General features: G+C 36.1%; 4 protein-coding genes and 3 long non-coding RNA genes across 16 annotated transcripts; 3 read left to right on the top strand and 4 right to left on the bottom strand.

Annotated features, from left to right (window-relative positions):
• Nucleotides 1-4311: 4311 nt before the first annotated feature.
• Nucleotides 4312-189193, top strand: ush (Zinc finger protein ush). Its single transcript, XM_036375222.2, has 12 exons — nt 4312-4633; nt 149156-149200; nt 182103-182883; nt 182946-183258; nt 183364-183464; nt 183525-183779; nt 183895-184191; nt 184673-185690; nt 185752-186020; nt 186086-186356; nt 186450-186562; nt 187400-189193. Exons 1-12 carry the CDS (start codon nt 4591-4593, stop codon nt 187908-187910), a joined length of 4017 nt encoding a protein of 1338 aa, XP_036231115.2. The 5' UTR covers nt 4312-4590; the 3' UTR covers nt 187911-189193.
• LOC138855957 (uncharacterized) lies at nt 14338-50594 on the top strand. The gene is made up of 3 exons (XR_011395094.1): nt 14338-14655; nt 49347-49445; nt 49514-50594. It is a non-coding gene; the product is annotated as an uncharacterized lncRNA (long non-coding RNA).
• A 4527-nt stretch (nt 189194-193720) lies between the features above and the next one.
• Nucleotides 193721-194925, bottom strand: lwr (ubiquitin conjugating enzyme lesswright). The gene is made up of 2 exons (XM_014235558.3): nt 194765-194925; nt 193721-194702 (listed from the first exon to the last, which is right to left on the bottom strand). The coding sequence occupies exon 2, from the start codon at nt 194561-194563 to the stop codon at nt 194084-194086; it is 480 nt and encodes a 159-aa protein (XP_014091033.1). The 5' UTR covers nt 194564-194702; nt 194765-194925; the 3' UTR covers nt 193721-194083.
• Nucleotides 194926-195583: 658 nt separating this feature from the next.
• On the bottom strand, nt 195584-196273 carry LOC118683210 (uncharacterized). Its single transcript, XR_004979120.2, has 2 exons — nt 196093-196273; nt 195584-195981 (listed from the first exon to the last, which is right to left on the bottom strand). It is a non-coding gene; the product is annotated as an uncharacterized lncRNA (long non-coding RNA).
• A 74-nt stretch (nt 196274-196347) lies between these two features.
• Nucleotides 196348-226524, top strand: tweek (transmembrane protein KIAA1109 homolog tweek). 10 transcript variants are annotated; one of them, XM_036375360.2, is made up of 39 exons: nt 196348-196937; nt 198282-198417; nt 198479-198622; nt 198685-198812; nt 198876-200308; nt 200393-201524; nt 201588-202042; nt 202142-202363; nt 202427-202759; nt 203531-203753; nt 203814-204103; nt 204157-204274; nt 204748-204843; nt 208338-208915; nt 210863-211001; nt 211070-211267; nt 211335-212278; nt 212335-212524; nt 212590-212754; nt 212823-213075; nt 213988-214090; nt 214231-214340; nt 214403-214714; nt 214781-215118; nt 217834-217966; nt 218023-218152; nt 218227-218348; nt 218418-218837; nt 218931-219162; nt 219225-219780; nt 219870-219956; nt 220039-220740; nt 220808-220930; nt 221007-222880; nt 222936-224079; nt 224140-224800; nt 224870-225076; nt 225140-225270; nt 225338-226524. In XM_036375360.2, exons 1-39 carry the CDS (start codon nt 196827-196829, stop codon nt 226040-226042), a joined length of 15378 nt encoding a protein of 5125 aa, XP_036231253.2. In that variant the 5' UTR covers nt 196348-196826; the 3' UTR covers nt 226043-226524. The 10 variants fall into 10 exon arrangements, with proteins under 10 accessions (XP_036231253.2, XP_014091012.2, XP_014091013.2 ...); XM_014235537.3 differs by having other exon boundaries at nt 196349-196937; nt 203528-203753; nt 219225-219786; nt 225335-226524; XM_014235538.3 differs by having other exon boundaries at nt 196349-196937; nt 219225-219786; nt 225335-226524.
• LOC106618025 (uncharacterized) lies at nt 208941-209909 on the bottom strand. The gene is made up of 4 exons (XM_070106336.1): nt 209758-209909; nt 209522-209688; nt 209243-209459; nt 208941-209174 (listed from the first exon to the last, which is right to left on the bottom strand). The coding sequence occupies exons 1-4, from the start codon at nt 209845-209847 to the stop codon at nt 209055-209057; spliced, it is 594 nt and encodes a 197-aa protein (XP_069962437.1). The 5' UTR covers nt 209848-209909; the 3' UTR covers nt 208941-209054.
• Nucleotides 226525-227207: 683 nt separating the features above from the next.
• Nucleotides 227208-242244, bottom strand: LOC118683205 (uncharacterized). Its single transcript, XR_004979119.2, has 2 exons — nt 241909-242244; nt 227208-228373 (listed from the first exon to the last, which is right to left on the bottom strand). It is a non-coding gene; the product is annotated as an uncharacterized lncRNA (long non-coding RNA).
• Between the last annotated feature and the right edge of the window lie 46114 nt (nt 242245-288358).

A 288358-nucleotide genomic window follows, 5' to 3' on the forward strand; every position in this document is an offset into this window, starting at 1 on the left:
CGAAAAAAGAAATTAGCGACAATGAATAAAATAAGACCTGTGCGGCCGGCGAATATTCACAGCAAACGAAATGGGATTATTAGCCAGCAAGCTGAAAGAGATTTATGATCGAGAAAAGGCAAACCGACTGGTTTTGACTTTGGTTCATTAGAAAAAATTGTGGCGAGCCAAAAAGAAATTTTATATTATTACATATTTGCTTTGCAATTTCCGCTGGATTTAATTTATTTTTTCCGAGCATGTATTGGTTATGCTATTATAAAATTAACTAATTTTTTAATATTTTAGCAGCTAGTATTAACCCCTTGATACTACGCCTATCTCCCATGCGATTTAAAATTTTTATAGTTTGGCAAATGAAGAAATTGCAATTTTGAATTAACTGCAGCGCCATCTGTGCTTTCACCAATAAACATTGCTAATGCATTCCACAGCAGAGACAGCAACCAAATTGAATGGTGCTGCACCGCGCTACTGTGCGTTTCGACAGAGAACGTATATACGTTCATTGGTTTCGATCAAAATCAAAAGTAATTTAAATTTAAATGCTTAAAAATGAACATTTTGGGCAATAATTATAGAAATTGCCAATAGCTTAAAAACAATAACGCATTGCCAGATATGTACGATAACCGGAACCGGAAGTTTGAAAATTGCATGTTATATGGGAGTCACATGGGAGTCGGATGGAATTAAAGAATAAGTAATTTTCGAGCATTTTGTAAGATTACTTTTAAAGAAATAATTAAATAATGATTAATTATTTTACCATTAATATACAATATATCTCTTATTTAGCATGTCTTAGATTCCTTGCCTTAAAAAAATATTTCTGTATTTTGTAACTTTTAATTTAATAAGAAGCTTAATTTTGATTCCATGTAATATTGTATAGGTGTATGTATGTATGTATGTATATAGCGAAGAAAGTTGAAATTGCGCCACAAATCCGAAACTAACTAAAAGACATATACAATATGATTTTTTGTAGTTGTTGGTGACCAATAATTTCCACTTTGTTTTAAAGAATCGCTTGATTTCCTTCCACTTCAAAAATATTATATCGCGTGTAGTCGGTTTTGATATTATTAAACATACGTTTTTAAAACAGGTAACTCAAAAATTAATCAGAAAGTAACGGGTGTATCTTTTTTTAGACGTATGGTTTTTAATGGGACATCACTTTTTTCGGAGTTGGTCTTTTTGACAGCTGCTACTTTATTTATACTCAGTTTGGTTTACAATTTCAAAATGAACAGCTTTACGGCGGAACAACGTTTGCAAATCGTGCAAATTACCAAAATAATGGTTCGTTTCGCGAGCTGTGTGTAATATTGGTCGACATAATCGACCAGCAGAGTCGGTAATTCGCGCAATGGATAGATTTCGCACCTCGTTTATTCTAGCGATAATACGCATCTTAAGATACGCCGTATAGTGTGCATCGAAGACACTATTGATGCTGTGAAGCAGAGTATTGAAGAAGACCCGAATAAGTCCATTTATCATCATACACAACAATTGGAGCTGTGCTTATCCGTTATTGCTTATCCTATATGCTTTATGAAAGATTTTGTGGAAAATCTTGGTTTTCGAGCTTATAAAATCCAACTCGTGCAAGAATTATAGCCGAACGCTTCCCACGTTCAGTGAATGGGATTTTCACAAAAAAATGTTCAGCTTACTTTTGGTTAAATAGGTATGTTAATAAACATAATTGTCGCATTTAGAGTGATGATATCCAACAAGCGATTGTTGAGACGCCGTTAAATCCTCAAAAAGTCACTGCTTGGTGTACTCTATGGGCAGGGATTCATTTGTCCACATTTATATGGGTTTCATTTTGGTTAATGGCAAACCTTTATTTTTATTACGAATATATAGCTACATTCTTGGCATTGACTTGTCCCTCATGTTTTGAGAGATCGATCTGAAATTCGTCCTTTTCTCCCCAAGAAGCTCCTCATTTGCCGGAATTGTCGATATCGGACAACTATAGCATGTAGCTGACAATCTAGTTATTGTATGTAAAACTTTTTTATTCGACACGATATCTTCACGAAGTTTGGAAGGGTTATTATCCAAGGCGACGGTACAATCTGCAAACAAATTCTTCTGATCGGACCACTATAGCGTATAACTGCCTTACAAACTGATATATAAAAATCAAGTTTAAGATATTTTTAAGCCCTTTAATGCTATACGAATTGCAGCTGTTAAGGGTTTAATACCTTCTACAAGGTGCGTTCCAAAGTAAACAGTAAAAAAGTAACAAAGTAAACTCTAGTGGCGACTTCCAGTAAAAATTTCATGACATTTCATCTATTGGAAGTGACGTTATTGCATTTTAAGTGTCAGTATGTTTTTGTTAATGGTGCGAAAATGAGCTTCGAACAAAGAGCCAACATTAAATTTTGTTTAAAATTGGTAAAACTTTTACCGAAACGTTTCAATTGATGAAACAAGTTTATGGCGATGACTGCCTATCCCGTAGAAGAGTGCACGAGTGGTTTCAATGTTTTCAAAGTGGTCGTGAGGACATAAATGAGAAATGAGCCGAAACCCAAATAATCGCGCCTGGAGAAGTCAAAAGTGAAGACAATGCTGATTTGTTTTTATGATTCCAAGGGCATCGTCCACAAAGAATTTGTTCCACCCGGCCAAAACGTTAATGCGGTATTCTACCTTGGAGTATTGAAGCGTTTGGTGCGCCGTATTCGACATGTTCGGCCCGAATAACGCGAAGATGGAAGTTGGCGTTTGTTGCACGATAACGCGCCGTCTCATCGATCGACGCTTGTGGCCGATTATTTGACCAAAAATCACATTTTAACAATTAACCACTCTCCGTATTCACCTGATATGGCACCGTGCGACTTCTACCTTTTCGGTCTATAATTGTTATTATTTTAAATAACCACAATATTTTTCAAGCAAAGGAGAAGCATTGCAATTTGCAAATAAATCCATTTGCTGGCAGCGCCAATGTGGACTCTAATTATTTGCCAAACATCTGTTCACTTACAATCCAAATTCTGTGGATGACAATCTGTGGGCACCTGTGTGTGTGACTGAGTATGTGACGAACTGCTAGCAAAACAAAAGATCCGAGAAAGCATACAACAAAAGGTGGAGAAAATCCGGTTCCGGTATGTCACAATTTGTTTTGCGAATTTCACCTTCTCCGCCATTCACCACTCTACCCCTCACCGACCAAAGTCTCAGTTTGTTTTGTTTTCATTTTGCTTTGCTTTGACATTTCACGCTCCACTATATGCTGTCGATTTGTTTTCGCTGGGCCCATTGACTCCCATACATCCGTAGCACCCATTCGATTTGAATTTATGTTCGATTTGCTGTGCTTTTGCTTTGATGGCGCTCGCGCATTTCGATTCATTCGGCGCTGCGTTGGACTTCGGCGTTCAGTTGTGAGTAATTCGCCGCGACGTTTAGACGTTTTCCATGAGCTTTGTAAGTGTTAATATTTTTCCGGTTTTTTGGCGCTTTGCCGTTTGGACGATGATTTGCTGTGGTCAAGTGGTTGTTTATGGGTGATTTAGCAATTTGGTGGCCTTATCGGACATATCTCCATATATGTATATATATGCGTGTGTGCAGCTGGCTGTTGGGTGAAGCAGTTAAATGTCATTAATGATTATAAGTAATATTTTTGTGTGTGTGTGTGCGCTAGTGCCTGTGGTTGTTCTTGCCACCCACAACTGTTCCTTTATTCAACCAAATAATAATCGATTAACATCATTTACGGCACACGAAATGCTCAAGTGATCGCGTAATCTTCGTTTATACGCACACATCCACATGTAGGTATGTATGTGTATAGTTGTGGCAAGTGTTTGTGTGTGATTGCAACGCCGCCGGTTTGTAAACAATTCGACTGACTATTGGTTTGGGCTTTGGTTGACATTGTGTTTGTGAGTTCATTGCAACTTATCATCAAATGATTAAAGCAATTTGGCTTTTTAACACTCGAAATTGATCTCGAAAGCCACAATTGAGTAAAGATTTAAACACAGTTGATAATAATTACACTATGTCAAATAAAACAAGTTAAAAAAAATCAAGTTTTCGAAAACAATAACAATATCGAAAAGAGTTTTAAAGAAAGTGTTAATTCCAAAAAATGCTGTAAGAATAACAGCTACCTACATAAGTGAACATAATTTAAATATATACCAAAGAAAATTAAACTAATTTCGATTTGGATTAAAAATCATTAACAGAAATATAGTGAGTTTTCAAATAAATAATTACATAAAAGTTATAGTATTTACCAAAATATCACAAAATAAGTGTGCTGTGTATTTAAAAACCTCCACTGTGCTGTTAACTTCTTGAAAATTTCTGTTATAAAAAACTTCAAAATCTTATGAAAAAATTTTTCAATTAAACAAAAAAAATTTATAAATTTATACAATTGGCTGTGATTATTTAACTATATGGTACTTTCATCACATTGTGGTTTTACTATATTAACACGCGTGCTTTGCCGTCATGTTCGCCGTTTCTTAGCAACTTTAAACTGAATTTGGAAACAAAACTGCAACAAATTAAGGATTTGTTCGGAGTACAATGTCCCGACGCAAACAGTTGAATCCAAAGCCGCTTAATAAAGGTAAGTATCGTTATGTATTTATAAGTATACTCCAACTTAATGAAAATGTATCATAAGAGCTTTATAAGAATTTTTATATTGTATGGACACTACCCAACACTAAAAAGTAGATATACAATGGACCGATTTATTCCATTTTTACTACTAAATAACATTGTGGTTCATTTAATTTCATTAAAATATCACCCATATTTACCGGTGTGTGTATAGTGTATTAAGTCAACCTAGATGTCGTAAAACATTATAATAGATATATTGGACCTAGGGGAAAATCTGAACCGATTTTAGTTCACTTTTGATGGCAGATCAGACAATTGTCAAGAAATACTATTTACTAATATTTTCTATGTAAGTTAGCCATCGATCCTAAGCTTCTCATATTCCACACCTTCAGTTAGAAAGGGTACAGTTCGATTTCGACAATTTCCAGATAATAGTTATCACACATTTCAAGAATTATTTGTATTTAATTCATCATTCATCGATTTCAAATAGCGCAATTGGAAATAAGGTGTGGTTATTTATGAATTTCACCCATTTTCAAACAATAATATAGGGACATCAATGAATTTTAGCACGAAATTTGGTTCAGATTGGTTTAATATTGGTAATTTCTAAATTTTGATTGACATAGCTTTAACAATTGGTGAGATACGTATATTTAACCTGTAAAATGGTGGCGCCATGCCCAGTTTTCAAAGGTTTTTGCACTACGTATTCGTCTCTCAATTGTGATCCTCTACATATATATATACTTCAATATTTCTTTATTAATGAGGTTGTGGTTGAGCCCATTTTTATAGTAGTTTCCTCTTTAGAAGGCTGGAAGATCTCTTCTTTTTAAAGGGTTTTGATTACAGATTGTAGCAAGGCATTAGCTGCTTTATTTGGATGACAACGGAGCTCATTTTTCTTTTTGGTGTCCTCTATTCCTTTCTTAATAGTAGGAGTACCGAAATCTTTGCGAATATTTTCAATACATCGTTACTATAGCGATCATCATGTTATTGCTCTAAGGACAGCTGAATATGATACATCCAAACGGTCAGACCGAGTTATTTAACAGAATTTAATTGTCAACTCTAAGTTTGGAACTTTTATTTAAAAGCCAGATTAAATTTGCTGCTCTTATTTTAATACTGTGAGCCTTCTGTCCAAGTGAATGCCATGATAAGATACATGATTTGCGTGCGGCACTAAGATGTTATTCATTTCAATCGAATGACACAACTTAGTGAAGGCATTATTCGCCAGTCGACTACCCTTTCTTCGGCAACAGCTAAGTGCTCCTCTAGTTCTTTTAACGCTCTGTTGGGGCATTTATTACAGCATACTAGGGCTGTGCTAACCGCAATAGTGGATGTCAATACATTATTACATGTTGGAATATCTGCTGTATATAAGAGATATAGGTGGGGCCTAGCAGACAGCCCTTAGGTAAACCAGTTCTTATCAGTCGTTTATCATATATGAAATTAAGCTACTTTTCAATTTTTAAATAAGACTCCAATGGTTTATGCAATTCGAAATATTGTTTTAATGTTGTATATATATACCTGTAATGCTGAACTTCAGATTACTCAAAATACTCCCATCATTTAAACGCTTAATGAAAGGTTAATATTATCATAAACCATTTTATTATCTCTACTTTTAAATAAAAACAAATTAAGTCACACAATTTCACAATCATGTGTGTATGTATGTATGTGTGTGTGTATTTGTTAAAGATAGATATACAAAAGGTATTTATTTTAAGCCCAGTCGTTTCCGGTATCGCACTTATATCTCTAAAGTTTTTTATACGAGCCCGCATCAAAACTCGGCCCGGAAGCGTTGTATTGCAATTTGATATGAAATTGCACCACAGTACACTTGATAAATGAATTAAGTTTCGCTCATTCATGCCACATCATGCATAAACTTGTACTAGTGCTACAATAATGCTATGTATTAAGGGAACTTTACTTTCAAAGAAGTAGAAATAGGCTGATACAGAGCAAAGAAATTTTGTCATTTTAAATTTATTTGATATCTAAAAAGGCGGTTGATGCTCTCAATACCTGTATTTTTAAGATAATTCATTCGAAAATATTTCAGAAATTGGTTTAAACCAAGAATGATTGAAATAGAGGTTACGATAATTTCGTTGCGTTACTTTTTTTTACCCTGAACAAAATGTATTTAGTTTGTCACGATGTTTCTAACATCCAAAAAGAAACGTCGGAGACCCTATCAAATATATACATATGTATGTACATATAACTAACATGTAAATGATCAGTATGACTCGATTTAGCCATGTCCGTTTTCCTAAAAAGCTGTTTCTGTCGTACAAAATGACCGATCAAAAACAAGGTCTTGTATGCAATCTTTTATATTTGTGAACGGAAAATTATAGCTTCAGGACAATCGAAGTTAACGTTTTTTTCTTCTTTGTAGAGCGTATGACTGAAAAATACATTAGGGTGATTCTTTTGCTCTTGCAATATTGCACGATTGTACGAAATGTCATTTGTTGTTGTGACATTGCACGGATTAGAAAAGTTTCCATGGAATCCAAGGGTTTTGCAAGAAGAAAAGAGAAAGGCTCAAAGGAGAGAAATGCTGTTTGTCCTTAATTATCTATAATTGTTAGTTGAGTCGTAAGATAAAGTTTATTGATTTTGATGAAAAATATTCAAATAATCTATAAATAAATATAACTTTTTGCTGTTATTTTATTTTCCTTTAACTATGTACGTATGTAGCTCAACGCTCAAAAGTGTTTCTAATAATAAGATACAGATATTTTAAAAGACTCCCAACGGTAGCTAAACCATTCTTAGCTTGACATATGGTATGTACAATATATACATACATATATGGTTTTTGTATTTGTCTGCAATGGAGTAAAAAACGCATATGAAACATTTCAGTACTTAAATAACGGGTGAGCACGTTTTATTGATTACACACTGCGGACAACACCACGGTGCTTTACAAAATGATCTTTGTTTTTATTGTATTCTGTTTTCGCATTTTTTGGTTGTTATTGTTTTTATTTTGTAGACAAATAATATAGAGCAGCAGTTGGAACGCTTATCTCTATTAAGATATGCAAAAGTAAAATACGACTTAGTTTAGAAATAATTATATTGTACGACCCGCATAGCCACATGCTATGGAATACCTGCAGCTTTCCTGCTAAGGTGCGAAGTTGAGTGGTCGTGAAGTAGTTAATTGAAATAGATTGCGAATGCTCGATAGTGTTGAAGGTGCCATAAGTTGTGGCATTTAAATAAAGTCGTATTGGCAGTAAAACGCGATAATGTGCCAAACTCACATACACACACATTCACACAAGTGCATATGGCTGAGGGTGCAAAGGTGTGTGGAATGCCGACGATACATCAACTTAAGTGGCAACAACGAAATGTAATTAACTAATAAGGTGTGACCAAGCATCACAAAATAACAAACTAATAAATTTGTCTGTAAAATCAGCCATAAGCGACAAAAGACAAAAGAGAAGAAAACTCAAAGGCTGTGAAAAAGTTAATATGTCAATAACCAGCGAGCAATTTCAAATATTTACAACCAACAAGAAAGAACGTTCACTTCGGCTACACCGAGGCCGTAATACCCTTCACAAATAAAAAAGTTTCCATATAATAACTTGATTTTGATCGTTAAGATTGTGTGGAAGTTATATGATATAGTAGTCCGATATCGGCAATTCCCACAAGTGAACAGCTTTTTGAGAAAAGAGGACGTGTGCAAAATTTCAGATCGATATTTAAAAAACTGAGGGACCAGCTCGCGTATATACAGACAGACAAACAGATATGGCTAAATTGAGTCAGCTCGACACGTTGAATGCGTATATTTTGTAATGTCTGCGACGTTTCCTTTTGGATGTTTCAGTCCTTGTGGCAAACGTAATATACCCTGCTCAGGGTATAAAAATGCTATACAACTACAAAGAATGTTAGCAATTTGAAATATTTTGCGCTTTATTTGCTTTTATTTCAGTTACTGTTATTTATGCACACATACACTTACAATGTATATATGTAAATATATATATATATATATACTATGTATATATGTATATGTATGTATATGTGGTGTTCTGCACTTTTGCTTGGCTTTCATATGACAGCTGTTGTTTTGCAGCTGGTCAGGTTCTACTTATGTATATCTGCTACAACTTTTACACGCCCAGGCACCGTGTTAATATTATATTTGTACACAAATAAATATGAAATGCAATTTATATGCGAAATCATAACTTGAGCCTCGGATGCCATGTGTATACCGATATCTGGTGCCAATGAATGAGTTTTCGACTTAAACTTAACCTAAACTATTTTACTAATTATATGCACCTACAGACGTACATACATATATACCCCCAATATGAATTATAGCGTGTAGTAGTCAAACAATTTTGACCAGGTGAAAATTTACTTAAATCACCTGTGCTAGTTTTCGCCAGCTCGCAAAGCTCTTTGAACTCGAACTTTTTCATTGATTGGTGTCTTATTGTGACAAAACCGGGACAGCTATGGCGAAAGTGCCTCAACACTAATTAACTTTTTCTAACTATACAACTAGTTGTTGAGTCCCCTTCCTTATTTGTTCAATTGGCCATCTGAGTACCTCAAGAGATATCCTTTTACTCACCAATTAGTCTGTTTGACTATAGCTCATGTGTAATCTTCAAAGTGCACACTACAAGTATTAGTACTTTTTCAGTGAGATAAATAGAAAATCTATAGAAAATTTTATCTCTGTGCTTGATGACTTAGCCACTAAGGTGACGATATTGAAGACTTTGGAAGCAAATTTGCTTGTGATAGTTCTAAACAAACAGATTCCGCTTCAGAAATTGACGATTGCGAAGAAATAACCTCTGACGATATAAACGAAAACCATAGCGAATCACAAGGAGTAAAAGGCCACTGGGTAAACGTCACTTCTGAAAGCCATCCAAACATCAAACCGAACTACCATTTTCCATCCATTTTGGCAGTTGTCGGATGGATTCTAAGAAGTGCTTTTTGTTTCCAATTTTCATGAGCCAAGTTCAACCAATACATTCAGTTGACTTTATTTGTAAGATTTTATAATGAAATTAAAGGGCTTTACTTCTCTATATACTTGTATGTATAATATGCGTTGGCGCCAAAAAGTAATTGAATTGGTCCACACGTTCTTCCAGCTCCTATATACAAGTACCAAGTATTCGTTCTTCTGTTTAGTTTGTTGGAAAAGTAAATGGAGTTTTTTCAGTAAGTGCAGTTTATGTAATTACGTCCACGAAATTTTTTCGATATTGGAAATTTTATGTGTTATTTAAAACAAATTATTTTATCAATCACCGACACCATATTTCAAACAAACAAAGAAATTAATCATACTTCTTGGAATATATAACGGTTTTGATTAAAACATAAATATGAAAAATAAAATAGTTTATGGACAATCGGATTTACTATAACATTACTCATTTCTGACTGTTTCTTTACTGTGAGTCACTTTTCTAAGTTTTAAACAACAGAAGCTACTAATAAAACAATAAAATCACGTACCTAACCGCAACTGATTAACGCCAGGGAGTAAGTACAATGCAAGTACAAAAACAAAAATACAGAACAAAAAATAAACCGAGCTTGGTTCGGGTGGAAACAAATATATGATAAGGCAACCAGTTCTCAGTTTTTGAGATACCGATCTGAAATTTTGCACACAATCTTTCCTCTCGAAGAAGATGCTCCTTTGGCGGAACCGGCTCACCACTATAGCACGTATTGCAGCTACCATACAAACTGAACGTTCGGATTCAACTGCTAATATGGTAAACTTTATGTATTTAACGATATATCTTCAAGAATTTAGGCACGTATTATTGTTCAAAGCAACGGTACAATCTTCGAAGAAATTGTTCAGATCGGATCACTAAAGCATAAGCCATACAAACTAACCGATCAAAATCAAGTTCTTGCAAGGAATATTTTGTATTTGTGAAGGTGTAACCGATGTTAGCGTTTTTCTTGTTTTTCTCTTCGTTATAAAGAAAATTAAAATACTCTGTGCAACATGTTCCATGTTGGTACAAACACCACAGCCAATAGTTGTTACTTACGAGTATGAGTACGCAGTAAATTTATCAACTCATTAATATGTATCAGCTTATTACAAAGGAAAAAAGAGTATTATAATATATTAAAGAAATCATTCAGTAATGATAAAACCGAACTTGACTTCACTAAAAGCACGATATTTTATTCTTTCTGTAGCATGAAATTCATGCGAATTATATACTAAATATATATATATGTAATATATTATATATAATTTAACGAATATATATACGACGAATTTTATACGTATACTCGTATAGCTACATTAAAAATAGGTGTAAATATGGATTTATAGAGTAAAGCAAAACATTAAAATTTAGTGATATTACATAACGTTGCTTGCGCATATCTGAATAGCCTTTGTGAAAACCAATTCAAGAACCACAATTTTTTGGAACGAACACTGAAGGATTGTGTTTCCATTTGCATCGCTCAGTTTGTATGTCAGCTATATGCTATAATCGTCCGACATCGGCGGTTCCGGCAAGTGAGCAGTTTCATGGGGAGAAAAGGACGTGTGCGAAACTTTAGATCGATATCTTAAAAACTAAGGGAGTAGCTCGCATATATACAGACGAACAGACAGACGGGCATTGCTAAATCGATTTAGCTTGTCACGCTGATCAATTATAGGTATTTATGCGTTATATGGTCTCCGAAATTTGCCACTGAATTTTACAAACTAAATAAATTGGCCGTCGCAACAAGAAAATTATTTAAAAATTCCAAATGTATAATTCAATAATTGCAACGGACTGTGGTTTATAAAACTGTTCGTATATCATTTGATCTTTTCATTTCCCATGGGATTCGAACGCGTGTCCGCACAGTTTAGGTGAAAGCTTGTTATGACACTTTTTTATATACACATATGTAGATATCTACTTTCATATATGTATATATATTATATATCGGTACATATTTACACTAATTATATACATGCATCTATTTATTTGAATATTCCGTTACAGTTAAATGCACAAAGCATAAATTAGTATTATTTGTACTTTGTTTTTGTTGTCATTTACAAAATAATTAAATTTAAATGCGATAAGAGGGGATACCGAATGTGATATCATTTGGGGAACAAAAAACATGAGTATATGGTTGAGGTAATACGAGTAGCGTATAGCGCAAAGTGCACGTGCAAATATTACAACAAACATTCGTATGTAATTCATGCAATGGCATTTATATTTTAAGTACCACTGCTGACTATGTTGATTTGCTGCTGATGCAGGTGATGATCATGGGAACGAATGGTGGTGGCGAATGTACATATTGTACATGCAAACATGTATACATATGCACTTATATATATACGTAGTAAATACAAAGGGTAACAAACGAAAGCAACAACTCAAGCAGCCAGCCGATATATGAATGGATAAGCTGCCAGTCGTGTCAATGGCGCAGGTGGAAAAGAAAAACTTAACACCGCTTTACATACGAGTACAGCGTTGCTTCTTTTACTTTTCGTCTACAGTTTATTGTGTTTATTCTCTGTTTATAGTTTCATTTTTAGTTCATTTGCGATAGCGCACAATGGAAAATATGCAGCGATAAGAAATTTTACAGTTACAACGTCCAAGCTTTTGCTGGCAGTTTGGACCGAGTAGGAACTCCTTGGTGTTCACTCACATGTATAGGGTTGTTCATAATATCAGGGATATTTATTAAGTAAATATTTTTTATATCCAAAATTATTAAGTATATTGTTTAACATATTCCATGAATGATTTAACTGGTTTATGAGCCATTGAAAGTATATCTAAATATAATAAATCAGTGTTAGTTATTAAATCAAATACAACAGTTGACAACCCTATCCAATGATATCTTTGATTAAAATCTTTCTTAACTCAGTTAAGTTTGATATCCGAATTTTAATATTTATTTATTTTTATAAATTTAGTTCAATAAAACAGGTGGCAACCTAACTCAAAAATATTTTTTACTGTAAGTCTACTTAAATTTTTTCAGTGTGAACAATTTATGATGTTTTTTTATTTATTTTAAACAGGCAACCTTCTAATTTTTTGCTACAAACTATCTGAAATTAATTTAAAAATTCTCAGAAATCAGTTCAGTCTTCGCTGAGGGGGGAAACTGTGAGCGTGTCGGACTATTTGCAAAAAGAATTCGAAATTTATAAAGTTTCGTTAGACTTTTTGGAAAATTTCGTATTTTAAAATAATATGTTTTTATTTACGTACTACATACTTAGAACTTGTATGACCTTTTAAAAAAATTCAGCAGAGTTTTTTAATTTTACAGACTATAGACTATGTTAGTGCGGAAGCCTTTGAAAATTGAAGGTAGTTCATAATAGGTTGAAATCCATTGAAAAGGAAAGATAAAATAACAAAAATGAATGGAAAAATTATTTACGGGTGATTTTAGGTCGGTATGAGGAAGGGGAGAGGAGTGGTTGAATTTCTAAGGGTTAAAATCGTTTTATATTGATTTCCGGCAAAACTACGAATCCTATAACTTTGTATTAACACCTTATCCACTTAACCTCAAAATGTATGTCAAAAATTCAAATATCCAAGTTTTGTGGTTTTTTATATTTATCTTGTATAAAATTTTTGTCCTTCTTAAATTCCAAACACACCGTATTTTTTATTAAAAATATTAAGGAGGAAGACTTATTTCCACTTAACAAAAAAAAAAAGCTAAATTTTCACGTCAATTTTTCAGATTTATAATGCAAGAAAAGATCCAACTTTTGGAATCTATATTGGCTCATAATTTTTAAAAATGTGACTACCGTGTAAATATATATTTGAATCGTTTTTACTAAAATTATATTTATCTGTTTATTTTCGTAATTATTCGTCTCTTTTTAAATCTGTAAATCAACCTTTCGAACGATGAAAAGCACTTTCTCTATCAGACAACACTCTATTAGTTTTCATGTCATCATTCATACCATCAGTCCTAATTTATATCCAATTCCTATGTGAATAGAGAATCTTGCCGATTTTAGATATGCACATTCTACGCCCACGAGCTGTTTATTTCGTTCAAGTCGCCTAAAAAGCTCTGCCGCATTTAAACGTCGTCCATGCTTAGTTTAGAACATTTTATGTATGTTGTTGAGTATTAGATTTATAGTTCGGAAGTAGAATAACTGTTTTCAAGTGCGCCAAATAAAGTTCCTATATGGTTGTGTATTTAATTCGTATTTTGTTCGATATATTATATATAATATATATATATATGTATTTATTTAAAAGCTAAGTGATTACTGTAATCGGTACGAAAGAGAAGTGTGTTTTTTTCAAACTATACCTGAATGATTCATTGCTATTGTTCTTTGAAGCGTAAATACATAAATATTATATGACATAATATTGATTTATTTTAATTTTAACATCTCGAAACAAAGTTTTAGACATCTTGGGTATTTTTAGAAAACCTTCGTTATTTTTTGTTCCGTGTCAGTCACCTGCAGCAAGTGTTTCACCGCTACCTCGCTTCCTCAATCGTGTTGGTTACAATTGAATAAGTGATAAAACTTTATCTTTTCTGAAACACAATAAAAGTACGAACTACTTCGCAGCACTTCAACTGCCCGCACCACCGATTCACAAATGCAATGCACAGCAGTTGCCCGCGTTCTTGCCGATAAAATGCAAAATATTTTATTTTTTATTCAGTGTATTTATATTTACGAGTGTGTTTGTTTGTGGTACTGAACTGCATAGATAACGCGCTAATTTATCTGGTATCGCCTTTGTGCGCTTTTAATCTTTCGTTTTATACTTTTGCGTGCTTACTTCATAACTAAGGGTCGGGTCGGTCGTGGCAAACACTCAGTGACGGACTGTCAATGTACATTCTGAGCAGAGCTGTCTGTCGATTAGTGCTGGTATTGTTTATGTAGTTGTAAGTGTGCGATATTAATTCTTAGATGTTGAGTTCCGTAATTCGGTATCGCCATTAAATATTCAAACGTGTTGAATTGCGAAAAAAACAATCAAAAGTCGTGGTTGGCCAGACATAAGCGCAAGTTTGGCTTCAAATGAATAATCATACTGTTATTTATTTCAAATATTGTGAAATTCTTTTTAGCGAACTAGAGGCGAATATGGTTTGTATTAACCAAAAATGATACAAGCAAAATTGCGGTAGGTGGTTAGCGAAACGAACTGGCAAACAATCGAAAAAAATCTTTCCTTTCTTAATATTTTGACTTCACAAATCTGTCATACTGCAAAAAAAGAAACGTAATGAGACTGTCGTAATTTCTATTACTCTCAATATTTCCAATTAATATATATAGATATCACCCAGTACCCCTAAATTTATTTCAATCTTTCTACCACACAGTCCTCCACTCTGCCGTCGTATAATTTCAGTTACAATACCTATTGCACTGATGTATGATAAACTTGACGTCTTAGTCATGACGTGTCCCAACGTTCAATAAATTGATTTCCGGTCAACTGTATTACAACCCCAAGAAGCCTCAAACCAAAGTTATAGCTGTCTAACTCAGAATTTAAACCTGAGAATATATTCGATTTGAGTCCATCTCTCTCTAGATACAAATAGTCAGCAATATTTTGTGAATATAAAAACCAAGTTCGAAGAAAAATCATCACTTCCTTTTTCAACAACAACTGAAACCCCTAAATTTTATATTTGCGAGTCACATACATACATCTGTTAATTATTGTTTTTGTGTCTGCTACTGTTTGATTTGATTTCTTGATTTTGATTTTTCGAATTTGTAGTTAGTCATTATCACTGCTTGTCATCGTAGATAGACCGTTCGACAAGTTGATAGCGCAACTAAAATAATTACGCACTGCTGCTGCAGGGAAGCGCAAGCGTTGCTGGGGAAATTTATTTCAAAAAATAGGAATTTATTCGGAGATTCCTTCAAGGGTAGACCTTAAACAGATGTTATTGAAAACGATATTTTAAACATTAATTATTTGTCGTTAAGTGATATAGTGAGGTAATTAGTTTGGAGAAAGTAGAGTTTAATGATCTTCAGAACAGCGAAGACTGGCAACACCACGCGTTTTGCTTTTGTTTGCCACTGTTCGCAAAGTTATAACATATAAAACAATTATCTCACCAAAAATGAATAATAATAGTAATCAAGATTTGAATTGTATTATTGAGGATTCTGTAGATAATCTAGAAGATTTAAATAAGAAGTTCGCTGTCAGTGACATTCTCATACTTCATATCAACATCAGAAGTCTCAATGCCAATTTTGAAAAACCAGAACTTTTGCTAAAAAGTCGAATATGTAAACCACATGTTATAGTTTGTAGTGAAACGTGGAATTTAATTGAACATAAATTATATTCATTAAATGGTTTTAGCATACATTATAATCAAAGCAGTATAAATAAGGCCGATGGAGTAATAATGTATGTCTCAAATGCTCTAAAACACTCCACATCCGTAGATACTATCGGGCGTTGAAATTTTTTCTCGACATGTATAAGTATTAACAATAATTTAAATTTAAAGGTAACTGGAATGTACAGATGTTATGACATCCCTAAGGATGAATTTATTAATAATTTAAAAATATACATGAATACTAATTCTAAGATTAAAAATCATATATTAGTTGGAGACTTCAATATAAATTTAAATGATGTAGACTATCACTCAGATCTACTACTATCAAGTGTTTTAGATATGAATTATGTACCGTTTTTTAATAATACTACCAGGCCTTATAGTGAGGATGGATCATGTATAGATAATATGTTCGTTAAAACAAATATTCCCAACGTAAAATCAATTACATATAAACAAATGATCACTGATCATTATATTTTGTTTTTGCTTAAATCATAAAGAACCTAAGAATTATATCAGTTATAAAATGCTGTAGAAAAATAGTAAAAATGTTCTTTGGGAAGACATATTAAATATAGAGGATCCAAATATTGCTACTTATAGTCTCATAGCTAAAATACAAAATTTGATAAAAAATGCTCATGTAAAACCAAAACACAACAATCGTAAATTTAAACAGCGTAAAAATTGAATTACGATTGGCATTATGAAGTCATGACGTTCTTAAGAGAAGTTATAAAATAAATGGAAAAAAATAAAGATAATATAGAACTAAAAACAAAATACAATACTTACTGTAAAAAACTGGACATAGTTATAAAAATTATGAGAGTAATTCGATAAATAGTAAATCTAATTGTAGTAAAGACTTATGGAATTATGTAAATCATAAATTAGGTAAAAATGTAAAGGCATCAAAAGATATAGACTACTTAATCGAACATGATGTGAAGATCACTAACTCTGCGGAAATTGCTGATACTTTTGTAAATTTTTTTAGTAATGTGGGTGTATAAATGAAATAGCTGCTAAAATGAAAAAAACAGATAACAGTACGGTTTATAATATAGAAACTAATACTAAGTCAATTTTCTTTAAGCCAAGTGATGAACAAGAAATTGAAAAAGTAATCAGAAACCTAAAAGACAAAGCTGGGGGAGTTGATGGAATTAACACTAAAGTCTTAAAAATAATAAGTAAATTCATTAGTAATCCATTGGAATTTATCTTTAATAACTGTATGACTATAGGAATATGGCCAAATGGATTAAATTGTGCAGAAATTCTCCCAATCCATAAATCAGGAGACAAATATAAAACGAATAACTATCGTCCAATATCCTTAATTTCTAATATAGCAAAAGTTTTTGAAAAAATTATTTATAAACGAATTTATAACTTCATAACAGACTCAATAATTATTGCGAAAAACCAATATGGCTTCTTAAAAAATAAAGGCACTAAGGATGCAATTGTAGCAATTACCAGTTTTATATACACTAATATTGATAAAAATAATTCAACAGTGATAGCTTTCCTGGATTTAGCAAAAGCTTTTGATACAGTAGATCATGCTTTATTGCTGGATAAATTATATAGATATGGAATCAGAGGAATCGCTGTTGATTTAATTCGTGACTACCTTAAAAACAGATATCAAGTAGTTAAAGTTAACGGGGTAAAAAGCAAATCATGTAAAGTTCAAATAGGGGTGCCGCAAGGTACAATCTTGGGACCACTGCTTTTTCTTCTATATGTAAATGATATCTTTAAGGAACTACCTGAAAACTGTTTGGCAGCTTATGCCGATGATACAATAGTTAAATGTATAGGTAAATTTTGGGCGGAAGCTGAATCACAAATGAATGTGCAGTTAAGTTTAATAGGGAATTGGATGTGTAATAATTACTTAACTCTAAATGTTGGAAAAACTAACTATATAACTTTCGGTTCATATAAAGACAGTATTTCAGAAAGTTTTGAGTTAAAAATTTGTGATAAGACCATTAAAAGAACTGATAATAGTAAATACTTAGGTATATATTTTGATAGTCACATGAGATGGGATATTCATATCAAAGAAGTCATAAAAAAACTAGATATTTTCTAATTATATTCTCAATGTTTAAAAATATAATGAACAAGAAAGCACTAAAAACAATTTACTACGCATTATTCGATAGTATAGTCAACTATGGTATTATTGCCTGGGGAGGTAGTTATAAGAATGTTACAAAATTGTTAATAAAAATACAAGAAAAATTAATTAACCATTTATGTGATAAAAACGAGAGAACACCCGTACTGGGTATTAAAAAGAAATTTATTTCTGAGTCACTATGTTATCATTATTCCGATTGTAGAGAGGTATTTAATCAATATAAAGGTAAGGCTAGAGCTAAGCCGTTACAGTTACCGAAGATTAATAAAAATATATCTTACAAAGACTCGAACTATATAGCAATTAAATACTACAATATGTTACCGCTGAGTCTAAAGTTGTTAAATATTAAAAATAAAGCAAGCAAAATGAAAATAACTGAGTGGATTGTAGACACTGATATTTAAAAATACTATGTTTTCTTTTGTTTTTCAATTATAAATGACATTTGTTATTAATAGATTAGTACTTAATTATAAAACTAAAACTAATATTACCAGGCCTATGTACAGGTGTTTTGTAACACCTCTATAGGTGCATTCTTTGTATGTAATATGTACTTTGTATCCTGGAATAAATAAATAAATAAATAAATAAATAAATATCAAAATTATGTAAGCGTCAAATCATAATCATTTAGAAGATATCTTGATTTCTAGAAACAAACTAATCACCAGACTAAATTGCATAATGCACAATAATTTGTAATTGAATTAAATTACATAAGTAGAGTTACATAATACATATGTATATTCTCTACTACTAAAATAGTCTTAACTGAATGTAAATATGATAAATTAGGAAATATGTAAAATCAAATAGTCACCCTGTTTTTAAATAGTTACATTTATGGTGCCTTGGGTCGTTCACTAAGTAATATCGTTTGATGATAACTTCACACTTTATTATTATGTACATACATGTGATCAAAAGAGCACAACAACAACTACGTTGTTACTATGGAAGGTCGGCTCGTCGGTCTCTAATTGAAGCATAGCACTGTGACCATGCAGGAAGATCCTTTAGTAGGTAGCTCGGTAATCGGTAAATCTTCAAAAATTGTTCTACATAACTTCAGGGGTTGACCTTGTTGAAGTTACTTTGGATTTGACATGACGCTATATCTTTATAGAATGAGCTTTATTACAAAAATTACCGTCGATGAAATCGTAAGATTGTCTTTCTTCTTTGTTTTTACTCAATTTGTAATCTTCCCGACGATTTTACTTGTCGAGATCACTTTAACGCCTCAGTTGTTTCACCTATTTACTAGTTGATGCCGGTTGGTTGGTTGGTTGAAACCAAGTTCTTCCTCCTTGATTATTTCAGTGAGACCTAGCTCGAAGAAGATGGTTAAATGTTCGACGTTTGCTTTTGCTATTGTCCAAAACCAGTTCGCAGAATATTACTTTCGAACACTACATGCATTTGTGGCTTAGATGTATCTATAAGGATTACCATAATGGGGGCTTTAAAGTGCTAGTTTCCATTACTTTCTCCAGTGCTAGTCCGAGTTGCTACTTAAGATAAGACCTTATTACTCAATCGCCTATCCAGTCCAAAGTATTAGTAAAATCTAGATGAAATTGTATATAACTTCAAGTTCAGTTATCACTTCGCCAACAATACGTGAATCAAGAAGCATGACCGAACACATTCGCATTACTTATTTGGAGAAAGCGATAGAATCCTTCCATTTTCGTCGATGTGTCATTCTGCTGCACAAATTATCTTCTTCAACGTGAGTTTAAAAACAAAGCGCTCAAAAGATAATACACTGTCTGTAACCTCGTTTGGTATCAAACGCCCGTTCAGCAATTGCCTACTCTTCGATTTGACGTCCGGGCTCAACACCTCTTTTGAACGCGCTCCTTCTGTCCGTAGTGTTATTGTAATTATTTCGTTCGGCAATTTCATACTCATTGGAGTACACAACAATTTTTAGTTTCACGTCGTGCTATAAATACTGATATATTATATAATTATATACATATATTATCGCTTTATAGTTTGTAGAAAATCAAATGGGAGAATCTAAGTTGCTGTCGTTCGTCGACTTATCACACGATCAGATCGCTTGATTGAATGTTTCGCGATAATTTTTAATAAACTTTAAGTGTGACAAGAAGGGGCAGGAACACCCATTTATTATACATTATTTGTTTATATATAAATATAAGTGTAATAACATTGATACATGCGGGCGATTAAAAAACATGAAAAATAAGTACTACTTTAGAAGTTATAGTAAAGGGTGTATCAATGGTAACTTACATTTTTCTACAGTTCAAATATTTTTTGAGGGACTTCATTAAAAAAAAATTCTAAAATTTCCAGAAGCCAAATTCTTCAAAATGACTTCTGCATAGATAATAAAATAATCGAATTTCTCTCTTTCGGGCTTTATTAAACACGCATTTTTTAAAGGGAGTTCTTTAGCCGTGTGATTTTATATGAGGTAATAATTTTTTTTCGGATTGGTAGTTTTGGCAGCTTTTACTTGATGTATACTCACTTTGGTTTGTCATTTCATAATTAATAGACTAGCTCCGGAGCTTAGCAAATCGTACAAATTTATTACAAAAATAATGGTTAGGCCCGTGCGACGCATCGCGCTCTGCGTCCTGCGGTCGGCACCGAAGACACTATTGCTGCTGTGGAGCAGAGTATCGAAGAAGACCCGAATGAGTTCATCCACCATCGCGCGAAAGAATCTTGGTTTGCGGGCTTACAAAATCTAACTCGTGCAAGAATTGAAGCCGAACGACCATCAAGCGCGTCGCACATTCGGTGAATGGGCCCAAAACGAGTTGGCCACCGATCCCGATTTTCACAAGAAAATTTTGATCAGCGATAAAGCTCACTTTTGGTTGATTGGGTTCTTTAATGAACCAATTGTCACATTTGGAGTGATGATAATCCACAAGTGATTGTTGAGACGCCATTACATCCTTAAAAAATCACTGTTTGGTTTCAACAAGACGGCGCTACATGCCATACAGCCAACGAAGCAATAAATTTATTAAAGAAAACTTTAGGAGGCCGAATTTTCTCGCGTTATGGACCTGTGGCATGGCCTCCAAGATCGTGAGAGTTAACACCGCTAGGACTAATTTGTGTGGAATTATGTGAAGTCGGTTATCTACGCAGATAAGCCCGAGACGATTGACGCCATGGAAGAGAATACGCGGTGCATTATAGCTGGCATACGGCCCCGATTGCTGCAAAAAATAAAAATTGCGCGTCTCGGTTGGAATTTATTTGAGCCAGCCCCGGCGGTTAATTGCCCGAAATCATTTTTAAAACATATTGGCAAACCCTTATCTTTATAATTAAAGCTGAAGTGTATACCATAACATTGAAATTCGAGTATATGCGTTTTGTTTCTCCTTAAAAACCACATGTAAAAAAAAAAACACCCTTTTGCTTTTTTTCAATTTAATGCTTTAATTTCCACCCACAAGCTATATTATGTTTAAAAGAAAATTGTTACACTATTTAATGAAAAAGTAATTCATGCCAAATTTCGTGAAGATCAAAAATAATAAAAAATAAATTTACATTTTTTTGTTTTAAGTAAATAAAATAAATATAGCAAACAAAAAAACAAATATAAAATAAAAAAGTGAACAAAAGAAATACGTATATGAAAATAAAAAAATTGTCATACAAATATCTGATGATCGCTTTGAATGCTACCTATATGCTATATTGGTCTGATCTGAGCAATGTGTTTGAAGATGGTAGCGTTGTCTTGGACAAAAATTTGTGCAAAATTTTATGAAAAATAGTTTCCCATACAAGAACTTTAAGCCAAAAATAATCAATTTTTTTAAGTCCCAGACTGACTGATCTAGCCCCCTAAAACAATGCTTTTTTCAACAAAAAAACATCCAAATGAAGCCCCCTATATTTATGCATACATATATGAAAAGCACGAGAAAAAGCGGGTGAGAGAAGCTCACAGGGGCATTTATAAATAATAGAAAGTAAATAGCACAGTTACTATTTATATACTTATAATACATATGTATGTGAAATTGTTATTAGTTCAAATCTGATCTCAATTCGCATTAGCAATTATCATTTTCAATTAATTGCAAGACATTTCCAGCAAACTTGTTGAGCCTTATATAGAAACTACGCAGAACTGACTAATAACATGTATATACCATTTATAGCTTTTATAATGCAATTAACGTACATACATCTATTCATAACTTGTAGTAAAGATCTTCTATCAGACATGTGCACCGTGCTATCAATTAAATAAGAATCTTAAAAACAATCAAACAAAACAAATAATGTCCAAACATCAGCAGTACGTGTTTGCTCTTCAGTGACCATGATTAACGGTCGCTTGATAAGAAAGTCTACCAGATCATGATCATGCCGCACGATCGTGAAACGCGATATGAATTTCAAGAGTCAACAGTATTGGCGAGAAAAAGAATAGAAATAGCGCTGTCCATATGGACAGAGCACGTATATGTGTCGGTATGTATGCGCGCCCGACAGCTTTCTCATACGCATTGAAGTCATTCCACGAATCGGTGAATAACTGAGCTTGTCAAGATCGCTTGACACAAGCAATAATCAGCTTGGCCATCTGACAGACAGCAACCAATTGCCACTGCGCGGTTCGACTGCGTCAATCAGTCCATTGTCCATCGATTTCGCTATCCTTCACTTCGTGCAACTACACACCTACAAGCACACACATGCATGTGCTTCGTCGTGTCGCTTATGCATGCGTTTGACCAATTCAACCGCGTTGATCGCCGGGCGGCGATAGTAGGACCTCGTGAACTTTCGCGAACGATAAGCCTACGAAAGACTGATAAACGCTTGAGATTCTAAATAGAAATAAAACTTTCAACTGATCATATATTTAATTTATTTTCGTACTTTTGTTTGCCTCGTAGGCTGTTCGGGTGATTTGTTTATTAAACTTTTTGTGTGTATGCGTAGTTGCTATGTACTTCGGAGTATGTAAATCGAAAAGAGCCTACTTGGTAGCTTGTGAATGCGATGAGCGAATAGTGGGAGGATGTTTAGGGAACATTTAGAAAGAAAATTAAATATAAACTTTCGGATATCTAATTGATCAGTGCTCTACTCTGCGTATACGCAATGTTTATACTTTTAGCAGTTGATGAATAATATGCCTATTAGTTCTCTTAATTAATTTTTGGGTGATTGCTCTATTTTATAAGTTTCAAAAAGTTACTTGTGCGTATATCACTAACATTTTTTCTTTGAGTTTTATGGGGTAATAGATATGCCTCTATGTATGTTTTGTTTATGTTATTTGACAAATGGAGGTGTTTGTATTCCTAGAGCTGACAGACTAATAACTTTGATAATGAGTTTTGATTAGGTAAATATGGTATGTTGACTAGCGGCTTTTTAGAATTCGTGTCCTTGCTTGACTGTGTTATGTATGCTTGAATGCAGATAAAGACTATTTGGAGAATTTCTATCCTGATCTATCACCGTATTCGCCTGATCTATCATTTATTTCCAAAACTGAAAACAAATATGAAGTGAGCGCTTTATGATAAAATCCAGGCCATTCAAGCAGCCGTAATCAAGGTCCTGAAGAACATTCCTAGAAATTGTTCTTCGGTGTCTATTCCAAACGTTGTATTGAGTCTAATGGAATATTTTTTTTTAAATAAATTATTTTTTTATTAAAGGAAATACAATTATAAATAATTATAGTACCTATAAAATATAACAGCACTAGCGCCAAGGCCTTCAGCTGTGGGTTTAATTTTATTTGTACTTTTTTGTATGAGATTTTACTTATGAATATGTATGTACAAGTATATACTAATACTTATGGTTATATTTAAATACTAATGTCTATTCTTATGCTTAGAATTAAGGGTAGCAATATTTCTTAGTATAGGAAAATTTTGGAAAATTTTATTATGGTAGTATTAGATGAGATGCTTTAGTTGGCTCTGGAGATGAAGCTGTAAATTTCTTTAATGTTGGCAGTTGACGGCTCTTTGAAGAGTTTCGAAGGAGAAGACTCGACATAGTCTCGTCTTATATGACGAAAGGTAGGACATACCTATGTTCAGTATGTTTTCTACAGAATTTGTTGGACTGTTGCATAGCCGGCAGCCAGGCGTTATGTTGCGGTCCAGAATATGTTGGTGCTTTAAAATGGTGTGACTAAACGGAGTCGTGTAAAAATTTTGATCTCCGGGATGCTACATGTAGTTCGTTTCCTGGAATGCCACAGTGTCCTGGAATCCACATTACTTTAATTTTATTTCGGCTATCAATTAATTTGTCCCGAATTTCACTGATTAGAGGGCTGCTGTTGGATGTATTTCGAATAGCTGTGACTGTTGCAAGGCTGTCGGTACAGATAACATATTTACCTTTGGAAGACGTGATCCATTGGATAGCTTCTTTTATTGCGTATGCATATACATAACAAATGGTTTTATCGGCAAAATCAATTTTTTATTCAAAATAGTCTCCTTCTGCTTTAATACAGCTTTTTGCACGGTCCAAAGCATGTCGAACGAGTGTTTTAGCTCGTTGCCCGGTATGGTCGCCAGTATGCCGGTGCAAGCCTTTTGAATGGCCTTCACGTCTGCATAACGCTTTCCTTTCATCGGCAAATGCATATTTCCGAAAAGGTAGAAGTCGCACGGTGCCATATCAGGTGAATAGTGATGGTGAGAGTGGTTAAAATGTGATTGTTGGTCAAATAATCGGAATGTCGGCCACAAGCGTCGATCGATGAGACGGCGCAATATCGTGCAACAAACGCCAAAGTCCATCTTCGCGATATTCGGGCCGAACACGTCGAATACGGCGCACCAAACGTTTCAAAATTCCAAGTAGAATACCGCATTATGGTGGTGGAACCAATTTTTTGTGGACAATACCCTTGGAATCATAAAAACAAATCAGCGTTGTCTTCACACTTGACTTCTTCAGGCGCGATGACGACCACTTTGAAAACGTTGAAACCACTCGTGCACTCTGCTACGGGATAGGAAATTATCGCCATAAATATATATTTCAATTGAAACGTTTCGGTAAAAGTTTTACCAATTTTAAAACAAAATTTAATGTTGGCTCTTTGTTCGAAGCTCATTTGCGCACCGATGACGAAAACATACTGACACTTAAAACGCAATAACTTCACTTCCAATAAATGAAATGTCATGAAATTTTTACTGGAAGTCGATAAGGGATAGCAGGTTCTAACGCACTAGTCGACATATAGATGGCGTCACTAGAGATTACTTCGTTACTTTTTTACTGTTTACTTTGGAACGCACCTTGTATTGTATAATATACAATATATTGGATTTATGCAATAATTATGGTTTTATTTTAATTTTTGGTTGGTATTTTTTCTTAATAAAAGCATTTTGAGCTATTGAAGGGCTTAAAAGTTTTGTTTAGAATTTGGTTCACTGATCCGAAAAGTCATTTCTGAAAAGACAAGCCTTTGTTATTCCACTGACTACTTTAAGAATGTTATCTCAATAATAATAAATTTTTTTTGTACACATGAAAACATAGCTATCAACTTCACAGCATTTAACTATACTTACTTACTAAGCACAATATAGATATCATTTTTAAGTGCATTCAAGAAAAAGGAATCAGTTAGTTTCAACTGGTATCCATCTGACTGTCAGAAAAATAAAACTCACAACTCTCTCCTCGGTGGTTTATAGTTCTGAGTATAATACATTACTTAATGAAAAACGAACAAAGATTAATTGCAGGATGAGCGTTTATGACCTATGACATTTTTGTAAGTGATTCATATACGATACAAAACATAAACTACAGCGTCAAAATGAGAACACTTATATTTTTTATGTATATGTAAATTTATAGAAAATAAATTCTTTTTATAACTAAAACTAGTCGTTTGTAATAAAATTACAAATAATTTCTGACTTAAAAAAATATATAGAGTCCACAATTATAAGAACTGCGAACTTTCTAGCAGGGTGTTAACAGAGAAATGATTTAGTTATAAACTGTTCAACTGATAATATGAATCGCGAACCCAATTAGTCAGCCCACTACCTTTTTCATTATCTGGAATGTGCTACGAGTTTTCATTAAATAGATGTTTTCGATTAAAATATATCATAGATTGCCATATCTAAATATATAAAGTTTTATAATTAATACAAATATAGTATTTTCCGAAATATTTTACTCTAATTCTTAAAAGTCTAGTTGTGACTAGTTAGACTTCAGTTTTGAAATCCTAATTTTAAATTAATGTATATATTTCTTGACTAAATTTTCATGTACATCTGTGCATTTAACGGCCCATCAGAAAATATTATTGTCACATTATTACAAACTTTTTATACCCTGAACAGTGTATATTAAGTTTGCCACGATGTTTGTAACAGCCAAAATTAAGCATCGGGGATCCTATTAAGTATATAAATGATCAGCGTGACGATCTGAGTCGATCAATTTTGAGATATCGATCTGAAATTTTGCACAAGTTCTTTTCTCACCAAGAAACTGCTCATTTGTCAGAACCGCCGATAACAGACAACTGTAGCATATAGCTGCTTTACAAACTGACCGATCAAACTCGAGTCCTTGTATGGAAAACTTTTTTAATTGACAAGATATCTTCACGAAATATATTATCGCTACAATCTTTGAATAAATTGTCTAGATCGTACAATTATACCATATAGCTGCCATACAACTGTCCTATCAATATCATGATATAGATCTTTTTATACTTAAATAAAAGAAGCAATGTGCTTGAACATGAATTATTTGTTTTTAATCTCCGTTTTCAAAGTGTCTGTACGCTAACGTACGAATAAAATTAATTTTTACAGACATTCATTTACATACATACATTTGTATATATAAATGTACAAGTATACCTTTAAATTTCGTTTATTGCTTCTTAATTTTTTGTTTGTTCAATTAACCGAATTCAGCTAGCATGGGTTCGAAACATTTCAAAGTCCACGAATAGCAAGCTGTGTGTTCGTGTGAAATTAAATTGAAAATATATATTGTGTTGTTGCTGTTAGATAAGCATAGACTGCAGAGCACCTTTGGACACCCTCTGTGGGTGCCTTGTTGGCGCACTGATTCAATGTGATTTCGACTATCGACTGGGATGAATCAAATTTAATGTTGTTTCCAGATTTCAAAACGTGTACCTACTCGCTTGGGAGATAACCGAAACATCCATACAGACATTGATAATTAACACAAATAGCAGCAGACAATCATTAAATAGTACAAGTAATTTGTTATTATTTTTTCCACAGCAGCTTGTCATGCTACTGTTGCAAGCTCCGCTAATTGCTTGATGCTATGCGTTACTCACCCCAAAATCCATAAATGAGACTCTGCTGTGTGTTGAGCGCCTTATCTACCCGCCCAATTTTCTATTTCGCGGCTTAATTAGTTTGTAGTTTGCGTTGAAAAGTTCCATACATCAGCAAATAAAATCTAGAACCGAAATTTATGGATTTTTAATCGAGTCCCGTGCATGAATGTGCTGGGCTATCAATCAATGTGTGCCGGTATTTTGACTACTACCAAAAATAGTGTGTTTGTAAACAGAATGGGGAGATATTGTAACCGACATTTATTATTGTCTATGTAATGTAATGGGAGAGTAAATAAAAACGGTATAATTATCATCAAACTTCACTATTAATAAGGCTTTTCAAGATTACGTCGCAACAGACATAAATTCAGTATACAAAAAAGTAGTTTTAACTGTTTCATAAATCATGTACATATCAATGTTCGATTTGCATTGAAAGTCATTAGCAAAATTTTAGACCCAACATTGGGTTGTAGCTCAGATCTAAAATACCCGAAATGTTCGTAATGCTTTGAAGACCAAAACACTTTTATAGGAAATTTCGATTTTATTATTAAACATACCTTGTCATCAAGAGCATTTTGTCGATCATAGTGATCTTCCAACTTTTGATCTTATTTTTGTAACACGATTTGCATTTTGCTTAAAAAAACGTCAATATCGATGATTAATTCTTTAATGTCGCTAATACTCTTTCCAGCCTTGAAAAATTGGGGAATTAAAATAGCTCCAAATACTGCTTAAATCATCATATCGGTAATTTCTTAGACATTAAGCTCGCTAAAGACCCATATTGGACGGAGCTTTCGCAACTCCTTTGAAACATCCACGCCGTCCATCGTTTTCTGTGCTCATATGGAATTTAACAAACTAATTCCGAACGATTTTGCCGACGGGCGCTGACTCGGGACAAACTTTCACGCTTTTTAATGGATGGTATGGATTTGGATAGAAACAATAGGAATGTTTTCAATTTTCCAAGAGTATTTCTGGCAAAAAAATACTACAACTATAACCGATTGGGTACAATTCGGATATTCAAGGAAAATAAATTACACTGGTCAACACTCGGCTGGGTATATTAAAAAAGTAATTTCTCTGTTTTTTGAAGTTAGTCTTTAAATAAAGCTAAATTTATCTTTGATTTTGTCCGATATTTAGCTTAAAAGGGAACTTTTACAGATCCGACCGATTTTACCGAGCAACCGATCAAAAAACTTTTTTTTACTAATTGCCAACTATCAAATAACAAAATGTGTTTTACATTTGGACTACGTCAGCAAACATAAATATTTAACTGAAGCCATCTATGAGCGAAATCCGCAATTACTTAGTTGCGAACTCAATACATATCTAGAGTAATAATATGCGTTACTTTTACAAACAATAATTATATAATTACAAATGACCTTAGTATTGGAAAATAAACCGTTGTATACCTAGAGCTACATAGGTTTCTACAGGATCAAGAATTACTACTGAGTGCAATTCGAGATTTATGATTTGTACAATTTTCTTTAATACAAAACAGATTTATTTCAGAGACAAGTTTTGGGATATGTAGTAGTGGTTTAGGTTAATTTTTTCACCATCTCAAATTTTTCGAAATTTCTTAGTAATCCAATTAGATACAAATATATAATTTTGAATTATTTTGCTCTTTTTCCTCCATTTAGATATAAAATTAAATAACTCACGGAATTTGTAATTACATAATATTGTACTTCACGATGCGATGTAATGAACATTTTGTGAGCACTTACATATCAACATTCTGGCGAACCGAATACCTATCTAAAATAAATATGTGGGTGCACTTTATCATTAATGACAAATGTTTCCTAAAACAAAAAACATCAAAATGTAATAAAATCATATCGCAATTGATAAACAAAAAATCAGTAGCCAACTTTTAATTGCACTTGTTGTTGGAGATTTTTTATAGCTGCCTGCTGCTGATTGCTTTTTTCGAGGCAACTTTGTTAGCTTTCCTGTTATGATAAGCCGAAGACTAAGCGCTGCACTTAAAATTTTTCAATTATTGGTATCAAGTCTTCTATCGAATTGGAACCCATAAATCTATGTGCATATGTATATATCTGCACGTAGGTGTGTTTTCAAAAGTATTTACTAGCGCCACACCATAACTTCGCTTAAGAAAATTAATCGTTTCAGAGTTTGGTATTTCTCAATGCTCTTACTCGCCGCAGCATTTGAACATTAATGTTATTTCCGTTGAATAACAGTAATTTCTTCTAGTGAAGTTTTGACAAAAATATCAAAACTAATGGATTTTGTATTATAGTAGACATTCTTCTACTATGATTAGAATGTACAATACTTAATTACCTTGACATTTTTTAAAGGGTGTTTTTAGAGATATTTTTTTTAGGGATAGCTGTTAAAATAAACGAAAATAGGGAAAAGGTTTTACATATATGATCGAGAATATTTATTTCAAAAAGGCATATTTTGGGCTTAATATTTACCTCATAATAAGCTTCAAGAAAATTTTCGTATTTGTAGACCTTTTGGACTCTGTATGTATGTACATGGTTGGTTGAAAAGTGTATGCGCTCGAATTGAAAAAGTACTGTTTTTGGTACGAAATATATTTTTTTAATCAATAGAATCTCCCTTCAATACATGTATTCCAATGATCCTCCAAATGATTTATGCCATCCCTATAATGGCTTTCCGGAAGCTCTGCAAAATACCCGTCTATGGCTGTAATAGCTTCTTTACGACGAAAAACGCCTTCCACGAAGCAATTGTTTCAGGTTCCTGAAGTATTTTTATATATTATTAGAAGCCAAGTCTGGTGAATACGGTGAATGCTCAAGCACTTCATACTTTAATTCGTTGAATTTTGTCATTGTTAAAACACCTTTGTGAACAGGAGCATTGTCTTGATGAAAAATGATTTTTGTGCTGCAAACCAGGTCTTTTCTCACGAATTTTTTCATTCAGCTGATCCAAAAGGATGAAATAATATTCAGAGTTGACTGTTTTATCTTTCAGCTAATCAATCAACAAAATTCCTTTTGCATCCCAAAAAACTGTTGCCATAAACTTCTTTGCTGATCGTTGTGACTTCACCTGCTTTGGAGTTGAACAACCAGCTCCAGTTCACTGTAAGCGTTCTTGATTCAATTTAGGATCTTGCTGGTAGATCCAAGTCTCCTTCACAGTTGTAAAACGACTCAAGAAATCGGTTTTATTCCGCTTAAAACGCTCCAAATTATGCTGAGAAATTTGTTTTCGATCCAGTTGTTTTTTGAATTGTTAACAATTGTTCATAAATTTCCTTTGCTTTTAAACCTTTCAAAACAAAGAATCTAATCACTCAGCGATATTAAATATTTTCCATATTAAAAAAATACTCTGACACGTCAACTTCAAATGGCTTGTAAACAGAAAAATAATTGACAGAATGACTTGTAAATTTGCATGTGTGTTCTCACGACAGATGTACCAACTTGAGAAAAAAAATTTGGAGTTAGCACGACTCATTTTTCAACCTACTTGTATTGTATATAAAAAAAAAAAACGATGGATTCCGATCGTTCAACTTGTATGGCACCTATATAATATAGTGATCTGACCTATACAATTTCTGCGGAGAATACATTGTTGCCTTGGAAGATAAATCATGCCAAATTTCGTGAAGATACCTCGTTTAATAAAAAAGTTTCCCATACAAGTACTTGATTCCGATTGTTCAGTTAGTATGGCAGCTATATGCAATAATGGTCCGATATCGGCCGTTCCGATATCTTAAAAACGGAGGGACTAGTTTGTATGTATACAGATAGACGGACATGGTTAAATCAACTCAACTCTCCATGCTGATTATTTATGTATCTATTTTATAGGGTCTCCGACGTTTCCTTCTGGGTGTTACAAACTTCGTGGCAAACTTAATGTGTAGGTGAGCGAGAAACGAGTTGATATAGTGCTTGAAACTACAGCTTTATTATTTTATTGGTGACCGAGTCATTTCAAGAAGAGTAGGCCAATTGGCAATCTACGTCATAACTGAGTCGACTAATTTTGGTGGAAGTCAATTCGAGTCATTGATTTATACTGATTAAGCAGCTTTGTCTGACAATGAGTTGTTGGTAAGATGAGTTGTGCGAAATTCTTAGTCTCACTAATTTCTAAAAAAAATCGTTTATTTAAAAGGGATTCTACTACGGTAAAGCCATAACAATAAGAGGGGAAGTAATAGGACGGAAAAATACTTGATGTAAGACTCTTAAGAAATGATATTAAAAATAAATTAAAAATAGATCAATTTCAGGCGTAATAATCTTATAATATATTGGATTAAAATTATCTTATCTCTTATATAATGATATAATAAAATGTTTATGTTCTCCTATGTCTTCTGTCAACCATATTAAATAAAAAAATGTTTACTCTTAATTTTTTTAAATAAAAAATCAACTCTAAATTCTGCAGTTCAATGTTCTTTTAGCAAAGCAAGTAATCGGCACTTAACTTAATTTGCTTAAGCTTAACTGCTGTAAGTTCATCCGTTACAAGTTTACGAACATCACCATCTCGGTTATGATCATGGCCTCTGTTAGCCGTTAAAATACTTTGCGCCGAATCGCGACGCTCTAATCCACTTTCAATATGCAGCGACATAAAATGTCTGCGATGCCTTTTTAAAAAATTACATTCTTATCTAAATGCCAGCCTCACAGTCTCGTTTTCCATTATGATACACAGATACGCTACAGAAATCTCAAAGTAATCGAATGTCGTCAATGCATTGCCATACCCCTGCTCCTCCTTCTCCTCAACTCACCACACTCTTCGGATATGCATTTGTGTCGCACACATCCTTATCAGTCCACTCTACTCCATTCTGATCCACAACGAAACGTCTGTCCCCCTTTTGTAAAACTTAAGGCCCGCCTGGCTGTTAGGCGCCTCCAGCTCGAGCCCAACGGCTACCACATCGAGAGCGACGGCAGCAGTTCGCAGAGAAATCAACGATATCAGTTAAAGTAAAATAAAACCAAAGGTACGCCAGAAGATGTAAACTGAAGCTACATCCACGGCGGAATTAGTGGAATGTGAGTTGTGGTTGCACTCAGAGTAACTTGTGTGTAGCGCCTCCTCAAACGTTAGCAACGGTGGCGCAACCTACTTGGCGTTAAGCGCCAACTGCATAAGTTCTTGCGCCTAAAATTATTTTGTACATAAAAAAAGTAAGAAAAAGAACGGCGATATAGAAAGTTCGAAGGTAATAAATAAATACTTAGCGCAAAATGCGGAATGCTTTAGCATGCTAGCATTTTTGGCTTAGTTTGCTAAAAAATCATCTCTGATGTTCCTAAAATATCTTTTCTCTGATTAGTATACGTTATTATTTATTTAATTTATTTTACTTATAAGTGGACAGTGGTCAGTTCTTTTAAGCTAACGGTTTTTAGAAAGTATGGTCCTTAAAAAGGGCCTTACTTTGACAATTTATTCTGAGAGTAATGAAAAAAGAGTCATAACACATATATATATTATTAGGATATATTATATAATTCGAATAAAATGGCAGCTAGTAGGCCAATCTTCAGAATCCCCCCTTTCAAGAAGACCTCGACGGCTGACGACGATTCTAGGCAGTCGTGTTATCTGAAAAAACAAAAAAATAAACAAGAAAAAACGTTAACTTCGGTTGTAGCGAAGCTATAATACCCTTCACATATACAAAAGGTTCCTTACTTAATACTGATCATTCAGCTTGTATGACAGTAATATGCTATAATGATTCGATCTGAACAATTTCTTCGGAGATTCTATTATTGTCTATTATTATTATCAAATTTCGTGAATATATCTCGTCAAATGCAAAAGTTTTCTATGCGAGCACTTGATTTCGATCGTTCAGTTTGTATGGCAGCTATATGCTATAGTGGTCCGATATCGTGTACATAGTGGTCCTATTCCGACAAATAAGCAGCTTCTTGGTGAGAAAATCTGAATTTAAGATCGATATCTCAAAATCTGAGAGACTAGTTCTCGTAGTATATACAGACGGACGGATGCACAGACTGGGTGATTAGGGTATAAAAATGAGATCTGAATATAAGAACTGTTAGTAAAGTATGAACGTTTTGCGTTTGACATAAATAATTCGACAAATGCTGAACTTGACCTTTTTAGATATGATTGATTAACTGTACATCTAGAAATAAATATCATATCACAGGTTGGGAAGAGATCTTCAATCATCGTATTTGCTATATCTTGAATTTTCATTAATATCGGTTTTGTTAATGCTCCAGCGATGCATCTTAATTACCACTACTTTCCTCGATGCCTATAAATGATACCTTATCCATAACTCAACTACTCGTGTATGTTCCTCTGGCTCCTCAACTCCAGTAATATGCTGAAGTCAGTAAGAAGTTAGTACAACCGATATTCCGATATTTGAAAATTACATAAAAAAGCTAATTTATTGACTCAAATTCCTAGTTTTTCTCAATTCTAATTTTTTCTAAATTTCAAATTTTTACTTAAAATTTGGGCAGACTATTTTTCTAAAAACCTCTCTAACCAACCAACAAAAAACTGACCATTCCACTCTGTAATATTTTTAAAAAATTCCAAAAAGTAAAAAATTAGTGAGAAAATCGGCCTTTATTTTTGAGAAGCCATTTTGTGTATAGTTTTTTGAATTACAATATTTCAGTTTTATTGGTTCATGGGACTATGACATGTGTAGTAATCAAGAATCCGTCATTTTTTTTTCTAAAATGATCACAAAGGTTGTGATGAGAACACGGCCTTTGTTCCTGCTTTTTCTTCTTCCATGGGTATTAAGAACCGCATAGCATGCTTTTATTTTTAGTATATTTTGTGTACTTTTAAAATATGAGGGTTAAAGATTAATGATGAAAATATCTATTGTCTTTTTTATTAATTGCCTAAAGTTGCTCAAAATTCAGGCCTATAGACAGGAGACCCACATAAACAAAAAATATTTGCTCTCTATTCTGTCTATATTTTATTTAAGCCATTTATTTGGTCGTTTCGCTACTCTTCATATTTAGGCGTATCAAAACACAGTAGCTTTTCTGCCAACATCAACCAATGGTTGTGAGTAGTACCAGTACGAATTTTTTATCGTGGACGTTTTTAAAACCACTGCATTCTCTCTAAAAAAAAAAATTTTTTAAAAATTAAATAAAAGTGACAACTCATTTTACTTACATATATTAAGAAGACTGAGGATTTTGCAAGCCTTAAAACGTGGCTGAATTGCATTTGCTTTTAATCCGCTGTTCGCTACCAAATCGAGCCGAGAACACGCGTAAATATGTTTTTCACATTTAAGTCGTATTATGCGTGCGAACCAGTTTTCAACGCACCGAGCGCCGGCTGTCCATCATACAGTTGCCAACACCAGGGGCCGCCGTCTGTCCGGTCAACAGCGCGCGGTGTGTTGACGGCAAAATTGAAATGCGTGTCTTGTTGTTTTAGTGCGGCGCTGTTTGTTCAGTTTAGCATAATTGCTGCCGTCACTGCTGCCACTGCCATTCCCCAGCCAATTGGCTGGACCATGGCATGGTAATAGGCATGAACGACGATTGTGGCCGCAACCACACGGCGTTCGTTTGCCTGTGCGTCGGCGCGGCTCATTTTTCTTGTTGACCTGCCGGTTGGTTGGTATCGATGTCGGCTGTGCATTGCCGAGTGCGCCGGCGCGGGCGAGAATTAATGTTAACAACGTGTTTTCCAATGTTTGCCATGTTCCTGCCCGTGTCCCATTTCACGTCAAGGATCATGCATTAATGCCGCTGACGGGTGTTTGGTTTCATTACCCGTAGGCGCAACTTGCCCACGATTCGCAGCGTGCACGTTGCATGTGGCGCATGCGCAGTTGGCTTGTCTCGTTGCGTCTTGTTCGGTTGTTGCTCTCGTTGGCAAACAAATGGTAGCATTAAAACATTTTAATTATGCCTCGAATGTGTGCAACTGCGTGTAAGAAGGTGTTCGTGTGCCCGTTGATTGTCTCCTTGTCATACCTTTCACTTGCCGTCGCCCGGGCCCGCGATCTTCTACTGTCTTCTTAGCACTCTTGCTGAAGTTTCTGCTCCTCCATTCTCGTATTTTGCTTTTGTTGTCGAGGCATACGGAATGATTGAGTTGTGCTAAAAGGATTTCTTGTGTGCGTCTCCGCCATTGGCAGCCTTTGCCACCGCAGCTATTTTATTGTTATCATTATAATTCTTTATGGTGGTTTAGTAAATTGTCGCTTCTACACACATTAAGTAATGTAATGCAATTTTATGTTACAGATTAAATTATTGCATTGGCAAATGTCAGGCTAAGAGAAATGAAAAGCAGATGAATTGATTCAGATTAAATGAGTCAGATTATTGCCAGGCAGAACATACATATGTATATGTATATAAAATTAATATCTTAGATAGAAATAATTTGTGGAGCACGAGAGCAATTTAAATTATGCTGTAGAACTGAGTGTTTATACACATAAAAGCATGGTCCAATGGACAGGTCGTCTAGAAGGTAGTAATCGTATTCTTCTTAGAAAAAGTCCGTAAAATGATTGGCTCTGACACAAACTTTACTACGAGAATGTTGGCTGAGGGGTTAAAAACACTATTTGGAGAATTTTACCTGAAAGATTTATATAAAAACAAGTAAGGAAGGGCTAAGTTCGGATGTAACCGAACATTTTATACTCTCGCAAAGTCAAATGGTATACTCGTTTGAGATTTCTTTGTGGATTGACTGATATTTTCGGTAGAAGGTCAACTATAGGCACTGGGGTCCACATATTTAGTACTTAGGGGCTTGAACAGTTTTGGTTCGATTTAGAAAATTTTTGGTCACAAGGTGGCATACTTTAAACGTATTATTCACGCAAAGTTTTAGGCCGATATAATCATTGTTGCTTGATTTTCATAGTGGAAAGTGAAAGAATCAAGTGGTATTTAAAATGGTGTCATATGGAAAATAGGCGTGGTTGTAATCCGATTTCGCCCATTTTCGCACTATGACATAGAAACATGAAAAGAACGTTATGCACCGAATTTGGTTGAAATCGGTTAAGCAGATCTCAAGATATGGGTTTTCACCTAAAAGTGGGCTGTGCCACGCCCACTGTCTAATTTTGAACGCGGTTCCTATAAAGTCATCTTATACCATCTCAGAAATAAAATTTAATGTCTCTGGCGTGTTTAGTGCTTGATTTATCGCGCTTTTAGTAGTTTTTAACAGTACCGTTATATGGGGAGTGGGCGGAGTTGCCACCCGATTTCAACTATTTTCACACCGTCAATAGAAGTGCTAAAAACATTTGCTTCCAGTGAATTTTGTTATTATAGCATTAGCGGTTTAGGAGATATGCACATTAAACCTATTAGAGGCGGGACCACGCCCACTTTTTAAAAAAAAATTTTAACTGCAGATGCCCCTCCCTAATGTGATCCTGTGTACCAAATAACAGTCTTGTATCTTATTGCGGAGCTTAGTTATGGCAAGTTATTTGTTTTTGATTAATGGCGTTTTGTGGGCGTGGCAGTGGTCCGATTACGCCCATCTGCAATACCAACCGTCTCACGGTACCATGAAACATGTCTACCAAGTTTCATAAAGATATCTCAATTTTTACTCAAGTTAGAGCTTGCACGGACGGACGGACAGACGGACGGACAGACGGACGGACGGACAGACAGTCACCCGGATTTCAACTCGTCTCTTCATCCTGATCATTTATATATATATAACCCTATATCTAACTCGATTAATTTTAGGTGATACAAACAACCGTTAGGTGAACAAAACTATTGTACTCTGTAGCAACAGGTTGCGAGAGTATAAAAAGGTGAACGAGTTGGTAATAAATTAATATATTTGTTTAAAAAAGACTGTAAAAAAAACTTTTAAAGCATTCCAAACTAAAAAGTGAGAAATAAATCCTTGTATAAACTGACAGAAATATTGACCGAAAAATACTTGATTGTGAGAATGAACATATGCTTTAAACGCGTGTTTTTCAGTTTTTATACTATCGCAATATGATGCTACAGAGTATAATAGTTTTGTTCCCCTAACGGTTGTTTATATCAGCTAAAACTAATCGAGTTAGATATAGGGTTATATATATATAAAGGATCAAGATGAAGAGACGAGTTGAAATCCGGGTGACTGTCTGTCCGTCTGTGCAAGCTGTAACTTGAGTAAAAATTGAGATATCTTTATGAAACTTGGTAGACATGTTTCTTGGTACTGTAGGACGGTTGGTTTTGCAGATGGATGGATGCGTAATCGGACCACTGCATCAATTCCTAAATATTCGTTTGTAAAATCGATAGCGTCAAAATCGATAGCGTCAAAATCGATTAAGTCGATATCAGTAAGCGACTGTGTTCTTCCTAACACATGCTAACTTAGCATCACGTGTTTTCTATGCCGTGCATAGTGTGCAATTTTGGAATTGGCGAAATAATATTTTAAATTAAAATTTTGCTTATAGTTTTTTGGGATTCTACATATTGTAGGTTTGTATCATTAGAAAATAAATATTTTGTGACCTGTGTACCTAATAACCTTCTCATAACCTATTTGTGAGAAAATTTCATCTTCTGCAGAGACAAACTCTATGAAGCAGGGATTAGCTGGTAAAAAGTGTATAATTGTCTAAAATTATGATTCATCCACTATTTAAATTGTCAAAGATTAGCTGCGCTTGGCTGCCCCTACTATTGATGTTTAATTTTTGCATGGGGAAAAGGCTGCGGCGAAAAAATTGAAAGCAGCCAGCAATTTTTTTTTCAAGCGTTGTAGAAAAATCCAATTATAGTTCAGATACTTTGAATATAATTGTTGCACAATTGAAAATTTTCTGCAAAAGATTGTTCGAAAGGTGAAGAAAATCGAACAGGGATAAGATGAGTTTTAAGTTAAACAACGAAGCTTGGTTAAAGGAACATATTGTTTTCTCATCACCAGAGAAGAGCACAAATGTCAGAAAACCGAAAGTCTTCACAGATTACCACCCTAGACATCAATGCGCCAAAGTTGCGAATCTCGTTGAAGGCAAACTTGCGTTACGCAAATATTGCATTGGAAAGCGTAGTACATTCGAAATTGTTTCAATGGTTGCCACAGAGCCCAAATGAACTAATAAAAAATTAAAAGAAGTCTAAATCAAGGGTTTCCTTTAAAATATACTGCTGAGAGTGCTTTGGCCCTTTATATTGATGGCGATTATACCAAAAGAACATATAAACTTTTGCAAGCTGGAACAAAAGCACATAATTGCAATACCTTTACAAGTTAAGATGTTTTGCGTTCCGCCAAGAGAATGTGCTATCTGGGTTTGGTGGAGGTGGAAAAGGATTTGGCAGAAGTTCCTCTGCAAGAAATGCTGGACCACACAATAACCAGAATTGTTAATGCCTATCCTTTTAGCCGATTCGAAGACGGCGAATATAAAAATTTGTGGCTCATATCCGAATGGGGGACGGGAGTTCGGGGTGCTTTACATATCGCCAAAGTTTTAGCAACCCAGAACTAAAAATGGCCGTTATATGGGGAGTGGGCGTGGTTATTATCTGATTTTTCCCATTTTCACAGCGAATGAAAAAGTGCTAAACAACCTTCCTCCCAGCAAATTTGGTTGAGTAAGCTTCAGCGGTTTGAAAATATGTACATTAAACCATTTAGGGTGTGGGGATACGCACAGTTTTAAAAAATTTCGGCCAATAGATGTCCCTTGTTACCGCAATCATCTGTACCAAATTACAGTTCGGTATTTTAATTTAGAGCTTAATTATGGCACTTTATAGGTTTTCTTTCAATGGTATTTTATGGGCGTGGCAGTGGTCCGTTTGCAAGTTTCATCAAGATAACTCAATTTATACTCAAGTTATTGATTGCACAGAAAAAGTTACAAGCATACAGGTGAAGCTTATAAAAGCGTTATAAAAAACGGATTTCTCTTATCAACCACCCTCCGTATTCGCCCGATTTATCAGCATGAGACTATTTCCTATTTCCAAAACTGAAGACCAACTTGAAAGGAGCATTTTGTGACAACATCCCAGCCATTCAAACAGCCTTAACCAAGGTGCTGAAGAACAATCCTATAAATTATATAAAAATCTATGCACACGATGGTTGATCGTTCCAAACATTGTATTGAGTCTAATGAGACCTCTTTTGAATAAATAAAGCTTTCAAAGATAACATAATGTACATTCTATATTCTATATCCAAAAAGTTCGGCTATTTTTAGGCCGTGTATGTTCGATGTAATCAATGAAAATAATTCGTTGTAAGTCCTCAAAAATACTGGTGAAAACGTTGACTGTTATGTTTTCGGGGGCTTTAGAGACGTCGTTCGATTTTTTCAATTTGTTTGGGCAGATTGGCACTTATCAAGCCATTATTTTGTATAAAAGGTTGCATTTCACGATATATAGTATGTCCACTTAAGTTTAGTACTCTACGACAGGGTTATACATTTCTTGTTTGTGGCGCAATCTGACCAAAATCCGAAGACTTTAACCCCATAATAGTAACACTATATTATCCTTGCTTTAATCAGCTAACCTTGATCCATTAAGCGTTAGAAGTTGCACTGGTATTGCAACCATGTGCTAATATATCTTCCGATACATGCAACCGAGTATTAAATCCAGTCGCCTCGTCTGTATAAATATTCCACGTCTTCGCGGAGATTTATTGGAAATCCACCATTTTTTGCGGTCAATTTCATTGTTTGTGAAAACAAATCAATTAAATTTTACCAAATGGATCTAATTTCATCTAATATTCACGAATATATGCGACCGAAAAAACCTTAATAGCGGATTTCTTTTTTTCTTTTCGGTGAATATATGAATCTATTTAAAAAAATTTTTATCGGAGTTTTGTTGATTTTGAGGCCGAAGCTATGTACTGTAAAGACAAATAGCAGATGTCTTTCAATTTGGGATTATATTACAAGTTGGAGTGGTTGTAATCCGATTTCGTTGCTTTCCAAACTCGTCTAGAAGATGATATGAACTACATTCTTTCAATTCTGTCAAGTGTTTTGCAAAGTATGAAATTCTGGTTAAAGGTGCACCGAGCCATGCCCATAGTCCAATTTTTGAACTAAGCGCTAAGGGAGAGTATGTATCATGTATAATTAATTTTCGTATTTTTTGCATTGCTCTTTGTATGGAAGGTGGACATGGCTAAAAACCAACTGACCCTATTCACACAGTATAGCATAAAATGATATCTTGATATTATCCAGTTAAAAAAGTATTCGATCAAATTTTTATATTCTTGCCACTTGTTGCTACAGATAATAATAGTTTTGTTCACCTAACGGTTGTGTGTATCACCTAAAACTAATCAAGATAGATATACGGTTATGTATGTATATACAAAGTATAAGGATGGCGAGAAGAGTTGAAAACCGGGATGATTCAAGGGGGCTTCATAGGATCCGATGTCCAAATTGGACGATGAGCATTTAGAAAAAATCTCATATCTCCGGAACTACTTGACCACTTGCAACTGGGTACATAGGATTACTTTAACATTCCCATGTTATAGTGCGACTACAACCACGCCTACTTCCCATATACCACAATCAGTATACAATTTCCAGTATACAAATCAAGAACCAGTGAATTTATCGGGATACAACTTTGCAGAAATAGTGCATTTGAGAAATACCATCTCAATTTTAAAAAATGTCAAAATCGGATCATAACTGCTCAAGCCCCCAGTTAGCGCATATGGGGACCCCGGTGCCTGGTGCTAATGTGAGATATATTATTTCAATTCGCAGATAGTCACTTTCTGATAGTAGTATGCTGTATGTCAAAAATAGATTGAATACCTATGATTCGAAATATTTTCGAACTTTCGGTTTACTTTTTTACATATTTTGCACGTCGGCCAATATGTGAGCTATCTTAATAAAAGTAAGTGGGTCTGTGTTTATATTAATGGTGAATCTCTGTTTCTAAAATAAGTAAAATTGGGTAAAAACCTGCCCCAGCCCCGAGATAGCTAATATTAGAATTTTCAAACAACCGGTTGACTTTAATCCACATATATTGGTGATCACATATCATCACCTTTACCTTTCTGTCATTAGTATGTTTTATTGCCAAAAGTAAATAATACTACTCCTATCTCCTATATACATAATGTAAGATTTTCAATCTTCCGGTTGACCTTATACCATAAATTACAGTCAATATGTAAAATATTTTAGCAAAATTAACTAAACGTATAATATTGGATATACTATAGTTTAATGCGGAAAATATGTGAATTTACCCCCACTCTCATGTACTGCATACCAATATTGATTTTTGTTATCCTATAAACCTTATGCCGAAAATGTCGTTCAGTCTGTGGTCTGGCAATGTCAAAATTAATTTAATCAGGCCATCCCTTTATCTGCACCCAATATAGCCTATATAATAATTTCCGACTTTTCACCTGACAAAATGTGGTAATTAAAGTATAAAATGAAATAAACAAGTTGTCTTAAAAATTATATGGTTTGCCGCTGAATATGAACAAAATTGATCTGGACTTTGATCTAAACCGTGTATGCCTAATAAAATGAATTGCGATCCTCTGGTTGACGTTAATATCACATATTTCTCATTTAACATAATTTTCGATAATTGATATTAACGCGTTAAAACAAAAGGAGTTAATCACTTACCGGAAGCACTCATCCTTGACTGCAAATTTGGTTTCATCCTCAAATTTTTAAAATTACAATACATAAACATATTCTAAATTCAAATGAGCTTGTAGTGCGTTTTCAAGATTTTTGACTGTGGATGATCTAATGGCTTCAATTCTTGTACCACCTAACTCTCATATAGGTGTACATAAATGTACATTTTGCTTCGAAATCCGTTGATAGACAAAGGCCTAGTTATTGAGAACGGCGTGGAAATTTTAATTTGGGCTCTTGGGTCACATTCACCTTCTTTAATAGTTATCGCTGTCGGAAATTATATTTCTATAACTTGCCTTGCCTTTAGAAATATCCCTAGATTTATATAATAATTATATTACTTTTATGGATGTTTCGGAATGTATTTATACAAGTACAATATGTTTTTCACTTGTGAGAACCTGGAGGCTAAAACGTTCACAAGCGCCAATTGAGAAATTAATACACACGCAGATCATAATCTGCACCACTTACGCCCCTTCCAACAATGCACACACACAATTACCTATCCATATATCATACGAGTATATGTATAACCAGACATATAACATCTACAAACGAACGAGCAGAGTAGACACTTCAGCCGAACGCCCCCAATTAATAAAATTTCGATTATTTACAAACAAAAATACATAAATATTAAAGTAAAGTATTTATAGATCTGTATTTATTATAACATTACAACGAAATAAATAATAAATTATCAAAATTCCAGAACAGTTGCTTTTGAAGACACACACACACATACATTTTCATTTTGTACGAGTATAATTAACATAACCAAATATTGATTCAGCGATAGAGCGCAGTCAAGTAGTCATCCAAGCACTTGTTTCCTGGCCTATCAGCGTCTATCGGGCCATGTATCACAGAAATATAAAATAGGCAATTATACGGCAACCACTAAGCTGCTAAGCGGCCAAGCGGCCAAGTGGCAGTGAAGTGGAATGTTATGATCATTTTGCAGCTCTGTACACAGCACGATGGGTTTGTTGTGCCTGAAGAGCATGTACATGTACATTTGTGTGCATGTGTGAGTGGTGGTATATATGTATATATATGTGTAGCGGTATGGGGGCCCTGGTATACCATGGTGACTTCGTAAAACAGCACACCAGCCGAGATAACAGATATTCTTTGGGTGATAAGCGCATTTCCCCGATGTAATGTGGGCAAAGTAATCGAATGCGAATGCTTGTTCCGCTGATATCAGCAAAAGCAATAGTTGTCGAACAACAACTAAATAGTTGAGCTTGAGTGTAAGGCAGAAAAGCAAGCGCCAACACGCAGCCGTAGAAATTTATACTTATTTAAGCGCAGAGTTGATTCAGGATACACTGTTACTTACGCTCCTAATTCTATATATATGTATATATTTATATATGTATATATATACATACCAATATACATGTGTAATAAAAAGGAAAGAATATTCTCATACACAATCACTTGGCTGATTACTTGATTACTACTTATAAATATTATGCTGCTGTTTTTGTTGTTCTTATAGGTATCATTGTTTTTTTTTTCCATATTTAATTTTGCAATAACTTGAGCATCGAAGGCGCTGCAAATAAGTTTTCTTATCAAATGTCTTAACATTCAGCAGACAAAAACAAAAGGCACATGCCAATGAATGTCTGTATATATGTGTAATATGCATAACAGGACCCAGTGAAGCTTGTTAGGATGCAGGAAATGGCTAAACTAGACATATCATACTCGCATTTGTATGAATTTATGAATTAATTTGTAAGTTAACATATGGATGTATGTATGTACATCCTTAGATACAAGTGTGCGTACATTTTCTGCACAGTCAAGTCCTTCTTTTGTTTGCCTTTATACAATTGTTTTGGTTGTTTAAATTGCTTTTATGTAATTAACGAGCGTTTGTGCCATAAATTACAAATCAATCGATTGTATCAAAAGATTATTTGTACATTTATTTGTATGCATGTTTGTGCATACTCATAAATAAATACTTGGCATGTAAATATATTTTATTATAGTATATTATTTTATATACTAGATAAGCTCAAGTTAGACATTCTTCATGCTGCTGTAAGTAAAGGCCGACTTAATTGATATATGTTGTCATTTGAAGGTAATTTCACAGTGCCACTCTCATAGAAACCCACGTCTCCACTGGCAAAAAACTGAAAAGTCGATTTCCACATGCTTCTCTTGAGACGAATTTTTCACTAGGAAAATAATTCCCCATAGACAAGTACTAGTAATAATCAATTTTTGGCAGGTCCGAATTTTAAGATAGATATATGAGAACCTCGCAACCAAGCTATTGAGGCATTTCTTGAATCACTATGCATAGATGTAGCATGTGGCCTGATAGAACACAATTTCTTGCATTTCATGCTGCTTACTGGTTGCTTCTGAGCGATTGCTTCCTTTAAACTGTTGACAGTATAGACCCGAATTAAGAGTTTATCCATATGCGAGCAACACATAGTAAATAGTTCCCTGCGAATCTTCCTGATAGTCAATCCTGACTTAGCCCCTGTTTGCGCCGCCTTGCGATTCAGCAGTGATTCACAGATGGAAATTCGGTTAACGACGTTGTTTTTCATTCACTCTTGTGGCACTCATGCATCGAGCTTCTTTTTGTATTCAGTCATATTTAAATGGAACAATTATGGATTCTTTTAAATAGACTTTATATATAAATTAACTTAATTTTTCATAAGCACCTTTAAATGAAATGTCCAAGAAACCTTAAGTTGAACTTAGTTTATCACTGCAATCTATAAACAATTTTAGTATATTGATCATTCAGTTTCAACTATATCAGTTTGTCCTAGAAAATTTCTTCGGATATAGTAGCATTGCCTTGGGCAATAACCCATGCCAATTTCGTGAAGATATATTTTCAAATAAAAAAGATTTTCACACAACCAATTTTCGTCCAATAATAATTTTGATTATCTAGTTTGTATGACATCTATATTCTACAGTAGTCCGATATCGGCAGTTCCGACAGATGAGCAACTTCTTTGGGGAGAAAAACACGGGTGCCAAATTTTAGAGCAATATCTCAAAAACTGAGGGTCTAGTTGCCGTATACTCGTATACAAATACATAGACGGATACTGTATAGGGTCTCCAACGTTTCCTTCTAGGTGTTACAACCTACGGAGCAAACTTAATATCCCCTAGGTATAAAAATATTCCTATTTTGTTATGTCTTATTAAATAAAATTTCTTCGCATTAGGCTGTCGGATGATCTGTTCAAAAATATATAAAAAATGTATTTTCAATTTAGAACTTAATAATATTTAAATTAAGATTTTTTGAAAAGTTTTAACAACTTGTTTTCTGTCCTCAACGAAAATCAAATCATACATGTTAATAACAAAATCTAAACTGTGCATCTAACCAAGATACATGCACCATACCACCCAAAAAAAATTCAAAATTAATAAAAAGCGCAATCTTACATTTTAATGTTTTTTGTATAAATATCGCAGATCATTTGAATGGAAATTTCCATTATTAATTATTGCAGATTATTTTTATGAGAGATAAGGTATTCTATTGATTTGAAAATTTCGTAATCAAATTTGCATGAATTTATTCTTAAGCAAATTCAAATTGCAGTAATAAAATTAATTTGAACATATACATAGTTACCAGATGGAAGGTGGAGGGAGGTCACTCTTAAAATAACTGTAAGGTCAAATATTAATATTGGCAAAATAAATTTATGCCAACATACAGACCAAAAAATACCTGAAAGTGATGCATGAGCAGTTTTTTGTTAATAACATAGCTCTACAAAAAACACCTACATTTTTTTGCCCTGGATATGTTAGCAAATTTTGATGTCTTCAAGTGTACAGATTACGAATTTATTCATGAATGTATTGCATGTGCTCTTGTTTTTAAGATTTTTATATATCTTATATTTTGATCAATTATCGGCTTGTTAGCAATAAATTCCCACGTGTTCCCACTCTCAGGCTTATTATCGAAAATATGCGAAAAATTATGCGGAAGGTTTTAAGGTAAAAAAATTTGTAAAAAATTTCCGAAGTTTAGTGTGAAAAATTTAAGGGTTGAATAGTTGATGGTGCTCAAATACAGTAATTAATGAAAGATACAGATTTTATCAAAGTTAAGACTGTTCTGGAAAGTAAATTTTGGACAAGTTTTGTGTTGATAACTAAATATTTCCCATGCAACCATAAAGCACAAAATTCCGAAAAAATTGTGAAAAATATGCTTACACATTTTCAGACTCTAGGAGCAAATATGAGTATCAAGTTAGACTATTGCCGCAATCATCTGAATAAATTTTCGAAAAAATTTGGAAATTATAGTAAGGCACAGAGAGAGCGGTTCGAGTGCTGGAAGAAAGGTATCAAGATTGACGGGATCGTCCCATTATGGCAGATTACTGCTAGTTCTCAAAAAGAAATTATCAACTGAAAAAATTAAAAAAAAAATGCTTATAAAAGGAGTAATAATAAGAGTATAACATATGTTTTCGACAATACTTTTAACTTTGATTTATTGTTAATTTTCAAAATGATACTGGCTCAAAACTGAATATATGCTAGTTTGTTCATGTTTTTTGGTTTTTCTAATGTAAAATGCAAAACAAAGATTTAAAAGAAAACCAGAGCAAATCTTACAAAATCATTGATAGTTTCATGAATTGTGGGTACCAATTTATCCAAAATTTATCGTATAAAGCGACTGTAGACCAGTGTAATAATCGGTATTATCAACAAGTAAAAAAGATCTAAGTTCGGGTGTAACCGAACATTTTGTACTCATAAACGTTACATGTGGAATGGGAGTGGTTATTATCTGATGAAAATACTTCATCTAAGTAATATGTTAAGGCAACAAGTGCCCTCCATCACTGCGGTCCCCTGTGCCAATTTACAGTTTTGTATCTTAATTTAGTGCTTAGTTATGATACTTTATAAGTTTTTCATTAATGGCGTTTTGTGGGCATGGCAAGGTCCGATTACGCCCATCTGCATTACCAACCCCCCTTGGGTGCCAAGGAATACGTGTATCAAGTTTCATTACGATATCTCAATCTTTACTCAAGTTATCGCTTGCACGGTCATACGGACGGGCAGACAGTCACTCGGATTTCAACTCGTCTCGTCACCCTGATCATTTATATACCATATATATAACTCTATATTTATCTAGATTGGTGGTAGGTGATACAAACAACCGTTTGGTGAAGAAAACTATTATAACATGCTCTGTGCAACATGTGGTGAGGGTATAAAAATTAAAGGCTTTCGATATCCAAAAATGTAAGCATAAAGTCTTTAAATAACATAATATTAAAATGAACTTTGACCTCAATGCAACAAAGTGCAGTCGGGACGATTTGTTCAGGACCACCCTCATGTACCATATATATGCAGGTATTTTCAATATGGAGAATATAATTCATTTACAGTGTCGGATGTCTGTCTTCCCGTCCGTCCGTCTGTCTGTCTGTGAAAGTCAGAACTTGAGTAAAAATTGAGATATTATAATGAAACTTTGACACGTGTGCCTTGGCAAAATGGAAAAGACGAGGTAGGCGTAATCGGACCACTGCCACACGCACAAAACGCCATTAATCGAAAACCTATAAAACACATAACTAAGCACTAAATGAAGATATAAAACTCCTATTTTATACAGAGGATTTCAGTAGCATGGGGCATACGTGTGGGCTACACATTTTGAAAAAGTGGGCGTGGCCCCGCTCTCTAATAGGTTTAATGTTTATATTTCCTAAACCACTAAATTTACAATAATCTAATTCGTTTAGGACAAATTCTTTAAAAGCCCCTATCGACATCGGATTATAACGCCGGTTTCTCCCCATATAACGGTTTTGTTAAACACAACTAAAAGTGCGATAAATCGATAACTAATAATAGGAGCCGGTGTCAAATTTGGACGGTGGGTGTGGCACCGTCCACATTTAGATGAAAATCCATTTCTCTGCGCCTACTCGACCGATTTGAATTCGTAATATTAGCGTGACATTTCTATATTCAGTGTGAAAATGGGCGAAATCAAACACAAACCACGCTTACTTCCCATATAACAAAATTTAAAAATTCATCTGATTCTTTTCCTTTGCACAAATAGTGACCTCAAGGTGTTTCATTTTACACTCAAAAATTGTCGAAATCGGAATTCAAGAACCTAGACGCCAATAGCTCATTGCGTATGGGTGATTTTTTGCCGAAAATATCGGTCAAATGTGAGATATATAATTGGGATTCGGCCAAAATTCTTTTCTTTTCTTTGATAATAATATACTTCGTTTAGCCGCCATATATCTAATATAAAGATTTTCGAACTTCTAGTTGATTTTATATCACATATAATATTTGGCCAATGTGCTAGTTATTTTAATGAAATAGAGAGAGCGTGTTTTTCTAATAACAGTGTATTTATGTGCCTAAAATGGATAAAATCAGCCGAAAACTTGCCTTAGCTCCCTATAACTGATATTTCCTTACTTTAAGCCATATATACGAGTATATTTATATATTTATAAAATTGTTTGAAAATAAGTTCTCAAAAATACCTGAGAAATATCAAAAATTAATTAAATAAGCCGTTTCATTGCTATGGCTTTAGTATAAAGGAAGTAAAATATAGTAATACAAGTAAAACTAAGTGGGTCTAAGAAGGTCTATCAAAATATGTTAATATAATAACAAATTTGATTGTAATCCATTCACCATTTCGTCGAACAATGAAATTGAACTTTTTAGCTACATTTATTAATATAAAGTTTTGCCAACGCATAAAGGTATTTAGCCGGATTTGATCCTACCAGTTTTAAGAGTATAAAATGTTCGAGTACAAACGAACTTTACTTGTTGAAAAACTGGATTTATATAATTTTAAATTTAAAAATTTTAAGTTTAAAAAAATTATAATAATAATCTTTTTCATTATTTTACAGGTTAGTTAAACAAAACTCAATTTGAAGAAACTCATCGCCAAAATCAAGAAATTTATTCGAAGTCAATCAATTTTATGAAAACCTGACAACATTCTTGAGGTAAAACACCTAAACTACTTTAGTATGGTAACTCAAAGCTGTTTTGTCAAATAATTTAATGCTTTTAGTTCCACATCTAATGGAGGTCTTATGTTTAAGCCTACTTTATCACACGTGCCCGGAAACCCAGGTTCAACATCAAAATAGAAGAAATTTGTGAAGAATTACCGAAACAAGGTATAACTTGTCACAGCGCAATAGACATTAACACTAATAAATAAATAAGCAGTTCAAAATGACGATTTACAAGATACGTTGTAGTTGTTTGTGTAATTTTCAATGGAAACACGGAGTGCCAGCATTTTGCCATTCGAAGCGATTCGAAAATCTGATAAAAAGCAAAAGTGACTAAAGAAGGACGCTGAAGTAAAGAGTTGAGCGATGAGCAGCAAAGCGGCAATAAACTAAGCCGCCACATCGACGGCGGTCAATGCGTTGATAGGCCGACCAAATGGACCAGCGGAACGGCGGACAAGCGGCCGATTGCTCACGGACAGATGTACTAAAAGATAGAAGGAGGCCCGAAGAAGGCGTCATTAATTTTTCAGATATAAATGCAAGTTGTAAATGACTCATTTTATGTAGCAGCAACAACAAACAACAACGGGCAGCAACAAAAGTATAATTTATATGCATGATGCAGCATTAGCAACATGCCACATGCAGTGTTGAGTCGAGTTTGAAAAATATCTGCGCCAAGATAACGAGTCAATAAGCTCAAAGATTGTCAGCTAATTGCGTAATACAATGTATGCACACCCGAACGATCCTCGTTTGGGAAAAGCGTGATGGGTTTCATGGTGGCATATATGTCGATTAACTGTCTAATTATGGTTATTTGACTTGCGATAAACGCTGAGTGGTTTGCAATTAGCCATCGTAATAATCGGACCTGTTTTTATTACATCATATCGAATGGATTACTTAACAGGCCTTACGAACAGCTCACCGATTGACAAGCAGTTATCGTCTTTTATTTTTTTTTTTTTTACAAATACATGCTATATGGGTATTGCAAGCACCTTGATTGAGCATATGAGTATCACCTTAGGGGTTGTGGCTTTAAAAAACTTGCAAGGATAAGAATTATTGTGACATCAATTGTCTCTCTTGTATTCGCCGGAACTTTAGGAGTTACGAATCGATCAAATAAATTACTCATTATTGCGGTATCCAAATGCCGTTTGATACTCCTTCAGCTGGCTACCTTTGTTATTGCTTTTTTAACAAGAGAATTGATATTTGTATATTTGAGATCAAAGAGTATGTCGGGTTATATGGAACATGTCTTACAAAATATTGTTTCGCTTATCATTGAAATATTGATTTCAATGCTTTTTGGTGGAAAATCAAGACAATTATTTATGGAAACGAAAACTTTAGCCCGTAACACATACCCAGTGATATTCCAACTTCTTAAGCACCTATAAAGACTATAAAAACGTTTTTTGGGGATCTGTTAATTAATGCGTCGGTTTTTCCCTCGTAGAAATCTCCCCATAAATTCGGCATAGTAGAACCCAGTAGCCGTCTTGACCCACTCCCAATAGTTGTGAATCCCAGAAAACGGTGGCCATAAGATTTCCGATCAATCGCCAATAACATTGGTAAACACTGTTTTTGTCACATGAACTTTGCTATGATTTTTGTTTATGTTGGTAGGGTACGCCCTACAATTAACAATATATAACGTATAATTTTGTTTCAATCACGTTCAGTTTGATTGTGACAGATACATATTCATTTCTGATCTCATACACGTGTCATTTTCAAACAACTTCATTTATGCGACTGTATCCGGTAACTATTGCATTCGACTTACTTACATCACATACATATAAACTACATCGCAAACATGGCACGAAAGTGTTCTAACGATGCCGGCATTTTTTGTTATGTATATGGAGAACTAACTTTTAAATCTCAGCGTCGTAATTTTACATTAATTAAACAGTGTTATTTGGGCTATTTTGAATTTCCTGTGAGAAATCAAGATAAATCCTGGGTTCCACATAAATGTTGTGTAACCTGTGTAAGACTGCTATTAGGTTGGGCTAAAGAAGAACCCAGACATATACCATTTGTCATACCAATGATTTGGGCCGAACCAAAGGATCATGTAAGTGATTGTTATTTTTGTTTGATCCGAACAAAAGGCATTGCAACCAAGTCCAAGCACACTACCCAGTATACGAACTTGTATTCGGCCAAAAGACACATACTACATAGTGCTGGTCAGTGTGTGCCAAAGCCTTCAAATCGATCAGCAAATCAGGATTCCGGATTTGTATGTCTGAAAGAGAAATTCTATTGAAACTGGGTGAGGCAAAAATTAAAGACGCAATATTTGTAGGTCCAAAAACATGGCTGATAAAGGATAAGAGCTTTGAAGAAAAACTGACTGATCAGGAAAAACTCGCTAAGAAATTTTTTGTGAACGTTATCCAAATATTTCATTTACATATTAATGTTTAGTGGCTCTAATACATTTGATGTGACAAAAAAAAGTTTAAATTTTGTTAAGTACTGCAGCCTTCGGCTTGTTCGGAGCAGGTTCTCTGGTCAGTGTTGTCCAGAGCATTGATTTTCTCCATAATTGTTTCAGAAGTATCTCCTCTACCGACTTTTTGCTTCAATCTGCCGGTTTCAAATTGTTTGAAGTTTTTTTTTATTTGAGCCCTTTTATCTTTTTTACCTCCTTCAATTCCACCTGTTCGCGATATGTCATTATCCAACACATTAAGACATATACACGTTGTAAGTAAGTATGAACCCTAGTAGAGCTCGTCTCATTCTAAACACTTTATCTTACTTTTACAAAATTTTGGTTGGAATGCACCGAGCTTACTAAATAATAATAATAATTTACTTCTTGTTGTTTTTTAATATCTTGTAAAATCAAGCTTATATAATATACACATTTCCCTCAAATATTTCCCTCATCTAATAACATTGTGGTTAATGTGTCGCTGCTGGGTCTCTTTGCGAGTTGAGATAATCAACATTTTGACTGAACTACCATTTAAATTTTGCTTTTATTGTCAATGTTGCACATTTCCGTTATTGTTATGTAGCTATCAAAACCATTACGCTACATATCATTTAAATATTGGGCTGTATGCAACTTTTACCCGAATACATGATTGCCAACTTTATCCAACAGAAATCGCATTACTTTAACAACTGTTGACAAGATTGTCGCATCTTTTGCTTTTTGGCAGTCAAATGTGCAAACTCTTATCGTCACTTTTCGTGGTTCGTAATGTTTTCTGTGTCATTGTTTATATTCATATATACAAAAATATAGTTATTTAAACTGCAGACATACATTGAAGTACCTCAAGTATGAAATCGACGTAATCTCCTTCTAGAAAAAAACGCCAAGCAGCAATCAACGCAGTAACCTCGTATCGCTTATCAGCCAGAAGATCGAGATGACTGCAGGAAATGTCAAGAGCAAGGATCCAGATGAAACTCCGCTGGGTATGAAGGCCGTAGAACTTATTAAAATTCATGTCAAGCGTTGGCTTTATGTTATTGAACCTATCCGATACATCTTAGATGCCAATGACGTCAATTAACTCATATAATTTCATTTTGCCGTCACCCCACATAATATAACGAGAAATCTGCCTTGTTAGGTTTCTTAAATACAGTATTACGAACTCAATCCCTATTTATCCTTTCCAACAGTATAGATGTATACCATTATTTATTTGAGCTAAGCTAAGCTTGGTTCGTTGTACCTTTCAAACCAAAGCCAATCAAATTATCTAACAACCGAAAAAACAGTTAATTTTGAGCATACGAAATTGAATTACAATAAGTTCAAGTGCCCTCGACAAACTGCTGAATGAAATCGCAAACTATAGAAAAATAATAAATTAAAATATGCAACAAAAATCAAAATATTTGTAGGGAGTGGAGAAGTAAAGGAATAAAGTGTAGCCTTAAACTCAGTAAATTAAAAATTAAATCGAATTCGCTCACAGCTTCGAAAACCACCACAATCCAAATTCAAATCGCATGTACTAAACAATTCCACATCAACTGAAATCGTTCGCTAAATCAGGCTGGCAGTGAACTCAAGCCAATACGAGTAGTCACAATGTGGTTGAACCGACGTGAAAACCCGTAAAAAATGCAGTAAATCAAAAACAATTGAGTTTTCTGCAATTCGTGCACATGAGTATTTGAATGCCTACAAATTGCTCAGCTGGTCCACAAGTCAAACACAGGCACACCAGTTACCGCACGCCTCGCCAGGTGGGAAAGTTGGCAAGCGCACGAGACGCCCCAGCAACCAAACATAGCGCGCATTACTAACGACTCACAAATTGGCCACAAGTCGTTTGCAAAGTCAACCGACCGACAGTCAGCTGTCTGCGCCCCACTCACTTGCTCGCGCGTACACGCGGTCGGTCGGTTGGTCCGTCCGTCGGTCGTTTGTCTGACGATCCTTCACTCACCTCCTTGACTGTCTGGGTACGCTGTGGCTCGCTGCCGTTTAGTTGCCTGCCGTGCATATTGACCTCTGTGAACCGACACGTTCGGGCTTGTGGTAATAACGTAGCGAAATATTTAAGTCAAGAAAATTAACACCTTTACTGAAGATTTTGCATTTGTGATTTCCGTCCGCAGCACCCTTACGGCACGATATCGCACCCAGTGAGAGCAAAACAAACACACACAAACCGAAGTTGGTGAGCGCCATTGCCACAGTTGTAGAACCTGATGGGCAATCAATAGTCGTAGAGAATTGAAATTTACTTTTCCTCGACTAACAACTCGGTTGTAGGAGGAGCATTTGGTTTCGTGTACATATGTAGAAGGTGTTATGTTCCAAGCTCTATATCTTGGCGAATCTACGTATGTGAATATTTGTGTATTGGGTCCATTTTTCTTGTCGGTAATTTGGCATTTACAAGATCTCTCACAAGCCAAACTAATGTCAACATTCTCACTATGGGCGATACGAAAATCATTTGCGAAAGAAATCCTAAAGTCCAACTACTCAAGTAGGTTTTATAACTAAGAGGAAAGGCAGAATCATTTTTAGCAATTGGCATCGTCCCACCAGCTTATAACATGACTTGCAAGGAGTACATGGAAGTACAGTGTGGCTGCACTAGCTAATATTCATAAAACTGTCGAGTAGTGAAATATTAGTTGAACATATTTGGGATTATACCAATATATTGAAAGATAGCCTCGAATTCGAATCCGACACATTCAAGGCAATAAAACAGATTCACTCTTGAACACTAAAACACTCGTAAAACCACGGATTACTTTTGCTATCGAAAAAGAAATTTGATAATGCTTTTTGAGAAGCATAAAAAATTGTAGCAACCACTCTCTACATACCGTAATAACTGCTTGTTTATTTTTAATTAAACATATCTAAATATGTCCCGATCATTTATCATGATATGACGTTTTATAAATAATTCTATTCGATAGTCAAAGAGGTATTTCTTTGCACTCAGCACAGCTTTACCTTGTTAACTTAGGATTGAAGGGAATTCTGGGAACACACATTTAGTAACTTAGAACTGAGCGTCCTTAGATATTTTTTCCATCCTACGTGAGCTTATTAAAACCAGTTTGTTTTTTAAATAATCAGCAACGTCTTCGACTGAAATTAAACTTCCTGTGTCAAAGCCTGATCGTCCTGAACTTGACGATAGTGGGGTTGACTCTATCACGATGTCTTGGAGGAAATAAAATATTTTTAAATATTATTTTTCACTTGTCTCTTCCGTTTGACCATTTAAAAATCAACTCAATTCACTTAAAAAATGAAAATTGAATATAGTTCCTGAACCCTTCCTCGCAGTGTCTACCCTTACCATAGAAGAATTTCCGAAAAGAGAAAAAGCGTTACATCGGTCTGCTGAAACAAAAATATTGCTGGAAAAATATAACCTGAGAAACTAAATATTTTAAAAAACGTAAGTATTGGACTGGTGTTAATATATATAGGCCACTTGTATAAGTAGTAAAATCTTTGGATTTCCAAAGCGGATTAAGAAGCAGGGATTATCTGACCCCAAGAAAAATTACTAAATTTATAAGACTGAGGCTCGGTAAAAGAATGTATAGAGAAAATTCCACAATAGAACATATATACAAGTAAGTGCAGTAAAAATAGGTCAGTACTGATGCAAAGTTGATTTTGGAGATCTTAGCGGATCTAATATTTTGAAGGGGCAAAAAGGTAAAATATGGACTAAATGTTATCAAATTATAAAGAAATAACTATAATTCTTCCAGGAAAAAACTACCTCACTCACTAAAATTTACCCCATTACTTTTGGGTAGTCTCACAGACTTTGTTATATTTTCAGCAAATATCTTGTAAAAATTTTTTATTCGCTTTAGTTTCGAATTTTATTCGAAAATTCGAAGGCACGAAACACCGCATGAATTCATTAATGTTCGTATGTATATGTAAGCGCATTAGTAATTTTATTTTCCCAGCTGTCGCTGCTGTTGCCACTACCACTGGCGCTGCTGTTGCTGCCCAAAATAAAAAGCTGCTACTCTTGTTGTTCCTGTTCTGGCTGCTTCTGCTTAAGTCTTTGTCGATGACGATCTCTCGGGGCGTTAACATTTCATGATACCTGTGCACTCTTATTAGCTTTAAATGCATTGCGACTAACAAATAGTACGACGAATATACGAGTACAACACAACAAAAATACAAACAACACCAACAAAAGTTGCAGCAACAACATCATTTCACAGGCGCATTATGGAAAAAATGGAGAGTGAGAAAAACTGCCGCTTATCACACTTAACGATATTCTTCACGAAACAATTGCTTACTTTGCCTTTTTGTTTAACAAGATCTTAATGCGATTACACACCAACAGCAAACGACCGAATCGTCGCTGTCCCCTGTCCGCTGCCCGCTGCCCACTTACTTAGTTAGTGTTAGTTCAACGAGATTTTGCATTTGCCTTGCAATCGTCTGAGCCAGAATGGCGACGCAACAAGCAACGGGTATAAAAAAGACAACAATCTTCTAAGAAGTTTACCTCGAGCTAAGTGCTGCTGGACGAACGGGTTGGATCAGGTGGGGACTGGTCAGCATGGACCTGTGCGAAATGGGATATATGTATGGGTGTGTGTGTGTGAACGCAAATCGTGCCTAGGTGGGGCTAGCTCGTTTACTATGTACGGTAAATACGAAGGAGCGCTCGAGTGCAATATGAAAGTGTATTTGTTAGTAATGCTGCTGTAGTCCTATGTATGTAGAATTCAGAGATTAAGTACGCATATAAGAGCACCTACACCCATTCTAACTACCTATCGGCACACCCGCATCTGCATGCGCTTGCACCGTGTTTAAACGGTTTGTGCCGATGGTGTGAATTTCGAGTGTGAGGTTTCTTGAAAAGTAATTTTTCTAAATAAAGCTCAATTGTGTGTAGTATGGCTCACAAGTTTTCACAAATTTCACGGTCTTCGATATATATTTATGTAGAATAAGATATGAAGCTGGATTTCTTTGGAAGATAGGTAGATATTGTCAAAAACTGATGAGATCAAAAGCATTATATAACAAAACAAAAAAAAATTTTTTTTGAAGAGAGCAGCTCTCAAAGATAGCGAGCAGCAAAATTGCGAGTTGAAAACGGCTAGTATAAACTTTATCATGCTGCATATGTTTTTGTGTAATAGTTAAGGAGTTCATGGTACATTTTAAGGGTAGAGCAAACTTTTGTAAAACTGATTCGAACTCCAACAATGAAACAACGGGAAAATCATGTGGTAAGCCTGCAATTGAAATCTAAATTTTGAAATTTTTTGAATACCCTCGATCCCGTAGCCGATTTCGAAGAGATTCTCCTTATAAATTATGTAAATAAATTATTTTATGTGGAAACAAAGAAATCGATTTTTTGAAATTCGCGTTTGTATAACCTCCCATTCATTCAAATATATATGTTTACCAAATTCATCATTTACAGATGTAAATGGTTCTAAACACAGTTTTTACCACTATTCATATTATAAAAGGCTTAAATCTTAGTTTGTTTTTGTTGTAAGAAATATAAAACTCACACATTCACTTTTCCAAAAAAACCTATTTTACTGTAAAATGTAGATGTACATATAAACAATTAGAAAACTTTGTAACAAATTCACAGAAAACTTAATAACTATCAGAAACAATTATTCTATTTTAACATTTATATGCCTTACTCTGAATTAGATATATTCAAACTTCGACGATGTTTTTACATTGAGACAAAGCGTTGTTATCAACAGATGGCGGTATTCTTCCCATTGTTAAGCATTTGTAAACGACAGATTTCCATATTGTCAATAGTTATGGTGATAAGTTTTCATACAAGTGAGAGAGGGTTGTGCTTAAATACTAGTAAACAGTACTTTTTTCACTACCTATCAATTTTATTGCAATTGAGGACTTCCGCACACTTCCGAAATTTGTCTCCTTTTTTATAACTTTACAGGGCATATTAAGTTTGCCACGATCTTTGTAACACCTAGAAGGAAACTTCGGATACCCTATAAAAAATATATACAAGTGATACGCACAACCAGCTGAATCGATTTAGCTATGTCCGTCTGTCCGTCTCTCTGTACCTACGCAACTAGTCCCTCAATTTTTAAGATATCGATCTGCAATTTTGCACACGTCGTTTTCTTCCGAAGTAGCTGCTCATTTGTTGGAATCGTCGGTAGCGGACCACTATAGCATATAGCTGTCATGCAAACTGAACGATCGGAGTAAAGTGCTTGCATAGAAAAGTCTTTCATTTGACGAGGTATCTTCACAAAATTGGGCATGGGTTATTGGCCAAGGCAATTGTGCAGGCTTGTTTATATCGGATCCCTATAGCTTATAGTTGCCATACGAACTACCCGATCAAAATAAAGTTTTTGTAAGAAATCTTTTGTGCAAATAGAAACTTGAATGTTCGTTTTTGTATTAAACTAAATATCTTTCGTGGCCAGGTCTACGGCCATTATGCTTAAAAGTAAGTAAGTGAAGAAAACCATAAAACTCTGAAAGTACTTTGCTTTCCAATTGAGAAAGGTGAAACAGTTATCAATAACATTATAATGATGGACATGCTCTTTCGGCAATTTTTCTATCCGCTTTGCCGGAAACCCCTCTCACTCAACAACCAGTCCAAAACTATGTTAGAAGGAACAAGAATATATAATTTTATTCAAAACTTCAAAACTCTTGAAATTAATCTATGTTTTGTTGATAACTCTCCGGTCTCCACCTACATATATGCTGCTATGGGTAGATGTAACATTACTTGCCTGTATTTTCTCCTATAAAAGTTTAAAATTGCCAAGGAGTATCAAAATTATTTTCGGAAGAAAGTTTTCATATGTGAGCTTCCCATACCTTAACGAGCCAAGAATAACTCACCTATGCAAAACTCGCTACACATCATTAAAATTGCAGAGATTTCAAACAAATGACTACGTCGATTGACTCTCTCCACTACCTTTTACCACTTAGGAATCGGTATATGATACATATGTACATATTTTAACAATGCCAGGCAAAGCATGTGGAGAGCGCTCATATTATCGCAATTCTAGGTTATACATATACATATGACTATCTACATGTGCGCCATACAAATGTGGCGTTAGAAAGCTTGGTTCAAGTTAAAAAAAAGAGCAAAAAGATGCTTCTGCTAGCATTTGTGGTACAAAAGTAAGATAGAAAATTTTGGGCAAAAACATAATAGAAACCACACGAGATGTACTGGCGGAAGAGAAGCGCTTTCTCTTCTTGCCACTTTTACGTCCGACGCTTTCTGCCGAGCCCTCACCCCGAAGCAGACCGGTTGCCATGTATCTGTGTTTTGTTGGCGGCACCCGTTCGCTGTCGCTGCGGTGGCTGACTGCTCGTAACAAAATCGTTTATTTTTGTTGTTGGCACTTCTGCTTTTGGCTGTTCTTGACTAAAATCGTATTTGCTGCCACAATTGTTGTTGCCGCTTGCCTGCCTCATTCCAGCAGCATAATGTGCATTAGACACGATTCGTGATTTATGAGGTGCGAATTGCACTCAAATAACTTTTTCCTCAGCAATTTTGCTACTTCTCTCATTTCGGTTTATTTTTCCAATTTACACTCGTATACTTTTCATTCGCTTTATTAAATTGATGTGAAGTGATTTGCTGTTGCACCTTCAATGCAATTTGCAACAACGCTTGTAGGCGTTGTTGTTGTGTGTGGCGAACTTTTCGGTATGTGTGTGTCTGTTGCTCAGAGCAATGTTGCCAGTATGCTTGGGTGTGTGTGTGTGTGGAAGCAAAAGAATTTCTGCTGCCTGCGAGCAACATGGCGTGAGGCATGTGGCACCCGGTATGTTGTTGCAGAAGCAAAAACAACAACAACTGTAGCCCGCCACTATGGTTGTCGTCCTCATCATCAGCTGTGGTGTCGCCGTTGGTTTCTCGGCGCTCTGCTACCACCAGCTTTCGGTGTTCGATAAACATCCATTTTGTGTTTTGCTGCAATTTTTCCGTAATTTGTTTTTGTTATTATTACAATTGTTTTTGTTTCCTATTTTGTTAGCAGCCAGTTAAGCGCAGTGGTTGACGTGCCACACGGATCGCCAGATTCACCACAACTAGCTGCAACAATAAAAGTATAAATCGCATTATTGCCACCGTTTGTTGTTCTTGTTGTTCCTGTTTTTATTGTATTTGTTGGCGGTCGTTGACGATGTAACGATTTTATTTCGTTTGTAATTTTATTGAAAGAAGTGCAAATTACAGCTGCAGCGGCAACGTCGTATCCTTCTGACCGTAATCCCGTTACTCCGCCGCCAACTTGCCGTTAACGGGGCTATTGTTTATTATTTTATGCTTTCGTTGATTTGTTATAATTTTCCTTTGAATGTCATATACATACATATACCATATACAAAAGAATGGATATGTGTTAGATTTGAGGTGTAAGTTGAAAATTGTGCGCGATTAACGGTTTTTCCTAGTTTCTGCTTGCCACATTGAATTGCTATTGTTTTTGTAGATGCTAGTTGCAGTATCACTTCGGCATTGTATGCTAAAAAATAATTGCACTGCCAATTAGTTTCGGCATCTTTTGCCGATTTGCAGTTGGGCTTTCTTCGGAAGTTTTCAACGCCTGGGCCAAGCCTTTTTCATAATCCATAGCTTTGATTGTTGTTGCTGCAAAAACATGAACTATTAGCCTGGCTAAGTGAAGGTGGTGAATGTTGCCTGCTTTTGTCGTTAATTCGACAATTTATGGAGCGAAATTAAAAAATAAACTGACAATGAGCAGCAATAATCACTGTCATTTACGCGTAACATGAACAACAATAAAATCCTTTCTGGTTTGAGTAAAATAAAACTCGACACTACCAATATTGTCAGTTTAATAATTAAAATTATTTTAATTAAAATCAGTAGCGCTTGGAAGGGTGAAATCTAAAAATGAAGAGACTTCAGGATTTAGTAACATTGCTAGATACATTTTATTCACACGAAAGTAACGGTACTTTAGAAAAATTCTATCTGACGCCAATAAGCAGTTACGAAGCAACCAGAAAATATTTTATTACTAAGTATTTTTGTGTATAACATATTTTATACAAAGCGAAGGATTTGAGCTATTTGTTGCAGTCGGGTCATTTTCATGTCATTTGTGCTGTTAAAGTTTTGCCCGCCATATCTTTATTTTCCATAAGCTCTATACACTTTGGGGTATTATTTCCAATTTAATGAGAATAGCAGTCAAACCAATGAAAATAATATATTTATCGGACATAGGTATGAAGTAAATATTTCACTTTATTGAATGAATATGTGACATCATTTTTAACTACATCAAAAGATAAGTGTGATGTTAAAAACTATTTCGATCACAATGCTTTCAGAGCTTAGTGCGATCTCCATATGGTTCGAATATTGGATTTTTTATTAAAAAGCATTGCAACGGTCATTTCATATCTCATTATTTATTCGACCAAATTGGTGCATAATATAACCCAAACATTCTTATGTTATAATGTGAAATCGTATTAAATCGAGCTACAACCATAGCTACATCCACCACAACACAATTGTAGATTTCATCTGATTCTTTTACTTTACACTATATAAATCGAGCACCAATGAAGAAGATGAAAAAACTTTGCACAAATATTGATATATCATCTCTTACTCAAAAATAGTTGAAATCGGATCATACATTGACTGACTTAATACCGAAAAGTCGGTCAATCTGTGAGATATATTAATAAATTGCAAAAAAATTATTTGGGGATCAATACTTCCCTTAACCCTAAAATCCCTAATATATGGATTTTCAAATTCCCGGTAGACCCTATGCCTTATATTAGATTCAATATGTGAAATACCGTAATGAAGTTCAGAGAGCATGTTTTATGTTATATATAATATATACTTAACGAAGCCATTTCAGTCTTTCCAATTGACTTTATACAGTTTCTTTAGGTTAATATGAGTCATACTTAAATAATTTAAAAATCTTTTGAGATACTTTGTAAAGACGTTAAGATAATGAAATGATTGATACAAAGTGAAATGTATAGATATATAAATTCTAATAATTGCTCTTTGTAGAACGAACGGGTTTAAAAACGGTGAAAAATTTGGTGCGAAGTACTGATTGTTTTCGGGAGCGAAACAATTACTACTTCGTATATGTATGTACCTATGTATATAAATTAATATTAGTATGTATCTAAAATCATACAACGCGTATATTCTGAAACTATTTTTCTTTACTTTCCGAGGGTTGGGAACAATTTATTGATTATGTGATCATCATCATATTTCTTCAGCTTTCTTATATGTAGCAAAGAAAATTGATCACTACAATGAGTTCACCAATAAAGAATGCAACCGCCATAATCTTAGCAACATTGAACTTTTTTGTATTACCAGAACCAAGCAGAACGAATACTTATCCAAACACAAGATCGCAAGTGAGGATGCATCACCAAAAACTGGCAAGCGCTGGTTAAAGGGGCGTGGCAAAAAGTGTTCGCAGTACGTGTCGGTTGTGCGATCAATGGGTTGGCTGGCTGCAGTCAAAGATACGCTAGCATTAAGCGAAGGTGCATTATAACACTTTCATGGTTCGTTGAGTGTTGCCGCAAGATCATTGCCGATCGATTGTAGCCGACAAATGATGGCGTTCAAGAAGTGGAACTACTTGGGAAATGTTGAAGCAACTGATGGTACACAGCTTTTGCATTTGACGTAGCAAATTGCTTGGCTGTGGTCAAAGCTGTGGGTGAGAAAGATAATGATTGGTTAAAGAATTAAGCGGGATTTTGGATTATGAGAAAATATTTTCAATACCTTGCATACTTTGCTTTGATGTTTTAAAGCTTTATGGATGACTACTGTAGTAAATATATTACATGTATGTAAATAGTAATAAGAGGTAATGCGGGAGTTTAAACATATTTTCTAGAGCAAATGAAACGACTAGGTAGAACATTAACTTAAGTAATGTTGCCACATGTTGTATATAATAACTAATTCAAATCCTGACCAAAATGATCAATTCATTTGTATCTGTTCATCCGTCCGCCCATTCGTTTATACGTGGTCATCGTATTTTCTAGACGGTGTGATAAAGGCAATGAGAATACAATGACGAGAGGCATCCGTCGTTAAAAAAAGATTGAACAAGTAACCTTCCAAAGGTTTTAATCCAACGGATCTCGTTGTTCTAGTTTCTTCTTGCGCTGTTTGCTATAAACAACCCTAAAATTTAATTAAGGTTGCCTAGTAGGGAAAAAATGTATCTGACTCTAGTGTCGTAGTAAGCCAAATTTCATTGAGATAATTTTTCAAATAAAAAACTTTTCCATATACGAACTTGATTTTTATCGGTCAGTTTGTATGGAAAATATCTATATGCTATAGTAGTGCCGACAAATGAGCACCTCTTCAAGAAGAAAAGGTATGTGCAAAATTTCTGGTCGATAGCTCGAAAACTTAGGTACTAGTTTATATCCGATGTTTTCTTCTGGGTGTTACAAACTTCGTGCCCTGGTTAGGGTATAAAAAGGGTATGACCCTGCTCTTATAGGCTTAATGTACATACCATAAAGCTATATGAATCAAACTTATATTTCTTTCTCTTATTTCATGATAAACTGTGAAAATTAGGGAAATCGGATAGTAAACACCACGGCCCCTTATGAATGTTATGTCGAAGTCTACTAAAAATGCGTACACTTACTCCAAAAAATCGTCACAGGCTTTAAATTTAACAGACAAAATGGTGTGACCCGGTGCAAGCATTTGACAATAGCATTGGCTTTTTAAGTAAAATTCCTTAGTCCAGCGACTTCTCTACCAATTTGAAACAAATTTCGTTGATAACATTGTCGTTACATTTTTTATTCGAACCACGCCTACTATTCGTAGAATATAATTTAAAATATCATTTAATTCTTTCACTTTTCATATAACTCATAGTAATAATTAAGTTGAGACACATCTCAATTAACAATGGTCGATATTAGACGATAACTATTCAAGTCCTGAGATACCGAATATGCGTACATGATGATTTTCGACCTCCCGGTTGATTGTATACCGAATATGTAAGATATCTGAATAAAATTAACTTAGCATGTTACCTTTGACATACTGTAGCTGCGAGCTGAAAAAAGGGTAAAAGGGCTCATAAACTAACACAGACCTATTTATCTAAATCTTTTCACGTCTTTGATTCTTGAAATATGCGGTAGTATACGAATATGAAGTTCAGTTGCTAAAAGACTTGGCCTTTTTTACATCTTTTACTGTTACAAAACTATGACATAAGTTATGGCCCCAAAAAAGTCCACATTGATGCTATATATAATATATACAAATTGGTGTTGGTACTTGTAAATTAGTATGTTCTTGAAATATTTCATACACTTTTTTTTCGTGGTATTTCTAATCTCTGCACAAACACAGCTACAGCACCTTCAACTGCGTTTTATCATCTGTGAGCCATCAGGAGAATAGCTTGTTGTGCACCATAGCCAGCGGCACTTGGGCAACACTCATCAGCGGCCAATTACCTATTTATCCAATAATGAAACGCCAACCCATTCGTAGTACTCCAGACCATATACACACACACATATGTATATATTGTAGTTACACAAGGAAATGCAAAGGGGGCATGAACAATGAATACGTAAATACGGAACCAGTATCCGCTACTTGGGAGGCAATAAAGCATACAAAGAAGCTCAGCGAATATAAAGATGAATGCAAGAAAAGTAAGAAAACGCTTATCACCATTCAGAGATTTCATTTGAGGGCGTTATCGGATGGCATAGGGTTAGAAGCGATCGATGTCTTGAGCTTTTTATAGACGTACACGAGTTGATACGACTCGCACGCTACGAGGCAGGACGTCCCGCCGGAGAGATTCCTAATCTTTTACAAAACTGTAGTAACTGCAGATTGCCGGGTTATCCGGGTGTGCATACATATTAACTTCAATGTGAAGAAAAATAAATGTTTGTATGTTGAGCATAATTTGAAAATGGGTTGAAATGGTAACTTGCCACCGGAAGCGCAGCGCTAAAGGAAATAAGCAAATGCCATAATTTGACAATGAATGATGTGCTTGGGCGACATCGCCTGACACTGTGACAAAAAGGCAGCGAGTGAACCGCTGTTATCGGCATCAACTATCAACAAAAAATATGTGAACACCTGCCTGTCCCAGCCGGCAAGCAAGCAACCAATTTGCTCTTACACCACCACGATTTGTTGATTATTACCAGAGTTATGCTCATACATATGTATGTAAATACGTATATAATCATACCCGTTGTAATTGTTGCTGGCGTTGGTCGCTGCGTTGTAAGCGATCATTAATAACGCTGAAAATGCCATTAAAAATGCCGTCATAACGCTGTGTCGCTTGCAGATTGCACTTTTTAATCCATCTTTTATTTCGAAATCGTTCATTACTTACTTAATTTCTGGCTTAATATGTGCGGACTTGACATTTATGACTGGTAATTTCCCTGAGAAGCTATAGTTATATCCAATGAGTGAGATGTGGTAATGTTATTTTCAGTATCGGTGTTACTATATTATGTAATAACACTAGAAACCGTCTAGTATCTATACAGAATGCAAACTTAAGATTTTATTATTTATAATTAGTTACATGATGCTTATCCCCTTTGTCTTTGATTTTTCAATAGGCTTCCAACATTATACTTTTAATATAGCTTTTTTTGTAAGAAAGTCTCTTTTCCCTCACTGAGTGGTAATTTCGACTTATTTGTTAGGTAACCGAGTGAGTTAGTTAGAATGATTGTTAACTCAAAACAAAAAAAATCGTTCACAAATATAATACAAGAAATTCCACACAATAACCGTTGCTTTTGACAATACTCCATGTCAAATTTCGTGAAGATATCTTGTCGAATTAAAAAGGTTTCCATACAAGGACTTAATTCCGAACGTTCTGTTTGTATGGCAGATATATGTATGATTAAGTGGCCCAATATCAACAGTTCCGACAGTATTTTTGGAGAAAAGGATCTGCGTAAAATTTCTGCAGAGTGTTACATACTTCGTAACAAACTTAATACTTGTATACACTGTTCAGGGTATAAAACACGTGGGTATTCACGAACCGCGATTTTTTTTTAATTAAAAGGGCACTGATCTAAAAGATAAACGTGTTTGACTTTCAATAGCCAATCTGGCACTGATCAAAGAAATAATAACGAGTTTCTGTTCCGATTTATTACCATAGATGGAATATGGATACATCATTAAACACCTAAGTCTAATGGACAGACCGCAGTACAGTTCGTAGTTAATGCTTGGTCAAATCCATCCAAAAAAGTTTGAAGATAAGGAACTGAAACCGTTACACGATAAAGATTATTGACAAACACAAGAAGAGCTTGCAGAATCTTTGGAAGTCACTTAAAGAGCCATTTCAAAACATTTGAAAACATTAAAATCAAGAAATATGAGTGCCATTTGAATTGAACAGAAGAGACGTTGAAAGACGATTTTGCATGTCAAAAATCCTGTTTTAACGCTACAAAAAAAAGTAATTTTTGCATCGGATTGTGACTAGTCATGAAAAATAGAGCCATTACGACAATCTTTAACGAAAAAAATTGTATGTAAAACCTAGTCAACCAGGCAAAGCCAAAATCTTTATCGCAACGACAACAACTTATCGAATTGAAGAGAGCGATTGCGGAAAAACGCTCTAAATACGAGGAAACAATTTTCCTAGAACTTTGCCCCTTCTGACTACCATTTGTTCCGATCTCTTGAGAACGTCCTCACTGAAAAACGGCTCACATCAGCACAGGATATCAAAAATTGACTGGCTGCCAAGCTTGCGCAGTTCTTTTGGGATGGAGTCCACAAAATGCCAGAAAGATGCGAAAATGTTATATCTTCAGATGGAAAATACATACTATTGTACATGGTTGTCTTAAATAAACATTAAAATTATTAACAAAATTGTATTTAGAGATATATCCTATCCATTTTTGAACATAATTTGTTTAGCTTCTTTTAGACTGAGCAGTGGTTTCTTCTCAAAAATGACAACACTAGCTTTGTGCTCACTTTGAGATGTCACGTGATTCCTCCCTCTTCCTGGCTTGTCATCTACGTTTCGAGCTTCTCTATATATGACCATTAATATCATCTCTTCACAAACGTACAACTCGTTTTTAAATACTTTGCATTTTTTTTAATAGTAGTTTAATATTATAGGATGCTTCCTTAGAAAAGCTGTTTGAAAACTTTTCTTATACTGAGCACGCATTTTTCTTATTTTACGGCACGACGTGACACATTAAGAAAATCAAAAAAAAAATTAAAGAATTGTACGCGTCAGTAATCGCAATTGAACATGTGTTAATTTCGTCGAATTGATCGCGAAAAGTGAAATCGTTATTTTTTAAACGCACTGTATGTAGAGTATTTTTAAATTCTCACAGAATAATACCATTTAGGAATTCTTGTTCGTTTATATTGTTGTACAAAATGATATTACTCTTTTATTCCAAAAATTTTAAAGTATAAAACTATAACACTAACTCCAATCAATATGTCCGTTAAAAATTAAATCTATAGGTTGCTGATTACTAATGTTTTTTAAAATATTGACATACCAATCGGAACATTAATTAAGTTTTGTGTCAATAATTCCACCATGAGCCACATCCGGAACGACCATATAAACCAATTATATAATAATTATTGGAAACATTTATGACACAAGCAGACGTCAATGCATTATCTCATACTCAAATAGGTAAGATTGTCGTAATTAAACCATTTTACTAACACCTATTTTGGGGAAAATTTTAAAATTACGTGCCACCCTAATGTAACATACACGCCTACATAGTGCTCGTAAAATACGCGATCTTGTTGCGAAATCCATTTGCATTGCATTGTTCCACAGACACAAAGGCAATTAAATTACGATAAAACTCATTCACCAACTTAATTTAAAACCCGAATTCTATAAAGCTTATCTCGAAAAATTTCTAGCCGTGAATGCTTTAATTTACTTGTACAATTGAAATCTAAAGTTTGATAATGTTGTGTTCGTGCGTTTGCTTCGGGCACTCGCGTTAGTTTGCTGGTCTTTTTTAAGCAGCGATAATAATTTCTAAGATTGACTTTGTCGATAAGGTTTCACTTAAAAACTCATTCGAATTTTTATGTTTCGCTGATAATTTATGGATTTCAGGTGCGCATTAAGCTTTGGACCTCGTACCAGCGACCATTACGGTGTGTTTATAGTTGATGTTGTGTATTTATATATTATATGTACGTATATTAATAATATTAACTCGAATAATAATTTGCTACAAGAGATATGGTGATTTCAGGTTTGGAGCGCTCAGTTTCTGCTTTGATTCATCAAAATTAAAAGGTTTGGTTGCAGAGTGAACGAGCTGTGTGGTTTGAGCTTAACTCAAACTGGCATGTTAAAGTTTTATTAATTAATTCAGGTTTTCATTTAAATTTCATTAAGATTTGTTATTAGTTTGGAAGTCATTTTTAACGCTATGTGCATAGTTTTTGTGGGGTTTCCTTTGCGTCATGTGCACATACGTTTGTACATATCTACATTATTTTTATGGGTGTCAGTTTGAGATGAAAAGCAAAAGTAAACAACATTTTTAAACAAATATGTACATTTATATAATGTTATTTGTCTAATGCTAGTAACTTAATTTTTTTCATTAACGAATAAAAATTTATGAATGGTACAAAAACGCAAATTTGATTTAAAAAATTAAGAAGACAAAATGAAAGTAAGTACATTCGTGCTAAGTTCCGTTGAAACCGAATCATAAGTATATATGGACCAGGTCCACTTTAAGTATGATATGGTACAAACTAAATTTGGTATATGACGGCAAACTGGCGTTTTCATCCAATCTCGGAAGAATTTGTAAAAAACATTTTTATACTCTCGCAAATTTTTGCTACAGAGTATAATAGTTTTGTTCAACTAACGGTTGTTTGTATCAGCTAAAACAAATCAACAAAGATATAGGGTTATGCATACATAAATGATCAGGATGGAGTGACGAGTTGAAATCAGGGTGACTGTCTGTCCGTCCGTCCGTCTGTGCAAGCTGTAACTTGAGTAAAAATTAAGATATCTTTATGAATCTTGGTACACATGTTTCTTGGTACCGTAAAACGGTTGATATTGCAGATGGGCGTAATCAGAGCGCTGCCACGCCCACAAAACGCCATTAATTAAAAACAAATAAATTGCCATTACTAAGCTCGGCAATAAGATACAAGACTGTTATTTGGTACACAGGATCACATTAGGGAGGGGCATCTGCAGTTAAAATTTTAATTAATTTTAAAGCGGCCATGGTCCTGCCCCCTAGTAGGATACATTAAATTTTATCTCTAGGGTGGAATGACGCAGTTACTAACATTCAAAATTAGTCAGTGGGCGTGGCACCGCCTACTTTTAGGTGAAAACCCATATCTTGGGATGTGCTTAACCGATTTTAACCAAATTCGGTTCATAACATTCTTTTCATATTTCTATGTCATAGTGCGAAAATGGGCGAAATCGGATTACAACCACGCCTATTTCCCATATAAAACCATTTTAAATTTCATGTGATTTTTTCACTTTCCAGTATGCAAATCAAGCAACAATGATTATATCGGGGTAAAACTTTGCGTGAATAATACGTTTAAAGTATGCCACCTTGTGACCAAAAATTATCTAAATTGAACCAAAACTGTTCAAGCCCCTAGGTACTGAATATGTGGACCCCAGTGCCTATAGTTGACTTTCTACCGTAAATGTCGGTCAATCCACAAAGAAATCTCAAACGAGTATACCTTTTGACTTTGCAAGAGTATGAAATATTCGGTTACACCCGAACTTAGACTTTCCTTACTTGTTAAAAATTTTGTTATATATTTATTTTGTTCAAATTACAATACTACTATATATATACACTACTTACTTCATTTGATATGAAACTCGGTATCATTAATACCAGATATGTAGGTTAAAAAAGGAAGGAATTAATTTATTTCACCTCATGAAGAAAAGATTCAATCAGAATTTGAACCATTATGTTCACAACAATAGCAGTACTCATTTAGGAATGCTCATTTATGAATAAGTGAAATTTTAATTCGACTCGTTCTCGAATTTGATGAGCCGTCTACTCTTCTTGATCAGTACTGTTCTGTCTAGAGAAATGTTATGCACATCTACTGGTATGTTCTGAGCCGTTCGTTTTTCTTCTATACTTGTATCTGTATACTGAAAAATAACCTATTCGATCAGTTGGATTAAATGGATTCTAGTTAGTTGCACCTATTACCGCCTTTGTTTTGAGGATTAGAGCATATTTCTGACATTATTTTATACTGCTAAGTATCACTTTACCTGAATCCATTCAGGGTTGTTACCTGCGTTTTCAATTAGATCGATTTTTGTAGACTTGCGTAAATAACAATCCTGCTTGAGTATCCAACGCAAGCAAAACACCAACCATAATTCACTAACTATCCACAATAGGGGTATTAATATACCCAGTTCAGGGTTTAAATATTCAAAAGTAGGCTTACAAGGTATTATGGCCTTGAACAATTACACTCAAAATTATGACATTTCTTACTCATAAATTATACAATAGATATATATTAATTACGATTATGGTTTTTGCATATATCAGTGCTCCGGCATCCTGGTAAACAGTAGTTTCGTTTTTATGCTAAAATGTGTATTTTTCACTTCATATTTAACGATAATAGAATATAAGCACATACGTCACTATCGCATCGGCAATCATTCACCTACGACACATGTACATACACACGTTGCTTTTAAAGATGCCCATACAAGAGTCCTCTTCGATGAACGTGTGTAGGCGGACCCCACTTTCTCTTCGACCAATGCCAGCGAAGTGCATCAAGGCGATGGATATTGGAACGACGATTCACAAATCGACATACATACAAATTTGAAATACTCAATTATAAAAAATAGAAAATAAAAACTTAGAATGAATTGGAATAAAGATGAATAAAAAGCACCACACACACATACATACGATCATTCGTTTTTCGATTTGTTGCAGCGATAAGTGCTGTGGCTGTAGTGTAGCGACGAAGCTGGCTACAAGTGAGCGACAATGCCTAAAAGCTGGACGATAGACGACACGATGAGAAATAATACTTATACAATAATACCAACTACATGTGTTACATGTGATGTCAGTGGCAGTGAGTGCATCCTAGCCAGCGAGATAAAGCACAAACCAGTTTGTTCACGCAGTAATTGACTGCTCTTGTCCCACACGCTGAAAGTTCGTAGCCGATACGATGATGAGGAAATAGCTGAAATCATGGTTGTTCTCTTAGGGATGAGAACAGTGAAGCGTATTTTTGCATACTCGTATGTATTTGCTGACTTATCTAAACATACTTAGCAAGACCAAAAGAGAATTTGTTGATAACGAGTGAAAAAAGAATCCCCGTGGGAACGCAGTCTAAGAACATGAGCTGCAAAACTTTGGCGATGAATTAAAATAAACAGAAATCCTCAGAAGGGACCCCTCTCAATTAGACTTTAGTTATTCTACAAGTGGGCAAATTTTCTTACCAATTATAATAGAATATTCAGAAAATTACTCGATGGAGATGTTCATTTATAAAATGTGTGGTATATTTGCAATTTTCGAAAACAACCTTATAAGTATATAGCATACTATGTTTATTTAATATGATGTTAAGAACTCCCGTTCCCGTTGTCGTTTTAGTTGTTGTTTCCCAGTTGTTGACGTTGTTATCGCTTCGTTTTTAAATTCGTATTCTTGAAGTATATCGTAACGCCTAAGAAAAGTTATCGAAATTTTAAATTTAAACTAAGAAAGTATGATATCGCCCAATAGCGCCATTGTATCTGAAGTTGTTATTTGTTGTTTTGAAGAAAATATTTCAACCATATAATAAAAATAATAATAACTGCTTCTTCTGTGGCTCTAGTTTCGGACTTGTTGTGTACCCTTGTTTTCTTTATTTTGAATTTTGAGTCCTTCCATACATTAAATACATATACTTGTATAAATGTTAAAAAGCTTCATAGATATAAAAATGCAATTTTACAAATTTTATTTAATTTATGTCAACCGTCTGCGTCGCGACATGGAGGGGCATTAAGTTTTTTCGAAATACCCTCCAAAAAATATTCAAATTCAATGGTTTCATTTTTTTTCCACTATCTTAAATCTTTGACATAACGATTGTTACTATGTCGTTATCATAGTCGTTTCAAAATAGGGATGGCCAATTTATTAGCGATATATGTCGATAACGTCAACAGGAATTACACAAGCTATTTTTTTTCTGCGAATACACTTTCGGCATTTGGGAATTTTTCAAAAATATTCATGCCAACATTATGAATTTAAGAAAGCTTTCTTGATCCACCAATTAATTGTGTATTTCTTATCGATGAGTGAGCCATATTACTTTATAAATAATATAGTATCAATTGTAATTTTAAAGACCGCCAGCTTACAGCCTGTATTCCTTAAAATAAATATGTAGATTACGACCTGTACCGAATTATACTCAATATTCGAACCAAAAGGCATGAACTGTTTACCAAAAGAAAGGAACTTTTTGAAATGAGCTTATGAAAGGAAAGGATTGTGTTTCGGCAGGGAACTTTACAGACATAGCTGTATTTAAGCAAGCACTGCTTCGCCTTCTCGAAAGCATCTTTGAAAATTTAGGCTTAAATATTCAGTGAAAATTGAGCAGAGTATATTTTAGTTTCAACCAGCAGTTACAGTTTCATTCATTAACAATTAACAGAAGTCTTAATTTTTAAAGAAAATATCCCTGATCTTTTAGCTTTGAATCTTCGATCCTTATCATAAAATTTCCATCACGCTGTCTTTCCAGCCAACATCCCAAAAATCAAGCAAGAAAAATGTACATTTGTATGTCTTCTTTTCATTCAATATACAATACCTCCTCGTGCCCATTATTATTCCCCTCTCGTTATGCGTTAGGCGGCTGTAAATTGAGGATCAGAAGAGTTAACGGCTCATTTATATCAGTTTGAATATTGCTTTCAAAGAGTCTGAGAGAAAGTCGTATAGGGAATTTGGCGGCTTACTATATGTTTCCAGCTGTCTGACCATTGATAATTTAAGTTTTAATAGTACCAGCCAGGGTTTCGAATTTCTTATTGAAAAAATTTTGAATTAAATATTAGATTTTTAATTTTGTATTTCAATTATGGGATTAAAAATTAAAGTTCAATTTCACTTTTTAATTAAATATTCCGAAATCTAATAAAAAGTTGGAAAAATGGAACTTCCCTCTTGAAAGATTTACATGTTTCTAACTGAAACACTACAATTAACAGTTGTGTTATATATAAGACAAAAAGGGATATACTATTTTAATTATTTATTAAAAATAAGCTCGCCTTTTCAAAATATAATCAAAATGGTAGAACACAGACTACGCAAAATCAGAAAAATGTATTTTATTAATTTTTAGTTAAAAGCTTTGGATATAATTTTTTTTCAATCTGGTATTTGGAATTAAAAAGTTAAATAGGGTTTTAATTAATATTTTCGGGGATAAAAAATTAAAAAATGTAATTCAAATGATAATTCAATTACTTTTGCAACCCTGGTACTAGAAATATTTCCTTAGCCGATTATGTGGTTACCAATTGCTTCAACAAAATTCAAAGCTCCACTTTTTAGTTAGGTACTTTTAAAAGTTATTGTTTAATTAATAATGTACTTAGATTTTAGTCGGTTTTAATTCTCGTTTTAATATCTATCTGGAACTTCTCCATAATTCTCCCGCGCTTATCGAACGCAACAAGGCACCCCGCCATAGTTCCACCTCTGCCGTCATTCAATTCAATAAACCACAAAAAATAAACGAAACGCTCTTGGTGTTGCACTTTGTGGTTGTTGGCAATGCAGTTGTTTTTGTAGCTTTTGTGTTGGCTTTCCTGCAGCAACATCGCGCTAATCGCACTAACCGCACAATATGAAGCACTCCTGAAACATCAGCAACACACACACATACCATATATATATATATACAATATATATGTATATATCATATTGAAATGCATATGAGTGTATCTGTGGTAATAAAGCTCGTCCGCGCGCTCCACACGCCGGCGAGACGCGCTGATTGGTCTGGAGTATTGGCATGGCGCCGCCCCTATCTGGTTTCACTTTTTTCCGCCACATTGTTGCTCGCATTTTTGTTGTATCGCATACGGAGGTGTGCCTGTGTTGTTGTTGGTGTGGGTTTTGATTTCTTTTTTCGGGTTCATTTTTTCTATTTTGTGTAGCCGGCTGAAGCCACTTATCTTGTATTATCTTGCATTTTATCCCGCGCCCAAAACCTCATAGCAGTTTTCTCACTGGTCGCAGCGGCTGGTGGCACTCGTACAACCACTTTTTACAGCCGCCATGCCCATGGCATGAGACTCGCAGCAACTGACTGCAACACGCTCGTATGTATGTGTGTATGCGCGTTTATTTATATAGATGCATACATACATACATATGTACATATCTACGACTGCGGTTAGCGATATTGGTGTAGTTTGCTGTCATGTCTTGTTGTTGTTGGTATTGCACTATCAATTCCTGTTGATTCTACAATACGTTTTTTAGTTGCTTAGCTACTTTTGTGTTGCTGAGAAATGGTGTTTATGTGGTGTTGATGTATGAGTTACAGGTGATAGCGCGCGTACACACACATATGAGTGAATACCTCTCCACATACATCAGGAGTTATTTTGTGATTCATGCCGGTGTGTGTTTGTGGGGGCCACGTCACAGAGATGCACACCAACACAGAGATAAACTCAAGCGTTTTTATATGTCTGCTTCGCCTGATAACACATTCACTGTTGTTCTCATTGTTGTTGTAATTGTCGTTAGCATGTGTTATGTCTGTAGTAGTTGTTGTTTTTCTTCTTTCTCTTTCTCTATGCCGCTGTCTTTCTTGAACATAGTTATTTTTATCTTTTTACCATTTAACATGCTTTGAGTGCTTTGGCTTCACACATACATATACACACACACACTATCGCATTTACGCACACTCATTCGCGTCCAATCTAAGTCGATCAATTCATTATTGATTGGCTGCGCGAGTTAAGCGGTATTTTCAGTGGTAAGCAAATGGCAATACAAGATGGCTTTAGACGGGAGAGCCCGTGGGCGGATTTGGAAACTAGTTCTATAATTAAATTCGATACAATTTTTAAATATTCAAATAAAAAGTGTAAGGTTTTTGTAGTTTAAGAGCGGATTTCAGGGAAACATAACAGCTGTTGAGAATATCCACCAGGCTCCATATGTAAATACTACAACAAAGAAAAACAACCTTGAAACAGCAATATTCTTTGGCTATGCGAATCACAAAAATTCAAAGATATTTATGATGCTGCGTCTAATGATCTTTAGAAGGGATATTAGATTTCTTATCACTTTACTAAAACTTTACGTTGAAGTTTTGATACTCTGAGGCCATTTTGAAACATATACTTAATTGCTAATTAGAAATTTTTTATGGATTTGACAGTTCATTGAAACTAAGTATTCTATATGTTTAAGTTTAAAAGCAAATGCCTATCAAATTTTCCGTATGAGAGGTTAGTGTAAGAGTTTTTTAGAATATCATAAAGGCTATTAAGATATTTATTTTTAAAAAACAAAAAGGCATATAATGTAATGTTATGGACAAAAATTAGCTTTGTTAAAAATATAAGAGTTGCCGTTATGTTGTTAAAATGACTTCGAGCTAGTGACCGCCGCAGCTGGCTCAAATAAATTCCAGCCGAGAGACCCAATTATCCATCACTTTTTGCAACAATTGACGCCGATAATTCTCGCCTAAAGGCGTCTACCATCTAGGTCTTATGTGCGTAGACAAGTGACTTCACATAACCCCACATAAAATAGTCCAGCAGTGTTAAATCGCACGATCTTGGTGGCCATGTCACAGACCCACAAAACAAGATAATGCGCTCACCAAAATTTTCCTTCAATAAATTAATTGTTTCGTTGGCTGCATAGCACATAGTGCCGTCCTGTTTGAACCAAAGGTCATACACATATACATTCTCTAATTCAGGCAGAAAAAGGTCATTATTCATAGCTCTGTAGCGTTCCTTATTGACTGTAACATTCTTCATTCATTTTTGAAGAAATAAAGAAATTAAGCTCCGAAAAAAGTATTGCCTCAGCACCAAGTAACACCACGACACTTCTAAAAAAACACCCTGTATAATAATTAATATGTTAAATTATTATTCTATTCTAGTAACTTTTTTATTGTACTATCGATGGAATCTTCCGCCATCGGATGAAATGTTTAGTATTATCACATGTGTCTCAAACAATACCCAATCAGATTCTTTATAACTAGAGAAGTAAGTACTAAGCGGAGCATATGAAGCATTACATGCAATTATTGTTATGGAAAGATAGTAATTTATAATAACAGCAATTGTAATGAATTGTTGAAGAAAAAAATCTACAAACAATTTTTGCAGAACACCGGGCCTTGGATGAGTTCTCTACGATCTCCGCCCTTTCCTCCTTCCGCGAAACCCTATAAAATGGATAGTATGTACTTGTAAAAGGTCAACGTGACGATTTGAGTCGCTATATCTATCTGTCCGTTTATATATACGCGAACTAGTCCCTCAGTTTTTTAGATATCGATCGAAAGTTTTGCACACATCCTTTTCTCCTTAAAATGCTGTTCCTTTGTCGGAACAGCCGATATCGGACCACTATAGCCTATAGCAGCCATATAAACTGAACGATCAAAACCTAGTTCTTACAAGGAACACTTTTTTATTTGATGGGATATCTTAACGACATTTGTCACGAAATATTGCCTTTCTGTTGTCCATTGTCGGATCAATATAGCATATATCTGCCATACAAGCTGACCGATAAAAATCTATCTAATTATTTTTTTTGTGAAGATATTCTAGCTTCGGTGCAACCGAAAAAAACAAAAATTTACAGAATTATTAATACATTCTATGTTTGCACACCCATTGCCGTTGTTGTGATCTTGACAGCTCACTATGTTTTCTGTTTGCTAATATACTGAAGGTTACTGAGTACATGTATACCATATATGCCACTGTGTTGAAAGTATACTTTGTGAATACATATGTAAGTATGTACGAGGTGTGTTCAAATAAAAAAGGCGAATTTTGGCGGCTGTAAACATTCGCTTATCGATATTTTATTTTTGGTATAATCAGACATATATATTTATTACGTGCTTGCATTAAAAGCCAATTTCAAATACGAGTTTATTTTTGACAACAAAAAAAGTTAGTCACGTTTTGTGTGTTCTTCGATTTTTGACTTTTGAAAAAAATGGATAAAAAGAATGTATTAAATTTTGGGTTAGAAATGGAATTAAGTGCTCCAAGGCACTTGAAATGTTGACTGTGGCATTCGGTGAGTCCACTTTATCTCAAAAAGTTGTTTATAAGTGGTACAAGCGCTTTACAGAAGGCCGAGAAGATCTTGATGACGATGAGCATCCTGGAGGTGTGACCACGTCAACGAGCGAAGAAAACATCGAAACAGTGAAAAACATTGTTCTTAAAAATTGTCGAATCACTATTGGGGAAATTGCAGACGATGTTGGCATATCAATCGGCATATCCCATTAAATTTTCTCAATTTTTTTGGGCATTAAACGTGTGGCAGCGAAGTCTGTTCCGCATCACGATAATGCACCAGCTCACACGTCAATGCTTATTCGTAATTTTTTGGCCAAAAACAAAACCGTAATCATGCCTCAACCACAGTATTCACCTGATTTGGCTCCCTGCAACTTTTTCCAATTCCTAAAACTGAAGAAACCAATAAAAGAAAAGCTTTTGCCACAATTGATGAGATCAAGTCAGAATTGAAAAAAGAGCTGATCGCCATACCGAAAAGCGCATTTCAGAAATGCTTCGAGGATCGAGCGTTGGCACAAGTGTATTACAAGTATATCCGAGGGGATTACTTTGAAGGGGACAAAATAGATATTGATGAATAAATAAGTAGTACTTTTCGAAAAATTCAAAGTTCACCCTTTGAATACACCTCGTATGTATACATTTAAAATGAATCCTTTATGTGTTTCTACTAGGTTGCACTGCCCGTGTATGTATTTTAAGTATTGTAAAAGCATTTATCGGCGCAGACAATCGCGCGCATTACTTAAGTTTTATCACAGCGAAAAAGCTAAAGAGAACTAAAAACAACATAAAAAGCTCAAGCAGATAACAACTAAATACAAAATATTCACAATAAACATTAAAAAAATATAATGGAAACAAAACACCACATAACAGAGCGTCGATAATGCGCGAAAATAGCTGAAAATACTCGTTACATATATTATATATAAATATACTTGTATGTATGTACAATATATACATATAAAAGCTATGTTTATAGTTTATGTATATGTTTGTAGACAAATATTTGTTTGAGAAGTGAGCATAAAACGAGCATTATTTCGCCACTGGGCAAAAGCGAGTAGCTTGGAATTTCCGCCAATGGTGAGCAAAATGGAGTCAGCAACATGCACAACAACAACAGCAACTAAAAAGCCGCAATAATGTGCAGCAAATCTATGCTCCTAGCAGAGTAACAGCATGAGAAGAGGAAGAAGAAGCGCATAGAGGCCCACGAGTGGCAACGACAGCTGCAGCCGATGCCGTTGGAGCCGTTATCAGTGTGGAATGTGGATAAATGGTTGGCCGTGTTGTGTTGAGTGCGGATGCACAGAGTTGTTATTGTTGTTGTAGTTGTTTTTGCTCTCGCTGCTGCTGGCGCTTTTAACGCCATGGCGCGCACTGTTATCATCGCAGGGCCAGTCGACAACGACAACGACGACGCCATCATCTCATCAGCACATTGTCTTTAGCTGACTGTCATCCAACCACTTGGTAATGGAATCGTAGACGCGCTTTTATGTCTCGCGATTGTAAATTGTAAACGATAAAGTAATGTGTATACTAATTACATACATCACCTGCCGGCGGCGAAGACGCTTCCATTATATGTAGATTTTAGATTTGGCGATATTAATCATTCATTGCATTTGACTCCTATGGTGAGTGAAGGGCTTAAGATTAGTCAAGGAACACATATACATTGATACTATACAATATGTGTTTTTAGGGTCTCAGTTTTGTTCTTTGTAGATATATTTTCTATAGAGTTTCGAAACCAAAAATTAATATATGCACTGGACTAAACACTCTAACTTTTGTTAGACCTATATTTAAGTGGGGCTCTGTGGTATGAAACCCTAGTTACCAAATCCATTATTAAAACTAGAGTATGTTCAAGTTCAATTTTTACTTTTGGCCATTGGGCATTTTCGGTTGGATTCTAGGTTAAGTTTTTTTCCATATACTAATCTATTAACACTTATATATCTTCCTAACCTCAATTGCTTGGCATAATATTCTTAGTGAAACTCCTGAATAGTTCAGCTTATAGTTCTACTCTTGTCTCAAGTTAAACTAAATATCGCAGCTCGCTTATTGAGGTTAGACTTAGGCAATATCCAGGACTTTTTTTTTAGTCCTCGATTATTTCCATATAATAATTCACTGAAAATCGCGACATATAATAGGTGAGAGAGCAACACAATTGTATTCAAAAGGAATGGAAATGATAAAAAGAAAGCAAAGTAATATACAAAATTATTAAAAGATTCAAATACTGTTTGGTTCGATCGTTTATATATCAGGATGAAGTGAACTGTGTTTCCGAATTGTTGAAGACGTCTTGGGTCTGACGTATTTCTCTTGTTGACTGATTTTTCGAAGAAGCTCGGTGTGCGATTTTAAGAGAGTGAAAAATTTCAAGCAGAATTCAATACATACAAACCAAATGTAGGATGTAGAAGTAGAACATACAGGGTGGGCCATCTACATTGTTCTATTTTTTTCCGTATATTTAGAAATTTTCTTCTTTTTTTTAGTTTCTAAGCCCGGGACGGCCGGGGCGCTTAACTCGGAATCCAGGACTGTCTCAACCAAACCGGGACAAGTGGTCAGCTTAGGTTAGACCCATACTATTAGAGTCATGCATATCAAATTTTAAACTAATAGAATAATTCCGCCCTATATGTCATAAAGTAATTCTCATTCTTGAACATTTGATCCATTCATATATCACACTCACTTTTTCTCTTAATTAATAAAATCAGAAAAACAATTATCCTTAAATATTAGCTGCTGAATTTATTTCTCTGGATTACTTTTCGTTGCGAGCTTGCACACCCTTGTAGATATTAAGGAATTAAGCCAGGAATTGCATTATTCTGAGCCTAAGAAATAAATAATCAATATTTTTAAAAAATTACTAAAAATACATTGTAGTGTATGAAAATATTTTATACATATGGACAATTTGATTTAATTTTCGGTATTTTCGGGAGCCTCGTGGGTGACGGGGCTTCTATTAACACTTGCTTTTTGTCTAATGAGAACTTGTTAAGTAGGCATGTTTCTAAATTATACAATAGTAATATTTTTTATCACAATTATGCTAACTGAATAATGTTTTTAGGACCCTAGAGTATAGTATATGCCAGTTTTCTGATAGTAGAAGAACCCCTAAAGTAAGTATATTACTTTTTACATTAAATTTATCATTTGACATGAAAAAAGAAGAAACTAGAGGCCACATGCTTATGTGAAAAGTGCGATTGCACTCGAACGTAATCATTCCTTACTTTCTCCAATACTTGGTTGGTGTGGTTGTTTATTGCGTTCGCGATTGTTCTTTTTCATATTTCCACATTTCAAAATGGACAATGAAATTTTCAATTGCCAATACAAAATATTATCGCAGTTTCAGTGTTTACACATCAGTGAATTTAATAGCGGAGACTGGCCGCTGCTCTACTGGTGGTACGCAATGGGAAAAAGGTGATCCGCCTGACGTATGCTTGCCACAGTCGCTGTCGCTGGCGCATAGTCATTCAGCATTGTTCGGGCAACTGCTCTTTCATTACCAAAAAATTAATTTACACAACCGGTAGTGATTTGCGTTGAAACAAAACAAACTTCTAAACCACTAACCCACCTCATATCTCACCATCTCGACATTTTTCTGTGTTTATGTAAATTTGTTATTAAGGTGTTGCTATTTTGAGTTGAATAGTGTTGGAGCCGGGGTTTGATTATATATATTTGGTAGCTAGCGTCTTTGTAAAAATTTAAAAGTTATTTTTAAAAAGTGGGCGTGGTTGAAGAGCAATATCGCAGCTTTAAAATTGTAACATTAGAATGTTATGCACCTAATTTGGTTCGAATTGGCCGAGAAGCTGCCGAAGTATCTGATTTCACTTAAAAGTGGGTGATGCAATGCCAACTGTCCAATTTTTCTAGTCTTACAGTTAAATCTAGTGCCTCTGAAGCAAGAGGGTTATCGCTCTCTTGATAGAATAATGGGCGTGACTATTTTCCGAGTTCACGCAATTTCGCAATTTGTCGTGAAATACTAAAGGGATATGTTTGCAACCAACGACTACCCACCCTAACGAGCGTAATATTAATAAATATAAATATATATCTATATGTAAAGAATTACACCTTCTACACTTACATACATGCATAAACATATATATTCACATATGGTTGCATAGTTGGGCCGCGATCGCTTTTTGATTGCATTTTAGAATTTCAATTTCGATGCAATTTATGGCACAATTATGTGATAAATATCTCTAATTGCTTTGCACATCCATATAGAGGTTAGGTGAGTTCATAAATGAAAGACTTTTATATTTTCTGCGCATGTGACTGTTATACTAAATATTTATATAACCACGACTATATATATATACATATATGCACAAGTTCCAAATAAATTAAACTTTATATAACAAATTTTTTTTTTAATTTTCAGGTAAGAACTATAAAATCCATAAATATATACATAGATACGTATATATATAAGACAATTGGAACATTTTCGATACATCAACAGGCCTTGTCCCGAATTTAAGTAAGATTTTACAACATATAAAATTGTGAATATATCGAAAAAGTACCTTTGGTTTATTGTTGTGGTAATTTCTACACTTATGCATGTAATTCCGTAGACATTCGATTCGAACAGTTTCATTGTTTCTAACAATTATGATTCAACATAGCCATCCTCATAAATAACAATACTTTTCAAAAATTTTAGGTTCCATAAACGTAGTAACTGGACCGATCATTTATCATTAAACAAGTAAGGAAGGTACCAGTTCGGGTGTAACACACATTTTATACTCTCGCAAGGTAAAGTGGTATACGGAAAGTATGTATTTCAATCAAAAGTAGGAAGTATTGCATCCATTATTTACAATCACAGAAGAAGATGATGCACTATTATTATAAAAATATGCTTTCGGAATTTTATAACGATTTTTCACATATTGCCCGATAGATGCGGTATAAAGTCAACCGGAAGTTCGAAAATATTTATATTAGGTATTTGGGGGCTAAAGGAGGTATTGTCCCGATTTTACCCATTTTGACACAAGGGCATGCTGTTATCACCAAAGTATTATCCCCGACTTTCAGTACTAAACCTCATAGACTGGCTGATGTGTTCGTTTAAAAATCAGCCATATGCAATAGGGTCTACATATTTGGTGTCTGGGTCACTGAAAAGTTATAGTCCGATTTCGACTATTTTTGTGCCACGCCCATTGTCCAATTTTTACACCGGCTCTTATAAGGCCCTTCCTTACCATCCTGGCTGGAACTTTTAATGATTGTGGTTCTTTTATTCAGGTGTGGTGAGTTATCGCATTATTTTAAACAAATTTTAACCCACTTATATCCCTCACTACTGAGATCCCCTGTATCAAACGACAGTTTTGTATCTTAATTTCCTTGTTTTTGCTCAAGTTATCGCTTGCACGGACAGACAGACAAGCACTCAACATTTATACATACATAACTTCATAACTATCTCGATTAGTTTTAGGTGATACAAACAACCGCTAGGTGAGCAAAACCAATTTTTTCCAGAGATTGAATCTCAAGTAAAAAGTAGATTGACAGAAAAGCTATACACCAATAAAATGAGAGGACAAAGTTTTTTCTCCCCTATATGAAGCATTTTTAAGTTGAATGTTTTTACGAATTTTAATGTAAATGTTTCGTTATTTGATACTTCTTTATATTTTGTAGCAGTTATTATGATTAATCGGAAACTTAAAATTTGAAACGACTTGAACGTGATTAACGCACGCGCCTCTAAGAAATAAAATGGGTTCATATTTCATTACTCATTTGAGGGAATACATATAATATATACATAGTTATATGGTACATACTATATATATATATATGGTTCAGTAAAATTCTTGCAATGTAAGACGTTCGACTGCTACTTCTTCTTCTTCTTCATTCCACACGCGCACACACACCAGCAAGCAAGCGAATATAAATATGCGAATTAAAATCACGTAGAAGTGCGAATAAATATACCCATAAATAACTATCTGCAAGACCATGTGCTCCATCATATGACATACGCATATACATATATGTGTGTGTGCTTGAATGTAAGAGTGTGCGTGCGTGTGCGCATTTGCAGTCATGTGCAAGTGCAAAAATGAGTAACATGATGGAAATTATCAGCTACTTGCAAGCATTTTGTAGTTTCATAAGTATGTCTTTCTTCTGCGGCCGGAGATGTAGGAAATCTGCAGGCAATCTGCACGTGCAACGGCACGAATGCACAAATACACGCAGCAACCACATACACACGCGTACACATAAATGGAAATTTGCGAAAGTTTCAATACGCGGTAGTCGGTGTGGGCGTTGCGCCATGCCACATGTGCAAAAAGCATGCCACCAGTTGGCGTTTTTGTTGTTGTTGCCGTTGAGTGACATGCGGTTAAGACGTCTTTATTGCGACACCAACAACGTATGTATAAGTGTGTGCGGCAATATTCAAGTCATGGCTGCAATATTACTTTCCACTTGGCTTTCTTGCAACTCCGCTCCACTACCGCCGCTCTGTGCATGTGTTCACTTATCGCATGCGTTCGCTCAAATTTTGTTTCCTACATTTCTTTGCATGTTGCTGGAAGAAGTAAGTAATTTTGTCTCATGCTGCTCGCAATCAAGATTCACATTAAAATGTATCTTTTTCTCGAGTCGCTTGATTGTGTGTGTGTGTCGCTGATGCCAGCAGGTCCTTTATGAAATCGAGTTTGCATGCATTTATAAATAAGTATGTGTGCGTTTGTGTGCCGCCAACGTGCATTCACTTGCACATTAGCAGAACACACACATACGCGCACATGTGGCACAGTGGCTGAGCAAACATGCAAGTCTTCATGCAAGGACACGAAATGCTATCATTTATTTACACATTAATTCGCCTCCTGGCCCCCTAACACCCACCCGCCTACACCCTCATGGCAGGCACACCTACTCGCCGCGTGACTGCTTGCCACAGCGCATCCTTGCCGCTGTGTTTGCTTATGAGCAGATTTTTGCATGCACGCTTATCCTTATTTTGCTGAATGCATCATATTTACTCCTTTTTTTGCCCTTAATCCTTCGGGCTGTAGTCGATATCTTAAGTTTCACGTTTCATAAAATTTTCGGTAGTAAAATTGGCTCACCGATAAAAGTCATAATTTTAATGTTTGTAGTTCTATGGCTTTGTTACAGCTGTTGTTGCTGCTGTTTCCACTGTTGTTGTTGTTGCTATTTTGTTTGCTCCCAGTTTATACATTTATTGCGTAGATAACAGTTTGTGCATCCCCGAACACCCTCAGATTCCGTCGCTGCTGGTGGCAAGATTTTGGCCCATTTGCATCACGTTGCATGTGGCATCTCCATGCATTATTGGTATAACTCAATTTTTGCTTTCTGCTGATTATTATCGAAATAGTTATTCGATGCGGTTGCATGGATTCACATACATATTTTATTGAAATTTCGTTTACACACATACATACACACATATATAACTTGGATATTTCAATGTGTTTGTTAAATTTGATGCACAATTTCCAATAGCTGAATTTTACAATAGACTAATTTAGCTGAGAAATTATTGACAGCAGTTAGAAAAAAAATAAGTTTAAGATATTAAATTGGTTTTCATAATAATATTGAAAAAGCCGAGATTGAGAATACATTTGGAACTTGGGCTCGAACTTAGGTTTTGGTCAAGAACTAGTAGTCACCAATAAGCAGGCATTTCAAAATTTTGATTAGGTTTCTGCCATATCAAAGCAGCCCATCGTTTTCATCAGTTGTTCGAAAACTGCTATGACCGTCAGTTTCACGGGGAACATAAAAGGAGAAACGACAAAGATGAAAATTAACACGGTCAAGCGTTAGAAAATGCTTTTATTGGTAATTATACATATTTATATCACAAAAATTTTACCTTCTTGGACAAAGAGACTCCAGTTATTAACAAATCTAAGATATATGCCACGAAACCATATTTTATGTTTGTAGAATCTCCAAAAGAACTATTAAATTATTTAGATACTATTAATAAGGGAGATGATTCAGTTAAACCGAAACAGTTTCAACCTTCTTCAGTGGCACTATGAAAAAAGAAACAAGAAACAAATACAATGAATTCCATACAGGAGCTTGAGTTTAATCGGACATTGCATACAGATATACCTATGCTATAGTAGTTCGCTCTGGAATTTCTTTTCAGATATTTTTGCGTTGCCTTAGAAAATAATCCGTGCCAAATTTCTTGAAGATATCTCGTCAAATGAAAATGTTTTCCATACAAGCACTTGATTGATGAAAAAGTTTATTTTACTCAAAATTTTGGTCGCCACAATGTAAAACCTGGTAGGTCATTGTATGAAGAACTATACGAGGATATAGAACTTGCAGAAAAACTCGAAAAGGATAGTGATTAGATGATTTGTCTCCGAGTAATCACTCAAGCAATTTTGAAAAAATTGTATGAAAAATCCATTAAGACTCTCTATTATTCTTACGTCAATTCGACCAATTGAATGAATTGTTAATAAAATATAAACACTATGAACTGGTTGTCATCTCAGATAAGTGGAATCTAACTATTGCTACGCCCACATAATATTATTAAAACTCTGTCACCAATTCATACACAAAGCTTGCATACGGTATAGTGGATATCCGTAAATAAGGACATTTGTACTTTCAAACATTTTGGTGATATCTTAAGATAGTTTGTAAAAATGGAAGGAATCAGAATGAAACGACGTCTATTTTCTATGAAAGTCATTTTGAATTTTATCATATAATTCTATTTTACAACAGAATAATTAAGCAACAATAAAACTATGGAAATAAAACTTAGTAAAAGTGCTATTAAGGTTAAGCAACTCTCGTCTGAAAATCACTAAAATTATACTATAACTCATATAACCTCCATACGAGTGTAACGAATATAAGAATATTGTTCCTTTCAATCGTGTATAACTTTATATGGGCTGATATCCCAGTAACAGCGTAGTTTAGTGTCGGATATACCATATATAAAATAGGTTCATACCATCCCGTAGCCCCTCTGTACAAGACATAAATATTTGCGTCATTCTTTTAAATTTTATACTAGATATCGGTTAGTGAATTATCATTCTTTAAACACAAAAGCTTTGCTAAAAAGTTTTGCAGATTCCTAAAAATGTTATTTAAATTACGAAAGAGTGTAAAATTCGAACTTCCTTATTAGTCCATCTTATACATTTACTCAGTTATCTTGCCCATGGAGATAATAAATAAATTTTAAGATTTTGTTAGTATTAAGCTAATACTTAGCTCCTTTAAATCTAGATAAATTTGAAGTTATAAATCTTGATGATAGTGAATATAGGAAGGGAAAGAATCTACTCGAATGCTCTTAGTTTGTCATATCAGCAACAGTTGCCTCAGAGGCCGACTCACCAACCTACCAACAGGGTGGAAGCGTTCCACTGAAAACTAACACACTTACTTCACTGCGCACAAATTCCTGCATATTTACTCGACCCTAAGGATGATTTATCAACTGCAAACGTAAACAAAATTAATGCTAATCACTTGTAGAGGAGGACACTTGTGCAAATGCTGATTAAGGGCTATGCTAGGCTGTCATATGAGGTAGGGTAGTTGAAGTGGGGTATATTACAATACTTGGTTCTGTGTTGGTTAGTGGTTAACTGATAAGTAAATTTCTTTTTAACTAGTTAGAAGTTATAGGTTATAATAATACAATAAAAACTAAGAGGGAAAAACTGTAAATTTGCGGTTTTTAGTTTACGCCCATTGCTATATGGTTAATTTCATTACTGAACTTCCATCAACTCGACTAGCTCCGCCTTGGAATAAAAATTGTATTACCACCGTTACTTAATAAAATCGCCTTTGGAGCGTGATCACTGAATTTTTATCGGTGAAATCTAATTCTTCCTCCCGATTGACTGATAATTGAACAAACATTTGTTTTATTCCATAAATAGGAATACTTCACCATATAACATATATGTACTTTAAGTTAATCTAAATACGTATTGTGGTTCTAGTGGAAAAAGGATAATTATTCGGTATTGAAATTAAGTTGTGTGCAACAAACATTACGGTTGTATGTAAAATCGAAAGGAGCTAACATACTTATATAAATCCTAGGAAACCGGTGTCTAAAGTATAACGGTGGAGCTTTTCCACACAAGAAACAATCAAGGAGTTTTCATTGAATTTTGAGAGATTTTTATCAGTTAGTAAGGCTTAAGATTATTGACACTTATTCGATCTTCTTGAAGGATATACATATATAGCTTTTATTAAGCTTATTTGGTTCTCCAAACTTTCCACTTCCACCGGCACATTCTTACTATTAACATGACCGCGAAATAACCTTGTCGTAGGTCCCTTACAACTTTTGCACTACCTCGAAAAAATGTCCACTAAGAATCTTAAAGTAAAGAATCGGAAATGTGAAAGGTTTGGGTTAATCGGTGTGGCTTTTCTTTTATATAATTTTTGATTTGAATGTTTTAAAATATTTAATCGACTGATTGGCACTTGAATTACTAGTATCACGCTAATCGGCCCCAGTTAAAAGCAAAATAGTAGGATATTTCTGTAATTTCTATCCTTTTGACTTAAAGATATTGGTTAAGTTAAATTTAGCATCTAATTCACATCTCAAACGTCACCGTTAGTCCAACAATGGGTTGTTTTTTGCATCTTTTCTTCTTTTCTAAGGTAAGTAAAGTTCTCTCAGTTAAGAATAAATACCTTCTTCTTCTTGCATTCTGGCTCATACTCTCTTGCTTTCTTTTCTACTTTTGTGTAAAAAACGGTAAATATCTCTATGTCCTTGCCTTATTGTTCTTTTCATAAATGAGAACGACACACACCCACATACAAAAGCAAGCGTGATTGCGTTCGCACTCCAAAGGATACAAAAAAATAAATATAGCTTTTACATTTCACACGCTTCGCACATGCTTCCACACACACCAACGCAATTGCATGGTGAAATGGTGGTGTTGCGGTGTGACACCGTCAATTCACCAATTCCGTTTTCTGCTCGCCTGTTCGATGGCACACACAAATTCTAACAAAACCAAAGTGCTTGCAACATGCGTGTACATGGAATAACAAAATGGGAATGTGTGGGTGTAGAACAAAACAACGGAGCGGGTTGCAAGTGTGAAATCTTTAACGGTATGACGTAGCACATGTGGAATGCAAGTGTTTAGCATGAATGTGTGTGTTCTATACAAGCACATGTGTGTGTGTGTGTGTAACTTTTTGTTTTCATACTGACCTTCTCATGCCTGGGGTTAAGTTAATTTCCTTACAAACCACTAATGTCCTTATTATATGTGTTGCATCTTCGGCTTATTCGCTTTTTTTCTGGTATTACATATACAGTGGTGGTCTTATAATTAGAAACGAGTTCGCTACTTATATTATATATACAAGTATATGATATAGATTAATACAAAAATTATATAAAACAAGAAAAACGTTGAGTTCAGTTGCACCTAAGCTATAATACCCTTCGCAAATATAAAAGAATCCTTACAATAACTTGATTTTGATCGGCCAGTTTGTATAGCTGCTATATGCTATAGTGATCCGCGGTGAACAATATCAAGATAACGTGTCGTTGGCAAGTAATCCATGCCAAATTTCGTGAAAATACATACATATGTATATATCTCGTCAAATGAAAAGTTTTTGATACAAGAGCTTAGTTTTAATCGCTCAGTTTGTATGTCAGGTATATGCCATAGTAGGCCTATATCAGCTATTCCGACAAATGAGAGCTTCTTAGAGAGAAAAGGACGTGTGCAAAATTTCAGATCGACATCTCAAAATCTGAGGGACTAGTTTGCGTGTATTCAGACAGACTCAGATGGCTAAGTCTACTCGGCTCGTCATGCTGATCATTTATGTATATATTTTGTAAGGTCTCTGACCCTTTTTTTTGGGATGTTACAAACATCGTGGCAAACTTAATATACCCTCCTCAGGATATAACATTTTTTTTTGTTTTCTTTGCATATCGTTTCTAATAAAAAGGCCACCATTGTATGTACACACATATGTATATGTACATACATACAATCCCGTAAACTTTTCCGCCCTTCCTATTTCCTGGCTGCTTTCATTTATGTTGTCGTTTAGTTGTCATTGCGGATTCGACTTACTATTTGTTGTTGTTCTAACGGCACTTTTGTGTATGTCATTGTTGGTCATAACCCTCCCTTTCGCCCTATTACAAACTCTGTATCGTATTTTCAGTAATCGTTTATACTCTCACTTTCACTCATTGCTGCTTTACATCCACTATTGCTCTTATTATTGCTGCAGTTGCGTACATTTGCCTTATCCCCGATAAGCGATGAAGCAGTTAAACAGTTAAATGCGATCCTTAGCTCGCGATAAAAATATTAAAATTTCATATTTTTATCATTGACCGCCATTGCGTTTGTGCTATTTTCTGCCGATTTGTTTTCTTTTTGAACAGTAAGTATTTTAGTGGCCCTATCAATTCAAACTTATCTCTGTTACCCCCTTGCCTTGCTCCCTTATCCAAACTTTGCTTTTATATGACACTTTATAGCTTGAAAATTAGCTGAATTCGCATTATAATTTTTGAGTGCTAGAGAATTTTATTTTGACGCAACTTCTAGTTCCGTTCGCTCAACTTAGGGTGGTCACTTGTGCCTACGGGGGATTTTGGATAAGTACTTAGCCTAAAAACCGAAAGCTTTGGTAAAAACTAACGATTTGCTACTCAACATTGACTCTTTTAAGCTCGATACACTACCCAGCGAATCTCTAATTTCTTTCACCCTTTTGAAAAGTACGTGTTTTGAAGGTCTACCATGTAGGATTCAATGTAAGCGACAACCTCTTCATTCGACTCAAATTTCGGGAAAAACAGAAGTCGGACGTGCCAAAACTTTTAGACGGGGCAGCATTTCATAGTTTTATTTGACCAATCTAGACATGTTTACGCCGTAATGACGTCAGAGGGGCGATGTTATGGTGGAAGTACACTTCTTCTACGCCAAATGGGTTCAGTTTTTCCTGCGATTCGGCATAGTAGAGTTCTTCTTCACATAGTCGATGTAAGACCTACATCCTACATTATAAGTAACATACAGTAAAGCCCAGAAAAAGGTGGCCATCATCTTGCAGGCCGATAGGACAGTCTCTGCCCTTTTGGGAGCAGTCCCGTCGGTAAAGTCCACTATTTCGATTATTACTTGGCCTTCGGGTTGTACCAGTAGATCCATACAGCTCAGTTTATTAAAAACCGTCTAGCATATCATGTTTTAACTCAGTGAAGCAATTTTAACATCCGATGCGGATTCAATTTTCGAGTCCTTTTTTATGTACTACACGGTAGTGAATTTATCTGGAGACAGTAGCGCCATCGGGTGGTGAGGCTAAGTACTTATCGAACTACTCTCGTAAATACACACAAGCACTTCTTTTATATACAAATCAAATTTGTATTGTTTGGTAAATAATTGTTTTAGTGACTGCCTGAAGTCTTATCTGGCATTGTCTCGATACTACTATAAACTTTGGAAAACAAATCTAAATGATATTAATTCGTGACACTCAATGTGATTTAGTAAATAAGGCATTTATTCCGTCGCCGAAGTGAATATAAATGTTCTTTTCGAGTGTCTTCGATCGCCCTTTGTCGGTTTGGTGCTTATCAATGACACACTCGTGCCCTATCGTGGAGATACATATTCGAACGCAGACGTCAAGCGCATATCAAAGCGCACCGCCGTGCTCGCCACTCGCCTCCACTCGATTGAGAAATAGAGTTGTAGCCACTTGTGGGCAGTTGTATGAAAATAAACAAATCTTTAACAATTTTACTTAATGATGTTTATGTTTACGGCTGGTTTTTGGTCTATGCGGCCAAGAAACGAATATAGAAATGAAAGAAAAATAATAATTAATTATGCCAACAGTGTTGTCAAAATTCTAAAAATAGTGTCTTTTTTAATAGAGAGTACGTGAGAAAGTTTTAAGCACGTGAGCGGCAAGTTTTATAAACTTAATAGATAATTATTATTTTAGATAGAAATTCAGTAATCTTACAATACTAAAATGTAATGAGAAGTAATACTTAAAATATATTATGAGGACGACCGAAACAAAAATAAATAAAACTAGAAGACCCCAGGCACTATTGAATAAGATTTACATACTGAGTTATATTATATGATCGATTAGAACTTATTTAACATTGAATAAGACCTCTTGGAGCCGTTTATATCACACAAAGCTTCAAACAGTTTCTTGGGGGTTCCATAAAATTTGGATAGTGCATAGAAAAAGCCTGACGGAGAAGGATCATCTGACACTGATCAAATACAAAAATGACGAGTTTCTGCACCAATTTGTAACAACGCATAAAACATGAATACGTCATTACATACGTAAATGGTGCGATGGTCCCCGAAACGTTTGTTACACGCTAAAAGTCATTCAAAGCGTTCGAAAAGCAATATTTTTTGGTCTTCACTTGACACTATTTTCATTAACTACCTCGAAATAAAATTATCAATATACAATATTACTGCTTGTTCTTAGATATATCGGATGCTTGGATCGAAGTTAGGCTAAAGTCGTTTTTCTACATGAGGGGAAACTATCTATCTTATTAACATACACTAGTAATCGGAACCGAAAGGTTTGTCTGAAAAGTCCAAATCAAAATTTATGTAAAAAGTTTTTGGCATCAGTCGTCTCTTGACAAAAATGTCAAAATATCCCATCCACCAATCGGTAATAGCTAATTTTTAACTTTTATATTTTCTAATACCGTCTCTATTTAAGACCTACTTTTACATTGAGCTATTTTGAACCCACATGACCTTCAACGCGATAAATTTGATACGTATAGAATGGTTATCTTGAAGCAATAACATTGTATTGAAAGGTGCAGTTTACCCTTATGTGGCCTATCTAAAACCGATCAGAACTTCTTCTGCTTAACAAGTGTTATTTTCAATGCAAATAAAATTATATTTTTTAACCGTTTTATTATCAATCTTTTGAGGTAATTAATTATGTACATAAGTATGCATGTAATTTTATTAAGTTACAGAGAATACATTACGAAACATATTTGGCGCCGATTTCATATTCGATATGTGCCTGTATTTAATGTATTCTTGATAAAAATATACATATGTACATATGTATTTTCATACTATCAGTGTAATTTTTTACACCTTTAATTTTCGTTTTATTTACATATTTTCTTTCTTGTATTTATTTTTATCTTTTTCTTCAAGTTTGTCTACAGTCAGTCACATTGCTGACTGACGATTGCTGTTGTAATCCGCTATTTATCAAGCAAGCTAATTTCATATTTTTCTTGATTTTCGATTATGCCTCACCATCCAATGTCTCTAACCTATACTAGATATAGTATACTTAAAATACTTACATATGTACATTAGAGCGGGTCAATTTTTTTCTAAAAAAACACATATGCCGGAAGTATTTTACGGACCATTCTGAACATTTTTGCCTAAGAGAATATGGGTCTAAAACCGGTTTCGACCCACGATTTTTAAAGTTAAGTTTGTTTTTCGGGATTATAAAAATTTCTTCGTCAGTTTTTGAGATCTGCGAATAAAATTTAATACATAGGTGCATTTTGAGATTCTACTGATCATTTGTCGGAATCGACCAGATCGGACAACTATATCACATATCTCTCATACAACCGATTTTTAATTTATTTTACTGTTCTCTAACATATACTTAACAATGATGGAGAAATGAAACAAAATCGAACAACTATATCGTACATATGTATGTACATATATCTCATTTAAAAATGTTTCTGAAAATACACTTAAAACTTATTTTATGCTTTTTTGTATAGGAGTTACATTTACATATGTATGTTATACACAGTTGTCCGATTTTTTTCTTTTTTTTCACTGTCAATGTTAGGTATATATTAGAGGACTATTCTGCAAAATTGCATGCTCTGAGTTTTATAATTAAAGGAAATATTCCAGAATATAATCTGAATATTTGGTTGTATGAAAGATATGTGATATAGTTGTCCGATCTTATTTATTTTCATTAAGTATGTATTAGAGAACAGTTCTGCAAAATTACAAACTCTTAGCATTTCAGTTAAAAGCAGGCAGCCGGAAAGTAAAGCAACTGAATCATCGGTTGTATGGGAGACATGTGTTATAGTTGTCCGATCTGGCCGATTCCGACAAATTATCAATAGAATCCCACAACCTATGTAATAAATTTCATTCGGATATCTCAAAAACTGACGAAGAAATTTTTATAATCCCGATAAACAAAGTTCATTTAAAAAATCGCTGCCTCGAAACCGGTTTTAGACCCATATTCTCTTAGGCAAAAATGTTCAGAATGATCCTTAGAACATTTCTCGTATACGCGATTTTTCCTTTTTTTTTTGGCTGCCTGTAAATCAGCCCGCTTTAATGTATTGTACATATATTACATATGTGTTTATGTACATATATTTCTAACGGTATCGAGGTGCAATTTTGTTCATTGCCGCCGTCTTCAATGGCGCTCATATCACGTCGTCATTCATTTGACCAGCGACTTTGGCGCCGACGCCAGCACTGGCAACGTCATCTCGGCTGTTACATTTGATAAATGATGATAAAATTGACAAATTTGCTTTTCGAATTCGAGTTTTATACTCATTATCATAAACTTAAGCAGCCAGTCAGACAATCAGCCTAACGAATAAACAAGCCGGTCAATCAGCTTTTTGTTCGTTTGGTGGTGGAAGGAGTTGTGGTTAGCGAAGTTGACCAAGTGCGGGATTGGCTGTCTACGGTTTAGTATCTCAGCAAACATGTATTAATGTTACTAACTCAATATGATTAATCGCATAAAAAGGTGTACACGCTTATTTGAGGCTTCGGAACTTTTTGCAACTTATTTATGTACATAGTATATGAAATGCGAATACGCATAAGCTTTGGGATTTGACGTCAGAAGAGGAAAAACACATATTTTTCGTTTCGTTTTCGCTGACCTTGAGCTATTGATGGAAGGATACACTATAAGCTGGAAAGGGCATTTCTAATGCTGACCTCCCTCCCGAAAAAGTGTTTGAGTTCGAAGAACAGTGGTTAATCTCAGATTCCAACAGTGTAGAATCAAGGCGAATTCTCCTACTTGGCATACCTTAAAAAGCATGCCGTCATTGAAATGCCCACGAAGATGCCCAACTATTTTCTCGGTTCAAGTTGAATTTTTTATTGGTAGTCTGTAGACGATATGAATTATGCACTCGAAGCACCGTCTCCAAGCATGGTTTGCTGATAATCCATATTTGTGCAAATGTTCCTTTTGTTACCACAGCCGAACCAAATACAGATTGTTAATGAATCTGGCAGTCGTCTCACAAATTCCGCAAGCCAGTGATGATGACTCCGCTATGTCTTTAAATACTTTTATTGATTTATAGAACCAAGTTGAAGAAGGCCAACTATTTTTCTACAGTATTGTGGAAAGAAGGCCATTTTTTATATGCAAACCGCAATTAAATGCTCGTCAACTCATCCCGTTTCATTCAGGAACACCAAAGCATTACCGGTAAGTGTAGTGGCCACTGTTACCATCACACCCCTCTTTAAATAAATAAATACGACTTTTTGTAGTGAAAAGCCCTTTATGATATTATATGAACGTGCAACAGTGTGGTCAACATGACATTGCAAATTTACTTCGTTACACGTATGCCATTGGGATAATACACTCTTTTAATTTTAACTAAAATATCGCAGCTCGGATAATAATTGCAGATTCTTTCTTTGGCACCATATTGCATCAATTTCTGTAGCTTTCATCTAAAAAGAGAGCCAAAACTTCATCACGTGTGTAGGGGATAGGGGTTTTTGGGACATAATCTAAACTTTTAATCATTTTTGAAGCTATTGCAGATGCTGAGCTCAACATTGAAACAACTTTCGAAACATTCCTTATTCCAGCCTTATAAAGACTTTCGCGCGCTGCTACCATTAACTCTTCGTGTGGGGTTTTATCAACGACAGATGTATTTTGTTTTGGTTGAGTCTTAGTTGCACGCTTTGAAGAAGTTTGCGTTTACGTTGATCAATGGCTGCTTCAGAGAAAATAAGATCTATATCTAACCATTCCTTATTTCGTTATTTAAACAATGCCATGATCCTGTAACTCATTTTCCACTTATCCAACAATTTACTAACAAACATTGCTCCGACTGTACTAGGTAACTTTCGGAATTTAGTGACAATTTAAAATTATAACAAAATATTGTTTTTTATATCAGACGATATCGGTAGCCACTGATCTAAAAAAAATTCTAATAAAATCCATTCCAGTATGTCAAATTACCGACCATTGGGGACTTTACGAAAACGGTTTATTAATATTGCGAATACAGTCCCATATGGCCAAAAAGTTTATTTATTTCAGATAATCCATGCTACAAATACTTTTTTTTCTCTTTTGCGTTAAAGGTTTTGGTAATAATGTTAGCATAATAAGTTTTCATGAATTTTGGGTATTTTTTCGATAAAAATTTAGATTTTTTTCAATTCCATCACAATTTTTAAAAAATTATGTAATCCCAGAAATTTAAAACTACGCTCTAACAAATCTTATGTAGATTTAGATCTCATTATAACTTGAACAGGGTATATTAAGTTTGCCACGAAGTTTGTATAACCCAGAAGGAAACGTCGGAGACCCTATAAAATATATTATATATATAAATGATCAGCATGATGAGCCGAGTTGATTTAGCCATGTCCGTCCGTCTGTATATACGCGCACTAGTCCCGCAGTAACTTATCAGTTTGAAATCTGTCCTTTCTCATAAAGAAGCTGCTCATTTGTCAGAATGGCCGATATCGGACCACTATAGCTGCCATCCAAACTGAAAAATCGGAATGAAGTGCTTGTATGGAAAACTGTTTCATTTGACCTAATATCTTCACGAAATTTGGCTTGAGTTATTTTCTACATCAACAACGTAGTATCCGAAGAAATTGTTCAGATCAGATTACTATAGCATACAGTTGCCATACAAACTGAACGATCGGAATCAAGTGCTTGTATGGAGAACTCTTTTATTTGACGAAGTATATTCACGAAATTAAATCGGAATCAAGTTCTTGTAAGGAACCTTTGTATTTGTGAAGGTTATTATAGCTTCGGTGCAACCGAAGTTAACATTTTTTTTTGTTTTTATTTTGTTTTAGATAACACTAGTTCCTTCAATTAGTTCCACCCGTCAAGCCTTCTTCAAAGTGGAGATTCCGAAAATTGACTTGTAGCTGCCATTTTGTATCAAAATGTTAATCTAACAAGTAAGGAAGGGCTATGTTCAGGTGAAACTGAAAATTATATACTCTTGCAACTTGCAATGATCAAAGCGAGGGAAAAACCTTCATATCAAAAAATGTTGCGAAAGAATTCAAAATTCATTATTCGACGAAATCGTGAATACTTGTATATTACGATCATATTTGGTATTTTATTAAGTTATATTATAGGTCATAGACTCAATAAGTTTTATAACTATATCCTCAAATGAGATATACTTAACATCAAATTAACCGCAGAGACTAAATTTAATATTTGATGTGCAAAACGTCTACCAGAAGATCGGAATTAATGATTTTCGGAATATGAGATTAAGGTCAAGGTCTAGACCAACTCCAGTCATGTTCATGCTTAAACCAGTAACATAACAAGGTTTGTTCGAATAACGTATATTGCTATGTAGTATCATATAATTTCATATATTTTCGGCATTAAACTAAATTATATCCAATATTATACGTTCACTTAATCTTACATATTGACCGATATATACGGTATAAGGCCAACCGGAAGTTAGAAAATCTTTTATTAGATATATGGGTGTAGTATTGATCTGATTTTGTCATTACTACATATTATTAACATATGCTCGCTGAGTGACATTAAAATATCTCACATACCATCAACATTCTGATATTAGTTTTGGGGGCTAAGGCAAGTTTTCGCCCGATATTGTTGTATACATTTTAAGCACAAATATGCTCTATTATTAGAAAAACACGATCACTCAACTTTATTAAGATAACTCACATATTTGCCATGTATACCGTATAAAGTCAGTCGGAAGTTCGTAAATCTTTCAGTTACCTATATGGAACAAGAGCACTATTCGTGCAACGTTTTATCTCGTTATATGCATTGGTGCTTGAATTATATACTAGAAAGTGGAAGAATCAGATGGTATTTACAATTGTGTTTTATGGGCAGTAGGCATGGTTGTAGTCCGATTTCGCCCAAAATTTGGTTGAAATTAGTAGAGCAGGTCCCGAGGTATGATTATTCACCTAAATGTGGGCGGTGCAAGCTTTTCTAATAAAGCCCTTTTGTACCATCTCGGGTGTAAGATTTTATATCTCTGACGCATTTTTTTTATAGATTTCTCTCACGTTAAGTACTTTTTAAAAAACGCCTTATATGGGGAGTAGGCGGGGTTATCATCCAATTTCACCCATTTACACTGTCGGTAGGGGTGCTAAAATATTTGTCTTGTGTGAATTTAGTTATTATAGCTTTAGCGGTTTAGGGACTATATACTTGAAACATATTAGAACGGGGCGCCGCCGACTGATCCGATTACGCCCATCTACAATACCAACCTTCTTATGGAGCCAAGAAATATGTGTACTAAGTTTCATTCAGATATCTCAATTTTTACTCAAGTTACAGCTTGCACAAACGGACGAACGCGCAGACAGTCACTCGGATTTCAACTCGTCATCCCGATCATTTATATATATATAAGCCTATATTTAACTCGATTAGTTTAAAGTTCTACAAACAACCGTTAGGTGAACAAAACTATTATACTCTGTAGCAACATGATGCAAAAGTATAAAAATTTGCTTATGAGCTTAAATACATGTTTAATAAAGACTAAAGGAAAGTAATTGGATTAATTTGTTGATACTCCTAGAGGAATTTGTTAAAGCTAAGGCCATTTTGTGCGTCTGGACTTGTTTAACCCCTTAAGAAAGAAGACATTATGAAAATGACCGCGATATTTTTTACTGATTTTAAATATACTTGTATGAAATCCGTGTTCATTCTATTACATCAACTATTGAATTAAGATTAAAAACCTAGCCGACCAGGTTCAACGAAAGTCTCATTTACTCAGCTGAGTTTTGAAATATCGCCTAAAATAACATTAGTCAACATTTTTAAATAACTGGACTTTCATTTCTGGTCCGAAAAATACTCTGTAGCTAGTAAAAATCTGATTTATTTGACAGATCTGTTAGTACAGTTAAACATAATAACGGTTTATTAGCTCAGGAGCATACAATTTCTAAACCCTATATCCCTCTCTGATCATGTCATGTCATTTTCGCTGCGAAAAATTTTGAATTCAGCCATCGATATAAACAAACAAAATATTCGTAATTCGACGATTACTGCTAATTGATAAGAGCCGTTGCATATCTGCGTGGCAAACCAGCCGTCTACTGGTACCACACAGACAAGTGACTACAACCCGTAACAAAGAAACACCACTTACCAATAATACTTGCAACTAAATACTAAATTCAACGGAATCGTCATCGTATCTCAATCAGCATTTGCATTTCTTGTGTTTGCTGCAGCGAAAAGTTGCTGCAACGCATACGAACTCATATGTAATATCGCGATAGCGAAACTATATACACATGTGCATAGAAGCACTCACGCAGGAGCGCAAGGTGCGCTGGGAACTGCCGCCAAACTTTTACTGCCAGTCAAACAGCCAGAAAGTCTGTCGAAAACGGCTGCTAACTAAAGTGGTAGTGTGGCAGATAAACAGGCGTTGCACCTTATTGCACACACACCCACACTCACGTACATTTATTTATTTTTCGAGCTCGCATGTGTGTGTTAAAAGTCAGAGATTGGTTTGATAGGTGCACCGGTGATTGCTTCTAGGCAGGGAGCTGCAGTGGCTGATAGGGAGTTGCACATTTACTATTGCTGTTGTTAACTGCACATTGCTCGCTAGTTGTATTGCCACAGCAGATGCGCTAGAAGTGATAAATAAACATAATTTCAGCGCTTTATCGCTTAAATTTAAAGTTTAAGCAGCACAACTATTAGCTTTATCGCCAGCGCTAGCCCTTCAGGGAAACCCATCTGTTTCATATGAGCAAACTACGGAGAATATTGCCTTACAATTTGAGTAATTTACGTATGTATGTGTCTCAATGCTTTTATGATGAGAAGTTTCTTAATTAAGTACAAAAAATGAGCGTATTCTTGCATCCCATCACCTAACTTTAATCCCAGTTCGCACCTTTATATTGCTCCGAAAGTCTTTTCCGAGCGCTTAAAAGTATTCTTTTGAAAACCTGCAAACGTCCGGAGGTGGCACGAAATTGAGTTCCACAATTCTCAGCTGAATCAGCAATTCAATACACGAACGACTTTAACTAAAATGGTCAATGTAGTTACCTTTTCGGTAATCATAACTTGCCTGATCTCTTTCTTTCCTATATTTTATACTTGTATTTAAGTATAAAACCACATTTTAAATCCTAACTTCGTCATAGTATAAATGGGCACCTCTTCTCTCTCCTTTAAATCGATATCACTCTATTTGGTTTTATTATCTACACACGTATACCGAAAAGTTCTCTCCGACAGGCACCAACTTTGACGATACTAGTGGATTATGCCGTCACCGCCGTTACCGGAGCGTAATTGACTTTTTGTTTGTACTCATAGTCGATTTGTTCTTACCTTCTGATCTTAGTGAGTGATTAATAAAGATTGATTGATAAATAAAACCCCTTTTGGCTAGCAAATGTTACCGACTTAATTACAATCACACTGCACTGTATAACTGGAAAAATGTTCACGAGTATTAAGGTAGATAAAGATTTATAATTCTTCTACGATTTCCATTTTTAGTTTTAGAAGAAAATATGTAATTATAGATATAGAAGCCAGAAAACAGTTTTTGCGCCTAATTAATCATGTGATCATCAATAATTTTTGAGGCTAAAGAAAGGAATAGGAAATCAGAGAAAGCTTACAGTAGCCAAAGGTTTATCTTGAAGTAAAGGCACCGATGAAGTAGTTTCGGGGTCTTAATTTCATATCAATTTCTCTGCACCGGAAATTAATATTATCTTCCAGGGCATAGGGCAGAATAAATGCAAAATTTTTGTGAGAAAAGAAAACGCTACTAGATCAACGTTTGTGATGGTTAGCGGTGGCACTATGCAAAAACTTGGTTCCAGCGAATCGACTGTGGGAGTTCCCCTGCTTGAAAGGGAGTCTTGTAAGGATTTTTGGTAGCTCTATAGCGTAAAAAGTGAGCTCTCGATATTTTAAGAAAGCGCTACTCCCGAAAATCTTACTGCTGACCTTCAAAAACTATCTCAAGACAAAAATGCCGAAAAAATTTTAGTAAATGCTATTGTTATTGTGAGAAACAACAAACTATTTCAGTTAAAGTAGCTTCGGTCGATTTAAGTTAATAGAGATAATTTAGTTTAGTTTGACGAACTTATTCTAGACTCGAAATTGTGTTTTATCTTGAATAATACATTCTAAATAACATATTGTGCAGATTTTTACCAGACTTCAAAGTAGTTTTTTTGTCTTAGGTCAACTCTTCAGAATTGTATTCCATATGTAGCGCTTATACTTCTGCTAGGTGCTTGATGTTAATGTCAATTGGAGGGGCTTATGAAATATTAAGCTAATTCCAAAATGTCATTGGATTTATGGGAAGCTTTTCCGAAAATTAGGCTATTTCCGGCCGAATGGTGACCGATAAAATACTTTTTATCGGAAAAAGGATCGAACTCATATTTTAATACATAAAAAGTCAGAGTAAAGTAAATTGTGAGGTTAATTACAACTTTAGAATATGACTAACTTCATATTTAATAAGTTGTGTCGGTTTTAAACACTGTGCCATTGTCTCTGCGTTCATCTGCGCCGTATTTATTGCCCAACGGCAATTTTAACAGAACCTTTAGCGTTGCTACTGCTGCCATAGTCACTAGTTCCTACTCAGGCTATGACTCTGACTCTGACTCTGACGCTGACTCTGGCTCGCTTAGTGACTCCGACTGCGGCGATCTATAGGGCTATAAAAAGCTTATAAAGCACTAAAATGAGATTTCAATTCGCGATAAATTCATTCAGCTTTTAAAGATTCGTAGATACGCGCACACAGCCAATTCAATAAATCGCATTTCGCGATATAAGTTGGATGGCGTGGATATCGTGCGATACCGGCGGTAGCAGTGCGACAGCGCACACTAAGTGCCGCTCCGTGGTTGAAGAAGAGACGGCGGTAAGGGTGCCTTAATGAAATCCGCCTGTTTTTATTGCTATATTGTTTTTTTTGTTTTGTTGGCGATGCAAAACGATGATAAATCTCTTTATATAACAATTTCATATCAAATCGCTCAGGTATGCCAATGTGTTTGTATATACTTGTATGTACATATATATGTTTGTATGTACAAGTAGAACTGGTTACCCGGTTTCATATCGATTCTAATTGAGTTGACAGTGGGTGCCATTGAAGGCGAGTAAGTGTGGGGGCCGTGGAGCTCATTATCATAGCGTCGACGATTGATGCCAACACATCAAAATCTCCAAATGAACAAATGCAAAAACCGAAAGCAATAAACGAAGCGAACGAGAAAAAATGTGTCACAATTTCGAAAAGATTTTATTGCGCGATTCCATTGTTGATGGTCAGCTATTTTGTTTAGCTCGTTTTTTATTACATTTTCAATCTGTATTTAAACTTTTTGTTTTTGTATATTTATCGCCCTGTCCAGTCACTGACGTTATTATTGCATTAATTGTTGATTTCCATTTATTTTGTTTTGTAGATTTTATCGACAAATCGTTTTGATTTAATATCGTTTCAGTTTTTTTCTCTAGCACTTTTAAAGCATATCTGTGTATTTTTAAGGCCACCATATTATTCCAACGGCATTTTTCAGGGTATAGAAATATTTCACTGCTTTTTGTGGTTTAATTTAACTGACAAATTTAATATTGAGGATATATTTTCACGATTTGTTCAATAAATAAATGTTGCCTAACATACCGCATTAATATAGCTTATCATCGAAGAAAGTCTATAGAAGATGAAAATTACAAAATCTAGCTGTGGATTGCTAAGTTTGGTAACATTACCTTTACAATATTGAAATTTCAAAATTTTTTAACAATTCTCCCAATTATGCTATAACTTTGTAGGCAATTCGCATCGTTTTTTCATTCGCTTACAAGAGAGCAGATCTATGGTTACCTTTAGGACAGAACATAAAAAGTTGATTATGGTTATTAACAAACAGTAATAAGTATAATTTATGTTAGTATTGAAAACTCCTCTATCACTTTTATTCAGCTTCAAGAAAAAAATAAGGGTGACGTAGATAAAATAACTGCACGAATATGGAGAGTCTTTCCCGACACAACTTACCTGTACTCAAATTAAACCCACAAATAATACACAAGTTTTTTTTTACATCCTGACAAAGCTTAAAACTGAGGTTTCTAATATAACCGAAAGATACATACTCTTATCTACAAGTATAAAATATTTAAACATTTTAAAATTAATGTGATTGTCAATTGCGGCCAAGAAATCTGTTTCTCATCTGTTTTTGATTAACTACTGCAAGGATGACAGAACAAGCCTCAGAGATAGTTTAAGAACCACATTTAAGTACTACTGGACCTGTATTAAAACTAATCCGGCAAGAACCTCAACACATGTCTGTATCTAATTGAAGAAATATAGTCTAAGTCTTAGCCCACAATAACATACATTTAGTTCCGGTGGATAAATTTTATGTCCGATGTCAGAAAATGTTTTAGCACATCTCTAGCTTTTATAAACAACTATCAATTTAAGTTTGAAAATTTAAGAAAGAAAAGACTTGGTAGTATTGAATATAGCGGTTATACCACTTTAATGAGGTATCCGCATTCTTTCTTGTAAGAATTGAGCTTAGTGGCTTTGTTGTTGCTTTTATATGAATTTTTTCGGACCAAAAAGCAGCGCGCAAAGATAGCATACAGAGAAATGATGAATCGAAGATAGCCACTACATTACAGACAGCAGATTATAAAAGTACCTGGCACATCTCATTTTGAACCCTCTTCTTAGTTATTGAGGGGTTCAATCATAAGGGAAATAATCGAATTATATGTCTCAAAAGAAAATCAAAAACCCCTTCTGAAATATTTTTTCACGTCATAATCGACTTTCTGAGGGAAAATCATCGCTATAAAATACTGCAAATAGTACTCAAAACTTAACCAATTAAAACACGATTCATGAGCCCTAATCACCCCAAACTTAACTTACATACAAGTATATACATATGTATATACTTAAACTAGAAGACTAAGGTTAAGGTAGAATTAAATTATTTTTAACAGCTTGAATATAGTAAAAATATTATTATCGAAATTAATTTCGGCATTTTTTGCTATCAATATAGCCCGATAGTCAGTTATGATTTAAGTAGTTATTTTGTGTGTCCGGGAAAATACTGCCAATTAATTATTTTTTTATACTCTCGCAAGCTGTTGCTACAGAGTATAATAGTTTTGTTCACCTAACGGTTGTTTGTATCACCTAAAACTAATCGAGTTAGATATAGGGTTATGTATATATAAATAATCAGGATGAAGAGACGAGTTGAAATCCGGGTGACTGTCCGTCCGTCCATCCGTGCAAGCTCTAACTTGAGTAAAAATTGAGATATCTTTATGAAACTTGGTAGACATGTTTCTTGATACCATGAGACGGTTGGTATTGCAGATGGGCGTAATCGGACAACTGACACGCCATTATTCAAAAACAAATAAATTGCCATAACTAAGCTCCACAAAAAGATACAAGACTCTTATTTGGTATACAGGATCACAATAGGCAGGGGCATCTGCAATTAAAATTATTTTTAAGTGGGCGTGGTCCCGCCCCTAATAGGTTTAATGTGCATATCTCCTAAACCGCTAATGCAATAATAACAAAATATTGTAACACTAATAAAATAACACTGGAAGCAAATGGTTTTAGAACTTCTACCTGGAGTGTGAAAATGGGTGAAATCGGGTGGCAACTCCGCCCACTCCCCATATAACGGTACTGTTAAAAACTACTAAAAGCGCGATAAATCAAGCACTAAACACGCCAGAGACATTAAATTTTATCTCTGGGATGGTATGAGATGACTTTATAGGAACCGCGGTCAAAATTAGACAGTGGGTGTGGCACAGCCCACTTTTAGGTGAAAACCCATATCTTGAGATCTGCTTAACCGATTTCAACCAAATTCGGTGCATAACCTTCTTTTCATATTTCTATGTCATAGTGCGAAAATGGGCGAAATCGGACTACAACCACGCCTACTTCCAATATAACACCATTTTAAATTCCATCTGATTCTTTCACTTTCCACTATGTAAATCAGGCAACAATGCCTATATCGAAATAAAACTTTGCGTGAATAATGCGATTAAAGTATGCCACCTTGTGGCCAAAAATTGTCTAAATCGAAGCAAAACTGTTCAAGCCCCTAAGTACTAAATATGTGGACCCCAGTGCCTATAGTTGACCTACTACCGAAAATATCTGTCAATCCACAAAGAAATCTCAAACGAGTATACCATTTGACTTTGCGAGAGTATAAAATGTTCGGTTACATCCGAACTTAGCCCTTCCTTACTTGTTAAGTGTACAATAGTGCTGAAATTGTCTAGCAGTTTAGGGTATTTCGTATTTATTTGCAGCTCTATTTTGACGGGCAACAAATAGCCTAATCCGATTGTAAATAGCATTTTTTCATCTGTTAGTAATGTGACACTCTTCGCGGTAATTTTAGTTAAATTACTGTTGACATATTGTTTTTCTGAAAATTTAAAATCATTGTTAACTATTCTGGTAATTAACAATTACATTTTCGAACGCTAAATAAACATATAATTCGCGTATTAAGGAACTGTAATAGCTTTATATGAGTTGTTTACGCGGAACTCTTGTTCTTCGAATATTCTCTCGCACTGGTAATCTCTTCCGAGACATTGGTTCTTTCTTGGAAATTTTAGTCAAAATTATAATTTACTTGTTTATTCCACTATTTTATTTATTTTTTTTTTATGAATTTCGAACACATGTTTTTGTTGTGTTATACATTATTTGTCGTGTTTTGACGTTTAACATACTTGAGATAGAAACTATCTTTTAAACAGGATAAAATGGACACAGCGTGCTAGATTTTACTAAACTTGCTTCATTAGTAATGTTTCGTCCAACATTCGTGGAATTTAATTGCGAAATTTACGACAATTTTGCGAAAAAGGTTTTAGGACCTTTTGCAGGAATTAACGAATAACTGTGCAAATTTTCACGTTTTCTCAACGTTTAATTTGCACGGTCCAAAAGCATGTCGAACGAGTGTTTTAGCTCGTTGCCCGGTATGACCGCCAGTATGCCGGTGCAAGCCTTTTGAATGGCCTTCACGTCTGCATAACGCTTTCCTTTCATCGACAAATGCATTTTTCCGAAAAGGTACAAGTCGCACGGTGTCATATCAGGTGAATACGGGGAGTGGTTGATTGTTGAAATGTGATTTTTGGTCAAATAATCGGCCACAAGCATCGCTCGATGAGACGGCGCATTATCGTGCAAACGCCAACTTCCATCTTCGCGATATTCGGGTCGAACACGTCGAATACGGCGCACCAAACGCTTCAAAACTCCAAGGTAGAATACCGCATTATGGTGGTGGAACAAATTCTTTGTGGACAATACCCTTGGAATCATAAAAACAAATCAGTGTTGTCTTCACTCTTGACTTCTTCAGGCTCACGATCACTTTGAAAACGTTGAAACCACTCGTGCACTCTGCTACGGGATCGCCATAAACTTGTTTCATCAATTGAAACGTTTCGGTAAAAGTTGTATCAATTTTAAAACAAAATTTAATGTTGGTTCTTTGTTCGAAGCTCATTTGCGCACCATTAACAAAAACATACTGACACTAAAAATGCAATAACGTCACTTCCAATAGATGAAATGTCATGAAATTTTTACTGGAAGTCAATAAAGGATAGCAGGCTCTAACGCACTAGACATATAGATGGCGTCACTAGACTTTACTTTGTTACTTTGGAACGCACTTTGTATATTTAAAATGTATATAATGTATCTATGTATGTATATACATTATACAAATTATTATAATGGAAAACAACAAAAAGAGCTACAAAAGTAAAGCCATCGCAATACGCAAGTAAGTCAGTCAACCATCTGGCAATGCTTATCAAGCAAAGGAAAAAATCCATCAGTGTTATCATGGTTTGGCATCGGAGCGGCGCAGCGCCGCCACTGTGTGATTAAAGCGCGATTGTTTTTTGGGTCAAATTGTAATGAAAATAGAAAACAATAATAACAACAACAACAACGAAGCATTTTACAGACATACACGGTACAAAGTAACACATAAGCTAAATAAACAACGACAAAGGTGAGCTGCTGCTGTCGCCGCTGGCAGTTAAAAGCCAAAAGGCTGCAAGAAAACAGGGGGGGCCGGTGCGCGTTAAGGAGTGGGTGGTGCCGCCGTTCAAATACAAAGTAAAATGTTATCAATCAAAAACAATCATCATTAAAAAGTCGCCGCGTTTCTAATTCATTTTTCATGACGTTTTTCACGTCGCGCGCTTCACTCCGATATCTGATTTGTTATTGCTGCTGCTTGTTGGTGTTTTTGTTTGGTCGAGCGTTCGCTTGTGTGCACCAGTCTACTTGCACGCGTTTTGATTTTACGTTCGATTTGCTGTGTGGCGCATTTGTCATAGCGCAAAATGGCACCAAGAAATAATCGATTGCGATAAAAACGATGCCGGTGTTGTTGTTACATTTGCTTTTGTCATTCAAAAGTCTAGTTTTTACCTCCACCGTATACATCTGCTATTCAGCGCTTTGGTAGCAGCGCCAGCACCAGCGGCGGCAGCGGCAACGAACGTGCCCATTCCAATTGAATATAGGCGATAGAAATCGCTTTGGCCGCGCGCTAGCGACAAGCGCTGAACGCTAATCGCGCAAATATGGCTCGTCGAATATGAGACCAGAGCCCGTGGTGTGATGACTGATTTGCATTTGCATTCGTGCTCATTGCATTCAGTTTAAACGATTGTTGTTTTTGTTAACCAATAGCCCATCTCCGCCCTGTGGCAAGTACGTGCAGATAGATAGGTCCCAATAGTAAAGCGGAAGGTGTTACGTAATGAGAGCTAAATTATATGCTAATGCATTAAATACAAACAAGAAATGGCTGGAGTAATTAAAAAAACGGTTGGTATGCTGAAAAAAAATTAAAAATATTTTTAGTTTTTTTCACAGAGATATTTAACGAGCAAAGTCGGGTGCAACCTAACATTTCATACTTTCATCACTACATTTTGGTTCGTGTCAATAATACACATTTTTGGCATTAAACTATAATGAATCCGATAATAGACATAGGTTTACTTAGGTTTGTCAAAATATCTTACACATTGATCGTATATATAAAGAATACTGGAAGTTCGAAAATCTTTATATTAAGTATACAGCGGTTAGGGGAAGTATTGATCCCATTACTACAGTATTTCCCATTCCCAATCCCCACAGATTGAGCGCTTCGGTAAAAAATCATTCATAGGTACTGTGGTACACATCTTCTGTATATGGAGACTTGAATAGTTATAGTCCGATTACGATAATCTTTATACGTGAGATGACATACCTAGAAGACACCACATGTGCAAAGTTATATTCCGATAACTTTATTGGTGCTTGATTTATCTATAGTATATACTGTAAAGTGAATGAATGATATGAAATTAAAAATATGATATATGGGACTATGAGATATAGGATTAAATTTTGATACCACCTCCATCAAGCCCTTCTAAACTATATTATCTATGAAAATTAATGTATATATTATTTAGTAAATTATAGCAATTTGTGTTGTGTACTTTTCAACGAAACCGTTATATGAGCGTAGGCATGGTGTTCATCCGATTATACAATACTTATTTTCGCTCTGTATGTGGAGGAACTAGAAAGACTTCTCCACAGCAAGTTATGCTGATTCAGATTTGGCAGTTGTCCGGCATGTACATTAAAATAGGGGATGTGCCATGCCCACTTTTTAAAAAGTTTGAAACTGCAGATGCGCCTCCATATATCATGTTCTGACCCAAAATTTCAGTTTAACAATATATCTTAAGTAGTTCTGGCATTTATCTAGTTTTAACATTTTATAGTTTTTCGTTTAACAGCATTTTGGCGTGGGTCTAATTCTACCCAACCATCTAAAGGCGCCAACATATCTACCAAGTTTCATCAAAATACCTTAAAATTTATGTATATAACTCAATATCTATCGCGATTATTTTTAGGTGTTACAAATTACCGTTAAGTGGACATATTATTACTATCCTTTGCTTTTTCAGATTATGATTAACTACATCATATATAATATATATACATGCACAATATTTTAAGCTTCTGCTATCAGATATACCAAGTTATATCCTAAATTCAAATTATGGCTCAATATACATAAGAAGTTTCTATTCTATATCGTTTTTTGTATTTTGGAAAAAACTCACCATAGTAATGTACAATATATACTGTTTTTTATACCATCAGAAAATAAAGATTTGAACAAACATAAAGCTCATTCACTTTTTAAAAAGATCTGATATTTTGACGTGATTTCGATATTATGTTAATATAAGGAGAAAACATAAATATTTTAAGTCAAAACAATTCTAGCATGTTTCGGACATAAAAAGGATAGTTTACCCCGAATTTCGTAAGAGAAATTATTTTTTTGTACAAGATTAAATACTAGGTTATTTGAGTTTTTTACATACATTTTGAGGATATTCGAGGGGTTAACAGAAAAGTTGTAGATAGTTTTATTACCTACAACTTTGCAATGTATATAACTTTTTTCCAGAGGACTGTTAGTTTTACCTGAAATCGAGACAAACATATTTAACCCTTAAAAGTTCAAGCACCTCATTCCCCTTTTAGGGTTTTGGTTAGCTATAATATTCCTGTATCAAATTGACTAAAGCTGAACACTAAAATAAATGAAAAAGAAACTATTAAATAGTTATTAATTTTTTAATCGCGTTCTCTTACTCGACTTTTCTCAGTGTATTGAATGTGATTGCAGTTTCTCATCAATGACATATGCAAATGCAAAGTCAGAGATAGCTGATCAAAAAATGTGACAATATGTATCCAAATACATTGCAACAAAATGGTCGTAGAAAGGTAAAAACAAACAAAATTAAAAGGCTTTAATACCGCATGAGAACTATTTACATACATAGTTTACATATACATTTATAGTGAATACGTTAGGGGATTGAATCAGACAGATTTAGAGGCATTCCAAGTTCACTCACAGTCATGATCTACATACAAATGAATTTTATTAATAGTGTGCATTTGTATGGCGTGTGGCTTTTTATACTCATCACACGAGGGTATGTAAATATGGAAAATTTGGAACTGTCAAAGCGTGCTATGAGGGGGGTGAAAAGCTTGAATACGCGTGCCGATGCCAGTGTGTGGGCACAAAAAAGATTTATGTCAGTTATGACACTTTCGTGACACGAACATCCAAAAGTGCGAGAAAAATCAAATAAACCAACACCAAAGTGACTCAGATGATTGCAAATCATAAATGTCATCGTCTAATTGCTATAGAGAATAAATATAAAATGTAACCTTGTGTCATTAAAAACTCTGTGCAAAAATAAAAATATGCAAATATTATAAGAGTAAAAAAATATATTTTGTCTTCGTCCACAGTTTCACTGGTGTTAGGTTGGTTACTTTATATGTACATAGATAACCAGATATCTAGTGAATGATAACCGATTATGTTGTCACCGACCGATTGCTAAATATTTTTAAGCCGCACAGACCGATAAACGCTTGTATGATGAAGGTTGTCTGACATTGACAAAATATGTTTCATTTATTATTTTGGTTAACAGAATCATGGAATGATATTATTTAATTAGAATTGAAGTCCGGTTTAAAAATTGCTGGTTTTACTGAAGATATGTTCATGTACATTAAAAAGTTCTCAAATTGCTATTTATTATTTTAACAATTTATGATGGCAACCTTACTTAAAACAAGTAAGGAAGGGTTAAGTTCGGATGTAACCGAACATTTTATACTCTCGCAAAGTCAAATGGTATACTCGTTTGAGATTTCTTTGTGGATTGGCTGATATTTTCGGTAGAAGGTCAACTATAGGCACTGGGGTCCACATATTTAGTACTTAGGGGCTTAAACAGTTTTGGTTCGATTTAGACAATTTTTGGCCGCAAGGTGGCATACTTTAATTGCATTATTCACGCAAAGTTTTACCCCGATATAATCATTGTTGCTTGATATGCATAGTGGAAAGTGAAAAAATCAGATGGAATCGAAAATGGTGTTATATGGGAAATAGACGTGGTTGTAGTCCGATTTCGCAATATAACATAGAAATATGAAAAGAATGTTATGTGCCAAATTTAGTTGAAATCGGTTAAGCAGATCCCAAGATATGGGTTTTCACCTAAAAGTGGGCTGTGCCACGCCCGCTGTCTAATTTTGAACGCGGTTCCTATAAAGTCATCTCATACCATCCCCGAGATAAAATTTAATGTCTCTGGCGTGTTTAGTGCTTGATTTATCGCACTTTTTGTAGTTTTTAACAGTACCGTTATATGGTCCGATTACGCCCATCTGCAATACCAACCGTCTCACGGTATCAAGAAACATGTCTACCAAGTTTCATAAAGATATCTCAATTTTTACTCAAGTTACAGCTTGCACGGTCGGACAGACGGACAGACGGACGGACGGACAGATAGTCACCCGGATTTCAACTCGTCTCTTCATCCTGATCATTTATATATATATAACCCTATATCTAACTCGATTAGTTTTAGATGATACAAACAACCGTTAGGTGAACAAAACTATTATACTCTGTAGCAACAGGTTGCGAGAGTATAAAAATATAACCATTGCATGCAGACATAATATTATCAGGAAAGGATTCTCTCGGAATTCTAATCATATATCTCATGCATTGAACGATAATTTCGGTAAAATTTCAACCATGGACCCCGTGGTCCACATTCTCGGCATATGGGACATGCACAGTAAAGACCCAATTTTGACAATTTTTGTATTTGAGATGGCATATCTTGAAGGCACTATTTTTGAAAAGTTTTATTTCAACATATTTATTAGTGCTTTATTTGTATACTGGAAACTCAAAAAATCAGAAGGAATTAAAACTTGTGTTATATAGGAAGTAGGTTTTAATCCGATTTCACCCGTTTTTGCGCCTCCTCCCATATAACGGTTATGTTGAAAAGTGCTAAAAGTACGATAATTTACTGTATAATGAGCCACAAGCATTAAATTTCACAACCAGGATGGTAAAGAAGGGCTTTATCAGGAACTACTCGACCGATGTCAACCAAATAGGGCGTGTGAGGTTATGCAAAATTACTATACACTGCAAAAATGGGAAAAATCGGAAGACAACCACGCTTATTTCCACATAACAAACTTTGAAATTCCATCTTCCTTTACAGTATCAAACATCAATAAAGTTATAAATAAATAATATAAATAAATAAATAAGTACCAGAAAGAATATTCTTCTAATAACAGTGTATCCTCTTTTCTTAAATGGATGAAATACTTTCCTTAGTTTGATATAAAGTTTCCCGAACTTCTGGTTGACTTTATACCGTATATAATACTTCAGCTTAGTTCTGAAATTGTGTGTGTGATATTTTTGATAAAAATAATGTGATTTAATGTTGAATCTGAATCGAATTGGTCTATACCTTGGCCTAAACCTCATATGTCTAATATAATCACTTCCGGTTATTTGGTTGACTTTTCCTCTTATACCCAATATATTAAATTTATCTCATTATATCACATATATCTCAGTTGAGTTAACAACATTGGTATTAATACTAATATCTCGGATATGATGAAAAATATAATAATGCTACTAAGTGAGTCTACGAAGATACCAAACCTGAAAGTACTTCCTCGCCTTTGAGCTTTGCAAATTGCGAGAGTATAAAATGTGCGGCTAAACCCAAACGTAATGCTTCCTTACTTGTTAATTATATTAAATTAATAATTCTAAGTAGTTGGCAACCCTTCCAAAAAATATTTAACTGTAAGCTTTCTCAAACCTCTTCCAATTGGTACGTATAATGAATACTTTTTATCTAATATAATAGTTTATAAAAGTATATTATTATCTTGTATTAAGGGGAAATATAGATATCTTATGCATCTAGTGTTATATACCTAAATCGATTGAGCCTTCTCTGTTGTAAAGTATTTGATGCATGCGGTATTTACATATTCCCTTGTTTCCATTTTCTTTTTTATTTGTGTTACAGTACCTTATCGCAACTGGACAACACCATTCGTGCGCCACGAAACAAAAAAAAACAACACAAACAGTACTGAGTGAAGCGCGCCAAAAGCGTCACTTGGTTATCAACACTCTTACCACCACCGTTGCGTTCACAACCTACACCAGTATTTGCTTCTTCTTCCATTTCTCCCACACGGCGATGTCCATTCACTTGCTGACCGCCTGATCTCTGTATCAATGTTATTGTGCACCGCTACTCTGGACTCTAGGGACGAGAATTGTGCAGAGAACAAACAACTGAGAATCGGTCAACGTATTGATAGGAAATGTTTGCACACAAAAGCATCACAGCGCATTGAAAATGTGCGCTACCTAATTTTTACAGTTAACCAAGTCTTTACTCAATGGAGCTCAATATCTCAGGTTTCAATTTGATTCCATTCTAAACAAATTTGTACCTCGTCGCTTGTTATCTCTGAGCCTCGGCTGCACCTCTTTTTGCTATCCTTTGACGTCGAACGCTATCGCACACTCACACACACACAAACGTATACAGAGCGACCAGCACGCTCCTTCACTGACTGTTCAACAAACCAAACTAAATTCCGACGCTTCGCTCGTAGTCGTGTAGTTGGGGGTGGAGCTTTTGCGTAATCACACACATACAAACACGAGTTGTGTTTTGTTTTGCTTTTGCTGCGTTCGCTTATCTATTTCGGCATATCGCTACGAGAATGAATGGCACGGCACGCAGCGCACGATAAGCAAAATACGACACACTCGACTGCAATTCAGCACGAACACTAGTGCAAAATGTGAAATGCGAAACAAACGCCAAACTTAAATGTGGCAAGGACACATCTACGCTCAACTGACCGGCGTAGGCTTTGCGAGACGCTACACTCTACCAGCACCTACAACAGTACATACCGACGGGGCTCACGAATACCGAAATGTAGCCCCAATATGAATAAGCGGCATCGCTTTGTGAGTGAACAAAAGTGATTTTTTTGGCTTTGCACTGGCACTGCCCGTTTTGAGGTTATGGCGCTCTGTTGAGACTCTGATGGCATAGCTAAATCTATACAATGGAATATCGGTGCGCTACTAAAAATAATGGAAATAGTGAAGGAAATGTTTTAGAATCATAGTTCGTTTGAGAAAAAATCTATGACTCGCTCTCTGTGGTAATTAATTGAAATTAGTTAATGCTTGCAACGAAGACAATGGACTTTGTTGAAATTTATAGAATGATTAAGGTGAAATTGAACGAGTAACAATATGTTTTTTATCAAAGGGGTATCCCTCTGTAGATAATAACAATATTACGAGGTCATTTCTGAGGTGTACAAAGTAGGCCTCCATGTGGATAATGGGACTGCAGTTAATAGTCTAATTCGACCAATTTGACCGCGGCGACGGATAAAGTGTGATCCGGTGCTTTACCATGTTAGAAGAGCACCTTTATTCTCCAAATGAAGCAGTGTTTTCTGCGGAGTCATTCATTCAGTCTTCGCCTTCTTCAGATCAAGTTGGTCAGCCCATTGTTTCGACTATACCATTGTTTCTTAGAATTATATGTCTGAATATTCCGAAATATTATCAGAGTTGCAAAGCTTATACCGTATATTCGAAAATGCGGAATATAAATAAAAAAATCATTAAAATTGAATATCGTTTGACTTCTTCGTGGCTATATTTATTTTTTGTTTCTGTTCGAAATTTAAAACCATTTTGCCGGGGTATAGCTAAGCCAGACGCTATATATCATAAACAAATTCAGAGTTTTCTTAGCTCATTCATTATGACTATTGTTCATTATGACCTCCAAGTTTGAAACAAAAAGCTTCTTTAACCTTTTAGAATCGAATAAAAACTTTTAAAATCCAGATGATATTTCTAAGGAACCCACCTAGAAGAGCTTTTTAAAGTTTTTTAGTATCCAGGGGCTGTGCAATAGAGTCACTCAGTATCCTCATTTTTGACTTAACGGTTAAATATCTCCACTAGTAATACACCAAACACAAAATACACGAAGGAGTTTTTAGCTTATTGCAAACCCCCCGAATAGGATCTTTTGTGCATGAAATACCGTTTCATTCAATGAAATTGACATTTTCGTAAGTCGCAGAACCAGCAGCATCGACCCGTTCACCCATGGGGAGGATGCAACTACGCCACTATAGTGCTTACTGCAAAGATTTTTGTATCCAACTCGACAACAGTGCAACTTATCGCAACACTGTCAGGATGTTATTGTGCAGCGCTTGCCAACTGAGCTCTCCCACTACGCACAACACAACGCACCTTGTGTGCCACCTCGCTATCAGGATAACACATACTCATCTATGTATGTGTACAAGTATGGCTGTGGCGTGGTGAAGCTGCAAGAGGGCTTATTGAAATGTGTGCGTGTAATAGTGCGAGCTTACTCGGGAAACAGGCAACTGCAGGCGGCTGTGATAAAGCGATGCAAACATGGGAATCCTGCTACGATTGCTGATAAACCGGTAAATGGCGAACGAATTGCTTATGACATGAAGGGGCGTGGGTACCTGTTGTTTACACTTTAGTGGTGTAGTGGTTAAGAAGGAGAGAACAAGAAATACGAGTGTCAGCTGACAAGAAATATGTTTATTAGGCTAAGCGCCCTATGACAATATATCAAGGAATCAATCCCACTATTCCTTCACTTTCTATAAATATGCGTTTGTCGTTACCTTCTCTTTTGGCAAAACCTGACATTCAACTATTTTTAATACTTCTCTATTATGACTCTTTTCGCCATTGCTCTGCTAATTCACTGACCCACACTACCTAACAGCAACAAAAATAACTCTTGCAACTTTTTTCGGGGCAATTGTAACGTTGACTCACGCTTACCTTTTTTCACATCGGCCCTTATGGTCGGTCACCAACTTTGCTGAGTCACATTTTTGCCGTAATGTATGTTCCTTTTAATCATTACCCTTTCCACCAGCATTCGCAGGGGTGCATGCATACCAATGCATAAATCGCTTTAGCATGCCATACACCACTTCCACCTCCCCACCAGGAGCAGTACTCCATTTGAAATCTTTTGCTTATCGCTGCACGCCTGATTGATGGCCATAGATAAGCGTTTGCGCCAGTCGCTCACTCATTTACCCGCTTAAGAGCGACAACAACAACGACCGCGCTTATGTCTTCATACGCCCACTAGCTCGCTCGCGTTTACGCTCGCTAACATAATATCTCTCTTCCTTACCCGGCTCCCCATTTGTTACTGTAGCCCGATGCCGCTGATTTTGGCTTTTTGTTTGGTTTCTTCGGGTTACCGTGCGCTCGCATATCCTTTTACAGCGCTCGACGGCTGTTTCTTACTACCACACAGCTCCTCTGCCGTGATTTCCCCCCTTCCCTTTTCGGTCGGCTTGCAATCATGCAACGTGGCCTGCTCGTCTATGCGCCATTGTTCGGTCCCATTAGCGCGGGTGTTATCAGCTCTTCGTCGTGCTGCTGATTCGTTTTTCTGGCTGGCTCAGTGCTCATGCATTTGTATTGTTGTTGTCACCATACACATACCTACATGGTTGTTGGCAGTGGTTGTGTGGTGGCGTTGCCATCGCCATCTCCAACGTCGCAGTCGAACGGGTGAGTGAGAGTTTGCGATAAGAACGCAAAATATAAAATATAGTGCGCGCTCTGAAGAATGTCCTTTTTGTGTGTTTTGTTGTATTTTTTCGCCAATGTCACTGCTTTCGTTTCACTTCGGCTGCCCTCTTGTTGCCGATGTTGTTATTTGTGTTACTTTAGAGTGTGGCCCGCCAGGGTTCAGTACACTGTTAAAAATATTAGCTCACTTTGTAATACGAAAACAGATTTTAATATCGAAGCCATTTCCTTTGTTTCAATATTTTAAAGTATTCCAAGCATTCTTTATGTGGCAGTAAATTTTAGGTTTATTCGGAGGGCCACCACTAAGACCTCCCCGAATTATCCAGGTTCAAACAAATTCACAAATCCTCAGGTTCCCACAAATTGTATACTCCGTTTTATCATTCCATATTGTGGCACAAAGTGTAAAAAAATCGGCATTTTTAATGTTAACAACAAGTTATGACTTGACGTTAGATTCTGAAATGAAAATTGGAAAATAATATTAATCATGGCATATAACCATCTTACGTAACGAATATTTTTGAAGAAATAGCCACGATGTTTGTAACACCCAAAAGGAAACGTCAGAGACTCTATAAAGTCTATATATAAATGATTAGGGTAACAAGCTAAATCGATTTAGTCATGTCCGTCTGTCTGTCCATTTGTCTGTCCCTGAGTCTTTTAGATATCGATCTGAAATTTTGCACCCGTCCTTTTCCCATCAAGAATCTGCTCATTTGTCTGAACGGATATAAGACTTGATCGATCGGGTGAGGAAACTTCTGTATTTGTGAAGGGTATTATAGCTTCGGTGCAACAGGAGTCAACGTGTTTTCTTATTATATTCACATTCTGTGTTATTATGCAATATAGTTGCTGTCGAAAAAGCTTTTTAATCTTTGAAGTAAAAGAAATATTTGCCTCAGTTTCGCTTTGGCAATCACTTAACTAATTCTTAATTATCACTAAATTTCTTTGCAGCGGGTAATTAAAACAAAAAAAAAACGTTGTCCTCACTGATTTAGATATGTCCTAAACTTCAGTATAATATCCACTTCATTTTACGGTCATCAAATATTAAAATGTGTAGACCTTTGAAGAAATTCCTTCGTATCGATTATTTTTAAAATATCAAAATTTACAAAGACTCAAAATGTTACATCTCCGACAAATTGTTCGACAATATGTTTATCAATATATTTTGTAACCTTAGTTCTTCTTAGACAGCATTCCTGAAAACTATTTTGGGTGGAGGAAAGTTTTATGCACCAAAAATGTCAAGAAAATGTGTTCGATGTTTAAACAAGAGATCATGGTACTTGGTGTTTCAAAATGATGGAAATCTGAATCTTCTGTTTGCGAACTCAAAAATATGTTTCGGAACATCCAGTCCCACCGATCATGAATTTATACATTATCAAACCACTCAATCTAATGTGGATATAGGATTGTAATATCGGTCGAATAATAATAATTACACCGCATTCCAATCAATTACATTTTCATATATTTAATGGTTCGAGAAACGGTTTATATTTTGATGTAATTTTTTGTAGTTATCAACCCAAAAATATTTGATAAAAACTTTAGATCATCTAGTAGCCACCCAAAAACGATAATTCCATTGCTCCAATGCTGCCTCTCTTCACCACCCCATCCCTCACATAGTTAGCTTGCTCAACACGCAAGGTAATGACTTATGACTCGAGCATTTATGCAACATCAAACACATTTATCTCTGCTCATTTCGGCCAGTGCATTGTTTGCTCATATTTTATCATTAGTCGCCTCGCTTTTGCTTACTATGAAATTTCTGCTTCTTCTTTGGTAGTACTGTTGTTGTTGCGATTAAACTTGCTGGTGTTTTATGTAACATCTTTTTTCAACCCACATCTTCGCTGAGTTGGTTGACTAGTTGGCTGGATGGGCGGACGGCGGCTTGGCTGATATCTTCAGCACACACACACCCAAAGAGCGGCAAGTGGGTGGCGGTGAAACACATTGCACGTTGCAAGTATCCATACACACATACATATCTGTTTGCAAAAGGTGCAGATAGACTGATGTGGAGCAACTAGCTGATATGGAATACACGCAGACTCGCAACATGCACTCATTCAAACACAAACACGCATACTTCTGCTTCTTTACATTTTGTTGTCATTGCAATTCTCATTTATCATACGGCGAATGCATAAACATGATAAGGATTTATGGGCGCATAGAGTGGCATTACATAGCTCGGTTGACGCCGCCGCTCCTTTCTCTCCTCTTGCTGCACTTGCTGTGGCGCTCATGCCATCTATGGCATGCTCTTGCGCTTGTATGACATTCTTGTCAATTCCCAGGACACAACTATCTATTTGCAGGCGCCCGCCTACCCAACAGCACCGCCTGACTGCCGGCTGATAGATTCCCACAATATTGTCGAGTCATTGTGTGGCTGTTCTACTGATAGTTTGTTGTTGTTGCATTGTCATTGTCATGATCAGGTTATGTTGGCGCAACTGTGATAAGCGTCATAAGTCTGACAAAGATATACTCAATGCAATTCGCTTCAATAACCAACCGCTACGAGCACCGGGAGTTCAATATTGACATTTATATCCTTAAGATTTTTTTTGTATACTATATATTATATGTACCTTACTGAACTTAAATTGAGCTACAACACACACTTTTTCGCCACAATTCTTATAATATGCCCATATTTATCCAATTTGTGAATGTGAATATAAGTGTTGTTATCCTTTAACCTACTTACATCATCGAACAGTCTTCGGTTGTGATTAATATTGGTGGTTGGAGCAGCAGGGTCAAGAATTCCCTTGTGATTCTTCCTTTTCCGGATACAAGCATACAAACCTATATATATACTAAATGCCACAATAAATGGTTATATTCGCCTGATAAGATCTTCGGTGAGTCAAAGGACGAAGGACATTTGCTGGACGCAAGTTCACGCGTTACTCAAATGTGTGTATATATGTGTATACAGCAAGATAAAATATACAAAATGTTATGAATTTACTTAAGAATGAACTATGTATAGTTTGTTATGTCGTTCAATGCAAAAACGACATAAGTCAAAAGAAAAAGTTTCGAATTTATGACAGAACTGTTGGTTTTGTATATAATTTATATATTTACCAGCAAATATTTGTTATAAAGTACCATAACTCTACAAAACAAAACTTTTAAGCTAATGGAATACGATTTTTTTTCAAAATAATTGGTGATTGGATATATAATTGTTATAAAACAAGAAAAAAAACGTTAATTTCGCTAGAATACCCTTCACAAATAAAAAGTTTCAGTACAAGAACTTGATTTTGATCTGTCTGTTTAAATCCGATCTGGAAAATTTCTTCGAATATTACAGCATTGCCTTGGAAAATCATCTTTGCCTATTTTCGTGAATACAAGTTTTGTCAAATTAAAAAGTTTTTCATACAAGAAATTCAGTTTGCATGACAGCTTCATTCTGCAGTTCTCCGATGTCGGCGGTTCCGACAAATGAGCAGCTTCGTGAGGAGAAAAGGATATGTGCAAAATTTCAGAGCGATATTTCAAAATCTGAGTGCCGAGATCACATATATCGTCACGCCAATCATTATACATATATACAATTTATAGGTTCTCCAGGGTTTGCAAACCCTGTTACAAACTACGTGGCAAACTTAAAATACCCTGTTCAGGGTATTAAAACTATAACTCTCAATTTTGTTATAGACTTACAAATCTACACCATTCTCAAATCTACACCATACAAATCCAGACATTCTCTACACCCAGTCACCTGTCAATCTGTTTACATAGTCACAAAGTAAACCGAAAACTTATATATCGTTGACAACCGTCCGTTATAATTTCGAAATATTTTACATAATTTCTACAAAAATAAATTAAACTATAACTATTTTTTGAAACCGAAAAATGTTTGAAATTATAGACTTAAAAAAAACTGAATTTCATCAAAAAAGTAAAATTTTTATTTATAACATTCTTACTTCTAATCTATTCGATCGATATACTATATATATATATATATATTTTAGGTTATTACTGTGATGATTGTATAATGGTACTTGTATTTATTTCATTTTCCTCTTGTTTTAGGGAAATTAGAAAGTGAAGAATTTTTATTATTATTTTTATTAAATCTGTTGCTTCGTTGATGTTTCTTTAATGATTTCAAGAGCATATGCATGCATAACATTTTTGACCCTCTGACGAACTATTACAGCCCGTCCCTGCCATCGTTGCGATACTGTAATATTTATTTTCAGTCGGCACCGTCGGAGAGGGATCGGCACAGTGTTTTGGCCGACCTATACGAGCACTAACTACTGTGAATTTAAATTCCTGATAATTTTCATCAAATTTCATCAAGTGAAATCACCAATTAATTGCGCATTATTGGCCTTTGGACAGGATTAATCTCCAACTTCAAAAATTTCCGAAATGAAGTTATGGGATCGAATTTTTATCAGGTCAAAACCTGACACCTCAACATTATTCTCAAAAACTTAGGAAATATTTTCTATTACTACAACAACAACTATCCTACAAAACATCCAATAATCGTTCATAAATTCTTGTGACGATTTAAATAGGAACTAACCGGGTTATTTGAAACTAGATTCCACCAGATCCGAATAACTCAAGTGTAATCTTTTGCATGAGCTTGTATTTGATGTTGGTAGGAAATTAGGAAAAAAGTAGTATCCTTACGATAATTTAAGATCAGTTTTGCCAAATTGGTTAAAAGAAGGTTTTAAAGTCTTTTTATCGAGCTTGATTGGAATAATACGAAATATCTGTCGTCACAATGGCCAAATTTTGGAAATAAGAGAGCAATAAGTTCATCGAGTTTCATATCATACTTGTAGCTCATATCATCGAAATGGTTTAACCAATCTAGTTCCACTTCAGAAAGTTTTCATCTCGAAAATGGCCAGTAGTAACAGAGTAAGAGAAGAATCGACTCAGTATTGAGATGCCAAATAAAAATTTTACATTTATCAGTATTTGATTTGATTTTGCTACAATCAGTATTTATTGGCCAACTGCTTTTGAATACTCGTATAGATTAAAAGCGTGTGAAAGCATTAGCTTGATATTCAGAATCGCACCAATAAGTAGTAAGTAATATATTTCCCACAAGTGTTTTCTACCCATTCCCATATAACACGCATTTACGAATATTCGCCTCTACATACACATACCAGTTCATATGCACTGTATGGTAGTGTGTAGCGATTCACTTGTGTTTACAAATATTACTTTTGACTTTATTACTTTACCATCTCTTGCCATTTTAAAATGCTTTTAGTGATATCTCTTCCTTTAGAGCGTCAGTCCACAAAGCAGATATGAATAGGATATATGTTTGTTCTTATCAGTTGAGTAGTGATAAAACACACACAATTATCATAGCAATTAGCTCGGCGACATCTCGACGTCTCCACAAGTTATCGCCTTGTCGTTGGTAAAGTAAAAATGTGTAGAGAAAAATGAAAACATCCGAAATGAGTTGAAGTGTCTTTTATCAACAACAAAAGAAATATTTCGTATTCAAATTCGATAACAAAGCGAAAGCCAGGCAAAACACGTAAAAGGCAAAAGTGCACTTAAACGAACAATAGAGTGGCGCCGCCAAAGACAGTCAAGCCAGGCGAGTCAGCGAGTCAGCGAGTCAGGCGAGTCAAGCGGGCCAAGTGCAGGTAAGCGCGGCTCTGCTATTCTCGGATAAGTATTTATAGGTATCGCATGATGGTAGAAAGTGAATGGGTGACGGAAAGAGACAGCTATACGCACCGGAACGCGCAAAGAAAGGGACACGGGAGTCAATGATCGCTGAAACGGTTTATGGCATATTTACATGCATATTTAGGTAAAAATACTTATATATGGATAAAATCTAAAACCGGACACATTATATTTTTCATACAGTTGTATTACGCGCCAAATTGAAATATCTCATCAGTGCAAAAATGACTAAGGCATTTTTGGATTTAAGATGCACTCATGAGGTAAAATATATATTGTATCTTAAGCGAGATAAGTGTTTATAATATTCGGACTGAATATCAATAAGAAAATACATACCCTTGTAAGAACTTTGCAACTAGCAATTGCGAATTTGCTATGTAAATCTTTTTTAAAATAAGAAAAGTTTGTACTTACTGATAGTTGTATTTAGTCCTGCCATTAGTTCTGTTACAAGTTCATAGGATTTAAAAAAATAATGCATTTTAATAATGCGATGTACAAAGTTCGAAATGGTCACCTTTTGCTTTCACACAAGCCCGCAATTCGGACATTGATCAATAACAGCACGCACAATTTCTATTGATATTGAGGACGCTGCTAAATTTCTGGTATCCACCGTGGCGAAGGGAAACGACATACCTGTCAACCCAAGTAACACTAAAATGGTCTTATTTACTAAGAGGTAAAACATCCTAGACGTTATTCGGAAGCTCGCGCCTTCAACCTGTCTATAAGGTGATCAATCTGGGACTTATCCTTGAAAGCTTTTATGGAAGCCAAATATTGAGGAGAGGTTAAAGAAGACATCGGTTGCCTTATACTGCTGTAGAGGAGCTTGTGTGTTCAAAGAGCGGCTCTCATCGACATCTGCGGTGTACTGCAAACTACACCTACAATGGCAATGCCATTGTACACATAGTACACGTTGATATTTCCGGCAGGTACAATGCTGCGCGACCGCTCTAAAGCTCAGAGGAGCTGAGTATATGATATGATAAAAAGAGGTCCAAACAGGGTCACTCTGAAATTCTCTCCTCCTTTAATTACATCCCTAAAAACTTGGACTACTAACTACTCCTGGAGGCTGTTTCTCCGCGCACATACCGAGGAGCCGCAGTGAGGTTTTTCACGGATGGGTCAAAGCTAGAAGGGAAGGTTAGGGTTGGTACTCTGGAAGGAGTCCTCCAGCTTAAATTAAGGCTACTAAGCTACTGTAGTGTTTTAAGGCAGAAGTGGTTGCTATCAAAGTAGCAGTAGACCTACTGCTCCGAAGTGCAGCTTCTTTCAGGGAGTTGAGTATTCACGCCGATAGAATAGCATCAAGCTACTTCGTCATCAAACTTATTTTGCGTGCTTGGTCATAGCGGAATCGATGGAAACTGCAAAGCTAATGAGCTAACAAGAAGGGGCACACGTACTTCATTGACATCGTAGTGATAACGAGTTGGATCTCCGTTGTCACCTTGCTTTCTGGCATTGGACCTATGAACCTCGCGTGAGCTTAGGAGGCGTTGGGCGACGACCAACTCCCATGTGATTGCCAGATCCCTTTGGCCTAGAGTAGAACGTAGGAGATCTACTAAACTGACATTGTCCAACAGGCATTCATGCTGTACGGTTAAAAACACAGTCGAATAGAAATGATTAAAATTGTATGGAAGTGAGGTGGAAACATCCAGGCACTTTGTCTAGCCTTTGCAAGACTGCAGCTGAAACATCTCGGCAGCCATAGCTTCGGCAAACCAGGAGACATAGCCGATAGTGACATTGGAAATTTCTGATCTGAGCACTTTGTGGATTTATGAGAGTCGTTAAGATCAATTTTATAGAACGTGTGCAAAAATTCAGATCGATAAATCTCAAAAACTGTGGGACTAGTTCACGTATATACAGACTGAGAGACTGACGAATTTAGCTAAATTGATTTAGCTCATCACGTTGATCTTTTATATATACACTTTAAAAAGTCTCCGACGTTTTCTCCTGGGTGTTACAAACTTTGTGGTAAACTTAATATGTCCTGTTCAGATTATAATGAAGGATACTAATTTCCCACGTACTCGTATCATGCTTGTGATTGGCGAAAGTGTCGGTAAATAAGTTTAATTAAAAACTAAGACCTATTAGAAACTTTCAGATCAGGTCAAATGAGGTATATTTATAGACTTCTATATATACTTCCTCATTTTCATATGCAAACATGTAGAACGATCCAAGCCGGATATGCAACGAAGGCAAAAACCACAAAGATGTCTACTGACAGGATAACAGGATATGCAGAAAAATCATAAAAGCCGATACTTTGACAGAGATATCGATACAGCACAACTCAATAGCCTGCCTCTGGCTCGCCAACTGCAAGTGTCGCCACCAACTGGTAAATGCACATTTTGTCGCTCTACTTTTCGCATTCCCTTCACCACTTGCCACTCGGCGAATGTCAATGAACAAATCAGCAGCGCAAAAGTGACAAGCGATGAAACAATAATGGGTAATTGCCAAGGACCTTCGCTTTTTTTTACTTATTTTGTTGCTTGTCAGTAACGATAACATGGCGACGTGGCGACAGGGCGTTAAAGATGACGACAGTAATGTTGCAAATGGCAAAATTTATATGAACGACTGTCAGGGAAAAACAACTGAAGACATATGGTGTATACACTGAAAGCAATACATGTAGATATGTATGTATGTATGAGTGTGTGTTTGGGGCGCCGTTAACATTTCCAATCGTCACGGCTGTTGCGCCGACGACAACACTAATGACAGCACTAACTGTGTCGATGATGTGCGAGTAGTTTCGTTTTTGTTGTTGTTGTAGGCTTCTCCTGTGGACTGATATGAAAGGGAAAATCACGTAGCTGGTTGACTTGTCTGTCATCTTAAACGGCTGATGGCTGATGAGTCTGGCGTTTATCGGCAATGCTGACTGCTGCCGCTAGAGCTACTTCACTGTTCTCTTCAAACATATGTATGGGAATTAGTGTTTTTGTAACTAAATGTACATATGTAGATATTTCCGTTCTCACCATGATTCAACTTTCGATCATTGTCAGCAATTGTAAGTACACATGGTATATCCGATCGTTGTTGTTGTCAATGAACAATGTGTTGTTGAACATTCGCAATTTCGACTGCTCCTAAGGAACAGTAATCTAATTAAGTTATGCGACGATGTTTACAGTTCTCGTTGTTGTTTTAAGGTTGCCTACATTGACTCGACTACTTGCAACATGGCGCAAGTTACAAGTGTTTGTTGCGGTTGGGTTCTTTTGCTGCCATTATGAGTTTTTTATCTCACCACGCGCATACAAAGACACATATTCGAGACCGGTCCGATAAGTATTCACCAACTGGTAAATGGAACTGGAAGCTTAAAAAAACTCGAAAATTAAAAAAAGACGATTTTTTTAACATAGTCCCTATTACCGATACCGTCTGAAGGATACGTTTAATGAATGTTTCCAAAGTAGGCTTCCGTAGCGACAATATCAATCGACTCATTCGACATAAATCTCTAACCGTAAAGTGACTCTTTCAAGTTTGGATAATACGATGAATCGGACAGCGGTCCGTAGTATAATTCGTTAATGTAGATCGCTTCTTGTGGATTACAGAAAACGGTGGCGTACATCTTTCTGGCCGATAGAACAGTCTTCGCCTTCTTTGGACACTTCTTCGTCTATTTCTTCGTCTCTGGTTTCGCCGACGCTCACATAACAAAGCAGGAATTTTGGCGGTTGTGATTCTAGTTTAAATCATTACGCCGAAAGCGATAGGCAAATTTTGACAGTAATCGTCTACAAGATTTCACTACACGATAGTAAATTTCAAATGCAGAGTAAAAGTATGAGCATATGTTCGTATGTAAATACCATATATATATATGCATACAAAATCATATATTTAGCTGCCAGTATGTTTTTCAGTCATCATTTTCACTGATCGTTCGGATAAGAATGTACCGCTAAGTGCGCAAGTAAGCAATTGAAATGAGGCAGCGCGTAAGTGGGGGGGGTCCCTCATGCCGGTTCAACTTGAGTTCTGCAAAAAGGTGACGTTCCTACTATGCTCTCGTGCATTGAATACTATACACACACATATACTCAAGCGCCAATCGCACACTTGCCACTTGCTGCCAAAGTACTCGTACTCGGTTATCGCGACCGGAAAGGCAGCAACCATAAAAGGAAGGTGCAATAAAACTTTTTTTACTACTTATAATGCATTCGCATTTCATTTTATGAAAATAACAGCAGTGCTACTCCTAAGCAGTTCCCCTCTAATTTTTTGAGAAAATAAACTCAACGCACAATTAAAAAAAAAATATTAAAATTATAAGATATGAAATTTAACGATACGAGTAGTGAGTAGCAAGTAAATGTTAACGTATTGTCATGAAAAAATTGTTGCTGATAAAAATATTTAGATATGCATTCATTTTCCAGTGCATAAAAGAGCAAAGACAAAAGCAGTAACTGCAATATCGACAATAACAACAACGTTAACAAGAATTGAGTCATAACAGCGCTTACTCACACACAAAACTCCAAGCTGCTGCAATAACACAAACACACTCACTTATACATACATACATACATAAATCAATTTATACACACACACACTCATACATGCTCACCTATTGCACCGCCAGAACTCTTCAATTGTGTAATGGGTGCAAGTGCATGAGCACTTAATGCATCAATGGATCCCCTGCAGTGCCATCGCTATCAGCCAGGATGCCTGCCAGTCGATTGTATTGGTAAACTGGTTTCATTTAATGCAAAAGCGATAGCTGCAGTGCATATGCATATGTGTGTGTGCAACTAAAAGCGCACTCAAAAGCACTTGAAGGTTTCCTGAATGATAAGAAACGTTCTTTTATTGTCAATCGCTATTGAATCCTTCCATCGCCGTTATGTGTGGCATGAGTCATTGAGTCATTGCTGCTTTTGTAGTCATAGAAGTTGAGCATGATATTCCGGCATATATAAACACACTCACTTACATACATATGTATAAACATACTCCTATAGATTGTTATAATGACTGTAAAAAAAAGTGTGTATGATTTTATAATGAGGTAGCGTAGCTTTTATCGCACGAGCATGTCGAATATTATGAAGAAGTTAAAAATTGTTGTTGCATATATACATCAGTAGTAAATTATTAAGTATAGTTGTTGTATTTTAACAACTAGTTAAGTTCAGCATTAAATTCAATAAAAGAAAAAAGGAATGTTGCACAGTGTGGCAAACTCATATAAGATTTTGTCAAAAATACATGAAAAAGTTGACATATATTATTAAATTTGCTTACGGTTAATGCCGAAAGCAAAACAAAAATGTTAAATAAGCAAAAAAATATTTTTATATAAAAAGTAATCCTTATGGCAGGACTCTGAAATTTTCTTAAAAGTATTGAAGTTAAGGTGTTAGGCCAGTTTAGAATTCTCAAAAAAGGTCTAACTTTGACAATTTTTATCAGGTGTATAGAAAAATGAATCGAATTTCTGTCTTCGGGCTTACTAAATATGTAAATGACGGGGGATTTTCGTTTTAAAAAATATAATTATTAATAGTCGCCTTCAAAATAGTTCCCATTCGGGGCATCGTATTTTAGTTTCAGTATAGTCTTTGTTCAAGAATTCACGAAGAAATTTTTTGAACCATATCTTTTAACAAACGAAAACTCATAAAAACACCTCTAACCTTAGCGGCTGCTATAGACAAGTAAGCAATGAATACAGCTGAACATTTTATCGTACTTGAGAGGCATGTATATCAACATAATAAATGCGCTTTAATATTCTTTTTCGAGAATAGCGGATTTTTTCTGCTACACGCCCAAACAAATTATTTTCATTTAAACGCGTCCGCACTAACTGCATTGACTTCGACCATTTTTCCGCGTGAGAGTTTAAAAGGATCAGCTTTACATTTTCTGACAATTATTTATCACTCTTAACATTTTTGAGAACATTGTACACAATTTTTCTGGAACAATTTTTCTGGCAATTTTTACTTGGTTTGTACCGTTTTTGTAAAAGGCCTAAAAAATTATTCTTGTTTTCAAATGAATAGTACTTTCTTCTTGCCATTTTATTTAAATTTGTTATAATATTAAATATTAAATACAACTTCACAACCGACAGTAGTTGTTAGTTAGACCAAATACATGTAATGACCGAAAACTATAACTGCGCTAAATCATTGTCCAATGAATTTATAACAAAATTTAACATAAATAAATAAACAACATCGCATTTAAAGAGGCGAAAGAAACAATATTGATCTACTAACAATAAATTCATGAAAATATCGCTCCCTTATAAGTAACTGTAATATGTCCATAGCTATATATGAACATAATAAAATATATTTTTTACAATTGGACTCTCCAAAGCCGCGAAATTTTAAAATTTTCGACATTTTCACAACACACCTCGATAGCAAATTTTATATTGACATTTTGATATAAAATGGTAGCTACTGGGCCAAATCTTCGGAATCACCTTATTCAAGCGGGCCACGATAGTCGACACTGAATCTAGACCTCGTGCTATCTAAAATCTAAACGAAATAAAATACGGCATCTTAATCCACATAACAAAAATTTACTAGTTTTGGTTTATTTTAGCTTTGCATACACAATTTCTCAAAATGGAGGTTTTGTAAAAAGCAGCTTCGAGTAAAACTTTACGTGGAGAAGCGAACAAGGAACCATTTTGTTACCATTATACCAATTGAATACTGTTTTTAACTAGATCCCTAAAAAGCACTTAGATCCAAAAAACCGAACGAATTTTTGAAAATCGTAAGCTGGCCTCGCCTTAAACTTTCAATTTCTGCTGTACGATGTTAACAATCGCATGACAACCACGCCCACTCACAAGTTTTTAAAGCAACTAAGTAATTATTGATCAAAATGTAAGATAGTATAATGAAATTAAATTAACTTCCTTTTAAGCAAGATGTGGTTTATCTCTAAGTGTATTAATTTATTACCAATGCCGAGAGCAACTTGTGTTCGGTTGTACTTTTACTTTTTATTTCTAATATTTAATGAACACTGGAAATATTCTCTACGGCTCGAGCTATATATTCCCATGTTTATTACATTTATTTCATACTTTTCAATTTAAAGATTAAAAGTACACTTCGAAACCATGTAATACAATGCACATGTATAGTACACTGTGAATTCCTTTCGCCCTGCCAAACTGTCAACAAAGAATATTATTTAAGCGTTTTGCGTCATTCGCGCCAAGCTATTCGTCTGAAGCAGCCGGAATTATGGGCGAACAACTCTTGGTTCCTTCATCACAGATAATGCACTATATAATACTATGATTAGTCTATTGAGGATAAAAAAACCGGAAAAAAACTGAAAGGCGTGATGGATTTGGTAGAATAAATAAAGAATTTATCTTATATAAACAAATTCACCTTACTTTCTGATCACAGTAGTATATCTATATAGAAACACTAACGGCATTTCTGCTGCCTACATACAGTTATGTACAAAACAATAGAGTCCTGCAATTCGGATTTTGCAAAGTTTAATAAAAACCACAATTAAAATGAGCTAATTCAAAAAATGTATTTCATTTTCGTCTTCTTTTGCAAAATTAGGGTCAAAATCAAAACAAATTTTTTAACTAAGATATTATATCTAAAACAAAATTTAAAACTTATATTTGGTAAAATATCATCTCATTCCTTTATCCATTTCGTTTGCAACCTTACACTAAATTTGTTTTGTTTTCGCCCGACCAAAGTACATTTTGCCGCTTTTTGTTGTTTTGAACACCTGACCAATCTTCGTGAGATTTTGCAAACAATAAGCGTTGGCTTCTATGTCCAGAAGTCAGCAATCCGATATTTTGCGATGATCTTCTATATAAATATTTTTTAACTTATATGTACCTAACAGTAAGGGAAAACTAATGCAAATTTAGTTCAGATTTCAACATATATTTCAGTCGTTTTACGTAGCCCTGCTGTTTTCGACCGTGGTTTTGTTAGCAAAAAAGCATTAAATACGATTAAAATGAATTGCACGTCCCATATATTATCAATCTTATAAAACTACATGAAAATATACTAACAATGTATGTATCGATGAAAATAAGAATACAATTATAATAACCACCGAACCTTTTGTGTCCATAACTACTGTCCAAGGATCCCAAAGAAAGTACAGTTTCACACAGTGACCCTCTTATTATGACCATAAATGTATATATGTATATAGAGGACGGTTAGAAAAACCATAAAACAGTAAAGTGTTTTCAAATTTTATAGTGTCCCAATAAAGCAGTTCTTCTAAAGCTAACATGAAACGAATCAACGAAAAACGGAATTTACTTTTATAATATAGGGTGTCGTTTTAGCTATGTAACATTTTTATATGAAATAAAGCTCAGAAAAATTATACGACACTTAGTGTTTGAATATAATTTCGGGTATATAGCAAAGACCATTTGAAAACGCGAGGTTTGTAAATAGAAATCCACTTTTGTGTTTACTTTGATAGACTTTTGAAGTTTGTCCTATATGCCCAAAAAAAGACACCTTGTATAAAAATGTTCTTCCCTGCTACCGAGTGAGTGCCTAATCAGCACCCCAAATCAAATGGCCTAGTCGGCAGCGAGCGAATCAGCGAAGCATCAGAAAAGATAAGTGAATATTGAAAACAGGCAAACGGTGGCCCCTAACGACAACTACAACCAACAAGTCAACCGTCTGCTTTACAAAGCATTTCTGAATGTAGAATGTGAGCTGTGTAGATATAAAATTTAAATTATTTGATTGATTGCTAGATTAGGTGCTATAAATTTACTGAAAAAGTCGCATGATCCACTGAACTTGTGACGGGTAATGAACATACGTGAAGGTAACAGTACTTAAAAAGGTCTCATTTTGGATGACGGAGTTGTCAGAGCTTAACGAGTTTTTAAAGTCGACGATAGAAGAGAGCAAATGAGGGAATGGCAAAAGCACTACGTATATAAGTATATATAGTATATGGGTTATGAGTCGCTTTTAACGGTGGGTAGTGACGAAAGGATCCATTACACAGATACCGTAAATCATTACATATTTTATCGTTTATTGTTCAGATCGGATCACTATAGCATATGGCTGCCATACAAACTTACTGATCAAAATTAAGTTCTTGTAAGGAATGTTTTCTATTCGTGAAGAGTATCATAGCTTCTGTGCAACCGAACTTTATGTTTTTTCTTGTTAGAATGAAAAATTTATTAAAAATTCGATAACTGTTACAATTTCGCTGTTTGAACTCTATTAGGAACCTTGAACTTCAGATATGTCTAAAAGTGAGTTCATTGAGACTTGATACTTAAAATTGGCATCCTCGGCTGCCGTCGTAGTAACTTCTATTCATAGATCTCAATTATTTGAAAAGAATATCTACCTATGTTTATTTCTCAAACGTTTTGACGAATTAGGCTTTAATGTCACTCTTGAAATTAAAAAAAATTCTTTAAGAACTCATTTTTACAATGCCTGTATAACCATCCTGGCTGGAACAAAATTAATTTAATTTAATTTTTTCGTTATTTTCTTTGAATAAATCTCGAATTCGGGTGCTTTTCAACGCACTTTTTAACCCTTTAAGAACGGAAATCATTAATGTGTTATTCATGGTATATCGATTCGGCTAAGACGTTGGCTGGAAGTGTCCAATTGACATCGATGAGACGGCTGATGGCAATAAAACAGATTTGTGGCAGGCACCAGGTTTGCGACATTGAAACTAAAGATCGTGCATAACAATGACTTCAATGAATTATCTGCAAAAATATGTCCGATAATCCTTCTCTAAATCTAACCTTTGAACAAAATTTTTCAAATTTTCTAAATGATTTTTCCAAAATAAATGTGTTACTAATGCCATTCTCCATAGCAAACTGTCTATTTCTGAAGATGTCTTGGTGTCTGTTCGGTCATTTGATGGCTCTCCGATACACGAGTGTTACCGGTTCGCTTTCTCGAGTGAAACAAACTAATTTTTTTTATATTTCAGCGAACTCGCTTTTTGAGGTTACACCAAATTGACTAGCTTTCATTTCATTATGCGCAGATATGAGACTGACGTTAAGTCAAATTTCACAGGGGTAAGTACATATCTATTTGTATCAAAAACTTAAAGGATTGAACAAAACCCTGTGTGAACCACCCTTTGGCATAGTGTAAGTGTCATTTTAGGACCGCATTACTCCTGTTTTATAACGGAAAGCACTTCTTACCATAGAATTCCCTTCATTTTTAAGGAATCAAAATCAAGAATTTCCATATCTAACTCATAAAGATCTTAGATGCTTGGTAGGTCTTTACAGGAACACTCAGCCCTATATTATACATAGATATTGAATATCACCAGCAAAATGTGTTCTCTGAAATTGGTATTTAGTATATACAATATGTAAGTACATACATGCATAAGTGCATAGTGGCATGGTGTTATAGAGATGTAATCTATATGGCAACCCCAATCAAATGTTTCTCTTGCCAATAACGTAAGCAATAGCAAGGAATGTTATCTTTTGGAAAAATCGTTTTAAATTTCAAACTAACATAAAGTGAATAGGACAACATATACCTATATTAACATATTCATGAACACAGACACACACATTATATACTCATACTTACAAAACGATAAAATACACTTGGCGATAAATGTTTGCTGATAAACGAATGCAATCATACCAAAATATGTATGTATATTTGTATGTAGGTATGTATGAGTATATGTATATGTAATCATCTATAATATTTATAGTAGTTGTTGTTTTAATTTTATTTGCATATTTGCTGTTTGTTTACCGCACATCGCGATTCGCATCGTTGTTTGTTGTTTGCCAGCGACGGCTATGCCAGCAGTAGCCGTAATCATATTTAAAACAGTAACAGTACAAATAAAACAACAGCAAGAATGCAATAACATTCGGTCGCACTGCAAATAAAGGAAAGGAAAAGCCGAGATACTATCAACGCCAGGATCTTATCGACGGCAACAATCTAACCGAATGACGGCGCTGCCGGCCTCGACGTCACTGCTGCCGCTGCTGCTGTTTGTTGTCGTCAATGCCCGCCTGGCTTGCTGATCTCGGGCTGTCGATAGCACATTACACAAACAAACATACAAGTACATACGAGTATATGGGTACCGCAAGTAAGGACTATATGCGTGTGTGTTGTTGTTGATGGTGGTTGGTGCGCCTGTCTCTGCATTCGTATGAGTTCATTCTCGTGCCTTCCGTTTGCTGTCGTCTTGTTGTTGCAGTTGTTGTGCCCTCGCGTAGGTGTGGGCAAACATTGTACTATTTTTGTTGTTGTTGCTGCTGTTATTATATATTAGGTGGCGTCGCGCTCTTATCGCTCGCTCAGTTACAGTTCCCCTGCAGTTTTTAAAGTTGTGGCATATTTTATTTCACTGCTTATCGCCCAAAGATCAATTTTAATGTTTTTCCTTACACACAGCAAAATTACAGAAACAAGCAAACAAACGCACGACACCAGGTACACCGACTCTCGCTAAAATAGATAAACACGAGCATTCATCAATGTCTGGCATCTAAATGCAAACACTAGCAAATCGCTGAGACACCGAACAGGGGCCGAAGTCAAATATGTTCAAACGAGTGCATTGAAGAATGTGAGTTGAGAAAGGAAATAAATGTAAAATCGATCTTCTTACAAAGTGTAATTTAAGGACTCACTTCAAGTCCCAGTTCTAAATCTTTCTATCCTCCTACAATGGTTGTATTACTAAAGAGTAAAGCATAAGCATTACTGAGTTCATTTCAAATCTCAAGAATATTTTGTATTTCACCACCGTTTTCACTTATTTGTGACCGTGCCTTGATGAAAGGTTTTTCTTTTTTCCCCCATAACTTTGCCAATTGGCTGTTGCGTTTTTTCACATTTTGAATTGGTTAGTCGCGTGGTTCGAATGTCTATTGATCTTCGGAGTGAAATGATCGGCTTGAGAGACTAAAGGGAAGATGATTGGCAAAGCAAAGATCGTATTGAAATATCATTATGGCCACTGCTAAAATCACTTAGGCAATTATAGAGCCCTACCAAACGAGGTTAAGAACACACAATCCTCCTTCGAATAAGACAGCCAGTGTACTAAGAACCAAGAAAAACTTTATAAAAGAGTTCTGTACTATAGTTTTTCTAAACTAACCCCAACTTTTCTAATATCGATCCATCTAATAGTTCGTAGTAATGAAGGAAATATATTAAGAGTATATGATGAATTTTTGAAAGAGTAGTTGCATGCTTGTACAAGTGATTGTAGGAACATTTACTCAGTTATGCTACTTTCAGATACAAGCCTCATAACTGGAATCTACAAATCCACGAAAGTTGTCAAAGTTATCTGGAGGAAGGCGAGGTATAATGACTTCTCGTCATTGAAATAGCTTTTTCTGAACTATCCATATTCCGGAAGACTTGGGTTAAACATCTTGGATCATTTAATTTAAGACAACAGATTTGTGATAGACTCAAGGGCTTTATCGAAATATGAGAGTTTGAGTAATTTTTATGTTTCCCCATGACACACAGAATCGATCTACAACTGTTCAACTACGATAGCCGTGATCTAGTATTAACCCAACCTAATCCTTGTAAACATAAATAGATTGGGAAATTGGTTTATTGTCGACCCATAGAAAATAAAATGCTGCATAAATTCTCCGTTTTATTACTTCTCGTCTGTTCGAAAACTTACAAGGTATAAACTTCCTATAAAATTGATTTCAAATTGAATAAACCACATAAATATTTATGTACCCTAAACCGGGTACAGGAAGTTTGTAACATCCCGAAGTAAACATCGGCGACCTTATAAAATATATATATATGTATGTAAATGACAAGCATGCCGAGCTGAGTTTATTTAGCCATGCCCGCGTATATACGCGTATTAGTCCCTCAGTTTTTGAGATGTCGATCTAAAATTTTGCACACGTCCTTTCCTCCCCAAAAAGCTGCACATTGGTCGGAAGCGATATTGAACTACTATAAAATATAGCTGCCATACAAACTGGCCGTTAAAAATCAAGTTTTTGGAAGGAAAACTTTTTTCTTCGACGAGGTATATTTACAAAATTTGGCATGAATTATTTTCCAAGGTTACAATTACGCTGTTGTAATCTATGCAGAAATCAATCAAAATGAAGTTCTTGTAAGAAAACTTGAACCTGTGAAGGATGTTATTGCTTTGTGCAGCCGAAAGTAGGGTTTTTTCAGGTTTTAGTTACAATTATCTGCAAAAATTGATAACAGTTTAATCTAACTATACAGATCAGATGATAAGAACAAAACAGGACACAGAAGCTGTCTGTAATGTGTACGAGCACAAAGTCCATTGCCATTTAAGGCACAAAGAGCTCGAATCCGCTCCTGTAGTAATGACTTACAGCTTATCAATGTGAAACAGATACGAGCAAAGGATGATGTGTTTATCGCAAAAGCGGTGAAGCGACACCCACCAGCAAAGGCAGTGCCTATCAGCCAGCCGTCAGCAGACGTAAGCCCCTGTGGCAACTTGATAGTGAGCTTAGCAGTTAAACAGCAACACACATGCTGGAAGAGATACTCACATACATATGCATCCATGCGTTATTATAGACTACAAAAGGTATATATGCATAAGTGTGTGTGAGCTGTTGTATGATAAATGCTGATAGTGCATACGCACTACAACCCTAAAATGAAAATGTCCCAATGAATCTAATTAAAAGTCAACAATGTACGACAACAACAACAATACACCACTGGTGTTGTGAAAAAAGTTTGTAAATATGTATGGAATGGTAATTCTGATTGTTGTAGGGCTGTTGGTGTTAATAATTTTGGCATTACTTCTGGTTGACAGCCGCTGGTGGTGGTGGTGGGAGTGGTTCTGGTGGTGTTAGCCAACAATGCTGGATTGTACAGCTACTGAGTAGGCGCATGCGCAACACAGAACAGCTGATTGCTGAGCAAAAACAAATACGAGAAAGCGAGTAAGCCAAATATTTGATAGAGATTGTGCTCAAATAAAGAGAGAGAGAGCAAATTCAGAGAGTAGTTGAGTAAAAAAAACGCAACACAAGTGCAAATGAGTATTTGTACAAGCTAGTGTGTGTGTGTGCGCAATGCGACCGCCAAGATACCGACGCTATTATTATAATGCCAAGAAAATGCAAACATCGATAAGAGTTTTACGTTGTGGCGGACAAGCGAACGCAGAGCAACATTAAAACTGATCAGAGAAATTTGATAAGTGTCTCCGGCTAAGCAAAACCCAAATAAACCATACTTAGCAAGCTAGCGCAAACATTTATTGAAGGATATTCATAGACGTCCAAATACATATGTGTGTGTGTGAAAATCAGCCGCCGGGGGGCCAGAGGAAGTGCCAAAGCGCACTATCGTACCGCTCACGCGTACTCCGCTCACTTCACGCTGCCACAACTCACTTGCTGCCCACAGTCAAGACGGCTGATTTGTTTGTTGGCTGACTAGCAAGTCAGCCGGTTGGCTGATCGACCATCCGACACAGGCAGATAGATAGATAAGCATCCGTCTACGGTGGCGGGCAGCAGCAGCAACAGCCACAGCACTATCAGCGGCGGCTATATACACACATACATACAGTGTCCGCTAGCCAAGTGTAGTGACTCGCTCATTGCCTCACAGCAGCGCTCGGTTTCGGTTTGACTGGTTACTTGGCTGGTCGGTTGGTCGGTTGTGGCATTATGTAGCGTCAGATACAGATACAATTATATGAAACGCCTTATCGCCGCACAATAATCAGAATTCCATTAGCTGTAGACGCGCTATCGCACAAAAGCATCGCTCATCGTCTCAACTTGCCACAGCCGTACAGCCAAAACACATACATACATATGTACACACACATAAGCAAGTACAAATCAAGAGATACAAAGTACACAAAACAAAACTCATTTCGACGACTGTGTGCCGTATTTTGTTTTATTTTGCTTCAAATCGGTCTGGTTATGGTTTCTCGCTTGGGTCACAGTTCGACACAAAATGTTGCGATTGGCATTGGACGTAGTGACGACTCATTCGCATTATTAGTATGCAACATTTTCTATATGCAAACATGAACGTATGTATGTACGTGCGCTTGTATATGTTCATTCATAGCTGCGAAATAATTTGTAATGCACCGTGTATTGTTTTGCTAAAAGTAATATTTTGAAAAACGAGTAAAAAGTTAGTTGAAAGCAATAGAAATTGCTAGGTAATATCGGTAACGGTAACTGTAACGGAAAGATAATAAAGATTTACATAATAAAACTGCGAGTGCTACGGTTTAATCCAATAAAATTTGGCTGTCGTTAATAAGTTTGCATGTATACTTATACCTTGTTCACACAGGTCAATTACAGAGGCAATTAAGATGTACATATATTAATTTAACTTGATTTTTATTCAAATTCAATTCAACTGAAACAATTAGTAGTTGAAAGTGTTTAAACAATTACTTTTACTATGATTGTGAAAATTACTGGATAACTTAAATGGTTAACACTAAACTTTTAATTAGGTTTGACTAGTCCATAACATAAATACTAAATTTTTCAAACAAATTGGACAATAATTTAATTGTTAAATCGTCGGAAAATTAATTGCGGAAAATAAGCAATTTAGAATGTCTGTTAAGTAAATGTATTGTTAATTGAATATAATTAATTGTAAAATTCGTTAATTGTCAAGAGCATAATTGAGTATAATGAGTGATTTAATTTTTGGTTTTATATTGGTCCGCTCATTTCAAATATTTGTACGCTTGGAGGAAAATTTTACATCAAGTTATTATCGATTACCGACCTCAAAAGGTTATTCTAGAGAAGTTGGTATGGGAAAGACGCTGGAACACCTCCTTCACAGTTCAAGGGACTAGATGATGTATCAAAATTATATATTAAGTAAAATTATATTTTTAATACAATAGCATACTTTATCTTAATCTGTGGTTGATGAAGTTATTATTCCATTTAGTACTTTTGCCATAATCTATTATCAATGATATAACAAATTCGTTGATTGTTTAATCGTAGAATTTGGTAAAATGAGAGGTTAAATTGCCAAATATTTGTGGACTTGTTTTTAAATAGTTTTTGGATTTAATATTTTTTTATAGATATTTTATTAAAAGAAATAAATTGTTGAATTTCAGATAGTTTGTGGTTAGACAACTTATTAACTTGGACCTCCTACTTGGACGGGACTTTTGATTAATTTTCTGTCAATTAAATACTAGTTGAAAAAATAGATAATTTCTCTATCCTTGAATCTAGTAAAAATATCAGTTAAATTGCTGAATTTTTGTTAACCTGTGTCTTTGACAAAGCCGAATGAATAATATGGCCTATTAAATTAAGTAGTTGGTACAAAAAATTATCATCGTATAAGATCCAACTTACTAAAATATTATTAAGTCGAAGTTAAGCCTTTTCCTTCCATCTTCTGTAACCCATGAAAGTCTGTAAAATAAATGGAAAACTAAACAATTGCCAAACTGAAAAATTTGCTCAAACTAGACACTGTCCGTATGATTATCCGGCTAGCTGACTGACTGACTCGTTGTTTCACTGACTACACATTTTAATACATATAGATGTACACCACACTCAATATATTGCGAGTATGTGTCGGAATGATGCATTTGTATGCTCATGTGCGCATGACCAAGCGTTCGTGTTTGTGTGGGTTTTCACTGAAGTTTCAGCTGTTGTAGCTGCTTTCAGGCGATGTTATCTAGCTGCGCTGTGCTGTGCGCTTATCAGCGTTTTATCAGTTTTTCATACCCTCCTTTTTGTTTTTGGATTGCTGTTCAACATTTAAGTGTAACTCCACTCGTAACTGAAAGCAAACAACATAAAACAAAAACAAAAAACAAAAAATGCTCACTCATGGAGCAAGTAAATGAGTGAACGACAAGCCAATGGGGGTAAGCGTCGGCTGAAAGCGTGTGTGTGCGCGCGCGCGAGCGTATCAGTGAACAGGCAGACAGCCAAGTGGAACAAGCGGATGGACGACAAGCGGGTGGGCGGTTTCAATGCTGATTACTTGGCCGCCACACGAATGCTCAACTGATAGCAGTAATTTTTCGCTAAACAAGCGCAAAGCTTACGAGCACAGCTTACAAAAGAATTGTGGAGCAAACAAAGCGTATTGTATGCAGCGCTACAGCTAAGATATCAAGCATGCTTGCCAGCTGGCCAGCAAACAAACAAGCAAAGTAAGCGGCGACCAGACTAAGATAGCAGCACGAACGCGCGATTTTGTGGTAAATACAAAGGCGCTCTTTGATAAGGAAGAAGTTCGAAGATAAACGCCCAAAACTGGGTTGGCAATAACCCTGCTGACTACACAAACCACCCACAAAGCGCGTGAAAACTTACTCTCTCTCAGCAGCCATATTTTCCCTTCACATAAAGCTCTCAATCGCCACATCCTGCGCTGTCGATAACTTTATGCCGCTGCAGCAAGAATTCAACCCTTTTGGCGCTACCAACAGCGCGCCCCATTTAACTATCAGCTGTGTTGTAAGACAACAACAAATGCGACTACAAACAGCACAGCGCTCACTCATTCGCTTGCTGTCGCTCAGCGCAAAGAGCGCGTTTTGAGTGAGCGCACATTTCCGCTCCGCAAGCGATTACCACAACGCTGTGTATATATGCACTTATGGCTGTGTGTGTGCGCGCGCTCGAGTATAATTTCGTTCCGACCGTTTCAGTTGGACATTGAACGTGAAACGAACAACATAACGTGTTGCAGTCGGCGCCAAAATAATTCAATACGTTACGTCGTTATCCGCTGCTGCCGCGCCTGCTACGAATTCAATTCATTTTTCTCAATCGCGTATTGTTTTCGTGAATATAAAGCGCGTTCCAATTGTGTGGTGTTTGTGTTAACTTGGCCCAAATAGTGCAGTATTATGGCGCAAAAAGCGCGCGTAAAATTCAACATTTCCTCAAAATGTGCCAATTGAATCTTCAAAAGATAAACCTACGAAAGGCATGCTAATGCGAAAAACAACAACAAATGTATGTTGATGCGAATGCTGTGATAGGTGAATTACACGCGTACGCGCTTGTCAGCGGTGCCTATGTATGAGAGTTTGTTGCGTTGCGAAAAGGCTGAGCAAAGCAGAATTGTTCAAAAAAAAGTGCAATAGCGAAGAAGAAGTAAGGAATCAAAACAAATAATGATTACTAAATTTTTTTAAATTAAAATAATTGCAAAAATTCATAACTGCATTACTTTAAGTAGTAGTAAATGTGGAAACAGTGTTTAATTCCATAATTTCATATGACAAAAAACAATTTTTTAAATTCTTTATCAATATTTCGCAGATGTGAATGTGTTATGCGTGAATTACGGTATTTCCAATCGCAAGTGCATTGCAACGGCATTACTCAACTTTCGGAGTGAATAAAAACATCCAATCCAACAAACGAAAAACAACAAAAAAGCGCCATTCCGTCACTCCACAATCCATTCGTGCATTGTTTTCATCTACTCACACACACACACACACACAGTTAGATACATATGTACATACGTTGATATCGGTGTTGAGTTATAAAATATGCAGCGATAAAAATCGTCAACATTCAACATTGTTACTCTGCTGCTGTTGTCGTTTATTTGTTCTTATTTTTGTTCTGCTTCTCGTATATTTGCTTGTGATAAAATCAGCGTGTTTCTTTTTCGCTGTATTGGTGGTGTTGTTGTGCATGTGACTGACTGCTGCTACAAGCACGCTCGTACACATACTCACTCACTCACCGTAGTAACCAGCACTTTGGTGGGGGTGCACGCCCCATTCGTTCCTCTCACCAAGTGTTCATTATCGTACGCTGATATATCCCGCTAGTGTTAGTGAGCGAATAAGTGAAGTGAAGAGAGGCGTAAAAATAAAGGGCGCATATTGAGCATGCAGTCACAGCTGGCGTATAGTGTTGGATAGCGGATTGTAGAATTAATAATGTTTGGTAAGTGAAAAACTAATTTTTAAATTTAAAAAATTTTTAAAAGTTAAAATTGTAAATGTGTATGCTATGTGCATTTCTGGCTCACGCTCTGTGTATTCTTAATTTGTAAAAAATATTGGTTTCTCTTGATCGGGAAAGTCTTTTGGGAGAGGCTTAAACTTGAAATATTCGCATAATGTTGGCTATGACAAATATACCACTTAAAAGAAAAGTAAAAATATATCTCACTATTTCACTCCATTTTTATATCCTGAGCAGCGTATATTCAGTTTCCCACGAAGTTTCTAACCCCCAGAAGAAAACTCAAGAGATCCTTTAAAATATGATAAACCGATATCGGACCAATATGACTGCCATACAAACTGAACAATCAAAATCAAAATCTTGTATGAAATTCTTCTTTATTTAGAAGGGTATTATAGCTTCTGGAGAACCGAAGTTAACGTTTCTTCTTATTTTATGATATAACATTATATATATATATATTAAAATTGATAGAAATCTTAATTCACTAGGTCGTAGATATTTATATGGTACAAAAAAGGGGCGTTGACGCGTTTACTTTCATTTGGTTAATTGTCATATGGTGTGAGGCGTATCCAAAAAGTTTAAAAAAGATGGGTGGAAATTAAATGTTTTAAGAATGGTTTCATTTTCAAATTTCACATACATGAGGTCAAAATCAAGTGAATTATATTCATAAAAGAGAATATATGATTACATCCTGCGATCTTTCAAAACAATTATCAATTTTTAAGTATTTGTAATAAATATATATATATATAGTATATTATACTACTATATAAATATATAGTAGTGTATAATACCATTCCTCAAAGAGTCTAAATAACTAGTTTCGTCTATAATATAGAAATTTGGAAATTTGTAACAACAGAATTGCACTTACTAAAGGAGTGTTGGCTAAAAGCTATAGAGCAAACACGTTTTTCGTGTAAGCGATCAGGAATTAACGCATAATCGATTTGAAATTTATTTATATATCAATATATATCTGTCTGAATATCGTATGATTTGTTGGAAAATCAACTAACAAACAAAATTCTGTATATAAAATACAACTTCAATTTTTGCTTCTTGTAATTTGAGTAAAATTCCCTGAGTTATCGATGTCAATATTTGCTATCTTCGAAAGATTTTTTGATACATGTTGGCGAGTTTGAATGCTTAAAATGTAAACATTTCGTTATTTTAGCTTGTGTTCAATAGTCACTCTCGTACAAGAACAGGGATCTCTCATGGATCTCTTAACAACTAATTGACGACTGGTCTTGCCAAAATTGTCGTAGATTGTGTTTCTCAAATGTTATTATTATATGTAATTTCAGTTGAATAAGATTATTTGGACAAGTCATATCTTAAATAAGAAGTGAAAGCAGTTTCGGTTCTAATCACAAATTTGAAAACAAATATGATTTACAAACAATACCACCATCATACTAAATCATTATAAACAAGTAAGGAAGGGCTAAGTTCGGATGTAAGCGAACATTTTATACTCTCGCAAAGTCAAATAGTATACTCGTTTGAGATTTCTTTGTGGATTTACTGATATTTTCGGTAGAAGGTCAACTATAGGCACTGGGGTCCACATATTTAGTACTTAGGGGCTTAAACAGTTTTGGTTCGATTTAGACAATTTTTGGCCACAAGGTGGCATAATTTAACTGTGCCGCAGTATTTTAACTGTGCAAAGGTAGCATAATCATTAGTCTTTTAATTGAAGGCTGGTATGAACGGTTGGACGAGGTATAAGCTGTTTCATATAAATTTATAATAGAATGGAAAGTGAAAGAATCAGATGGAATTTAAAATGGTGTTATATGGGAAGTAGGCGTGGTTGTAGTCCGATTTCACCCATTTTCGCACTATGACATAGATAGACACATGAAAAGAACGTTACGCACCGAATTTGGTTGAAATCGGTTAAGCAGATCTCAAGACATAGGTTTTCACCTAAAAGTGGGCTGTGCCACGCCCACTGTCTAATTTTGAACGCGGTTCCTATAAAGTCATCTCATACCATCCCAGAGATAAAATTTAATGTCTCTGGCGTGTTTAGTGCTTGATTTATCGCGCTTTTAGTAGTTTTTAACAGTACCGTTATATGGGGAGTGGGCGGAGTTGCCACCCGATTACAACTATTTTCACACCGTCAATAGAAGTGCTAAAAACATTTGCTTCCAGTGAATTTTGTTATTATAGCATTAGCGGTTTAGGAGATATGCACATTAAACCTATTAGAGGCGGGACCACGCCCACTTAAACAAAAAAATTTAACTTATATTATTGCGGAGCTTAGTTATGGCAATTTATTTGTTTTTGATTAATGGCGTTTTGTGGGCGTGACAGTGGTCCGACTACGCCCATCTGCAATACAAACCGTCTCACGGTACCAAGAAACATATCTACCAAGTTTCATAAAGATATCTCAATTTTTACTCAAGTTGCTTGCACGGACGGACGGACGGACGAACAGACAGTCACCCGGATTTCAACTCGTCTCTTCATTCTTTATATATATATAATATCTCTAACTCGATATCCCTATATCTAACTCGATTAGTTTTAGGTGATACAAACAACCGTTAGGGGAACAAAACTATTATACTCTGTAGCAACAGGTTGCGAGAGTATAAAAATTAGTTCACTCAATCAGCTGTAAGAAAAGGAGAGGGCACTCTTATATTCGTATTTATGTATTAAAGTACATGCTAACAATTTTAGCGAAATTTGAATAAACCTTGTTGGTTAAGCTGTAGGTCTCATAACCCAAAATATGTGTCTTTGATTTAGTAAAGTTTTATATATTTTGAATCCTATATTTGTGAGGCCACTTGAAAAATATTCAAAGTCCACTTAAGGCTCGACCCCGCTTTGACTAAAAATACATGCTAAACTCTCAGGCGAAACTAGGTACGAATACCAAACCTTGAGTCGTTCAAAGATAAATGATTAAATCAGCTTCGATATTACTCACAGTGAGCTTCGGCTGTAATTCTTCAGAACCAGGGATTTTAGAAACCCATGTAATAATAACGATAATACCTCGTGTTTTTTTATCACTTTTTGTGTACATATTAGTGTATATTATTGCATAATTCAATTCGTATCGTTTTTTAAACAAAATATCTTCAATTCCCAGGCTAAATATGATGGAGCACTTTCATGTTAGTCGAAGGATGATCTGAAGCTCTACTGGGTGATAATTTGTTATACCAATATATGTATGTACTTGTATGTATTTGTAGATATCATATAATATACTACATGCACACTTCTCATACCAAATCATAAGCAATTCAAATTACTGCTAAATAACTGCCAAATCGACTGACTAACATCTGCACGAATACTTATGGTAATATGTAACTGACTATATTCACGCCTGACAGTGTTGGACTTCCTGCCTACCGTCTGCCGCCACAATTTCCAAACGCTGAGTTCAACAAATACACCAGCCTACCATGCGAGCGAGCAAATAAACGATCAGCCGGCTGTGCAGGCTTACGGCCAAGCCGCTTGCCAGCCAACCAGGCATGCAGCAAGTCACTCAGTCAGCCGACCGACCTGCCTACATGTTCCTACACCGCTCTATAGGGGAATATTCGGTGTTGTTGTTGTTGTTGCGGCTGCTACTCCAACTCGGATTGTTATCAGTTTACTATCTGTTGGATACATTCATTTATAAAAACACACACAAACACACATGCAATGCCAAAACACGTGCACAACGCACACACACGTTAACAATTTTACACGCATATGACTGCATATGTGTTTGTGTGGCAGCGTTTAGCGCATGTGTGTGGGTATGCGCACACTGTATCTACGATCTAGAAATGAAGAAGGAGGAAACAAAAACAAAAAGTAAAACAACGAATTCTGCGGATTGTTGTTATTATTGTTATTATAATTCCTTGAAGTGAATATCAGCAAAATTTAATCACATTCTCAACACAAAATACTAAAACACAAAATACAAAAATACAAAAACACCAAAAAAGCCATACAGCTAAAGCAAAAATTGAGCGCAAAAGACGCGGCCAAAGAAGTTGTGGAAAAATAGCGGGGCCGCGGCGGGAAATGAACAGCGAAATTGTCGAAATATGCACATAAATATATATAATATGTATATCCATATGGATATAAGCGCTTGTGGAGCGTAAATGCTACATTGGTATTTACATACATAGACACACATGTGTATAGCGGCAAACAATCATTTATACAATCAGCAAGTTAACTACGAACAATAATGGAGTACAATGCGATACGAGTTGAAAAAAATACACATTGTTTCACTTGAAACAATTATTATTCCCTTAAGATATCAGCAATAACCGCAAAAAAACAACCAACCACTATGGCATATATTAAACATATGCACATGCACACACAATCATACTCACACACATATAAGCACACAAGTATCTAAGTACATTTTTACAAGTACATACATATGTGTGCTCATATTCTCGGTAGCGATTGTAATGTAAATTTGTTAAGAGGGCGAACTAAAGTCTTTGATATGCGAAACAACAACAACAAGCAGCGTACGATCGCCCGCTTGAAGTGCACTGAGCCATCGCGCTGTGTTCGCTTGAAGTCGGTGGCTTGCTTTGGATTAACTTTAATCTAGCTAACATTTGGTGTTGGTGGGCGGTGGAGCAGCTGCAGCCCGGTTTCCGAGGAAAACGATGTGTTATCTGGCATTTTTAATTTTAGTGTTTACTTTTCTACCAGCAGAGTTATGATTTCATATCGTTTTGAAATCCAGCTCAATGCTGTATTCAATCAATTAAATACTATATATTCAAATGCAACAAGTTTTTCCAGGAAATCGGCCGGTGTGGTTTTTATAAGATTTTTTTATCACTACTGCAGGAGTGGAGGAGGAATGTGAGAGCTGGTAACCTGATTAATAAATTTTTATATACCTTTGCGGTTAAAAATTCTTTCGCTTTAATACTCTATCGATCCGTTAGAAATTAGCGAATCGAACAAACTATAAGTATTCTTTTCAACCCAAAGAACATTTTATTAACAGCGAGCAGCGTACATGGCTTCCGTCTTCTTTTTGGGTCAATAAATTATGCTAAAATATCAGCAGTTTTACGTTAGACAATATAGTAATCCTTTACTCTCTATTCTCGATTATATTTAGATAAATAATTTTTATGCTAAAGAGACTTAATTGTATTCATTTACTTTCTTTTCTAGCATATTTTTATTATACTCTCAGCAAGGTATATTAAGTTCTCCACGAAGTTCGTAACATCTAGAAGGAAGCGTCGGAGACATTATAAAGTACATATGTATATATAATATACTTGTATATATATGATCAGCATGAGAAGCTGGGTCGATTTAGCCATGTCCGTCTGTCTACATATAAGTTAACTAGTCCCTCAGTTTTTGAGATATCTTCTGAAATTTTGCACACGTCCTTTCCTCCATAAAAAAAATTGTTCATTTGTGGGAACTGCCGATATTGGACCCCTATATCGCTACCATAGAAACTGAACGATCAAAAACAAATTATTGTACGCTACAATATCCAAAGAACTTTTCTGGAACGGACTATAATATGATATAACTGCTACACAAACTTAATGAGGAAAATGTTTTTATGTGGAAACTTTTGTATTTGTGAAGGGTATTATATCTTCGGTGCAACCGAAGTTAACATTTTTCTCGTTTTAGTGACTTATAAAAGCTCCTCTACTAATCTGGTCTTGCCTTTTGGAATAAAAAGTGTTTAGTCAGGTAGTATCCTTTATTTTACAACGTGGTTTAAAGTTTTTTATAATACCCTTCAAAAACACCAAAGGTTCCTTAGAAGAACTTGATTCCGATCGTTCAGCATGTATGAAAGCAATATGCTATAGTGAGTCCATCTGAACAATTCATTCGGAGATTCCATTATTGCCTTAGGTAATGATCCGTTCCAAATTTCGTCAAGATATCTCGTCAAATGAAAAAGTTGTGCATGCAAGCACTTGATTTCGATTGTTCAGTTTGTATGGCAGCTATATGCTATAGTCATCCGATCTATAGAATTTCTTCGGAGATTGGATAAATGCCTTAAATAATAATACACGCCAAATTTCGGGAAGATACCTCTTCAAATGAAAGAGTTTTCCATACAAACACTTGATTCCAATTGTTCAGTTTGTATGGCAGATATATGCTATAGTGGTCCGATATCGGCCGTTCCGACAAATGAGCAGCTTCTTTGTTAGAAAAGGACAGGTGCAAAATTTCAGATCGATAGCATAAAAACTGATTGACTAGTTTGTATATATACAGACAGACGGACAGACAGACAGACGGACATGGCTAAATCAACTCAGCTCATCATGCTGATCATTTATGTATATATTTTATAGGGTCTCCGACGTTTTGTTCTGGGTGTTACAAACTTCGTGGCAAACTTAATATACCCTGTTCAGGGTATAAATATTATGATGATATTTGTATAAGTCCAACTTAAGTTTATACTTGGTTTACATGATTTAAAAATGCTCGTGAGGATGGACCAAATCCATGTCGTCCAGAAACATGAAATCGTGCTGAATTGGCGAATTTTACTACAAAAATGTTGGCTAAGGTATTAAATACGAGTAAAAACACTTGTTGGAGAGTTTGACCTGAAGATTCGATTGCAAGTAATGTCTATGCGCATTTTGTTCGGTTAAAATTAAATGCAGGCCCACCACCCTCCGTATTCGTCTGATCTATCTCCATTGACTATTTTATATTTTCAAAACTGAAAACTGACATGAAAGCAGCATTTTATAATGATATAGCAGCCATTCAAGCAGCAGTAACCGAGGTGCTGAAGAACATTCAAACAAATGACACAAAAAAATCTATGCATACGCTGGTTAATTGTTCCAAACGTTGTATTGAGTCTATGGGAACCTATTTTGAATAAATAAGGACAAAAATTTAAAAAAAATGGTTAGAATTATTAATTTTGGGAACATACTACCTTTATTTTGATGAAAGCGATAGATGGCTCTGCTGTTGGTAATATTTTTTTGGTCCACAAAAGATTGAACAATAAATTAAGAATCACATGTAGAGGAACAACACTAACAAAACTAATTGTGGATATAATATACATATATAGTTCACTTCATGCCGATCCCAATCAAATTATTGTACGAGAAGTGTTCAAAAAATAACGGGACTTTTCGTTTTTTGCAACAAATATTTTTTCATTTATCTACATTTAGGTTGTCGCCTTCAAAGTAAGCAATGAATACAGCTAAAAATTTTATTGTACTTCTGGGGCATGTATATCCACATAATAAAAAATGTTTGACAATTGGATATATACCAGCTATACATAGGTTCATTTAGATATAGATATAGATAATTAATTTTACATACAATAAAAATTCATTTCATAATCTTGCCCAAATGATAACAATCTTTTACATACATAAGTCTATTAAGTGGTTTGAGTTCTAACTTTCAAAATAATGTCGATTTTAACATTTTCTTTATAGGTGATTGTTCTGAAACAACAGACGAGATGACAGCCGATAGCAGAGGTGAGTAGTTAAATATAGAGGTGCCTTATATACATACACAAACTAATCACATATAATATAATAAAACATATACATATAATATGTATGTATACGAACTCAAAGTGTTTCTTCTTTTAATGCATTAATGGAAATTCGCATAAAGTGATATAAAAACATAATCATTGCTTGTTGAAAAAATTTACATAAACAAATTGGTGCACTGGCTTACATACCTAAGTAGCACTAAATAAGAGTAGGAGATTCAATAATGGCAACATAAAATTTTTAATGCGCATAATATTCAATATTGGACAGTGTACAAATATATTTACATTTATGGTCAGATGTGAAAGCTGCCATCAAAACAGACGATAAAATTACTAAATTAAATTTCACACCCGACGGGCAAAAAGCCAGTGAATGAAAGCAGAGTCAAAGAGTTTGAGTATAATGTTGACCCAAGCTATGGCAGTGTCAAGGGGTTGGTTAAATCGAAATTAATCAGAATCTTTATTGCCCAACGCCACTTTGGCGAAAGAGTAGTCTACACATAAAAATCAATCAATAAAAGCGAGTGTTTAAAAGTGCACACAAAAAAGGTTTTAAATAAAAAGCCAGCATAGAGAGTGGAGGGAGCACAGATAAGAACTCATGCATTAATGCTGGCACACAAACACATTCTCAACTAATAACAGATTTATATGCGCTGCTGGGGTGTGATCGGTCTTGCTAGTGGCCAGTGTTTGGCTGCAAAGCTGCGTGCCAAGCAACAGATAACATTTTATACACCGATTTGTATGTGTGCATGTATTTGGTATAGAGTAAAAATCCAAAGTTTATCGCCATCTGCAGCAAAGCAGCAGCAGTAACAGCAGCATTGACACCGCCACTGGCCACTAGCGACCGCATATCCTTTGGCCACCAAAGGCAGCCAACCCTGCAATGCGTCAGCGCTTTACTCGCATTATTTCGCCAATAAAAATTTAATCTTCTTCGATCCTAAAGCCGTCACCGATCTCTCCTCTTACGCCGTCGCATGCTATCGGTCACCCCTTTCGTGCGCGTCGTGCTGCGGCGATATGCATATCCGCAGTCATTTTAAGTTTCTTTTTTGTATTATTTTAATGCCGAGCTTTATCTGTTATAAAAACACACCGACCAGGCGGCGCTGATGCCAAGCGGCCAATTGTGGTGTGTGTGTGGGTTAATCAAAAATGTTGAGGTGACAGTGCTAGAGTGTGTGTGTTTGCTAATGACGACGTTGTTGTTGGTGCTATTGTTGCCTGTCTATTCACACGCAACCCCTTTTCTAGAGCATCATTGGTTTAACCACCCGGAATCCCTTTGACTTTTTGTCACTCGGAAATTGACTATGATATACTTGACATAGCCCACACATCCGTTCCCCTGTTGACAAGTCGCCCTTGTCTTTGCGGCGTGTGAAAGGGGCTAACCCTATACTTTCGTCACAATGCCTTTGTGCACTTCTCTGCGAATCCTTCGTATGTAAAGGAGATTTGCATGGCGGTTTTGTTGTGGCCCAAGTGTCGCAGTATATTTGCGCCTGTGTGATTGTGAATGGGTGTGTGCAGGTCATCGTCGGTGTCAAATCAAATGATATAATGCGCAATCAAAAGCACCATCAGCCGTTAAACTGAAAATTGCTACCCAAATTGCCATTGGCTTAGCTGGTGGTTGGGAGAGTGTTTCTCACTTCGGTCACTTAATACTTTATTGCTGTGCTGTTGCGCTAAGCCGCAATTAGATAAGTGCATTAAAATTAATAAATTGCGATTAGCAAAACATAATCGGGTTAAAATAAATTTATACGATTTTCTAGTCCGTTTAGAGGCGTTAAGATGGTATTGTTTGAAATGCCTGAACACAATATTTCCATCATTAAAATAAAATTGCGGCTTCATTGAATTCACCTTGTTGTCTCTATATGTGTCATATTTGTGTTGACACCAAGCCTCACTAACTTTTCAGATTGGTTCAAATTCCTTATAAAACTGGCAATATGTGGCAACTACACTATCATAACGTATTCACTTTTATTCCCCATCCTTGGCTATAACACTAAACATTTTCAATTTTAAAGTGAATTAACGAAAATTAACGAATGGTTTTCAGAAGATAATCTTTTCAAAAATTGTATACTTCTCAGATTTTTATTTCAATCCCCTGAATCTACACTAACACATCAACTGCTGCCGGCCTTCACTCTCCATATACTATAGTATTAAGTTGAATGTAATACCAATTTTAGAAAGGTTATTATTCTTATAACGCAAAAGAATTTTACTTGGGAATAACCTACTGCGTCTAAACTTAATATAATATTATAAGGTTTCAAAAAAGATTTCATTGAGATTTTATGAAAAATGTACCTGATGGATGGAACTATGCGACGGATTCAATAATCCATATCTTTTAACAAGCTATTCTTTTTAACACTGAACAGGTATATTAAGTTTGCCACGAAGTTTTTTACAGCCAGAAGGAAGCGTCGGAGACCCTATCCGTCTGTCTATATATAATTTTCAGATTCGGATCACTATAGCCTAGAGCTGACATACAACTAAACGATCGGAATCAAGTTCTGGTATAAAACCTTTTTTATTTTTAAAGGTATTCCAGCTGTAGTGCAACCGGAGCTAATGTTTTTTTCTTATTTTTAAACAAATGTATTAAACATTTTTTTATAAGATAATAGATAATAGATAAGTTTGTTTTTGCTTTCGTATATATATTTTCTGCCAATTGAGCGGGGCTCCAACAAACGTGTCGAAAAGAGGCGATTCGAACATGACTAATAAAACTTAAATAATTTCCGTGCAGATAGGTTTATGTTCAGAATTTAAAAAAGTGTTGAAAATTTTGAGTAGCCTCAATGGAAAGTTGTACTGAAAATACCATTTCAGGATTTAACGATCACAAATATTTTCTTATATAATAAAATGAAAAGAATTATAATATTTTTGTATAAAATTACTTACCGATTCTTCCAGAGATTACATAAAAAACAGTGGGCTAATATGAAATTTCCTTGTTTGCATTATATATTTTTCTTCATCACCTTATAAATGATCCACGTAGTTTCTACCACAACTGAATTTTTTTATCACTAAATAATACTTTAAAATCTCGCTCCAAGTCTTAGTTCTTTGCGCTCTTCATCAAATTGTCATCCCGAAATCTCAACATTTTCTCATGTATGCTATAATAGGGAATTCTAGTTGGCTTCTATAATAATAAATCTGCGCCAAATCCTTCGTTCTAAAAATGTGTGTGCATAAGTGTGTATGTTAAGCTTATATACATATGTATCATGGCTTCCAGTTTCGGTTTCTGCTAGTAGTCACTTTTTGAGTTCTGACTAACTTCACATTCATCAGAGAGAGTTTAATATGTCTGAACATTTCCTGAAGTTTCTTATTCTCGTCTCGGGTGTAGCGAAGATGATCTATTTTTGTTGTTACTCACTTCATTATTTATATAATATATGTATCTAGATATGTATTTTAATTGACACTCTGCTATGAAGCGGCAAATATAACGGGTTTTTACTCTCTGACTAAAACACATGATTTAATAAGACTGACAATATTATCTGAAAAACCCCAAGAAGAAATAGATAAGGATGAGTTTTTTTATGAATGAACTAATTTATATTATATTTAAATTCTAACAAAATTATGTTAGTAAATCATTAAATTTCCTTTTTTTGTTTATCCAATAATCAAAGTGTTCTTAATACGATTACTCCTCTGATATAAAGGGTGTGCTAAATTTTACTCTGATATATGGTATTCGTAAGTGTATTAATTATTATATTATATAATTGAAATTATTATATATATACATATATTGATGTGTATACTTCCCTTAAAAAAAAATACATATACTACACTACTGAAATAGAGCAAAAAGTATCTTCACAGTTAAGTGTTTTTCGAAGTATCAACTAACGAATTACCAGATTAACATGTTCGGTCTGAATACCCGTAATCTAAATTTTGCAAAACTTGTGTAATTGATTAGTAAATATTAAAGGTTATGAAGGGCACAAGAATTGGCGCACACTGTAATACGATAATGTAATATGTTCATGTCAACTTCTATAGATTTTTAATAATCCTGTCAATACAAATTTTGAAAACTAATGTAAATTCTTCCAAGCTAACGCTCTTGAATATAAAGTCTGTCATTTCTATTATATATTAAACATATGTTAGATATGTGTATGTATAGTTTCACATAGGCCTGTATTAAAATAAACTGTCATCACATTTTATCGTCATTCATGAGTACTGTCAAACTGTTGATTTCGAATGGAGGATAAATAAATAGTAATGGTGCTGATAATTTGTAGCAAATAAAATTGTCATTGCGAGAAGATTGCAACAATATTGTAAATGTTTAATAATATAAACACAAATTTGATGGACTTACAATACCTTTATACAAACGTGTGTATCATACAAATGTACATTCAGTGATTTATGTTTATATATGTTATATACATAGTTATCTAAGCATAATTGCTATGATATAGATTGATTAGCTAAAGTGTTTTGATTATATATTTAAATTACTCTTATTTTCTATATGACTAAATTATAAAGATTCTTAGCTCTGCCATAACTTTTGTTACAAATTAAGGCCGTTATAGAAATTAAACTTTAATATGTTTTTTAATTTACACAAGCCCTTAAACGATTTGGCCATTGATCAAGAGCAGCACGCACACGATGTTGCTCAAAGCAAGGATTTTTTGAGACCCTCTAAATTTCTGTGAGGTATTCGACAGGCCATGTTCTCCACCTCTGACCACCGACTATAATCCAATGTATTCAAATCTGGACTTCCAGACGGCCAATCATATGAAGCTAAGAAACCAGGAATAATGCCGTTAAGCCATTGCTGAGTGGGGATCCATCGAAGAGATATTTGCTTAATTGCTTTACCACGCCTTTTAAAACAGGCTGCCAGTACACTTTTGTCCCAGTTTTAGCCCCCTTTTCGCAGAAGTGAAAAGGTGTAACGCCTTTCCTTTACAGGTGACTCCCCACTAAATCATTACAGCATCTGAATGCTGACCCCGTTAACCTTTGGAATAATATTTTTTGCGTTTTTGAAAGTTTTTGCGTAGATTTTGTCGTTTTGCTTATTAAAAACTTCTTTAACAGAGAACATTTTTTCATCTGTAAACAGAATACTTTCAAAGCCGTTGACCGCGTACCCTTGAAGAAGACGCTTGCATCTGTTGACCCTAATTTGCTTCAAGCGTGTTGTCAAAAGGTAGCCAGTTGAGCGAAGGTAGACTTTCATGTGAAGACCATCTCGATTGAGTGTTAACATTGATCTGGCTGAAATATCCATTCCATCGACATAATTTTTTTTAAAGAGACTTCTGCCTCGGGAACAGTTTTTATGGCTGAATTGATTCGAACCACGGGAGGACGACCACTTCTCTCTCTGTCATCAATTGTATAGTGCGGTAAACAAACTTTCTCAAAATAATAAGTTTTATGAGAAGCTCACAAAATCATTGATTTTAATGTTTATAGTAGTTCACAAAAATACTGTGTGTACAAGGGACTGTGATTTTTATGAATTTCTTTCGTCTAATTTTTTTAGTATAGAAAATGGTAAAAAGAAGCCGTCGCGTGATGTACGAGTAGATGCCACCTAAGGCTCTATTAAAAGACTATTCTAGGAACGTTTTAGTTATCCTAATAATTCCATCGCCTCTATTACTTTATTTCTGAAATAGCACGAAAGTGAGTCACGCTTTAGTAACAAACCAAAAGCCTAGGTCGTCTCTATAATCACTGAAGTGATGATGTCACTCGGAGTTTTTTAAAAAAAACATTTGAGTTTTACGTAGGATCAAACTTAGCGGCATCCAGGGAACACCTTATCGTATATATATCATAGAGTCGAGAAACAATCTGTTTCCTGGTTTCGTAGCCATGATTTTCTCCGAATGATTTCTGCATAGGTTTATCAGCTCCTTGTTGCTGTATTTGTAGAGTTTTTCATCCGCAAGGCTAAACATCTTGAGCTATTGATTCTCTAACTTCCTTATTGTCAGGTAATAGGTGGCAATATCTATATTTGTCTTCGATTAAGAATTTGGTTTCGGCGTTTGCTCTGGACAATCCACTGACATTTTTAGTCGTCTGATTAAAGAATATGCCATCCATAAGTATGCTCTGGAGTCTCAGAGTTGTGAATTTTCTAATTAAAAAAAGTTCGATTAAATCTTCAATTTTAATTTCTTAATATGAGAATTTCAAAATATTGTTTAAAAAAAATTTAATTTAGGGGCAGATAAAAGGATAGGCTGATTTAATTAATTTTAACATTGTTAAGGTATGTGAACATATTTTCAAACAATTTTATAAATATATAACTCACACTGATCGACATGTTCGGCATAAGGTTTGTTAGAATAACACAAATCAATACATTATATAATATGAATATAGTGTATGGGAGTATATAAATTCACATATTTTCGTAATTAAACTATAGTTTGTACAATGATATACGTTCAGTTAATTTTGCTAAGATATCTTACATATTGACTGGTATAAGGCTAACTGGAAGTTTGAAAATCTTACACTAAGTATATGGGAAATAGGGGTAGTATTGACCCGATTTAATCTATTTTTGACTATGCAACATACTGTTAACAGAATAAAATACCCCTGACTTTCATTAAGGCTCCTGATATCCATATCATGTATCATCACCAAATTTTGATATTTGTTATATGGGGTTAGTGCAAGTTTTCACCCGATTTTAGATGCAAAGATGCACTATTAATGCAAAAATACACCCACTTAATTTTATTAAGATAGCTCACATATTGGCCCGTATATGCGGTATAAAGGGACTATCTACGAATTGCAATAACATATCTCACATATTGACCGTTATGTGATTAAAAATTCATTTTGATTTTTACAATTATACCGCCCGTATATGCGGTATAAAGGGACTATCTACGAATTGCAATAACATATCTCACATATTGACCGTTATGTGATTAAAAATTCATTTTGATTTTTACAATTAGGTATTTCGGAATAGAAATTATTTTTAATTAATATTTTCGGGATTGCAAAACAAAAAAAAAACAAATAATTTAAATATTGGTGTATTTTCAAGGAATTATTTACGAACCTTTTCACGATACTTTTCTTCATTTTCACAGGAGCTTGCTTTGATCTTGAAACTCTATAAGATTCGTTTTGGAATAAATTTCTTATACAATAATATGCTTATACACATGTATGTATATGGTCTTTCCGACATTTTCGTTTTAAGGCAATTTAATTTAGGGGTACAACAACTACCGTTGGTGTACTTTAATCCTACCAAACTCTAGCAGGACTTGGCACATTTGTAATTAAAACTTATTTTCCTTTTATATGGGCTCTCATATTTATGTCCACACACACACATTTAGAACGAAGCAATTTCGTTGTGAAAATTATCACCAAATATATTGGCTATAAGGATATTCCAACACGAGACGACCAAACGACAGCAGAGGAATTGAAGGGAAATATTGTGATATATGAATGTTTGTATAAACTTATGATTGTGCTAACGGAGAAAACGGGTAAGCCCAACTTGAGTGACTGTTCTTACATATTTCCTGCAGCCAAGAACATAGTATTAAATATGATTTGGGAGCAGAAGAGACATGCCACACAAAGATGTGGCAAGGCGTGTTCGCGTGTCAACTTGAAATTGTATTATAATATCGTCTGGTCGGCAAAGATAAGAGCGTTTATCCAACGGATTGTGCGTACAAACACACAGATGGGCGAACTTAGATGCCAATAGCTGCTAAATTCTTCGTAGAGATGTGTGAGTAGATGCGGTTAAATGTAATATCGACTGCTTCTGCACACACACACACACATAAGACCAGCTATGTCCTGCCACCCACTGTGAACTGGCCAAAAATAAGTGTCAGATTGCTCGCCAACTTATCATCAAAAGACCGCTCCACACGCGTGCTCTCCCTCCCTCTCTGTCTATCTCTCCTGCTGTCATTTGCGTTTGTAAGCGAGCGTTTTTGTTGTCACCGATGATGTGACTGGTGTTGGTGCTAAGATTTTCATCAGCGATAAGCTTTATTATTATTTTCGTTGTTTTTGTCTTTTTTTGTTGTAAAAGGATATTTCATATTTTAAACTAACGCCGGCGTAAAGCGAAAGGATTACGACTATTTGGCAGTTTGAACGTTTGCGCAAACATACTAAATAGTGCGCACATATACATACAAACACACAAACATCTGACTTTGTTTGCTGGTGTATGCTTTTGGTTTGCTATTACCCGGTTTATCGCTGGCGTACAGCTTTGCGAACCCTTCCGTGCCCCTCCTCTTAAAAATGCTCAACATTACAAATGCTACCAAAAGGAAGTTAAATGTAATTTATTATTAAACAAGTATACATTTTTATTTACACACCGCACCATAAATACCACGCTATATGGGCATGTATGTGTGTGTGTGTTGGTGCCTCAGCGATGTTGCGCTGATAAGGCACATGCACTAATGTGGGCCGTTATATTTGCTACCATGATTGTGCGCACATATACATAAATATGTAGCTTTATTTTTATATTAAAGCGATCACATATGTACATGCATAAAAACACACACACACACAGAATATACGTTCGTGGCGGCAAGGAGTTATTTAATGTGCCCCAGCGCGCTGCTTCCCTGTTGATATCATTCTTGTTATACGCATTAACTGTTTACTATTGTTGTTGTTTTTGTTATTTTATGCGTTGTTGTACGAATGGACGATGGCCATGAGCGATAAAGCTAAATGAAATTTCGGGTAAACCAAATTTGGGGCTCACGCTCACGCATCAACACACACACACGTTCACCGAAACTTGACTTTGGTTGTGATTCGCGCGCTTGCTAAGGAATTTCTGAAAAATTCAAAAAATTTAACGGTTGTCATACTGGTGTTCGAAAATTTATTCATTGTCGGAAAGGATTGGAATTTCAATAAAAAACGAAATGCATAAATAATTCGTATTAATAAATTTATAATACAAATCCAGACGCCTAAAATGTCGAAAGTGAAATTTCAAAACTTGCCAAAAAATTTCTTAGATTTTATCTAATATAAAAAATGCATTAAGTCAGCGAATTTCGCCAAATGAATGATATTTTCGCACTCATGAAAGGACAAAATCTTTTCATTCAAAGTCAAACAACGCAAACATATCGCTACTAGATCTAATAATCTGATCCAGTCAGTACATTTTTTGTACTCGAGATGTTAGAATCTCCGTTCGCAGCAATCAATCATATTCAATTTGAGTAGATGAATCAAAATAGATGAAACAAACTAATAATTAGCTGTCTTCGATTCGCCATTTCTCTGCTCGCTTCTGATTTCTTGTCAATAAATTACATGTAAAAGCAGATACCTCATTAAAGTGGTATAACCGATATCTTCACTGCTTCCAAGTTTCCTCTTACGGAGTTTAGACAAGTTTTGCTATTGTGAATGAAGTTTCTTTTTTTACTATCGCAACATGATGCTACAGAGTATAATAGTTTAGTTCACCTAACGGTTGTTTGTATCACCTAAAACTAATCGAGTTAGATACAGGGTTTTGTATACTTGTATATAATTGATCAGGATGGAGAGACGAGTTGATATCCGGGTGACTGTCTGTCCGTCCGTCTGTCCGTCTGTGTATGCAAGCTGTAGCTTGAGTAAAAATTGAGATATCTTTTTGAAACTTGGTACACATGTTTCTTGGTACTGTAAGACGGATGGTATTGCATATGGGCGTAATCGGACCACTGCCACGCCCGCAAAACGCCATTAATCAAAAAGAAATAAATTACCATAACTAAGCTCCACCACAAGATACAAGACTCTTATTTGGTATACAGGATCACAATAGGGAGGGGCATCTGCAGTTTAAATTTCTTTTGAGTGGGCGTGGTTCCGCCCCCTGCTAAGTTTAATGTGTATATCTCCTATACCACTGAAGCTATAATAACAAAATTCACTAGAAACAAATGTTTTTAGAATCTCTATTGACGGTGTGAAAATGGGTGAAATCGGGCGACAACCCCGCCCACTGCCAATATAACGGTACTGTTAAAAACTACTAAAAGCGCGATAAATCAAGCACTAAACACGCCAGAGACATTAAATTATCTCTGGGATGGTATGAGATGACTTTAGAAGAACCGCGTTCAAAATTAGACAGTGGGCGTGGCACCACCCCCTTTGGGGAAAAAACCCATATATTAGGATCTGCTTAACTGATTTCAACCAACATCGGTGCATAACATTCTTCCCATATTTCTATGTTATAGTGCGAAAATGGGCGAAATCGGATTACAACCACGCCTATTTCCCATATAACATCATTTTAAATTCTATCTGATTCTTTCACTTTCCGCTATGCAAATTAGGCAATAATGATTATATCGGCATAAAACTTTGCTTGAATAATGCGTTTAAAGTATGCCACTTTGTGACCAAAAATTATTTAAATTGAACCAAAACTGTTCAGGCCCCTAGGTACTGAATATGTGGACCCCAGTGCCTATAGTTGACTTTTTACCGAAAATATCGGTCAACATAAACAAAGCGGCAAGATCCACAAAGAAATCTAAAACGAGTATATCATTTGACTTTGCGAGAGTATACAATTTTCGGTTACTTCCGAACTTAGCCCTTCCTTACTTGTTAAAGAGTATTATAGTTTCGGTGCAACCGAAGTAAGCGTTTTTACTTGTTTTTTTTAATTTTTTTCGAGATTAGTTCATATTAATTCCAAAACTCGCACAATGAGACTAACTTTTTTAGTTTTTACTAGAAGGTATATGTGCTTGTAGTATATTCAAATTAATATGTACATATGTATGGTATGTATTGGTAATACATACATATATTTTTATATATCCCCATTATTGCAATTGTCAATTTTTGCAGACAATACCTTGGTTTGTGTGTTCACATTTCTTCAATTCACACATTTCTGCATTTCTATGCTTTTATTGCACTTCGAGTATTTATTTTTTTTCCCATAATACATTCGCACATATTTATTTATTTTTGCTTTGTGCTTATTTTTGACTTACTGAGCCTGCATTCCGGCACATTCTGCTTATTTGTAAGATATTTATTGCCTTCGATTGCAAAGCGATAAAAGCGCACACGTAAAGTGTGCACATTTTCGTTTATAGTTGGCGGTTGCGGCACGGACATGGCAGCAACAACAATCGCACTATCAGCAATAGCAACACAACGCTATTGTTATTGTTACTATTGGCTTTGCTCGAAAACAAAAGTCAGTCAGACAGAGCAGCGGCAACGCAATGACTTTGGCAGATTTTTGAGAGCCGATATGTCAGAGGCGGCGGCGGCAACAACCGTGGCAGCAACAAAAACACTGGCAGCGCGCTAAATTGTTCCTACCGCTGAGACAAGCGCTGCTGTTATTTTGCTTCTTCAACCAATGCTTTGCCGTGTTCGCATTGAGAGAAGGTCGCGTTGCCGCTGTTGCAATGCCGCTTCGTGCCGCCCTCGTCATTACTACGGTTGTTATGGTGGGCCTGTCATGCTGTGGCCAGCAGCATTCAACGCACCACCATCATCATCACCAACAATGAAACAGCAAAGACAACAACTAACAATTGGTTTAACAATGTACGCGTGTTATGTTGTTAAATTCACAATAATATTGCACAATCAATGCAACTCTGCGCCGTCACCGCACACATGGCTTATTTTCACCATTTGGCAATTCACATTAGTGTTGGCTTCGTAAATGAAAGGTAATAAATAATAGAATAATTTTAAATGCTGTAATGAATTTATTTTTTCTCTTGTTAAAGAAGTATATTTCCAAGATTATAATATTGTCAGCTGATTTTGCATATCTCTTTTTATCGTTAAATTTTAATATTTTTAATTATCTGTCAATCCATATAGTTTTATATCATAACTATACTCAACTCAGAGAACTTTAAGCGAAGATTAAGAGAAAATATATAAAAAAGACGTCCGGATTCGAAGAATACAACCTGAAATAGAAGTTTGACGGTGTGAGATCCAAGGTACTTTAGCTTTGATCTCACATATGCGGGCCAGTTAAAAATTAAATGTTGAGATGATTATACTTTGTCGTCTTCCAAGCAACTTCTTCAACTGACGGACTTTAAATTTGAGCTGCGATTGGAGAATGGCCAGTAAGTGATGAGAACTGGTTCTATTACAATTTATCTCGGACCAGAACCATCTTGCGACTGCGCAAGTACTAGTAGTTAACCAGGACACGTATATTTCAAGTGAGGTCCAACCATCTAGTAGTATACCGCAAGACGACAGTGAAGCTCCGATCTGTTCCCACTGATAGTAAAACTGATCTGCCTTTTCTTGCAAGCTCATCAGCCTTACAATTTTTATCGTTTTCTGCATAATTCTATTATGGAACGATTCTATGCTAAAATTTATACTAATAAAGCTCTCTTCTGTGTTAGAAAAACTCCATAGAATGGGTAGTGTGTACATTTGGCATACATATTCCCTTATTATTGAGTGAAAACTTTTGTCGAAATCATTTCTTGTGAGAAATATAACATGGGCTTAATATTTTCGGAAATCTTAAATTTAAGTCAAACAGAATCTAACGATACTCAACCAAGGACGTTCTTCGACCAATTCTCTACACTGCCTACCACATTGTGCAACGATTACCGCTATGAGTATTGTAGCGACGAACCAATACCGAACTTGACGCGATTGCAGCGTGATGGTGGTGACGAAAAGGTGCGAACGGCCGAAAGCGACACGACCTGCGTCGGTACGTGGATTGCTTAAATTGCTAACCTCATTGCTTTTGTTGTTGTCGTGCTCGCTGTTTCCATTTTGCCAATTGTTTATCACTTTTCCGAATCAGTGCGCGCTGCTGAGCGTAGCGCGTCAACGATAGCAGCTGATAAGCCTTTCTTTTTGCTCCCCCATCTTTCTGTTAATTTTATTGCATTTCGGCGCATAATCGGCAACCGAAACAACTTTTTCCACACATACAGTTGCGACCGAGCTTTTCAAGCCAACAACTAACTACCCGAAAAAGACAAAGAAGAAAACTAAAGAAGCCTCTGCACACTGTAGGCGTAGAATACCATAAACAATCGAACAATTTGGTATTCCCGCAGCAATTCGTTCGCTGGCGATATTGTCGCTCACCTCGTGCGTTCGTGGATCAGTACATTGTGGTTATGACTCCACCATCTCTCCTATGGTGGAGTTAGCGCTACCCGCCCGTTTGTCTACGGCAGGCGATCTTAGTGCGCTGAAAGTGTGTCTTCTCGCTAACCCTCACTAGCGCTACCTCAGACGACGGCACAATCCAACACTTAATCGCCGCATTTGCAGAGGTCACTTTGCACCAGGCATCAGGCTTGGAAAACGCAACAGTCATTCCTATTAAAATAATGCGCATTTTGTATTCACAAGTCCGTCGTAGTGTTTGCGTATCGCCATCTGCTTCGCCGCTTCTTTGTTGCAATTGCAGTATTGCTGCTTATTTCCGAAACTGATTGCGCACTGATAGGCGTCCGGCAACTAGCAACTTGCGACGTGCAACTTGCACTTTTGTATAACATTTCGGCTTGAAGTTTTGTTTAACGTTATCTCTGCTTAGCTTTCTCGGCAATGTACACACGTATATACTGCTATATAAGTGAATACATAAATATGTAGGAACATATATACTTGTACATACATATGAATACATACAAGTGTGTTTATACAATTTCTGCCTCTACCGCTGCTTTTGTTTAGTTTTTTTTTCGTAGTAACGTAATTCCCAGGTCTCACTGCGAATTGATAGGCAAAATAAGTGCTGAAATGGCTTTTGTTGCCGCCAGCATGTCTGGTTCGATTATAACTGAAATTGTAGTTAGTTGCTAAGTATACAAAATCAGTCATACATATTTATATGCAGGGAACTAAGCAATCTATATATGTATATATGTATATTTGTATTCAGTATTTCCTCCTTTTAAAATATTTATTTTGGACTCATTTTGCCAAGAAAGTCGAATCAAATTTTTAAATCACGTCCAATTTGGCCTAACTAAGAGAGCACAAGTCACAATCATTGGCCCCCAAAGTCGTACATTTTTTTTTTAGAATATCACCCACATGTTTTATAAAATACTCATTCTAACTAGTGGAATAACAGTTTTCAAAAATAAAAATTGTATGGCAAGTGATACCACTATTCGATGCTTTGAAGGCTAAGAATATAAGTAATGTGACTTAATTTTGCAGCCTAGCACTAGAAGGCTGGCCTTGGAACGGTGAGCTCTGATCAACAACTGAGTTATGATAACTTTCTGGCTCAGAGTAGTATGCAAGAGATCGTTAAACTACTTTCTCCCATCTAGTCTTAGCATCTGAGCTATAATATAATATGTGATATATTTCACTTAAATCTGATCGAACTTTATTGCATATCATTGTTATAAACCTGCATCATCAAAAATCTCTCATTATATTGTAACAAAAAGTTTTCGTCAATGAAATGTTTTCTGATAAAAATCTTGTATGTTTGTTTCGATCCATATAAAATAAAATATTTAGAATTGATGATACTTCCCGTGTAAATATTTCTAGAGATCCGACGTATTAAGTGAAAAAATCTCCTTAAAATTTACTATATTTTATTATTGCTTCCACCCTGCTCTTCTGCACATGTCTTTTACCGTTGGAAACATAACTTATTATTTTCATCAGAGCCACTCTCTGGTTTATTACTGTAATTATGTCAGATAATTAAAATTTCACATGTATAGTAACTACCAATATAATGTAGCAATTAACGATGCTCAACGCTACTACTCAGAACCTGGTTCTGACTATTCGGAAGCCAATGACATACATTCGAGGATATTTCTGTCACGAAAAACCTTTCAACGAGATATATCAACCGTGCGTGGAAACTTGTAGGACCGCCCATTTGTTGGATAATATCGGGAAAAATACCTGTAACAGGTGGAGAATCTCGGCCAAGACACTGTGGATCAGCAATAGAAAGAATCTCTCGGTCTCAAGTAAAATTGCATGTGGATTTCCGATAATGTAATCGTATTTGTGATAATTAAGATTTCTATAGTAGGCTGCACTTATTTCTTCCTTTTCTAGCGTTTAGATTAATTTCCAGTATGCAATTAGTTATTATTACGCCAAGTGTAACCGCTAGTACGGCGCTCGAAATCAATCGCTCGCAATGCGCAATAATAAATTAAAAACGTGAGCTTCAACACGAAATTAAAATAGTCATCCTAATCCGAGGCCTTATCAATTTCGCAGAAGAACGCAGCGATATGCAGACGACTCTAGGGCCGGTGCAGATTAGCGCTTGGTGGAGTGAGCAGAACTCTGTAGTAGTCAGCGACAAATGCTCTACGCTCAGCGCAGCCGACTGGTGTTGAGCGAAACACGCGGCGGCGTGGCGCAAATATGCGGCGGCCACCTTGCGATATCGCTGTCTTATTGTTTTTGCTGTTGCAGCTGAAAACTCAACTTTTATACGCTCGAACTGCAATTTTTTCAATTCAACGCTTTACGCCTGCTTGGACCGTTATCAGTTGTTATTAATCAAAAATAAGAGTGGCAAAGGTAACAACTGCAACGAACGCGCGTGCATAATGCCGTAAAGCGGTAGCAACAAAAAGCAAGAAGAACAACAACAAAAATAACAACGTAGCTGCTGCTGCTGACAATGCAAAAAGGTGGGAACGCTTTTTATGGCGTTTTCGCACTTGGCACCCAGAAAGCACCAGTCATCAGCAGCCCTTAGCTGCCGCAACTGCCAGCGTTTGGTTAGTGCAGCAACAACAAGTATAATAATGCATATAATGGGTTGCACACGGCGTGAAGTGCAAATAATCGACGTTGCCATATCTTACGTTCGCCAGTTATTCGTGATTTACTCGAGTTTGAATATCGCGCAGCGTTTTTCCCCAAACGAAACGAAATGAAAAGATATAGAAGCAACAACAAAATAGTGCAAGTTGTAAAAAGAGGAGAAACGGTAATCTCGAAGTGGCAAATCGCAATTCGTACAACGTTACAAGAACAATGTGACTGCGAGAAGTGCTAAGTGTGGAGCATCTCGAAACGTTTCGTTATTGATGTTGTTGTTATTTGCATTGTTGTCATACGTTTGTTCGGCTGTGTTTTCGGTGTTTCAGCACCTATTCGCCTAAATTCAATTGATTCCTTGATAAGCGAAGCGAGTCACCAGCAAATGTTTTGCTTTTACGAATGGTGTTGCCATCCCTAACACTTCTTTTCAAAAAATCACCTTTATTTTTTTTTGGTTTATTTTGACAATTTGTGATAGTGTCGATGTGATTCGCTTGTTGCCCACCGTAATGTATGTGTGAAGTAGTGTCTCACTTTTTCTCGTTATTTCATTTCTCATTTGTTTTATTACGTACACTTTGAAAAGGTGTTAATTGTTTGTGACCAATTAAAAGCTTTTGTTAGTAACTAGTATGAACAGCACAACTACAAGACGAATGTGTCTGAGCCGAAATCGATAGAGCTTTAAAAGATATTCCTTGTTATTAGAAATAATTAGGCAGCTGATTGGGAGGCAATCGCTCTTGAAAAACAAAATATTTTTTGATTTTCGATAAGCAAATATCCACATTACGTCAATAGTTATGAAAGAGCCAAAACCTACAATAGATCACGTCTTATTATCTGTTCTAATTCCTCTCACTTCTCACCTAGCAAGTTGTTTTTTAACCTATATGTACAAACCGAACATTTTTAACCCTTTGAATGATTTTGTTACCATAATCTTAATAGAAAAACGGTTCCACGCCTCCGATTCCACACTTTTCTATTCTGTAAGCTAGAGCCCTGCACTCTTATTAAAAATTTCTACAGAGAGGCTCCATATATTATTTCGGTATATAAACATTGAATAACTCTGATATTTACTAACCGGTTGTGTTGGTTAGTCATGTTTTTTGGAAATATTTATTTAATGCTTATCAAATAATTAATCGGTTTAAACTGAAAAGGAAGGAATTAGAAGAATCCTTTCCATCGGTTAATTAGAGAAACTAACAGGCATGTGGAAAGAAAGGACCTCTCCGCGCCGCTCGATACTAAACGAGGTTTTAGACAGGATGACTCAATAACGTGTGACTTCTCCAATCTATTGCTGGATAAAATAATCTGAGGTGCAGAACTAAATACAAAAGGTGCAATCTTCTATAAGAGCTTTTAGCTGCTAGCCTACGCCGATGATATTGGTATCATTGGCCTCAACGTTGACGCCGTTAGTTCTGCTTTTTCTAGACTGGATAAGTTGTTCGAGATATACGGGGATATTGTCGTACATAGTTAACCGAATCAAGAAACAGCGCTACGCTGACTAGGTTATGTTATCCGGATGATTGGGAACACTCCAGCTTTGAAAGTATTCGATGCAGTATTCGCCTGCGCAAACAGAGAATGAGGAAAATCTCCACGCCGTTGTAGAGATCAGGTGGAGATAATTCTGGCTGTACTTGGCATCTACAATTGGTACCAACTAGCGGAGAAAAGAAACGACTGCTGCGCTCGGCTATAATCGCGTAAACGGTGTCAGCGCCAGTAAAAAGAAAGTAACATGCATGTCGGATAAAATATCGTGGCCAAGACTGTTCCTTCTGACAGCGAATGAGCGTCATCATGTTGTTCACAAACGACCAAGATGTTCGTAAAAACTGTTTGATACCAACAAAGAAAGTGTTGCTCAGAGTTCGAAAGAGTTGTTATCTTGTCGTGCTCAATATTTTGTCTTCAGTACAAGTACATTTTTGCTGAGCATTATTAAGGTCAATTTAAATTGTTTCAATAATATGAACTACAATTAACAAGAATAATATTGTAAACCGACTATCCACGTCATCAACCACTCATCCAGTTAAGTTAGCCAGCAATCTTTGAATTATTGATGCTCTCGAAGCAAACCTTGTAATGGAAAACTTAGCAAAAATCGCTTGCTTTGCTGTGACCATAACGGCAAACGCTGAATTGATATATTTAATATAAAAGTCAGTTCTTTTTCATACAGAAATAAAGATATACAGGTAAAAGTAACAACACAGTTATCCAGTTAAGTTCATAAATAGCTGATTATACCCTGAATACCACGAAGTTTTAACACCAAGAAGGAAACGTCGGAGATCCTATATAATATATATATATATATGATTAGCGTGACGAGCTGAGTTGATTTAGCCATGTTCGTCTGTCTGTATATACGCGAACTATTCCCTTAGTTTTTGAAATATCACTCTAAAATTTTGCACACTTCCTTTTCTCCCCAAGAAACTGCTCGTTTGTCGGAACCGCCGATATCGGACCACTATAACATATAACTTTCATGCAAACTGAATGATTGAAATCAATTTCCGAAGTTAACTTTTTTTCTAGTTATTTTTGTTGAGTTCTTTAGTTAGTTATAAAACTTGTATGGGTGTATGATCTCAACAACTTGCTTATCTATAACATCCTTCTAGCGCAATGTTGATCGTGAGATATCCCTTGAGCTGCATATTTGCATTAAGGCTGAAAATTTTCCCGTTATTTTCCAATTGTTCATATTTAAAGACTATGTTTGAAATATCTTGAATGTCAAATAATCAACTATCGTGCCGAATTGATCGAAATTACCGGACTCGGACAGATTTAAAATTGGTTCAAACTTTTAAAAAATGTTACTTTTAATTTGGAAATACAAGTATTAATGCTCGAAGCTTAACTTAAGGGAATGATGCAGCACCATATTTTTTTTATGCAATTTGAACTAGACTCCCCGAGCCCCTCTCTTAAACATTAAAACATGGAAGCAATTCACAGATTACGCGAACATAAAAACGCATAGAGCCAGAAGCAACTCACCTTATCTACAAGCCGCCGTCTGGCTACATGTACACCGACTCTGAGCATTCAATTTGTGCTCATAATTTAATAGCAACAAAATGAAGGACGTTGTCACCTGCGCCGATAGCATCCCTGTTCTACCATATGAACTTGTAAATCCGCAATATTTATGTGTATTTGAGCAAATACACATGCGAAATACTGCTTGCCAGTTATTCATATTGAATTAAGCTTTTAATATACTCCATGTACTTGTCATAAAATCTCGCATGTGTTAATATGCAAATGTTGGACAACATAAATTGCCCGTCTGCAACAATTGCTGGCTGTTAGCTGCCGCGAACGCTTGCTGCCGCTTGCCGCCCCTTAACAGATCAATCTGTTGTTAAGAAACGCCAAACACACACACATACATGCATAGAAGTTTTAATGCATATGCAAAGAATTGGCAAAGACTAGCTGAAATTGGCCGGGTTCTGAAAACTTAAATCGATTTTCATTTGGCGATAAGTCGCCGAGCAACAGCTACGCGGTAACGAGACTTACGTCGTTTGGGTCAATTTAATTTGCGCGGGAGTTTAGCTTACTGCACGTTGTTATCCTTCTGCAAAGATGCCAGTCAAAAGTCTCACTGTCTGCACTTATTAAGCGCATACACACACATATATGAGGGCAGTGGTGGTTTTGCTTTAAGTTGCAGATCTCAATTGATCAAAAGTGAAACTTGCTGTCGTCGCTGCTTTGCTTTTGCTGTTTTTTTCATGGGTTGCTGTCGTACATATGCGCCGATCGCACAGATCTACGTTAAATACAGCGTGGTCGCCATAAAGCAGGCTGATGCTCAGCCATATCAGTATCGGTCGCGGCAAAAGTACGAGCAACAGCAGCTGTTGTTACCACTGCCGAGCGTGCTCACACGAAATTCGCTGCAGATCGATGTGGCAAATGGTAAAAAAACAGCAAAGTGACAATTTTAAGTTTTCAAGTTATACGAGCAGAAAATTAACTAAACGTGCCAAGAAGGCAACATGAAGGAAAAAAATCGAAAAAGTAGCAACAGTCGCTTATCAGCTGACCATATCCTGATGCTGAAAAAGCAGGCAACAACATAGTTGCATGCGCAACACGCGTTGCACCAAGCGGCAACGGCAAGCAATAATAGCCGCCTGGCTGGTTGCCGTCAACACTGAGGCCGAGCAACATCAGCGGAATCAATTGCTCAACAATGTTGAAGTCCAAGTCAACGTTCTGCTTCCTTGGCTTCATATAACAACTGCACACACTCGCACACACAAACACAGTCATACATTTGTTGGGCGAATGTTTGTGGCATTGGCGAGTTTTTAATTAAGACATCAAAAGCGTTTGACTCGAGCGATTTCCTAGAATTGCTATCGAATAAGAATATTTTTGTTATTGTTGTTGTTGAAGTTTTAGGTAAATTCTACAAAGCCAATCGCTAGTCAATATATTTACATATATATTTCTTGCAACTTTAACAACTTCAACAGCGCAATGAGATCTCAGATATAAAGAAGGTGTATGTATGTATATATGACAATTGTTGCAACAACGCCTATGTATTATTGTATATATGTATGAAGGTTTTCATTACTATCTCCTTTTTTAGCTTCAGCTTTCGTGTGAATGGTCGCAGCTTGTGGGAGCAAATTAGTTGTTTGGAAGGATCAGCTTTAAAGGGCACAGCATGTTACAACAACATAGAAACACCACGTCACCTATGTTTCTACAACTGGAACATGTTGCAGACAAAGAAAAATTATGTTTGAAGCACCTAAGACTACATACATTTCAGACATTTTCTCCATTTTTGTTTAGTTTTAGTTGGTGAGAAAAGGACGGGTGCAAAATTCCATCGATATCTCAAAAACTAAGGGACTAGTTCTAATATATACATATGTAGCTAATGTTATAGTTTTAAAATATATATAATGGCCTACAACCACGCCCATTTCAAAAATGCCATTGCGAAACATGGATAAAATCGGTTCAATGCTTCCGCTAGCCCCAACATATCTAATATAAAGATTTTCGTTGTTCTGATTAACTTATACCTTATGTGGGTTGGGTATATAAGTTATCTTTATGAAATTAATTTAAGTTGTTTTAACTTAGACTTAGAATACTGCAGACTGTTGCCGAAATCGAGTGAAATCATCCCTAGTCCCCATAGGTAAAACTAAATATGTTACACCTTTAATTCATATAATTTGGAAGCATGGCTTCCGCTACTCTAGTTGCCTTCATGCCACTTTTACTGCTGACTATGTAATATATTTTAATGATATTAGGTAAATGTTCTGTAAAAATATTGGGTTTTGGTGCCAAAAATTAAATCGGTTCATATCCCAAATTTACCTAATATTATGACTATAAAATGTTCGACTACACTCCAACTTAGCCCTTACTTGTTTTATTGTTAAACATCAACAATTAATTTGTAATGTCGCTATCTCTAATGAAGTTTTGTAATATCCCATTAGTAAATTTGTGTGAGTCCAAAATGGAAAAACTCATCTGAGATATTAATATCCTATCTTGCATAGCTTTATTAAAGAATTGTGTGACATTCTTTAACTTTTACATTTACTGATCGACTATGAAAAAGATTTTAAACAGTGGTAGAGTGGCATAGCTGAAAGAGTATAATTTGCACGAAAAGCATGATATCTGAAGGTAAGAATACATATAAACGTTTTGCTTAAAGGCGAGTGAAAAATTATCTTTTGTTCGCCAAATTTTTGGGAGTAGCAACTTTAACCAACTATACAGAATGTTCAAATAAACGGGCAGCACTGGGTGTTGCAGTCCTGCGCTTCTTTCTTGGTAGAGAAATTGTTTTTTTTTTCGCGTCAAAAAACGTTTACTAAAACTTATTTATGTTTTCAATAAACTTTTATAATCGATTTTAAATCATACATTTCTAAAATCAAAAAAACACAATTTGTATTTTTATTTATCAATAGAGCCAAACTTGTCTAAACCTCGTAAAAGAATACTTGGTAGCATTGAAGAAAGCGGTTATATCACTTTAAGGAGGTATCGTATTACTCTCTTGTATGAACTCAACTCGTTAACTTTGTTGTTACTAGATAGCGAGCAAAAAAACGGCGAATCGAAAACAACCATTAGTACCTAGGTAATCAGCAAAGATATAAGCATAAGTGTGAAGAACTTCATGTCCCGAGAACCGATGTGCCACTCTAAAAGCGATTTCTAACCTTCAAAAGAATTATAACATTTTCGTGAGGAAGCTTTTCATGAAATATACCATATTAGGCGGTAGGAGATGGTGTAAAACGTTTAGTCTAGTCCTATCTGTCAGAAAACATCTGGTAAAGGTATAAATATTCAATTTCTTGTATATAGGCATTGAAATAATCCAAATATATGGGAGGAAAAATTATTTCGTAATTAAATATGTTTTCGTAGTTAATTTCAAGACGCCGCAAATGGTTAAAAACTCGCAAAAAGTTAATACCTGAACCCTTTTAAAAATATATACATTTATTTGGACACACAAATTTTTTCTAAACGCTCCCTGAAACTAAATTGCAAGCCCTAAAATTTATTGCACTAAGGGCCTAACGACCGTCCTAAATGCTTTCAATTAACTATAAACAATTACGAATGGTGCCACCCAGCCAATTGAGGGCCGATGAGCAGAGCCGCCAAGGCGCGTGAAGAGAATGTGAAAAGGGCGAGCAAATAACGAACCAAACACAGACACCACCACATTATTGTTATTATTATGTTTTACAACCAACTAAGTGTTGTCCTTGCTAAAGTTGCCGTTGCAACATAAAATGTGAAATGCGAACATAAGCAAAAACAACAAGCGTACATGCCACACCGGGCTAACAAGACGCACGCGCTACAACAAAAGCACAGCCAATACACCGACGGCAAAGTAATTGAAGAAACGGCCGTTCAGTCGGCCCGTCGGTGGCCAGGCGATTGTTTAGCTGACGCGAGCGCGACTACAATGCACCAATAAAATATTTAACAAGCATTTAACACACAAAAACATCCGCACCATGCCGCCGAGGCGCACAGAAGAGTCTCAGCTTGCGCCTTGGCAGTACGGGAGGTTGTTCAGCTTGTTTCGCTGTTTGTTGCGTGGACAAGCGTACAGCAAAAGCAAAAGAGTACACCAATACACACCGACGGGACTGCCTAGGCGGCATGAAAAGGCCGACAATTGACGGCCGGCAGCAGGCAAAACGCCGCAAAAGACGAGCCGCAACCGTGTACAACACGTCATTACCCACCAATTAGGCGCAAAAGCAGCGGTAGTCAAGTGGCAAACGAGGCGAACGAGTTTCGCGCGTTGCACACACACGCGCCCATATGTACATATATTTCCACAACATATGTTATAAGCATAAATATGGCGTTTGTAAGCTTGTACGCACTGTCAAACAAGTTACTAGGTTTACGAGGACGTTGGCCAGCAAACGATCCCTGTCGCAGGCTTATAGCCGGGCCGCAGCTGTGGTTGATCCATAAAAGTATACATAAAGTACAAATATGTTTGCGCTTTTGGTGGTACAATAAACATTACAACCACCACTTGTCGCTATGCCGCGATCCACTTACACACATCGTTGGGCGAGGCGCGTCTAAATAAACGAAATTGGTTTGCAGTTGGCGCTTGGCTTTTTGTGCGCCCCTCCTTTGGTGTGCTGTTGACATTTTATTGTTGTTGTAGCTGTTATTTTGTTGTCGTTTTATTTCTTTGAATTTTTTATTGTTAATGTTCACTGTGGCAGCCACCGTTATGAAAGTTGCCGCAACAGGAAAGGATACGCGGCCAGCAGGTTAAGAACTGCCTGCAAAGCAAAGAACAAAGCAATGAACAAAGCGAAGGCATGTAAATAAAAGCAGCCGAAGGTACTTGAAACGAAAAAGTCGCCATCCTGCATTGTTTACAGCGTGTTACTCTTTGACTACCGACGGACCACCTTTGAAACGCTACTGAGCCAGCAGCAGCCGACAAAATTTGCACTTTTTCGTTTTTGTTTACTCTTCGATATTCATCATACATTTTTTAATGCTTTTGTAATTGAGTTAAGTGATTTCGTTATGCTAAAATTCTTTGTTTGATGATTTAATGAAGCGTTGACGTGCCGCATCGTGTTGTACCCCGACTCTTTGCCGTGAATAATGGCAGCTCTGGAGGTAGTAGTTGATTAAAAAATAAAACAACAACTTTGTACGTCACTGGCTTGCGGTCATTTGCAATTCTTTTCGCATTGGCTGTTTGTACTCGGTGTAGTTTTTATCTCGAGCCGTTGATGAGGTGTTTCTTTGTGGTAACATGCATAAATCACGGTTCGTGCATCTCTCAATGTCTTTTTTCAAATGCAACAATTTATGATTTTTTTTTTATAATTGCTTTTGGTTCCATTACTACTTCATTTCTAATGAGTCTGATTGTATTAACAAGACTTAATGCAAAGCATTAAATACTTGCTGGAATCACTAATTATGCAAATGATTTCAAGACGTGAGAAAATTGCGCTCTTCAGTTGGTGAAAAGTTCTCTAGTTATCTATTTGTTAATTTTAAGAGCATGCTTACAAAATTAGCATTAAGCAATAATGCACTTTTGAATTAAGATATTCAAGTTGTTGTAACACTTTTGAGTAGGTCCTTCAGAAAAATTTTCACTGAGTACCTTAAAACTTATAAAGTGATTTTTCCTAATGACTAACGCGAAGAAAAATGTTTAGTTCCATAAAACAGATAGGTTTCAGACAATTTGGAATTTTTGCTCTTCAAATAAAAATGGCTGCCAAGTTAGGTATGCAGCTGACTGACTGTCAGATAATTTACCATCTCGGCATTTTTATACTCTCGCAACCTGTTGCTACAGAGTATAATAGTTTTGTTCACCTAACGGTTGTTTGTATCACCTAAAACTAATCGAGTTAGATATAGGGTTATATATATATAAATGATCAGGATGAAGAGACGAGTTGAAATCCGGGTGACTGTCTGTCCGTCCGTCCGTCTGTCCGTCCGTGCAAGCTCTAACTTAATTAAAATTGAGATATCTTTATGAAACTTGGTAGACATGTTTCTTGGTATCGTGAGACGGTTGGTATTGCAGATGGGCGTAATCGGACCACTGCCACGCCCACAAAACGCCATTAATCAAAAACAAATAACTTGCCATAACTAAGCTCCGCAATAAGATACAAGACTGTTATTTGGTACACAGGATCACATTAGGGAGGGGCATCTGCAGTTAAAACCTTTTTTTTAAAAGTGGGCGTGGTCCCGCCTCTAATAGGTTTAATGTGCATATCTCCTAAATCGCTAATGCTATAATAACAAAATTCACTAGAAGAAACAAATGTTTTTAGCACTTCTATTGACGGTGTGAAAATAGTTGAAATCGGGTGGCAACTCCGCCCACTCCCCATATAACGGTACTGTTAAAAACTACTAAAAGCGCGATAAATCAAGCACTAAACACGCCAGAGACATTAAATTTTATCTCTGAGATGGTATAAGATGACTTTATAGGAACCGCGTTCAAAATTAGACAGTGGGCGTGGCACAGCCCACTTTTAGGTGAAAACCCATATCTTGAGATATGCTTAACCGATTTCAACCAAATTCGGTGCGTAACGTTCTTTTCATGTGTCTATCTATGTCATAGTGCGAAAACGGGCGAAATCGGATTACAACCACGCCTATTTTCCATATGACACCATTTTAAATACCACTTGATTCTTTCACTTTCCACTATGCAAATCAAGCAACAATGATTATATCGGCGTAAAACTTTGCGTGAATAATACGTTTAAAGTATGCCACCTTGTGGCCAAAAATTGTCTAAATCGAACCAAAACTGTTTAAGCCCCTAAGTACTAAATATGTGGACCCCAGTGCCTATACTACCGAAAATATCAGTCAATCCACAAAGAAATCTCAAACGAGTATACTATTTGACTTTGCGAGAGTATAAAATGTTCGGTTACATCCGAACTTAGCCCTTCCTTACTTGTTAATACTACAATATAAAAGATTTTTGATGGCTTTTCTGAAGGACTGATAGAACTGACAGAACTATGTTTATCAATCACACCATCAAAATTGAACTCTGAGTGTTTTGGATTGTTAACAGCTCAACTGAGCTTTTATCAAATACTGATTTTTAACAAAACTTTCTTAAATAAAATGTAAAAATATCGGTTTAATCCGCAACCAATAAAAATTGTATGATTTTCTTCAACAGATACGTATATATTGTATATATATGTCGCAACTCATATCTTTCCGGGATCTCTATTTCCATGAATCATCTGGTTGTTAATAAACTTATATTCGTATTAGTGTATACTACTCAGGTTTAAAAAACTTGTAAAAAATTAAGCTGAGTTGTCTTCAATTGCCAACTTTTTTAACAATTGATGCCAGAGCTTCAATCCCTGTGCTGGTGCGGTTGTACACAACCTCTAAAGCTGACATTTAAGGCCATTCAATACCTACTAAAACGTTTACTTACTTAGTGCTCGAAAGCTTAAAAGAATTCGAGTGATCACGAGTACACTCATACCTCGCTTACTCGTTCCACGAAACTTGTACTGAAATCACCCAAAAAATAAGTTTGCTGTTTTAAACCTGAGTTGTTTCAATTTTAACTGAGCCGAGTATAAAATAAATTATTTATGTGAATAATTCTTCAGAAATTACTTTTCTCTTATGAGAACTTTTCAGAGAGGTCTAAGACTTTATACTTGTAGATTGGTATACTACATATATGTATTACTATATACAGTTGAAGTGACTATAGGCTCATGCGGTTGTCACATGCTTAAAAATTGCAAATAATATTAGTTGAACACACTCAGATTTTAAAAGCTGAATCAGAAAAATAAAAAAATAAAATACTTAAATGCTCACAAGAATGCTATCTAAGATTTCACAGCATCTCCCAAAAAAGGCGACTCAGGGTTCACGTTTACTCGTGTGAATTTATTTTGCATAATTGTGCACTTACACACCACACACATACCGATGTACCTGATTCCAACGAATTGGCTACATGTGTACCTTTTCAAATATGGCAAACCGAGGTGACACCGCAACAACCAAAATTGGTATTATTGCACCAAGGCGATGTAAAACACAAACGAGCAACGAGCAACAATCAATATTGACAGCAGCAAATTCCATGCCAAACACAAACCGATGTAGATGGACCTGAGTATGCGCAGCTCGTCGCATTGCAGTTGGAGAAGGCGTAGAAACTGGTGCGGTATAAAACGCGTTGCACTCAATTACGTGGGTCCAGTGTGTAGCGGGCAACGCGCATGCGCGCTCCCCACCAACAACCAAAGCAACGATTATGCAGATACAGAATAAAAGTTGTAGTTAATGCAAAGTGCTGACATTTCAATAGCTACAAATTGACAGGTAAACGCGCAAGCGCAACGACACCGGCCAAAACACAACTACTTTGTGTCGAGGCGCAAAAAAGGTGGCAAAAACAACGCTGTTGCTGCTTTATTTCCCTGCCATTGAAATTGTAATGACAATGCAACCTGCAATTGGTTACGAGCACCAACGAGCGCGTGACAAGTTGAAAGCGTCGAGTCCAAGTACGAACACATGTATGTACAAACAATTGCTGCATGCCACAGTGGCGGCTATTCGTGGCTTTTTGACTTTGAAAACTCAAATATTTTCATTTTTTTTCTATCTCTTCATTTATTTAACTTTTTTTTTGTGTGTTTTTAGTTCTTATCTGAGCTGTCATATCAAATGCGTATCTGCATAAGACACTTGAACGCACAGCGCGACAATGGCTTCGTGTCTTACGTCTCTGACAACGCTTGCCACATCCGAGCTGCGCGATTATCGCAACTCGCATCGACGGTCGTTATAATATTTTGTACCAAACAAATCAGATGTCAACCGCTTTTCTAATCATTACCCACTGACAAAGCTGTTGCAATGAAGTTTTTTTTTTACTTATTTCTCTTCATGTCCAACTTACATCACTGACGGACGGATCACTGCTTAAGTTTAGACCATTTTTAAACTGCGAACAACTAAAGGCTACTTTTGTATTCGATTGAAAGAAATCGGTTTCCGTTTCACTCGCAAAATAAAAACCATGAACGATATATGTATGTACATAGTCATTCATATTTGATTCAGTCAATCAACTTATTTCAGTGATATATAAAATGTATACCTATTTCCTTTTGTATAATCTATCTAATCTATATGAACTAATAGGTAGGACAAATCAATTAATAGACTATGCGCATTAGATTATTGAGCCGAGTTGCTGCTTATCGAATCTTCGTAAGTGGCGAATTGAAAAGGCAACTGGTATAAATCAAATGAACGGACATATTCAACTAGAGATAGGAAAGCAATAATAATTTCAATTAAAAGATTTATTTACACATTATCTTGATATTTTTCTTGTTGTTTTTATATATAATTTTTTACAAGAGAGCTTAGAAGTGCCGAATCAAAGACGGCTAACACTAACTGCGATTTAAGTACCGACTACTAATTGCATCTATGAATTTCTAAGAGACTATAAAACGATAAAAAACAACTATAGGTATATGCTAACATTTACTATTCAAATAAATTTAGGTTAGGTTATAGTTATTATATGTAACTCAATTATATGTGTTCTTTGAAGCTATTGCTATGTGGCATCTATGTTTTAAATTTTTCAGATATTTTAGTGTCTATGATTGTTTCTATTGCGAATTAAGTCCTATATCTAACATTAATTTATGGATACATTCTCGCTGAACTAAGAAAATTGAAAAGTCCACATTAATCCTACAAAAATCATTCACTATGTCCCTATCAAGAATGTTAGATTTTGACAGAAAAATACATGAGTTCGTTGCGTCATAAAATAAAGACCTGACATGTACTATGATAGTTAGTTTAGTTTATTACGCGGCGTGTCGCAATTTCTGAAAATTATTGAACTATTTTCTAAAAAACGACAGTTTGTCGTGTCGGTTGCGGCGCTCAGAATAAACTTCAAACGATCAGACTGCTGAGCATTCTTAGACTGCTTACTGGGTTCGAATTTGCGTCCTCCAAATGCCTGTATGTCGCTTTGCTTTAAATGCTTTATATGCGGGATCTATAAGCGACTCGTACTTTAACCAAGCGCCCGTACGTCTACACTTCCAACTCGAATGCTTCCCCATTGTGCAACTTCACGATCAACATCAACGGCTCTACACCATTTTCTTTCTATACAGTTTCCATTGCTCCGCACGCTATTCCATCTCTGTCGGCGATGGTTTCCACGCCTGACAATTTGTTCGATAATAATTGTTAACCTTTGGTCAATTTGACACATAGCACATACACATACATACATATGTACATAGATATATTTGAACGTTGCGTATTTTATGGTCAGTGAGAATTTCTTGTGAAACTGCGTCCACACAAAATGCTTATCTTCTGTCTTGTATTCGTGGGCCTTCTTACATCTAATCCATTCTCTGCGGTTTACTTGCATGCATACATACATGTATATGTGTGTGTTTGGGTGGCTTTTGACTGCTTTCGGTTAATAGGGTTCCAAAGAATTACGTCGTTGTGTGTGATATTGGAGTGGCGATAAGCCCACCCGAGAACAAAGCTTATGAATGGGCAGACATTTTTTCGTTTTGATTTGAGCTACGATAAGTCAAGATTGCGTTTTTAATAAGCTATGAAAATCGTGAATATTTTTAATTGCAAGCAAACCGAATTGTACGCACACGATGCGGCATTGACAGTAAGAATGTGCGGGTAAACGTTTTTGAATAGCATGGCGGTATCGAAAGATGATCAAAAACAATTGAACGTGTAAAGGCTTTCTTACATTTTATACTAGTAACTGATTGATAGGTAGATAGCTAAGAGCGTTGCCCCTTCGGGCACAATTAGTAAAAAAAATAAACAATGCTACAAAATTACAAACATTATTCCAAAACTCAAATTTTTGTGCTTGCTTTAATCTCTAGAACACCAAAACATTTATTATTCGTAAGGGAGTGAAAAATATAATATACAAGTATTAAGTTTTACTGTTTTTTTATTCTACACATATTAATCTAATATATAAAACGGCTGGACCGATTGTGATTTTCGTGGTCGACTCCAAATATTACTAACTTTTATTTGTTGGAAATTTTTTTGTTGTTATTTTTTCACGATTCAGTGTTGAAAACTACATAAAACTGAAATTTGTATACCTATACGATCAGCCCCTGATTTTTAATCACGATTTTTATATTATTTTATTCTATCTCGAGGCAATCGAATATAATAGTTGTAGTATAATATACTATAATTTTCATGTAGTGTAGCAAACATCACGGAGTAGGAATGCAAATAAGTCGGCTTATTTCTCATTAAGTCAAGTTAATTTCATTCTTGTAGCGAATTTAACAGCGCTTGATAGTATTATAAATCCACCAAAAGATACGATCATGGCTTTTTTTTAAATTTTTTAATCGTGCAAATGTTTTTGGTGCCTTTGGATCAATCGAGCAAGGCAAGCCAATTGAAGCATTTCCTGATTTATTCAACTCAAATAATTTGGGTCGTGTATATACAGTCAATCCAGGGCAGACGGAGTGCTTTTATCTGCTACTGTTGTTGATCAATGTAACCAGACCACTGACATTTCAAGATATACGTAAAGTAAATGGGCAACAGTATCCAACGTATAAAGATGAATGCACTAAGCTTACTAGTAGATGACAATCAGTGGAACAGTATGCTTGCTAAAGCAGTATTATACACTACATGTTTCCCGGCCGGATCACAAATGGTGTGGGATAATCATAAAGATTCGTTAACTATTGATATATTGTATCGACATCGTACAAGGTGCAACGATCTGACGATATCATTCAGTGACATAGCGAATTTATAAATCAGTGATTTCGGTAAGAGCTCACCAAATCACAGTGTATCTGATTTAATCAACACATATATAAATCCTGAAATGAAATATGATATTGTTGAATTCCTCTACTACGACAGACAGTGAACATGGGCGTTTATTTGGAATGGAACAATGGAAAACTAGCTGTACACGAAAATACTGGATGCATAAAATTACCGACGTATTTCTGCAAAAGTCATCAACTCACAAAATACTCTCATAGGCAATATGCTTCCCGATGTACACACAAAATATAATATTGACTTTGACAGCAAAAAATTTGAACTTCATTGGATTAAATTTAAAGACAAAACAGTTGTTGCAGGTACCACAGCTTTGCAACGGAACAAGATTAGTTATTAACATCTAAGGAAGGTCTAAGTTCGGGTGTAACCGAACATTTTATACTCTCGCAACTTGCAAGAACCAAAGCCCGGGAAATTACTTTAGATGTTGACAACACTTTATATTAAAGGAAGTATTCATCCGATTCAACCCATTTTTGACACAAAAACATACTATTATCGAGAGTTTCATTTATATTATTTTACCGATTACCGATATTTTCGGTAAAAAGTTAACTATAGGCACTGGGGTCCACATATTCAGTACCTTTGGGCTTGAACAGTTTTAGTTCGATTTAGACAATTTTTGGTCAGAAAGCATACTTTAGACGCATTATTCACGCAAAGTTTTATGCCGATATAATCATTGTTGCTTGATTTGCATAGCGGAAAGTGAAAGAAACAGATGGAATCTAAAATGGTGTTATATGGGAAATAGGCGTGGTTTCGCATAGAAATATAAGAAGAATGTTATGTACCGAATTTAGTTGAAATCGGTTAAGCAGATTCCAAGACTCTCACACGCGTTCCTATAAAGTGATCTCATAGCATCCCAGAGTTTATCGCGCTTTTAGTAGTTTTTAACAGAACCGTTATATGGGGAGTGGGCGGGCTTGTCACCCGATTTCATCCATTTTCACATTGCAGACTGCAGACGTCCCTCCTTAATGTGATCCTGTGTACCAAATAACAGTATTGAATCATATTGTGGAACTTAGTTATGGCAATTTATTTGTTTTTGATTAATGACGTTTTTAGGCGTGGCAGTGGTCCGATTACGCCTATCTGTAAATACCATCCGTCTTACGGTACCAAGAAACATGTTTACCAAGTTTTATAAAGATATCTCAATTTTTACTCAAGTTACAGCTTGCACAGACGGATAGACGGACAGACATTTATATATACATAACCCTATATCTAACTCGATTAATTTTGGGTGATACAAACAACCATTAGGTGAACAAAACTACTTATTATACTCTGTAGCAACATGTTGCAAGAGTATAAAAATTGAGGTCTATATGATAAATTTTTTGGTACACTTCTTTTTTATTTATTATATATACTAATGATTTATTGATTCTATAACTAATAATAATTAATTGACAAATATTGTGACAAGGAAGGCAAGTTGGTAGGGATAATGGATAAAGATAAAGATACGGATATTTGGGTTTGTAAAAGCTCTATGCGAAGTGGCTGCCGTGAAACTTGATCCAAAGCAAATGTTTAATCCAAACGTAAAACGAATGAATAGAATTTCAAAATACCTCTGCATCCATTATATTCGAGTGGTTTGAACCAGGGCGACAGAATGCTCGCTGGAAAGAATTGTAGCGATAAAAATTAGGAAGCAAAAGGCGAAACTGGGACCTATTTTGAGGAGAAATGTTAATCATATTACAAAAATGCTATGGAAAAGTTGGAATATCGGAATAATCAGTGTATCAGTCTTGATATAATTGCCATTAACAATAGAATTAAATTTTGCTAATGAAAATTATATCACCTTTCAGTCTGCCTATTACATAACCACTAACGATATTAAACCTCTTTCCACAATTGACTTTATGTTTATTACATATTATACACGCAAACTTAAATTAATTAATTAATATTTTCCTTAGATTCCAAAGATCTGAGTCCCGCTGACTTAACAGATGACCAACAGCATTTAGAGCGTGAAGATCATCGACTTGAAGAGACTGATATAGAAATGGAAGAAGATACTGATACAAGGGATGGCGACAATCGAATACTTGCTATAAACGCACATCGAATATCGCCGAATAGAAGAGAGGAAAGTACACTGAGTCGTCCACCGAGTGTGGCAATATCGAATGGTTCAAATTCTCTAGACGCATTTCACAACGCCAACGAGCACATTGTACACAAAATCGAATTAAGTATAGAACGCGAAAAACTGAAAGATCAAAATGAAATTAGTATCGAATCAATTTCAATAAATTCAAACGACATACGTCCTGCCAGCAGTAGCCCACATAAAGCAGAACTGACCGGCAACGAGACACCACCGATGTCCTCACCAACAAGCGTACTGCCAAAGTTGCGCTTAAATGCGCTTTTGGCTTCCGATCCGGCTTTAAAACCGGATGCAAAAGACCTAAAAGTCCTACACGAAGAAACGCAAACGAAAAATCGACTCGCCCAGCTGCCACCGCCGCCGGCGCTTACCAAGCAAGAAGATATGGACACTTTAATGAGTGCGCCAGTAGTTAATGTCGTGGAACCGGTGCTGAAAACGGCGGCAGTGGCGACTTCATCATCACCAGCTGCCACAGCGGATATCCCACCACGCCTGAAGTTGTTCATGTGCTTGCCCTGTGGCATACACTTCAGCTCACCATCCACATTGGAAGCGCACCAGGCCTATTATTGTTCCCATCGGTAAGTTAATAGATTAAACGAGGGGTGAGATTGAGTCAATAACCACTTTTTTATTGTTCTAGTAATAAGGAAATGGAGTCTGACGGAGCTTCGCTGTCCACAGTTATAGCCGAAAAAACTGGCGCTTTGAATGCTAACGCGACCAACGCTGTTAGTGGCGCCATCAATATTGGCGCTGGCGACAACGGTAGCGAACACGTCGCCAAAGCCATCAAGACAGGGAAACAATATGCATGTACCCAATGCTCTTACAGCGCGGACAAAAAGGTCTCACTCAATCGTCACATGCGCATGCATCAAACATCGCCCGCGCATAGCAGTAGCGCGCCACCGTCAAACGGCGCCGCCGCATTGGATGAGGGTGGTTCTAGTCAAGTGAGTCAGTTGTTGGTTGATAGCGCCAATGATCTAGCATAAGTACAAAACCGTGTTTAACGGTCGAAGAAATGCTTTATAATTTTATTATTTTGTATGTTTCAGCAAACGGATCGCTACTGCAGCGATTGTGATATTAGATTCAATAATGTAAAGACATATCGCGCGCACAAAATGCATTATTGCAGTTCACGCCGCAATGACGGGTAAGAAACCCGCAAAATTTTTAGTTATAAATTCACCAAATATTTTCACCCATACTACAGACAACTAACACCCAAGTTGGAGGTAAACACCGCTAATGTAATTAAAGCGCCGGTAGGTTCGGCTGCCCTCAGCCCTCAGACGCGCACAAAAACGCCGTCGCCAGCTATGGTGGCCGCTGCCGCTGCGGCAGCTGCTGCTGCAGCCGCGTCGTTGCAAGCATCACCGCCACAACCATTTTTGGCATTACCCACCAATCCGATATTGATAATTCCCTGCTCATTAATACGAGCGGCGAGCTGGATACCGGGGCCACTGTAAGTAAAGGTTAACTTAATTTTACAATTGTACAAGGTCTACATATATTATTGTACACTCTAAAATATACTAATTATATATACCAAATGTTTATATTAAATATTAATCCTTCAGATCATCAGTATCGGCGTCCATTTCAAACCCTGATACAACCTGCTATATGTTGGACAACGGTAATTTGAAGCCATTAGCCACAGCTTTGAATATGAGTGGTTTAAATCCCAATACTGCGGCGAATAACAATAACGCAGCTGCAACCGCAAATATCCCACAAATGCCGACGGTCAAAACGCCGCCGGTTCGTCAACCTTCGCAACCTAATAACAGCGAAGCGCTTCCTATGGAGAAAAATGCTGGACGTAGTAGCGATCGCAATGAGACATCAACGCCAAAGCGAAAAGATGGTGCGCGGTAAGTAACGAAGCTTTCTATTATTATATTAATGAAAGGTTTTGAAATCTAAACCTCCCGAATACAGTAAATTTCAGGGTCCTCACAATTTACTATATGGTCGCGTTGGGGTAACCACTCGCAACCAATTTATTAAACACAAAAAATGATGAATCCAAAAATTTGTCTATATATTCAGTAAAAGCTTGAACTAAAAGGTTAATTCCAAATGTAGAGTGCCGAGCTAATTTTACCAATTATTATCGCGAGAATTTTTATCTGATGAATAAAAAAACTTAATAATTATAAATTATGAGAAGAATATGCGTTTTTCCTCAATTAAGACATAAAAATAGATTTATTAGTTTGCGTTTCAAGATTCAGAAATCTCATATTCTTTTACTAGCGTTATATATTCAAAAGATTTTATTAATAATCTACACAAAAACAAGTATTTGTAGAACAACATATGTGAACCACTTTCCTTTTCCATTTGCAACAGTGAGTCTGCACCATTGGATCTCTCACTACGCCGTTCGCCAACCTCTTATGTCAGCCTGCAGCGACAACGCGTTCATTCGGCCTCCTCCTATGCAGATCCCGATCAGCAACGTATGGATATGGAAACTCTACTGGAGGCAAGTAAGGAGAACTTGTCAATGGATGAAAGTGGCACAGTAACACCCGAACAGATTGTATGCGCACCCTCACTACCAAACAGTCCCTCGATGAGTCCATCGCCAAAACGACGTGCAATAAGTCCACGAAGTTCCGGTGCCGGTAGCACGTCTTCAATGTCACCACCAGTAAATGTTTCGACTGCGTCGCTGGTGGCAGCTGCCGCCGCCAGCAATATGCTTGATCTACCACTACGTTCAATGTTGCCCGCCGATTTAGCGCTAAAACTCTCCGAAACCAATATTATGAATCCATTGCTAGCCAAACAAAACTTCGAACTTGCCTTAAAGCTCTCGGCGGCCGCTGTAGCTGCAGTAAATAACAGCACACCAGCGAATGTGGGTAATGGTTCGACACACGCTGAGTTGGCTGCAGCGGCGCTTTCTGCTGCAACAGCAAAGTCTTCGTTACTCGGCATGCCCGTTTTGAGTAACACAGCTTCGGCCAGTAATAGCGGTAATGTAGTTGGCGGACCCAACACTGCTGTGCAACCGCAAATTTATGTCAAACAGGGTGTTTCCAAATGCAAGGAGTGCAACATTGTCTTCTGCAAGTACGAAAATTATCTGGCACACAAGCAACACTACTGTTCGGCACGTAATCAGGAGGTTGGTGAAGGTGAAGCCAAAGTAGCCAACACGTCGCCTCTTGGGGTCGGTGCGGCTGCAAGTGTTGAAACAACACCAGTCGCCTATCAGCAATTAATTTGTGCGGCCTGTGGCATAAAATACACGTCACTCGACAATTTGCGTGCCCATCAAAATTACTACTGCCCCAAGGGGGGCGGCACAACGGGCGCAACAGCCGTGGCAGCTGCAGCTGCGACAGCCGAAACTGGACAGGTAAGACGTGAAGGATGTTTTATACAGGAAAGATTTTTTATAGTTTTGAATCAAATTCTAGTTGCCTCTGACTAAGGAGAAATGTAGCAAATGCAAAACTATCCATGAAAATGGTTTGCCATGTCCACCGCCGCCCGCACTACAGCAATCTCAAAGCAGCGCACAGCACATCACGTCAACACTTTCGGCACCCAATCAAAACATGTATAAATGTCCCGTTTGTGATGTTGTTAGTCTGACAGCCACCGAGAGTCGAAAGCACATGGAGACGCATGGCACCGTAAAGGCATTCCGCTGCAGCATCTGCCGCTACAAGGGCAACACTCTACGGTAAGAAAGCTCTTTACGTTGCTACTTAGAATATGAAGTTGAATATTATATACTTTCTTTTTCAGTGGAATGCGCACCCATATCCGCATGCATTTCGACAAGAAAGCCACCGACCTTAATGAGGAGCACTACATGTCTTGTATCCTGGAAGATGAGGGCTTGGAAATCCCCAGCATAGCTTCTACACTGAATCAGGAACAATTAGCGCAGCAAATTGCCGCTATGCAACAACAGCAACATCAGTTACAGCTGCAAGCTCAACAGCAACAACAACAGCAACAACAAATATTCAATTGCGATTTATGCAATTACTCATCTTCCTATAAGGGCAACGTGGTAAGTTTGAGAGACAAAAACATATACTCCGTTAAATACTATCATCAAATACAAATTAGTCTAAAAGTACAATTTTTTAATGACATCTCCTAGCTACGTCACATGAAACTGGTGCATCCTCACATCAACATTCATTCACCATCAATTTCCCCTGAAGCCAATGACCTGGATGGTTCGGATGTAGCTGGTTTGAATGGCGAGAGTGGGTAAGTATTCGTATTTTTAGTATCAATTGTCACTTTACCCGTTTTTTCTGTCCGATGATATTTACATTTTCCACAATATACAAATGAGTGAATGCCTTTTCAGTTCTAAGAAAGGGTCACACTAAAAAATTTCCTAAAACGAGTTTCCAATAACTGCACAAGTTGAGCTTTAAAAAATGGTCCTCAGTTACTCTCAAATATTTTTACAAATGAATCTTGTAATTCAGATCATGTTAACAAGCAGAAGAGGCGTCTTTTACTAAAAGAACTAGTGTAGAAAAACGAAAATTTTGGAAAAATTGCAATTTATTTCTCAACAAAGTTTTCTTTTAACTTAATTCAGCGAAGCTCCAATTCTTTAAGCTGTCTGAAAATTTGGTTTTTTGTAAGCCTACAACTAGTCTTTAAATTAATTCGACCAAATAAGATGTAAGAGGGTACATTGTCATGGTGGAAGAATACTTTTTTTTCTTACAATTTACCGCATTCAAAAGGATTGCTGAAATCCTGAATATGTATTTCTTAATTTGAAACATCGAGATGCTACCATTATCTTATCCTAGGTTAGGTTAGGTAAAAAGGCAGAGTTTTCGTGATGCCAAAAGACCGTCACCGAGATGGTTCAACCCCAGTCTGAAAAAGAAAGTGTCTAGATGTTTCCACCACATCTTCCTCCTTACATCTTTGACAAGCTGCGTCCTCCGAAATCTTTAGCCTCACCGCGTGAGTGCCAATGGGGCAGTGTCCAGTTAGGACACCTATCATTGCGGCGACGTGATTCTCCTATTCTACTTTAGACATTTGTTTTAATTGCTTATCTTTAATATTTTCTTTTAGCAATTTCACCATAAAAAGCGAACCACTAGATCAAGTGTCTAACATCAGTCTAACGACTTCGGCACAGTTGATGGACAATAACAACACAACAATATTGGCTGCCACCTTGACAGCACCACCACCGTTGAACAGTCTGGGCGCCGAGCAAATGCCACATATTAAAACTGAACCCTTGGAACTTGGAGGAGACAGCCTACCAGCAACCACACCACTACCAGCGCTCAGCTCACCCGCTATTGGACCACCGCCACCGCTCAATGCTGCCACTGACGAGAATGCCACAGTAGCGGTAAATCAAAAATATTGTCAAACATGTGATATTTCCTTCAACTACATGAAGACCTATGTGGCACACAAGCAATACTATTGCAAGAATAAATTACGAAACCCGGAGGCCAGCGAAAGTCCCAGTCCCAACGCTGGACTCATGCAAATGTCCGTGGCATCGCCCAACTCGTTGCTGCTGTTGCAGAAGAACAAAGAGAACCTGCAGCAGGAGGCAGCCATTTGATAGAATGAAATGTGGCAGGCACGCAAGCACTGGGAGTGGTACTACAAATGCTTTTAAAGCAAGATTGGGTAAAGAAAAAGAGAAGCAGGATCACGAAATAGAAACAGTTATGCACAAAACGTACAGTATTCGAATGGAATCTCTGTAGATGAAAATATTTGAAAATATTATAAGTATTCAATAATGTTTTCGGATAATCAAATAAGCTTCATCATCAAAGCTTAAATATGTAGAAAGTAGAGAAAAAACTTGAAAGCTCTTTTCATTGTGTAATATAAATTTAAAATAAAGTAAATTTAAGTATTTTCCTAACTTTATCGATTTAATCACAACTTATTATGTATGCCAAAGTTAATTATTAATGCTACGGAAATAATTGAAAATAAATAATGCTAATATTACTTAGTAATGTAACATATGTATATACATAAAGCTAAAGATATACGAAAGCTCTACGTCAGTATATTCGAATGTTTTAAAATAAAATTAAATACATGTATATATATAATATACATATGTATATATATGTATATAGGTACATACCATATGTAGTGTGGAAAAATTTGGAAAATGCAATTTTTCAAAATCGATTTCTCTGCAATACAGAAATCTTTAGTTATGTTTTTGTTGTAATTATTGTAATTCTTTTCCAGATAATAATAAAAACTTGCATAAAATCAATGTTAAAACTCTTCCATAAACATAAATATGTACATAACTAAAGAATATCTCAACTTCATTCTCTCTGTTATGATATACATACGTATGTGCATAATTTCTAATTATTTTTTAGATTTATTAAAAATATTATAATAAAGATTCAAACATCTCTCACGCAGCGAATTGCGAGCATATATCGAATGAGCCCTTCATTAAAAGCGTACATAGAGGCCATGTTCGCGGGTGCAATAGGTATTTAAATACATAGATACATGTTTAAGTAAGCACATAAACTTATGTACAAGACAATAAATATTTATTTCAAACACATACATACATATATGTGTGCATATTCAACTAAGTAGCTATCACAACCTAATTATGAGTAAATATGTATTAATATTCAGATTTAATATACTTACATATGTATGTATGTATGAATGTATGTATGTTTACATATATGTGTAAGCATGTAAATATGTATGTATAACTGCTATTAAGTTTATTAAAAATATTAATGAAATATGCAAAACATTTTAATTAATACATACATACATACATACTTACATTCATATGTATATGTATGGCGGAAAACCATTAGAAAATAATAAAGTGTATCAATATAAATAAATAAAAGCCGTTTCTTGATTTAACTTGAATAAATCTATATTTAGATACCTTCAAACTCATCAAACTTATGGTCTGATTAGCGAACATGTTGTAACAAGTGGAGAGTCCCCTGTAAATGCATTACACCTCCTCAGTTCTGTGAAAAAGGGGCTGAAACTGGGGTGAAATTATATCAGCAGGATGTTTTAGAAGGCGGAGTAGAGCAGTTAAGCAATTCTTTCTTCGATGGAGAGATTGGATCTTTCAATAAGATTCTGCTCCAGCACGCAAAGCAAAACCCACCCAACAGTGGCTTAAAAGCAATATTCCTTCTGTCATAGCTACAGATGATAGGCCGTCTAGAAGTTTAAATTTGAATCCATTGGATTAGAGTTTGTGGTCAGAGTTAGAGAACATGGCCTGTTGAATACCCCACAGAAAATTGGAGACTGTCAAAAAGTCTTTGGTTCGAGAAGCATCGTCAGTAACAGATACTGTGCGTGCTGCTATTGATAACATTCCGAATGCTTTGAGGGATCGTGTGAAAGCATAAGGTGACCATTTCGCTTCAAATTTTTTACATCGCTCATTTTATACATGCGTTACTAAATGAAATTAACCTTATTAAAACGCGTATCATAGTTTTATTTTTATAACTGCCTAAACTTGTAACAGAACTTATGGCAGGAGTAAGTATGTAGGTATATCCTATACCATATACTCGTATCCCAACACTTACATAGTGTGTTGACGAAAACGACTACCAGTATACGTTAATGGAACTGAGGAGCCAAAAAGCGCACTTTCAATCAAATCGCTCGCTGTTGTTATTTTGTAACATGTATACTGAATATATTAATTGTATGATTAGATGGTGTCATCAACGTCATCTAACGGTAGATGAGGAAATAAGCGATTTTAGTGAAGTATTGGATGATAAGAGAGAATGTTAGAGGGGTGAGCTTGAGAAGGCATGCGAAGTGGTGGTTAGTGGTCGGCAGTCTAGGTAAGAGTTTAACTTACTGCAATATCTAATCCAAGCTTTGCTGGCCGAGCACATCCCGAAAATTTTGCCTTGTTGACAGTTCTTGGCCAAAAAAAGATGCGAGTCGGTTTCAGTTGCGTCGACCAGACTGTTGTAGAAGCTTCAGGGCCTTGGTTCGCTTTCCGCATCTATATTGTGCCAACTTAATCTGTATTTACAGTTACGATCTATCGTTTAGTCGTTGTCGAATCAGCAACGAATAAAAGAATGAAGGAAGGATAGGTTTACAAAATTCACATGGTGTTGCCCTACTTTTATACTCACCTTTCAAAGCGAGTCTTCTGGGGTTCACAAGTTCAATAGATGAGAGTTCTTCTGCGACATCATTTCCATGAAGCAAGTTAGTTAAGATGTTGATTTACTTGCGACCCAACATGCATTCATTCGGTGTATATTATCTAAGAGGTTTTTATGAATATGAGGGTTTACTCTTTAAATGGCTGCAACTCAAAAACTATTTGAGATATCGATTTGAAATTCTAATTGCTATTTTTAAAGGTATAAACTATCGAACAAAATTTCACGCTAGCTGTGTCCCTTAGGACTTAAGAGACATTCGATCACTAGCCATTAATTCGGTGCTCAAGCTAGGCAATAACTTCTTCGCCTACGTTCTACTGAGACAATTTCCTACTAAATAAATTAAACAAAACTAGAAAGAGGCGGTAAATTAAAGATCTTGATAAATAATTTACACTCGCTGAGTTGAAAAATGTCGCCCCGATGGGATCGAACGGGCAATAACTTTCATGAACCTACAATTAAATAGGTAGGTTAATATCGAGGTATGCATTGGGTTCTATTGTCTATTGTGCTCTCCTCTTTCTCACATTACATCTTCCAAACCCTGCGTGTCACGAAATTCTAACAATGCACTTGAAATAAGAGAGGTAAAGTGTTTCCTTTGCATCGTTACTCCGATTCCCTTGCTCCAAGTGTGGACCAAATACCAATTTTTTTTATATAACATCTCAGACTGCAGTAACCTATATACCAAAAACCTGTACAAGTATTCCCTGTCCGAACTTATTCAGAGTATATACATATAATGTTCGCGAAGGCAAAAGTTTGCAATCAGTCCCTCCTAAGTATACTCTGAACAGGGTATATTAAGTTTGCCATAATGTTTGTAACACCCTAAAAGAAACAGGGAGCAGGTACTTATAAAAAATATATATATAAAAGATCAGCGTCACGAGCTGAAGTCGATTTAGCTTTTGTCATCTGTCAGTCCGGTTGTCTGTATATAGGAAAACTAGTCCCTCAGTTTTTGCATTATCAACCTGATCTTTTGCACACGTTCTTTTCTCCTCAAGAAATTTGTCGGAACCGCCGATATCAAACTATTATACAAGTAGCATATAGCTGTCATACAAGTTGAACGATCGGAATCAAATGCTTGTATAGAAACATTTTTATTTGACAGTAAAAGCAGCGCTAAATTTTCCTAATATAATGTTCAGATCGGTCCACTGTAGCATGTAGCTGTCATACAAACTAACCGACCTAAATCAAGTTCCTGTATTGAAACTATTTTATTTGTGAAGGGTATTCTAGCTTCGGTGCAACGGAACTCACCGTACATATATCTTATTATTTTTATTTTTATGTGAGGTTTAGTGTGCGCCGCTTCCATATCTGAATAGTCTGTGTCTCATTTCTGTCTAAACCTTTTTGTCCAGTACTATAAGACTATTCAATCTCATAAGATAATATTGCCTGAAGTGCTGTTAGACTGTTTCTAAAGACGACAATGCGTTTTTTATGATTATACAGTGCAAAATCAAACCGTAATAACTTTTTTCTGTGTGCGTAATCGACTTACTTTTTTTTATTTGGCAGGTTATTATTTAAATTTTTTAAAAAAAGAAAGCTTGTGCAGCGGTACCATGCTTTGCAGTCCGTCATTTCCGTCCAAAGGGAATTCAGACGGGATTTTGGCGGCACTCGTACACGAGTAGATGAACCATTAAGTGGTTGGTTAACATGTTTGTGTTCAAGAAACCATCGCAGCAGTTACATCGTCAATGCACGCAAATCCAAGAGTTACAACTCGCAACTTATCGGCGCAACTTGGAATTAGCAGACGGTCATTACAAGGGATAATTCAAATTGACGTAAACCTGTTTCCGCACAAAGTTCAAATAACGAGCCGATTAAACCCTCTAGATTTACCAACCGAATGGAATTTGCCAAAAAAGGATTGAAATGGCCGAAGAAGACAATAACTTAATAAATTGCCTGCTTATGTCAGATGAGAAACTCCACTTCCCGCTGGCCCCAAAAGTCACCTGAACTGACTGACACAGACTTATTTTTATGGGGTTATGTCAAGCAAAACAAAACCCAGAAATTTGACTGAATTGAAGCAGTCCATTAAATCGATAATTGAGGCAATCCCGGACACCTCATCATCAATCCGTTCCCACGACAGTCGGGTCTACGTAACTGGAACGGACCCGCATTTATTCCGGCCAAGGACTGTGAACTCGGCAGAATTCTGCCGCTACAACAACAACAACCTCATCATCAATTCCGTTCGCGGTTGTCGATTCGGCGATGTACCGATAATGAAGTCATCCCAGTTAGCTTTGTCCTCAATTAGCTTAAAGTTAGGTTATTAAAGTCAAGACAAGTATTGATGAATGGTCTAATGCTAAAGGTAGCCCAGATAGGCATTAATCAGATAACCAAGTCAGTTGGCTATTGTATTTAAAGTCTGGCTTTGGCCTCTAAGGCAACCCACCCCTAAATATTACAACATACAATACTTCCTCAGCTGCTATAACAACAAGTATGCGTAACCACAGAGAACTTTACGATTGTATTTGTTATCCCTGGTATAAAGATAGTATGACTAATCTCTCAACTCTCCTATATTTGTTTTACTGCATTTACTGTACACATACGAGTATGTACATACATACATATTTACCTATTAAACAAAGACAAAATGTATATGTGAGAAGGCTATACATGCCAAAAATTGAGGTTAGTTAGCAGTATTAGGATCCACATGCCAGTTGTTGTTGTACCGACAGAAAACGGTTCCGAAATAATCCTTGCCCGAATAAAAATGTCAATCCGATTAAGCACGACTGTCTGAAAGCGGTATTATTGTCCTTTCAAATATTGCAACCCAACAGCAAATTATTAGAGCAACGTTTTATACTATTACAGTTACAACTTTCCATTAAACTTCTGCTTTAGTTTAAATTCTGCCGAGTTGACAGTCCTAGGCCGGATAAAATCCGTGACCATTCTGGCTACGTAGACCCGACTGTCGTGGGAACCGACTATTTATTTGTAGAAAATTAAACCTGTTTCTCTAGTTAAATCTAGTCTAGTTAGTAGTCTATCAATCAGAAAAATCAAAAAGTTTTCGCATAATTTTTGTACTTAATTATGTATTATTGTATATGCATTTAAACCTTACAAAATTTAAAAATTGAAATAGTGTCAAAGGCATTAAGCAATATGAATAAAACATAAAGACTACGTTGAGATGCAGCCCACTTGAGAGTTTCACATCTTTTCATTTCTGTTTATTTATATATTTTAAATTCATGTGTAAATACATTAGATTTATTTCATTAAAAAGTAGGAGCATATATGTATATAGACAAATACAGTAATAATTTAAATAATTAGTTTGTCTCCTAAGTATTGGAGAACACTAGCATTGGAGCATTTTCGAAAATGCTTTAAATCACCGTTTACGTCTAAACGCAGAACAAGCGCGCATTTCAACTATTCGCACGCCGTTTTAACTACGCTCCTATGTTTTACCCTTATTTCTCGTCTCCTAACTACTAATATATGTATTTATGTATGTGCGAAATGCATTTTATTCGTCCTTCTATTCAGTGGCAGCCATTGCACGTGCCTGAGCCCGCACACGTTTTTCATACTCCAAACGATTTTGACAGTAGATTGTGTATGCCTCTGCCTGCGCTGGATCCTTAATGTTCGGTTCATTCAGCAAATCTTGAATGCCAAGCAATATCTGTTTAATGGTAATGGCGGGGCGCCAATCTTTCTCCTCATCCAGCAATGACAAACAAACTGTTCCAGAGGGATACACGTTAGGATGGAAAAGTGGCGGTTCGAATTTACATTTTGGTGGTGATGTTGGGTAGTCATCTTTGAAGATCATACGCAGTTTGTAGAGACCACCTTCCCAAGCGGTGCCCTTCTTACCGGGAATCGCACATTCCCAAATCATAAGGTTGAGAGTGCCATCTGGATTTTTGGCTGGACGGGCGACAAAACCAAATGGGTGATCCTTGCGCCAAGCTTTGCGTTCTTCACCTAAGCGCGTAATTGCTATTCCTGACATTTTGTTAGCGAATTTCTATTTTCACTCCTTACAATAAAAATGTCTCTTTCGTTCGCTTTTGTTCTATTTTCTTCTATACCCGAACTATCACGATTTTCTCCTCGGTAATGTTGAAATAAAGTTGTCTTTCGTCAGATCTCTAGATTTCGAAAAAATTTAGTAATCACATATAAACAACAACAGAAAATAACAACGTCTTACATTTTCTTTATATTATTTAGTTCCTGCTTGATTTAGCACGCGGATTTTGGAGTTTATGAACAAAACTTCCTTAATTTAACCGCTTAATTCGTGCGTTGAGCAAGATATGTCGTTGAATGCGTTTTGGCGACTGTCAAAAATGACAGCTGCAAGAAAAACTACAAGAAAACGCTGAATATATGGCGTCATTGCAAGGTTGCATTCAAAGGCATACCTTATAATTGTATTTGGATATAGATTTTGATTTGCATTAACTTTTCTCATCTACGAAATTTGCTGATTGATATTTTCTGTTGCGGAATGGTTTTTTTTTTAAGTTTTCGCTATATATTAGAGACTTTGTTAGAATACGGTGAACTATCAATTCGGATTTAATCGAGCATCATTCAAAATTCGATTTGCACTTTGACCGTTTACGTTCTCTGTCACAACCTGACTAACTTACTCATTAGGCATTTCCATAGTTTGAGAGCCAGCGTAACAAAAATTATCACCTTACGCGTATATGTATGCACGAATGTAATCCGGACGTTACACGATCAAGAAATTACTTTCAAGTTGAGGAAAAATTACGATTCTTTTGTCCTCAGAATTAAAAGAAATGCTTACAGACCGCCTCCGACTTATAATTTTTGAGATATTTGTATTTAAAGTAAAAAAATTTGATATCGTATTGCACGCTATTGCACTATGTTTAACACACTTTCTACACATTTGCCAGTGCAGAAAGAAGTTCGACGCGATATAATTGATATAACTTATCTCTATTTATTAAAGAATATATAATATACAATTCATATGAATGAAACAAAATTCATATTAATTTTGAACCATTGTCCCTTTATATGATAACCAGAAAATTTTTTCATTAATTTTTCACAACACAGAATGTGGCAATACTGGTAAACACACAAATTTCTTGAAACTGTGAGTATGCATTACTTTACAATTGTTGAACCAAGTGTCATCCTTGGTTGAACTTTAAATACAAATATATTGAAAACTATAAACCTGAGGCGGGTATATGCGTATACATTTTTTTTAATGCTAAGGACCTCCGCTGTCCATCCATACAAAAAGATTGCGGCGCCAAATAGTCGTAATTGTGCCCAAAATGCAAATGCACTAGAAATTTTCTGTTTATCAAGTTTAGTTTGTGTGATCAACTTGAAAGCAAATTCTTGATAGTGTAACTCCAGCGTAAGGCAAGACCATTTCTAAAAAAATAAACAAAGCAATAAATTATTTTTCATAAAACGTACCATACTTATGTTATTATAATGGATAACATTATGATGCAATTATTGATTATTAATAAATAAATTTACCTCTTTATTTATTCTACTGTGAGAATAGGTAGCAACAAGACTTAGAAAATAATTTGAAAATGGTATAATATATATTTTTTATTTCTAAATTAAAGTCGACTTGTTTGAAATTTAATTTAAATATTGATTTCTTTAATGATCTCCAATTTCTTCTTTCTCATGAAACACAGCCAAAAGCAGTCATTGGGTACTGATGACATTTAATTGACAGCCTGTCAAGAGTTTTCACAAGATGTCGTCTAGTCGAGTAGTTGAGAATGTTATCCCAATTTTATTTTTAATTAAATTTTACATTTCTAGTTATCTATTTTCAACGAAAAGTGTTTAAAAACCTAGTTATCGAACAGGACGAGTGTTTTGCGATGAACGAAAACGTGTGCGAGTCTAATTGAACTATTTATTAGCTTTGAAAATTAGTCGAAAAGTGACAAAACCAATTGGACCCAGCCCCAATGCCAAAAGTGGGAAAAATCGAAGTCCAGAGATTGTTTGAACAGCAGTTGCAAAATAGCATTGCAGTAATTTCGTTCTATAAAATTAATATGTTAAGTAGTAAATGATGTTGGAATGTGTGAAGTTTATATAAAATGTAAAAATATAAGGAGAAGTGTAGTGTAAATTACGCCAATGGGATGTGATATTTATTATCTATGTGTATGTTTTTCTTTTTGTAAAATCAATTGCGACTGATTAATCCGTTAGTTTTAAGAATAAAAAAATAAGGCAATTACAAGATGGAAATGGTTGTCGAAGAGACTGATAACAACTTCGGATTCCCCGAAGCGGGAACCTGGAACAATACCAGCCACATACCGCTGGAAAACATGAAAATGGATGCGCCAATGGTAAGTACCAATTGCTTCGATAATATAATAATAAAAATAAGCCTAACATCATCAGTTAAAAAAATATTTATAGCAATGGCAGATTATCATATGCATTCTGGAAGACTGCGATATACCACATAACTTAGATTTCTTTGTTCTTATATGAGATATGTCTTTATTTGCAATAATGCATACGAATATATACATATATATATATTTATATATATACATATACACATACATAAATATGAGTTCTAAAATGATTCATGGTGTTAGTGTAATATTATTTATTCTATTCTATGAAAATCTTATCGCTTGTTCCGATAAAAAAGCTGGTTTAAAAGCATATTTGTTTGATAAATCTATGAAGCAAGTCCAATCATCCAGCTGTACTCTTGCTTTTTGTTGGTATATCATTGAAATTTTATTTAAAAATCAATTGAATTTCTATGCCTCGTTTTGTTCTTTTAGGTTTGGTTGGAATTATACTTATCTCTTCTTATTATAGTTGCGACATCTTTGCCCTATTTTTTTCGGAAGCCTTCTTACGTACATACATATACTCGTATATCTACACATATTATGTATGTATATACGTACGTATATACAAATATAAATAAAATTTTACATAGAGCATCTGACGGATCAATCTGGAGTTTAGCACTATTTATGAGCGAAAAATATACAACCATTATCCCTAATTACAATTAGTATTTGCTACTTTTGGACTGTATAGAGAACCAAAAACTCCCGATCGGAGATGTGTTTAGGTGTTTTACGAATTATGCAAATTAAACACAGTCATGTTAATGTTGTTAATGTTTATGAATTTGACATAAGCAGCTCATGCGCATAAGCTTTGTTTTGATTTGGCTGCTTTGTTTATTTACATTTTTGTTTTTGTGTTTGTTTATTATGAAGCTTGGGTGTTTGACCTCAGTCAACAAGTTGTCAAATAGATGTTGATCATATGCATGGGAAGTGTGGGTGGTTGGTAAATAACACCGGTGTGTTGCAACCTGTAGAGCACTTAGTTTAAAATTAGATGGGTTTCAAGATTTATAACAGTACGATACACAGCACCAAGTTATCAGGGGCACCGCAACCCTCTTGCTTCTCAGACACTTTCGAATTATTACTGAGATTGCCATATTTTGTAGTATTTATATGTAAAAATTTTACATAACATTCTTAGAATGTCATACTTTAATGTACCATTGGTTGTAATAAATGGTTTTTCCTGCGTAGTCTCAAAAAATTTAAATAAACATGATAGTTTTTGCTGAATTAATCCCACCCCCCCTTAATCCTGTTAATCATTTTATATAAAGCAATAAATTAATTTTTTTTTGAAATTTCCAGATATGGCTACTATGCTCTCTACTGACATCCATAACTTGGGTTACCTATATAACATTTTACAATTCTCGCCTGATTGGAGTTTTTATAACAAAAATTGTTAATCGATGGTTTATAAAAGGCGCATACTTTAAAATTGGTAACTTTCTCTATTTAAACATAAGCACGATATAAATAAATTTGTTGTAATTCTTTTTCAGGTTCAGTAGCATTGAATCCTTTGGCGGGAAAAATCATGTTCCGTGATTTCGTATATATAACCTTCGACTATTCCGTACGCGTTCAAGATGGTTATTTTATATTTCGTTGGTGGCGATCTTATGTTCCCAAAGATGTTTCCGAAGGTTGGCTATTTATTAAAATGTAATTATTGAAAAAACTAAATCGAAAATGATACTAATTCAAGATCTCTCACATTCGGATACACGGCTCTCTGTGCAATTAAATGGGTTTGAGCTTCACATCTATAACCGCTCCGACCTTTATGATCAACTGGAGAAAACGTTTGGATTAAAGCCGTCGCTTCTAATACCGGTAAACTTTCATAATAAAGTATGTACAAATTTTAAAACCGATTAAAAACTCTTACTGTTATAGACTGATAATTTATCTGCTGAAGAGCGTTCAAAACTTAAAGAACACACTATGAACATGGAAAATGCTCGCCAAAGTAAGCGCGAGAGCGTTAAGAATTCGGAGGCAATGAAAGCCACCACATGGCGAGATTTGATACCGGTCATTAAGATGGATATTTGCTCAGGCCGTTTTGTTTTCGGCAATCGCTTGACACCAACAACTCTGTCGATTTCGGTGGAGGAGGCGCACTGTACGTACAGTACCAAACCTGCTGTATGTCGGCTCGACCATTTCATGCATTTTGTGAAAGCAAATGTGGAGAATGCAAAAGTTATGTTTGCACCCAGCCCAAAGTATACCGGTTTGGTGGATGAACCGCCACGCTACATGGGCGAGGGTTTTGTCGTTATGATGTGTAATCAAATGGAATTGTATTTTTATATGGACGAGCCCGGTTTGGTACCAGAAGAACCAGTGACAATTATTCTGGCCAATGGTGACGTCGTTGAACCCTCGCCACCCGTTTGGGGTATCAATATAAAATGTTTGAAAGGCACTGATTTTAGTTATGGCCCATGGGCGGATCGTCAACGTGATCATCTCTTCAATTTTTTCTATCCACCCGATTGGCAAGAGATGGTAGTTACACCGACACCCAAGCCGGGTGAGTTGCGCAGTTACCAATCATTCGATGTTACACTTTGTGTGCTGAGTGAAGCCACAATTGATATACTCTTTTCAAAAGAAAAAGAAACAAATGCCATGCATATTACCGTGGGACCAGCCTCATATGTGGAGTTGACCATACCGTGGGTAACACATGCTGATGGCTACACTTCGAAAATTCAAGGCCAACTCTTTCATGTCGAGGCCACCACTTCACTGCAGTACCGCAGTCTAGCCGAGTTGGAGTCACTTGAGTATAAAGTGCGCATACACTACCCAACACTTTGGAACGCGCCGCAAGATTGGAGCATCGCTTTAACTGGTTGCAAAGCGACTGCTTTCATTGTTTACAAGCATAAGTGCTTCTTTCAGGATCTCATCGAGGATTGGGCTAGCAAAGCCAGACCCGACATTTTAGCCTTCGTACCATACACATGCAAATTTAACATACTCTTGAATGAGTTTGAGATTCTAATGCTCTGCAATGAGTACAATTGGATCGATTGTTCGAGTGCGAATCAGGAAAATAATCATTTGGCGTTCTGTGGCGACGTATTCGATATGAGTTTCGCGCTGCCCTTCGATGATTTCCTGCCCAAAACAGTAACGCTCAAATTTTGGATACATGGCGAAGGTTTAGATTTAAGTTTGTATGTGCCAGAGGTATCTTCGGCACGTCCCATTGTTTTGGCTATTGATGAAAACGCGCGACTTTTGACACGCGGCGGCCGCGTTAAAAGCCGTCCGGAATTGTATACGAAGAAATGGCGAAAAATATGCCAGCGCAGGTTAATAATCATTAATATGTTTAAATTAGGAACATTATTAAAAAAGTTGTATTCTTTTTTGTTGTTGTTTTATTCTTTCTACAGCGCCGGTTGGATAGACTGTTGGACTGTTCCGATTGTAGCACTATCAATTCAGTACGTTTACCATCCTGTGCCGCCGTTGGGTCCCGATCCACAAGCTGATATCACTACGCCTGAAAAAGAAGAAATACTACTGAGCCCAATGCGCATACCTAAAATACGAAAGTCGCCTGTGTCCTCTTGGCAAAAACCCGAGCAGCATAAATTCGATCCAGCCACCCTAGCAGCTGATCAGGTAACCGTCGAACTGGAGATCGGCTCTTCGGTACTGATGTGTTACGGTAACGTGTTACGTAACTTTATAAACTTAAAAGAAAACATATTTGGAGAAGATCAAAACTTCACCGACATGGAACAGTCAAATGTTAATTTGAAGGAGTGCACCTCAACCAGCACAACAGCAAACCCGAAAGATCAGCTGCTGTCGAAAGAGAAAGATATAGCCACAAAGTCCATTTCGGAGGTGACTGTAACAGAGGAGAAGCAAAAACCATTCGATCCACGCCTATATCGCCCCTTGGAAGTGATAGTTTCACTGATCATACACGATATACAAGCACATGTGATGAAGAATTGCAACGAGAACGATCCGCCATGTCCAGTTGTTTTGATAGAACGATTCGGTTTCGAGATGAATAAACGCTTTCACGAAACCACGCTGCAAGTTTTGGTTAGTCCCTCATATTTGATCACTTCGGATCTGGTAGTGCGTCCGAATCGCGATAAGCATATAAATCAGGGGCACTTATTGCTCTCAGCTGTGCAGGTACGCGGTCATGCCATGTTTAGTAACGAAGGCTGCGCACTTGACGAAGACACCTTGGAGTATTCGTGGCTAGTTGAAGTGCAGCTAGGAAAGTTGTCAGGAAAGCTTACGTTACCACAGCTCTGCAATATAGTTGTCGGCTTGGAGACCCTGGTGCTGCTGGCAGTGGATCCCGAAAATTGTCTAAAATCTCCCAAAACCGTACGCAATTGTCATCACGGCGTGCCGAGCAACCAATGCCCTCACACCAAAGAAGAGAATAAATATAAATGCCCTTCAGCCGAGGACATCAAATACAAAATGACGCGAGTATCTATAGATGCAGTAGATGTGTATCTAATTGAGAGTGGTACAGCGTTGCATGCGTGGGTATGGAATTTGCTTTAATGCTCATATTGTTCGAATGTTATTAATCATTCCTCTTTTCGCTAGGTATCTCCCATTCGTTTGGCTAACTGTAATTTGCATGGCCAACGTGTTAAGTCTGGCATCTCCGGTTTACTACCATCCATACTGTTGCGTCTCTTCATGCATAACGGCAGTTCTTACTCGAATCTCACCAACTCTTACAATACCAACACTACTGGCAGCAATCGTTCGGGCAAAATGCGTCGTTCCGAACAGGATTCCATAAAATCCGAGTCACAAGCCCAACCACATATTGGCAAGCCGAAACGCAGCTCTAATTCGTTTTCGCAACGTCGCGATTCGCGCGAGGAGAACAATAGAAAATTGCGCGACAGTTTCTCAGAGAGCAAACGTGCGTATGAGACGGAGTTTTTCGAGAATTGGGTCGAAGTTGGTTGCACTTCGTTGGGGCCGATATTGCTCGAGGGTGCATCTGCGTTGCCCATCCCTGATCATAAGTTACATATCGTGCAGCACAAGTAAGTTTTGAATGTGAAGTGAGATAGTTTATCAATACAATAAAATATACCAATAATGTTATTTGCCGGATTTATTTATTATAAAATTTTATATTTCAGCTTTTTGCGTGAGCACGACGCCAAATACAAGCGCTTATGGTTTTTATGGTCTACAAACAATAGTAATTCTGCGCCTGCGCCGCCTCCCTCAACCGGCACGGAGATCTCACGCTGCGGCTGCATTGGCGGTTGCGCGTTCTTCGGCAGCAATCGCAACGGCTTGAAATTTTTCAAACCCTCCGCACAAGATATACAGGACAACTACAACATAGCACGTTATTAGTTAGGCGACTCAAGACTCGGTAAAAATCGGAAATATTTACATTAATTATTCTATTTTTTTAGCATAATTAACAACAACAAGGATTATGGCTTTGGCGAGAGCATACTACATCAAGGTCAATTGGTGTTCCATACGCCACCCTACAGTTTGCATTCGGTTTCGCTACATGACAGTAACGATTTTAACGGCAAAGGCAAACATTATCGCCCAAACGTAGAGCTGCGTAACGGCAGTCTCAAGAAATCGGAGTTGAGCAGCAAGGAAGTGGGTGGAAAGCTGAAAATAAGTAATGCCATTGAAATACCCGACATTAGTGGGCGCAAGTCGCGGGAGAGCATAGGCTCGCCCAATACGCTTGAGCGACGCAATAAGCGGTATTCGTACACCGCAAATAGGTGAGTAGCAAGTGTGGTGCAACAATTAGGGGTGTTGTAGAATCTGATAATTGACTGAAACAGAATTGAAACATAACATAACGATAAAAAATGTAGTAGGTGTCATGAATTCAGATATTATTGGTTTGATGTTTGAAACAGAAATTGTATCGGTTTTGGGTGTCACGGAAACCAATTGTATCTGTTTTGTTATCAGAAACAAAGCAAGAAGATAGTCGTTGACAGATTTGAAATGTAAGTGAAGATATAAATTTATTTTATTGTTACGAATTAACGAATTTCCATTTCGATATGGCAAAATGCCATAATTATTGAGTTTATTTATCCATATATTTGAAGAGGATTTACAAAACGTAATTCAACACCATTACAAATGTATCTTTATTTAGGCGATAAAGTAATATAAATCTTTAAAGTAAGTAAGTAAACACATGCAAGCATACAAGTAAATGCAAGCTAACTTTCACTCCCTCGGACATCAAGTGGATTACCGTGATCTCTTAAAATCATTTTAATCATTTTGTTGCTTAAAATGCGTATCTCATAGTAAACTAAAATATAATTGTATAAATAATAATATATAATATCACATTAGCTAACAGCTGATACGAATATTGGTTTTGTGTATGTTCGAAAAGACAAAAACCAATCAGATTCTGTGACACCATTGAAAATCAGAATTAGTTTGCAATTCTGACAACTAAGTAAATTTGGCATTGATTTCACAACAGCCCTGATTATTTTGGACATTAATGTGTTTACATTTAGCAGGCAAACGTCTGTCGAGGTGCCATATGCGCGCCTTTTGGATAGCCCATCGAAGAAAGTGTTGCGTCAGGACTCAAATGAATCACAGCTGCAGATGGCATTTCGGCGTGGCTCGGATACAGCCAAATCGCAGTCGCAAAATAACACACTACGCGTTTCGCCACCGAAAACCAGCATATCCGATTCGCGGTTAACCGGCGAAGCAGATGTAGAGGACGAGTTGGAGGTGAATGTCCTCATTAATTATTTATATAATTATTTGTAATATTTTGCCATGTGTTTTCAGATTCCCGATGAAATGTCGCACTCAGCACCACACTCTCATCCGCTTGAATATGAAATCGCCGATATACCATTGCCGTTACAGCAGTACACGGAAACCCCGCTCACCAACGGTGCTGATCACCTGACGCGCGAAGTGCAGCGCACAATATCGCTGACTTCGGAAAATCCCTCGGAGATGTTTTTCTCAGCCGAGGAGGATATATCGAATATGATGTCACAAGGCGGGTCCATAAAAAATCGCAACGGTTCGATAGTCTTTTCCGGCAAGAAACGGTTTTCGTCTGATTTAAGGTGTTTATTTTTTTTCGAGCTTAAATGTGCAATTATTTACATATACTTTTTAGCATTGGTGCGCAAAATGATAATGCAGGCCTCACGCTCTCCACCTACCGCAGCGATTTGGAAATACATGCACCGGAATGCAAAACACTACCGAAGCGCCCACAAAGCACCACAGAATTGGTATGTCTAAGTTTAAGTGCGCTCTCCGTTTATACAAAACAAAGAAAAATTCGTGTTCCAATTTGCCTACACCACTTTTTTACATGATTTAGTATTGCAGCTTCCAAGCAATTTTCTCATTATTTTCGTATTAAACTGATATAACTTTTAAAGCAAATGCAAAAAAATAAAAGAAAAAAATCCAAATTTTATTCAAACGATTTTACATAAATTTCCGTAAACGTTATACTTCACTCAAAGTAAACTCAACTTAATTACCTCATATATATTGTGCTAAATAGTTGAAACGACAACTCATAATAACTTTGTTAACAATATAATCACAGAGTCGAGTATGTAATATGCATGTTTTTGTGTATAATTAAGTCGTAACTAAGAAACCTTAAAAAAAAATACCCTTAAATTATGTCTATATACCTTTATATGCAAAATATTCCACATGCGATTCTTTTCAAAATTCATCAATTTCATAGAACGAAGACGTGAGACGTATTCATGGTCTTGCCACACCAATCAGAAAACTATCAAATATTTCATCAAGACCTGAGTATCGACATTTTATTCATGATGTGAGTAGACTTAGCACCAAATTACATCTACTATCCTAACTACTAATACAAAAGTTTCTATTTCCAACTTGGAATTGTAAAAAAGAAATTAATTGTTATGAATACGTTGAACAACGTCTTTTAGAATTTAGTTGTAGTTTTTTTTCTATTTAGATCCTTTTTGTATAGATTGTATTTATTTAGATATTTTTGAATTTAAAAAACTTTTTGTATATTTCATAACGACCTAATTCAATAATTATTGATTATGTGTGCATGTGTTTTGAGCTTTAATTAATTGCATGTGTTTTATTGTTGTGTAGTTCTTTTTGAAGTTATGTGTGAAATGCATGAGAATAGTTGAAATTCTTTTCAAATGCTAGTCTACTTGTTGCTTCACGCTGCAGCAAATGCTTGCTTAATTGTTTTTCAGCGCTTATAAATATTTAAAATAAGAAAATTACTTCTTTAAGTTGTTATTTATAGATAAAAATGTCGGTTACACAGTCACAACCTAAAATAATTGTATTATACAAAAATACTAATTGTCAAACCGATTAAAACCGATCAGAAGCCGTATATTCTTGTTATTGTAAGTGCTCATGTCAAAACAAGTGTATAGATGCCTAATTTTCGTAGCATAAAAGCTGCCGTTATTATCGGACAATATACTATAGGTTTACTTTATGTTGTTGTTGTCGCAAATAATTTTTGAGACGGATGACAGTTCTTAGTCGGTGCAAAATATGCGTTCGCTTAGTGCCGTTTCACATTGGGATGCAAAAGAGTCTGATGTTTTTCAAATTTTCTTTTGGTGTCGCTCTGGGCATTCACACGGTCAAAAAGAGTCCAGCAACTCGAGTCTAGTTTTTCTGCATTCCTTTTCACAAAATGTTCGTAAATATTTGTGCGGTTCGACTGCGCAACACCGCGCAACACTGCGTGCTGCGTATTTCATTTGTATGTTGAGATGATGGTCACACATTTTGCTTGCAATGAATTACCATGAATATGGTAGAACAATATGCATAATACAAGTACCTACCCGCTAAATAGTTTCAAAAAAATACTAAAGACGGGAATTCCCTAATCCACAAGAATGTATTGAATATCCGCTACTAATATTTTCAAGGCCAAATTTATAATAGGAATTTCCTAATCTTTAAGTATTAAAAACTCATAATTTCTTTACTCCGTATTAAAAATTCATAATTTCTTTACTCCATAATCTATATCTTAATTTTCTCCTTATTTACAATTTGTCATAATATTTCTATTATTCTATGCATACGTATTTGCATATTACATACAAAAATAGATAACAGAACTCAAATTTGCGATCGAATTCATTTGAAACCGAGCGCTCTTGCAACCATTCAAAGGATTTGAAAGTGAAAAGGAATGCTGAAAAGGGTAGCAGCGAGTTGTTACGAACAAGAACACAAAGCGTGCCACCCGAACACGAGTAGCACGGTCCCTTCGTCTTTCCTCGTCGTCCCCTCACCCACAATAAACTGGTATGAGACTCTTTTGCGTCCCAATGTGAAACGGCACTTGCGATGATCTGACTGTCGTAAAAGCGGCAGACAATCGTAATATTTTTTTTTTGTTATAGTGGTAGAAAAAATTTCTCAAGAAATGCATGCTTACGAATAGATAGACCTCTCTGTATAAAAATACGAGTCCGTGATTAATTTGATGGATCGGACCTACTCCATGATCTGAGAAACATCCCCAGACATTTACGTTACTTGCTCCATGCTATACAGTGCCTTGTAAATAACGCGGATTCAAACGTTGACCTTTTGCTCTTCGTATCAGCTTTAATCCATCAGTTCCTTTAATATTGTACTTGGACTTATCAGAAAAAAGTACACTCCTCTATTTTGTAATACTCCAGTTAGCGTGAGCTTTTGCAAATTCCAGCCGCGTTTTTCGATTTTTGTGCGAAATGTATGGCTTTTTGGCACTTCTGCATGTTATGAAGTTATTTTCTACAGATCGTCGCTGGATGGACCTGCACGAAATATTAAAGCCCAATTCGCTCTGGATTGATCTAGCTGATATAAAGGGATTTCTTTTTATGGAGCGCACTATCCATATCCTCACGGCTAGTAGTTTTACGTGGTGCCACCTCCATGAATTATGGTTAGGGAGCCCGAAGAACGAAAATGACTAATCTAATTGTATTAAAATTACTTCAACATGCTCTTCGAATAACGGTTTCTAACTACAGTTGAAATTTTAACGGAACTATGTTGAAATCAAGGTCAATAAATAAGTAAATATAGTTTGGTGCTTTAATTTTGTCGTAATATTTATATTTATATTATGCCAAAATTTTGTATGTCAAAATCTTATTTGTAATAAAAAGAGGTTCAGCTTGATAAATTTTTGTTTTAAACGAATAATCTTCTTATATTCATAAAAAAATTAAAAATATGGCAATACTTGTTTTTAACTAAATGTGTACAAGGTGAACTTCGTGCTTTAGTTTTGTCCGACACTGTATATCTTGAATATCAAAAAAAATATTAAAATCTTAAACGAGAGCAGTGAAGCCCTTTGCCATATTAATAATAATTAAAGCATTTAATTACACCTATTCTATAAACTATTGTAATTTTGTAGTATATAGGTATATACCTAGTCAAACTAGTAGAATCAGTTTTTCAGATATCGATCCGAAATTTGCACGGTCCCTTTTCTTAAGAAGAAGCTCATTTCTTGGAACAGCCGATATCGGACAACTATAGCATATAGCTGCCACATAAACTGAACGATCAAAATCAAGTCTTTGTATGCAAAACTCTTTTTATTTCACAAGGTTTCTGTACGAAATTTGGAACAGATTATTATTCAAGGCATCGCAACAATCTTGAAAACATTGTTTAGGTCGGACAACTATAGCATATAGCTGCCATATAATCTAAACGATCGGAATTAAGTCCTTGTATGCAAAACTTTATAATTTGACAAGGGTTCTTCCAAAGCATCGCTGCAATTGTTCCGGTCGGACAACTATAGCATATAGCTGCTATGAAAACTGACCGACCAAAATTAAGATAAAAATATTTTTTTATACCCTTCCATAATATAAAAAATGCACCTTTGAAAAGTATTATGGCTTCGGTGCAGCCGAAATTAAATAAATTTTGAGTTAAACATATGTTGGCATGCCTGTAATACGGTGGTAAAAATATCAACCCTTTGTAGTCTTTATTCCGTTAGTCTGCAGACTTAGCTTTCGAGTTTTTCGTCTCGTTCGCTTATAAATGATTGCTTTCTTTCTTCAATTTGTATATTTGAGTTAATCATTTCGGTAGGATGACGTCTGTTAGTGCAATTACTGCTGATTTAGCCTTGAATGTCGCTCGTTTTGCTTATTCTCTTAGCGCAAATTTAGTTTGCCGCCAGTTAAATCTCACGACACAGTAGCTTTTTTGCACCAACCACGCATTTCAATAGAGAAAATGTAATTTGTTGTGTTTCTTTTTCGACTTCCTAATCAACAGGTCGATTCTCGTGGCTCTTCGTCTGGTACACCATCACTCTCATCTAACTCTTTCATCTCAGCCATGTCCTCGCAGGAAGATGTCGCGCTGGTCAATTTACATCAACAAGTGAATCGTCCCATCATCGATTCACCGCTACTGATGGCCAGCTATTTGAATCATTTGTCACAAGTGAAATGCTTCAACTGGACTGCGTGCTCATTTCCATCGGGTCCGGATGTATTCTCTACGCCTATGTTCCACGAAAACGAAGATGGCGGTCTCACTTATATAGGCAGCAAAATGTTGCCACACTTCGATTTGTATGCTTGTTGGCGTGAGATCAAAGTGGTGCCCCGTTATGAAAATGCCACCGGCAGCAATAGCTCGGCCACATTCATGGGCGGTCCGAAGTCGCATCCGTGGGATCCCAGCGTGCTGTTGAAAGAGGAGGAGAGCGACAAGACCACAAATGGTTTCGATGATGGCGAATTTATGAGTTTACAAGCGGAGGGTGCCGCCTGCACTTCGGTGGTGGCACGTCTCAAGGGCCAGGTTAATGTCTTTCTAACACCCCTAATGCTCGAAGGTTTGCAGCGGTGAGTCTGATTAAACGTTGCAGTGTTGCACTTAGTGATAAATATATAATTTTATTGAAATCATAAAATATAAAGTTATAAGTTAGAGAGTAATATATTGACGCATTCGTGGTATAGTCGAACAGTTCATGCTCTACATTTAATTGCGTTTCACGCGTATGTGCTCCTTCTTGTCATCGCTCTCCTCATTATTATTTTGCTCTTGGTCGCGTGGAAAGGAGTTCTCAAGTTGCCGTATATACTCAGCGTCCACGGCGGCCTACCAGAGAGATCGAGAATTTGTGACACTTTCAGAAAACTATCGCGAAACTTTCTTAAATTACTTGCCTGCTTTATTTCGTGCCCGTTGTCGCGTTTCGTTCGTTGATTCTCCGTTTGTTCCATGAAGGGCATTAGGTTCTTGCGCGGTATTTTGAAATGCATAGAATTGCGCGCATCTCTTGGCGGCTCATCTATGTCATCATAGTAATTTATATTCGCATCGTCATCCATAGGGTTTCCGTCAAAGGTGTGGTCGCGCGGTGGACCCAAAGCATAGTTGTGACTTTAAATTCAAACAAAAATATGTTTTTCTCGGCTTTTTTTTATATCTCCGTTAAACTTCACCTGTCGTAATCGACGTAGTCGTAATCCGGCGCATTCGGCCTGTCAATAAGTTTGTTTAGCACATTCAAATCCGATAAGGAGAGATCGTCCAGCGCCATATCGATTTCAGCATCGGTTAAACCTTTTGTGGGATCGCTGACTTCCACCTTGGGCTCCAGATCTCTTCGCTGCAAATACGCGTTTATTAGTTATTATTACTTGTAGTTATAGTTTCTATTTTTATTCACGACGCATACATGTATATTGTACTGTGACCTTCCTCCATGCAAGCACATCAAAAATATAAATATGCAATAAATTATTGTTGTTTGAAAGTAATACGACATTTCTTGCAAATTGTTTTGAAAACATCTTGACGTTACTTATGATTTGAAAAACTTTTGTTAAAAGATTTTCAATATGAAACAGGTGCAAGTAAGTCGTTTTAGTGTTGGAAAGTAATTTACAGTTTACTTGAACTTAGGACGTAATTCGTAGTAACCTAAAAGGTTGAGTTGGTCTGAAGACTTATATTGAAAAATAAGAAACTTTTATTCTTCTTTTAATATTTCTATAAGCTGTAGCATTATGAGATTATCTTTGCCGTCTTCTATTCGTCATTTCTTTGCTGACTACGTTTGAGCTTTGCTCTTTTGTCTTTTTGTTTACGCATGAAAGTAATAATAAGATTATTTAGTTAGTTTAAATACAGGAGCTTATGGGGATACCTCATTGAAGTGGTTTATTTATTTATATCAGTTCACCGATCGTTTCGCCATTCTTCAAATAGTAAGCTATTTCATCCTTAAGATATGTAGGTTCCACAATTACAATTTCGAACTCTATAGCATCACAGCCCTGAGGCAAAAGTTACTGTAGATTAAATATATACATACATTTTTAATTATAATTTATCAGATTTGTTAAAAATAGAACTCGTTCCCACTGCCTGTTGGAAAATTCTTGAGTCGGCATAGTTTTAATGCCATCCGCGAAGCTTCCTATGTAAATGGTTTTCTTTCATTGCTAATATGAAGATTAGATTCAGAGCTTTTGAAGCTTAACAAAGGGACTTCTTAGAAGATTACTTTTTAAGTGTAAGAAATGAGCTTAGGGAAACTTAGAAACTGCCTTAAAAACTGAGACTTTGAGAAGTGTTAAATCGGAGCTGTGCCTAGCTTTATAATTTCAATCCTCAAAAACATATTTTTTTGACCTGTGTGCTTGGTGGAGGTGAGTCACCATATGATACATATTTGGAAGATGCAGTGGTCGATTGAACATACATACTTATGTAACTGTATATACTATGCTATAAATATTTATTTATATATTTCTACTATTTTAAACAATAAAACATAGCATGGTCGAAGCCAGTATACCTACGATTTCTTCGCTGCATTTGCTCTCCGTCGTCAATCATATACACGCCTCATGTATTGCAAAAGTGCAGAATGATAATATACTCAAGCGGGATCAAAGTTTGAGTTATTGGTCACAGGTGTGCATTGAATCAACCAACATGCACATTTCCGGAAGCTATTAATTATAAATTTCATATTTTCACAGGTGCATTCGAATTCAAAACGTTCAACCACGGAGCGTAATTTACAAGGTCCTGGCGACTCATTCCTCAGTGATGTCTACGAAGAGAGCATATCGACAAAGACTCAAGGCCTAATTGTACTACCCAAGGTTAGCATCACAATGCTACAATCTTCCATAATTGAAGAAGTCATTTCGATTGCAGCGTTAGATAATGTACAGGTGAACTATTAAAGTCGCATTTTGTTTTTGTAATTGTCAGAATAATTAAATTTTTTGTGCTTTGTAGGATCTCAGTTGCGTTTCATTGCTTACCTTCTATATTGAAGGTGTATCGACCAAGTTCCATTTGGGTAAAACGACACGCGCCTCCATGCACAACGTTTATATACAACAAACAGTGCAATCGGGCAATAGCCAAAAGAAAGGAGGCATCATGAAGGGCACACGCGCACTCTTAGCGCATTTGTCTTCACAAACGCGCCCAGACAATATACAGGGCGAGCCCATACTTATTGAAACATCCGAAAAACAACTGGAGGAATTGGTAATAACGCTCGATGTGGGTCGGGCGCACGTGCAGTTGCGAAGACTCAAAACCGAATCGAGTTGTGGTCAAGAATCGCCTATAATTGTCACCGCCATACCAGAACACAAAAGCAAAGTGCTATTTGAATTGCTTAAGATGCCCGAAAGTACGGCTGGCATTGAAGGTATTGGCTACATAATGTTTGAATGCGGCCTAGAGGGTGTCGGTGTTAAGATTGTGAAGCGTTCACATTTCGAGAAGTCTGAGAATACTAAAGAAGATCTGGCTGAGATCGCCGAAAGCGCCACCGAGGCAGCACGTGGTGTAAACTTAAGTGATTTGGTGGGCAGTGTGAATGCAGACGTCGGCGCGACCTCGAAAGCCGAGGCAGCTTGGCGCTTAATTACTAAAAAACCACCAACACCTAAAACGCCGAAGGAAAAATTCCAAACAGCTTTGGAAAGTATAATTGTGCATGAACGCACGGAGAGTATAAGCGAGGGACGTAAAACCAACACGAAGCCGCAAGCCGACGAAGATGGTGAGAAGGGTAAAAACGGTGGTAAGGACACCTTCGAAAAGAAGACGCCAAATGTGAAGGAAACGGAAAAAAATTCTTCGTGTGTAATTGAATTGAAATCGGTTTGGTTCAATTTCGCAGCGCCGCCTTGCGTACCGATTACAAGAAAAATTGATTTAACCCGGTAAGCATATGACTGCGGAGCTATCGTGTAAGATTTCCTTTAACTTAACTTTTCAGACTCGATTGGAATCTCTTGAGTACCGCATCCCCTGCTATTACTGCATGGATGAATCCCAGTAACCGTTTGGCCATAAAGATTGTGTCGCTTATGCGCGCTTTGCACACGCGGCAGACAGCCATAGCAGCATGTTTAATGGCGGATGCACTAGATAATGAAAAAATTAAGCGCAGTCCGAAAATTAAAAAGGTTTGCGAACTCATGCACAGTTTGAGGCTATGTAGTATACTAATATATATTTCTATAATTAATAGAGTCGCTACGCCAACAACTACACGTTGTTATCGAAAACTTTACAGGAGGATCCCAGTTGCCAGCTTTGTTACATAATGCAAAAACTGGTGTTGGATGAGGGTGTGCAAAGGGTGGAACAAATATTCAAGCAAAGCGATGTGCCACATTTAAACACTTTGCGACAGGTCTTTATAAGCTAAACAATATTATTATTAGTGTTTATATCCTGATCCTCTTTTTTTCTGTCTTTTAGGGTGTAATTGTGCTAAGCCGTCAGTGGAAGAATACGCTCTATAATCCCATACTTTTTGAGCATCAATACAAGAATAAATTGGCACGCCCCATAAATGTGACGTTCTCGTTTCCGCAACAGGAGGAGGAATGCGATGATGCGGAATGTGAAGGTGAAGCTGATATGGGTGTCTATGCGGGAGTCGTCGATAATCCCGAAGAGAGTGAGAATGCTTTATTACTTGGGCAAACACAGCATCATCGAAATCATATTGGTATTTTTGATTAACCACCTCTCAAACGTACACAGCGTTTTCCCCTCATGCTATATAATGACTTTCGAGGAGATCACGTATACACTTTCTTCCCAAACTACATACATATATATTTTGCTGTTTATTGCTTTGACTTGACCTGAAGCTTTTCAGACTTTTTACTTACCACTTGATTGGCTGTAAGAATATTTGAGGCTCAATCGCCAAGTACTCTAAAGCACACAAATCCTATGAAGAGTATGCGTAACTCTTTGCTGTGCACATTTAGTGCTTCCACGCGTGTCAATAATTCAACTTTTGATTAAGGATTGATTGAGCGCATTTCAGTTTATGGTTGCAACCTGCTGCTCTCTCCCACTCTCGCTCTCTATTTCATATTGTGTAACTACTTATATGCATGTTTTTTCATTATTTGTTCTATGTTTACTATATATGGTATATTGCTTTGGTATTGCGCCTTATTTGTGTTTTACTGCTTTTTACAATTATATTTTTTTCTCAAAAACTATGTCTAGCACCTTTTAAGTTTTGTAATTTTTTTTTTTGTCTCTTTATGTTTTTTGTGTTTCGTCGCACTTTATACCATGGCTGAAATGTGCTAATCACACTCTGTACATACACTCAACTTTTCAATTTAATTTTTTATATTTTCAAATATTTTTCAAGCTATCAGAAACCGTATAGTTTTGTAATATATACATGATTGTCTGCAGCGTTTACACACTTATTCTTGATTTCTTTATGTTTTGCGCTTTGTTTTGTGACACTTTTGCATACGCTACTACTGCGATTGCATTTCAAACAGGTGGCACTCATGTCTATAGCACAAGCTATACCAGCTATACTCAACTTGTTATAATGTAACTGTATATATATTTTCTAATTTGAACATTTATCAACAAACATATATAGATAATTCACAATTTGGCATGGGCTTTGCCAATGAGGCGTCGCTGCATGGCGCCGCGCAAAGATCAAACTCAGCTTCACCGAACATACATTCGACACGAAAAGGGTGAGTTCTAATTTCGGTGCATTACTTAAATTTCAAAACATATTAACGAATTATATATGTTTTGTTGATTGTTTATTCGAAAATCATTTTTATTCTCATTTTGTACAATGCTTACACTACGATCTTTGTTGCTATTCCAGCAAAGTACATAGTAAGTGTTCGAATATTTCACATGGAAATTCATCTCGTTCCAGCATACAAATGCTGCCGATTATATCTGGACTAGTGGAAAAACAGGTGCCGGAATTCGGTATGTATTTCAATATTCAAAATTATTTTGTGCATTTAATTCGAATGTCGGGTGTATTGCAGAGTATGGTGCATTGCAGGAGGGTTCATTGAGTTCTAGCAATTCGGTAAATAAATTTTGGCTCGGTCCGGAAAATCAAAAGGAGGACTTGTATTTCTGGATGGCAAAACAGCAGGAGAATAAAAAGAAAGAAAATTCTGTTGAGCCGGAAATAATACGGCCGGCACCGGTGAAATTACCAGGAGCTGGTCAAACGCGCGGTGGTATTTTGCAGGACTCAATAAAACTGCTCGATGCGCATTTGATTTTCGAACCATTGCTCACATGCTTGGGTGTAATGCCGCAGCAGATGGTGAACAAATTCGCAAATGCGGGTAATAATAAAATATCATTAATCATAACTATATCAGTGACTCCAAAAATATATTAAATCTTTGCAGACATTTCATCCTTGGAGAATTTCGGCACCAATCTCTCGCTCATCGGCACCTTTGACTCCATACGCGTTGATATTGTGGTAAGCGAGGCGGGTGACAAGAAGAATAAATGCGCCAAAATAAATAAGAAGGCAAATGGCGCCGGACGGCAGTCAATCATGATGGATACACCTTTGTTTTTGTGTGAACGCGTGGGTGTTGAGTTAGAGGTGTTGAAGAAATCCGATGGTATGGTCGATCAAGCGCGTCAAAATGTTATTTATATGTCGCGTCGACAATTGAAGAAGCATACCAGCACCGTTATCAACTTGAGCCTCAATATACGTTACATATCACAGCAGGTGAGTGCACAGAAATCTAGTGATCGCACCATAGTTTGTAAAAATATATTTTTTAATAAGAACGATATACAGTTAGTTGTGAAAAGCGTTAACCGTTTATGAAGAAAGGTCTTTAAAATATTGAAAACATTAATTTAAACAAGAAAAAACGCTAACTTCGGTTACACTGAAGCTATAATAACATACCCTTCACAAATACAAAAGGTTCCTTACAAGAACTTGATACCGAACGTTCAGTTTGTATGTCAGCTATATGATATAGTGATCTGATCTGAAAAATTTCTTTGGAGATTACATTGTTGCCTTAGGAAATAACTCATAGCAAATTTCGTGAAGATATTACGTGCAAACACGTAATAAAATTTCTATATTCGGGTGTAACCGAAAATTTTATAATCTCGCAACTTGCCAGGATCAAAGCCTAGTAAATTACTTCAGGTGTTGGCAAAATTTTATATTAAAGGCAGTATTGATCCATTGATTCAACCAATTTTTGACACAAAGACATACTATTATCGAGAGTTTCATTTATTTGTTTTATTATATGAATTTCAATTATATATCTTACACATTGACCGATATTTTCGGTAAAAAGTCAACGAGGGCACTGGGGTCCACATATTCATTACCTAGAGGCTTGAACAGTTTCGGTTCGATTTACACAATTTTTGGTGACAAGGTGGCATACTTCAAACGCATTATTCACGCAAAGTTTTACCCCGATACAATCATTGTTGCTTGATTTGCATACTGGAAAGTGAAAAAATCAGATGAAATTTAAAATGGTGTTTTATTCGAAATAGGCGTGGTTGTAACCGATTTCACCCATTTTCGTACTATAACACAGAAATATGAAAAGAATGTTATGCACCGAACTTTGTTGAAATCGGTTAAGCAGATCCCAAGATATAGGTTATCACCTAAATATGGGCGATGCCACCCCCATTGTTTAATTTTGAACGCGAATACTTTAAAGTCATTTCATATCATCCCAGAGATAAAATTTAATGTCTCTGGCGTATTTAGTGCTTGATTTTATGCGCTTTTAGTAGTTTTTAACAGAACCGTTATATGGGGAGTGGGCGGAGTTGTCAACCGACTTCACCCACTTTCACACTGTCGATAGAGGTGCCAAAAGCATTTTTTCTCAGTGAATTTTGTTATTATAGCTTCAGCGGTTTAGGAGATATGCATATTAAACCTACTAGGGGGCGAGAACACGTCCACTTTTTAAAAAAATTTAAACTGCAGATGACCCTCCCTAATGTGATCCTGTATACCAAATAAGAGCTTAGTTATGACAATTTATTTGTTTTTAATTAATGGCGTTTTGTGGGCGTGGCAGTGGTGCGATTACGCCCATCTGCAATACCAACTGTCTTACGGCACCAAGAAACATGCGCCTCCAAGTTTCGTAAAGATATCTCAAGTTTTACTCAAGTTACAGCTTGTACAGACGGACGGACAGACAGTCACCCGGATTTCAACTCATCTCTTCATCCTGATCATTTATATAAATGCATATATGTAACCCTGTTAGATACATATATACTATATACTCGATTTATTTTAGCTGATACAAACAACCGTTAGGTGAACAAAACTATTATACTCTGTAGCAACAGGTTGCGAGAGTATAAAAAAAGGATCTTTATGCAAGCACTTTTAATATGACAGCTATAAGCTATAGCGACCCGATCTAAACAATTTCTTTGGTGATTACATTTTTTCCTAAAATAATGATTTCGTGAAGATATTTCGTCAAATAAAAAAGTTTCACATACAAGCATTTGATTCCGATTGTTCAGTTTGTATGGCAGCTATATGGCATTCTGACATATGAGCAGGTTCTTAGTGAGAAAAGGACAGGTCCAAAATTTCATATCAATAGTTTAAAAATCGAGGGACTAGTTCGTATATATACAGACAGACACACAGACAGACGGACAAATCAACTCAACTCAGCTCATCATGCTGATCATTTATGTTTATATTTTATGGGGTCTCCGACGACGAGAGGGTATAAAAACTTTAAATACAATATACTATATACTAACACACAAATAATACGATAAAAAATTTTTAAAATATAACGTATTTTTAAAATTTTTACTGTGGCTCATTATAAGTCGAATTATATATATTTGGATAATCGTTGACTGCTTAGTTAATAATATAAAATAACGTGTAATAAGTATTTGGTAAACTAAACTTTATTTATTAAAACTAGATATCCTCAGTAAAAGGACAATCTGGTTGGGATCCATGATGTTATTTAAATGACCATAAATGTCAATATAAATATTTTTTATCAAAATCAAGTTCTTGTGTGGAAAATATTTTCATTTGAATAGATATCTTTTAATTTGGAATAGATTATTGTCCAAGAATATGCTACAACCTCCGAAGAAAATGTTCATATCTGCAATACAAACTGACCGATAAAATTCAAGACAAAAATCTTTGTATACTCTTTTATGTTATCAAAAATATACTTGTGAAGGGCTTCGGTGCAGCTGAAGTTATCGTTTTTTGTTAAACTATTCTTGGCGAAGTCTTAAGTGTTTGTAGTAATATAGATAATTTTAAACTTATGTACATATATGTATATACATACATAGACATACATTTGTTACATCAGTATATATATGGATAATATATGGAGTGTTGAAAAATTTGATTTTGATATTCTACTTTATTTTGTTTGCATATCAGGTCAATATGCCACTACTACGTCTGCTACATCAAATTACAAACATGTACCAAAACGTAAAAGAAGCGCAAAATGAGTTTCATCAGCAGCCGGATTTGATTAGAAAATCGCATGCGAAAGATGAGTGTAGTTTAGGTAAAATATTTCCGCTTTTTAATTAAGAACAAAAATAGTAACAGTATTTATTTCAGCCTCCGAGCCCAATGATATTATAGGTTTTGGTTCAGTATCGGATCGCTTTGCGCATACTGAAAACTCTTCCGATGAGCGTTATGACAAATTCAATGAAATGATATCTATGACACATCCCATCGGTGGCAGGTGAGCACAATCACATTGCTTGTTTTTTACAATAAGCATATTTTTACGCAATAACTGGTTTTGTATACATACAGGGTGCGCCCAAGTGGCATTGGTCCCTTAATACAACTGACACCCTCACCAAATGCGCGAAATCGGCCATCAAGTTTTGCGCAAAAATTACGCTCAACTGGGAAGTCGGTTAAAGGAAAGCTAGGTATTAGAAAATATAATATTTTTTTTATATTATATATACAACTGAAATCTTAATACTTTCTCCTGCTAGGCTACACAAATTTAAATGAGACCAGTTCCTCACCCTTACGTGACAGTCCCACCACCTCTGTGAGCGAGCAGCACATGTTCAAATTGTCACTGGAGTCCAAAGCCTCGCTTAATGGCGTTTGCGCCACCAGCGTTAGTGGTGATTACAATACAATTACCAAAAACGGCTTTGATGGCTTACAACCACTGCTACAAACTCCCAATTGCTGGAAAACTATTTACAACTTGCTGGAATTATATGGTACAATGCCCGAAACGAAGACCGTGCAGCGCAGCTCCATGTCCACTGAGGTTAATGATGCCGCCAAGTATGGTGTAAAGAAAACGCCAGTCGGTGGATTTATGCGACAGGATACACGAAACGATGATGATGACGGCACGAGCGCACCAACGCCATTGCCTCAGCATCGCGAACTTGTTGGTTAGTTGCTTATTCCTAACATACTTTGGAATTATAGAAAGATTATAAACATTCTCTAAACTTAAATATTATATATTTTTCTTTTATCATTAGAGACCTTATCGCAGGAAAAGACACGTTTGGTGGTGTTCGCGGTTGCGAAAATCCATAAAACACGTTTAATGGCAACACTGAGCGGCTTAAAACTCGAAGCGGAAATCACTACGTTGAACGGCAGCGCCACCTGGCGTAAAAAAGCACGCCCCGTCTCACTGGAGTGCTCAATTACTGGTCAAGTCGGTCGCACCATGATCGTGCTACTAGAAGGTGTTGCACCAAATCAACAGTAAGTAAACGTAATTTTTTTCGCGTTTTCCGCTATGGCCAATAACAATATATTTTGCACAGAACTGTCGTAAAAGTAACTGTGGGCAAATGTCAGACACTCTACTCCAGCTTGACTAAGCGCGGTAAAGATAAGAATAGCGGTTTGCTTTCCATCGGTCCGGTAAATATTGAAATACCGCAACATCCCGTCGCATTGCATGGCATGATGACGCGCAGCTCGAAGCAGCTCAGCTCGACACTACAAGAGCTGCGTGTCGGCCGCAATTCCGGTCGCTCGGCTTCGCGTGCACACAATCCCGAAGAACCAGAGTCACCATATCACTCACGCAGCGCTGGCAAAAGCGTCGATGCCAAAGAGAAGACACATTCCCAGCAACCCAACAAGAAACCGGCACCACAACATAAATTACCAGCACAGCAGAATGGTCTACTTCAGCCGTTGGTTATGCAATTCAATATTCTGCTGCACAGCTTGTCGATAAATGCTGCACTCTTACCTTCGTTACAAGCGCAGTACCGCATGAATTGTGTTAGTTCGACCGGTGTGACAGGCAATCGTGCGAAATTCGTCATCGACTTGCCGACACACACGCTCAGCTTCAATACGAAGATACAGGTGCGGGTGAGTAGATATCATCACCCTTTAATGCGTTGTTTGCAGAGCTGTGAGAAACAATGACTATTGTTGTCCTTTTTTTCATTTAGAATGAAATGAACTTGCCATCCGAGGCCTGCATCGCGTTGCCGCCAGTACATGTTAGCGCCGAATACATACCAGAGCACCGACAGGAGGTATTTATTTCCCTTATATTATATTATATTATATACCCAATGCAGACAATTTTATTGTATTTTTATTATTATGATGAACTAGGAGACCGAGCGCGTTGAGGGTATTGTTTTGCGCCGCGGTGGCTATGTGAATGCATCAGCCGAGATTGGTGAATTCGAACGTTGTTTAACCACAGATCTGCTAAATCATTTGGTATTTGTGCAGAAGGTTTTCATGCGGGAAATAAATGAAGTATTGCAGAAAGTTTATGGCGGCGAGAAGCCTGTGCCTCTTTGGTCCGAAGACATTGGCGATACAGCTAGCATACAGGAGTCGTCACTTAAACGTATACTCTTTTCTATCAATATTTCGATGAAACGCATACAGTTGACAGCTACAACTCCCTGCTCATCAGCTGTACGTTTTGAAACCGGTACGCTGGAGCTGCATTTGTCAAATCGTGTAAAAAATCTGGGCGAAGGCAACGATCGTAAAATGTTTGGCAAGGCACATATCGATTTTAATCTTTCACTTGGCCAAATTATACGTAATGTAATCTTCGACGAAGCCGAACCGGAGTTCCAACAATATGCATTCTTTCACACCACGATCGGTTTGCGTAACGCCTTCCAAGATGAGTTGCTAAATGAGGACAAGGAATTGGTGCTGCTAAAGCTGAAACGTCCATTGCTTTACATACAGCCAATTGCCGTGGATAAGGCCATACTGGTATGGTTGAACTACAAGAACGCTTACGAGTACTGGGCGGAGAAGCGCGCCAACTTGAATTACGATAGCTCGCAGGTAAGTTCGAACAAGCTTCTAAAGTGAATTTTTATTTGTATTTACCCAATGCCCTCCTTTTCTGTAGGCTTTTGACCGCGTGGCCTTTGGGCAGATCAGTAACATTGCCGCTTCCAACTTGTCCACCTTATTCTTGCAGCTGACTGTAGAGGATATGGGCATATGCGTGCCACTAAATCAACCCGCTAACGTATGTGTGGATTCACATTGTTTTATAACCGTTAATGTATGTATTTAACTTATTTATCTATATCTTCTTTCCGTAGCCTTGGAGCACACGCTCTTACCATGACTTTGAAAGCAAGGGCGCAGTGGTCATTACTCTGGAGAATACGATAATATCTGCATGCAACTCTGGCTCATTGGTCTCCAAAGGCAAATTTCAAGGCTTGTGTCTGCGCTTTGCCGACGACTTTGAAACTACACTCGATGATTGGAAACCAAATATTAATGAACCCATAATGAATGTGTGTGTTGTCTCGGAGGGTACATATGAGGTTTGCTCGCGTACCACTGCCGCCAAGAAAATGGAAAATGCAAAGTGGTTGCTCAATGTGAAATGGCAAATGGAAGGTGTTGACATACATCTCGATATAAATATTGGCAAGCAACTTTCCTCACTTGGTCACACACTAACTATGTTGACTGGTTTTGAAGAGGAAGAAACCAATATGGAATCACCGGATAGTGACGAGGGCGATCACAGCTGCCGTGATACCTATGTGCGCCGACGTGAATTTGATAATCTGCCATCGTTCGTGTTCGATCCGACCATCGATTCGAAGAAGCGTTCATTCATGATGGAAAAAGAGATGGCGGAGCAACTGAAAATTATAAATGACTTGCGAACGTTGGGTGCCTCGCATAATACGGTTGCGCATGAGGAACGTCGCCTGCAAGAATTACAGGCGATTTGTTACAAATATTTCCGTCGTGATATGATCCAAAAATGGAAACGTCCATCCCTGCGACGACCGATGAAAACTTCTAGCCGTTCATATTCGTTCATAGGGGCTTCAACGAATCGGGAACCTACTGAAGACACTCTTATGCCCGGTCCATATACGGGTCGTCGCTTAGATCCGATAGCTTCGAATGATGAGATATCCAGTTTGCAGAGTACGCCGGTCTCTGGTCACTCGCGTAGCGCTTCGTTGAAAACATGTCCGGCTAATCGTGTGACCTTCTCCGAATCGATGCGTCAGACCTCGTTGCCCAATGCTGACACGGACAGTGAAGATATTGATTGGCGCACACAGGAAGGTCACGGCGAATCGACGCCAAGTGAAATGGATATTGACGGCACTTCAGTGGAAATGCGTAAAAAGCATGGCTACCAACAGAAACAGCAAGAACCCAATATCGATTTCGAGCTTGACATTAAGGTGCTTGTCAATTCGGGCAAGTGTGTACTGCACACCAAAGAAACTACCGAAGATCGCGTGCAGTTAAGTGGCTCGAACACTGGAAAGACCCATAAACGTGAGCGCAGTTTAGGCAATGACTGGGGCAGCCCGACGCCATCGCGGCGACAACGTGATAAGAGCAAATTGCGTTACAACACATCGAGCAATGCAATGCTATCCGATCTCACAATTTTCCACATTCCCGGCTTGGATGTCAAATTGCACTATCAGTCCCGCACAGTAACGGATTTTACGGAGAATACACGCAGCATGAGCAACGATAGTCATCATTCAACGGCTCGCCGTATGGGCAACAAAAGAGCTTCATTGTTTGCATGGATGACGCTGCAAAGCATACCGGAGGAGACAATTATATCGCCACACATTTTGGAATTCCTTGAGCAGACTTTGGAGCCTATACCAACAAAGACGCCGGATCTAAGTGGCGCCCAAACACCTTCAGCAAATCCCGTTAACTTGGATATACTGCCCACGAATTATGTCACATATGCGTCGTTCCCCGTAGATGTTATTGTATACTTTCACATGCAACCATCCACCTTCCGTTTCTCCTGCTTGCCCGTGTCGCGTGTGGAATGCATGTTGCAGTTACCCAGTTTGGATATTGTGTTCAGTTCCAAACGCTCGGGAGATGAGGAGCCACCAGGTCAACAAGAACACACTTTAGATAAATCCACAGCGGAAAAGGACAAAAAGCCGACAGGTGGCTTAAGGTAAGCCTTCCGTCTAACTACTCTGTCAAAAGTGATTATTTCCACTTCTTTACAGTGTTACCGGTTGTCTGGCGGATTTCAATGTCTACATCTTCCATCCTTACGGTGGCAAAAAGACCAATGTCAAAGAGGCGCAGTTCTCACCACTCTCGGATAGCGAGCGGAAGGATTCGTTGAGCATAAATGTGGAATTTGTGAAGTTCCAATTGACACGTTGCCGCAAGATTTATGTCGAGCCCGCTGTGATAAGCAAACGTTCTGTGGATCAGTCGCGCGCAGTCATAAGGTTTTCTACTATTGTTGATATCGGAAGCGCTTCCTTTAAGTATGATATGCGCCGCCTAACCGAAATTCTGGCTTTTCCAAAGGCATGGTACCGTCGGCGCATAGTACGGCGACTATTCCTCGGCGATTTGAGCATGCAACATATGGCCGGCACAGAGCCTGCCACACCCACTGGGACACCATCTACACCCAAAGAAGCTTGCAAAACACCCGGTTACGAGTGTACGAAGTCACCAGCAGAGCCATTTTACGGCAAGGATAAAATGCGTTTGGACTTCGACTCACAATCATCACCATCGCAGCAGGCACCACACTCGGGTGCCGTACGCAAGTTACGCACATTAGGTAAGTCCTCCAGCGCGGAATCGTCAAGCACACCTCCTTCGGAGAAGAACCAGATAACCGCATGGGAAACGCTCGTACTATTTGCGGTGAATTTCACCAAATTGAATGTGCAAATGAATATGGGCAACGTGATGGGTAATGTGGTGTGGCTAACTAAAGACTTCCAGTCGGATGGCAGGCTCTCTATTGGCAGTACTGGCTACAAAAATATGTACATTGGCATATATCTAGGTGGCTCTTCGCTGGATGCGAAAGGCGGCATAGTCGGTGGTAGCTTTGAAGTGAATAAAATAAATACGCGTTTCCATATTAAGGAAGAATCCGGTGTGGAACCTTACCATACCATACGTTTGAGTTTTATGGCTTTGGAGCTACGTCTCGACTATATGGGCACATCGGTATTAATGATGCGTATCAGTTCGTTTTCTGCAGCGATGAAGGACGAATGGAAGACGTCTATAAATGCATTGTCCACCACGGACTACGGCGGCAGCATGATAACTGTGGGCGGTCACACCACCAAGCCGCGTGCTATAATCTTCATACATGGCGACTTGTCATGGGATCAGGTACTTCTACAACTTGTTTCATTTAAATCGTAAATTGATCATGTTTCCTTTCTCCCTTAGCTGCAAATAATGATTTCGCAATCGACCACTGCTGACTTGTTAAAGATGTATTATAAGCTGGAAGAATTCTTCACTCAACAATTCAAGTCGTCGAAACGTGTATTTTCAAGTCTCGAACCGCGTCTGCACGAGCGGAACGCTAGCATGAAACGCCGCCAGAACCGGGACAAAAAGAAGGCTACAACCAATGGTACCGTCGATACCGCCGCCGCCAATGCGTCTGACATTAGCAACACAGATGCACGCCATCATCGGCATTGGCAAAAGCCGCTTGAACAGGCAATCGGTCTCGTGGTACCCACTTTGGTGACACGTCTACCGCGCAACGGCAATGTGCTCGGCGGCACGGTGGAGTTGCATGGCAACAACATCTCATTAGCCTGCTTCCATGGTTTAAACTTCAAGTCGAAGTCATGGGCATTGTTTAGTTTAAAATCGCCCTCCATCAATTTCGCCACAGAAGCGCATCAGGCACATGACACACATGATGTCTTCGTAACGCAGACGCTCACATCTTGCTTGGGACAGACAACTGAGGTGCAACAGCAAAATCACTCTATGGCAATTGTCAGCAGAATTTCACGTAACATCATCTTCCCGCCGCAGTTCAAAACGCTCAACGAGTGGTTCCACTACGCATTTGCTAACAGTGAAATTGATTGTGAGTCATTGCGAAATCCTTAAAATGCCTTGTAAAAGACATTTTCAATTCTATATTTTCATGTGTCAGGTGTGGATCATTTTCCGATATTGGAACGTGATCGTGAGATTGCTTCCAACTCCATTGAACGTATGCGTGCCGCAGGCGCCAGCACAAGCAGCACTTCAAAGACGCAGGAGCACAATCACAATCGCGAGGTGATATTTGCGTTGCCCAGCTTACAACTTAATTTCAAGACTGAACACAGACAAGGCGCATCCACACCGGAACCGACAGGTAAATGAAGATAACAAACAAATATGCGCGCAAATCACAATTCATATTAATCTCCTCCCACAGAAACTAAACCAGAGGTGCTCTGCAGTTTCATAACCGAATTTGATGACCATATTTTCGTGACTGTCGATGCCGATGCATTCTTCTTCCTGCATGACTTGATAACATCGTACGTTAAGGAGAAGGAGAGAGTGGTAGGCTAAGATAGATTTAGCATTACATTCCGAATTTCTTATCATATCTATTTTATTTTATTAGCAGACCGGCGGACAGTCTGTACGTGCTGCCTCGCCAAATCTTTCACAGAACCTGAAAAGTCAATTGAAACCCTATGTAACCGACGAAATACTCAAAGATTCCAATAAGGCATCTTCGTCTTCCGCGAGCAATAATTCCTCTACGAATGCTGTTACGATCAGCAATACATCTATTAACGCTTCGAGCACTACATTGGATAAGAGCAGCAGCAGCTTGAATGCCAACAGCAACAGCAAAACGAATATAGCTTCAGCTTTTAATGTGGAAAAGAAGGATGGCAGCACACTTGCGTCGCCAACACCATCAACATCAGGCGCCGCAGCTGCAGCCGCTAGTTTGACGTCACCTACTGGCAGTAACTCTGGCACGACAACGCCCGCAACGCTAAATGGCCGCGGCATAAATGGCAAATCTATAGATTTGGAGTCATTTGTGCGCGACTGGCGGCACTTTGAATGCCAGACTTGGCATCTGGAACCGACTGTGCGGCTGCTTTCATGGGCTGGCAAATCCATTGAGCCGTATGGCATTGATTACATATTGAATAAGCTCGGTTTCGCGCATGCGCGCACTACCATCCCAAAGTGGCTGCAGCGCGGCTTCATGGACCCGCTGGATAAGGTGCAAGCGCTCATGATGCTACAACTGCTGACAATGGTGCGTGAAAATAAAGTAGAGAACTCGCCAAAATCGAAATCGTCGAATTAATTTACTCTAACTTAAATATAATTAATTGGAATTCAGGCATTGTTTATAGCGAAATAGGTTATGTTTGAATGAATGGACTTAAGGCGATATAGCAAGATTTATAAACTCTATTTAATGTTTGATGTGATACCTTTTCGTCAGCGCTTAGTAGGTGCTTGTATAAGCGGTGTTTCACTATTACGTAATTATTTAAATAATGCAACACTGGAAGTATTATTGGAAGTGTAATATTTATCTTAATAATTTTCGCATATTATTATTTTGTTGAAAGTTGGTAAAACGTTAGGCGAATTGTTGACTTTTTTTTCTACAACTGGAATGTGAACGTAAAATTTTAATGCAATTACAACTAGTTGCGTATAAAAATATATATGTGTATTAAATAAAAAACAAAAATAAATAAATATCTACTTATGCATGTGAAAAATACATATATACAAGGCATTTCAATGAATAAATTAATCGAAATTCTAATTACGGTATTTTCTGTTTTTATATTGTACTTTGAACAGGGTATATTAGGTTTGCCGCGAAGTTTGTAACACGCATTTTATTCCCAAGAAGTTGCTCATTTGTCGGTAACGCCTATATCGGACCGCTATAGCATATAGCTGCCACGCAAACTGAACGATTGGAGTCAAGTGCTAGTGTGGAAAACTTTCGTATTTGACAAGACGAATTTAGCATGGATTATTGTCCAAGGCAACAGTGCCATCTTCGAAGAATTCAGATCACGGTACTATAGCATATAGCTGCCTTACAATCGATCGATCGAGCTGATCGATCAAAATAAAGTTTGGAATGGGATCTTTTGTATTTGTAAAGGGTATAATAGATTTGGTGCACCCGAAGTTATCGTTTCTTTTTGTTTTAATTTACTTATATTATAAATTACTGAAGATATCCTTCGGAAACATTGCAATACATCTCAGTGTGGCAGGGCCGCTGAGAGAAAAAGTGGGCCGTTCCGACGACAGTCGGGTCTAAGTAACCGGAACGTGCTTTCTTGTTGATGCTTGGTGGAACAAATTGGTTTTGTACGATTTTGAAAATCAATAATGTATAAATCAGTTCATATTTAGACATTCAGTCAAAAATATTTTTTCAGATTATACCGGAATATATGTATGGTGCATAAGACTTGACAGTTAGTAAGCCAGAAACATGTCATTCAAACATTTATTTATCGATCGAATTAATGAAGAAATCTGTTGATTATTATGATTAAGTTTATGGAGAAGCAGTTTATGGTAAAGTCCTCAAATTTTCAATTATTTGTAACTTAGAAGTGAGCTTTTCAAGCTTTGGCGGCAGCGAATGCGTCGATAAATAATCTGGAAATCCAACTTCTGAGCTAATTTTCCTCTAGACACTGTGTAGATAGTCCTGAAATCCTGCTCTGTGACGAGCACGATCGATGAAAACTTTTATCCTTGCTAAAGCACTAAACAACCGTAATTTTTGAATGTTGTATGGAGTAAGACGTAAACGTGTCTGAGTGAATAGCTTCATTGGACAACTTATGATGTATCTAATCAATGGAATACTTTTTTGTAAAATTTTTTTGCAGCTGCGTTAAATTTGTTTCCTTTCATATCACTGTTGGCGTAGAAATAGCAAATCCACAAGAAGGCTTTCTATATTTCTAACCTTAATTTGCTCATACATTCGAAATTCCATCAACGTCCCAACGAGTTTCTGCCGTAAGGTTGAGTTTTTTAACTTCTTTCAAAACGTTTATTATTCCGGGAAGACTTTTCGCAAATCGCATGACGGCATCGAATTTGGCAGACCACCTTGTATTAGAAAGACAGTGAAGTGAATTGGGTATTTGTGATTTGATAATTTCTCAACTTGGTGTGCTGGTACTGAAAATATGGAAACATTTTTGAACGACACCAAAAGAAGTTATTGCTCGAGGACAACACTCCAGCCAATTCAGGGTGTGGGCACCACAAGGCGAAATAACTGCATACTTATTATGGATATGATTTTGCGCTCCTTCATATTTACCGCTCATACTACCATTATCGTTGCACTGTCCAGGGCAATCTTCCAAACGAATGTTGTAATTTTCCAATGTTTTGCAAACTAAAGCGGCAATAGCTTCACCGTTTTTTTTTGCGAGAAAACGTTCCTTTATCGGTAATCACAACGTTTAAATAAATGTTCGAATTAATCACCTATCGAAAGCCTTCTAATTTTTAACTATTCACTTAATTTTTTGTGAAATACAGGCCTTTGCGAGAAGTCCGGGCCCGGGTGGAATCAACCCAAATAATTTGTGGTATTACGATCTTCAATAGCGGAAGTTTCATCGGTGTTGCCAATCTATAAAATGAAGATTTGACAGATAATTAAAAGGTCGAAAATGTTTAAACAATAAATCAAAACTATTCAATTCAGTTATTGCTCATAAAAAGGTGATAAAAAATTAATAATTATTAAAAGTGGGACAAAGATGATGGGACAAAACTGATGTTTTGCGCATAACAAAAAGCTTTCGTGATCAATTAAATGGCTTATAAATAATGTATGTTGCAGATTCATATGTTCTTTTCGTTTAAATAAAATCATTTTATTTTTTACTAAATGAGATGAAGGAACATTTGCATAAACGTATGCGAGGAACAATCATGCTTCCTGCATGGAAATTATGCGCAACTCTACGTGTTCTTCGGACGTTAACTATCAAAAATGTAGTTTAAATAATTTTAACTTTGGGCTGGCGTAAACTACGATATCGATTGTTGTTAAGGAGGAGCAAAACGTTTCAAAATTTTAATTTTAGTCAAAAAGTATATTCCTATGATCGAAACACTTTTCACGGTCCCTTTATTTAATTTTTAATGTTTCCAAATTGTAGCTTGCCCCGTCCAGCTTGGGGGTTTTTTTATCCAGAGTATCAACACTGCTTGGTAGCAATTGAAATGTTTTAATACTCTGGTCAACCCTCCTGCACGGAGTTGAAACCCGTAATACCGGTTTAGTTGATATCGATAATACTGAATTTCAGAACTTCAGCTAAAAAGCAGTTGGTTTAAAAGCCATAATAGGGGAATTAGTTATGCCAAGAGCTCAAGGTATACAAACACAAAAGCTTAGAACGGAATTTGTGATCTGGTGAAAAAATTGCTCCTTTTTCATTTAACATTTAATAATGCAATATCTCTATCGATTATTTGTTCATTGAGAATAAAGATATTTCTTTTATTTCAACTGTGAATAAATGATTTCTACAATGCCTGAATTATAAAAAAGAGTCTCAAAAAAGTCTTAATTTATTAGATAAATATTAAAATTATGTGGAATTGCGTTTTTTATAATACATATAAATAATATGAAAAATAGAATTTTAGATTTGCAAGGAATAATAAAAGTGTAAATTTTAAGCGACGTTGATGATAATGAAATTATTCTTTACTCTAGCTGATCTTTCTCTACATAATTACCTTGCAAGTGACATCAACGTATACGAGGTGTGTTCAAAGTAAAAGGTCAATTTTGAATTTTTTCGAAAAGTACTTATTTATTCATCAATATGTATTTTGCCCTCTTCAAAGTAACCCCCCTCGGATATAATACACTTGTGCCAACGATTTTTCCAATCCTCGAAGCACTGCGCTTTTCGGTATGGCCATCAGCTTTTTCTTCGATTCTGACTTGACCTCATCAATTGCGGCAAAACGCTCTCACTTCACTGATTTCTTCAGTTTTGGGAATAGGAAAAGCCGCAGGGAGCCAAATCTAATAAATACAGTGGTTAAGGATTGTTGTTGACGTCATTCAGCAACTCCTGAGGGATACTAACGCGACATTGCTTTTGTTCAAAATTTAGCCAAAATATTCGAGAAAATTTAATGGCATGAGCCGATTGATATGCCAACAACGATTTTCAAGAACTATTTTTTTCACTGTTTCAATGTTTTCTTCTTATTTACGTGGTCGCACGTTCTCGGCCTTCTGTAAAGCGCTAGTACCACTTATTAACATTTTTTCGACACAAATGTCACAGTCAACATTTCAAGTGTCTTGGAGCACTTTATTCTATTTTTAACGCAAAATTTAATACATGTTCTTTAATCCATAAAACGTGACTAACCTAAGTGCAAGAACAGCGAAATTAATAAGATAATATGATTTATAAGTTATTTTTCGGCGAACGCTCAATAAGGGCAATTTAAAATTTACGTTACACTACATGGGCTAAAAACCGAGGAATCATGCCAGAAACAAAAATTTTGTATTATCGCCTTAGAGTACAATCGCCAACAGGTTAGTGGTCACCAGACGCTGCCCTCGCTATTTTTACAATGGGCAAAAATGAACTTAGGTTTTAATATTTCGGGTTGATGCAAAGAAATGACTTTATGTGCTGATTCGCTGAATTTCGTCGTAAAAGTTCCTGGAGATTTTATTCAAATCATGAAGTCAATATGAAAATAAACGACTATTTTGAAGGTCTCGAAACTTCACACTATCGATCTGGTTTCGAAATGTGGGAAGACGTTTTAATAAATATCTTACTCAAGATGGAGCGTATGTTGAAGAACGAAGCCATATTTCACACACATATTTTTATTGTTAGGCTTAAGGTTTTTTAAATGAAAGCCAGGCTTTAATTAAACTAGAAATCTTAATTTCGGCAATTCCGATTAAATGACCTGAATATTTGTGTCGCTTAGGAAATATCTCCATCCAATCATAATGTTAATATTATATTTTGATAAAACCCTTGTGCAAAAAAAAAGTCAGTTTTTATTGTAAGAAAAATTTATTTTTTAGAACTGGTATATATTTAAAGCTTTAATTAAAATTTCGTAGGATGCGAATTTTTCTATATAGAATCGTCTTCGTGTTAGTCCTTTGTGCACCTTGATATTAATCGGCAAGTACATGTACCAACAAGGTTTAAGGTTCTAAATCTAGGACCTCAGTTGTTAGAGTGCAAGCTTCTAAGTTCAACAGTGATCCTCATCAAGTTATTATATTTCTAGGTGAAGGTTTATTGTGATATTATATACTCCAATAATGTTACAAAAATACAAAGAGCACTTATCCGGATTGTGTTTGAACAACCTTGTAAGCTCCCTTGAAGTGGTAACATCGTAGAGTTTTCGACCGAGTAAATATATGTATACCTAATTTGCGATAAGAAGCGTTTTCGCTGAAACATCACTTGTTTTGAATCGGCTGGTTCAATAGCTAATTTCGCGATTAACGTTATAAATTACAAATTTAGTATTTTCCATTTAAGCGGGAAAATGTTTTCTGTTGATTAAAGTCCTTTCACCGAAAATAAACCTGTGCTAGAAATTATTCGTTGTTCATTCAGCCTTCTAATTTTGAAGACTTCTTCAACTTCTCATTTAATTTTTTTAGCGTTTTCATTTTTCCTTTTTTAAAATCTTTCTTCCTTCTTACAGCAATAGGGATCTAATGCTGAGTAGTAGTCGCAATTGTTATACATGTGTACGATATATACTATATATGAAAATATGTATATATCCCTCCATTCATTTTACTTTTACCTAACTTTCGCAAAAAATTTATCCGCTACGCGTTTTTCGTAGACCGTCTTCATTTCGTACTTTATTCATTTGACTTCATGAAAATGGCTTTTTTATTAAAAGTCCGGAACTAGATCTCAGTGTCACAGTTGGGGTTGGTACGTTGCAGCGTAGGACGGAAGGAAATACGCGAAAAGCAAGAAAATGTAGTAGACTAGCGGTTACGGCAGAGTGGGAAAAAGTAAAGAGAAGAAAACTTGGAAAAAATCTCAGGAAATTGATGAACATTGCCGCTGCAGCGTGTGTGCGGCTTCTCTTGGCGTTGGTTTACATTGCAGATTAGTGCGTGCAAAGGTTAATGGGAGCTTAAAACGGTAGAAATGTTTCTCACCGTTGCATTTGCCAACCACTGCGTTAAATGAGATTTAAATTAGAATTTGAAATCAGTTAAGTGCAGAGAGGACGATAGGAATACCACAATACATACATCCATATATTCATGGTAAATTCCAAGCACTCACGAACATCCGCTCTATAATTTGTTATTGTTTACGCAATTTAATATAATGCAGGACTACTAAATGAGTAAAATTTCGCATTAACAATAGTCAAGTGCTAGTACAAGGAAATTAGGTTTCGATAAGTGCCGTTAGAAGAACTATTTCAGCTGGAAACGATTTCGAACTGGCAAATACTTATGACTAGGCTCCGTTCCCAAGACAGTAGGTTCAAGATAGCCAAAATGGAACTCGAAATTTTATTCTGGGTTCCAAATTCAAATTTGGCGAAAGTTCTCTATTATTACAACAACAAAAACTCCAACAGAAACTCCTAATTTTTGTTTTCTTATTTCAATCTTCGTTCGCCTTTTCCTCACAACTGGTTCTTCTTTTCGACTAATAGGTTAGGTTAGGAGGTCGATCCCACGTAGGATCTCACTTGTACAGCTTAAAACGCCGGTCCGTTGTAATACCTAAAAACTTCTAAAAGCTGGATCAAAAGAGCCTTACAAGTCGACAAAACGCTTTGTGCATATAACAAACTTGTTGAGACGGCCAATATCCATTTCGGTTAAGTATTTATGTCAGTGTCAGCATAGCGAAAGCCACACAGTGGAGGGGAAAAAACCGGTGCCCTTCTCCATACAACTTTTGGCAACTAGCATCGGGTAGTACTCTAAGCCGTACCGCATGAGTACCCATTGGACAGTGTCCAGTGAGAACTACTACCATAGCGGCGAGATGCACTTTGCTCAAGGCGAGAAGTTCCCTCGACCTCCTGCGATCCACTCTTGGCCAGAAGGATCTCGCGGTCAAGGCAGGAGTTGGTCGTCGACCAGCGTCTGCTGAGTGCACGCAAGGTTCATTGATCCAAAGCTAAAACGCAAGACGTTAAAGGAGATCCAACTCAATCCCATTCCGATGGAGCGAGGCAAGGGAGCCCCCCTGGTTAACTCATCAGCTTTGCAGTTTCCAGCGATTCCGCTGTGATCAGGCACTCAATCGAGCCTGATGTTGAAGTAGCCAGATGCTATTTCTAGTGAGGACAGACACTCCTTGACTAGCTTTGATTGCATGATTCGCGCGCTCAGAGCTAGTATTGCCGCAATAATGTCGGAGTGAGTGGATGCTCACTTCTCTAAGCGAGGCTGCACCTCCGAAAAAGGGAGAGGCACATTAGGGATCTTATACCTCCTAGTAAATAAAACCATTTCGGTTTTACTTGGGTTGAACGGAGTCATCTCAACAAAAACCTTCCACACCAACTTAATGATGAATGGACGGAATCGGCCTTGGCATTAGCCCATCAGCCATTTCTGTAGGTTATCACCCCTGCATACTCAGTATTCAGTTCTAGAAAGGCCGCAGGTAATTTAGCGTTACCCAGAATGCACCGCGTGGAGGCGAGCCTATGCTCTACATCTCCTTTTCGACTATTAGTTTAGTAATTATTTAAATCTTGGCCACAGTCAGGAAGTCTACTTTTTGTTGGCTCAAGAAAAGGTTCTAAAACCTAATATAATACGCCGATTTTAAAATTTCTTTTCTAAAAAAATAAATCGAATTGAAAATCCTTTTCTGTCAGAAGTTTACTCAAGGCTTACTTTTACTTGGTTATGAAACCACATATGTACGTAGCGACCTGCAGAGTCGGTCGGAACTTTGCCATCATTACCGTCAGTATACCGCAGATCCAAGCTAAAGTACAATAGTTTATCTTCCGAAGTTCTTGAAATTGTTCCAATTAATCTCATCGAATAATTTGTAATAACAAATGGTCATCAACACTTTGTGTGGGGTTATGAGATAATTTTATTGTATCTCCATATTTAACATTACCTCAAGGTATGCTATTTTCAAACTATGCCATTACCGTTACAGTTGTCGTTTCAGTCAAATTTTTCTAAAACAGAGCCCATAACTCTCTCCGGACCAATTGAGAGTCATTGTTGCAGTTTTTCGCAGAGTAAATACTCTCTGCCTATAGAAAATCTCCATTTTTAAAAACGTAGTCAGGGAATATGTACGCAATAAAACGTTACTGATCTGGATTTATGAGAAGGTAAAATGGGTCTCGTCCGTACCTTTAATCCAAAAATTTATTTACAATTCCTTCAAGGCTGATATATTCACTTATCGAAACGAACTGATTTACGTATACTTAGGAAAGCTATGTTAAAAAAGCTACTGAAGTCGATCACAATTTCCATGGACAATCTTAGGAGGATTAATAGGATCGGCGTTCCATTATCGGATCATATGAAATTCCAAATACAATAGCTCAGTTGACGGAGAACAAGTAACCATTGGATCGAAGGTATATGCATTGTCCAGCCGTGAAAGTATTCATTGTAGTACCAACTGGTAGAATAAAAAAAAATAAAAAAAAAGTTAAACTTTGTTAATTGGAAAAAGAAACATATATTTAGTTTCGCGATAAGGCCTAGTGGGCGCGGCAAAAGTTTTTTAGACGTTTATGGCCACAGTTAAAAAAAAAGAAGCAGTGTCATTCCGAATCAAGTGACAAAACAAAAGGCAGTAAATAATGTCTGATCTAAAATGAAGTAAGGACGGATTAAGTACGGGTGATGCCATATTTTCATTTACCTGATCCGATAGATTCTCACATTGAAACAATGGTGTATACAGCATAATGTTAACCAAGGGGAAACAAATCGTTTTATTACACATATGTATATAAAAATAGGCTCAAGCAAGGTACTGATCGATTTCATCTAGTTTTGAAATGAAATAAAATAACGTAACGGCAAAACAGTTACCTAATTTTATTAATATGTATGTCACAGTCTAAATACAGTTGTCCTAAATTTAAAGTGATGATGCGTTTTGTGTTATTCTTTGGACAGTTACACTACTTTTAGAAGATTTGAAAATAACGCTTAAAGCGGAAGTAGGAATGGTTACTACCCGATTTAAATTATTTTTATTTCATAACACCAGGATATCTCAATTTTTACACTAGCTATCGCTCGCAGGTACAGACGGACAGTAAAGTATTCTGAAATACGTCTCGTCATACAGAATTTTGGGATATACTTGTATAACACTATATCTACCGTGCTTGGTTTTGCGTATTACAAATAAACGTTAGGTAAACAAAACTTTTATACTTTGTTGCAATATGTTGCGAGAGTACAAAATAGCTTCAATGCGCAAAAGAAGTTTTAACATGTTGATTTATTACGCTTTTGTAGGCGAGCATGTCATTTCTGCCATTGCTCACTAAACGAAATAATCATTCGATATTCCAAATAAAACTTTGATAATATGTTTACGAAAATATATGAAAAAAAAGTGTTGGAAAAAAGAAATCCATTAAGAAACTCAATAAATTTTCCATAAGCGCTGGCGTTGGTCACAACAACGACGTTGACGGATTTCGTAAAAGAAGCGAAAAAGAAAAAAGCAACAAAAATCCGCAGGAAAACTTTGCCTCTCTTTCGCATTTAACTTTTAACGTTCACTATTATTGCCTTTTGTTTTCGAAACTTCATTAAATCACTCAACAAATTCATTGCAACACTTTTGGGCGGTATATGTGAATAAACGAGGGCGGTCCGATGAGTACTTAGCCTCACTAGAGATAGCGCTATCCCAAGATAAATTTACTGTACTGTAATTCTCGTAGACGATTACTGTCAAATTTCTGCAGCGAGGATTCGTAATTTGGATCTGACTGGTTGTGAAAAAGGCCGTAAAATTAAAGAACCCGTGTATGCTCTTTATTCCTGTGAGTGACTCTTCTTTTGTGAAGGCGATCGTCAAAAATTAGTTAACGAGTTTCAACGTTAGTTTACGTCGGTTTTTGATAAACCACAAACGGATAACAAGGAGAATAAAACTCAGAACGTCGCTTAAAGATATGCGGGGTAGCTGAGACAGTGGCATCTCAATACATCGTAGCACATTTGATGTGAGACCTCTCCACAGCTGTATATGACGCTGTTTAAGCGCAATCCAAAGAATACCTTTGTCTTTCCATGACCGTCGACGACACATGGATTCACTGGTACACACCAGAGACTAAGAAAAGGTACGGTACAAACTGGATACTTCACCCGCCGAATCTGCTGTAAGAAGGTAACGTTTTGTGGGTGGAAAAGGATATGGATGCTGGGACTCACAAGGGTTGATCAACAACCGCTACCTAAGGAGGAGTAAAACGGTATCAACGGCATACTAAGCTGATATATATGCGCTATTCGACGTTTCCAATTACCAAGACAGCGCACCGGCTCACACACATTACTACTACTATCTGCTGTCCCATCCACCATATTCTTCAGTTTGACCCCGTGAAAGTTATTTTTGTCTCCAGGCTTGAAAAAGTTACTCATTATTTGAGTCTAATGAAAACAGATTTTTCAGACACGTAAAAGAAGTTGTTGGGTTAAGTATAAATCGAACTTAAAGGACAGTATGTTGAGGACTAAATCGCAGTTTTTTCAAAATTTTCTCGTGTGTTTTCATGTCTAAACACTTATCGGACCGCCCTCATAAATACGTATGTGTGTAAATGGGTAAAATATTACTAGTGGCGTTAACGAGGGCGAGGCTGAAAAAGAGTAAACTCTTATTTTCACACGGATCCATACACCCCTCCATTCTCAACCTTGGCCCTTCTCACGCTTTTTTCGGGGTTAGCAAACAATTTTGTGGCGAAAAAGTAAGCAGGTGAATAACTAGGTGCCACATCAACACCACAGCTTATATGCGTAGGTAAAAATGTATGTGTATAGGTTAATGTAGTATCCCCAGCCACCGGTGTGGGCATTGAAAGTTATGTTTGACAGCACGGCGCCGATCTTGGTCGAATGCAATCTTGTATGCAGCGGTTTAGGTGAGCCACAGCGAATACGTGTCATCTGGGCTTAAAAATGAATTATTAAGTCAGCAGATATATATGCTCCCTTATTGTTGTTGTGGTGATTATGTGTACATGTACAGGTGTAGTACATATTTGATGCAGGTACCCTTGGGAGGCTGTGTATATATGCGTACATGGGTGTGTTATTGTTTGTGCGATATTCATTACAGTTGACAGAAATCAAAAACAACGTCGTTGACAAAATACACAACACTAAGAAGCATCTGTGGCTACTGCGGCACTACAAAATACCCAAAGTGCTGCCCCATTGAAAGTGTGGTGTCATAATTTCTGTACGCCAATGTGTAAGCCGCACATTAGTGCAGTAAGTTGTTTGCGCTGTTGCTTAGGTGTGGATGTTAATACTAAATGCGTCATGTGCTTGAAATGTGCGGCGTTAGGAGGCATAAAACGGTAAACGGTGTAGGAACTATACATATGACTTCCAAGTATATTATCACATATTTATGCGCATTACGAGTACTTATGTCATTTGGCTGTCCAATTACTTTGCCACAGTTATTAAAAATTATAACAACAATTTGCATAGTTGCACGTACAGTTATAAATTACTTACTTAAAGATATGTGGGGGACTAATATTTATGGAGTTTTTACCAAATGATTTTAATAAATTTCAATAATTTTATAAATGAAACCTTTGACAATATTTATTTTTATTTTTACACTCGCGCTTTATTTTGTACAAGGGTGTTTTTTAGACGTGTGGTTTCACCTTTTTCAGTGTTGGTCTTTTTGACGGCTGTTACTTAATTTTTATTCAGTTGGGTTTGCCATTTCATAATGAACAGACTTACTCGAAAACAACGTTTGTAAATAGTGCAAATTTACTACCGAAATAATGGTTCGGTTCGGGCGACGCATCGCGCGCTACGTTCAATATTCGATCGACATACTTGTAGTCCCCAACAGAGTGGGTAATTCGAGCAACCATGCATCGGTTTCGAACCACGTTTACTCTAATGGATAATGCTCATCCTCAGAGTTGCCGTAAAATGCGCACCGAAGACGCTTTACTGCTGTGGAGCAGAGTATTGAAGAATACCCTAATGAATCGTTCCGCCATTGCGCGTAACAATTGGAGTTGTGCCCATCCACTTGATGGAAGATTTTGCATGAGGATCTTGATTTGCGGGCTTACAAAATCCAACTCGTGCAAGAAATGCAGCCGAACGGCTATCAAGCGCGTCGCATGTTCGGTGAATTGCCATTGTTAAGACGACGTTATATCCTCAAAAAGTTACTGTTTGGTGTGCTATATGGGCAGCAGTAATCATTGGTCTATATTTCTTCAAAATTGAAGCCGGGCCTAATGTTACGGTCAATGGGAAACGCTATAGAGCCATGATAAATGACATTTTCGTTCCGGAATTGGAGGATGTTGATGCGGACGATCTTTGGTTCTAACAGGACGGCACTATATGCCATATAGCAAACGAAACAATCAATATTATATATTGAAGGAAACTTTTGGTGAACGCATTATCTCGCGTCTTGGGCCTGAAATTGAATGCCTCTCTAACACCGCTGGACTTTTTTTTGTCGCTTGCCTACGCTGATAATCCCGAGACGATTGACGTCTTGGAAAAGAATATTCCGAGCGTTATTGTTTACATACGACCCTAATTGCTTTCAAAAGTGGTCGAAAATTGGACACCTCGGCTGGAATTTATTTGCGTCATCATTTTTAAAACATGATGCCAAATCATTATTTTTATAATAAATTCTTGGTCATACCATTAAATTATATACGTTTTATTTCTTCTTGAAAACCAGATACCTCGAAACAACTCGCTATATAACAGCCTACAATTCACCGATTTCAAGGTTACATCACAGAAATAACGACCCCAACTACTAGCTCCGATTTTTTTTCTCAAGTTGGTATATCTGTCGTGAGAATACATGCAAAGTTACAAGTCATTCTGTTAACTAATTATTTGTTTACAAACCACTTGAAGTTGACGCATCAGAGTATTTTTTTAATATGGCAAAAAATTGAATGGCGCGCAGTGATTAGATAATTTGTTTTAAAATGTTTAAAAGCAAAGGAATTAATGAACAATTGTGAGAAATGTATAAGGGTCCTCAATTTCAAAACAATGAATCTTGGGCTGGTGAATTCAAACGTGGTCGTACTAGGCTTGAACACGATCCACGCCAAGGACGACCAAAAACTGCATCCATACCAGAAATCATTAATATCACAATATTGTTAGTGAAGATCCAAGTTTGACTAAAAGTGAAATTGCTAATGCCATAGGCGTCTTAGACGAACTAGTACTTCGTATTTTACATGCAGAATAACAACAATTCAACAAAAACTAGAACGAAAACAAATATCTCAGCTTAACTTGGAGCATTTTAAGCAGAATAAAACCGATTTCTTGCGTCGTTTTAAAACTATGGATAAAACTGGGATCTACCCCCATGATCCTAAATAGAAACGAAAACGTTTACAGTGGACTGATGCTGGTTGCTCAGCTGGTGTAGTCACAATGATCAGCAAAGAAGGTTAAGGCATCAGTTTTTTGGGAGGCAAAAGGAATTTTGTTGATTGATTATTTGCAGAAAGGTAAAACAATCAACTCTGAATATTATTGCAGCCTTTTGAATCAGCTGGATGAAAAAATTCGTTAGAAAAGACCTAGTTTACAGCACAAAAAAATAATTTTTCGTCAAGAAAATTTACCTGCACACAAAGGTGTTTTAACAATGACAAAATTTAACGAATTAAAGTACGAATAGCTTGAGCATCCACCGTATTCGCCAGACTTGGCTCCCAGTGATTACTACCTCTTCAGAAACCGGAGACAATTCCTTTGTGGAAAGCGTTTTTCGGCAAATGAAGAAGCTATTACAGCCGTAGAGGGTGTTTTGCAGAGCTTCCAGAAATTTATTATAGGGATGTCATAAAATTATTGGAGGATCATTAAAATACGTGTATTGAAATTAAGGGAGATTATATTGAATAAAAAAATACATATCGTACCAAAAACAGTATTTTTTCATTTCGAGCGCGTAAACTTTTACACCAACCTGTAAAACCACTAGTTACGACAATCGCTTAATGATTGCGTACATTCTCTACAAAACAAGGTTTTAAATAACCGGTGCAGCTACAATAACAAGGTGTGTACATATATAACTTTATGTAAATTTTATATACATTTTATTGTAGTATGAAAGGGACTGGCCCATTGCCACGCCAACGAAGGCTTGTTGTTCGAAAAACAAGCTGTAGAGCTCTAATTACTTGACAAAATCAGCTTGAAAGTTCAATTGAGCACAGCGGCCCAAAGAAACAGCGCATTTTCGAGAAATAGAACAGTACTGTAGTAATGCATTGTTTAATTTACTTTCTTATAAACTATTCATTAAAAAGAAAAATTCATAACCAAACCTTTCAAATTTAAAAACTAACATTAAAGAAACGTTTTATGATATCCCAGCCATTCAAGCAGCCGCAACCGAAGAACATTCCAATAAATGACATAAAAAATTCATGCGTGCGCTGGTTGATCATTCCAAACTTTGAATTAAGTTAAATAGTGACTTCCAAAGATAATCGAATGATCATTTAATTGTATATCTAAAGAGTTCGGTTATTTAAATTAGTCTAAGGTAGTTTTCTTCCATTATGAAAATATCAACATATTAAATTGTTACCCTTAACCCAACTTGAAAATGAAGTGAATTTGTCCACAATCACAGATCAACTTTTTTAACATAAAACAAGTAAGGAAGGGCTAAGTTCGAATGTAACAAAACATCTTATACTCTCGCAAAGCCAAACGGTATACTCGTTTGAGCTTTCTTTATATATTTTGCTTGATTTGCATAGTGTAAACTGAAAGAATCAGATGGAATTTAAAATGGTGTTATATGGGAAGTAGGCGTGGTTGTAGTCCGATTTCGCCCACTTCACTATAACATAGAAATATGAGAAGAATGTTATGTACCGAATTTGGTTAAAATCGGTTAAGCACCAAGATATGGGTTTTCACCTAAAAGTCGGCGGTGCCACACCCACAAGCGGTTCCTATAAAGTCATCTCATAACATCCCAGAGATAAAATTTAATGTCTCTGGCATATTTAGTGCTTGATTTATCACGCTTTTAGTAGTTTTTAACAGAACCGTTATATGGGGAGTGGGCGTGGTTGTCATTTTCCACTGTCGATAGGGGTGCTAAAAACATTTGTACTCCGTGAATTTGGTTATTATAGCTTTAGCGGCTTAGGAGATATGCACATTAAACCTATTACGGGGCGGGAACATACCCACTTTTAAAAAAATTTTAAACTGCAGGTGCCCTTCCCTAATGTAAACCAGTATAGTAGCAATTTATTTGTTTTTGATTAATGGCGTTTTGTGGGCGTGGCAGTGCTCCGATTACACCCATCTGCAATACCAACTGTCTTACGGTACCAAGAAACATGCACCCCCAAGTTTCATAAAGATATCTCAATTTTTACTCAAGTTACAGACAGACAGTCGCCCAGATTTCAACTCGTATTTTTATCATTATTATAGATATATTATATATATATAAGACCCTATATCTACCTCGATTAGTTTTAGGTGATACCAACAGCCGTTAGGTGAACAAAATCATTATACTCTGTAGCAACATGTTGCGAGAGTATAAAAACTTGGGTGAAAATGGCTTGCTTAATATATGATTTGGTGAGATATATGTTACGAGCGAAATAAATTTTTGTGTTCTTCTAGCAGGATCATCGTCTTTCGGCTTGACTTTAGTCCGAAGTTCGTAAATATAATATACTATAATATATAGATGTGCTTAAAATTGTTATTAATAGTAACACCAGTCACAGTTATCGGATCAAACTAAATTTTTCATGTACGGTGATCGTTAACACACGTTTATTTTTGTTGTGGTATTTGGAATCAGCCATCGATTTTCATAGAGATTCGAAACTTACCACCTTCTCATTTAATTCTAAATTCATAAATAGTAAGCTAGAAGATGTAAATTATTCTGTAAGCAGCACTTTCCGTCGTTGTTTCTTATCGTTAATCAAAGGTTTCATAACCAATATTTGATGGAAATGAACAATGAAGTCAACTAAATATATACCGAGATTGCAATAGATATTCTTGGATATTATAGTTCATATTCTTATACTATTATTATATAGGTCTATAAATACATAAGTGACCACAGGTAAGTTGTCTCTTCGATTCGGTAGATGGTGCAAGCACGAAATATTAAGTAAAGTCAATATGGAATTTATATTCTAAAATTTCTTACGAATGATTGTAATAAAACAAACAAGCACAGTAATAATAATGCCAGATATGACAAAAATTCAAAATCGAAATAGTTTTTTTCCCACAAGGTTAATTATGTTGAATTGAGTAGGGTGGTAATGACGAAGTTATATGGTAGAAAAGTGCACACCAAACAAAAACCAACGAAAACAGAAACGAAAACCTTCATATAATAGTTTAAGTTCCCGTAATAAATACCTCTCGAAATTGTCATTCAAAAAACTAAATAGAGGTTAACATATAAGACAAATAAAATTATTTCACTGTTAATCTCTCATTTCCACAGGAGTATAACAACTTAGTGCTAAAGTATAATGGACTCTTTACTACAGGTTCCCAAAATTTAATTCTTCAACAAAAGCGGGAAACATAATTTGTGTCAAAATATTACATGTGTATGTGCATATATAACATTAGAATGCAAGCAAGTAAAACAACTATAAATTACTGTGTAAATTCTCAATTTTCACACGTTAACACCTAGTATAATTTACAGTGTAATTTTTCATTATTAATAGCTGCAACACAAATATTTACTCAAGCCCAAGTTATTTATTTTGTTTTATAGACTTCATTAGCAGAGGCGCAATTTATTACATTTTGAAAGTGTTGCAATACACCTTTTCAACCAGCATCTCAGCGCTAAAGCACACCTGTAGTAGCACTCTACGTAACGGTATTGGTGGTATGCGTGCCTTGCAAGTCCATACATCTGCACCCGGGCACTGGCTTCCATTTCTTATTACTTACCATCGCATTCGTGTGCAATTATGTTGATGTGCATTGCATCTGACTTGATGAGTATTTATGATTAAAGTTTACTCAACCATAGTCAGTATTTATATGTGAGTGCGTACTCGAATATAGGATATTTTTGTACCGTTATGTTGTTATTTTTCATACTCTGGCAACATTTGACAACATTGTATAATTGTTTGATACACCTAACGTTTGCTCGAGGTTCTTAAAGGGTTGTATATGACAAAATGATTAGACGACTTCATTTCAGTATGTCCGAATCGATAAGACTAGTAAACATTTGAAAATCTGCAGCACACGTATCTCTTGGGACTCTGAAGAAACTGATATTGACTTTAGGTGTAATTAAATCATTGTCACGTCCATAAAATGCTATTATTCGACGTATTTTTTAAGTTGGCAAACTTGTTGTCATTAAAAAGCGGAATCGGTGTCATGGTTTAATTATGAGCAAGAAAAAATGTTAATTTCGGCTCCACCGACACTGTAATACCTTTCACAGGTGCATTTCTCATAGCATAAAAGGGTATAAAAAGATCTTCATGTAGATTAGCATATATGGACTATAGTGGTTCGATATGAACACTGCGTTCGGAAATTATAGCCTTGCTTTGAACAATAATCTGTACCTTTCGTGAAGATGATATAAGAAAATTCCGTGAAGATATCTCGTAAAATAAAAAAGTTTTTCATACAAAGACCTGGAGATTATTGGAGAGAAAAGGACGTGTGCAAATATTAGATTTCTCCCTCTGGGTGTTAAAAACTTCGTGGGAAAATGAATATACTTTTCAATATGTTCCTCTTTTGCTCTTTTCCACGCTTACACAGCGTTAAACACTGCTGTGAAGAAGTCTTACGACTAAGCTTGGTGCCGGGAACGCGTCACCCACCGCTCCGATAGCTATCCGCTATCAGATTGTGACACTAAGAACTTATGAGCCATATGGATTCAATTGTAGTGAAATTGTAATTATTCACACGTCTTGCATTCTTTAAAACTACGAGAGCGTATCTAATATTCTGTTGTACTCGCTGGTAGGTATTCCTTATTTCTTATATTCGCTTTTTGCTATGCACTGAGTGCTCTTTCATGTTGCACTCAACAAAGTTACTGTCAACGCGCGTTTCTTACTTCGCAATTTCTGTGATTTGTTATTAACTCGTTAGGTGGAAAAATATGCTCATTAATTTGCTTTTGTGTATACTACTTTGCCGTTTTTCTTTACATTGACTTGTCAGGGCTTTAACGATTTTATACTGTATTGACTTTTACCTGGGCAGTTTATTCGACGCATCTGCGATAACAGAATAATATAGAACTAATAATATATGTATATCATTTTCATAATTCAGGGCACGTCAACCATTCGGGGAGAGACGTGCCATTAATGGTTGGTACAACAGTGGTCTCTAGAAATAGATCTACATGGTCTGAGTATGCTATATCCTACCATCGGCAAGAGTAAGTTTGTTAGATAAATTGGTTTTATGAACATTCTTGGATGTGACCAATTTCTTCAATATAGGATAGATTGGCATTCGATCTAGAACGCAATTGTGAGAGCTCCGATTAAACCATGAACTTCGAATTGTTTGTCTACAATAGGTAGTAGTTTGTCTGCCAAATCATCATTGATAGGAGGGCAGTTAAACGGGTCTAAAGTTAGAGAAGGTGTTGATTGTCTCTCCTTTCGGCGGAAAAAACTCTGAAGTTTTTCTTAGAGAATATGCTTATGGTGATTGCACCGGTGATTACAGTGAAATTAATGTAGCACCCTTTGTTTGGAGTAAAACAAACAGTATCCATTTCTCCTTAAATTATGTTAAAAATACATAAAGACTCGCTCTATTACTGTACGGCGTCCTGTAAATTGGTATTCAGGCGGAACTCTAACTTCCTCATTTTCATCTTATTTTCGTACCCGTTGTTTTATGTGTAATCGAGTCTGCTCTCCTTTCAGTTTGGAAAATTGCTAGGACTTTGCAGGGGAGTATGGAGAAAGGTCTAACAGTATGAAGACGCATCTTTAATAAATTAAATTAAAACTAAGGTTAGGAGTTAATTAAATGGAAAACAACACCATCGTTTCCAACCACAAATATTTGTATTTCTATTAATATGAATATGTGGTGAGCCACATGGCTTATGAACCCTATAATATTAGTTTTTGTACCCTGAACAGGATATATTATATTAAGTTTCTCATGAAGTTTGTAACACCGAGAGGGAAACCATATAAAATATGTATATAATTGATCAGCGTGATGAACTGCGTAGATTTAACCATGTCTGTCTGTTTGTATATATACAAACTAGCCTCTCAGTTTTTGAGAAATCGATCATCGAAGACCCATTTGTTGGAATCGCCGATATCGGATTATTATAGCATATAGTTGTAATACAAACTGAATTATCAAAGGACAAGGACATGTATGGGAAATTTTTATTTGAGAAGATATCTTTACCAAATTTAACACAGTATATTTTTCAAGGAAACTTTACCATTTCCGCAGAATTTGTTGAGATTAGACCACTATAGCATATAGCTGCTATACAAACTGACCGATCAATATCAAGTTCTTGTATGGAATTTTTTGTATTTGTGAAGGGTGCAACCAAACTTAACATTGTTGTTTGTTAAAACTGAATGCGATAGTTCAGAAAATAAAAATGACATTTCAAATTTCGAGAATTTTTTATTTTCGACGTGTTGAGCACCCTTAATGGACATGTTTGTAAAAAGTTCTCTTGTTTTTGCGCGTTCTTGTTGTAAATTGCAACAGTTGTAAGATATCAAGCAGAAAAGATTCATATTGTTTAAAATATTTCTTCGATTTCAGAACTCTTATCACCTCGTTGATTGCGCTTTCCAATCGCCGTAGGTTGGCTTGGATTACCAACTCAACACGCAATATAGTAGACTTTTGCACATCTTCACACATACATATAATACAAACCATAGACCTGCGGCGTATTGGGTTACGGCTATCACAGATAAGATGTGGAGGCAAACAGGAGAAAGTGCAGAATAAAATTGAACTGAGCGCATTCAATTTTCAACTTTTTTAAAACCAATACGATGCCGATGGATTTCATTGCAGTTGCTGCTTATTCTGCTTATTTTTCTGTTTGATATTTCATTTCACAGATGCGTTGTTTTTGTTGCTTTTTTGTTGTTGCGCTTCCATCAAAAGTCATCAGATACCCTTTTGTGACGCTGCAAAAGTGTTGTTGTTGTTGTCAGAAATGATAAAGATACAAGAAGAATCACATCCAAATGGTAACGGGCTGAGATGTGGGGTGGCTGTTGTTGCTGTGGGTGTACGAAAGCAAATAGAGCGAAGAATATGAGTACAATGTGCTTGTTAATAAGTGAACATCGAATTTCTTCTGCTCCAATAAATAACGTTGCTAGGAAAGAGAGCAGCACTTTCTCTATTTCTTTTTTTTTACCTAACTTGACGTTGTTTGCTTTGCCATTTTTGTTGTTTTTGTTATCAATTTTTCATTTGTTGGCCGTTGACAAGAATGATGACGACTAAGTATAAAAGAGTTGGGGTGAATGATTTTGATGATGATTCTTCTGTCCAATCAGCTGGTTAAAAATGGACGCACAGTGCCATCAAGTTCCAAACAAGTGCGCTATATGCAACTTTATCGTTAGTAAAAATGTAGGAAATTTCAAATTGTGTGAGATAACACATTTCTAGTAAGTACAAGTTTTGGAATGTCTTTTTTCTTAAATTGCACATATATATTATTTTATTCTATTGTACTTTAAAATATGCGCAGTATTACGCTATCACCTTAATTTTAATATAGTTATACGTCCACTGAGTCATTCAATAAGTCAATGCATGCTTTCTTTACATTCCATATGACTATATGTGAATATGTATCCTCTATTATTGGAAGGTATGAGAAGATCTATTCATTAATTATGCCTCTCTCAGATGACGAGCTGAGTCGATTAAGCCTTGTCCGTCTGTTTGTCCACCTTCTGTATATACGCGTACTAGTCCCTCAGTTTTTGAGATACCGAAATTTTGCCGGCCATTTGTTGAAACCGCCAATACGAGCGATCGATATCAATTTTATATTTGACAAATTAGCTTCACTAAATTTACTATTGTTTCTGATCGTCTCACCACAGTGTATAGCTATCATATACACTAACTAATCAAAATAATGATAAATATATTTTTATACCCTTTTATGCTATCAAAAAGGCTCTTGTGAACGGTATTATAGCTTCGGTGGAGAGAGTTGTTCATTGAAAAGAGCAATTTAATACTAAGTATCTCGAATGTATAAAGTGAGGTTTTTAAAGCTAAAACAACGTGACCTCGTTGAGTCGAAATTTCTGGCACCGGAGAAATGCTCAACTCTGATGAAATAAAAATTCTAAATTTTTAGGAACTTTTTTATGTGGTTTATATAAGTACATTTTTGATATGTTGTCACCAAAGAGAGTTCCTTAAATTGTGGACCATAGAATTTATGTAAAAGTCATTAAAAGCAAATCGTAATTCACAAGCGTACACGTTGATTTTGTTTTACTTCATTATTGCTATGCCAGATTTCTCCACATATCTTATAAGATCGCTCTCTCATTCGCTCCCATCAAGTCATTATTGCGTCATCAGTAATTAATGTTGAAGAGAGAAAGTTCTGATGGTAAGCGAGTAAAAATTTCATTGGAATGATGAACCAGAAACGAATTTTTTGCATGATGATTTTCATATTGCTTAAACCTTGTTTTAGTTAGACGGGATGAACTAAGTAATTTATTTCACCGAATTTATCGGAATAGTTGAGTTGAATTGCGTCTGTCGTATCATAAGTCATCTTCAATTTGTCATTTCTTTGCTTACTATCTTTAGGTGTTGCTCTCTTGTCACAATTGATATGTAAAAAGAGTTCGTTTCCAAAGAGCGCAGGTTAGTTACATCGAAAGTGCTGCCAGTTTGTTTAACCACCTAGTATATTTTGTTCGATTAACTACTCTTTAACGCTTGGCGAATCAAAGATAGCTAATGTTACCAAGAAGTAACAAGAAGTAAGCGCAAAAAGTTTTAATAATCTCTGAGATATTTATGGTATTTATTCGACACTTTTTATGTAAAATATCTATATATTTAGATGTTTTGAGTAACCAGTCCGAAGTTTATAAAAATACCATTTTTATTCAACTTTAAGATTTGGCATTGCCCGAGATTATAATCCTCGATCCAGTTTGACGTCAATATACTCAATTGAAATGGTCTAGAAAACTTTACTTTCATACAAAAACCACTATATATTTGTTTCAAAGTGGGAAGGCAGGAACCTAGATACCAAATAACGGTGTATGCTTTAAACAAGCAGATTCGACATTTCTGCCTCTACGTGCGGACGTAAGTGACACAATATCGAATGTTACAATGCACTGATGCACACGTATCGCATTCCGCTTGCACGGCACATATATGATGGTCAGTACTCGTTTGTCAGCTCAACCGAGCGCTCTTCAACTGTACTCAACTTAGTGCAGCTCAATTGTCCAAGCTGTCATTTTGTTGTTTGACTGACAACATCGTTTCGTACTCGAAGGAATGGTAGGTGTTAAAGTAGAGTTGATTTATTGGAAATCTGATCATTGTGAAGAGTAATTCTCTACAATCACATGTTTGTAAACATACATATGTCTGTATATATAGGTATGTAGATACTGTCGTATTAATGTTTCCAAATTTGCGAGTAAGCAGAGGCGACGTACCTAGATATGTACTCGTACACATGTATTTTTATTATATGTATTCTCTTAGTTGAGAACACTTAAGCGCGTTAGTCGAATCTTCGATACATGGAAAAATCTGAGTATGCCTTGTAGTTGTATGGACACATACATATTTATGACATATACCTTAGCAGTCAATATAGCTATAGTTAACTTTGTTTTATGCGTTTCATTGATATAAATAAATATTATGTGGTTAAATTTCATTGATGCTTCCTTGTCCATTTGACACACTCTTTCATGTCAAATTTGATATGCGTGATATGACAAGCAGTGGGTGTTTGACAGGTATTTGCTATTTTGCTACGGCTAATAGTGGTTAAGCAGTCTTGTTTGCTTGAAACTTTGAATTTCCTTTGGAAATAAAGCACTAAGAATATCGCAAAAGTCTTTTGTAGGCTATTTCATCTAGAGCTAGTAATTGTGGAACCCAAAAAGTTCAGTGTGAATCCTTAGCTCATATATAACTTGGGCTGGAAAGGTCTCATGCTAGCACTAGAAATTCTCGGAGAGATATAGATCAACTCAATATGTTTTGTATGCCGGTTTAGGTATGAAGTATGCCTTTGTCAGTTTTGCGCTGTCAGATATAACTTTTGTTTTACAAAAACGTCTTAAAGGAAATTTATAATTAACACTAATTAAATTGGTTGCTCAATAAAATAGGTTTCTTTATAAAATCTGATTTAAAATCGAAATCAAATATTCGTTTGGGGGGTGGTTATACTCTGTAGATTATTGAAGATTAATTACTCCATTAAAATGTAAGACGTGATGTATACGTAACATTTGGCAATTGACCCACAATAAACAAGCTGAACATGTACAGATGTTGCAAACTCCGTTTTGTAGTATGATTGGCATTTTGCTTCAAAATAAGGCATACGACTCAGCGAACTTCCCTCAGTGTATTCTTAGAATAATATTTAATATTTGTTTGGGACCAGATCCGATTGATGCCTTTTTCCATTTTCGCTTTGCTCGCTCCACTTTATACATAACTTTCATATGGCAAAATTTTGATGAACGATTTGTCTAACATAATCTTTTGACATCTTTGGGCCATCTACCTCGATGAACTTATATTTACATCATCCGAAATAATTTTGCGAACTTCTTTATGTTTTCATCCCAAATAGTTATTGTAGACGGATTGTGGTCTTCAGTGCTCGAAGTGACTCCTTCACATAGAAATGATACACATTTTTCTACTCAAATTCCTATACTACAGGTCATCTGCTTTTTACACATTATATTTTTACACGGTAGTTTTTTGACATCTCCCAACAAAGTGTTTTTCATGAACGATGAAATCGTAGTAGAAGGAGATGTTTGCAGTAGAACTGGCTCTCTTATTACAAGTCTTATTCGACAAGGTTTAAAAAGCACAAGTCTTATACACAACTGATTTAGAAAGTCATTTCATAAGTCAAGATCCAAATGAAGATCGGTCCGCAAAATCTCGACAGAATATTAGGAATTAGACTTAGTTCCATCACCATGGAAAAAGTAGATTACGTGTACTTGTATCAAGATTAATTCGTATACGTAACTATTCGCAAACGGTCCACAATAAAAAGATAAACAAGAAAATACGTTAATTTCGATTGCACCGAAGCTAGAATACCCTTCACAAATAAAGAATTTTCCATACAAAAACTTAATTTTAGCGTTCAGTCTGTTTGACAGCTATATGTTATAGTGGTTTGGTCTTGAAAATTTCTTCAGATATTTTAGCGTCGCTTTAAAGAATAATCCCTGCCAAATATTGTGAATAAATCTTGTCAAATAAAAAAGGTTTTCCTACAAGAATTTAATTTTGAGCGTTCAGTTTTTGTGACTGATATCGGCGATTCCGATCCAAATGAGCAACTCCTTGGGGAGAAAGGAACAGTTGTTGCATGACAAAGCAACATGAAGCCTTAAGCCATACTTAACTATATATATAGCATATGAAACACATATAACATAATAATTTTTCATAATATATTTTTGGGCATTCATTGTTTACTTTGTCTATAGCCACCGCAAATATTAGATGTGGAAAAAATGGAGACTCAGGATTTTGCTCAGGAGTCACTTGAAGTCAACGATGATGCAGAACTACTGAAACGTGTTATAGCAAATGACAAAATATGGATTTATGTTATCACACATCTAACCTCATATTCTGCTACAGACAAAGCAAACAATGAATACAGATGAAAATTTTATCGAACTTCAGAAAAAATTTTGACAAATGGACTTTCCAAATCCGTGAAATGCTCCTTCTTCCCACACGCCTCATATGATAACTTTGATCCGAACATAGTCCTAATATGACCATATCTCTCCTAGTCCAATATACTGAATGTGGATATTGGAAAATTTGTAGATCTCTTCGCTAATGGAACAGAATCCCTAATAATAATTCATCCTGTCATTATGCAAGAATGAATTTTCGAATTAACTTCACTATTAGTGATAAATTATAATACAGGCGACAAAATGTTATTTACTTTTGCGTTTGAATATATTATATTATATTTTCCTACAGGGTCTTCGGATGCTCGTATACCCACGCAGATATGTGCTTGTACTAACATATAATATATATCGATTTTATATAACAGTGTGTTCCATCAGATTAGCAAATATACAGATTTATATTTCTAAATTCTTTTATAGGATTGAACTAGTCCAGAAATCGGCTTGAGAGGAATTGTAACTGTTTAAGGGTGCATGAATGTAAAGCAACCCAGTGAATATTTTGTACACACACATATATTTAAAGAATTAATTTCCTTCTTTAATTAAACAAGAATTTTGTACCCAAAGAGCATTAGTTCTCAGAAAAAACATTCATAATAGAAAAATTTTTCGGGCAGGGTATATTTTCTTTAGCGGTACGACAGTGGGAGATGTTATTTTCTCGCCACCGATCCAAACGATGGAGTAAGTTCGTAGTATTGTGAAATGCCGGCTTCTGAACTAGTCAAAAAAAATATTCTCATACTCATTATAGTCAATCCGATTTTTTACTTTCTTTTTAAAATTGGAATATTCAAGATCGCAATATTAAAACAAATATATAAAAAACTTTTGCTTCGTTTGGACTGAAGCTGCTATTATACCCCTCAAACGTAAATAAGCTTTTCCTATAAGAACTTGATTTTGATCGGTCAGTTTGTATAGCAGCTATTTGTTATAGTAACCCGATCTCAACAATTTGTTCGTTGCCTTAGACAATAACCTATGCCAAATTTAGATCTCTAAAATTCAGAGACTTGTTCATGTGAATATAGGCAGGTGGACATGGCTAAATGGACTCAGCTTAACACTCTGATCATTTACATACTTATGTATACATAAAAGAAGCTGTCTTTGGATCGCCAAAGCGAATCGAGCAAACTCTACCAGATGCTCAAACAATCGGGTAATACTTGTAGTGCAACCCTGCGCTAACATGCCTTTTGACGCATGAGACTTAGGGTTATGATTTTGTCTTAGTGGAGAAGTTATTTTTTCGTATTAAAAAACGTTGCTGTAACTATGTATTTTGATTTCGTATAATTTCTTATAATTGATTTTAAGTCTTATGTTTTAAAAATACAAGAATGAAAAATGTGTAATTTCATTTGTCATTTTAACCATTTAGAAGGTTAAGAGTGAGCTAAAATATGCCAAACAAAACATTACAGTATTAAAGAAATAAGTAATCCGCCTTCTCTTTTGCTTCAATTTAACTCGATAACTTTGTTGTTGCTTTCACAGAGCAGAGAGCAGAAGCGAGCAGAGAAAAGACCAATCGACGACAGCTAGAGTTTCTTTCTGGGTGTTACAAATTTCGTAGCAAACTTAATATATCTGTTCAGGTTTGATCCATATTAAAATAGCTATTTGTTTTCTGTCTTATTTTAACTAGTATGAAACTAGTATATTTCAACACATTAAATTTTTCTTCGATGAAAGGGATTGTGTTTCATACTAGTGTGTTATAACTGGTAGATTTGACTGCTGGGTATATACCATACATATGCCTTTGCTGACTCATGCAGTCATATGTATCTCCATATGATATGCGAGTGTGTGTTTATATGTATGAATGTATGTGTGTATGTGTCAGTAGAGAGCCTTGTTTTTCTTTGCCTACTGCCTGTACGCCTATGACCGTGATATATGGCCAACCTTTGACATCTTTGCAACAATTGACAGGCTGTTGCAGATTATGTTTTCTGCTTTGTTGCAACATTTTTTATGTTGTCCACAATAATGGCAGGGTGGGTGACTCGCATAGTGAACATTGACATAACTACATAAATACCATATAACATATGTACATACATATATACGTACATAATATATCTGTTTCATGATGCCAGCTCCTGTGTATGTGAATGTGTATGTGCGTTGTAGTCCCTTCAGTTTGTCCATGTGACAATTAATTTATTATATAAATTTTGCAGCATTTGCAACATAAATTAAAAGTAAAATTTATTGTTGTTGCTAGTTCAGTTTCACAAAGCGTTTGCTTAAGCTTTTTCTTCTTCTTCAGCCTTTATTTTAATGTGATTGTATTGTGAAGAGTGTCTTGTCAACCGTTATTTATTTGCTTGCCAGCATTATGTATTTCAATATGTGTTGTTGTTTTGATTTGATTTTGTTTCTTTTTTCACTTTGTTTTTGTAACAAAATATTTCTTTTGTTTGCTGGAAAGTTCACATAAAATATGGTAATAACATGTGCAACTTTTTAATTTATTTAATGCATTCATTTTAAATGAAACGAAATGGATTTGCCTTTGTTCGTAGGTGACTGCGGCAGCGGCGGCGGCGATGTTGACGGTTTTTGCCGCATACTCACATATATATACATACATATGTATATATTATTTATGCCCACACATACATGCATACATATACCGTGAAACATAGCGTTACGCGTAAGACACTTTAACCTTTTAAGTTTTAATTTCATGCCATTTTATGTGCAGCCTGCTGTGGTTGTAGCTACCGCAATTGCTGTAGTTGCTGTTGTTGTCACTACTGTTGTTGTTGTTGCGTTATGCCACGAAAGTTTTCCATCGGCGCTTCGATATTTCGTTGCAGTTTTTTATGATTTACGTTCGACATTTTTCACGCTTCATTCAATGGAGACTCTACACAATCCACGCATAGCACGAACATGGAGTGGGGGGTGGCGGTGGTGGCGGCGAAGTGGTCGGAAGTTGGCTACGCCTTTTTAACAGCGCATCCGTTTTTGTCGCTCCCGCTGGTGCTGCTTTCGCTGCTCCACACATGTATGTAAAAGTATTGTGTAATTAATCATGCGTGTAATTTATTGGCTTTGCTCGCTGTTTTCGGCTGAAAAAGTTTCGTTTTTTCAATATTTTAAAAAGCACAATTTACGTGATATATTCGCATTTGCTTCAATCGTAAACTTCCCGCACCGAATGCTCATGTGAAGTTGTGCTGTTGTGTCACAGGCGCATTGGTTTAATTTGGCGCATGTGTGAGTGTTGGTAACGGTAAGTTTAAGTAAATACCGTTAATAAGTTGCTGCGTCAATTCAATGCGGGAGTGGCAGAATTGCGCATTTTAACCAAAAGCAAAAGTTTGAATGACGTGAAGTTTGCTTGATTGATGGCAGAGACAGAGAAAGAGCAAAGTTAAAGAGCAGCTAATGGACTTGACTCCGATATGAGAAAAGCCGCAGAGGTTTATTATAGATTTTAAATAATTTTTTAAGCATGTTTCACGGGTTTTCTGCGAGGTTACGGTCTTTCAAGGTCTCGTACTAAGCAGTATCTAAGTCCTATACATAAAAAAGCTAGATCTAAAAAAAAACTCAGCAATGACCGATTAGTTGTCGACGATAACGCTTAATAATTGTTTAGCTGATATAAGAAGATGGTAAATAACTCAAAAACCTGGGCGTAGGTCGAGTTTTTCAACAATATTATAGGAATAAAGTAAATTATCATGTCATGTTACTGTGTAGCGCCAGAACACCTTCTCCAAAAATATTGAGAACTTAGCTGAGTGACAGTTATTGACCGAACCGTTCCGGTTATATAGACCCGATAGTGGTGGGAATAACAATAGAGATCAGTGGTAAAGGGGGTTTTTTAGAAATGTGGTTTTCATGAAGAAATAAAACGCATGTATTGTAATTCAATGTTATCGACAAGAACTTAACTTTATTATAAAAATAAGGGCTTGCCATTATGTTTTGAAAATGATTTCCGCCGCGGCTGGCTCGAATAGAGCCGAGAGGCCCATTTTTCGACAACTTTTTTCTACAATTGGGGTCCGATGTCAGCAATAACGCGCCGAATATTAGTTTCCAAGGCGTCAATCATCTGGGCATTATCTGCGTATACATATAGTATATATAGACGGGAACGCTCTCTCCAAGATCCTTCCGTAAAATCTTCCATAAAGGGGTAAGTACAGTTCCAGTTATTGCGCGCGAAGGCGGATGGAGTCATTTGGGTCTTCTTCGTTCTGTATGGCGTCTCTGAGAATGCGCATTATCCCCACATATGCCTTTCGTGTCGTGTAAAAAATCTTTCAGCAGAGCTCACGCCTTAAGACTTCTGTAAAAATACTACAACATACGATTAAAGTCTTAAAACTTGTCCAAAATCTTGAAATTTCCAAAATTTTTATATCGGTTATCTGAAAATAATTCGCTTTCTTTTTTATTGGCGCTGTAACTACAATAAACGCTTATTCAAACCCAAGTTTGGGCTTTATTAATTCTATTCACTAAATCTTGCTTAGTGGCGAAACGACCAACAGCTAGTATATATAACGAAAACTGGTACAATATAATATAATAAAAAGATATAGTAATTAACCACCTAATGAAGTCTATAAGCTGCCCTAGATTCATTAAGCGATGGAGAGTAGCGAACTGAACAAACTATACATGATGTTCAAACCAATGGGCAGCACCATGGATTCCGACGCATTCGAAATTGGATTACGGTCCCTTCCGCATTGAAAAACGTTTTAGTAAGCCTTCAATTTCGTTTTTTACAGTATAATTGATTTTAAGTCTAAATTTCTTAAAAGATAAAAAATAAAATTCTTGTTCTTTCAATTTTGACAAATAATTTGTCATTTTAGTCATTCACAATAATAAAATTAGTCTAAAATATACAAAGAAAAACTTGGTAGCTACTTTAGTGAGGTATCCGCAAACTCTCTTGATGACAGAGCAGCGCTCAAATGTAGCGAGCAAAGAAATAACGAATCGAAGATATCTATACTCCTTTACATTGAATTCCATTATATAAGTCTTATGTTTTTTTGTTTGAGCAGTTTGATTTGTTAGAGCAGTTCGAGCTTTATCTAGTTCGCAGCTAAGTTTTCGTTAGCAATTTTCCAATCACAGTTTTTTTAAACAATATACAATAACTTTGAAGTTAGAGAAGATTCGCCTAGGAAGTCGCAAATTATTATTATCAGTAGAAATAACCACTCTTCAAATAAAGTTGTTTGGTTAAAATGAATCTATCGATTCTTATAAGAAATATATGTGTACGTACATACACGTAGAAACTTTTTTAGTAGAAAGTATTTGCTTTAAAGTGCAGCATCGGATCAAAGAATTTGGTTAAATTTGAATATTGTTAATCCATCTGATATCGAAACGGTTTAAGCTGGTACTGCACCTAAACTAACTATCTTAATTTTTATTTTTCTCTGCTTTACTTTGATAGCTTGTATGAAAAAGTAGGAGCTTCGAAAGCGCTATAACAATAGTCCACATTTGACTATACATTTCTGAACCAAGAAGAATGATATGTTACTCAGCTCGGTTAGTCTGGCAATGCTGAAGTAGTTTCCACAGAGGTTGCTTTAAAAAACCAACTTAAATTGTCAGGATTAAAGCACACTTTCGCCAATCGACTTGTGGACTTGAATTAATTAAAATTTGACATCCAATTCATTCGACTACTTAAATGTGGGAATTCTTAATTTCATTATCTCTTTTCAACTATTTTTCTTGAATATGTGATTTGTGACCGCTAATCATTCTTTACTTTAATTCAATTAGCTCAATGTCTTGACACAGATACTCACAGAGCTCAGAGAGATAATCTTCAAAAAAAGAGAATTTGAAGTGAAGAATTAAGATTTGCAAAACGCCCTGATTTGAATGAAGTTAACCCTCAAAACCTATATTTAATATTTAATATAACTGAATAACAATCACCATAAAATTTAAATAAATTTGCTATTGAAAACCTCTACAAGTACACCAAAATACTATATGTTTTATGTATATGTATGTATATGTATTTTCTGCAAGTTTGTGAAGTTTATTGCATCAAAATGACTCCCGGCAAAAATTGTCTGTGAAGAAAATCAACATAATTGTTAACGCGACATTCACCCGCTTTTCTGACGACAAGAATAACGAAATGATTAACAATTGTGGGCACAAACTCTCATTAATGACATAACAGTTAAAAACGATGCGTTGAATGTTTCAACGACCAACAATCAACGAACGAACTCCTCCCCGAGTGTGACATATTCAACAGCTCGATTAATGAGGATAACATGCGGCGCAACGACTGAGTAAGTTGTGGGTCCATGTAGTAGCGCGGGCTGCCGGTGGCCACTGTGTACTGGTCGCTTTGTTGGCCAACGCTTTGTTGCTGGACGAGGGCCGATAGCCGATGGCATTTTAAAATACGCAACAGGGGAGCCATTATTATTTCGTTAAATTGACATTTCCTACACTAACATGCGGCCGCCCGGCCACAACTGAGCACGGCCAACCGACCGCGACAACATAAGCGAGACAATAAAAGCTACAGCGTGGGGGGGCCGTCGTGCCGGAGCAACAATGGCATCAACACGAGCGACTTCTTGGATACAACTTAAAATGACGATGGCGAAAATGGCCGGCGCGAAGGCATTGTAGTTGGCTGGTTAATGTCCCACACATACATTCATATACACATGCGTCCACTTGCGCCTAAAGGCAGATAACTGCTTGGACCGACCGTCTTAATTTGTTTACATACCGAGGCTACTCCCACCCACACACACGCCGACATTGATTGAATGGATATGCTCCATAGCGCCAAAGCGCCCACTAAAGATACACTTGTCTGTGGGTAAGTCGCTCGTTGTTTACTTGTTCATCTTATATAAAGCACTTCGAGAGCGCTGGGGCGCGGTGCACGGGTGCCACGGTGCGTCGGTCTGTATTATCGTTTTGGGCCCATTTGAATACTTCTCAATAGTTCTTGAACTGTTGCTTGCTCGCAAGTTCTTTTATTGCTTAAGCTGTGTTTTTATTGTTGTGCGGTTGTTATTACGTTTTGTTGCTGTTATCATTATTTTTACATCGGCAGAGAATTGTGCATTGGTGGCATGAGCACTATGGAAGTCCCACAGCTTCTTGTACCTCGACTTGTATACTACTTTTTATTTTTTGCTGCTTTATCGTCTTTTTTTGTTTCTGTGTTTTGTCCTGTTGATGTTCATCTGCTGTCTACAAATGCTTTTCTTTAACTTCTTACAGAGACCCACCCACATTCGTACGATTCTGGTGCTTTTATTTCACTTTTATTGAGTTGATTATTTTGTTGTTTGTTGTTTTGGGACTTCATAAAAATAAAATTCAAGTGGAAAATGATTTTCTGTTGCGATACACCGTGCAGCGATTTAGATCGAAAGCAATGCGAAATGGCAAGTCGACGTAATAACCAACAACAAGACGGCACACAAAAAAGTGAAAAATAAACATCTGCGGGAATCATCAACAGCTCGAAAGTGGCCAGCGTAGCATTTAGGCCCTTTCAATGGGCTGCCATATATAATATCGTCGACAGTTCATCTGTATGGCTGCCAGTCTCATTACGATTCAATCTAAAACAAATTCGAAGAAATTAGACGAAAATTAAAATTCATCGCCGCATTAAATTAAGGTTGAATTGAAATTCAAATGGTGAGGCAACGAATTAAAAAATGCCAAATGCCGAAATTGAATTACATGTTTACAGTTAAATTTTTATGTGTATTTGACTTTTCATTTCCCTTAATTAATGCAATACTAACAACTCAGCCAGACAATGTATAATTTGTTGATTTATTTGTGCTGGGTAATCGTAATTGCAGAAATTTCGAATTTTTGGAGGTAGCGGTTTAACATCGAAATACATGTCTATTACTTGTAGTTTAGACAATACGAGTGTCTGATGTAGGGCAGTAACAATAAATTCGCAAATTGTTTGGGAATGTTTTTCATTGATTGCAACCGCTTTGGTTATTTCGTTTGTTTCCATCATAAAGCACCGATTTGTTTAGGCTCGACCTCGAAGTGAAGTCGAAGTCAGGTACAATGGAGATCTTCCTCTTTCACCAAGTTGTAGCACTTTGAATACTTTGAAAGCTTGGATACAAACTCAGATCATTTTAACATGTTGCTACAGAGTATAATAGTTTTGTTCACTTAACAGCACTTTAAAAAACTTTTTATAAGTGACCGTCCTCTAATAGGTTTAATGTGCATATCTCCTAAATCGCTAAAGCTATAACAGCCAAATTCAAAATGTTGAAATGGAGTGATTGCCCCGGCCATTCCCCTTATAACGGTTTTGTTGAAAACTACATAAAGTGCGATAAATCTATAAATAGATACGACAGAGACATAAAATCTTAACCGTAGCTGGTACAAGATGGCTTTAGTAGAGCTGCCGTCAAAATTGGACATTGGGCGTGGCGCCGCCCATATTTTAACCAAATTCGGTAGGTGAGATTATTTTAATATTCTTATGTTAGAGTGCGAAAATGGGCGAAATCGGACTACAAGACGCATACTTCACATATAACACAATTGTAAATTCCATCTAATTCTTTCACTTTCCAGTATATAAATCAAGAACCAATGAATATAGCAGGATACAACTTTGCACGAATAGTGCTCTTGAAGTGCGCCATGCTTATGACCAAACTTTTATAAATCAAACCAAAACTATTCAAGCTTCCAGGTACCGAATATGTGGACCTCAGTCCCTATTGCGGACGTTTTATCGAAAATATCGCTTAATTTGTGAGATATATTATAGAAATTCGGAGAGAATTCTTTTATGATAATAGTATGCCTGTGTATCAAAATTGGATTGAAACGGATTAATAATTCCCTTAGTCCCATATACTTAATAGAAACATTTTTAAACTTCCGCCTGACTTTATACGGCATACTTATATCGGCAAATATGCGATATGTGCTCAAATAAATCTGAGTGAGCGTGTTTTTCTAATAATAAAGTATCTTTGTCCTATCTTAAGCCCCATATAACTAATATCAAAATTTTCAAACATTCGGTTGACTTTGCTCATTGTATATAGTTGATGTTATGTGAGCTGACACTCAGAGTGCATCTGTTTCTGTTAATAATATGTAGTAATGACAAAATCGGGTCAATACTACACCTATCTCCCTTATACATCGGTCAATAAGTATAATATCTTAGCAAAATTATCTGAACGTATATTTTTATACTCTCGCAACCTGTTGTTACAGAGTATAATAGTTTTGTTCACCTAACGGTTGTTTGTATCACCTAAAACTAATCGAGTTAGATATAGGGTTTTATATATTATATATATAGATGATCAATATGAAGAGACGATTTGATATCCGGGTGACTGTCTATCCGTCCGTCTGTCTGTGCAAGTTGTAACTTGAGTAAAAATTGAGATATCTTTATGAAAGTTGGTACACATGTTTCTTGGTACCGTAAGACGGTTGGTATTGCAGATAGGCGTAATCGGATCACTCTCACGCCCACAAAACGCCATTAATCAAAAACGAATAAACTGCCATAACTAAACTCCGCAATAAGATACAAGACTGTTATTTGGTATACAGAATCACATTAAGGAGGGGCATCTGCAGTTAAAATATTTTTTAAAGTTGGCGTGGTCCCGCCCCCTAATAAGTTTAATGTGTATACCTCCTCAGCCGCTAAAGCTATAATAACAAAATTCACTGAAAGCAAGCTTTTTTAGCACCTCTATCGACAATGTGAAAATGGATGAATTCGGGTGACAACCGCGCCCACTCCCCATATAACGGTTCTGTTAAAAACTACTAAAAGCGCGATAAATCAAGCACTAAATACGCCAGAGACATTAAATTTTATCTCTGGGATGGTATGAGATGACTTTATAGGAACCACGTTTAAAATTAGACAGTGGGCGTGGCACCGCCTACTTTTAGGTGAAAACCCATATCTTAGGATCTGCTTAACTGATTTCAACAAAGTTCGGTACATAATATTCTTTTCATATTTCTATGTTATAGTACGAAAATGGGTGAATACAACCACGCCTATTTCCCATATAACACCATTTTAAATTTGAAATATGAATATGGGAACCCCAGTGCCTATAGTTGACATTTTACCAAAAACATCGGTCAACATAGAACAAGGCGGCAAGATCCACAAAGAAATCTAAAACGAGTATATCATTTGACTTTGCGAGAGTATAAAATTTTCGGTTACATCCGAACTTAGCTCCACCTTACTTGTTGGATATAATTTAGTTTAATGCCGAAAATATGTGAAATTATATGATACTACTTACATATAACAATTTCCGTTATTCTAACAAACCTTATTTTGTTAATGGATTGGCGATGAACATGAATGGAGTTGGTCTTGATCTTGGTCTTAATCTCTTATCCCTAATATCATCACTTCCGATCTTCTGGTTGACGTTTTGTATATCAAATATTAAATTTAGCCTCTTCGGTTAAGTTTAGCTGTCTTCCTGAACACGAGTTTTCATGTTACTACTGCGTTATCACAACTGATTTATGAATCTCATCTGATTACATGCATCAGTTGATCTGGCAAAATTGTTCTGTTTAAGAACACGATTTTATATTAAAAAAAAAATTAACTCTATGAAAATTTTGATATAGCACAGTAATTGGCAATTACTTTCACAAATTTTAATATATATATAGCGAAGACATTACCTGTATATCAAGAAAATTAATCATGAAGATTTTGGGAAGAGTTCCAAAATGTTAAAAATTGTTTGCGGTGATCAAAGAAATGCCAAACGACGTGTTTTACATTCATTTCAGAATGCAAAGACGTATTTTGGAGGTAAAAACCAATTTGGCCTTCAACGAAAACGGGACGCCCGGGTATTCAAATTGATGAAGCCCTTTTTATAACCATTTACAGACTAGGCAATCAAAACAGCTTTAGAGAATCGACCAACATATTCAACGTTGGCCAAGGTACTCTTTACAGCGTTATCCTAAAAACTTTAAAAGTGATTTCATGCTTAAAATCGGAAATTAAAAAAAACTCCACAACCAACCAGCAGGGAAGGATTGTAATGGAAAATTTCGAGTCTCTTCGCGCTCAACACTTCCCGGGTGTGTTAGGATGATGAGATGGGATTCACATCCGCATTTCTCAACTAGTCAAAAATAGTATTAGTTTTAACAACCGAAAGGGTAATTTACAGTGATAATTCAATTAAGTTTTTTTTGTGAATTTAAAAACTGAAAATTATATTCACGTAAAATTATGTAAAATTGTAGGCAGTTGTCGGCAGTAATCTACAGTTTACTGATATTTTCCTTGGACATCCTGGCAGATGTCAAGACGCAGTGGTTTGGCAAGCGTGTCCATTGCAAACTATGAATTATTCAACAATTCCAGGGAGGCAGGAAGATCGTTCGAAGCGTGAACAATTAACCAATTTACGATTGACTTAACTTTGTAAATGTTAAACTATATAAGTTTCTGTACGGAATTTATACTTAAAAACTAAAAATACCTGTTTATTACAAATTCATTCATATATTTTTATTTAAAAAGTATTTAAGGTTTAGTGTTTAAGTGTATGTTACTATTTTATTAAAAATAAATTCATTTTTAATATTTGTTTTAATATGAAGTAAATAATGTTATGTATGTAAAATGTAATTATTAATTTTGACTCATTGCCATTAAAACTTTGCGAAGCTTTTTCATATCTGTCAACTTTTATTTTTCCACTCTAATGCGTTCCTCTTCAATTTCCAAAAATGTATCCATAAATTTTTCATCTGAATGCAAAGAAACTGAAGTTTAATAAGACAGCCTTCAAGTTAAGTATATCTCATTTAAGTACGATTTTAATATGATTTTCCCTGACGGGAAGTAAAATATAGGTGTTTAACTGATTGAGTCTATGATATATAATATAATTTAATTAAATACCAAATTTAATCGTAATTCATTCACGATTTCGTCGAATAATGAAAACTAAACTTTTACGCAACATTTTTCAATATACAGTTTTGCCAACACCTGAAGATATTTTACCTGCTTTGATAATTGCAAGTTGCAAAAGTATGAAATGTTCGGTTGCACTCGAACATATCCCTTCCGTACTTGCACAAGTTTGAAATATATTCTCATTTCATTTAATTACGATCTGCCAGAATTTCATTTACTTACGATTTGTAGAATTGTAAATCAAGCATGCGAAACATGCGTCTTAAATTTTAAGCTTAGATAAAATTTACGTTCGTTATATAAATATACCTTTCAAAAAGACTATAAAAGAAATATATATTATATATAACATATGGCAGCCATACAAACTGACTGATCAAAATCAATTTTACCCTGAAAACTAAATTGTATGACAGCAATGCTCGGACTATTGAATAGTTTAAGACAAGCACTCCTATCGAAATCTGTGCTGTCACTCACGAGAAACGGTTATGGAAAACTCAACAAAAAGAGTTTATTTTATAAGGACTAATAAATACGGGTTAATTCTGAACTAAAAACTGATTAATTCGAAAGTACCACTTTTCGAAACAAATTTGAGTTCATTTGCCAAACCTGTGGGTAAACGTGGCATCAGACATACCAGTATGGTGGGAAAGTGCTTCATCTACACAAATAAGAACTTTTTTGTCGTTTGAATTGTCGAAAAGTAGTTCGCAAAAGTACTTTAATTTTCTTCGGTATTTAATTGCCAAAAGTCAACTTGCATTGTGTGACAAAAAAAGGCAAGTTGTAGCTTTTTGCTCTTACTTTAACAAGTTTTCTTCCTTTTGAAAGTGCTGTCCAACGACTAGAGTATTGTCTTGAAACTATTGATATACTGAAATATTTATTTATTTAAAACGAAATACAATTTATACCGATTGGTTTTACTCATTAAATTACCAAAACTAAAACTAATAATAATATATGAATTAAAAATACGATGCATTATATTACAATTTTCTTTGAATAAAAATTTATGGCAGCTCTTTTGAAATAAAAATATATTTATTAAGGCACTTTAAGCTTTGTATTTCTCCAATTTAGATAGAGACGAAAAGGCAAGAGACCGTTGACCAATTAAAACTGGCAACTATTTGTTTCCCTAATAAACGGCAAATTGTAAAAATCAGAATTAAGCTAAGTTGAGGTGTAACCGAACATTTTATACTCTCGATACGATCAAATCCCGGGAAGTACCATCAAGTGTAGGTCAAACATTGTATTAAGGAAAGGGTGAAAGGATTGAAATTATTTTGGTATCTTACCAAATTGTATTATAGGTCGTATACTCACTTAGCTTCATTACTATATTTTGCTTCACGTCCGAAATATTAGATCTAAGGTTACGGTCTAGACCGATTTCATTCATATTCAGCGCTAAGCCACTATTTGGAACACGTTTCCACGCACTTTTCTGAAGCTAACACACACTCTGACCACAATAAGTGGCATACAAGTCTGCTAAAATAACGAAAATCAATATATGTTGTATATGTATGTTAGTTGGGGTAATTCGTTGACCGATTTTATCAATTTTTTCTATTAAACTACAGGGTGGCTCACCTTTTTTCTGTGTGAGTAATCGACTTACTTGGTTTTGTTTGGTAGGTTGTTATTTAAATCTTTTAAAAGTGAATGCTTGGCATACCGAAAAAGGGTTTATGGTACAATGCTTTGAAGTCCGTCATTTCCATCCTAAGGGAATTTAGACGGGATTTTGGCGGCACTACCCCAAGTAGGTGGACCAGTATGGGGTTGGTAAACATATTTTCCGAATATGGAAGTATCCCAAGAAGACCGTACCATCGAGATCCGTATGTTCGTGTTCAAGAAACAATTGCGGCTGTTGCAACGTCAATTCAGGCAAGTCCAAGAATTTCGACTCGCAACTTATCGGCGCAACTTAGTTAGCAGTTGGTCATTACAACGGATAATTCATGATGACTTACTTAAACATGTTTCCATACAAAGTTCAAATAACAAGCCGGTGAAAACCTTGATAAACTGCTTGTTTATGTCTGATAAGGCTCATTTTGATCTAAATGGAAATGTTAACAAGCAAAATTACAGTATATGGAATGAATCAAATTCAGAAATAATCCACAAGACGAAACTTCACCCAAAACGAGTCACTGTGTGGTGCGCAGTTTCATCAAGGTGTGTTGTCGGGCCGTACTTCTTTGAAGAAAACGGTGTAATAGTAACTATCAGTGGGCTCTATTATTTAAAGAGCAACTGCACAACTAATCCAAGGAAAATTAAAAAAAAAATAACTCCACTTTCCGCTGGCCCCTAAGGTCACCTAAATTGAAGCAGTCCATTAAATCGATAATTGAGGCAATCCCGATATCAACCCTTTAGGCCGCAATGAATAATTTTCTAATTAGGTGTCGCATATGAGTGCCTGAGCATGAAGGTCATTTACGGCCCATAATTTTTAAAAGTAATTAATTATATAAAATAAAATAAGACTTTTTATGCAATAAAAAAAAAATTGTAATGCTCTTATTAAAAAAAAAGTTATTACGGTTTGTTTTTGTAGAACGATTCGTGAGCCACCCTGTATAATATACCCATTATTATACGTTTGCTTAATTTTGATATCTTGTCTTACATATTGAGCGATATATACGGTAATCGGATCGGATGCTATACGGGAAAGAAGTGGTTGTCGTTCATTACATAGGGATGGCAGGATAATGCTAAATACCAAATTTGGTTGAAATTAGTCAAGCATATCCTGAAATATGAGATTTTACCTAAAGATGGGCGGTGCCAAGCCGATTGTTCAATTTTGATTTCGGTTCACTGGTGAAGCCCTTCTATGCCATCCTCATTGCAAAATTTAATGTTTTCGACATAACCGTTATATGGGGAGTAGGCGTGATTATAATCCGATTTAATTCAGTTTCCCAGAGTCGGAGGGTATACCGAAAATATTTGTCCTGACCCTGAAAATTTGGTCGATTTAATTGTAAAATCTTGGGAGATACTAAGTTTACTCAAGTTATCGCTTGCACGGATGGACGGACAGACAGATAGTCACCCGGAGGTTAACTTGACTCGTCATCATTTATGTACATATATATAACTCCGTATCTATCTAAATGAGAAAGGTAATACTTAAACTCGGGATAAACTGCTAGATAGGGGGTATTCTAGTCTAGAGACATGAATTTTAGGTAATTACATTACAGAAAAAAATCAAAAAATTTGCAATTGAGCATACCTATGATTTCAACCTCCTAGTCATCTGAAAAAAAAAAAATATTATCAATGTGCAATGATGTCGCATTTGTATGAAGTAGCGATAAGTAAAACAAATTGTTTGGATAAAATGCCGACTGTTTGAAAAAACGACATACGACTCTCATACTTGAGAGAGGTCTAAAAAGAAGATTCCTTGAAAATTTCAAGAAAATTGGTCCAGTAGAACTCGAGAAATCGTGCGTATCGTATTGAAAATGTCTGGTTTCAGAAAAACGCATTTAAAGGTTCGCGTAAAGTCTTTTGTTCGATTAAACCTAGCCGAAACAATTTGGAGGACGGGTCAGCAAAATGTCTTTATCTCCGTAATTTAACTAAAATTTTCAAAAATCCTCTCGTAGACATATTTTTATATAGTTAAACTTTGAAAATCGATTTTTTTGAAATTCTACACTAGAATACCCTCTTAAGGCTCTACTTGTATTTTTTTGTTATAAATGTAAGGAATATTTGACGTGGCTATTATATTCGTATTGAAATATGAAAATGACTGAGTTGCCATCAAAGAGCACAGGCTAATTTAGAGAAATAAGTTAATGAGTCATCCTCTTTTTTGCTTTGTTTCATGTTCATGTGTTTTGCTGCACTCGGCTCATACTTTTCGCATAAGCACACCAATTTGTCGGTTCAAGAGTAATGATAGAGCACTTGGTATGCGCCCAAACACCGGTGCATAATTACTTCATTGGATACGGTGAACAGCAACGCTTGAAAGCAGCCGATTACACTCGTTTAGATTGTGGACAACGATTTGTTGTTTCAGGATTAATGCAGGAAAACTACTCAGCTACTCGACTAATACTAGGCTTAGCATGAGCCTGAAAACACGGCAGCCAGAGTTAACTAAAAGCAGGTGGCAAGCTAACTAGCAATGCTGTTGCATAAATTCAACACTGTTACCATAATCTACATGTCGAATCACCATTTTTCCACCGACGAGAGTGGCTAAATGAATGAAGTTGTTTTGTCACTCAATCCTTGCCAACGATTTCCTCCGATGTGCTCCGATATCCTCTGGCTTTCTGGTGTATATATGTGTTTGTACGGGAACATGCTCAGTGGTAGATGAATCTAATCAGGCCGCCACCTGAGCTGTTTGTACGTCAACTGACATAGACACTACACTCAAATACACATACAAACATATGCATGACAAGATAACTCCTCGTTAACAACAAAGAATAAATGGCGATATGCAAACTTGTGTATGTGTGGGCATTTAAATGTGGCAGGTGTGTAATTTGACTTTGTTGATCACAGGTGGATCCATTTGATTGCATGTGTGTTATTGACAGCGGACACAGTCGCTTGTGAGCGCACTTAAATAGCTTTTTAAAATTTACACAACCGAAGTTTATAAACTCTTCAGAAATTGCAGTCTAATAGTGTGGCAATTGTGCACGCACAAAATCGTCGCAATTCATACATCTACTTAAAATGTGCTCACAACATTCCACAAACGCAAATGGATATTACCCAACTATCCTTTGTGATGAGTATCCTATTAAATAATAAGGTTTCCTGGCCACCAACGAATTTTGCACATTTACCACGAGATAACAATAATAATCCGATGGATTTAAAATATACCTTTTGAATTTGAATTTGATCTTTGAAAAAATGTGGACTAAGTGTTCGTACCTGCTGGGTCCTCCATTCAGCTCTCATACGTCCATGAAAATTCCTATTTCGGTTATAAATACGCTCGAAGATTTAAGGATTATTATTTTATTCGGCCACGGATTTGAAAATTATTTGGGTAATATTTTCGTTTCGAATGCCAGTTGTAGGATCTGCTTGGAAGAAAGCGATGTCTTCAGACATCAGGTAAGCAGTCATGAGATCTGATGCTATGGGCTCATATAACCTTACCTAATCTAAAGTACTCAATTCGATCGAGGGACGTTTTTAGCAGAAGTGTGTTTGGGTTGCTTCATGTTTTTCTTTATTCAGTTATTTTATATAGGTGACATCCCATACCATAGGTGAAAATTAGTTGTTTGGAGGAGATATAAGAGTTTTTGTTTTTGTTTATAACCCCTTTTGAATCCTCGTCGAACACATTCATGCAGAGGAGTATCACGGATATCGAGTTCATTGCTTCTGTATTTCCGCTGATTAAATCCAAATGGTGAGAGTTTACTGGGTTTAGAGCTTTGTTCCTCAGATTTTGTCCTCATATTTAGTCAACTGCATTAGTCGTTTCTGTCGCTGGGCGACTATTCAGGTAAGCAGCCAGTCATCGAGCCATAAGATCCGCTTTGTAACAAACATAAATTCACGCTTATACATCACGTGGATGTATGTGTGGAATGCACTTCGGCAGGTAGGCCAGCAAGCAGCCATGTTTATGCATAATTCACCAACATGCTGCGGACATCATTAATGGCAGAGACCGCACTGCAGCTGGAGCCTGAATCCTTTCTTATTTCCAGCATGCTTTATAGCGGTATTTGCATGCGGGCGTATGTGTGTGTGCTTTGCTTTTATGGCATGGCGTGTGGGCCGGCGCTTAAGTGTAACAGGACATAAGTACGCTACTGCTTGCTTTCCTTCCGCACGCTCGTGCGTACCCCGGCGTAGATGAGCACAAGCTGTGCGCTAGCTCGCCACCTGCGGTGCATAATTCTACAATAATTTTTCATTTCATAAGTTTATGCACTTTTGCACGTTGCAACAGCACCACCACTAGTAGCAACAGCAGCAGCAGCAGCGGCAGCGGCAGCACGATCCTTTCAACCTAAAAATGTTGTTGGCTTTGTTGTTGAAAGCCGCGGGTAAAGTGCATATAGTGGCAGTGGAGTAGTGTGTTGCCACTTTGCACGATGTTGTTGCAGCTGGTGTTGCGAGTTGGTGCTTCCTGGTGCCACTGCATGACATTAAATGATTTCCGCTGCACTCTAATGACCTTCGTTAACACGACACAACGTATGTGGCATATACATGTGTATTTGCCACACATGACTTGCAAAGGAGCAATCCGTGTGTGTGCGTTGTTGGAGTCGTGAATGGCATGAGGTCCGGTAGTGGGTTCAACGTTAAACCACCATGCGAGCTATACGGCAACAAAAACAAAGGCTCTATCTAGTATAATCGCCACCTCACATCCATCCATAATACTTTACACATGTGTGGATGTTGGGTGGGTGTTTGCTTTATAGTATCACATACATATATGCACGTTTTATGAAATCCCACTTTGTTTTTCTTCCATTATGCCATTTTGCTTGTCTTCGCTTTGCCGTGTGTGCTTTATATCGCTTGAGTGCGGTGCATAAGCTTTCGGTTTGCAATGTGTTGTTGGCGTTTGGATTGCCCTACTATGTTGCAGGTATTTTATTTTTAATTTTACAAAACGGCTTTGCAAGTGAATTTCATACTCGTACGTGAGTACTGCTACATGCACATCTATTATTACCAAAGTCATCATTTATGCAAAAGCTTACTCTTTCAGTGGCATCCACATATACCATATGTGTTTATGTGTGTGAATATTTCTTTCACACTGAGTTGTTGTTTGAGTGTTGGCGTCGGGAAGTTGTTAGCTATTTTTCATGATTTTCATATTTTTTAGCTGGCTCAAATACCGCTACAAAGCACTGAAATACAAAAAGCTTCCTACAGCGTCTCCGTACCTCTTTACAACATGCAACAGCACAGTGAGTGCGAACTAACAAATTTCAATTTTTTAGTTATATAAAAATACTTTTTATAAGAGAAAAATTTATGGAATAGGAGGAAGGTTTTGTAAGTAAAAAAAAAAATGTTTTTTTTAAGTGCATCGAAGCTAGAATGTCGTTCACAGGTGCATTCAGCAACTACGACGGTTGTCTTTTATATTTCGGGGTTAAAGAACAAGAACAAATATTAATCATTGAAAATCGCTTTATTAGTTTTCGATATATTCTCTATTAATCTATACAACTTTGCATGTGTTTGAACCAATTGTCGAAGCACTTTTGCCACTCTGATTAAAGTATCTCCAAACCATTCGTTCTGAACGCATCGACTGCCTCTTCAGGTGTTCAACAACGGTGACCTCTTTTTTTTGACGTGGGGGAATATAAAGTACAAGGTGCGTTCCAAAGTAAACACTAAAAAAGTAACAAAGTAAACTCTAGTGGTGCCATCTATATGTGGACTAGTGCTTTAGAATCTGCTATCCTTTATCGACTTCCAATAAAAATTTCATGACATTACATCTATTGGAAGTGAAGTTAATGCGTTTTAAGTGTCAGTATGTTTTTGTCATCGGTGCGAAAATGAGCTTCGAACAAAGAGTCAACATTAAATTTTGTTTTAAAATTGGTAAAACTTTTACCGAAACGTTTCAATTGATGAAACAAGTTTATGGCGATGATTGCCCATTTCGTAGCAGATTGCACGAGTGGTTTCAACGTTTTCAAAGTGATCGTGATCACATATATGAGAAATGACCCGAATGCCAAAAAATCGCGCCTGGAGAAGTCAAAAATGAAGACAATGCTGATTTGTTTTTATGATTCCAAGGGCATCGTCCGCAAAGAATTTGTTCCACCCGGCCAAAACGTTAAAGCGGTAATCTACCTTGGAGTTTTGAAGCGTTTGGTGCGCCGTATTCGACGTGTTCGGCCCGAATATCGCGAAGATGGAAGTTGGCGTTTGTTGCACGATAATGCGCCGTCTCATCGATCGACGCTTGTGGCCGATTATTTGACCAAAAATCACATTTTAACAATCAATCACTCCCCGTATTCGCCTGATATGGCACCGTGCCACTTCTACCTTTTCGGAAAAATGCATTTGCCGATGAAAGGAAAGCGTTATGCAGACCTGGATTCCATTCAAAAGGCTTGCACCGGCATACTGGCGTCCATACCGGCAACGAGCTAAAACACTCGTTCGACATGCTTTTGGACCGTGCAAAGAGCTTCATTAAAGCAGAAGGACACTATTTTGAATAAAATTAATTGATTTTGCCGATAAAACCATTTGTTCTGTCTTTTTTTTTAAAGTCCTGTTTACTTTGGAACGCACCTTGTAGTCATTCGGTGCCAAATCAGGGCTATACGGTAGATGATTCATCAAATCGATGTTTTGAGTGCTCAAAAATGCAGTTGTTTCAGCCGATGTGTCCGCATTGTCTTGGTGAAGAGTAATTCAGCGGTTGGTTTTCCTGATTTCTTGAAAGACGACTGGCAAACAAATGTTTGTGTACCACTCAGAATTTACTGTTTTACGTTTTTCTAGTTGTATGGTTGCGACATGTCCAGTTTTTCCAAAAAAAACCGACAATCGTTTGCTTGGAAGTACTTCGTGCGCAAACATCTTTTGTTTGATTAGGCTCATCTGGAAACACCCATACAGTTGATTAATCAACAGAAGCTTTTTTTTGAGCGATTGAAAAATTGTGTAGGATCCAACGTGAACAAATTTTTTTTACAATCAAATATTCATGCAATATTGAATGTGTGCTAGTCCTACTAATGCCTATGCAGATAGTTGTCCCAATTTCACGTATGTCACATGATGATCTTTCAATATCAATTTGCGCACAACATCAATAGTTTCCGGAACAACTACATTTTGGACGACGTTCACGAAATTCGTCTTGGAGTGATCTCCAACCTCGATTTAATTTACCATATGGTCGAAATGAATATTTTAAGTTACTGTAAAATGCACAAATAGCGCTTGTATGTCAAAACGTTCTGAGTATTTATAACCTCAAAAATGTAAAACTTTACGATAAAGTTGTGAGTTGCCAGATTAAAACATTAGGATTGCCAAATCCCGAAATATAAAAGGTAACCTGACGTTTTCTTCTGGGTTTTACAAACTTCGTGGCTAAGAAACTTGAGTACTTCTGATTTATTGTAATTACTGTGGATCACACCACACGTATTGATTCGTGTAACGATTATTTGCTCCACGGATGGTAAAATCGAAAATTTGGTATGTTCACAAAATTAGTTCAACGAAGATGTATAGCGGCAAAGCGTGGAGTAATTTTATAAATCTAAAGTACAACCAATTCGTAATATATGCAGGCCAGGTCAGATAAATGTTAATTGATTTGCTGCATAATTACATAATGAAGAAAGAAATATTTCTGACGCTATGGATTTGGATAAGTTCCACTGTATCCGAATCTAGTTGCGCGACCTCTATTATCGTTTCTTGTTGACCATTGTTTCCGCATGTTGCTGTTATTGTAATGAACCGCTGTAATCATTTGCACTGGCGCAAATACTTACATGTATCCACCCTTTTGCCTAGATCTATAAAGGTGTATATATGCATTACGCCCTACTCGGATATTCTGATGTTGCGTGCTTTCCTACACACACCGAATTCGCGGTTCCAAAAGCATTTGGGAAGCGGGAAGTGCTCCTGAAGTGACGAGTGTCACCAAGAGGAAGTTCAAAGCTCCGCTTTGCTTTGCCACTGATTTTCCGCCTCTATGGAATTTCGCTGCCACAGCAAATGTGGAATATCAGCTTGTTTTGGTGGCAGTTGACAGTTGGCAGTTTACACTTTACTCTTCGCCTAGTCCCTTTTACAGTTGCTCTTGAAGATTCTATCTAATACATCCAGATTTTACCGGGACCTTGTAACACCTGCAGCGGTTGCAATGTTTGTGCCACCGTGAAATTGGCGTCCAATGTAATTTCCTGCTGACATGATCCATGTTTGTTTTAGAATTTTGTTATTTTCAGTAAAGGAACAATCTTCAAGGTAATAGAAACTGTTAGGTGAGAGAATTTGGAGAATATTTAAGGAAATTGAGAAGAAGAAAAATAAAACATTTAAAAGTGTCTCACAGGAAACTAGAAGAAAGTAATTTAAGAACAAAGAGAGGAAAAGGTATTTATTACAAAAGGAAAGGGTAAAATTGTTGCCAAAATACGCGAAAAACAGTAGAGTGAGAAGGATATTAAAATGGAAGGAATGGTGAAAGCGTAAGTGTAGTACATTGAAAGGAAATGGATAATGAAAAGAGTAAGAATATCAGAAGGAATAGAGGTATTTACATTAAAATAAAATCTATAAACTACTTGAAGTTCTATAATGATCTATCGAGAGATTACTTAAGAAGGTTGTGAAAAGTACAATAAATAAACCTTTGCTAAAAACGAAAGAGAATATTGCTTTTAGCAATCTATTGACATGGCTGATCAAAAATTATTCTTTCAGGAATAATTTCCGAATATACTGAAAGTTGAAATAAAGTTACTAACGACGGAATATTACTCATAACATTCTATGAATAGCCTAGAGATATTGAGAGAGTTGGTGAATGTTTAAAAAGTGTATGCATTCTTTTTAACGTGGTATAACCTGTAAAAACCAATGTACAGACAAGAGATTAATACTTTTTTCTAGAAAAATTACTTCAGAGAGGGCGAAAGGTGAAACAAGACATATTTAACTTTTGAATTGTCCAGCTCAATTAGGCCACGTATAGCATTTATGTATTAAAATTGTCATACTTGAATTAATTTTATGGCTTTCCGGGAAAAACTGCTGCGCCACAAAATCTATTAAATATACTTATAACGAAAAAGCAAAAATAAATAAACGTGCAACACAACAGAGACAAAAGCATAAAATTGCAAAAACATTGATAAAATCAATAGAAGCTCTTCTGTAGAAAGAAATATCCATCAAAAAGCAAAATTTAACTCGTTTTATAGTTTTAATCGCGTATGAGCAAAATTTAATGCAAATGGAAAGGCTGGTAAAAGTGATGCAGCGTGAAATCTGTTGAAATTAATATTATCTGAAGTGTACTCTTTGATTCGAATGCGTGTAAAATTTGCCAGCTTTTTGCATGCAATTATTCCCACGATGGCTAACCTGCTGCTCTCTCACCCGCTGGCCGCTTTCGAGCATTGGAAAAAATTTTGCAGCACTTCAATTATTATTTCAACGAATTTCGCATGAGATATTTGTTTTTTCAACTCAATAAAATAAATTCCATGAATTGATTCCAATGATTTTTTTTTTTTTTTTTTAAATCGAGGGCAAGGTTCGTTAGTAGACGCCTCTCAAATATTATATTATATTGTAATAATAATCAAATATTATATTATTATGTGTAAGGAACCCCTTAGGATATACTAATAATATTATATATAAATATTAGCAAAGGTTTCTCGTTAGGATATTAATGACAACTTTTTGACGTTAGTAAAACTGGGTAAACTTATGTAGATAGATTCTTTTATGTCGGTACCTCGTTTTTGAATTACTTAGACATTTACCAGCAGATTGAGCAGCTTAAACATGTTTTGGAAACCTTAGTTCAGGTATAACACACCGAAAGAGTTTTATATTGAAAATATATTACTTGCAGGCCCATTTTACAATTGGAGAATATAATATTGTTGGAACGATCTTAGGCCTAAACCGTCTTAAGTCATTTTTTTTCAGAACAACTCAAATACTTGATGAAAATTGTTATCGATGGATGTTACCTTATTAAGTCCGTTCAAAGCTATTAAACTTCAACAGTAGCAAAACATTTCATAATATCTACTCAATTTACTGATCACGGAATTATTCTCCCATTTGTCGCGCACGTCAAATGTTATTCAATAAATGTCGAATTTAACTTATTTACAATTTACTTTTGAAAAAAAAGATTCATTTATATTTTTCTTACATTGACGTCTTTCACTGAATATAGGCTCCTTTTTGCTCAATACACTGCACCCAGCGATGCTAAAATTCTTAAATCGATGTTACCTTATTAAGTCCGTTCAAAGCTATTAAACTTCAACAGTAGCAAAACATTTCATAATATCTACTCAATTTACTGATCACGGAATTTGTCGCGCACGTCAAATGTTATTCAATAAATGTCGAATTTAACTTATTTACAATTTACTTTTGAAAAAAAATATTCATTTATATTTTTCTTACATTGACGTCTTTCACTGAATATAGGCTCCTTTTTGCTCAATACACTGCACCCAGCGATGCTACAAATTCTTAAATCGGTCTGTAAAATACGTTTTTTGAAAGCCTGAAAAGTAAGTTCAGGTTCTCATACTCCAGGGACTTCATGTAGATCAAACATTGTGAAGTCATCAGCTTTTCTATAGATATGACTTACTTTGCCGTAAGGTTCTACTATTTCGGCTATTTCTTGGGTTCTGGTAAACACGAGCACCATTATTAGTTATGTGGATTAGTGGTTTAGTCGAAGGTCACGGAAATATCGGAAAATTCTTCGGACTGCGCTTAAACAGCGTCAAATGATGCTTTGAAGTGGTGACAAGGTTTGTTGTGGACCGAATCAAGCAAACGCGACACTCATCGTTCTGAGGGATTTTTCATGACCAATATTTCATTTAGCAATACATTCTCGGTGTGTCAATACGAGATCGTGGACTTTTCATGTAGCGTGTTTAAAAATCTGTATTTTTTTTTCGTAACATATAATCAAACGTTGGATCACCATTGGGTCGCTTTAAAATTCGACGAAGTTCAAAGATCAGTAAAGAGTCTCGGATAATCATTATGAACTTTTTACGTTTACAAATTATTTAACTAAGAATAGACTTTACAGTTAGTTCTGAATAAGAATATATTTTCTAATAGCCTAATTCAGTAATGAACTTAAATGTGTTTTTTGCATACACGCATTAGTCGAAATGTTCAGCTTGGTGTACCCTCTATAAATATTAGCGCAATTACTTTGTAACTGAATTTAATGAAAACCGCCTTAGCCGCAACTGAAATAGCAAAATGTGTTTTTTCACTCGCTACTTTGCAACTTTGCCACTTTGTCGCTAATAATTGCTCAAGTGCTAGTAAACAACACGAACTTGTACACATTTTTATAGCGAAAGCAGTAAGAAAGGGCTAAGTTCGGATGTAACCGAACAAGGAACAAAGGCGGATGAACACCTTCAGGTTTTCGCAATTCGCAAAACTTTAGATCAGACTAAGGAAAGTATCGCCGTGATTTCAGCCTTTTAAGGAAAGAGGATACACTTTTATTAGAAATATTTGAAAAAGATTCTTTCTGAATTTCATTAAAGTTTGTTACATATTGACCGATAGATGCGGTATAAAGTGAATCAGATGCTCAAAAATATTTATCTTAGATATATGGGTCTCTTTAGCACAAGTTATAGTGCGATTTCGACAATTTTTGGACGTAAGATGAAATAGCTTGAGGGCACTGGCAAAGAGTTTTGTTCCCATACATTTATATATGTTTGAATTGTACAATATATATGTGGTGTATATTTGTATTGTGAAATTTAATGCTTGTGGCTCATTTATTCTGTGAGTTATAGTACTTTTAGTAGTTTTCACCATAACTTTAGTTATGGCACTTTAAAAGTTTTCGTTTAATGGCTTTTTGGGGCGTGGATTCCGATTTTGCCCATTTGCAATACCAATCTCCCTTGGGGCCAAGGAATATGTGTACCAAGTTTTATCAAGATATCTCAATTTTAACTCAAGTCATCGCTTGCATGGACAGACGGTCACCCGGATTTTAACTCGTCTCGTCATCGTGATCATTTATATATAACCCTAAATCTATCACGATTAACTTTGGGTGATACAAACAACCGTTAGGTGAAGAAAACTATTATAATCTGTAGTAGCATGTTGCATGAGTATTAATATTTATGTTAATTGTTAAGTGCGATTGGGTGTGTATGAGTCACAACCCCGTACAAGCCAAGTGACTGCGCGTAACACTAACCAAACAGCAACGCACTAAGCGCGCACCCGGGCTAGAGCTGAAGTTGGAGCAGAAACAAAAACATAAACACATGTTGTATTATTAACAAAATATCCGCAAGCGCAAATTGCTAACAAAAATATTGACGCAGAATGACGTTCGGGTGTTGCGGCTGTGGCGGGCGGCGAAAGGCGGAAACGGAAGCGGATGTGGATGTGGTGGCCGTGCGAGCGCTCTGTAACAATGTTCTCCACAAAGCTAAGTGCATATGCAGCTGGCGCAAAGGACAGGATGCCTGGGTGTATGTGTGTGTGTGTAGCGCTATTATCCGCCATTGTTGCATTTTGGAATTTTACTACCAATTAAAATATGCATTAATGGCATCGAAGCTATTTGCAAGTACCAAAATCAACCGCCGAAACAATCAGCCGGGCTACACACAGAGGGGATAGCCCTGTCATGCAACACTGCCAACACCGGCAATTGCTGTCAGCAGGAATAATAGATGCTGATAAAATATGCAAAGTTGGAAAAAATGCGAAAACTATTTAAAAGCAGAAATTCATTTACGATAAATGCATCACCCTTCCAAAAATTTGTTTATTCGCCGAATTGTTGAAATGCTTTCAAATTTTGTTGTGTGTAAATAATTCATTAGGATTGTTCTATTCATTATACCATAAACAGTTTCCAAATGGAAACGTCGGAGATTTTATAAAGTATATATATGCTATAAATAATGAGCATGACGAGCTGAGTAAAATTAGTCATGTCCGTCTGTCAATGACACCATCTCCTCATAATTTTTTCAGATTGGATAACTATAGTATATAAAGAGCTGTCATAGTCACCGATCAAAATCAAGTTCATGTATGAAAACTTTTCTACTTGAGAAGGGTATTATGGCTACGGTACAACCGAAGTTAATGTATTTTCTTGTTTTGCATTTAATTATATAAGGTATTTTTTAAGTTATGCCAAAAAAGCTTTTAAACATACTGTTATTTTAACAGTTATTTGGGGTCCCGACGTTTTGTATGTTGGTATTGCCGTATTATTCAGACCTTTTCTGCAAGAAAATGTAAAAGTCCAACTGAGTTTAAAAATATCCGGATATACCAGTATGTGGTATATGGGAAATGTTTTTTTTACAATAATCACAGCATTTTATTTAAAATTAATATATCATATTTTATTTAACAAGAAAAACGTTAACATAGGCTGAACCGAAGACTTGACTTTGGTTAGTTTGAATGGCAGCGATAAGCTATTGTAGCCCAATTTGAATAGTTTGTTCAGCGATCGTGAAATAAGTAAATTTTCAATACAGTAACGTGATTTTGATCGGTCAATTTATATGACAGTTATAAGAGGTTCTGACAAATGAACAGGAGAAGTATGTAAAATTTCAAATCAACTCCTCAAAAACTGAGAGACTAGTTGCCATATATACAAGCAGTCGGACATACGGACATGAGTAAATCCACTCAGCTCGTCATGCTGAACATTTATATACACATTTTATAGGGTCTACGACGTTTTCTTCTATGTGTTACAAACTGTGTGGAAATCTTATTATACCTGTTCAGGGTATAAATATAATTCTACGTTTTTTAATGAAAATATAACAATATTCCTCGACGTAGTCTCCATATTAAAAGTGTTGTATTTACTGAAACTGTCTTCCAACATTTACGGCCACCCAACAAAATCTCAAGAAATATCGGGGTGTTTTCTAGTGTTATGGGCTCTGGTGTTCTTCCTAAACGTGGTTCAGGATTTGTGCTGGTACACTAAATACACTTTTTTCTATTGAATATCATAATGAAATGTAAAAAAGCTTTGATAGTATTCTACAATTTGTAGTTATGTTCAATTCTCTAAGAAAAGTATAGAATTTTCATGAATCGGTCAAGCCAAAGAGTACGCAGTAGTACTGACATTTATGCACCCGAAGTTCATCTTACGGTTATTTGTACCACCAAAAACTGATCGAGATGGATTTAGGTTTATATATAGTTATATATATAAATGCTCAAGATGACGAGACGAGTTGAAATTCGGAAGTCTGTCTGTGCAAGTTGAGTATATATTAAGATATGGTGATGAAACTTGGTACACGTGCTCCTTAGCAGAAAAGGGCGTAGATTGGCGTAATCAGACCACTGCCACGTCCACAAAACGCCTTTAATCGAAAACTTATAAATTGCTATAGCTCAGCCGGAAATTAAGATCCAAAACCGTAATTTAGTTCAACGAATCGCAATAACAAGGGGCACCTGTGGTTTGAAAACTCCCTCCTAACCATTCAAGCTGTAACATCCACATTTGCACAGAACAAATAATTTCGACATCACCTTCGACAGCGCAAAAATAAGTGAAATCAGATGATAGCCGCGCCCATTCCCCATATAACGGTTTGGTAAAAAATACTATAAGTTGGATAAATCAAGCACTAAATGCGTCAGAGACATTAAATTTTACATCCAAGATGGCGCAAGCGGGCTTTCTATGCGCAGGTGTCAAAATTAGGCGATAGGCGTGCTACCGTATACATTTAGGGGAAATCACATATCTCCGGACCAACTCCACGCAACCTAGGCGTGGTTGCCATATAACACAACTTTAAATTCCATATGATTTTTTCACTTTCAGTTTAGTATTAATAAAGTTATCAAAATAAAACACGAATATTGCCTTTAAGGTATGCCATTTCAGGTCTACAAATTATCAAAATATATATGGATGTCCAAAATGGGTTCAATCGGATCAATATCTAACTTAGCCTCCATATACCTAATATAAAGATCTTCGAACTTCCAGTTGACTTTATACCACATATATCGGCTAATACTTGAGTAAATTTAATAAAATTGAGTGAGCGTATTTTTCTAATAACGGTGCATCTGTGCCTAAAATAAATAAAATCGGGTGAGAACTTGCACTAGCCCAAACATAAATAATGTCAGGATTCTCAAACATCCATTTGACTTTATTGTTTATATGTATGATGTATTGTATATCGTACATTGTTGGCAGTAAGTCAGGTATCTTGATGAAATTCAGAGGGCATCTTTTTCTGTGAATAAAATGTAGTAATGTCAAAAATAGATAAAATCGTGTCAATACTACACCTATTTGTTATATACCTAATAAGAGCTGTTCAAACTTCCGGTTGGTTTTTGGTAAGATATCATAGCAAAATTAGTAGAGCGTATAACATTGGATCTACATATTGTAGTTTAATGCCGAGGATAATTGAAATTGGTCCACGAATTACTCAAACTCGATTACAAACACTAACGAATATGTTGGTCAGTGTTTGGGTTATATCTTTATAAAATTGCTTGAAAATATGTTCTCGAGTATACCTGAGTAATGTCAGATACAAATTTAGTTGTAATCCATTATCGTTATGGATTTATAATGCTTTTTTTTTAGTAAGACTTCTTTTTAATCCCAAAGCACTCAAACCTCAGCTATTATACGCTCTCTGACATTGACTGAAGTGCTGGGCATCAAAGGAACGCAAAGCGACTCTTTGCTGAGGAAAATTATTTTTATTTTGTATAATTTTTTATATGAAAATTACAAAGTATAAGTAAAAGGCGGCCAAGTGTAGGCAAATTTAATTATTGCGATGCCTGAAAGTCACATACGCCCCCGAGACGTATTCGTAAAGAATATGCTGGACGTTGAGAAGTAATTATGTATGCACATAATTTAAGTGTCCAAGGCAATTATTCTGAGTTTTGTGGCGACTTTATGCCCATAAAAGAACCACTTTTATATGGAAAATTCATTGTTTCTAACTGCCATATATACTCTTCTCCTTTTAAACAATGCAGACCGATAATAATAATAATGACAGTAAGGAGCAAAAGGATACACGTGCTGTGTAAGAAAATACGAAATTAAGTAATCATGCCTTAAAGCAAGGACCAAAAGCACCCAAGCGCATATAGAGCGCACAATTCATTCATATTATACAATACAATTATACTTAAGAAACCCTCAAAAAGTTGAAGAGAAAGAAGAAAGTAATATTGCTCAAGGAATTTTCTAAAGCAAAGGCAAAAAACGAAACAAAAAACCTGAAATGAAATGAAAGGCGAAGAACCAAAAGAAAAGCAGGTTAGCGCAACACAGACCATTACGAAAAAGGCAAGAAATAATAGTAATTGTGCGAAAAGTTTATAATTACAAATTTTAGTACTCAATTTGACTCAAATTACTCCTTGGCTTACGCTCGGCAATGAGTGCTTCCCACACACACATACACGAATTCACGCAGCTGCACACACGACCGCCAGTGCAAACAGTTTTGTGGAATTACTTGAGCCAAAAGCTCAAGTGAAGATATGTCAACCTAAAAACGACCAGCAAAACGCTGGCGCTGACGTCGCCGTTGACGCTACGTGTCATGTGAGTCAGTTCGGGTTGCTGCCTGCGACATAATTGAGTTCCGCCTGCGCGTGCGTGCCGTGGACAAATGAAACACTGCGTCGAAAGAGCCGAAGTCAGCATCCGCTTGTGTGTCGCAGCAGTGTGGCATTTTAAGTGTGCGGCGCAGCGCCGAAATGAAAAAAGTATCAAGTATCTGCTTGAGGACATATCGCAGCGTCGTTAAAGCGCACTGAGTGCTACAATTTCACTAACTAAATTCACAGGACCGTCTAACTAATTCGGAACGGAATGGTGTGGTGTGCGTGAAATGATATTCTTAAAAGGAGGGAAGCAAGTGAAGATGAAACGAAATTAAATAAGGAACAAGAAAAAACGTTAACTTCGGTTGCACCGAAGCTATAATACCCTTCACATAACTTTATTCCGATCGCTAAATTTCTATGGCAGCTATAGAATTAAGTGATCTGATCTGAACAATTTCTTCGTAGAATACATTGTTGCCTTAAGTAATAATCCATGCCAAATTTTGTGAAAATATCTCGTCAAATAAAAAAGTTTTTCATGCAAGCACTTTACTCCGATCGTTCAGTTAATATGGCAGCTATATCCTATATTCATCCGATCTATACAATTTCTTCGGAGATTACTTTGTTGCCTTAGAAAATAACTCTGTTCAGGGTATAACAAAAGGAGAACTCAAACGAAACTTCCTTAGCAGCGCGTAATGTGAGTAAGCTGCAAAAGTCGGGGACCAATAATACTCTCTTTTAAGAAAAGTGAAAAAAGAAAGAAAAGCAACCAGATAATTCGCTAAAACAAAGGCGTTTTTTAATAAACACAATAATGAGGTTGAGCGTTAAATGTTAGGTATCCGTTTATTCCTTACACACATTCATATCCGTATATACACTATATATAAATATTTCCATGCAATGTTTTCATGTGCGCTGCAAAAAAACTCAAAAGCTTTGGTGAAAGTTCAAGTATGAAATTGCGAAATTAGTTGCTTTGCTTCTGCAATGACAACAAATTCTTAATAAAGCATCCTGTTGACATAATTTAAAGAAATTATAAATTTATTATGTTAAGTAAAACAAGCACAAAATAATTAACAAACAAAAGTTCTTATATTTCTTCGAGAAACAGGAGCTTTTTTGTTAGTTGTCAGTTGCAAAATAAGTCAAGGCAAATAAACTGTTCTCCAACATTACGTTTGGTCTTTTAAGATATGGTAGGCTCAAGCTGAACTAGATTGCGGGATGGAAAATATTAATAATAATAAATAAAAGATAAATAATCTTCCTTTTCGGTAAGTAGTATAATAATATTATTCTTTATAGTTCGAGAGAAATTCTGCTGCTACAGACTCGCATCATGAGATCCTTTATAGCAGGACAAACGTAGAAATAAATTATGTGCATTCTTGAAATGGAAAGCTTCATATTCAGCATACTCATCTTCTTTCATCGAATACTATATGGTACCCGATTCCTTTTCTGGGTCATACACCTGACCCATGTATGCAAAGAAGGTCTCTGTGACGGCTTTTTTTTTCGCCAACTGATTGAACATGTTTAAAGGCAAAAGAAAGGTATCTGGAGCCTAATTTGACGACGGCGTAGATGGGAGCCAGTTTCTTCACCAAGAAAACTTTTTCTCGCCGGGTGAAGTCCACAGTTTCGACTTTTAGGTTGCCCCTGTAAATAAATATAAAACTTCTTGGGGTTGCACTTACAAAGATACCTCCTAACACTGCTAAAAAGTGTATATGTTTCAGCCATCATGTTCATGCAGTCTTTTGAGATGCCTACTGTGCCAGTTATCTCGCGCTTTATCCATCGATAGTGGTGGACTTTTGTCAGGCTATATATCGTATTAGCCCTGGGTATTTAAGTGTGACTGTCTCCTTTTTCCTGTCTTTTAAAACTGTGCACTCACCTGCTACCACTTTCTGTGAAGCGAAATCAAATCCGAGTAGTTGAAATTTCGAAGATAGTAATGGCTCCACTTTTAACCTTGTACGCATAAGGGACACGTCTATTGAAATGGACAAGTAGGATTATTGCACGATGTTGCTCATTCTCAATTTGTGATGGATGAGGTGCTAATACGCAAAATTATCGAATTTGGTTGTAATAATTTTAGTACTTTAGGAAATATGTACATACCTTTTGTGATAAGACTGGCTTTTTTTTTAGGAAGGAATTGGATCCAACATATATGTACTTGTAAATCAGTTGGGTAGACTTGATTTTAGGTCGATCGAGGTGTGAAGAACCGAAAAACGAATTTGCTTATCCAACATAGCATACAAGTTTTAATTTTCATCTAGTACTTAGCACTGTTCTAAATCACTCCTAGTAGCCTGTAACTTCACATTTATACATCCGCAGCGTTATTGCGCACTCTCTGCAGAAAGTTCTTAATGAGAAGTTGTCGATAACGAAGGACTTGTTGCTGCATTGGTCTCTCTCCTTTGTTTTCGCAACAATACTTTGCTGTGTATTTTAATTTTTAAACTTTTACGGAGGAATGTTTTGGCCTAAAAAATGCTGAATTAAAACTTTTCTAGAATTTCTCATAATTTCAAAGTCTACCATATCTTCAAAAAATGTTGCTCCTATAATCTTTCTTAGATAAAACCTTTGAAATTTGTATGTTATTCGACTTACACAGATCTAATTAGCACCGTGTAATCCGGTATGCTTTTTGAATGTTTGCTTATAAATATTCTTCAACAGCATCATTTATTTGTGTGTGTGTGCAAAGTAAAGCAAAGTCTTTCTGGCACAGCTCCACCCATTAGTAATTCACCATGAAATGTAATTTTTCTCACTGTGGCTAAGTGAGATTGTGGCTTGTTGTTGCATTTAGGTGTCGGTACGTTGTTGTTGGTCGGTTGAGTGTTAGCTCCGGCTGTTGTCTTAGCGGTTGTTGGTTGTTTTCCTTTAGTTATAACCGCAATTTCAATGTAAACACCCATACAAAGAACAATTCCCTTGGAAAATGATAATAAATGTTTGCATGCGAGCGCGCACAAGTAATTTTACGCCTTGTTGTTGCTGCTAATGTTGTTCTACCTATTGCTCCAACTATTACTGGCATTGTTATTATTATTGTAATGGTGGTTATAGTCATTCTAACTGACACTGTTGTTGGAGCTGTCTTCGTTGCTTGCTGCTTCACTATCTTCACACGCACGCACACACACATTTATACATGCGGAATATGCACACATACTCCCATATATATATGTAACAGTTCCTCCATGTCGCTGTCGAGTTCCTGCTGCAATGAAAGATGCTACAATTTGCTTTTTGCAATGGTAACAAATTAATTTTAGTTACCAAAAGCAAGCAAACAACCAACAGTCAACCAGAAGAAGACAGAAATGAAAACATGAAATTGCAACAAAGCCAAACGAAATAGCAAAGAGTAAACTGAGGATGGTTTTTTACTTAAAGGGTGGCGTTAACTTATCTAGAAATTAAAGAAATATAGTATTTATTAGAACTTCAAATATAAGCGTTAATATTTTCGGTACGGTTAGTAATTGGAAGAAATCTTCTAACGTTTGTGAAATTATCTACGTTCAGTCAGCCGAGTGATTGCCTGTATAGAGAATATATCTCTTATGGTAGAAATCAAACTCCTGAATTGAAGAATGCCAAATACAGAAGAGATTTCTCCCCTCATTGAGAGACTTTTGTCATCAGCCTTTGAATGGGAAAAGCGGGCTATTTGGAAGGTCCTTGCAACTGAGTTCATAACTTCAACTTCATTCTCTGTAATATAAACCAGGCTCGCCGAAGCAGCCAAGTTGGTGCTTTCCTCTCTGTTCTCATATTTACTAGTAACATGAGGTTGGGGCGGAGACGCAGAGAAAGTGATACCATGCTATTATTCACTGCCAGTTCAAAATTGTTAAAAGGAGCAAACATTCTGATCGCGGAGCATTAATAATCAGCTTAGCTTTATTACTAATTGAATCGAGTTTCTTCTTTATAAAACTTGGTTAGGTGTATGACCTTAACAACTTGGAAACTGTAAAGGTAACAAACGAGTAAGGGAAAGGTTATTTATATTTATATTATATTTATAGTCATAAATTGGCTGATTTGTAGCATCTATTCGTTAGAAGGCTTTCTTCAACGTCTAATTAGAGTTCCTTTGGTTGCAAAGACTATGTAAATAAATCTTTTGATACAAAACTGTCTTACACAGACATTGATTGTCTCTGCATATCTTCAATGCTGATAACACGCACTCTGAGCTTATTTTCCATAATTTTTTCAAATATTATCGCCATTAATACATTCTTTACACGGTCCATGTCGCCTAAAGGTTACTAACTTCTGTCCTTGATAAAAGCCAAAAAAAAAAAATGTGGGATCTTTTCAGTGATCTGATTTATTTAGGTCATAGTTATTTTTGTTAGAAAAGTCATCTTTGTTGAAAAGGTGAAATGATAAAGAAGAAAATATTTCTTCTCACTTATTTCGGATTTGAACAATTATTTTCGCTTATGAGAACCAAAATATGAAATTGATTTAGATGTAAGGCTAAGGATTTTGGGTCTAAAAAGAACCACATACATTTCCTAATTTGGTTATGGTTGACATTTTTCCTTACAACCCGTGGCTGGTGGAAATAAATGATCTTCATACTCGTGTTGATAATGTTTACAAACAACCCTGTACAATCTTAGCATACTTGTACTAAAATTCATGTTCGTGTACAGAAGAATGAAACGGGGTAACATTTTTCGCACAAACAACAACAAAAATTCTATGTCTGAAGAAATCATTATCCTTCCACAAAAATTACAAGAACAAATAATCAAAAGTCCAAACATAGTAGATGAAATCTCAAAATAAGCAGATATATCATGGTTTCAATTTCAATTGTGGTCCAACAGTATTAGTGTGCGGAAAGTGCGTAGAAAGATGAAGGCTTATGTAAGAGCTGAGGGCAACAAAGTGTTAATGAAAAAATTAGAGAAATTTTAAGAAGCGACAATAGAAAGAGGTAGCATTGGAGACGAGCGTGTACATTTAAAGCAATTGAACATTGAAAATCGTCGTTATTCGTTCTCTAATTGGTATTATATATGAGCTATATCAACTAAATTTACTTATGATCATTTCATACTAACGGTTGTTTTTTTAGACGTGTGGTTTTCAATGAGGGAATACTTGTTTCGGATTTAGTCTTTTTGACAGCGGTTATTTGGCTTATATTTAGTTTGGTTTGCCATTTCATAAATACTAGAACTACTCCGGAACAACGTTTGCAAAGCGTGGTACATATTTCTTCAAAAATGAAACCGACCATATTGTTACAGTCAATGGGAAATGCTATATAGCCATGATTAATGACTTTTTCTTTCTGCTGGATTTTATTTGAGCCAGCGCTGGAGGTCACTCGCCAGAAATAATTTTTAAAACATAATGGCAAGCTAAAATCATGGTTAAAATATTAAATTATATGCCATTTATTTCTTCTTGACAACAACATGTCTAAAAAAACAATCTAAACATTGTGAGAATCGGTGAAATTGGATAGTAACTGCACCTACCTTCCATATAACGATATTGTTTTAAAATATTCAAAGCGAGATAACGATTTAACTTTGCAAACTTGCATGTGAATGCGTTCAAAAACTGAACACATACCTTTAGTGAAATTTGATATTTTAATTCTAAATTCGTTCTCTTGCCTACAACAAACCCCTCTTCTGGTGTAAGGTTTTCTTAAGCTATTAACTTCGCTCAATTAGCAATAGTACACAAATGGTCGAAATTTTTCCGAATTCGATCGAATATGACTGTCTCCTTTATAGTAAATGCCAGTCGATACCGTACCTATACATCGAGATGAGAAAGAGATACCTGTCATCCAAGTCCAAATCCAAAGAATCCTAATTCGACCAATTTGACTTTGGTGACGGCAGTGATATGAACCGATGTGTAGTTATGGTGGAATAGGCAGTTTTTGTTCCAATTCATGCAGTAATGCGCTTCACCAGGTAGTGAATATAGATCACTCCAGAAAATAATGGCCATCCCGACGTCTGCCGAGTCGTGCACTCTTTAACTTTTTTCTATTCCAAAAATAAGAATCGAATCACCGACTTATATTGTTCTTCCCATATTTTAAAGATGCGACTTTTCATGCGGTCAAAACGGAACCACGTATCCGATTCGGTTTATATTTTTACAATAATCGTGTAAGAGAATCCGATTCGGTTGATATTTTTACTATAATCTTGTAAGAGAATGTACTGCACTAAGCTAATTTTTACTATAGACACTAAAACCCTTTTTAACCCTTATTAATACATTAAATTTTAAACTCTTGCCTGTCAACTATAATATTAAAGTATAAAATGTTATGTTTTAAATCGGACACCCACGTGGACAGTTATAACGGGTGATCCAAGAAGACGTACTTTTCTCTATAGCCTTTTTTTGACAGACTACGCATGAGTCGTGTCGACCTGTCATGTTTTTTTTGTTCAGTGTTGTTTTCATCATGAAAATGTTTACAAATTGTTCAACTTTATTACAAAAGTTCACGTTATGTAAAGAATGTGTTTCGAGAGCTTTGCTTAACTTATGGTCAACATAATCGGCCTACTCTCATCTTAAGACCCAGCATTCCCAGCATCGAAAAAAAGAAAGCGGCCGTAGTTGAGAGTGTACACGATGACCGTGGAGATTCGATTCGATGCCGTTCGCAGCAACTCGAGCTGACGTTGGGAACGACTTGGCGCATTTTACGTCGAGATCTTAAATTAAAAGCGTACAAAATACAGCTTGTGCAAGAATTGAAGCTGCTTGACCTTCCTTAGCATTATCGCTTCGCTCTATGGGCTCTTGAAATTCAAGAAGATC

Source organism: Bactrocera oleae, chromosome 3 (genome assembly GCF_042242935.1).
Source record: "Bactrocera oleae isolate idBacOlea1 chromosome 3, idBacOlea1, whole genome shotgun sequence".
Taxonomy (NCBI): Eukaryota; Metazoa; Arthropoda; class Insecta; order Diptera; family Tephritidae; genus Bactrocera; species Bactrocera oleae.

Excerpts from the sequence above, each read along its gene's own strand:
- ush (XM_036375222.2), top strand. The coding sequence starts at position 4,591 with ATGTCCCGACGCAAACAGTTGAATCCAAAGCCGCTTAATAAAG. Across the intron at positions 184,192-184,672 it reads AAGCGAAAAGATGGTGCGCG|TGAGTCTGCACCATTGGATC; the intron begins GTAAGTAACGAA and ends CATTTGCAACAG. Across the intron at positions 185,691-185,751 it reads CGACAGCCGAAACTGGACAG|TTGCCTCTGACTAAGGAGAA; the intron begins GTAAGACGTGAA and ends ATCAAATTCTAG.
- lwr (XM_014235558.3), bottom strand. The coding sequence starts at position 194,563 with ATGTCAGGAATAGCAATTACGCGCTTAGGTGAAGAACGCAAAGCTTGG.
- tweek (XM_014235537.3), top strand. The coding sequence starts at position 196,827 with ATGGAAATGGTTGTCGAAGAGACTGATAACAACTTCGGATTCCCCGAA. Across the intron at positions 212,755-212,822 it reads ATTTAAACACTTTGCGACAG|GGTGTAATTGTGCTAAGCCG; the intron begins GTCTTTATAAGC and ends TCTGTCTTTTAG. Across the intron at positions 218,153-218,226 it reads ACACATCCCATCGGTGGCAG|GGTGCGCCCAAGTGGCATTG; the intron begins GTGAGCACAATC and ends GTATACATACAG.
- LOC106618025 (XM_070106336.1), bottom strand. The coding sequence starts at position 209,847 with ATGTCGTATTACTTTCAAACAACAATAATTTATTGCATATTTATATTT. Across the intron at positions 209,460-209,521 it reads GACTACGTCGATTACGACAG|TCACAACTATGCTTTGGGTC; the intron begins GTGAAGTTTAAC and ends TTGAATTTAAAG. Across the intron at positions 209,175-209,242 it reads ACGGGCACGAAATAAAGCAG|GCCGCCGTGGACGCTGAGTA; the intron begins GCAAGTAATTTA and ends TCTCTCTGGTAG.